This window comes from Nomascus leucogenys, chromosome 16, assembly GCF_006542625.1.
Source record: "Nomascus leucogenys isolate Asia chromosome 16, Asia_NLE_v1, whole genome shotgun sequence".
NCBI lineage: Eukaryota > Metazoa > Chordata > Mammalia > Primates > Hylobatidae > Nomascus > Nomascus leucogenys.
Window position 1 is genome coordinate 43,383,806 of NC_044396.1, and position 288,358 is coordinate 43,672,163.

Sequence of the window (288,358 nt, forward strand, 5' to 3'; positions counted from 1 at the left end):
CAACTGACTCAAATTAGAATGATCAGTATTTTTAGAGCCACACATGGAGATGCTAAAATAACATAAATTTGGCATTGAGGAACAAAAGGTAATTAAATTAATTACATCAAGAATAATGTTGGTGTCAGTTCAGCATGAGTCATAAATTTGTAAAAATTATGAATTGCTACTTCATCAGCTGGAGACTACTTCTAAGTAGAGTATGCTTTTTAAAAAAACATTAAGTGATGTTTTCTTTTAATGAAAATATGGAAGTTATAATGTTACGTAAGTTTCTGTAGTAAGCAATGAGAAATTGTAGTGAATGAAAGGGCACAAAGTTTTGGAGCAAAAATAGAAAGGAGAAAATAATTTACATTAATTTTGTGCCTACTGTGTACCAGGGACTGTGGTACACCTGCAGGCTTTTTGTGTGTAATTTTTCCTCATAAAGGCACTGTGAATGTGGCTTTATTACTCCCCCTGCACTTTTTTTTTAATAGAGGAGTTAGGAGCAAAAGGTAAAGGACTTTCATGACTGGTTTACAGTAGGGTATCATGCCAGGATTTGAACCCAGTTCTTTGTGCTTGAAAATCAATGCTCTTTTTACTACCTTTTTTTTTTTTTTTTTTTAAAGCTGATTCTCAGTATGTTTCCCAGGCTGGTTTTGAACTCCTGGGCTCAAATGATCCTCCATCCTCAGCTTCTCAAGTAGGTGGGACTACAGGTACATGCCACTGCGCTGGGCTTACTACATTTTTATCATTGTTTTCATGTGAGGGAGAAGGGATAAGATTTTTTTTTTTTTTTTTTGAGACAGAGTTTTGCTCTTGTTGCCCAGGCTGGAGTGCAATGGTGGGATCTTGGCTCACCACAACCCCCGCCTCCTAGGTTCAAGTGATTCTCCTGCCTCAGCCTCCCAAGTAGCTGGGATTACAGGCATGCACCATCACACCTGGCTAATTTTTGTATTTTTAGTAGAGATGGGGTTTCTCCATGTTGGTTAGGCTGTTCTTGAACTCCTGACCTCAGGTGATCTGCCCACCTCGGCCTTCCAAAGTGCTGGGATTACAGGTGTGAGCCACCGCGCCCAGCCAGTGATAAGATATTTTTTAAAGAATTACCACTCATTCTCTAGTGCAGGGAGACAAGGAAAGAATTTTCCTTTTTAATTTGGAAGGTGTGAAATATAGATATACCCAAGAAGATTGAGGAAATCACTTATAAAAACCAGGAGGTTTCAAGAAATATGGCATGCAGTATGTAGTTTTTGGCCATACTATTACACCAAACAGTGTCCTTTGTGCATAATAATTGGGAGAAGCTGGAGTGACAACCATGAATTAGTAATGCATGACTGTGTAACATACTTCTGCTTTAAACATACTTCTTTAAAATGAACATGTTCACATGCATTGAATTCTGAGATCTTGGGCCACATCTTATTCACAGAGCTAGCTTCGTACTTGGGACATGGTAAGTACCTAATAAATGTGTGTTAAATGGATAAGAAGTGCTTTTGAAGGCATTTAATTTTTCTTTACCTCTTACTAATTTCAGATCCATACATGTAGAAGGATGTGCAAATATGCTGAAGGATAGAACTCAGTTTTTTGTATTTTTTTTTTAGTTTTTTAATATTTTATGAAAGCAGTATTTTACTTATCCTTAAAATGTCTGTAAAGATGATTTTTTCTTTTAAACATTCAAAGCATGTTTTTATTTTTACAAGATTTATATTTAAAAAATCTTGTCACACTGCGAAATTTAGAAGAGTAAGTGAAACTTTAGAGGAAATATAAGAATATTATAGAGACCTAGCTTTTGCTTTACAGATGAAGTACCTGAAGGGCTGAGTATGGAAGTGTAGCCTCCCTTACTCAGGGGAAGATATGTAGAATTCAGTCTCTGGTCCCAAGGTGGAGTGGTGAAATTATTGTGTTTTGCCCACCAGATGGCATCTGTGCTATGCGCTGCCAAAAGTTCAGGCACTCTGAGAGGCTTGCATGGATAAAGGCAATGCTTTAACCATTGGGGCAGTCTCTGAGCTTCCTGCTTCTGCTTCAAAGAAAGCTGAATGCCCAACTGTGCAGGCATCTCCCAAATATTAAACCCAGAAGAAGTAGCAGTGTTCAGAATTAAAATAAATATACTATTAGTATATTTAGTAGCAAGGAGCAGAAGTTCAAAAGTAGAGGCACTCAAAAATGCCAGCTGTCAAGTATTATCAGAGTTGATTCCAAGGAAAGCGCAATTTGGGGACGATGGGACCCACCAAAATTCCCTAATTCAAGTTGAAACTAGGTTAATGAACCATTGGCTCAGTGGATAGGGGTAATTTTTACATGACACTTTCAAATATTATAATGTAACTTTTCAGTGACACAAAACATACCTCATTTTTCAGAGTGTAAACTGAGGTATTGAAACTACATTCCATATTTGTGGCACTCAAAGTCCTTATGAGGAGCTACCTTATAAAGTGGTTGTTAGAGGATCACTAGAGAAAATACTTGTAAAACTCTTAGCACAGAGGTTGGCACACAGTGTTAAACATGTTTTAGCTATTTTTCTTTAAAAAGCCATTAGTCTTAATACGTTTGATATGCTTTTCAAAGTTGGTGTTCTTCCGACCAAGATGTATTTTAGCTTTATTGTGTGCATATATATATATGAAATGTAATATTTTCAACATTTAGTCATATAGCCCTTTACAAAAGTGAAGGTGACTAACAGTTTGAGCCCCTTCTTGGTGCCAAATATTGGGCTAAGTTCTTTATGTGTGTTATCTTCGTCCTCACAAGAACCCTCTCGATGGGTAATAGTATCTTTAATGTAGCAGGAAGGGGACTAAAACTCACAGAGGCTAGTAAAGAAGCGCTTTTACTTTAATATCTGTATTTGATCTTCATAAAAAGTCCTGAGTTTTGTGGTTTGATACTCCATGTACAGATCTACCCTGAAAACAAAATGACTTTCTATTCCCTGTTTATTGAGGTTAAGAAGGATTCCATAACTACCCAGGGTTCTTTTAATCCAAAGTACTTAGCGTTTTTCCTACTATTCTACTCTCTTGTCCACTAAGGTATTAAAGGATAATTGTTTTTAAAAAGCAAAATCATGAATTCTATATAGATATAACATGACCATGTGCCAAAGATTACAAATTACGTAGGGAATTATTAACATATACAATAGGCTGAAGGAAGAATTTAAAGTATCACTAAAAATAAGCAATAAGAAATGCTGAAATGAATTTGCGTCTGTCCAGGACAAAAATTATATTCCCTGTACACAACCAATTTATATTTCTATGGAAAAGAATAGTTTGCATTATCTATGTTTTTACAATTTGCAGGATTATCAGATAATTTAAAGATAATGAAAAAACAGAGATAACCCCAAGAGGGCTTGACAAGGCACTTTTGTCCATTTCAAGGTATTTCACGGTTTTTTTCCTAAAAGGGTTTATCTTCCAGTGACTTAAGTGCTAATTTATTAAGGGAATATTCCTAAGTCAGCAAAGAACGTATGACCGAAAAGCTTTTGAAAATTAAGCAACAAAACAGCAAACCTTCAATAAGAGACAAGTACTATGTTTGATGGTTTAGAGAAGATATGTTCATCTTGTTTTAGACAAAAATTAGTAAACAATTCCAATCATGGGCTTTAGATGTAATATACAATGGGCTGGGCGCAGTGGCTCACACCTGTAATCCCAGCAGTTTGGGAGGCTGAGGCGGGCGGATCACAAGTTCAGGAGATCGAGACCATCCTGGCAAACACGATGAAACTCCATCTCTACTAAAAATACAAAAAAATTAGCCAGGTGTGGTGGCGGGTGCCTGTAGTCCCAGCTACTCGGGAGGCTGAGGCAGGAGAATGGCATGAACTCAGGAGGCGGAGCTTGCAGTGAGCCGAGATCACACCACTGCACTCCAGCCTGGGCAACAGAGTGAGACTACATCTCAAAAAAAAAAAAAAAAAGATGTAATATACAGTGATTATTTTTTAACAATGGGAATTCTTTCTAAAGGATGTACACATGAGCTTTTTCTCTATGCATAGATATTTCATATATTAATGTTTACTTTTTGATTCATACACAGATTATCATAACAATCAGTAACAGCAAGAACAAAAAACAAAGGGCAATGGAGTAAAAATCATTTAGATGCTTTTCCTCTTGAGAATAGTTCTCTTCTTCTGTAACACTAATGTTGATAAATGGCTGCAGTATACAGACTACTACCTATGTAAGACTGCTTAAAGCTCAGGTGAATCAATACAACCAAGTAAATTAAGATAGGATGGTAGGTTCATGGGAAAACATGACTTGCACGTCACAGGAATTCATTATATTGAGAGTGAAAGTGGTTAGTGAGAAATGGGTGATACGAAGCTAAATACCATATTTATGTTCATATATTATATGAATATTCATTATATATTTATGTTTGTTTAATGTAGTTGCTGCCTCAGCGTCCATTTTCAGCCCTGACATAATATTTGAAATTTAGTCCTACTTTGTCACCTTTGGCTTAGTTAAAACCTTACTTTCCCATGTAGTTGTTTGCCATATGGCCTACTTGTTCCTCATTTCTTTGACCCAAAAGCCAACACACCCCACAGCTATTGAACATGATAAAATGTAATGGTCAACACCAGAGTCACGTAAATAGGTTCGCTGCTTCAGGAGGGAAGAGGGGAACTTATTTCTTTAAATTGGCCCATCTACAACCCCCACAAGAAAGCCTAAGGGATAATGCCCACAGACTTTAATAAAGGCATACACAGTCCCAGAGATTTCCCCCTCCCTCTCTCCCAACCATTCTCTCTCCCAATCTCCCTTCTTCCCTTTCTCCCTCTTCCTCTCCTTCCCACCGACCCCTTGCTGATTGAGCTCCCTGCTGCCTGTTTCTGTTGGCACCGCTAACCTTTCTGGGAACTGTGAATAATAAAAACTTACGTTTCATGCATTTTCGTTTCACTTCATTGTGTCTCATTTGGCATAGATGCTCTTAACATAGCCTTCTTTTTGGTCAGAGCTATCTTAGAGAGTGGCTGTCTTGACAGGAATAATCTGGATACAGGTCAGGCAAGACCCACAAGAGTGTCTGCCTATAAAAACAGTTTCTTGTGAGAGGGACACCTAGTCATGGGTCAGACACTTAGGCAGTAGGCATCCTTCAGGATAAAGAGGCATCCCATGGAAGGTGCACTGTCAACATCCACAACCAAATCCTTTGAATTTCTGGCTAGGGTAAGGCTGGAGCTTATGGCCACTCTCAAGAAAAACCTCAAGACCAAATTAGAAAGAAACCATCATACAAATCACAACACTTGGCTGGGCATGGTGGCTCATGCCTGTAATCCCAGCACTTTGGGAGGCCGAGGCATGTGGATCACCTGAGTTCAGGAGTTCGAGACTAGCCTGGCCAACGTGGTGAAACTCTTTCTTTACTAAAAATATAAAAACTGGCTGGGACTGGTTGTGGGCGCCTGTAATCCTAGCTACTCGGGAGCCTGAGGCAGGAGAGTCTCTTGAACCCGGTAGGTGGAAGTAGCAGTGAGCTGAGATCACGCCACTGTACCGCAGCCTGGGTGGCAAGAGCAAAACTCCCTCTCAAAAAACAAAAACAAAAAACACACTTGCATACATATGTATCCCATTTATTCTCACGGATGTGGTATAGAGAATCCAAAAGAATAATTTCATGTCATTTAAATGACATTGGAGTTTGTTTTAGACATATATTTCAATATAGGCCTGTTAGTGGAAATTCTCAGTCAAAAAGCCATTATATGAAGAATAACTGGGACCAAGAGAAAGTTCTCTAGATTTGTTATTTTATGCCTTTGCTTACTTTCTTCCTGTTCACCTATTAGTTTGCACCAATCTGCACAATGGGCTCTGTCCTGTCACCCTGCCAGGAGGCATGGTGTAGTATAGCATTATGGAGATTGTCTGCTGCTCTTCCTTCAGGAGGTTGATGTCAAGGTTAGCCTTGTATTGCCCTGTTTGGTATCCTGCTAGGAATTTGTAGATCTAATCTGGATCAACAAATAGAGTCTCATGAAATTTCTGGTTGTCATGAAACGTCAAAGTATGTAGAGTGCTATGTAAGTCCTCGATAGGACTAGTCAGTCCTAAATGGACTCCTGGGTGGTCTTGAGTGGGTTAGGAAAGGGGTCCACAGTGAGTGTCTAGCTGGACAGGTCTCTGCATACAGCTGACCACCTAGTGTCTATAAGGCATTAAGAGCCAGAACCACACAGTAGACCTGCACTGGCAGGCTATCCAGCATAGAAGTTTTACTTTTTCAATGGTGAACCTTTCCATTTGCATTTTTATTTCTTATCAAAGTTATACATTTATAACTAGTTTTAATCAGAAGTGCAAGGCTCAAAATAAAAAACAGACCACTTTCTGACCCTGTACATACCTAATTCCCACTCCAGAGTCTTGAAAATGTTTAACTGTTTTTCTGCTGTTTATTTCTGTATTTAGAGACATACTGCTTTTTCTTTCAATTTTAGATTTTGTCTATTGACATTTCACCTTCAGCCTCCCACCTCCTGTCTCTGCCAATATAATTTTTTAAATTAAATTACAGGGTTTTCATTAATAACCATGTAAATATGTAAATATTTTCCTCAGCTGAGCCTTTTAGTATATCCTGACTACATTTTCTTTTTTGAACTATTTTTTGTTTTCCTTGGATTAAAAATGGACTATTATTTATTACTGAACTCTTCCCCAGGGATGACTCTGTCAGCATAAAAGTGCATATCTATTCTATTTTTTTCCCGTGGGGACATTATTTTTCTTGAAGGCATTCCTTGGGGAAGTCCCTTCCCAACTTCTCTACCCACCTCCCTCCTCATCCGACATGAACTGCGTCAATCCAGGTCAGCTGTGCAGTTGTCATCCTGAGCTATCCCTCAGCAACATCCTGGGAATCTCCTTTTCTTCTCTATATTGGATGTCTTGTTTATTGAAATCTTAGTTTAGGCCTCAGTTTAAATGGAGAAAATTCTCTTATAGTTTATAATAAGGGGTGCATGGGAGTTTTTTTTGGATTCTTGAATGTATGAAAATATCTTTTGGCAGGTGGATTGCCTGAGCTTGGGAGTTCGAGACCAGCCTGGGCAACACAGTGAAACCCTGTCTCTACTAAAATACAAAAGATTAGCCAGGCATGGTGGTGTGCACCTGTAATCTCAGCTGCTTGGGAGGCTGAGACAGGAGAGTCACTTGAACCCAGGAGGTGGAGGTTGCAGTGAGCCGAGATCGCGCCACTGCACTCCAGCCTGGGCGACAGTGTGAGACTCCGTCTCAAAAAAAAAGCATACCTTTATTCTCATGTTTAATGGATAAAAATTATATGGCCTTATACATTAGAAGTGACTCGAAAATTTTGAAAGCTTTAAAAATTTGTCTTTTATTTTCTAATCCTAACATGAAATTGCTAAGCCATTCTCATTTCTGCTCCCATACATGTGACCCCTTTCCCCTTCCCAAAAGCTTTTAGGACCATCTGTTTATTCTGGTATTCTGAGATTTCACAATAATACACACTTGTATAGGGTTTGTTTGTTTGTTTTTGCTACACTAGGCATTCAGTACCCATATCCTTTAGTTCTGGGAATTTGTTTTATATTATTTCTCTGATCTTTCCCTTCTGTTTTTTGTTCTTTCATTTTAAAATTTCTATTACGAATATTACCTGAGCTTGATGAACCTCTGGAATAATTCCTTAATTTTTAATTTCCTTCTCTCTCTCTCTCTCTCTCTCTGTCTGTCTCTCTCACCCTTTATTTGGGTATAATTTACATTTGACAAAATCTCCCCAATTTTAAGTGTCATGATTTAATGGGTTTTGAGAAATATATGTATTCACATAATCACCACTGTAGTAAGATAATGGAACATTTCCATCACCCAAAGAAGGACTTTTTATTTCCCTTTATAGCCAATCCCTTCTCCCCTTTGCCCAGCCCTCGGAAACCATGGATTCACTTTCTGTGGCTGTAGTGTTTTTTCTAGAATTTTATGCAAATGGAATCTTATGGTCTGGCATCTTTGATATCTGCTTCTTTTACTTAGCAAAATGATTTTGAGATTCATTATTGTTGCCTGAATCAGTAGTTTGTTTTTCATTGCTGAGTGGTATTTCATTGTATGTACATACCACACTTCGTTTATAAGTTTGCCAGCTAATAGACATTTATTTCCAGTTTTTGGTTATTATGGATATAAGTTATATAAACATGTCCAGTCTTCTTGCAGGGCATACTTTTTTATCTTTCCTAGGTAAATATCTGGAGTGAGATTGCTAACTTGTATGGTAATTGTATGTTAATGAGAAATTGCCAACTCCTTTCAAAAGTAGTTGTATCATTTTGTATCCCTACCAACAATATATGAGGATTCTAGTTGTTCTGTATTCTGGTTTGCACTTGCTATTATTAAATTTTAGCTATACCGGTGTGTTTACTTTCTGCATTTAATTTGCATTTTTCTAATGACTGTTGATGTTGGACATCTTTACTTGTACTGATTTGCTATTCATATATCTTTTGTGGTATAGTGTGTTTTCAAATTTATTTTCTGTTGAGCATTTGAAATCTAGAGCTGCAAGAGTTCTTTACATATTCTGGGTACAATATATTCACTTGATCTTAGCCAAAAGGCTGAGAAGCAATTGTATATATAATACAATATACAATATATTCAGATATATGTCTTGCACACATTTTCTCCCAGTGTAATAGCTTGACTTTTCACTTTCTTAGTGGTGGGATTTTGAATGAAAAAGTTTTAAATTTTGGTAAGCCTGGTTTGTTAATTTCCTTTGTATGGCTCATGCTTTTCAAGTCTTACCTAAGAAATCTCTGCCTGCCTATCTCAATGACAAGATTTTCTCCTGTGTTTTCTTTTAGGAGTTTCATCATTTTAGTTCTTACATTGGGTCTATTTGTCCCATTTTGAGCTTTTTTTTTTAATATACTGTGGGAGGTAAGAGTTGAGATTCATTTTATTTTAAATGGATATCCAGTTATTCCAGCACTCTTTGTTCCAAAGACTATCCTTTCTTCATTGAATACTTTGTATTAGAAAGGATAGTCTTTTGTCAAAAGTTAATCAACCACATGTGTAGGGGTGCATTTCTGCATTCTCTATTCTATTTCACTGATTTGTGCATATATTTGTATGCCAAAATATACCGTCTTGATTACTGTAGCTTTATAGTAAGCCTTGAAACCAGATAGTGTAAATTTTTCCAACTTTGTTCTCTTTCAAAATTGCTTTGGCCAATCTAGGTTCTTTCATTTTTCCTTTTTAAACTGCTAAACCAGCAGCTGGAGACTAAAGCTTTGAATGCCTAGCTTGGAATTTCTCCCTGCTGTGTAAATTTTTATCTATGCCAGAAAAGTAGCCTTGGGCCTTATATTCCTGGGTGAAAAGAGAGACCATAGAAAGATGGAGTCAAGTCGGCTGGTGCTTAGAGGCAGCGTGCAGAAGAGTCCTAGAGAGAACTACACACAATGACCCTGCCCATCTGTAAAGCAGTCCATCATTATCTTGGACACTCAAATTGGTATTTTGCTACTTCAGGTTTTTCTGGCATGAAAAGAGAAACAGTTATCTTCCATTAGTTCTGTATCTTATACTACTTAGAAGTTACTTATTTTATGGCTACTTCTGATTTCACACAATCTTTTTCAAACAACGGTGGCTAAGATTGAACACTCTTATTGCCTTGCTTGGAGTTTGATTTCCAATGGTTTAATCCCAAGTATTTGTGATTTACATTTGCCCACCAATGTAAATCTCCCTTTATTTTTTTTGAGACAGGGTCTTGCTCTGTTGCCCAGGCTGGAGTGTAGTGGTGTGATCTTGGCTCACTGCAAGCTCCTCCTCCTGGGTTCACGCCATTCTCCTGCCTCAGCCTCCTGAGTAGCTGGGACTACAGGCACCCGCCACCACGCCTGGCTAATTTTTTGTATTTTTTAGTAGAGACGGGGTTTCACTGTGTTAGCCTGGATGGTCTCGACTTCCTGACCTTGTGATCCGCCCGCCTCAGCCTCCTGAAGTGCTGGGATTACAGGTGTAAGCCACCGCACCCAGCCATAAATCTCCTTATAGACACCATTGTAATCCAGTGGCTACATACCTATATCATGAGGCTGGTCCTTTCCTGTTTCTTTTTATTGTTATGTATATGAATTGCAATCACTCAGGCATGTAGACAGACACAGGCACTATTTCTCTAATTTTGTATATTAGGAGATTAATTTCCATTTATATAATAAATTTGTCTTCTGAAATTTCCAAGGTTGATAACAGTTTTTACATGTAATACTTAAGTAGCTTAATTAATTAGCTTCTCAACTTTTTTTTCTGTTATTGCCTCCTGCTAATGAGAGAAATTAAATACTAAGGAATAATGTTTTGCCAGATAGCACTGAGTTTAGAGGGCCCCAAACCATTGTATATTTAAGCTTTTTTGCTCTCCAAAAACCAGTTTTTGTCCTTTGGGATTAATATTGCTCTCATGAGAATGCGTGGTCTAATTGATGCAAAAGAGGTAATTTTGTAACAATTATAATGAAAATAACTTTCCTTTCTTGGGTAGCTGTTATATAATAGGCACCGTACTATGTGCTTAACACATGTTGTCTGATTTAGCTCTCCTAAAGGCCGTGTGAGGAATGTATTATTTCTGTTTTCTGAATGAAGAAACTGAGAAAGTTTAACTTATCTAAAATCAAGTTTCAGACTAGATCTCAAAATGATTATGTGTGATGTTGAAGATCTACTACTCTCCTCTCCTCGCAAAGATACTATTCACTTTCATAGAAAAGTCAAGCCATTTCTCACTAGAGATGCACAATTAGTTGTGGTACTAAATGTCAGTGTACTGATTTGCAGAAACGGTTCAGTCTTTTCTGTTTGGCATCACTTATAGATTATTAAAGATTTTTCTAGCCTGTGAATACTCTACTGGGAAGAACAGTTTACATATGATTATTAGGAACTCTAAATATAAAATGATAACTCTAGAGAGGACTTTTACAATCACAAGGTGAAAACATATTTTTTTGTTTTGAGAGAATTTAGGCACAGAGTTCCTATATGCTGATACTCCTAAAGAACTTTTCATTGGTTCACTATATATATTTTTCTCTTTACATACTTAACCAATTTAAAAAAGGTAAAAGTTATATAGCATGTAGTAAAAAAAATTAGATGGTGTAGGCAGGTATTAAATAAACAATGTCTTCCTTCTCCCATCTCCAACTTCTAAACTTTATTTATAAAGGTATCTTAAGGTGTTTTTTTCTAAACTTTAAATGTGCATAGCAGCATGTGTACATATATTTAGGAATATCTTTTTTATTTGTAAAACTGAGATAATAGTATCCAAATTGTACCATATTTTGCTTTATTCTTTTAAAATAGTTGTGTATTGCACTGAGTCAAAATTTAACTCATTCTGTATTTAAAGATACATGATTGTATCTAAATATTTGCTACTTAGATAAGGAGACTTTTGAAGAATGTTCTTAGTACACATAGTTTCGGGGCGTTCTGGGTATACTTGTATAGTAAATTACAGGAGTAAAATAGTTACAATAAAGAATATGTGCATTGTAAAATTTCATAGATATTCTCAAGCTGCCATTCCATAAAGGTATATGAAACTTCACTGATGTCAAACTGTGTTTGAGAAAGCCCATTTCTTCGCACTGCTATAACACTAGGTGTTTTAAAACTAAAGATTTTTGTCACTCTGGTAGATGAAAAACAATGTTTTGTCTGCCTTTCTTTAGTTACAAGGGAGGTTGAGAATATTTTCTATTTCTTGATCACTTGTGTTCTTTCTCTATTTTTAATAAATTGCCTATTCATATTCTTGTCCATTTTTCCATTGTGATATTGATTTTTTTTTAGTTTTGTTTTATTGATTGTATGAATTATTTTCAAATAAAGGAAATTTGTCCTTTTACATTTGTGTGGCAGTTTAAAACAATTTTACCATTTGGGTTATAACTTTTACAAGTTTTGTTTATTAATGTTGAAAAAAATCAACTTATTGAGGTATAATTTACCTAAAGAGATGTATGCATTTTAAATGTACAATGTAATGAGTTTTAACAGTTGTGTTCACCTGTATAATTACCATCTCAATCAAGATACAGAACAATTCTATCCCAAATAGTTTCTTCATGTTCTCTTAAGATAATTCCACCATTCCTGGCCCTAGGAAATAACTCATTTGCTTTTAGTTATACAAATAAGCTTGCCTTTTTCTAGCAGTCCTTCTGTGGAATCATAAAGTATATACTCCTGTGACTAGGGTTTCGATCATCATGAAGCTTAAGATTCATCCAAATTGTTACATCTATTAGTAGTTTGTGCCTTTTAATTGCTGAGTTGTATTCATTATGTAACACATTTTACCTGTAGAGTCACCTCTTGTTTGCTGGGGCTTCTGTAACAGATTACCACAAACCGAGTAACTTAAAACAACAGATTTATTCTCACAGTTCTGAAGGCTAGAAGTCTGAATGCTGTCTCTAAAGACTCTGGGGGAAGATCCTTCCTCACCTCTTCTCTGGCTTTTGGTGGTTGCCTGAAGTCCTTGGCATTCTTTGGCTTGCAGCAGGGTAGCTGGAATGTCTGTCTCCATCTTTGTGTAGCACTCTTCCTCTGTCTCTGTATCTCTTCTCTTCTTATAAGGACACTAGTCACCCATAGCAGCTTGCTTTCTAGCCCCCGATAATTCACATCCTTAAGTGCAAAATGCATTTACCACATCCCAATATTCCCAAAAGTTTTAACCATTCCACCATCAACTTTAAATTCAAAATCTCATCTAAATATTATAATTTCACAAAGTCCCAAATCTCATTTTATATCTTATCAAAATCAAATTTGGGTGAGACTCTGGATATAATGCATCTTGGACCAAAATTCCTCTCCATTCACAGATGTGTGAAACTAGAAAACAAATTATTTGTTTCTAAAATGCAATGATGGGACAGGCATAGGATAAGCATTCCCATTCCAAAAGGAAGAAACTGAAAGGAAAAAAGGGGTCATGTGTTCCAAGCAAGTTAGAAACCTAGCAAATTTCATTAGATTTCGAGGCCTGAGAGTAATCCTCAGTGGCTTACTGCTTTGTTCTCTGGGCCCTACTTGGGTGGTAGCCTACTCACTCAGCCCCCCAGGACAGTGGCTTTACCCTCTCTGGCCCTCAGAGTCATTTGTCCCATCTCTGTTTCTTTCATCTGATGAAATAATATTCTCCAAAAACCTTGTTGGTCTTCTGTGGATGCCAAAGGGGTCCATACCATTAGACACAAGGACACAAGGGTTCTCCACAGATCTTTCCTGGGTAACTCTATCTCTATTTATGGCTTCTGCTGAGATGGCTGATTGGATCAGTGAATCACATGTTTAATGCTGTTAGCAAGAGGTTGTTCAGGCACACCCTTGGCCTATTTCCAGAGCCTATCTAAAAAGCTTTAGGTATTTGTTACAGCAGCACCCCACTTCCTATTACCAAATCTTTTTCAGTTTCCTGGGACTGCTTTAAGAAAAGTACCACAAATTGGTGCCTTCAAACAACAGAATTTATTCATTCATAGTTCTGTTGGCTAGATATCTGAAATCAGAGTCAGCAGAATTGGTTCCTTTGAGTGCTCTGAGGGACATCCTGTTCTGTGTGTCCCTCCTAGCTTCTGGTGATTTCCAGCAGTCCTTGGTGTTCCATGATTTGTAGATGTATCATGCTAATCTCTGCCTCTATCTTCACATGACATTTTCCCTGGGTGTCTCTTTTCTAAGTTGTATTGGGTTAACAGCCTACACTATTCCAGCATGACTGAATATTAATTTATATCATAATTACATCTGCAATGACCCTGTGTTTAATTAGGGTCACATTTATAGGTACCAGAGGTTAGGATTTCAACATATCTTTTTTGAAGACAGAATTTAACCCATGACGAACCTGTTGATGGACATTTGGGTTACTCCAGTTTCTGGCTATTGTGAGTAAAACTACAATGAAAATTCATGTACAAGTTTTTGTATGTTTTTATTTCTTTGGGTAGATTACTAGAATGGAATTTCAGGGATATATGGTAAGTTTGTTGAATTTTACAAGAAACTGCCAAACTGTTTCCAAAGTATGCCATTTCACATTTCCTCTGGTTATGCATGAGAGTTCTAGTTGTTCTATATCCTTACCTTGGTATTTTCACTGTTTTTAATTTTAGTTATTATATATAGTGCTCTATCTCATTGTGGTTTTAGCTTATTTACATTTCTCTAATGAGGAATGATCCTGAGTATCATTTCATTTTCTCCTGTGTTCTGTTAATATGGTGAATTGCATTGATTGGCTGCTTAATGTTAAACAACTTGCATTTCTCGAATAAACTTGAAGATTATAGTTGATGTGGTTTTCTAATATTTTGTTGAGAATATTTTCATTGATGTTTTTCGGGGGTTATTGCTCTGTAGTTTTCTTATAATGTCTTTTCTGATTTGGGTACCAGAGTAATATTCTTCCCATACAATGAGTTGGGAACTATTCCAAATGGTTTATATAGGATTGATACTATTTTTTAGAATGGTTTGATAGAAAATTCACCATTGAAGCCATCTGGGCCTGAAGTTCTTTGTGAAAAATATTTACAGTATAAATTTATTATTTTTTTAGAGGATATAGGACTATTCAAATTTTCTATTTGTTTTGTGTCTGCTCTGGTAAATTGAGTCTTTCCCCAACCTGTTTGCTCATTAAATGACTAAACTGTTTCTAAAAAGAAAAAAGGAGCTGTTTGTCCACCACCTGCATTCTTTTTTTCTCCAGTTCATTTACTCACCCCTTCAACTCACTCTTTTTCAAATTGAGGCCTAGTGGTATATGTATATTACAAAGACTTAGAATTTTGTCTATTCACATTTTTTCTCCCATAGCATTTCTGAGAAAACTGGGTTAGATGCTGTACAAACTCCTGAAATCTTCTGTCTTACTTGCTTTTTGACTTCTACTTTAAAAGATTATGGCATAAAGTTTTGTACTTTCTTTTTGCTGATGTTTCTTTTTCTTTTTTTGGCTTCTCGTTGTTCTCTTCCTCCTCCCTACTCTCTCCTTCTCCTCCCCCTCCCCTTCTTTTCTGTCTCCTTCTAATTTTTCTTATTCATTATGTTAGTTTTTCTGTGATCTGACCTCACCTCACTAAAATATTACATTAAGAATATTCTGATGTTTTTCTCTTTTGGTGTGTTGGCCTATTATCTCATATAGATTACAAGCTAATGGAAGACAATGACATCATCTTATGTTTTTCATCTACTCCTCCCTAGACAGTGGTCAACTAGTAATGACCCAATGACTTGTTGGCTTTCTGTTGATTGAAATGTAAGTTATAAACTGAAAGATGAATCTTTGTTCATGATCTTTAGATTCTACTCCAGTTTTTATGGCACTCCATTGCAGGGTTAAGGTTTGAATCATTTAGTGATTTAGGGAGGTGCAAAAACCCATAGTAAACGGACATCATATTTCATTATTTTCATTCTCTCACTTTTCAGCCTTTCCATCCTAGTTGTTTGAAAATGCAATTTCTTTCTTGATTGATTTGTTCTGTGCACTTTTAGCAAGTATTGATTCTCCCCTGAACTCTTTTGCTGCATTTCTAAGACAGAAGTGTGGTATTTCAATTTATTCAAACAAGAACTAACATACCAGTTATCCTACAGAACATAGCTAGAATTTTTCTAGCTCTGTAGTTTGTAATTGCAATTTAACATTTTCTGTCACTGTTAAAGACGGACCATCCTTGACTAGTTTTTTAAAATTATGTTTTTATTTACTGATTGTCTTCCAAGATGATTTGGTAGCCTAACGTGGCTTTCCACTATGTGTAGGGCAAACAAAATATAGTTTTATATTTTAAAGTAGATTTTTTACAAACAGGCCAGGTGCAGTGGCTCATGCCTGTAACCCTAGCACTTTGGGGGGCCAAGGTGGGTGGATCATTTGAGGTCAGGAGTTCGAGACCAGCCTGACCAACATGGTGAAACCTCATCTCTACTAAAATACAAAAATTAGCTGGGTGAGGTGGTGGGCGCCTGTAATCTCAGCTATTCGAGAGGCTGAGGCAGGAGAATCACTTGAACCTAGGAGACAGAGTTTGCCATGAGCCAAGATCGTACCACTGCACTCCAGCTTGGGTGACACCAGTGAGACTCCCTCTCAAAAAAATAAATAAAAATAAAAAATACAAATACAAACATACATTAATTTAATGTGTATTTATTGTACCATATAAATTTAAATCTAGCCTTTGGTTATTTATTTTAATGAAAAACATGGAAAATACATTTTAGTTCAAAGTTGGAAGAGAGGAAAACAGTCTAATGAGTAGAATGCCATTTAAGTCAGTAGTTCTTAATTTTATTGCCTTGTATTCTTACTTATTTTATGTAATCTTGAGTGTGTTCCCTAATTTCTCATTACTTCACTTTCGTTTTATTCCTTTTTTTTTTTTTTTTTTGAGATAGGTTCTTGCTCTGTTGGCCAGGCTAGAGTGTACTGTGGCAAGATCATAGCTTGCTGTGACCTCAAATTCTTGGGCTCAAGCGATTCTTCCACCTCAGCCTTCCAAGTAGGTAGGACTACAGGCATGCGCCATCACATCTGGCTTTCATTTTTCTTAAATATCAACTTTCTGATTGACATGGTTTGGCTCTGTGTCCTTACCCAAATCTCATCTTGAATTGTAATTCCCAGGTATTGAGGGAGGATCAGGTGGGAGGTAGTTGGATCATGGGGATGGTTTCCCCCATGCTGTTCTCATGATAGTGAGTTCTCATGAGAGCTGATGGTTTTAAAAGTGTTTGGCAGTTCCCCCTTTGCGCGCGCTCTCTCTCTCTCCTGCCTTGTGAAGAAGGTACTTGCTTCTCCTTTGCCTTCTGCCATGATTGTAAGTTTCCTGAGGCCTTCTCAGCCATGTGGAACTATGAGTCAATTAAACATCTTTTATTTATGAATTACCTAGTCGCATTTATGAATTACGTAGTCGCATTTTTTATTTATGAATTACCTAGTCGCATTTATGAATTACCTAGTCGTAGTAGCTTTATAGCAATGTGAAAATGCAATAATACACTGATGTTTACCCCAAAGAAACCTGACAAAATTAAATCGAAATCCTAGGACATTATATCATACCACTATTAATGTACTATAATGTTTAGTCAGTATCAGTTATGTTCACAATGAGCCATATGTTTTCTAGCATTGTTTTCATTTGTTTCTAGGTGATACAAAATACACTTCTGTTTGTAGGATTTAGTTACTTTATTAATTGGGGATACTTAAAATAATAAATGAATAAATTATAGCAGATAACTTCTCAAATTCTACTCAGCCAATTCCTGTTTAAATTCTTAATTATTATATAAATTTTTATTTTGGAAAATAAATGTCTAAACTCAAAAAATATCCTAAAAGGCATTAATTCTCAATGCACATGTTACATGCCATGGCTGAGAATATTGGAGATTTTTTGTCAAAATACTGGGAGCTTCAAAGAAGTTGTTTAGTGACTCTCTTGGAGTCCAGGTATGACCAACAATAATATGGTAATGATACCACCCTAGCCACCTCACTAAAAATCTTTTTGGAAATATTCTCACTGTCACATTGTAGAAAATAGTAATTTTATTGAGTATTTTAAATTTCAAATATAAATCTTCTGTTATGGCACTTTTTCAGAGGCGATGAAGGATAAGTTTTGTCTATCCTGAACTCTCCTAGTTTTATTATGACCTCCTGTTCTGAGTCTTCCATTTCTCTCAGTTGCCATAATGCTGTATGTTATTTTTTCTTTTATAGGTAGTAACTGGAAAGTTTTTATAATCACCAGTGACTTGCCAGATGCAGGGACCAGCTCACAGATTTATATTATTCTGTATGGACAACATAGAAGTTCAGCCCCCATATATCTTTATGGAACACATGGGGCTCGATTTCAGGTTGGCCACGAAGACATATTTACTGTAAGTAATAAAACTGAGTATAAACTGTTAATGTAAGTGATACAGCTAGTAGGTACTTTGGGACGAACGTAGTCTATCCCTTTAATAACATCATGTGCCCTGTAGAAGATCATTCAAAAGTAATTTATGGAAGTTTTTGCTCAAGCAGATTTAACACAAGTAAATCTGCAATATGGGAAGAGACAGTAGCTAGAGAGAAATACTAGATGGTAAACATTTATTTTTATGTGGACAGACATCAGGAGCAAGGGCTTATGACTTTCTGGCTCTCCAGATAAGGCTCAAAGTCAAGCTCAAAAAGGGAAAAATGAAATTGTCAAACAAGGAAGGCAAAAAAGTTGTCATCAAGTCGTTAATTATTGGTTTTTATTAGTTATTAGTTATCAAGTTATTCGACCATGGCTAGACACATGGAGATCAGGATCTAGAGGGAAACAGAGGTAACAAAGATGAAGCAGGTAGACCAGTGCCATGCTGTTAAACTGAAGTCAGATACATTAACAAACAAAGGCAAGACTTGAAGTGGGTCAAGCACCCGGCACTTGTAGATGCTTAGTAAAGTCTGTTGAATAAATTAATGGATGCACAGAAGGATTGATTTGAACCAGGTGGAGACAGAGTAAAATCACCATGAAAAAAGAGTGTCCTTAAGTATTGTAAGTCTTCATAGGACAGCCACCTCCATGTGATCCTGGGCGTTTGGTGTACTACAACCACAGGAGAGGCTGAACCATTTGGAAACATTGTTACCATTAGATTAGTTTGATCTAACTTTTCCATCCTATATGAGTCAATGTTTAAAGACACTCTTGTGTTTATAGTCAATAAAAGTAGAAGATTTTGTCATTATTTTCCGTGAGTAAGAAATAAAAATAATCTGAGCTGTTGTTGTTTTACTATTTTAATGTTTCATGTTTTCTTTTAAATTGAATTATATATTCACATAGTTTGTAGGGCTAAATAATTTTCAATTCTGTAATAAGAAAGGAACACCCTTAACCCCTCATTTTCATAGTTTGATGCTTCTTTTTTCTTAATGCTGCTACTAAATTTCAGCTCTTTCTGTTGTCACTCTTGCTTAAGTTCTGGGATGGCTACATTAGTCTCTTGTTGTAGAGGCGATGGCTTCATTAAATGCAGTAATTTCATGCCAATTTTGATCACAGTTTCGTTTGTTCTAATGAATTGTTTTCTTGTAAGCGTTCTTAGGCAGACTGTTTTACGTCTTCCTTTCCTTTTTCCCTGTACTTTCTTTGTATAGACCTTTTCTTTTCTTTTTTATTATGGTAAAATACACAAAAGTTACCATTAAAAATTTTTAAATTGTACAATTTAGTGGCATATAGTACATTCACAGTGTTATTCAACAATCACTATCTACTTTCATAACATTTTATTCACTCCAAAAGAAAACCTTGTTATGCAGTCACTCCCTGTTGCCTTTCTACCAACCCCTAGCAACCCGTCTTGTCTTCCCTTCCCTTCCCTTTCCCTTCCCTTTCCCTTCCCTTCCCCGATCTACCTCCCTCCTCCCTTTTCCCCTCCCCTCCCCTCCCCTTCCTTTCCTTTCCCTCCCCTTCCCTTTCCTTTCCTATTTGGATGTTTTAAATTTTTTCTTATTGCTGAATCGCTCTAGCTAGAACTTTCAGTACAGTGTTGATAGAAGTAGCAAAAATTATTATCCTTGTCTTGTTCCGGATTTGGGGGAAAAGCTCTCCATCTTTTGCCATTGAGTATGACGTTATCTGTGGGTTTTTCTCACGATAAGTGCCCTTTATCATGTTCAGGAAGTTCTTTTCAATTTCTAGTTTGTTGATTTTTTTTTTTAATCATGAAAGGGCATTTGATTTTATCAAATGTATATGTGTGTGTGTCAGGGGGGCAGTTTGGCATCAGTTGAGATGATTGTGTTTTTCCCCTCTGTTTTATTTACATGGTATATTAGATTGATATTTGTATGTAGAACCAATTTCCCTTCCTGGGATAAATCCTAGTTTGTTATAACATATAAACTTTTTAATATGCTTCTGGATTCATTAGCTAGTTTTGTTGAAGATGTTTGCATCTTTATTAGGCACAGTGGTTTATAGTTTTCTTGTTATGTCTTTGAGTTTGTTATCAGCATAATGCCGACCTTGTAGAATGAGTTAAAAAGTATTTCCACCTCTTTTTTGGAAGTGTTTGGAATTAATTCTTCTTTAAATATTTGATAGAATTCACCAATGAAGCCTTCTGTCCTAGGTTTCTTTTTCTTGGGAGGTTTTTGATTACTGATTCAATCTCTTTACCCTTTATAGGTCTATTCATATTTTTTATTTCTTTGAGTCAGTTTTGGTGGTCTGTGTGTTTCTATAGATTTGTCCATTTCATGTAGGCTATCTAATTTGTTGGCATACTGTTGCTCATAGCCTTCTTTTATAATCCTTCTTATTTCTGTAAAGTCAATAGTAATGTCCCTACTTTTATTTTTGATTTTAGCAATTCTCTTTGCTAAAATCTAGATAGGCTAAAGTCTATCAGTTTTATTGATGTTTTTAATAACCAAATATTAATTTAATTTATTTTGTTGTTTTTATATTCTCCCTTTTGTTTATCAATCTATCTCTTTCTTCTACTAGCTTAGGATTTAGTTTGCCTTTCTTTTTCTAGTTCCTTAAGATGTAAAGTTAGGTTATTTATTTGAGATTTTTCTTCTTTTTTAATGTAGGTGTATATAGCTATAAATTTCCCTCAAAGCTCTGCTTTTTCCATATTTTTGTGTTATATTTTTGTTTTCACTTATCTCAAAGTATTTTTTAATTTTCCTGCAGTTTGTTCTTTGACCTATTTGTTGCTTATGAGTATGTTCTTTAATTTACACTTTTTTTTTTTTTCTGAGATGGAGTCTAGCTCTCTCGCCCAGGCTGGAGTGCAGTGGCATGATCTCAGCTCAGTGCAACCTATGCCTCCCGAGTTCAAGCAATTCTCCTGCCTTAGCTTCCCAAGTAGCTGGGATTACAGGCGCCTGCCACCACGCTCAGCTAATTTTTGTATTTTTGGTAGAGACAGGGTTTCACTGTTTTGGCCAGGCTGGTCTCGAACTCCTGACCTCATGATCCACCTGCCTTGGAATTTACACATATTTTGAACTTTTCAGTTTGCCTTATAATACTGATTTCTGGATTCATTCCATTGCGTTTGGACAAGATACTCTGTATGATTTGTCTTTTTAAATTTTCAAGATTTGTTTTGTTGCATAACATATGTTCTATCCTGGAGAACGTTCCATGTGTACTTGGAAAGACTGTTTTCTGTTGTTGGGTGGAGTGTTCTATAGATGTTAGGTCTAGGTGGTGTGTAATGTCCAAGTCCTCTATTTTCTTCTTCTTTTCTCTACTTGTTCTACCTATCATTCAAGTCAGGTATTGAAGTCTCCAACTATTATCATAGAGTGTCTGTTTCTCCATTCAGTTATGTTAAATTTTGCTTATTATATTTTAGTACTCTCTTGTTAGGTGTGCACATGTTTATAATTCTTACCTCTTCTTAATGAATTGACCCCTTTATCGACATATCATGTCCTAATCTGAGCTGTTTTTAAGTGGATTTTGTGAAATTACATTGAAAATTGTTCCCTTGGCTCTTCATAGATAACAGTTGGAGACATTGGAGCACTCTTTAAGATTCGTATTGGTCATACCAACTCTGGACCCTCCCCTTCCTGGCACTGCAAGGAGGTAAGGATATATCAACACTTTCCCATTCTTTGCAAAATCCTCTGCATATTCCTCTCAGGAGTCAACTCATCATGCTATAATTAGTTGATAGAGTCCTGTACCTTTTTAGCCAGTGCTTTCTTCAAGGCAGAAGTATCATATGCCCTTAATAATTAATTAATTCTTAATTGATTGAGGGAGGCACCTTAACCAAGCAATTCTTTCACCTCTTTGCAAAGAAAAAAACGCCTGGGATTCTGGATAAACTCATATAGCTTCTTGATATAGTTGCACTACTGATAAAAAGATGACTAGCTGTATGTTATTTGCTTCAGAAATGTTGTAAAGATAGACCACTGTGTTGATGAAATAATAGTCTACTAGAATTGAATGCCAGCTTTGAAATTTAGTCTATTCATGCTAAGCAAGAAAATGCCCCTTGAGTATTTTTAAGATTAAAAAAGGCTTAAATTTTCTACATTGTTCAGCCTGAAACATCCTACTTATTAGCATGATTGTCAGTTAATGCAGATCTCCAACACTGGAAATCATAGAGCTTGTCATCCACTTTTGTATATGGTGTATTTACATCTTCTGTCATTTCAAAATAAATGCTCTTTAACTAAACAAGTTCTCGAAATGTGAAGAAAATCTAGTCATATTCCTGATATTTTCGGCAAACTTACTCTTCTTGAGTTTTAACATGTGGAAGAATTGATGAAAAATTCATAGAAGATGAGTAATTCCTTAAAAACATTAAAAATTCCATTAGCAGAAATATATAGTTGTTAATACCATCTTCTTTATGTTAAAGTTACAGAAGATTCTGAAAGCAGAATGAAAAAATAAAACTTACCTTATGAAAATACAGAATGTTGAGGTTATATTTTAAAATTCAAAATTACTAAGTGGCTTCTATGTGAAATACGCTCTTTCATGCTATATAGAGCTTTTGAAGTATGATATTCAAATTGATTCTTCAGTGATCATATATGACAATATCTTTTTTCTTCCCTCTCTGTACGGTAAACTAACATATGAAAATTATCATTAATCCTCCTGCTATTTCATCTGATAGCCAATAAGCAAGATTACATTCATTATGAACTTGGGATGCTGAGACAAAAAATTTTGTATTACAGAGGAATGATATAAAAATCAGGCTGAAAATTTCTATTGTCTTTCTCTCTTTGGCAAGTATTCTCTCACTGCAAGGGAACTTTGCCTAAGGTTTACTTTGGCTTTTGTTGAGTACCTGTGAAGAAGAGACACATTCTTGATTCAAAGTTTCCTTCTGAATGTACAAAAGCCCTTATCCAGTTTATCCATTTTGCCAAATTAGATAATGGGTTGAAAATTTTCTGTTAAATTCTTATAATACAGTTTAGAAGTTTGAAATTTGAAATTTTAAGTCAGCCAACTTGTATGGGGATTTGAACAGAATCACTGATTCCGTGATAGCAAAAATAATACATTTCCATAAAATAACCACATTGCTTTAGAAACTTAATCTTGATTTTTTTCAAGTTTAGTTAGGGAAGATTACAAAATAAAAAGTTCAAAATGTTAGGTTATTTTCTGCTTCCCAAATGATCAGCTTTGGGCCTTAATTAAAATAATCAAATCAGACAGTCTTGGCAGTAATAACCTTGCAAACAATAGTTTTTCTCATGGGTTCTCAGGAAGCCTTTCTAAAAGTGACATTACATTGTATCAGAATCACACTTAATGTGCATTTATAAATGTAAATTCCTGAACCTGTCTAAGACTCACAGACCTTAGTAGGATAAGGTACTGAAAATCTGCCTTGTTTTCCTTTTTGAGACAGGGTCTCTCTCTATTGCCCAGGCTGGAGACCAGTGGCACGATCATGGCTCGCTGCAGCCTTGACTTCCCAGGCTCAAGTGATCCTCCCACCTCAGCCTCCCAAGTAGCTTGGACTATAGGCATGCACCACCACATCTGGCTAATTTTTTATTTTTTGTAGAGATGGGGTCTTGCCATGTTGCCCTGGTTGGTCTCAAACTCCTGGGCTCAAGCAATCTGCCCACCTTGGGCCCGCAAAGTGCTGGGATTACAGGTGTGAACCACTGTGCCTGGGTGAAAATCTGCCTTTTTAACAAGGTGATTTTAAAATCATTAAAGTTGAAAGTGTCTGATTTAAGGCATTCTCAAAAGAGTAAGATTAATTTAATAGTTAAAATAACACCTCACCGAAGCTTTATTTCTAAAAATATTTTAATGAAAAAGTTATCTTTCTGTAAACATTTCATTATACTACAAATGAAACATCTGAATCCATTACAGAACATTTCTGAATTCTTAAACATCAGAAAACATACTGAAGTTTTAAAGTAATTTTGAATATTTAGGTAGGCTAACAATCCTTACATTACCCTTGCACACTGGCATGCTTATTCACTATTTTGTGACATCAATTACTGGAACTCCAAGAGATACTGTAAAAGAATAATAGTACTCTATTCAGAAAAGGCTAGATTTTAGTATCAGAAAATATAATTTTTACTTTTTGATGATCTTCATATCTTTCAGTTCCTACCAGAAATTATTAACATTCTTGTTTAACTCCAGGATAAATGGATTAGGTATAATAGGTGATCATATAAATAATTAGTGCTTGAATTTTGTTCGTTGCTAAGGATCCAAGGGGGGAACCATATCAGTTTGAATCTGTAGTGTATGAAATCTGACCTTATGCTAGTATTTATAAAATCACTTTAAACCAAAAGTTAATTTCTAAGAAGTTGAAACAGGGAAATAATGTATTTCTAAAAATGTAAACATCTCTTTCTTAACAGGAAAATATTAATGACATAAGATTTGGGAAGAAATTGCCATGTTTGACATAAACATTTCAAAATAGAAACACTAGAAATAGAAAATTTGTCTGGGTGCAGTGGCGCGTGTCTGTAGTCCCAGCTACTCAGGAGGCTGAGGTGGGAGGATCACTTCAGCCTAGGAGTTGGCAACCAGCCTGGGCAACATAGCAAGACTTTGTCTCAAAAAAATAAATAAATAAATAGAAATAGGAAGATTTTTAGATAGAGGAAAGAAATGCCATTGTACTTGAGATGGCAGTAAAAGAAGAAATTAGCACTGTCAAATTATCAACGTTTCTCATATTAAAAATAATTCTCTGAGCTAAGTGGCAGTCTTGAACAAAAACTTATTTGATACTTTGATAAAGCATTCCTACATTTTTGAAAGTAATATTATTGTTATTATAGATACAATTGCATAATACGAATTCTGGAAAACAGTTTTATGTACCTGTTCAACGATGGTTGGCGCGAGATCAAGAGGATGGGGAAATCTGTCGAGAATTTCCTCTTTTAAGTAAAGGACAACCCGTCCTTCCAGGTAGGAAAGATTCAACTCCAGGTAGCACAGATAAAACTTGTTTGCCTAAATACTGAAGGGCAGGGAACCAATAAACACAGGTTGAGTAAATGAATGATTAAGGACTGCCAGTTTCTTATTACTTACCTCTCCGATGGAAAATGCTTTTTAGTTGTTTCACATGCCAGCATTCAGAAATATGTTCTTGTCAACAGCCCTATAGGAAGGTCGGCTGAAATGCTTCTTAATCAAAACAAGGAAATTAATTCTTAGGCGGTCATGAGAAAATTGAAGGTCAAATGAAGTTCCTCCAGGGCTAAGAAATGCAAGTCAATGTGTACTTTTCCCACTGGGCTCTACCTCATTTTTGAAAATTTATCTATTTCATTAGGAAATAAAACACAACTGCTCAATGACTTTCTTTTTTTAATTATTATTATACTTTAAGTTTTAGGGTACATGTGCACAATGTGCAGGTTTGTTACATATGTATACATGTGCCATGTTGGTGTACTGCACCCATTAACTCATCATTTAGCATTAGGTATATCTCCTAATGCTGTCCCTCCCCCATCCCCCGACCCCACAACAGTCACCGGAGAGTGATGTTCCCCTTCCTGTGTCTGTGTGTTCTCATTGTTCAATTCCCACCTATGAGTGAGAACATGCGGTATTTGGTTTTTTGTCCTTGTGATAGTTTACTGAGAATGATGGTTTCCAGTTTCATCCATGTCCCTACAAAGGACATGAACTCATCATTTTTTATGGCTGCATAGTATTCCATGGTGTATATGTGCCACATTTTCTTAATCCTGTCTATCATTGTTGGACATTTGGGTTGGTTCCAAGTCTTTGCTATTGTGAATAGTGCCACAATAAACATACGTGTGCATGTGTCTTTATAGCAGCATGATTTATAGTCCTTTGGGTATATACCCAGTAATGGGATGGCTGGGTCAAATGGTATTTCTAGTTCTAGATCCCTGAGGAATCGCCACACTGACTTGCACAATGGTTGAACTAGTTTACAGTCCCACCAACAGTGTAAAAGTGTTCCTATTTCTCCACATCCTCTCCAGCACCTGTTGTTTCCTGACTTTTTAATGATGGCCATTCTAACTGGTGTGAGATGGTATCTCATTGTGGTTTTGATTTGCATTTCTCTGATGGCCAGTGATGATGAGCATTTTTTCATGTGTTTTTTGGCTGCATAAATGTCTTCTTTTGAGAAGTGTCTGTTCATGTCCTTTGCCCACTTTTTGATGGGGTTGTTTGTTTTTTTCTTGTAAATTTGTTGGAGTTCATTCAATGACTTTCTAAATGTCTGGCCAAAAGCAGAGATGTGTTCAAGCCTTGTGTAAATTTATGGCTGATAATAGGCTCTTGTTCTACTCAGGGTTAGGTAGTCACTGCTCCCAAGCACAAGAATTCAGGGTGACTATCCATAAGAACCATTTGCTCTTGGGTCTGCTGGCCTTTGCCTTGGGGGAGAACAGGATAAGGGCATATGAGATTATCAAATAGACAATTGGCAAAAAATAGATTTTTCTCCAATCCAGACTATGTTCTATTAAAAATGTGATGTTTCAGTGCGATACCATCTCACACCAGTTAGAATGGCCATCATTAAAAAAGCAGGAAACAACAGGTGCTGGAGAGGATGTGGAGAAATAGGAACACTTTTACACTGTTGGTGGGACTGTAAACTAGTTCAACCATTGTGGAAGTCAGTGTGGCGATTCCTCAGGGATCTAGAACTAGAAATACCATTTGACCCAGCCATCCCATTACTGGGTATATACCCAAAGGACTATAAATCATGCTGCTATAAAGACACATGCACACGTATGTTTATTGCGACACTATTCACAATAGCAAAGAGTTGGAACCAACCCAAATGTCCAACAACGATAGACTGGATTAAGAAAATGTGGTGCATATACACCATGGAATACTATGCAGCCATAAAAAATGATGAGTTCGTGTCCTTTGTAGGGACATGGATGAAGCTGGAAACCATCATTCTCAGTAAACTATCGCAAGGACAAAAACCCAAACACCGCATGTTCTCACTCATAGGTGGGAATTGAACAATGAGAACTCATGGACACAGGAAGGGGAATATCACATTCCGGGGACTGTTGTGGGGTGGGGGGAGGGGGGAGGAACAGCATTAGGAGATATACCTAATGCTAAATGACGAGTTAATGGGTGCAGGAAATCAACATGGCACATGGATACATATGTAACAAACCTGCACATTGTGCACATGTACCCTAAAACCTAAAGTATAATTAAAAAAAAAAAGTGATGTTTTAATTTTCTAAATAAATAAATAAATGAGTAATAGTAAGTCTTATCTGACATTAGGCTTAGGTCCATACCAACCTGTGTAGTTTTTTGAGGGAACATAGACTGGTAAACATTTGCACAGATTGATGACTCCTTTGTGGTTTTAAATAAGGTGTGATCACTTTTCTTAAGTTTCTGAAGTTAAAAATATTTTTGAAAAGACATGAATAGCTCTACTTACTGAAAAGTGAAGCAGGAGCATCGTTCTTACCATTCATAAGTATTTTTTTTCCACCATTTGGAAGCATTGTTATCACTATTCTTCCTCATCAGCCCACACGTTTCACCTGAGAAGATGTTCTCCAGGTGCCCTATTCCTACCCATTGTTAGTAATGATGCAGAGGTGACTTTCTGCTGCTACTTCCCTCCATTTTAACTGTTAAAGTTCTGCTCAAAGAAGGCACACTCTACAAATATGTTCTGATTTTACTTGTCTTTTGTGTAGGGCTTGACCCTTATGGCTTATTAATAAATAGTTTTCTTTTCAGTTTCAGGACATGGCTTGGTATTCTAACCATACCTTATCATATGTTATCTATAAATTTGATAAGCCTTTAGTTATCTAGGTCAGTGGTAGATATAGCAAATGATGATTTACCCTTGCCATATTTTTATCTAATATTCTAGCTAAGATTGATGCTGTGTCTGAAATGATACCATTACAAATAAGTAACACTCTTCACTAGAGGTAGACACATAAGTTCTAGGTGGTACAAATAACGAAAGCTGGATTAATGTCTTTTTTGCTATATTTTATTCCTTTAAGTTTATAAAAAGTAATGGTAGTTATTCGTCATTGAAGACAACAGTAACTCTAAAAGTATTTGCCCAGTTTACCAGTATACCATCATGTGTACCTGAAAAAAAATTTGTTGTAATTATGGAATTATTTTCCTGCAAAGGATAAAGGTTCCTAAGAAAACACCAAAAGTGGGCTCACGGGCTGTGTGAGCTACTTTTAAACAAATTTTATTTTTAATTGTGATAATTAACACAAACATTAAATTTACTACCTTAAACATTTTTAAGTGTACAGTTCACTTGTGTTAAGTGTATTCACATTGTTATGCAACAGATCTTTAGATCTTCTGCATCTTACAAAGCTGAAACTCTATATCCATTAAATACTAATTCCCCCCAATCCCCACCCCGCCGCACTTCTGTCAGCCCTTGGGAACCACATTTCTACTTTCTGTTTCTATGATTTTAACTACTTTAGATACATCATATGAGTGTAAGCATACAGTATTTGTCCTTTTGTGATTGGTTTATTTTACCTAATGTAATGTCTGTGGTATAGCATGTTAACAGAATTTTTATTCTTTTTAAGACTGCATATTACTGTATCATACGTATATACCACAATTTCTTTATCCATTCATCTGATAGCGGACATTAGGCTTGCTTCCACCTTCTACCTATTGTGAATAATGTTGTAATGACCATGGCTGTGCAAATTTAAATATCTCTTTGAGATTCTACTTTGAACTCTTTTCAGTGTGTATCTAGAAATGGGGTTGCTGAATTATATGGTAATTCCATTTTAAATTTTTTGAGGAACCTCCTTACCTTTTTCCATAGTAGTTGGACAATTTTACATCCCACAAGGGTTCCAATTTCTCTGCATTCTCCCCAACACTTGTTTTTTTTTTCTATTGATACTGGCCATTATAATGGGTGTGAGGTAGTTTTTCATTGTGGTTTTCATTTGCATTTCTGTAATAATTAGTGATGTTGAATTTTTGTAGGCTTGTAGGACATTTGTATATATTCTTTGATGAATTGTCTGTTCAAGCTCTTTGCCTATTTTTAAATTGGATTGTCTCTTTTTCATGTGTTATTGTTTAGTTGAAGGAGTTCCTTATTTTTTCTGGATATTAGCCTCTTATCAGAGATATGATTGGGAAATATTTTTTGCAACTCCATAAGTTGCCTGTTTACACTAATGATTGTTGCCTTTGCTGTGCAGAAGTTTTTAAGTTTGATGTAGCCCCATTTGTTTATGTTTGTTTTTGTTGCATGTGATTTTGGTGTCATATTCAAGAAATAACTGCCAAATTTGATATCCTGAAGGTTTTCTCTTAAGGTTTCATCTAGGAGTTTTATGGATTTAGATTTTTATGGTTAGGTCTTTAATCCATTTTTGGTTAATATACATATTGATGTAAGATAAAGGTTCAACTTTATTTATTTATTTTTTTGCATGTGGATATCCAATTTAGTCAACACCATTTATTGAAGAGACTGTCTTCCTCCTTGTGTGGTCTCGGCATCCTTGTCAAAATCATTTGACTGTGTAATCAAGGGCTTTTTTCTGAGTTCTCTATTCTATTCTATTAGTCTGTCTATCTTTATCCCAGTACCACACTGCCTTTATTACTGTTGCTTTGTCATATGTATTAAAATCAAGAAGTGTGAGACTTATAACTTTGATCATTTCAAGATTGTTTTGACTATTCAGGGATCTCTTGGCAATCTACTTGAATTTTTGGATTTTTTCCTATTTCTGTAAAAATTGCTGTTGAGATTTTGATAGGGACTGCATTTAATCTTTAGATTGCTTTGGGTAATGTAGACATTTTAACAATATTAAGTCTTCTAACCTACAAACGTGGGGTGTCTTCCCATTTATTTGTTTCTTTAATTTATTTTAACAATGTTTTGTAGTTTTCACTGTACATGTCTTTTGCTGCCTTGGTTTAGTATTAAGTATAGTATTTTATTGTTTTTGTTGCTATTGTAAATGCAATTGTTTTCTTAATTTCTTTTTGTATTATTCTTTGTTAGTATATAGTAATGCAGTTGCTTTTTGAGTGTTGATTTTGTTGTTTTAACAATTTTTTTGTGTGTGGAGCCGTTTAGAGTTTTCTACATATATAACCTGCAAACAGCGATAATCTTGCTTCTTCTCTTCCAAGTTGGATATCTTTTATTTGTTTTTCTTGTTTTAATTGCAATACCTAGAACTTTCAGTCATATGTTGAATAGAAATGATGAGTGGGCATCCTTGTCTTTTTCATGATCTTACAGGAAAAGCTTTTTTTCTTTCATCAATAAGTATTGTGTTAGCTGTGAGCTTTTTATATATTGCCATTATTATGTTGAGATAGCTTCCTTCTATTCCTAGTTTGTTGAGAGCTTTTATCAAGGAAGGATGTTGGATTATAAGAATGCTTTTTCTGCATTGATGATGTTTTTTGTTTTTTGTCTTTCATTCTATTAATGTGGCATGTTACATTGATTGATTTTCATATGTGGAACCATCCTTGTATATCTAGGTATAAATGCAACTTGGTCATGCTCTATGTGCTGGGGGTAGGAGGGGGAGCTTCAGCATGTAAAATGCCATGAATTTTCCTACTGACTTGATGAGGTTCTTTTTGTCTTTGGGCTTGCCTGGGTGCAGGAACCTCTTAGGCGGTTTCTGGGGTTCTCACAAAGGCAAATGTTCCAAGTATTGTTGTTATGATGGTGTCTCTGTGGGCAAATGCATCTTGCTGATGCCCTATGGGTACTTTTTAATGAAACAACTATTTTGTATTTCAGTTTACCCAGTAGAACCCTGGGGAAATATGTCAATTAAGAAAATTTCAGTTCATTTTTGTTATATATTTGTCTTTTAAGTTCTTACATGGAAAATAAAAGAAGAACACCTCTGATTAGAATAGCACAAACGTGATAAACCACTGTTACTCTGATCCCCCTCCTCTTGTTTTCTCTCTCCAACTTTAGCATAGTTATTTGGTTTTTAAAAAAGGAAAAATGAAATTTTGGTTAGAAAAATAATAAGGAAGGCTGAGTGTGGTGGTTTACACTTGTGATCCCAGCACTTTGGGAGGATAAGTCAGGTGGATCTCTTGAGTTCAAGACCAGCCTGAGCAACGTGGAAAAACCCCATCTCTATTAAAAAATATAAAATTATATATTATGAATATGTAATATAATATAATGTTATAATATATAATCATATTATTATATACATGATATATAAATGATATATATAAATGATATATATAAATTATATATATGTGTGTGTATATATATATATATATATATATATATATATGAAAATTAGCTGGGCATGGTAGCACATGCCTGTAGTCCCAGCTAGTCCGGAGCCTGAGGAGGGAGGATCGCTTGAGCCTGGGAGGTTGAGGATGCAGTGAGCCATGATTGTTCCACTGCATTCCAGCCTGAGTGACAGAACCAGACCCTGTATTAAAAAAAAAAAAAAGAAAAGGATTGTCAAGTTTACAATCCCAGAAAGTAAATAAAACTTCCCTCAATAATTCCTACTTCTAAACCTTCTGCATGAGCTGAGGAGGGAATGGAATATGAAAGAATATCAACTGATGTGAAAATCCAGAGGATGGAGCTGGTATGGGAGGGCAGTGCAGAACTGTGTTTGAATTCACAGAACTCTTGAATCAGAATCTTTTTCTCTTCTTCTGGTACTTCATGCCCATGAACATTAGGTATTTTATTATTATCCTACAGGTCCCTGAGGTTCATTTTTTTAAAAAAGCATTTTTCTGTGTTGTTAGATTGGATGATTTCTATTTATCTGTCTTCAAGCTCATTTGTGCTTTCCTCTGTTCTCTCCGGTCTGCTCTTAAGCCTATTCAGTGAGTTTTAAAATTTGTTTATGATGCTTTTTTTCAGTTCTAAAATTTCTGTTTGATTCTTCTTTAAGTTTTCTATTTCTTTGCGGGGATTTTCTATTTCTCCATTGGTTTTATGAGTTCATGCTTGTTTGTAGTAACATTTGTATCCCAACTGCTTTAAAATCTTTGCCAGATAATCAGTACCCGTGTCATCTCAATGGTGATGTCTCCGTTCTCTTTTCCCATGTGAGTTGATATTTTTCTTGTTCTTAATATTCTGAGTATTCATATTATATTCTGGGCATTTTACATATTATTATATGAGACACTAGTTCTTATTTAAATCCTAAGGAGAATGTTGATATTTTTGTTTTAGTATATAGTTGACTACTGGTTAATTTCAGGTTATAAATCCTAACCTGTCTTCTGTGGGCTGTGGTTCCAATGTCAGTTCAGTTCTTAAAGCCTCTACAGTTCTTGGATCTTTCTTTTGGTCCTTTGCTTAGAAAACTGAGGCTTTAGTTATCCTGTTGTGCTGTGCACTTCTGCAGTCTTCCTGTTTGGAAGGAAGACCCTGTTGAAGCCCAGTTTCATCAAACAGAAGAGAAAGTTCTCTCCTTCAGAATGTTGGCTCCAATGTGCTCTTCTTCCCAGGCACAGGGATGTAAGAAAATAGAGAAATGCAAGTAAAAAAATGGTAGCATGTCTGCATCTTCTCATTTTTATATTTGAGGAGTTCCCTTTCCTGCCTCCTGAACCAGAACTAGAGGGCTTCTACCGAGCCCCCATATCTGAGGTCCCAGTACCTATTTCCAGGTCTCTGGTGCATTGAATCCAGGCTGGGGGACTGTGGAGGAGGAAAAATGGTAAACTCAGAGATGTTTGGTGTTACTTTAAATTTTGGTCTTCTTCCCCATTCCTCCTGCTGCTGTTCATGTTTTGATCTTCATATAGCTGTTGTATGCATTCTGTCAAAGTTTTATAGCTGTATTCAGTAGGAGAGACTGGATGGTGTGGGTTACTCCATATTACCTGGAACTAGAACTCTTGATTGGATTTCTGTACAGTAGTCCCCGCTTATCCATTTTTCTCTCCTTGGTCTCAGTTCTTCAAAGTCACTTGCTGTCCAAAAATATTAAATGTAAAATTCCAGAAACAGACAATTCACAAATTTTAAGTTGTGTCCCGTTCTGAGTGTGATGAAATCTCCTGCTGTCCTGCTCCATCCTGCCCTGATGTGAATCACCCCTTTCTCTAGTGAATCCACGCTGTGTATGCTCTCTGCCTGTGCATCACTTAGTAGCCATCTTGGTTATTATATTGACTGTCACAGTATCATAGTGCTTGTGTTCAAGTAACCCTTATTTTACTGAATAACGGCCTCAAAGTGCAAGAACAGTGATGCTGGCATTTTGGATATTTCAAAGAGAAGCTGTAAAGTACTTCCTTTAAGTGAAAAGGTGAAAGTTGTTGAATTGATATGGAAAGAAAAAAAAAGTATGTCAAATTTGGTAAGATTTGTGGTAAGAACAAGTTTTCTGTCTGTGAAATTGTGACCAGCATATTGTTATAATTAATCAATTTTATTGTTACTGTTAATCTCTTATGGTGCCTAATTCGTAAACTAAACTTTATTATAGGTATGTATAAATAGGGAAAAACATAGTATATATAGAATTTGTTACTATCTGTGGTTTCTGGCATCCACTAGGGATCTTGGAACTTTTCCACCATGGATAAGGGGAGATTTCTGTACGTAATTTTCTGTTATATGAGTACTTCTTGGCACTGAAAGTTTTTTTTCTTATGTTGTCAGTGACAATATATGAAGTGACTGTGGCAACGGGTGAGCTATGGAATGCTGGAACAGTAGCAAATGTCTACATTTCTATCCATGGGGAAAAGGGAGATACAGGATCCAGACAACTATTTAGATCGAAGAGCTCCTTCAATTTTTTAAGAGGACAAGTAAGCAAAATGCTCTTTGATTTTAAAAAGATTAATCATGGTAAAAACACATAAAATAAGATTTACTGTTGTAACTATTTTAAGAGCACTTTAATTTCACAGTTTAGTAATATTAAGTATATTCACATTGCTGTGCAACAGATCATCAGAACTTTTTCATCTTCCAAAACTGGTAATCTAATAATTAACAACTCCCCATTTCTCCTTCCCTTCAGTCCCTAGTAACCACCATTCTCCTTTCTATTTCTGTGTATTTACTTCAGATACCTCATGTAAGGGAAATAATATAGTAATTGTCTTTTGTGACTGGCTTATTTCACTTAGCATAATGTCCTCAAGATTCATCCATGTTATAGCATGTGACAGTATTTCCTTTCTTTTTAAGGCTGAATAATACTCCATTGTGTGTAAACAAACAAACTACATTTTGTTTATCATTTCATCGATTAATGGACATTTGGGTTGCCTCCACCTCTTGGCTGTTGTGAATAATGCTACTGTGTACATAGGGGTGAAGATATCTCTTTGAGCTCATCTTTTCAAATTGTTTTTGACACATATTTAGAAGTGGGATTGAGGGATCATATGGTAGTTTGTTTTTAATTTTTTGAAACTGCTGTGCTGTTTTGCATAGCAGTTGTACCATTTTACAATCCCACCAGCAGTGCACAAGGGTTCCAGTTTCTCCATCTCCTTGCCAAGACTTGTTAATTTTTTTTTTTATGTAACCATCCTAATGGCTATGAAGGGATATCTCATTGCTTTTGATTTACATTTCTTTATTTATTAGTGATGTTGAACATCTTTCATATGCTTATTGGCCACTTGTATATAATCTTTGGAGAAATGTTTGTTCAAGTCCTTTGCCCATTTTAGGGTTGGGTTATTTGTAGGAATAGAAAACCAAATGCTGTATGTTCTCACTTATAAGTGGAGCTAATTATAGGGTACTCATGGACACAATGAGAGCAACAATAGACACTAGGGTGTGGAGAGGGATGTGAGAGAAGGAGGCAAGGATTGAAAAACTGTTGGGTACTATGCTTAGTACCTGGGTGATGGGATCGTTCATATCCCAAACCTCAGCATCACACAATATACCCAGTTAACACACCTGCACATGTACTGCCTGAATCTAAAATAAAAGTTGAAAAAGAAAAAATTGGGTTATTTCTTCTTTTTTGTTGTTGAATTGTAGAAGTTCTTTATTTATTCTGGAACTTAAACCTCTGTTTTTCCTCTTTGTTGAAATTCTCACTTGGTTCATTCATCGGTCTCTTGACGTCAGTATCTTTGTGACTGTTATTTTGAATTCTCTGTTGAGTAAATCACTTAGCTCCATTTCTGGAAATTAATCTCGTTCTTTTGTTTGGGACATATTCCCCTTTTTTCTTCATTTTCTTTGACTCTTTCTATTAGTTTCTGCGCATTAGATAAGACAGCCACCTCTCCCAATCTTGTGAGACTGGCTTCATGTAGGAAATAGATCTCACTGATCAACTTGGCAGAGATTAAGTGCCACTCAAACTTTTGTATTTGTCCCAACTACTGTCTTTGTTTTTAGTGGCCCCCAGGAGTTTAGGGTGTGCCAAGTCCTGTCAGTGCCCCAGAGATAGGTAAGATAGAAGTCAGTCCCTTGAGAAGCAGCTGGAAAAGATGGGTTGCTAGATGTGTGATCAAGTTCCTTTTTTCCTCAGGCAGAACCTCAGAGCTGGAGTTTATCTCTCACTCACTCTGCATTAAGCTGGGGAGATGATCTGTGGCAAATGCCTGCACTCCTATTCAGACCACACAGTTGCATTGCTCTTTGTTGCCCCCAAGAGCCTAGAAAATGCCCAGTTTCATCAGTTCTTAGAGACAGGTGAGTCAGCTGGAGACTTGTTCTATCTCTGGAATGAACCAGGGGAAAGAGCTGTATGAAGTGTGCAGACACTCAGTAGACTACTGATTGCTTGTTCTGTCAGTGCCTGGATGCAAGTTAATTAAAAATGTAACCCATGGAAATCGCTGGGAAACTTGACATTAGGTGTACAGTCAAACCCCTTTCAAAGAAAAACTGGGTGCTGGGGGTTTTTGCCTACTCTCTCTGCATGAAGCCAGGAGAAAGCTGCTGGAAGTGCTCCTTATGTGTTTAAAGCATCTCTTCATTGTCTGCAGTCCCTGGGGTACTTGAGAATGCCTATCCCCATCAGCTCCTACAACTAGGTGATTTAGAGGCCAGTCCCTCAGGTAGAAGCTGTAAAATATGGGACATTCGATGTATGGACAAACTCCTTCCAGGGAGAAGATGAAGATTGGCTTTATCGCTGGAGCCAGCTGGGGAAGAAGGCATGTCTGTTCAGGTTCACAAAGGACTTCTAATTACTTGACTTACCACCAACCAGATGCTGGCTAAATAGAAGCTCAACTCTGGGGCAAAGTCTGAGAAAGTGCAAATCCAACCTTTTGTAGTGAGAAAATGGGATTTTGGTATTTTTGCCTGCTTGCTCTGTGCTAAGCCTTATGTGGGATAGCTGCTGGAAGTGTTCTTGTACCCAGTTAAAATTGCCTCTTTGTTCTCTGTGGTACCAGGGAATTCTCAAATGCTGAGCCCCCACATTTCCAGAGGTAGGTGATTTAGGAGCCAGTTGTTTAGGTGGGAGCTATGAAAGTTGGGATGCCCAATGTGTGGAGAAACTCTTTTCAGGGAGAAGCTGGAGACTTGGTTTTATTGCTGGAGTGAGGTAGGGTGAGAAGACATGTGAAGTACCCACATGCCTATTGAGGCTCTGGGAACTTTACTAATTTCCTGCCCTCTAGGCTTCCAGATGTACTCTAGTTAAAGCCCTGACCCCCGGACAGCAGCTGGGATTGTGTGCAGTCAGACCTCTTCCAGGGAGAAACTGGAAGTTAGATAATTTTCCTTGCTTACTCTGCACTAAGTCTAGGGGTATAGCTGCCTGTTTAAAACCATCTCCTAGTTCTCTGTGGTCCCACGGGATTTCAAATGCCAAGCCCCATCTGTTCTCAGAGGCAGTTGATATAGGAGCCAATCCCTTGGATAGCAACCATAAAAGTTAGGTTTTCTCCTCCACAATCCCTCGATCTGGATTCAATGCACCAGAAACCTGGAAATAGGCACTGGACCTCAGATATGGGGGCTCAGTAGAAGCCCTCTAGTTCTGGTTCAGGAGGCAGGAACGGGAACTCCTCACATGTAGAGAAGGTGCAGACATGCCACCTTTTTTTTTTACTTTCATTTTTCCATTTTTGTACATCCCCATGCCTGGGAAGAGGAGCACACGGGAGCCAACATTTCGAAGGAGAGGAACTTGCCCTTTTGTTTGGTAGAGCTGGGCTTCAATGGGGTCTTCCTTACAAATAGGAGGACTGCAGAATTGCACAGTACAACAGGATAACAAAGGACAGAAATGGAAGAGTGGATCCTATGTCCAGAATTCTGTCTTGTTCGAAGGCTGCCTGAGAAACTGGTTTATGTCTCCCCTAACTTGGAGTCATGACAGAAATGGCAGATAGTTTGGAAGCCTGGAAAAACAGAGGCCAGCCCTGCAGCCTGTTTTTGCAGCAGAGATTCTTCAGTACAGCAGAGAGACAGTAAGACAACCAAGAGATTGTGGGCTCCAGATAAAAAACAAACACTTCCTTTTTGAAGCTGGAGAAGCTCCTGACCGTGCAGTGCTATTTCTGGGGTGTGGTTTGCGGCAGGAGCTTATGTCAGTTTTTTCTACCTGTTTCAATGTGGATATTTTCTCAGTTTCCCAGTGTGTGTGTGTTGCAATAAGTGTCTGAATTTCTCTCAAAATGAATTGGTGTATTTGTATTTGTTTATTTGGTACGTCCATGGAAGAATTGAAAGTCAGAATCCTCCTAGTCTGCCATATTGCTGACATCACCCAACCCAATGATAGTTTAAAGAGTGAGTTGTTAATAACAGGCTCTGAAATTGAGGCAATAATTAATAGCCTACCAACCAAAAAAAGTCCAGGACCAGACGGATCCAAAGTCAAATTCTACTAGAGGTGCAAAGAGGAGCTGGTACCATTCCTTCTGAAACTATTCCAATCAATAGAAAAAGAGGGAATCCTCTGTAACTCATTTTATGAGGCCAGCATCATCCTGATACCAAAGCCTGGCAGAGACACAACAAAAAAAGAGAATTTTAGACCAATATCCCTGATGAACATCAATGCAAATATCCTCAATAAAATACTGGCAAACCGAATCCAGCAGCACATCAAAAAGCTTATCCATCACGATCAAGTGGGCTTCATCCCTGGGATTCAAGACTGGTTCAACATATGCAAATCAGTAAATGTAATCACAAGCATTCCTATACACCAATAATAGAGAGCCAAATCATGAGTGAACTTCCATTCACAATTGCTATAAAGAGAATAAAACACCTAGGAATACAACTTACAAGGGATGTGAAGGTCCTCTTCAAGAAGAACTACAAACCACTGTTCAACAAAATAAAAGATGACACAAATGGAAGAACATTCCATGCTGATGGATAGGAAGAATCGATATTGTGAAAATGGCTGCCCAAGGTAATTTATAGATTCAATGCCATCCCCATCCAGCTACCAATGACTTTCTTCACAGAATTGGAAAAAACTACCTTCAAGTTCGTATGGAACCAAAAAAGAGCCCACATTGCCAAGACAATCGTAAGCCAAAAGAACAAAGCTGGAGGCATCACCCTACCTGACTTCAAACTATACTACAAGGCTACAGTAACCAAAACAGCATGGTGCTGGTACCAAAACAGATATATAGACCAATGGAACAGAGCAGAGGCCTCAGAAATAACACCACACATCTACAACCATCTGATCTTTGACAAACCTGACAAAAACAAGAAACGGGGAAAGGATTCCCTATTTAATAAATGGTTCTGGGAAAACTGGCTAGCTGAAACTGTAGAAAGCTGAAACTGGATCCCTTCTTTACACCTTATACAAAAATTAATTCAAGATGGATTAAAGACTTAAATGTTAGACCTAAAACCATAAAAACCCTAGAAGAAAACCTAAGCAATACTATTCAGGACATAGGCATGGGCAAGGACTTCATGACATAAACAGAAAAGCAATGATAACAAAAGCCAAAATAGACAAATGGGATGTAATTAATCTAAAGAGCTTCTGCACAGCAAAAGGAACTATCATCAGAGTGAACAGGCAACCTACAGAATGGGAGAAAAGTTTTGCAATCTACCCATCTGACAAAAGGCTAATATCCAGAATCTACAAAGAACTTAAATAAATTTACAAGAAAAAAAAACACAACCCCATCAAAAAGTGGGCAAAGGATATGAAGAGATGCTTATCAAAAGAAGACATTTATGTGGCCAACAGACACATGAAAAAATGCTCATCATCACTGGTCATCAGAGAAATGCAAATCAAAACCACAATGAGATACCATCTCACACCAGTTAGAATGGCGATCATTAAAAAGTCAGGAAACAATAGATGCTGGAGAGGATGTGGAGAAATAGGAATGCTTTTACACTGTTGGGAGTGTAAACTAGTTCAACCATTGTGGAATACAGTGTGGCGATTCCTCAAGGATCTAGAACTAGAAATACCACTTGACCTCGCGATCCCATTACTGGGTATATACCCAAAGGATTATAAATCATGCTACCATAAAGACACATGCACACGTATGTTTATTGTGGCACTATTCACAATAGCAAAGACTTGGAACCAACCCAGATGTCCATCAGTGATAGACTGGATTAAGAAAATGTGGCACATATACACCATGGAATACTCTGCAGCCATAAAAAAGGATGAGTTCATGTCCTTCACAGGGACATAGATGAAGCTGGAAACCATCATTCTGAGCAAACTATCACAAGGACAGAAAACCAAACACCGCATGTTCTCACTCATAGGTGGGAAGTGAATAATGAGAACACTTGGACACAGGGTGGGGAACATCACACACAGGGGCCTGTCGTGGGGTGGGAGGGAAGGGGGAGGGATAGCATTAGGAGAAATACCTAATGTAAATGATGAGTTACGGCATGTTCTCACTCATAGGTGGGAATTGAACAATGAGAACACATGGACACAGGAAGGGGAGCATCACACACCGGGGACTGTTGTGGGGTGGGGGAAGGGGGGGATAGCATTAGGAGATATACCTAACGTTAAATGAAGAGTTAATGGGTGCAGCAAACCAACATGGCACATGTATACCTATGTAATAAACTGGCACGTTGTGCACATGTACCCTAGAACTTAAAGTATAATAATAAAAAAATAAATAAAAACAGAAAAAAAGAATGAGTTTTAAAATTTCCACATATATGTGAATATTTCAGTCACCTAGTATTATTTTCTAGTTTTGTTCCACTATGATTGGAAACGATACTTTATATTATTTTAACTTTCTTAAATTTGTTAAGACTTGTTTGTGAACTAACTTGTGATCTCTCATGGACAATGTTCCATGTTTTTTGGTGGTTCTGTATATGTCTGTTAGGACCAATTGGTTTATGGTGTTGGTCATGTCCACTTGCTTTATTGATTTTTTTGTTTCATTTTTCTATCCATTATTGAAAGTGGGATATTGAAATCTCCTATTATTGTGTTGCTGTCTATTTCTCCCTTCAATTTTGTAAAAGGTGCTTTATATGTATGTGTGTGTGTATATATATATGGATATATACATATACACGTATACATACTTATATATGTTTACATATATAAGTTTACATATATAAGTATGTTACATATATAAGTATGTTTATACTTATACATATATAAGTATGTTACATATATAAGTATATAAGTATGTTTACATATATAAGTATGTATACATATATACATATATATGTATGTATATGTATATATGTATACTCTGATGTTAGGTGTATATATATTTATGAATAATATATATGTTTATATATATATATAAAAAACATTAAGTCCTGGTGAATTAACCATATTATCATTACATAGTACCTTTTTTTGTCTCTTGTGACAGTTTTGGAATTAAACTCTATTTTGTCTGATATAAATATGGCCACTGTCTCCCTCTTTAGGTTCCCATTTGCATAGAATTTCTATCTTTTCACTTTCAACCTATGTATATAGTGAGATGTATGTACTGATCTTGGCTTACTGCAAGCCTCTGGATCCTGGGCTCAAACTTCAAATTTTCATATGACTTCATGTTGCTATCTAGTGTCCTTTTATTTCAACTTGAAGGACTTCCTTAGTATTTCTTGTATTGTAGGTCTAGTGGTAATGAGCTTACTCAGTTTGTTTATCTGGGAAAATCTTAATTTCTTCTCCACTTTTGACAGTTTTGCCCGATGTAGAATTTTTGGTTGAGAGGTTTTTTCTTTTAATATTTCGAATGTATCATCCTGTTGCCCTTTAGCCTGCATGGTTTCTACTTAAATTTACTCATAATTTTATAGAATCTCCTTCATATATGATGAGTTGCCTTTCTCTTGCTGCTTCCACGATTGTCTCTTTGAAAGTCACCAGTTTGATTATAATGTGTCTACGTATAGATTTCTTTTGGTTTATTTTAGTTTTAGCTCATTGAGCTTCTTGAATTTGCATGTGCATTTCACTCCTCAGATTTTAGAAGTTTTTGGCCATTATTTTTTCAAAAAAGCTCTGTGCCCCTTTGTCTCGCTCTTTTACTTTTTAAATTCCCATAATGCATATGTTGGCCTGCTTGATGGTGTCTCATCAGTTTCTTATGCTCTCTTCACTTTTCTTCATGCTTTTATTTTGTTGCTCCTGTCTTGATGATTTCAAGTGAACTGCTTTCAAGAAAGCTGACCCTTCTGCCTTATTAAATCTGAGGTTAAACCCCATTAGTGAATTTTTCAATTCACTAATTATATTAACAGCTTTAGAATTTCTGTTTGGTTCTTTCGTATAGTTTCTATCTTTTTCATGGTATTCATGCCTGAATTTACTGATTTCATTTAGTTGGTCTCTCTGTATTCTTTTTAGCTCATTTAGTATTTTAAGATAGTTGTTTTAAATTTCTATCAGGAAGTATAGAGATTTGTATATCTTTAGGGTTATTTCATGGAGCCATTCATTTCTTTGATTGGGCCATGTTTTCCTCTTCTTGTAGGCTTTGTGATCTTTTATTGAGATTTGAACATTTAGAAATACAACCATACCTCACAGTCATTATGAGTCACAGGCTTTACTAGGGGAAAACTTGTACTGATCAGCCCAGGTGGAGGTTTGGGACCTCTCAAACCTTTTCTGACAATGTATCTTCCCTGGGCTTATGTATTTGATTTTAAGTATCTTAATTTCCTTAATTGCTTGCCCTTGTTTCTTATCCAGAGCTCACAATTTCCTGCTTGCCTTGTCTCTCTGCTGTGCTGAAGAAGCTCTGTTGAAAAGACAGGCTGCAGGGCTGGCCTTTGTCTTTTAGCCTTGCAAACTGTCTGCCATTTCTGCCATGGCTGCAAGTCAGGGGAGACAAAAACCAGTTTCTCAGGCAGCCTTCAGACAAGACAGAATTTTGGATGTATGGTCCACTCTTTCGTTTCTGTCCTGAGGGAGGTTCTGGACTGTGGGTGGTTTCCTTCCTGTTGCACTGCACTATGCCAGGGAGGGGTAGGGCATGGGCATGTAAAATGGCTTGAACTTTTCTGCCCTTTTTGGATGAAGTCCTTTCTTGGTTATGCATTGGCCTGTGTGCTGCATCTCTTAAGTGGTTTCTAAAGTTTTCAAAAAAGAGTATTCTAGTTCTTACATTATTGTTAACTTAGTGTCTCCATGTGTAAACTGGAGCCTGGAGCTTCCTAATCTGCCATCTTCTTGACATCTCTCCCTTCTTTGTCGATGTTTAAATCTGTATGTATATTGTTAAATGTGGATAGTTATATACAGCCAATTTTATTGTTGAATGTAGAAGTCAAATACATTATTTTATTATTTCTAATATTAATATGCATGTAATATTTAACTTTTTCTTTTACTGAGTAAATTATAGACATTTTATCATATTATATTTATCTCAGCTTTACTTGATGACCCAACTAGTTCTTAATGAGTATGTCAGCGTATTTTCATTATATGTTTCTTCTCTTTTCCTTGGAGTTCTCTACATCAATTATTATAAATATCATAACTCACAATTTTCTTTTATTGCATAGAAAGTCCTGCTTTTCTAACTGTTCTGTTTGGTGGATAAAGGGATAACAATGTTATTCATTAATTTGTACCAGGCGTGAACAGTATTTTTTTGTTAATGAATGCTAATAGTTTTGTTTCTCATTATTTATATTCTTAACAGTGCACTTACGTAGAGACAAAGAGATTCAAAAGAAAATAGTCTTATTATGTGTCAGAGGAGCTGAGCTCTAATCTTGGATCTGTGCATCAACTTTCTTGTCTGTAGAAAGGATTTTTTTCCATTTAGCGATTTTTGAGGATAAAATATGCATATGAAAATATTTTGAAAAATAATAATACACTATACAGAGGTTATTTTTTGTTTTCTTATCATTTTTTAATGGATATGCTACATCATGTATTTTTCTTGGATTGAAACCTATAGCGTTATCTTTGATTTTATCGAAAGTATTCTGTGATTTTCACTTTTTGTTTATATTCTGAATATATAAACCATTGGAGCACAACTATGTCTCCTTTTAATTATAAATTAATTTTTACAATCAATTTTTACTGGCTGGGTGCAGTGGCCCACGCCTGTAATCCCAGCACTTTGGAAGGTCGAGGCAGGCAGATTGCTTGAGCCCAGGAGTTCGAGACCAGCCTGGGCAACATAGCCAAACCTCATCTCTACAAAAAATACAAAAATTATCCTGGCATGGTGGCACATGCCTGTAATATCAGATACTCAGGAGGCTGAAGTAGGAGGATCATTTGAGCCCGGGAGGCAGAGGTTGCAGTGAGACAAGATTGTGTCATTGTACTCCAGCCTGGGTGACAGAGGGAGATCCTGTCTCAAAAAACAACAACAACAAAAACTGCATCTTAATTTATACTCTTGGTATAAATCAGAGTTATAGTCTAGATCTAATTATACTTTTTGATTCGTTATAGACTGACACCTTTTTCCTGGAGGCTGTGCACCTTGGAGATTTGTGTAAGATTGTGATAGGCCATGATGGACTTGGCCCAGGTAAGGCTCTTCCACAGAGAGTTCATGAAGGCCTGATTCCATTCTATTTATGTGAAACTCTATTCAAATCTAGAAAATACTGTGGAATTGGTAGAAAATGGATCTCTATGTATTGACTATGTGAAATCAAAATATTGTCTCCAAATACCCTTTAAAATTTAACTAGATGTATTTTTCTTCAAAATGACATAGGCTTGGCCAAAGGGATAATCTACGATGGGCCTAAATGCTAGAAAGAGTAATTTTAAAAAATAGAAGAGATGGGGATTTATATGTTGTGACATGTGGCGGCATTCCAGCATGGTAGTGGTGGAGGCAGCAGTCGTATCTCCTGGTGGTGATATTCCTTGAAGGCTACTGATTGTCCAACAGCGGCACATTAAGGAGACTGTCCTGGCAGTGAGGTCTCAGCTGTTTTCTCCTGCCATTTTATTCATGCTTTTCCTCAGTCTTCTCATCAACTCTGTGAGATGACTCACATCTTCTCAATAAATTTATTTTCTGCTACTGTATAAAACAATTATAAGATAAACAAAATCCATTTAACAAAAGACAGACTACTAAAGGGCACATACCAAAAAATGCATCAAACAAGGTGATAAACCTTCTTACTAAAAGATGTCAAAGTATAATTTTCAAACTAAGAACAAGATTGTTATACAAATACAGAGTGGACAATGTGTTTAGATAATTAATGAGGGAATTAGGAGGTTGACAAAGCTGGTTGAAAGGAGGTTACAAGAAACTAAAAAATATATACTTATAATCCATGAAAAAAATAATTATGAATAAGATTAATAAAAATATGACCAATGTTCTGTAGACAATACAAATATACTTTTGAGGTTGTCTTCTCTCTCGGACAAAATGTATCTATATTTTGAACAGATGTGAATTATTTGCATATTATTTTTTGTCAGTTGATAGCTAATTTTACAGAGTCTAGGCCTGAATCCATAGTAAATATTAAGTCAAATAATGTTACACTCCCACAGTGAGTCAAATGATTCTCAGGCAAGCTTGTCAGTGTTCCACTACAATATTGAAAGGACATGTGTCATCTTTTAGCCTTATTTCTGAGTTTCTGTTAATTTTTCTAAACAGAAATAAAGGCAACAATTTTCAACCTAAAAAATCCCTGTGTCCAATTATATGCTCTATGCAAGAGACGCTTGAAATAAATGACCCAGTAATATTAAAAATGAAAGTTTAGGCAATGATGTATCAGAAATATGTAAATAAAAGAAATAATCTTAGTTATAACCTTATTATAAGATAAAGTAAAATTCAAGACAACAAGCATTAAAAGTTACAAGAAGGGTAATTTTTTGATAAAGTTTATAATTCACAGTGAGATTGTAAGAGTCATGAGCCTTTATTCCACAGATAATATTGCATATAAATAGATAAAGTAAAATACTCGGAGATAGTCAGGAAGAAATGAAAAGAAGATAGGATAGGATTTTATCATATGTCTCAGATTTTGGTAGGTTAGTTGGATACTTCAGTTACTCTCCTCAGGTGTTTGTACTTTGTAGATAGGGAAGCACTTTCATTTCAAAACTTCATGAAACATTTTTATAATTTGACTCAGATATTAGGCCAAAAAGAAAATCTCAGCAAATTTCCCCAAACAAGCCACATTCTCTGACTACAATTTAGTAAAACAAAAATTTAATTAAAAGGGTGAAAGTAAAAAAAATTTAGTCAATTAAGGTATTTCAGTCCTCTTCATGACTTCGGGCCAAAGCAAAAATCAGAACCATAAGTACAGTCTAATAGAATGTTATGATGGTGTTTTTTTCTGTCTCATTTTCTGCCGAGGTCTCAAAAGACCAGAATAAAATAATAGAAGCAAGACCTTACCATCTGTCTTACTTAGTTTGAGGCTGCTATAACAAAATACCTTAGACTGGGCAATGTATAAAGAAGAAACATTTATTCTTACACTTCTGGAGGCTGAGAAGTCTAAGATCAAAGTGCTGGCATTTGTTGTCTTGGGAGGGGCTTCTTGCTGTGTCCTCCCATGGTGGAAGGGCAAAAAGGCCTCGCTAGTTCCCTGAAGTCCTTTTATGAGGGCACTAATCCCACTCATAAGGGCTGAGCCCTCATGACTTAATCACATCCTAAAGGCTCCATCTCTTAATGTTATCACATTGGGTCTTAGGTTCCAATAGATGAATTTTAGGGGGGCAAGTATATTCAGACCCATCCCAGCACCATCCTAAATGTAGGCACAAAGCTACACATTCAGGACTTATGAAGGAAGGGACAGACAAGTTATGGGTTCACCACTGAGTATAAAAGCTACAAGTTTTCATTGCAGTAGGTTGGCTGTTGATTTGATACCTATTCACCAACAGCCAGTAATAGGAGAGGGTAGTAGGGGTTTTTCTGTTGTAAAGAAACCACTTGAAGAACCTGTGCCATCTAGAATTTGTTACATGACCCCCACTTGAATAAAAATCTGCAGGCTTCCTAAGTGGCCACAAAGAAAGGAAACTCTGGAGAACAGTCAGAGTCTAATTGTAGGCAGATAATCCGAGAAGATAGTAAGATAAATGATTCTTACTTTAAATACCTACTCACCAACATACATATGTAAACAATGCTGGTTAATAAGACTTTTCTAGATTCTTACCCCTCCCCAATCCCTGCAGGAACAGCCTAGCTTTCTTTAGGAACCCATCTTTTCTAGTTTTCTAAATCCAGTTCTGGTTCTTTCCTATGGGAAAAACATGATAAAAATGTAGACAATATATTTTTACATTAATAATTTAAAAACTAACTTATTAACTTACAAAGTATTGTTAAAATCAATGTATCATTACCTCTAAGAGTTTTCTTTACAGCCTCGTCAGTTCTTAAAACTCATTTTAGAATTCTGGTAACATTTTATTTTTCCTTAAAGGAGACAAGTAATTCTTTTTTGGGAGATAGCATTTAAAAATGAAATTAAATAATATTTCGGAGATTTTGCTCCAGGTGGAGGGAATAGCATAAAATTATGTATGTGAAACATCTGTGGCAGTGGTTTTCAAAGTGTGGTTCGTGGGCCATCAGTGTTGCTTGAGAAAATTGTTAAAGATTCAATGCTTGGGGTCTTATCTAGGATGACTAGCCATCCTGGTTTGCCTGTGGCTATTCTGGTTTACCTATGGCTGTCCCGGTTTTAGCACTGAAAATCCTGCATCCTGGGAAAACCCTCTGTCCTGGGCAAACTGGGACATTTGATCACTGTAGGCTGCCTGTGCTGGGTCTACTGAATTAGAAACTGCGGAACTCAGTAGTCTGTGTTTTTGTAATCCCTCCTGGTGATGCAGACGCATGCTAAGTTTGGGAACCACTGATCTAGGGAACTGTGAAGAGTTTGGCACCCCTCAATAACAGGAGTATGTGATGAGGGATGAAGCTGAAGAGTAAGTGAAGGGTCTTGTATGCTGTGTTAAACAGTTTTATCTGGCTGAGAACAGTGGCTTATGCCTATAATTCCAGCATGTTGCGAGACTGAGGTGTGAGGATTGCTTGAGGCCAGGAGTTCAAGACCAGCCTGGGCAACATACAAGACCCTATCTCTACAAAAATATTTAAAAATTAGCTGAGCATGGTGGTACACACCTGGAGTCCCAGCTACTTGAGAGGCTGAGGCTGGAAGATTGCTTGAGTTCAGGAGTTCAAGGCTACAGTGAACTGTGATTGCACTACTGTACTCTAGCCTGGGTGACAGAGTGAGCCTCTATCTCTAAACATATACAAATAAAAAATAAAAGAAAAAATAAATTTTTTCCTATGGCTGATGAGTATTAACTCACCAACTCAATAATTTTAATTAGAGTAGAATGTATTTTGAGCTGGATCTTTGCATAGACAGAACCACTATGACTAATTAAAATATTTTATGTGTAAGTAAAATTGATTTTAACTAACTCTAGTTTGCAAATTAATATGAAATTAAACACTGAAAAAGAAATTTCTACCCTCATGTATACCGGCTGAGTCTATGTGCTTGGACAGGATTTCTGAATGGTTTTTTATTTTTAGTCTATCAAAACATACATATTTTATGCAGACTTTGTTTAAATTTGAACTTTAAAAAACTTCCTGGAAATAGAAAGTGCTGGTAACTCATCAGGTGTATATTCTTTGGAAGATGTTAGGTTCAGGATTATGAATGCAGTTTATGAAATTAAAAGCAGCTACAGAATTGTTCTATTTTCAATTATTTGGAAAAGCCCACTGAAATAGATACAATAAGGCATGAAGCCTTAAAATAATGCTTTGCTTTTGTTATATGTATAAGAAATACATTCCTTACAGTTTACTTCTGTTATATTTTGCTTAATTTGAAGTACTAAAGCTTTATATTGTACAAGGCCTTTACGTATATTTGGAAGTTAGAACTTGTTTCTCAAAACTTGAAGTATTATTGGACCATATCTATTCATATCACATTTTCATTCTTTAATTTGTGTTTAGGAAATGGCTGGTTTCTTGATGATGTTGTTATCAAGGATCCCACAACAAATTACGAATATGCCTTCTTCTGTCATAGGTTTGTAGGTGTACTTTTACATTGAAAAAATCCATTTCATGTTAGTTCCAAGTTTATGCATTGAGAACTGGGTAACTTATTTAGTTGTTCCTGGTCACTGAGGGTTTGTTGGGTAACTTTTGTGAACATTAATTTTAGTGGCTCTTTATGCTATTGAGAAAGACATTTATTATGTTTATCATCATTCCTAATGATAGAAATTTAATATTTAATGGTAAATTAAGATAGATTCTCAAAAATATGACTTCTCTGTACATATCAGAAAGAAAAATGAAAGTCTCTGACAAGAAAACATATTCCCTTTGGACTAGGTCCCAAATTAGGTTAAAAAATAATAAATATACAGTGTTTCATGTAGCTTTTTATACAGAGATGATAGTGCTTACTTACTGTCAACAGACCTTGATTTTTGAGTTATTTTCCCAGCAGTGGTGATAGATTTGCTTTCGTGATAGACTTGCTTTTTTTTTTTTGACACTCTCCTGCCTCTTTTCCTATGGAACCCATAATAACCATTTATGAAATAACTGATTAGAGTTTGAACTATAGTTAGTGGCCAAAGGACAGGATAAACTGATCCAGTGAATATAATACCTATGACTTTGACAGTTAGCAGACTGATTGAGTAACTCACCTGTGTATTAGGCAAAAACATATTTTAGCCTTACCAGATAGTAACTGCTGCCTCTACCTCCCTTGCACTCTTAGAGTCATTTTAGGATTTTCTTTTCCATTCTGTACTGCTCTGCCTTTGAGAGCCAGATAGCCACGTCTTTTCCAATTCCTGCTATCTTGTATTTCTGACTTGGGAAGATAATTGCCAATGGTTAATGTAAATATAAAGAATGAAAATAATCGATACACTTTTCTTTTCACAGATGGCTAGATCAGGGGGAAGATGATTGTAAAATTGTCAGAGAACTGTATGCCAGGGATAACAGTATCTTCTCTGCGAGTAGGTATCACGTATACACATTTCCTGGAAAACTATGTTTTATGATGACTGGAGAAAGCATGACACTTCTGAAATTAATGGCCCTCTCTTTATCTTCTCAGGGCAGAAGCTGGAACTTAAGAGAAAAGAAACAGTAAGATTTTGTTTTGAGATTTAGATTATCTCATATAAACAATGTTCAAATGACTATTTGATGTTTTAAAACAAAACAGCCTATAGTGTTTAGTAAGTGCTGTTTCTTAGCAATTTCTTCTCTTGGTTTCTTCTCATAGTGGTGTTTTTGTTTGTTTTGTTTTGTTTTTCTTTTTAGTGGACTGCAGAAAGCTGGAAGTTTACAAAAGGAAATACTCTTCAGTTCTATAACAAGCTGACTGGAGGGTTTGTCCGTTTGCATCCAGATGGCACAGTTGACGCCATTGGAGAGAAGACAGACAAATATGGTAAAACCATCGTACAAAGCTCGTGGTGCTGGACAGGTCTAGGAGTTAAAGGAAGGTAGATTTCTAGACACAGTTTAATTTATAGTTTTGTTCTTTTTACAGATGGCTTTACACAAGTGTTAGGCCATTTAAATAATTTACTATCTGTATTAATAAAAATGATAAATAGATGACAGGCTTTAAATCTGGGCACTGTGAAAAATATATATATTTGGTATGAATTAATTGAAGAATAAAATGTATGCAGTTATCAAAACACCATATTAAATAATTTGAGGGCCAGAGAAAATAACTAAAATATTATTCTGAATTTCAGACATTCATAATCTAATGAAGAAGACAAATACAACAATTCTAATAATTATTATTTGTAGCTAGTGTCATAATAAATGTACAAAGGAAAAACAAGGCAAGGAAAAACTAGATTTGATGTGTAATATCTGCATGTCGTGAAGCTGTAACCATGAGAATTAACAAAAGAGTAAACTGATGATGGTAGATGTTTGACTATAAACCCGAACCTCCAACTCTTTTTGAATTTGGACCTTCATTATTTAGACAATATTTGCCTGCAACACCTATGAATTTAACTGTACTTTACTATGCTGGAAACCACGCCGTTCAGTCTTGAGGATGTGCTGGAGCTACTAACCTACAGCATGTCTCAAAATGTAACACCTTCTGCCTCGTATTTGAGATCCTAGGGAAAAACCAGTTTTCTCCTGTATGAAAATAAGTGTCTGGGCCGGGTGTGGTGGCTCACGCCTGTAATCTCAGAACTTTGGGAGGCTGAGGCATGCAGATCATGAGGTCAGGAGATCGAGACCATCCTGGCTAACACGGTGAAACCCTGTCTCTACTAAAAATACAAAAAATTAGCCGGGCGTGGTGGCGGGTGCCTGTAGTCCCAGCTACTCAGAAGGCTGAGGCAGGAGAATGGTGTGAACCTGGGAGGTGGAGCTTGCAGTGAGCCGAGATTGCGCCACTACACTCCAGCCTGGGCGACAGAGCGAGACTCTGCCTTGAAAAAAAAAAAAAGAAGTGTCTGTCTAAAAATACTTCCTAGGAGCTTCTCTTTCCAAAATTATTCTTTAGACATTTTCCTTACCTGGGCAAAAATTGGTTCCCACTTGAGATTACTTATCCACTTAAATCAGTCAAAGTGGCCCTTCATCCTATTCCCTGGGTTCTCTGCTGCCACTGTTGTTATTCTTTTTCTTTATTAGTATCCTGTATTTGCAGATATGGCCACAAAAATATCTCCCATTGTTAAATCAGAAACTGTGAAGGATCTAAATTATACCCTACTTGTAGGAAACACGAGACCACTGGGTCAGAAACCAAGACCATTTATTTCTCACATCAAGTACACCAGCCAGAGCAGTTTCTTGTGTTGGGTTCCCTGAACTCCAGTCCTGCAGTATCATGATGTGAGGTCCCAGTGGTGCCAGCACACGCAGTCAGGTACATTAAAAGAGAGAAATTTGCAAATTAGGAAACTACGATCTTATATTTTCTATTTTTATTTTTTGATTTTTGTGTATATATATATATATATAGAATTTAATCAACCTTTAAGTTCCGGGGTACATGTGCAGATTTGTTACACAAGTAAACATGTGCCATGGTGGTTTGCTGTACAGATCAACCCTTCACTTATGCATTAAGCCCAGCATCCATTAGCTATTCTTCCTGATGCTTTCCCTCCCCTGGACCCCCAATAGGTCCCAGTGTGTGTTGTTTCCCCCCACCCCCTGACGTGTCCATGTGTTCTCATCATTCAGTTCCCACTTATAAGTGAGAACATGCAGTGTTTGGTTTTCTGTTCCTGGATTAGTTTGCTGAGCATAACAGCTTCCAGCTCCATCCATGTCCCTGCAAAAGACATGATCTCGTTTCTTTTTATGGCTGCGTAGTATCCCATGGTGGTTAGGTACCACATTTTCTTTATCCAGTCTGTCATTGATGGGCATTTGGGTTGATTCCATGTCTTTGCTATTGTGAATAGTGCTGCAGTGAACGTACACAGGCACGTATCTTTATAATAGTATGATTTATATTACTTTGGGTATATACCCAGTAATGGGATTGCTGGGCCAAATGGTGTTTCTGCTTCTAGATCTTTGAGGAATTACCACACTGCCTTCCACAATGGTTGAACTAACTTACATTCCCAAGAACAGTGTAAAAGCATGCCTTTTTCTCTGCAACCTCACCAGCATCTGTTGTTTCTTGGCTTTTTTTCCCCTTTTTTTTTAAATTAAAATTTTTTTTTTTTTTTTTTTTTTTACTTTAAGTTCTGGGATACATGTGCAGAATGTGCAGGTTTGTTACATAGGTATACGTGTGCCTTGGTGGTTTGCTGCACCTATCAACCCATCACCTAGATTATTAGTGGGAATGTAAATTAGTTCAACCATTGTGGAAATCAGTGTGGCGATTCCTCAAGGATCTAGAATCAGAAATACCATTTTACCCAGCAATCCCACTACCGAGTATATACCCACAGGAATATAAATCATTCTATTATAAAGATACATGCACACATATGTTTATTGCAGCACTATTCACAGTAGCAAAGACATTGACTTTTTAATAATCTCCATTCTGACTGGTGTGAGATGGTATCTCACTGTGGTTTTGATTTACATTTCTCTAATTTACATTTCTCTAATGGGTTTTTTTTTTTCTTATAAATTTGTTGAAGTTCCCTGTAGATTCTGGATATTAGACCTTTGTCAGATGGATAGATTGCAAAATTTTTCTCCCATTCTCTGGGCCTTCTTCTCACTCTGATGATAGTTTCTTTTACTGTGCAGAAGCTCTTTAGTTTAATTAGATCCCATTTGTCAATTTTTTGTTTTGTTGCAATTGCTTTTGCCTCTGCCTGTGTCCTGAATGGTATTGCCTAGATTTTCTTCTAGGGTTTTTATTGTTTTGGGTTTTACATTTAAGGCTTTAATCCATCTTGAGTTAATTTGTGTATAAGGTGTAAGGAAGGGGTCCAGTTTCCATTTTCTGCATATGGCTAGCCAGCTTTCCCAACATCATTTGTTAAATAGGGACTCCTTTTCCCATTGCTTGTTTTTGTCAGGTTTGTCAAAGATCAGATGGCTGGAGATACGTGGCATTATTTCTGAGGCTTCTGTTCTGTTCCATTGGTCTATATATATCTGTTTTGGTACCAGTACCATGCTATTTTGGTTACTATAGCCTTATAGTATAGTTTGAAGTCAGGTAGCATGATGACTCCAGCTTTGTTCTTTTTGTTTAGAATTGTCTTTGCTATATGGGCTCGTCTTTGGTTCCATATGAATTTTAACATAGCTTTTTTTCTAATTCTGTGAAGAATGTCAATGGTGATTTAATGGCAATGGCATTGGCTCTATAAATTACTTTGGGCAGTATGGCCATTTTCACGATATTGATTCTTCCTCTCTGTGAGCATGGACTGTTTCTCTATTTGTTTGTGTCCTCTCTGATTTCCTTGAGCAGTGGTTTGCAGTTCTCCTTGAAGAGATCCTTCACTTCCCTTGTTAGCTGTATTCCTAGGTAGTTTATTCTCTTTGTAGCAATCGTGAATGGGAATTCATTCATGATTTGGCTCTCTGCATGCTTGTTGTTGGTGTATATGAATGCTTATGATTTTTGCACATTGATTTTGTATCCTGAGACTTTAAAGTTGCTTACTAGTTTAGGAAGCTTTTGGGCTGAGACAATGGGATTTTCTAGATATAGGATTATGTCATCTGCAAACAAAGATAATTTGACTTCATCTCTTCCTATTTGAATACACTTTATTTCTTCCTCTTGCCTGTTAGCCCTGGCCAGGACTTCCAATAATATGTTGAATAGGAGTAGTTAGAGAGGACATCCTTATCTCGTGCCTGCTTTCAAAGGGAATGCTTCCAGCTTTTGCCCATTCAGTATGATAGCGGCTGTGGGTTTGTCATATATGGCTCTTATTATTTTGAGGTATGTTCCTTCAATACCTAGTTGATTGAGAGGTTTTTTTTTTTTTTTTTTTAACATGAAGGGATGTTGAATTTTACCAAAGGTCTTTTCTGTGTCTATTGAGATAATCATGTGGTTTTTGTCTTTAGTTCTGTTTATGTGATGAATTACATTTATTGATTTGTGTATGTTGCATCGACCTTGCATCCCAGGGACGAAGCCAACTTGATCATGATGGATAAGCTTTTTGATGTGCTGTTGTATCTATTTGCCAGGATTTTATTGAGGATTTTTGCATCTATGTTCATCAGGGATATTGGCCTGAAGTTTTCTTTTTTTGTTGTATCTCTCCCAGGTTCTGGTATCAGAATGATGCTGGCCTCATAAAATGAGTTAAGGAGGAGTCCTTGCTTTTCAGTTGTTTGGAATAGTTTCAGTACACGTGGTACCAGATCCTCTTTGTACTTCTGGTAGAATTCAGCTGTAAATCTGTTTGCTCATAGGCTTTTTTTGGTTAGTAGGCTATTTATTACTGTCTCAATTTCAGAACTCATTATTGATCTATTTTGGGATTCAGTTTCTTCTTGGTTCAGTCTCGGGAGGGTGTATGCATCCAGGAATTTATCCATTTCTTCTAGATTTTCTAGTTTATGTACATAGAGGTGTTTATAGTATTCTCTGATGGCTGCTTGTATTTCTGTGGGGTCAGTGGTGATATTTGCTTTATCATTTCTGATTGTGTCCATTTTACTCTTTTTTCTTCTTTATTAGTCTAACTAGTGGCCTATTTTACTTTTTTATTTTTTATTTTTTAAGTTTTGAGGTACATGTGCAGGGTGTGCAGGTACATATACACCATGGAATGCTATGCAGCCATAAAAAGGAACGAATCATGCCCTTTGCAGGGACATGGATGAAGCTGGAAGCCAATATTCTCAGCAAACTAACACAGGAACAGAAAACCAAACACCCCATGTTCTCACTTGTAAGTGGGAGCTGAACATGAAAACACATGGACACAGGGAGGGGAACAACACTTATTGTGGCTTTTTGTGGGAGGGCAGAGGTGGGAGAGCATTAGGGAAAAGAGCTATGCATGCTGGGCTTAATACCTAGGTGATGGGTTGATAGGTCCAGCAGTCTGTCTATTTTATTAATTTTTTTCAAAAAAACAGCTCCTGGGTTTGTTGATTTTTTTGAAGGGTTTTTTATGTCTCTGTCTCCTTCAGTTCAGCTCTGATATTTGTTATTTCTTGTCTTCTACTAGCTTTGGAGTTTATTTGCCCTTGGTTCTCTAGTTCCTTTAGTTGTGATGTTAGGTTGTTGATTTGAGGTCTAACTTTTTGATGAGGGCGTTTAGTGCTATAAATTTCCCTCTTAATACTGCTTTAGCTGTGTCCCAGAGTTCTGGTATGTTGTCTCTTTGTTCTCATTAGTTTCAAAGAACTTCTTGATTTCTGCCTTAATTTCATTATTTACCCAGGATTCATTCAGGAGCAGGTTGTTCAATTTCCATGTAGTTGTGTGGTTTTGAATGAATTTCTTAATTTTGAGCTCCAATTTGATTGCAGTGTGTTCTGAGAGGCTGTTATGATTTCAGTTCTTTTGCATTTGCTGAGGAGTGGAAACTGGTCTTATATAGGGCTGTCCATCCTTCCTTCTAGAGAATGAGCCAGAGAATGAATTTGAATGCAGCACAAATTCATAAACTTTCTTAAAACATGATGAGATTTTTTTTTCTTTTAGCTCATCAGCTATCCTTAGTGTTAGTGTATTTCATGTGTGGCCCAAGACAATTCTTCCAATGTGGCCTGGGGAAGCCAAAAGATTGGACACCCCTGTTCTCGGTTTTATGACTAATTGAATGCAGCTGATGCAACACTTGAACTTCTAAGGTCTGCATCTTCTGTCCTTACTTCTCGAATTAATCCTTCTTGGAACCCAGCCCTCAGGTGGAAAGGAAACCAGGCAGCCATGCAGAGAGGTCCTTCAGGAAAGAACTGGCCCTGACAGCCCCAGCTGACTCTCCAACCAGCAGCCATCACCAACTGCTAGCATGTGAGCCTCTCTGTAGATCAAACTAACTGGTAGATGATGCAAATAGAAAAACTTTTTACCCTTCAGTGTTTCTAGCATCATAATATGCTAGTCTTGCCATATACAAAGCAGAATGAGAAGTTCTAAAAAAGGCAGGTGGAGGATAATATGAGTAATTTTCCTCAATGTAACTGACATTTTTGCAACAGGAGGTCTTTTATGTGTGATAATTACTTGCAGGATTATTTCCTGATGTTATGCTCAGTGTCCCATAAATTCACACTAACGAATCAGTTTTCACATGCCTGGAAAGTGTTTTGATGAACAATGCTCACCTGTAGACATCTTTTCAAGAAAATATTTCAAGACTATCTCCCTGAGATATTTTGACTTACAATTTTCACTCCAGAAAACAATTTTTTTTTTGCCACCATGAACCAATATTTCTATTTAGTTATTCAGCTGCTTGTGAATTTAGTTTTTTCCGTACTTAGAGAGTTAGAGTGCCCATTTCTCTGAGTTCTGCTGAACCACTTCTTGGCAATACTATGCCTAAAAGCAGACACACAACACGAGAAGTTCTTTGAAATGCCACAGGGAACTTCATTTTATGATAATAAACTCTTTAGCTACTAGAAACAATACTGTAACAACATTGACCATGGCAGTCACAAACAAGTATTGTCTCTATTGTGGGACCTTATCACTAAAAGGAAGGACCAGACAACCAAAGCTATTCAGTTTTTAACACTGAACCCTTGATGGCTACTTTTATGTCAGGGCCAGTTTCACAAACTTTACATCCCTTGACATTTCAAAATATTTATTATAAAATAGAGATTCGTATAGTTGTTTTCATTTTATAATAGTAGACTTTCAAGAGAAAAAATTTATAATCTGGATTTGGATATAATTGATTCATGCTACTAAAAGGTTTTTAAATATTTACAATATATTACAAAACTGGAAGTTTTCCTCTGTCCTAGATTATCTCCCTATTGATTTATGTAAATAATTTTATCAGGTTTTGAGTGTGGATTTTTTTCTTTTTGTTTTTGGAGTGTTTATTCATGCTATGTCAGACTATTGCATATGGAAAAGATAATTTCATTTTTCTTTTTTTATTATTAAAAAGAATCTTTTGTATTACTCAATTCCTAGAAAGAATCGGGAAAGTAAAAGTCTAAAAAGCAGTGGTTTGAAGAAAAACAGGAAGCCTGCAACAGAGCATTTTGTATAGGTGAATGAAGATTATTAGTTAAGCTGTGGATGCCTGCTTTTTCTGCCCTAGTAGTCACAGACAGAGTGGACATGCCTCTGCATAATCCTATTTTTTAAAAAATATTTTTTATTATACTTTAACTTCTGGGATACATGTGCAGAACGTGCAGGTTTGTTACGTAAGTATACACATTCCATAGTGGTTTGCTGCACCCAACAACCCATCATCTACATTAGGTATTTCTCCTAATGTTATCCCTCCCCTAGTCCCCTAACCCCTGACAGGCCCCGGTTTGTGATGTTCCCCTCCCTATGTCCATGTGTTCTCATTGTTCAACTCCCACTTATGAGTGAAAACATGCGTGTTTGGTTTTCTCTTCTTGTGTTACTTTGCTGATAATGATGGTTTCCAGTTTCATCCACGTCCCTGCAAAGGACATGAACTCATCCTTTTTTATGGCTGCATAATATTCCATGGTGTATATACAACACATTTTCTTTATCAAGTCTATCATTGATGGGCATTTGTGTCGGTTCCAAGTCTTTGCTATTGTGAACAGTGCTGCAATAAACATACATGTGCATGTGTCTTTATAGCAGAATGACTTATAATCCTTTGGGTATATACCCAGGAATGGGATTGCTGGGTCAAATGGTATTCCTAGTTCTAGATCCTTGAGGAATCGCCACACGTCTTCCACAATGGTTGAACTAATTTACACTCCCACCAACAGTGTAAAAGCATTCCTATTTCTCCACATCCTCTCCAGCATCTGTTGTTTCCTGACATTTTAACGATCGCCATTCTAACTGGCATGAGATGGTATCTTATTGTGGTTTTGATTTGCATTTCTCTAATGACCAGTGATGATTAGCTTTTTTTCATATGTTTGTTGGCTGCATAAAAGTCTTCTTTTGGGAAGTGTCTAGTCATATCCTTAGCCCATTTTTTGATAGGGTTGTTTGTTTTTTTCTTATAAATTTGTTTAAGTTCTTTGTAGATTCTGGATATTAGACCTTTGTCAGATGGATAGATTGCAAAAATTTTCTCCCATTCTGTAGGTTGCCTGTTTACTCTGATGATAGTTTCTTTTGCTGTGAAGAAGCTCTTTAGCTGAATTAGATCCCATTTGTCAGTTTTTTCTTTTGTTGTCCTTGCTTTTGGTGTTTTAGTCATGAAGTCTTCATCCATGTTTCTGTCCTGAATGGTATTGCCTAGGTTTTCTTCTAGGTTTTTATGGTTTTAGGTCTTATGTTTAAGTCTTTAAACCATCTTGAGTTAATTTTTGTATAAGGTGTAAGGAAGGGTTCCAGTTTCAGTTTTCTGCATATGGCTAGCCAGTTTTCCCAACACCATTTATTAAATAGGGAATCCTTTCCTCATTGCTTGTTTTTGTCAGATTCGTCAAAGATCAGATGGCTGTGGATGTGTGGTGTTATTTCTGAGGCCTCTGTTCTGTTCCATTGGTCTATATATCTGTTTTGGTACCAGTACCATGCTGTTTTGGTTACTTTAGCCTGGTAGTATAGTTTTAAGTCAGGTAGCATGATGCCTCCAGCTTTGTTCTTTTTGTTTAGGATTGTCTTGGGTGTATGGGCTCTTTTTTGGTTCCGTATGAACTTTAAAGTAGTTTTTTCTAATTCTGTGAAGAAAATCAATGGTAACTTGATGGGGATACCATTGAATCTATAAATTGCTTTGGTCAGTATGGTCATTTTCACAATATTGATTCTTCCTATCCATGAGCATGGAATATTTTTCCATTTGTTTGTGTCTTCTTTTATTTCCTTGAGCAGTGGTTTGTAGTTCTCTTTGAAGAGGTCCTTCACATCCCTTGTAAGTTGGATTCCTAGGTATTTTATTCTCTTTGTAGCAATTGTGAATGGAATTTCACTCATGATTTGGCTGTCTGTCTATTATTAGTGTATATGAATGCTTATGATTTTTGCACATTAATTTTGTATCCTGTGATTCTGCTGAAGTTGCTTATCAGCTTAAGGAGGTTTTGGGTTGAGACAATGAGGTTTTCTAAATATACAATCATGTCATCTGCAAACAGAGACAATGTGACTTCCTCTCTTCCTAATTGAATACCCTTTATTTTTTTCTCTTGCCTGATTGCCCTGGCCAGAACTTCCAATACTATGTTGAATACGAATGGTGAGAGAGGGCATCCTTGTCTTGTGCCTGTTTTCAAAGGGAATGCTTCCAGCTTTTGCCTATTCAGTATGATATTGGCTGTGAGTTTGTCATAAATAGCTATTATTTTGAGATACTTTCCATCAATACCTAGTTTATTGAGAGTTTTTAGCATGAAGGGGTGTTGACTTTTGTTGAAGGCCTTTTCTGCATCTTGAGATAATCATGTGTTTTTTGTAATTGGTTCTGTTTATGGGATGGATTACGTTTATTTATTTGTGTCTGTTGAACCAGCCTTGCATCCTAGGGATGAAGCCGACTTGATTTTGGTCGGTAAGCTTTTTGATTTGCTTCAGGATTTGGTTTACCAGTATTTTATTGAGGATTTTCGCATCAATGTTTATCAGGGATATTGGCCTACAATTTTTTTGTGTGTGTGTCTCTGCCAAGTTTTGGTATCAGGATGACGCTGGCCTCATAAAATGAGTTAGGGAGGAGTCCCTCTTTTTCTTTTGTTTGGAATAGTTTCAGAAGGAATGGCACCAGCTCCTCTTTGTAACTGTGATAGAATTTGGCTGTGAATCTGTCTTCTCCTGGGCTTTTTTTTTTGGCTGGTAGGCTATTAATTACTGCCTCAATTTCAGAACTTGTTATTGGTCTATTCAGGGATTCGACTTCTTCCTGGTTTAGTTTTGGGAGGGTGTATGTGTCCAGGAATTTATCCATTTCTTGGAGATTTTCTAGTTTATCTGTGTAGAGGTGTTTATAGTATTCTCTGATGGTAGTTCATATTTACATGGGATCAGTGGTGATCTCCCCTTTATCACTTTTTATTGTGTCTATTTGATTCTTCTCTCTTTTCTTTATTAGTCTGGCTAGTGGTCTGTTTTGTTGATCTTTTCAGAAAAACAGCTCTTGGATTCATTGGTTTTTTGAAACGTCTTTCATGTCTCTATCTCCTTCAGTTCTGCTCTGATCTTAGTTATTTCTTGTCTCTACTAGCTTTTGAATTTGTTTGCTCTTGCTTCTCTAGTTTTTTTAATTGTGACGTACACTGTCGAGTTTAGATCTTTCCTGCTTTCTTCTGTGGGCATTTAATGCTATAAATTTCCCTCTAAATACTGTTTTAGCTGTGTCCCAGAGATTCTGTTATGTTGTGTCTTTGTTCTCATTGGTTTCAAAGAACTTATTTATTTCTGCCTTGATTTCATTTTTTACCCAATAGTCATTCAGGAGCAGGTTGTTCAGTTTCCATGTATTGTGTGGTTTTGAGTGAGTTTCTTAATCTTGAGTGCTAATTTGATTGCTCTGTGGTCTGAGAGACTGATTGTTATGATTTCTGTTCTTTTGCATTTGCTGGGAATGTTTTACTTCCAATTATGTGGTCAATTTTAAAATAAGTGCAATGTGGTGCTGAGAAGAATGTATATTCTATTGATTTGGGGTGGAGAGTTATGTTGATGTCTATTAGGTTGCTTGGTCTAGAGCTGAGTTCAAGTCCTGAATATCCTTGTTAATTTTATGTGTCATTGATCTGTCTAATATTGACAGTGGCATGTTAAAGTCTCCCACTATTATTGTGTGGGAGTCTAAGTCTCTTTGTAGGTCTCTAAGAACTTGCTTTATGAATCTGGGTGCTCCAGTATTTAACGCATATATATTTAGGCTAGTTATCTCTTCTTGTTGCATTGATCCCTTTACCATTATGTAATGCCTTTCTTTGTCTTTTTTGATCTTTGTTGGTTTAAAGTCTGTTTTATCAGGGACCAAGATTGCAACCCCTGTTTTTTTTTTTTTTTTTTTTTTTGCTTTCCATTTGCTTGGTAAATATTTCTCCATGCCATTATTTTGAGTCTGTTTGTGTCTTTGCACATGAGATGGATCTCCTGAATACAGCACACCGATGGATCTTGACTCTTTATCCAGTTTGCCAGTCTGAGTCTTTTAATTGGGGCACTTAGCCTGTTTACATTTAAGGTTAATATTGTTACGTGTGAATTTGATTCTGTCATTATGATGCTAGCTGGTTATTTTGCCCATTAGTTGATGCGGTTTTTTCATAGTGTTGATGGTCTTTAGAATTTAGTATGTTTTTGCAGTGGCTTGTACCAGTTTTTCCTTTCCATTTTCAGTGCTTCCTTCAGGTGCTCTGGTAAAGCAGGCCTGGTGGTGACAAAATCTCTCTGCATTTGCTTGTCTGTAAAGGATTTTATTTTTCCTTCACTTTTGAAGCTTAGTTTGGCTGGATATGAAATTCTGGGTTGAAATTCTTTTCTTTGAAAATGTTGTATATTGGCCCCCATTCTCTTCTCGCTTGTAGGATTTCTGCAGAGAGATCTGCCATTAGTCTGATAGGCTTCCCTTTGTGGATTACCCAACCTTTCTCTCTGGCTGCCCTTAACATTTTTTTCCTTCATTTCAACCTTGGTGAATCTGAAAATTATGTGTCTTGGGGTTGCTCTTCTCGAGGAGTATCTTTGTGGTGTTTTCTGTATTTCCTGACTTTGAATGTTGGCCTGTCTTGCTAGGTTGGGGAAGTTCTCCTGCATAATATCCTGAAGAGTGTTTTCCAACTTGGTTCCATTCTCCCCATCACTTTCACGTACACCAGTCAAACGTAGGTTTGGTCTTTTCACACTGTCCCATGTTTCTTGGAGGCTTTGTTCATTCCTTTTCATTCTTTTTTCTCTAATCTTGTCTTCACAGTTTATTTTATTAAGTTGATCTTCAATCTCTGATATCTTTTCTTCTGCTTGATCGATTTGGCTGTTGATACTTGTGTATGCCTCATGAAGTTCTTGTGCTGTGTTTTTCAGCTACATCAGGTCATTTATATTCTTCTCTAAACTAGTTATTCTAGTTAGCAATTCCTCTAACCTTTTTTTTCAAGGCTTTTAGCTTCCTTGCATTGGGTTAGAACATGCTCCTTTAGCTTGGAGGAATTTGTTATTACCCACATTCTGAAGCCTACTTCTGTCAATTCATCAGACTCATTCTCTGTCCAGTTTTGTTCCCTTGCTGGTGAGGAGTTGTGATCCTTTGGAGGAGGAGAGGCATTCTGGTTTTTGGAATTTTCAGTCTTTTTGCAATGGTTTATCCTCATCTTTGTGGAGTTTTCTAGCTTTGGTCTTTGATGTTGGTGACCTTCAGATGGGATTTCTGTGTGGATGTCCTTTTTGTTGATGTTGATGCTATTCCTTTCTGTTCATTAGTTTTCCTTCTAATAGTTAGGCCCCTCAGCTGCAGGTCTGCTGGAGTTTGCTGGAAGTCAACTCCACACCCCGTTTGCCTTGGTATCACCAGCAGAGGCTGCAGATCAACAAAGATTGCTGCCTGTTCCTTCCTCTGGAAGCTTTGTCCCAGAGGGGTGCCTGCCAGATGCCAGCCAGAGCTCTTCTGTATGAGGTGTCTGTCAACCCCTGCTGGGAGGTGTCTCTCAGTCAGGAGGCACAGGGGTCAGGGACCCACTTGAGGAGGCAGTCTGTCCCTAAGCAGAGCTTGAGCGCTGTGCTGGGAGATCTGCTGCTCTCTTCAGAGCCAGCAGGCATGAACGTTTAAGTCTGCTGAAGCTGTACCCACAGCTGCCCCTTCCTCCAGGTGCTCTGTCCTAGGGAGATGTGAGTTTTATCTATAAGCCTCTCATGGGGGTTGCTGCCCTTCTTTCAGAGATGCTCTGCCCAGAGAGGAGTAATCTAGAGAGGCAGTCTGGCCACAGCAGCTTTGCTGAGCTGCGGTGGGCTCCGCCGAGTTCAAACTTGCTGGCAACTTTGTTTACACTGTCAGGGGAAAACTGCCTACTCAAGCCTCAGCAATGACATGATGGACGCCCCTTCCCCCACCAAGCTGAAACATCTCAGGTCGACTTCAGACTGCTGTGCTGGCCACAAGAATTTCAAGCCAGTGGATCATAGCTTGCTGGGCTCTGTGGAGCTGGGATCTGTTGAGCTAGACCACTTGGCTCCCTGGTTTCAGCCCCCTTTCCAGGGGAGTGAACAGTTCTGCCTCACTGGCTTTCCAGGTGCCACTGGGGTATGAAAAGTAACTCCTGAAGCTAGTTCGGTGTCTGCCCAAACGGCCAACCAGTTTTGTGCTTGAAACCCAGGGCCCTCATGGCATAGGCACCAGAGGGAATCTCCTGGTTTGCGGGTTGTGAAGACCATGGGAAACGTGTAGTATCTGGGCCAGAGTGCATCTTTCCTCATGGCACGGTCCCTCACGGCTTCCCTTGGCTAGGGGAGGGAGTTCCCTGACCCCTTACACTTCCCGGGTTAGGCAACACCCCACCCTGCTTTTGCTCCCCTCCATGGGCTGTACCCACTGTCTAACCAGTCTCAATGAGATAAGCTGGGTACCTCAGTTGGAGATGCTGAAATCACCCACCTTCTGCGTTGATCTTGCTGGCAGTTGCAGACCGAAGCTGTTCCTATTCGACCATCTTGCCAGCCACCTGATAATTGCATTTTTCAATGTTGAGGTTTTAAAATATTGAGAGGTGACAGTGTGCTGGCAACCCTCACAGCCCTCGGTCACTCTCGGTGCCTCCTCTGCCTGGGCTCCCACTCTGGCCAAGCATGAGGAGCCCTTCAGCCTGCCACTGCACTATGGGAGCCCCTTTCTGGGCTGGCCAAGGCTGGAGCTTGCAGGGAGGTGTGGATGGAGAGGCACGGGTGGGAACCAGGGCTGCACATGGTGCTTGTGGGCCAGCATGAGTTCCAGGTGGTTGTGGGCTCAGTGGGCCCTGCACTCGGAGCAGCTGGCCAGCCCTGCCGGCCCTGGGTAGTGAGGGGCTTAGCACCTGGGCCAGCAGCTGTTGTGCTCGACTTCTCGCCAGGCCTTAGCTCCCTCCCCACGGGGCAGGGCTCAGGACCTGCAGCCTGCCATACCTGAGCCTCCCCCAACTCCGTGGGCTCCTGTGTGGCCCGAACCTCCCTGATAAGTGCCGCCCCCTGCTCCACGGCACCCAGTCCCATCGACCACCCAAGGGCTGGGGAGTGCAGGTGCACGGCGCGGGACTGGCAGGCAGCTCCACCTGTGGCCCCGGTGCAGGATCCACTGGGTGAAGCCAGCTGGGCTCCTGAGTCTGGTGGGGACTTGGAGAACCTTTATGTCTAGTTAAGGGATTGCAAATACACCAATCAGCACCCTGTGTCTAGCTCAGGGTTTGTGAATGCACCAATCGACACTCTGTATCTAGCTACTCTGGTGGGGACTTGGAGAACCTTTGCTGGACACTCTGTATCTAGCTAATCTAGTGGGTATGTGGAGAACTTTTGTGTCTAGCTCAGGGATTGTAAACGCACCAATCAGCACCCTGTCAAAATGGGCCAATCAGCTCTCTGTAAGATGGACGAATTGGCTCTCTGTAAAATGGACCAATCAGCAGGATATGGGTGGGGCCAGATAAGAGAATAAAAGGCAAGCTGCCCCAGCCAGCAGTAGCAACCTGCTTACGTCCCCTTCCACATTGTGGAAGCTTTGTTCTTTTGCTCTTTGCAATAAATCTTGCTGCTGCTCACTCTTTGGGTTCACACTGCCTTTATGAGCTGTAACACTCACCGTGAAGGTCTGCAGCTTCACTTCTGAAGCCAGCGAGACCACGACCCCACCGGGAGGAATGAACAACTCCAGACGCAGTGCCTTAAGAGCTGTAACACTCACCGCGAAGGTCTGCAGCTTCACTTCTGAAGCCAGCGAGACCACGAACCCACCGGGAGGAATGAACAACTCCAGACGCAGTGCCTTAAGAGCTGTAACACTCACCGCGAAGGTCTGCAGCTTCACTCCTGAGCCAGTGAGACCACAAACCCACCAGAAGGAAGAAACTGTGAACACATCCGAACATCAGAAGGAAAAAACTCCGGACATGCCACCTTTTAAGAACTGTAACACTTACCACAAGCCTCCGCTGCTTCATTCTTGAAGTCAGTGAGACTGAGAACCCACCAATTCTGGACACAATATGTCACAAATTACTTGATACTGCTCCCTTCAAAGGGTGGAACCTGATTCCTTCCGCCATGAGCGTGAGCTGAATTTAGTGACTGTCTTCTAAAAAACAGAATATGGTGGAAATGACTGTGTGTGACTTTCAAGAGTAGGTCATAAAAGGTATTACAGATTCCTGCTGGCTCTATCTCTCGGATCACTCATTTTGGGGAAGCCAGCTGCCATGTCATAAGGACATTCAAGCAGCCCAGTGGAGAGTCTGACATTGCAAGGAATAGAAGCCATTTGCCAACAGCCCTTTGAGTGAGTCATCTTGCAGGAGGGTCCTCCAGCTCCAGACAAGCCTTTAGATATCTACAGCCCCAACCAGTTGATTGAACCTTATGAAGAGCCACTCAGATAAGTTGCTCCTAGATTCTTGACCTGCAGGAATTGTAAGAAATAAATGTTTGTTTTAATGCTGGGAAGTTTGGGAGTAATATTTTACACAACATTAGGTCGCTAACTATAGCAGTTCATGAACTGTCTGTAAGGTAATTGCTTATAATATTTTACTACTCTGGACACTAGGAGGGGCTCCACCTTCCTTTCACACTAAGTTATGGCCAGGAATGGGAAGAGCAGTATCACTCTAATCTCTAATTGTAATCCTCATTTTTTTTTTCTTATGTTGCTGTTTCACTTCTACCTTCTGCAGGGGGAAGTCCTGAATATTCAGTGTTAATATTGATGCCTATTTAATGATGGATGCATTTTAAAAAATATTCATTGTAGAAGGCATTGCAAGGATTAGGAAAAAATATTTCTAGTATAAAAGTAATTAAACCCTTTCATAATAAAAACATTCAACGAACTAGGAATGGAAGGGAGTTTCTTCTACATGGTAAAGAGGATTTATGAAAAACCCACAGCTAACATTATAATCGGTGGTTAAAGACTGAAAGCTTTCTGTGTTGGGACTCAGAAAACAATATCCTGAAATATGGTGCTTTGACATGCTGAACTAAAGAAGCAGCCTGAAGGTCTCTCTGACCCCCACCCCTCTAATCCTCTGTCTCTCCCAAAGCACAGAATGAAGCTATTCTCTGAAGTTTCCTTTTCTACCTAAAAACTGGACCCCAAAGAGGAACACAATTGCCTTCAATTCCTTCCCTGAAATTTCATCAGTCAGAGAAGATTAAAACTCATATAACAGAGGAAGACACCGAAAATTTAACACCATTACAGCCCAGATGAAATTTGAACTTTATCCCAACTATTAATAGTGTTTGTTCTCTGGTCCGATCTCATTCAGTTTCCAAAAAGAATTATTCATCAGATAATATCTGCCTCCAGGTCCATTCGTTTCCTCCCCAGAATCATTTACTGCTACAGCCCCACCTAACCTTCCCCTATGGAGCATTTTTACCCCACTGGTTATTGGGTAGCATGCATATTAGAATAAATTTGTTTTTTTCTCCTATTAATCTGCATTTCATCAGTTCATTTTCAGTGAACCTTCACAGGGTGAAGGGGGAAGCTTTCCTTCTTTGCCCCTTTACCCCTAGATAAAAAACAAGATGAGAATGTCTGTTTTTGCCACTTCTATTCAACATTTTGCTGGAAGTTCTAGGTAGAACAGTTAGGCAAAAAACAGAAATAAAAGGCATTCAAATAAAAAAAGAAGTAAAACTAGGTTTATAGATGACATGATATAATATATAGAAGATCCTAAAGGATCCACACAAAAATACTAGACCTAATACATAAAGTCATAAAGATTGTAGGATACAAGATCAACACACAAAAATATTTGTATTTTTATGCAGCAGCAATGAACAATCCAAAAGTGAATTTAGGAGAACTATTTATAATAGCATCAAAATCTTAGGAATAAATTCAAGAAATGCAAGTCTTTGTGAACTCAAAGCTATTAAACATTTTTGAAAGGAAGAAGACCTAAATAGATGGAGAGATAGCCCATTATTGTAAACTTGAAATCTTAAATTCCCCAAAGTAATCTACAGATTCATCGCAATCACTATCATTTTTCCCCCTCGAGACAGAGTCTCACTCTGTTGCCCAGGCTGGAGTGCAGTGGCACAATCTTCACTCACTACAACTTCTTCCCGGGTTCAAGCAATTCTCTTGCCCCAGCCTTCCAAGTAGCTGGGACTACAGGCATGCACCACCACACCTGGCCAATTTTTTTTTTTTTTTTGTATTTTTAGTAGAGGCAGGGTTTCAACAGGCTGGTCTCGAACTCCTGACCTCAGGTGATCCACCCACCTAGGCCTCCAGAAGTGTTGGGATTACAGGTGTGAGCCACCAGCCCTGGCCTGAAATTGCTATCAAAATCGTAACACCCTTTTCTGCAGAAATGGAAAAGCTAATCATAAATTTCACGTAGAATTTCAAGGTTCCTTGAATAGCCAAAACAATATTGAAGAAGAACAAAGTTGATAGATTCATATTTCCTCGTTTTAACAAGGAAACAAGATGGCCCATCCACATGTAGGCAGTCTTGGCAACCTTAGGCTCCCCTTTGGTGACTGCCCCTTACCAGTGACAGGGAACATAACAGGAGGGCTCTCTGGGAGGGTGCCATCCCTTTAGGGATGCCAACCTAAAGGGAGGAAGAGGAGAAAAAATATAGAGCGTTTGTTTGGGCCAAGGTTGAGGATGGCAGCTCAGGACACATTTCACACTTCAAGTTTGCCTTTGGAGACTGCTCCAGAAAACAAAAGAGGTCTGATTACAAAAGTTGTTCCTCAGGAATTCTCATAGGCTTACAGAAATAACATTGGTTAGTAATTGGTTGTACATTGTTGAACTATAGGGTGTATGACGTTTTATGGCTACTTGGTGTCAGTCTAGAGCCTGCATAGCAAGTGGGCTCAAGAGGTAATTACTTACCTCAAGGGGGAGTGAGATGTGACTGCTGTTATTTTATTTTATTTATTTATTATACTTTAAGTTCTAGGGTACATGTGCACAACGTGCAGGTTTTTTACATAGGTATACATGTGCTATGTTGGTTTGCTGCACCATTAACTCGTCATTTACATTAGGTATTTCTCCTAATGCTATCCCTCCCCTTGCCCCCTGACCCCACTGTGTCCGGAATTGGTCCTTCTGGGGGGTCATTGGTCTCAGTGACTTCAAGCATGAAGCCACAGACCCTCGCAGTTAGTGTTACAGCTCTTAAAGATGGTGTGTCCAGAGTTTGTTCCTTCCGATGTTCAGATGTGTCTGGAGTTTCTTTCTTCTGGTGGGTTTGTGGTCTTGCTGACTTCAGGAGTGAAGCTTCAGACCTTCGCAGTGAGTGTTACAGCTCTTAAAGATGGTGTGTCTGGAGTTGTTTCTTCCTTCTGGCTGGTTCGTGGTCTCGCGGGCTTCAGGAATGAAGCCACAGACCCTCGTGGTGAGTGTTACAGCTCATAAAGGTAGCGTGGACCCAAAGAGTGAGCTACAGCAAGATTTATTGTGAAGAGCGAAAGAACAAAGCTTCCACGGCATGGAAGGGGACCCGAGTGGGTTGCCGTTGCTGGCTGGAGTGGCCAGCTTTTACTCCCTTATTTGGCCCCATCCACGTCCTGCTGATTGGTCCATTTTACAGAGTGCTGATTGGTCCATTTTGCTGATTGGTCCCTTTTACAGAGTGCTGATTGGTGCATTTACAATCCTTTAGCTAGACACAGAGTGCTGATTGGTGCATTTACAATCCTTTAGCTAGACAAAAAAGTTCTCCAAGTCCCCACCCAACCCAGAAGCCCAGCTGGCTTCACCTCTCACCATGACAGGCCCCGGTGTATGATGTTCCCTGCCCTGTGTCCAAGTGTTCTCATTGTTCAATTTCCTCCTATGAGTGAGAACATGTGGTGTTTGGTTTCTGGTTTCCAGCTTCATCCATGTCCCTGCAAAGGACATGAATGCGTCCGTTTTCATGGCTGCCTAGTATTCCATGGTGTATATGTGCCACATTTTCTTAATCCAGTCTATCATTGATGGACATTTGGGTTGGTTCCAAGACTTTGCTATTGTGAACAGTGCCGCAATAAGCATACATGTGCATGTGTCTTTATAGTAGCATGATTTATAATCCTTTGGGTATATACCCAGTAATGGGATGGCTGGGTCAGATGATATTTCTAGTTCTAGATCCTTGAGGAATCACCATGCTGTCTTCTGCAATGGTTGGATTAATTTACATTCCCATCAACAATGTAAAAGTGTTCCTATTTCTCCACATCCTCTCCAGCATCTGTTGTTTCCTGACTTTTTAACGATCACCATTCTAACTGGTGTGAGATGGTATCTCAGTGTGGTTTTAATTTGCATTTCTCTGATGACCAGTGATGAGCATTTTTTCATGTGTCTGTTGACTGCATAAATGTCTTCTTTTGAGAAGTGTCTGTTCATATCCTTTGCCCACTTTTTGATGGGGTTGTTTTTTTCTTGTAAATTTGTTTAAGTTCTTTGTAGATTCTAGATATTAGCCCTTTGTCAGATGGGTAGATTGCAAAACTTTTCTCCCATTCTGTAGGTTGCCTGTTCACTCTGATGGTAGTTTCTTTTGTTGCACAGAAGTTCGTTAGTTTAATTACATCCCATTTGTCTATTTTGGCTTTTGTTTCCATTGCTTTTGGTGTTTTAGTCATGAAGTCCTTGCCCATGCCTATGTCCTGAATAGTATTGCCTAGGTTTTCTTCTAGAGTTTTTATTGTTTTAGGTCTAACATTTAAGTCTTTAATCCATCTTGAATTAATTTTTGTGTAAGGTTTAAGGAAGGGATCCAGTTTCAGCTTTCTACATATGCCTAGCCAGTTTTCCCAGCACCATTTATTAAATAGGGAATCCTTTCCCCATTTCTTGTTTTTGTCAGGTTTGTCAAAGATCACATGGTTGTAGATGTGTGGTGTTATTTCTGAGGCCTCTGCTGTGTTCCGTTGATCTATATATCTGTTTTGGTACTGGTACCAGTACCATGCTGTTTTGGCTACTGTAGCTTTGCAATATAGTGTGAAGTCAGGTAGCGTGATGCCTCCAGCTTTGTTCTTTTGGCTTAGGATTGTCTTGGCAATGTGGGCTCTCTTTTGGTTCCATATGAACTTGAAAGTAGTTTTTTCCAATTCTGTGAAGAAAGACATTGGTAACTTGATGGGGATGGCATTGAATCTATAAATTACCTTGGGCAGTATGGCCATTTTCACGATATTGATTCTTCCTAACCATGAGCATGGAATGTTCTTCCATTTGTTTGTGTCCTCTTTTATTTCGTTGAGCAGTTGTTTATAGTTCTTCTTGAAGAGGTCCTTGACATCCCTTGTAAGTTGGATTCCTGGGTATTTTATTCTCTTTGTAGCAATTGTGAATGGGAGCTCAATCATGATTTGGCTGTCTCTTTGTCTGTTATTGGTGTATAGGAATGCTTGTGATTTTTTGCACATTGATTTTGTATCCTGAGACTTTGCTGAAGTTGCTTATCAGCTTAAAGAGATTTTGGGCTGAGACGATGGGGTTTTCTAAATATACAATCATGTCATCTGCAGACAGGGACAAATTAACTTCCTCTTTTCTTAATTGAATGCCCTTTATTTCTTTCTCTTGCCTGATTGCCCTGGCCAGAACTTCCAACACTATGTTGAATAGGAGTGGTGAGAGAGGGCATCCCTGTCTTGTTACATTTTAAATGCCTCTCGGGGCCTGACAATTTAAAGGGACTAGCATTCCTCAGATGAAAAGTTATTTCCTTTCTCAGGGCCTAAGTTGGCCTACCCAGCTCCTTCTTTCAAAGTCAATTACTAGGTTACAAAGAATGTTAAGTCTCTTTCTAAATATTGCCACATCTCTTTCCAGAAGTTATACCAGTTTTCACTGTCATCAGTGTTGCATGAGTCTCAGACTCACTACACTCTTGCCATTAAAGTAGAAATAATAACAAATACATAAGCTTGTATATGTACTTGAAACAAATAAAGGCACACTTATTTAAATTTGTAAAGTAAGGCTAAGGTTTTTTTGCATAAAGCATAACTATTTAATGGGGCTGTACACTCTACCCACTTTTGTTTGTGACATAGTTTTCTATTTACTTGGCATCCCCTTTCACTCTCAATGGTGCCCTAATGACAGTCAGTTATACAGTCACCATATCTCTAATACATACTTTTTAAATTTCCAGTTCCAGTTTCAACTAAAGTGAAGTGACAATTTAAAGAGAATTATTTCATAGGGGATATAATTTCTTAAATCTTCTTTGCGGTTTCAAGACAAACTTCTAAATTTTAAAAATTACTGCTTCAGTAAATAATTTGTATGGTGTGTTGAAGAAGGTAATACCTTTTTTTTCCCTTTGCTTCAACTTAAAAAAATGTTATTGTGATGGTTGTTCTCTAATTCCCTTTGAATAGATAAAAATATAGCCAATTTCAATACCTGCCACCTGTGTAAATTTTCTTTTGTTTCCTTACCTATCTCCTTGGTACTAATAGAATTCCAGTTCCTCTCTGAGGTCATTGCTAATAGTTAATCTACATAGTTTTAGGCCCTATTTCTAGTGAATATCTGGTGATGATTAGCTGCAGGTCTTGTCTCTGTCTGGTTCTCCATACTTGATTCTAATTAAGAATCTGAAAAAAGGCTTATTAGTGTATAACACTAACTATACACTGGCCACTTTTTCTAATGCCCAGTTCTTACCACATCTTAACTATACCTCTCTGAAATCAAACCCCTCTATTTTCTGAGCAGAGTTTGAAAGACCTCCTTTGTTTTAGATTGGAAATGGATGTGCTCTAAATTGGGTATTGTCTGGTTCAGCCCCCTTTACTGAGAACTTCAATCCCTAAATACAGAAAGACACCTTGAGGAGAGGAGACATCAGGGGAGAAGAGAATTCTGGATGTCTTCGAAATACATGTACATATTAATAGTAGGGGAATGGCTGCTGATTTTTTTCTGGGATGTATACTGTAACTCTCTGACTTAAGTATATAGTACGGAGTGTAACACCTTTACTGAACTGCAGCAAATCAGGGCTATTTGTATCGAATTGCTGAATTTCACAATTCAGAATCTCGCAAGAGATCGAACATTAGTTTCAAGTGTTGTACTGCATGTGGTTGCAACAGGGAGTGTTTAATTTTATATTTTACTCTAGAAGCCCTAAAACAAGTTTTAAACATTTTCCCCCACCACTACAACCATAATCATCTCATGTTAAAAGCAGTCTGATAGCAACCCAAAGCTGTCAAATGCATTTGGTAATTTAAACCTTTACTCTTCCGTGGCTACTCTTTGCCTACTACAAAAGGCTCTGGGAGAGAAGTTGCATGTCCAAAATCAGCTTCCTTTATTCCCTCCTGGGTTGAGAGATAGCCACGAATGGTTTTGAAGTAGAGTAGAAACACTTTGGCAGCTAAGTGGAGGCCAGATTTGAGGCATATGGAGGAAGATTAGAAAAGGAAAGACCAGTCAGTAGGTTTTTGTAATATGTCAAGCAAAAGGTGATGAGGACTTGGAGTACTTCAGTGGGAGTACTGATGGAGAAGAAAGAAAAATTTGAAGAATTTCTAGCAAGCAAAGTTGGCAGGGCTTGGTAATATATTGGAAAAGGAATGTTAAGGGAAAAGGATTACTCTAAGGTTTCTGCTTTGGGTAATTGAGTTATTCATTGAGTCACTAACTAAAGTAAGAAATGTAGAAGGATTTAGAAGGATTAGATTTGGAAGCTAGGAATGTGTGGAAAATTATGAGTTCTAGTTTGTGCATACTAAGTTTGAAGTGTTCATGAAACATCCAGTTGTTTACATGCAACAGTATATGAACCTGATGCTGAGCGAGAGATGAGTGGTGGAGATACAGGTTTAGAATTTCTCAATTTATAGTTTATTAAAGCAGACTTCCCAGAGGGCAAGAAGAAGACATATGAGAACAGTAGTCATTTAAAGATAGAACCCTAGGAACACCTTTGAGTGAAGAGCATGTAGGGGCCAAGGGAAAACTTCCCCTTTCCCCCGTGAAGATTCACTAAAAATCACTGATAAAATGCAGATTAATAGGGGGAAAAGCATACAAATATTTTGTATTAAAAAGCATGCAAGTGGCTGGGCACGGTGGCCCATGCCTGTAATCCCAGCACTTTGGGAGGCCGAGGCAGGTGGATCATGAAGTCAGGAGATCGAGACCATCCTGGCTAACACAGTGAAACCCCATCTCTACTAAAAATACAAAAAATTAGCTGGGCGTCGTGGCGGGTGCCTGTAGTCCCAGCTACTCGGGAGGCTGAGGTAGGAGAATGGCGTGAACCCAGGAGGCGGAGCTTGCAGTGAGCCGAGATCACACCACTGCACTCCAGCCTGGGCAACAGAGTGAGACTCCATCTCAAAAAAAAAAAAAAAAAAAAAAGCATGCAAGTATTAATAGGGTAAAAAGCATACAAGTTTTACATAACACAAGAGCCTTCAGAATGAAGACCCACAGATACAGGGGAAGCTCTCCATTTTTTTTTATTATATTTAACAAAGTATGGGCAGCCATGTAGAAATAAGATTGGATGAAAAAGGTATAAACTAGTGCTAACAGACTGAGTGGGGAAACCCAGCAAGGCCTGTCTGTCTAGATTCTTCTTGGCCTCTCTGTGCCACATTCCTTCCTTCTGGGTGTGGGACAGGACCCTCTCTGGTTCGGGGTCTTATGACCTACAATCAAGGCAGGTCAGATCATTTCTTCATGGACAGTTTTTCCTTCGAAAGGGAGGGATAATGTTAGATAAATATTTTTAGGTTTCATGACTGGCTTTGGGGAGATGGAGCTCTGGTTTCTATGACCTGCCTTGGAGAAGAGAGATTATAGTTTCTGTGGCTAGCCTCCAAGGAGAATGAGGGGCCAGGTGAAGGTCAGAAAAAACTTGTGTTTCTGAGACGGCTTCTGAGGCCTTCATTTTGGGATGTCGTTTTTTGGGACCCTACAATAGAACAAAGAATGAGGTGGGAGACCAAGAAGGAAGGTAGTGAGGTGGGAGATTGTGGAGTTTCAAACAGCATCCACAGGTTCAAACCTAGTAAAGAGGCAAAGTACAATAAGGATTGAAATGCTTCTGTTGGATTTGGCCAATTCAAGTTTATTTTGGTGAATGTGACTAGATCCAATGGATGTTAGTATTAGCTGGGAACTTTAAGATAATGTAGCCTTAACCCTTATTTTTAAAAATAAGAACACTTTAGAGATAAGAACTTTGATAATTTTTATCTAGGTCATAACTAAAAATATTCCTTGCACATAGGTGTTCAATAAATGATGGCTGAATGAGTGATTGAACTCTTTATTGGCAGAGCCAGAACTAGAAATTATACATCCAGATTAATGTTGTAGAGAAAGCTTTTTCTCTACTGTTTTAGGTTTGAATGGTTGGGAGCCTGAGAAATAACTGACAATAGACATGTATCAGGAGAAAATACAAGGTATATTTACATGTGCACACCATAGGTAAGGTGGAAGTACTTAGTAATGAGTAACTTACTGAATAGTTAGAGGTAAAGGTTTATATACCAACTTCACAACAAAAAAGGGAGCGTGTTTAGGGCTTCCATGGGAAAGTATGGAATGTTCTATTGGACTTCCCATAACGTGGGGGTCAGTGGCACCTGTATTTTCAGGAAGGAGGTGAATACAGCTGTAGTTCCTGGAGTACCTGCCTAAGTGTAGATAATGTTTCTTTCTGTTGCTGCTGATTGCTCAGATGTTTTCAGCTTAATTTTAATACCTTCCTTCACATGGTACTGCTCTTTCCCTTATTATTTTCCTCCAAACTATGCTCCATGGAGTACCAGAAGTCCACCAGGGTATTTTAGAGTTCTTTAAAAATGGTGTATTTTTCCCCTATTGAAAAGTTATAAATCCTGAAGATCTCATTTATCACACCGACTTGATTATAATTTTACTGGAAAATATTGTTTCTATATATTTTTTCATTAAAACTCACTAAATGAAGCTTCCACATTCAAAGACATTCCGTGTTATGTTGCGATTCTTAAAATAGGGACCCTTAATTTTTTTCTCAGCAGAAAGAACTCATTTATTCAACAAATATTTATGAAATACTTAACTGTTGATGACATAGTCTTAGGCATGGGACTAAGAGCAATGACAGTAAGATAAATAGCCATCTCTTTATAGAACTTGTAGTTGATATTCTTGATAAACTTTAAAATAAAGAAATTTTTATAACAAAATATATAAATTTTTATTATTTTAATTACTGAGTTCTTACTGAAAAAGATAAAATAATACCTTTATAGTTTTATGAATTTAGATTCTGGTATTTATGAAATCATTAGAACAATAAGAAGATTAAATTAAACCATGAAAATTATTCTTAGAACATTTTCAGGAACACTGTTAGTTTTCAGATTCTTTCATTATTAACTCATTAGTTTGCACAATAAATGAATCATCTGAACAAGTCATTTGAGAATTCTTGCCTTGATTTTATTGATGAGGAAATTGACAGAGAGAAGCACAGTGCTTTGTCCAAGGTTATCTAATGAGTCGTGTCAGACTCAAAGTCAGAATTCCTAGTTCTTGTTTCTTTCCTTATTTCAATAACATCCTGACCCCCCGGATTATCTATATCAGAATTCCTAGTTCTTGTTTCTTTCCTTATTTCAATAACACCCTAACCCCCAGGATTATCTGTAAGTGCTTGTCAACATGGTTTAATTTTATGAGCTCCTAATTCTTAACCATTAAGATGCATTTTATTATGTAGACAAAAATAAACTAGAAATTAATTAGACAGGAAGATTTCCATTTGGAGTGGTCTATTGAACTAATCTGTGTCTTTTATTTTTAGAAATATGACTTAAAATGAATATAAAATCATATAAATATATAGTAAAATCCTTTTAAAAATCAAAATTCTGTAGTTAACCTCTGCATCAGACCTTATTCTTAACTAAAAGTGTTTGCCTGTGTGGTTAACTGGAATAGAATTATAAAGGTAGAATTAATTTATTGCATTTACCAATGCTAGATGAATATACACATATAATAAAGCAGGTAATTAAATAATTCCATGCTAAAAATTGGGATTTGGGGCTGTAAATTACCCAATAACTATCATAATCCTCCTTCATTTGGTATATATTGACTAAGCTCAAAATCTTTAGTTAATACAAAATGGGCTGTGCTGACAATAGTAAGAAATGAAGGATTGGTTCATTTTAGAAAATCTAACTTTGTGCAACACTAGAAAGATGGCGGAGCAAGAGCAAAGAAAAAATCCCTTTGTTCCAGAAAGTCTCCTGAAAAAGAGGAAAGCTTATCAAGCCCTCAAAGCCACCCAGGCAAAGCAGGCACTTTTGGCAAAGAAGGAGCAGAGGAAAGGAAAAGGGCTCAGGTTTAAGTGACTGGAATCATTCCTATATGATTCCTGGCAGCAGAAGCGTGACAAAGTACGTCTCAGATGACCAGAAGTGAAACCTCATGCCTTAGAATTGCCAGATAAACATTCCTTGGCCTTTGTTGTACACATCAAAAGGATTGATGTCGTGATTTTACAGGTGCAGAGAACCACTTCAAGACTTCGCCTAAAGAAAATGTTTACTGGTGTCTTTGTAAAAGTCACCCCCCAGAACCTAAAAATGCTGCGTATAGTGGAACCTTATTTGAACTGGGGATTTCCAAATCTGAAGTCTCTCTGGGAACTCATTTTGAAACGTGGATAAGCCAAGGTCAAGAATAAGATCATTCTTCTGACAGACAGCACAGTGATTGAGGAGCACCTGGGGAAGTTTGGCATCATTTACTTGGAAGACCTCATCCATGAAATTGCCTTCCCAGGGAAGCATTTCCAGGAGATCTCATGGTTCTTGCACCCTTTCCACCTCTCAGTGGCCCATCGTGCTACCAAAAATAGAGTGGGCTTCCTCAAGAAGAGGGGCACACCTGGCTATCAGGGTGGACGCATCAATCAGCTCATCTGCCAGCTGAACTAGACCTAGGTGCCAAACTGCAGTACATTTTTATTAATGAAGTGGAAGCATGTGTTTTTGTTTTTTTGGGGGGAATTTTTATCAAGTATCTTCAGAGAAGATTATTTCCTGCGTTATCTTCAAAAACTGGAAAGGAAGGGTCAAAAAAAAGACAGTACCTGGCCGGACAGGATGGCTCACGCCTGTAATCCCAGAACTTTGGTAGGCTGAGGCTGGTGGATCACTTGAGGTCGGGAGTTCGAGACCAGCCTGACCAACATGGAGAAACCCCATCTACGAAAAATACAAAAATTAGCTGGGCATGGTGGCGCATGCCTGTGATCCCAACTACTCGGGAGGCTGAAGCAGGAGAATCACTTGAACCTGGTTGAACCTGGGAGGCAGAGGTTGCAGTGAGCCAAGATTGTGCCATTGTGCTCCAGCCTGGGCAACAAGAGTGAAACTCCATCTCAAAAAAAGAAAAGAAAAGACAGTAGCTTATATTCATGGCAGGCACCTCTCATCACAGTCCAGTTCCAAGGAAAAAATTCCAGCGTTTTCTCAAGGCTACAGAAACCAAAACAGCATGGTACTGGTACCAAGACAGATATGTAGACCAATGGAACAGAACAGAGCCCTCAGAAATAACACCACACATATACAACCAACTGATCTTTGACAAATCTGACAGAAACAAGCAGTGGGGATAGGATTCCCTATTTAATAAATGGTGCTGGGAAAAGTGGCTAGCCATATATAGAAAGCTGAAACTAGATCCCTTCATTACACCTTATACAAAAATTAACTCAAGATGGATTAAAGGCTTAAACGTAAGACCTAAAACCATAAAAACCCTAGAAGAAAACCTAGGCAATACCATCAGGACATAAGCATGGAAAAAGACTTCACGACCAAAACACCAAAAGCAAGGGCAACAAAAGAAAAAACTGACAAATGGATCTAATTCAGCTAAAGAGCTTCTGCACAGCAAAAGAAACTATCATCAGAGTGAATGGGCCACCTACAGAATGGGAGAAAAGTTTTGCAATCTACCCATCTGACAAAGGGCTAATATCCAGAATCTACAAAGAACTTAAACAAATTTACAAGAAAAGAACAACCCCATCAAAAAATGGGCAAAGGATATGAACAGACACTTCTCAAAAGAAGACATTTATGCAGCCAACAAACATATGAAAAAAAGCTAATCATCACTGGTCATTAGAGAAATGCAAATCAAAACCACAATGAGATACCATCTCATGCCAGTTAGAATGGCAGTCATTAAAATGTCAGGAAACAACAGATGCCGGAGAGGATGTGGAGAAATAGGAATGCTTTTACACTGTTGGTGGGAGTGTAAATTAGTTCAACCATTGTGGAAGACAGTGTGGTGATTCCTCAAGGATCTAGAAGTAGAAATGCCATTTGACCCAGCAATCCCATTCCTGGGTATATACCCAAAGGATTATAAATCATTCTGCTATAAAGACACATGCACATGTATGTTTATTGCAGCACTGTTCACAATAGCAAAGTCTTGGAATCAACCCAAATGTCCATCAATGATAGATTTGATAAAGAAAATGTGGCACATATACACCATGGAATACTCTGCAGCCATAAAAAAGGATGAATTCATGTCGTTTGCAGGGACATGGATGAAACTGGAAACCATCATTCTCAGCAAAGTAACACAAGAAGAGAAAACCAAACACCTCATGTTTTCACTCATAAGTGGGAGTTGAACAATGAGAACACATGGACATAGGGAGGGGAACATCACACATCAAGGCCTGTCGGGGTTGGGGTCCTGGGGGAGGGATAGCATTAGGAGAAATACCTAATGTAAATGATGAGTTGATGGGTGCAGCAAACCAACATGGCACATGTATACCTATGTTAGAAACCTGCACGTTATGCACATGTCCCCCAGAACTTAAAGTATAATAAAAGAAAGTTTAACTTTGTTATCATGAAATCATTTTGTAAATATTATATAATATACATTACATGTTATATATTTAATTTATTTAATATATTAGTATATTGTATATGTATATAGATATAGCTGTGTATATACATACATACTCAAATACATACAACACACAGACTAGGAAATGAAATAGGTCATGGATCAAGGAATCACCAGTTTTTAAAATCATTTTATTCACATACATATAGATGAGAAAAGTGTGTACATTATACTATGAATTTTCACAAACTGAACATACTATGGAGAGGCATTTTACCTTTGACTGAAAACATTTAATTGAGAAGTTTAAAATATTAAGAGATTTCAGTATATATTGAATAAAAAAAGTTTTAAAAGCAAAAATTGCTTTCTAATACTTTAAAAATGTTTTCCAGGTGTCTTTGATGTTATTTTCAACAAAAGAAATATATGTATTTTCCAAAGTCATGAGATGAGGCATCTTTCTCTTGCTCTTGACAATGGCGTTGTCACTGGAATGGTGTGTAGTAAATTTTCTTTTTGCCATATATCAATAGTATTATGTCTGTATGTATTTTCTGTATAAGATACATTTATAAGATTACCATTTCCTTTTGGCTTGTACTAGCGCTTTTTTCATTCTGTTTTGTTTCACTAATCGTTGAGATTGTGATGCATAAATGGTTCTAAATTTCAGCAATTGAAATTTAGACAAGAAAAAGTAGACCAATTCTCTAATAACATTCAAAAGTTTAATGAGCTTTCAAAAGGAGACTGACTTCTCAATGGCCCTTTTAGGGACCATATTGTTGGGGGAAAAACAATAATTTTTTTATAACTATACCTTGTGCTGCTTAGTTTAGATTTGAAAAGTAGCATTTAATATAATGCATGCATGTTATTTATTTTTAAAAATAATACAATATAGGATAACTTTAATGCACTGTTTTAAGTGCTTAATGTGTATTACAATATTTCATTCTTAAGTCTACTAGATGAGAGAATCCATTATTATTTGTATTTAACAGAAGAGGAACATGAAAAATAGAAGGATTGAGTTGCACAGAGTCACAAGCTAGTAAGTGTGGAAGCAGGAATTTAATATAGGCAGTCTGACACTAACACTCATGCTACAGCTTCCTCATATAATGCTATACAATAATTGTTTTTTTTTAATTTTTTTTTTTGAGCCAAGGTCTTGCTCTGTTACCCAGGCTACAGGGCAGTTGGCATGATCAGAACTCACTGCAGCCTCGAATTCCTGGGCTCAAGCATTCTTCCTGCCTCAGCCTCCCAAAATACTGGCATTACAGGCTGATTTCAACTCATGTGATGTTATTTAATTTAAGGGAAAATAATTCTTATTGAAAAAAAACCCACCTTATGTAATTTGTATGCCTGAAATTCTGACTAAGTGATCAATCAGTCAGACTTTTCCATGAAGCCTTTTCTTCTCTACTCTGGACTTGGTAAGGTACCCTACACTGTAGTTCATAGCACATTCTGATCAGCATGGAGCCTGGTCATAGTAAATGCTTAAGAAATATGAATACGGATATGGAATCTACTCCATTGAATTAAGAGTTGAAGAAATATCTCATTACTATATTTTTGTAAAATCAAATTAAGGCTACCTTAAAGCCCTTATTCCACTAGGTTGCACTAGGTTGGTGGGAGATTTCATTTTAGTTACTATGGGACTCATCTTGTTTCACAGAAGATTTCACCTGGTATGGTGGGCCTCAGAATATCTGGTGACAGCTGTCATAGCTTTGAACCACACTGGTTACTGAGATGTACTCATCCAGTGTCAGATGGTTTCTTGCAGATCAATAGCTCTGCCACCTACCTGCCATACTTGGGCAATGGAACTTTGCTGAGGTTGATAGACTTAGTGTTTTGGATCTAGCCATTCAAGAGGCACCAGTGACTTTTCCTCTTCACACCCTACTGCCTCCCTGGGGAACTAGAGGCAGATGGGGTGGGACCTAAAACGCTGTCCTGAGCAAATGTAGCATAACCTCAATTTGTTTCGTTTTTGAAAGCAAAATTTAGGAATGAGATAAAATTTCTATCGATTTCAGTTTTTAGTCCCAAATACTCTTAAATTAGGAGGACACAAATGAGAAAATGAAAAAAAATGATAAGATACGTATTAGCATCTTATTAAATTATCCTGCCAATGAAGTTATTTTTCCAACATTCTTCCATAGATTCTGAGAAATCAAGAGAAGGAAGTCATTGGAGCAAGTCATTGGAATTAAGTCTGGGGAATAAAACCTATCGAATTTCAAAATCATGAGATTTTATAAATAGTACAAAGTTCCCATAAAATGAAGTAGCCACCTGTATATGTATATAATGTGATTACATTAAAATTTTTTTTCTCTTGCTAATTTAGAGGGTTTTTTTGTTTTTCCTTTTAGGTTAGTGGTGAAGCCACCACTGAGCTGCGGGTGCTTTATCAGCCTAACCGCTGTGCACTTCTTGAGTCGGCACTGGTTCCTGGTCACACAGTTGTTTTTGATCGTCATGGCAAAATAGCTGATGCATCATCAGCAGGCTATGCAAATCTTTCAAAAGAATTTGTGATTTTTGTCAAGGTAAAATGGGGAAAGTTATTAAAGTTTATATTGCTAAATCCCAACTTTCTTTTGCCCTATTGAGGAAAAGTCTTAAATTGAGTCATAATGCAGTAATCGAATCACTTCCCACTAGGTGGCATTGCTGCCTATTTCCATTCTGTTTGCCAGCCTTTGAAAGGCAATAGAGATGACAGCTTTAGTAGCAATGACACTCTGAGGGGATTAATATCCTATATGTAATTGAAGTTGGAGATTAAACTATGGATGTGGGAATTCTTAATAAAAAGTTAGAGAACCTTGCATTTGGGAGTCAAATGTGTATATTGAACTTTTCTAACAATTAGAATTTATACTCTGAGTGTTGTATAAATTTGATCCTTTCATAATGCTTATTCTTTTTTATGTGTTTGTGAATCTATCTTAAAATTATACTATATAAATATAATAGCAATTATTTATGAGGTTTCCCATTTTGTTCCAGACATTTATTGAGAATTTCACCACACGGCGAGACTAAATTTAATCATCACAAAAACACCGACAAATACTGTCTGTATTTTAAAGGCGAAGGAAAAGATTTTCAGTGAAAATAATTATCTTAACTAGTATAGCATAGTTATTAAATCAGTATTCAGGTAAAGTCTACTTATATTTAAAGCCTCAAAGATATTGTAGGTTCATTTCTAGACCATTGCAATAAAGCGGATTTCTCAATAAAGCTAGTCACACAAATTCCTGAGTTCTCCAGTGCCTGTAAAAGTTACGTTTACTACACTGTAGTCTATTAAGTGTACAACAGCATTATGTCTAAAAAATGTACATACCTTAATTTAAAAATATTTTACTGCTAAAAAATGTTAACGATCATCTGAGCCTTCAGCAAGTTGTAATCTTTTTGTTGCAGCGGGTGTCTTGCGTCGATGTTGACAGCTGCTGATGAATCAGGGTGGTGGTTGCTGCAGGTTGGGGTGGCTCTGGCAGTTTCTTAAAATAAGACAACAATGAAGTTTGCCACAGTGATTGACTCATTCTTTCACGAAAGATTTCTGTATAGCATGCAATGTTGTTTGATAGCATTTTATCCATAGTAGAACTTTTCAAAATTAGTATAAATCCTCTCAAACTGCTGCTGCTTTATCAACTGAGTTTATTTAATAGTCTGAATTATTTGTTCTCATTTTAACAATGTTCACAGTGTCTTCATCAGGAGTTTATTGCGTCTCAACAAATTACATTCTTTGATCATCTATAAGAAGTAATCTTTCATCTGTTCAAGTTTTATCATGAGATTGCAGCAATTCAGTCACAACTTCAGGCTCTACATCTCATCTAGTTCCCTTGCTATTTCTACCACATCTGCAGTTATTTCCTCCTCTGAAGTCTTGAATCACTCAAAATCGTTCACGAGGTTTCAGATCAAATTCTTTCAAACTCCTGTTAATGTTGATATTTTGACCTCCTATCCCCATGAATCATAATGGTTCTTAATGACATCTAGAATGGTGAATCTTTTCCAAAAGGTATTCAGTGTACTTTGCCCAGAGCCATCAGTGAAATCACTGTCTATGGCAGCTATAGTATTAGGAAATGTATTTCTTAAATAATAAGGCTTGAAAGTTGAAATTACTTCTTGGTCCATGGGCTACAGAATGGATATTGTGTTAGCAGGCATGAAAATAACATTAATCTCTTTGTACATGTCCATCAGAGCTCTTGAGTGACCAGGTAGATTGTCAATGAATAGTTATATTTTGAATTTTTTTTTTCTTAGCAGTAGGTCTCAACAGTGGGCTGAAAATACTCAGTAAATGATGCTATAAATAGATATGCTGTCCTTCAGGCTTTATTTTTCCTTTTCTAGAGCACAGGTAGAGTAGATTTAGTATAATTCCAAAGGGCCCTAGGGTTTTTGGAATGGTAAATGAGCACTGGCTTCAACTGAAAGTCACCAACTGCATTAGCCCTTAACAAGAGAGTCAGCTTATCCTTTGAAGCTTTGAAGCCAGGCAATGAATTCTCCTCTCTAGCTATGAAAGTCATACATGGCATCTTCTTCTAATAGAAGGCTGTTTTATTTACACTGAAAATCTGTTGATAAATCCATCAATTATCTTAACTAGATCTTCTGGGTAACTTGCTACAGCTTCTCCATCAGTACTTGCCGCTTTACCTTGCACTGTTATGTTATGAAGATGGCTTCTTTCCTTAAACTTCATCAACCAACCTCTGCTAGCTTCAACCTTTTCTCCTGCAGCTTCCTCACCTCTCTCAGTCTTTATAGAATTGTAGAGAGTTAGGGCCTTGCTCTTGGGGTTAGGCTTTGGCTAAGGGAATATTGTGGTTGGTTTTGGTCTTATATCCAGGCCACAAAAACTTTCCCCATATCAGCAATAAGGCTGTTTAGGTTTCTTATTATTCATGTGTTCACTGGAGTAGCATTTCTGATCTGCTTCAAGAACTTTTCCTTTGCATTCACAACGTGGCTACCTTACACAAGGGGCCTAGCTTTAGATCTGTCTCAGCTTTTGACAGATCTTCCTCACTAAGCTCAATCGTTTCTAGCTTTTGATTTAAAGCAGGAGATATGTGACACTTCCTTTCACTTGAATACTTAGAGGCCATTATAGGGTTATTGATTAGCCTAATTTCAATATTGTTGTGTCTGAGGGAATAGGGAGGCAAGAGAGAGAGACAGGGGAATGGCTGGTTAGTGGAGCCATTCAGAACACACACAGCATTTGTTGATTAAGTTCACTGTCTTATATGAGCATAGTTTATGCCCCCCTAAAATAATTACTATAGTTAACATCAAAGATCACTGATCACAGATGACCATAACAGATATAATAATAATGAAAACCTTGAAATACTGTGATAATTACCAAAATGTGGCACAGAGACATGAAGTGAACACATGCTGTTGGAATAATAGCACTGATAGACTTGCTTGATGTAGGGTTCTCAGAAACCTTCAATTTAAAAAAAAATTATCTGTGAAGCAAATAAAGTGAAGCACAATTAAGTGAAGTGCAAATAAACAAGGTATGTCTGTACTTACTGTATAATAAACACTTTCTCACATTACTATTTCTCCCAAAACAACATAATTTTAACTCATACATCTCATGTTATTTAGCTTAAGGTTAAACTTAAGGTTAATGGTTTCATAATACTCAAATGTAAGTATTACATGGATACACACACACACACGTATATGTCTTTTTTGTTGTTGAACATTTAATCTTTCTCTTTTCCCACTTCTGTGTATGATACTGTAATATATACTTTGACGTATGCCTTTGACCACATCGTTTATTATTTTCTCAGCTTAGAAAATTAAAAATTGAACTTAAGGGTTAAAACATGAAAGTTTTAAGCTCTGGGAATATACCGCCAAATTTATTTCTTCAGATGTCCCAATTTTTACTCCTGTGAAAGTTAAGCCAACTATAAAGTTAGGGGGAACAGTCTATAATACTATCCTCACTTCTGACATCAACCACAGAGTTTGGGGGACCTGAGACCACTATCAAAGCTTGATAATTCACCAGAAGAACTCACAGAACCCATTGAAAATTGTTATACTCAAAGTTACAGTTTATTATAGAGAAAGGATACAGATTAAAATTGGCTAAGCAAAGAGACACATAAGGCAGAGTCCAGGAAAAGCACCAGACATGGAATGTGCACTGGTTCTCTCCCCATGGAGTCAAGGCAAAGGTACTTTCTCAGCACTGGTGTGTGACAGTATGCATGGAGTATTGCCAGCCAAAGAAGCTTCCCCAGCCTTGGTATTCAGAGTCTTTATTGGGCTTCCATCCTGTAGGGAGTCCATGTGGCTGGTCTCAGTCTCCACCCTCTCAGGAGGTCACTTAACACTTTCTGACTTAAAGTCCCCTACCCTACGTCACATTATTACTATCTGGCTGGCCCAAGGTCTGCAGGCAAACAACGACACTCCTATCAGGCATGACACTCCAAGGGTAAAGAGATTACCACTCAGAAGCTGAGGCTAAGGCGGGACTTCTTTGGGTAAAGTTAAATTCTTAGTAACCAACTAGTTTCAGCAGTGTAGGAAAACACCCATCTCACTGACCTCAGTGTTGTTGAGTATGGTCCTTAAGGAGAAGAGCTTTGACAATTTTCTAGAGGAATAGATATCCAATTTTTTTTTTTTTGTATTACTAGCATGGATTACTTTTCCTTATGTTTATTCACCATTTGTATTTTATCTTTTGTGATTTGTGTATTTATCTATTATCAGTTTTACTGTGTTAGTGTATTTCTAATTAACTCTCAAGAGTCTTTTATATCTTCCTCTTAAATTAATGATTACATAGGATTTTCTTAAATATATCTTATTTGTATTTGATATCTTTTTACATTCATTCCTATATGCATACATTTAAATATCCATAGAGGGTATTCCATAATTCAGTTACTCTTACAGCATACTTTTTATTATGCTTTATATTAATATTAACATTTGTTTAAGGTGATAGTAAATTCCTTAAGAGAAATATTTGTGTTTTGTATCTTTTAAAAATCTCTGTAGCATCTCATGCTGGCCTTTATACTGTCAACAAATGATAACTGAAGTAAACCAATCTCCTTTTGTTTACTTTTGCATAGCAGTTACATTGTTTCCTTTTTTTGCTGGTTTTCAGCCACCAAGCTTCCTGGTCACTATGGCTTCAGTAAGAGAATTGCCTTTATAGTTGTCTGCCTCTAGCAAAACACGAGCCTGTTATTGACTGCCTTTCTGTTCTGTTTGTTGCTCTGAAGGGGGTGTTCCTCAACAGTGCTGTGGTTCTGCTTGCTACAAGCCTGTGTCAGGCCCTGTGTCTCCAGCCTGATGGAAGCTGCACTGGAGTGGGAAGCCAGTCTGAAAAATCCTACTGGAAAGTGCATAAAATCAGCTCTGGGATTTGCATGTTTGAAAGTGTGAAAAATGCACAAATGTATCTAAGAATCAAGGATGGCCGATGCGATGGAACAGTAAGCATCTGCTCTTGTTTCTCTCAGCAAATGTTTAAGACATTTGCCAGTTGTAGACATGAGAATAGCACTTTCTGAGTGGGTTTTGGAAATTGAATGTTACATGTGGTGGTCTCCCTTGACTGGTATTTTTAAAAAGTGAGGAGAGCAGCCACATGCCTAGTATGATAAGAGAGGAATCCTGACCCTCTAGATAGGGCCTCTGAAATGTAATGTATGTACAAATCATCTGGGAATTGTGTTAGGAAGTAGATTCTGATTCAGGAAGGCTGGTGTGGGACCTGAGTGTTTACGTTTCTAACAAGCTCTTAGCTGTGGCTGCTGATGCTGGTCCATGAATGATGCTTTGAGAACCAAGGTTCTAGAAAGGCCAGCTCAACAGTGTTTCCTTACTGCTCCTTTTGGTGCCTGAATTTCCACCACTGGAAACCCTGTACTTGACTAAGGAAGCTATTTTAAATTCTAAATATTAGGGGTTTTTCTTTTTGTATTTTTATTTTTAGAGACAGTCTCACTCTGTCACCCAGGCTGGAGTGCAGTCATACAATCTCGGCTCACAGCAGCTGAGGTGATCCTCCTGCCTCAGTCTCCTGAGTAGCTGTGACTACAGGCGCATGCCACCATGCCCTGCTGACTTTTGTACTTTTTGTAGAGAGAGGGTCTCGCCATGTTGCCCAGGCTGGTCTCCAATGCCTAGGCTCAAGAGATCCACTGCCTTGGCCTCCCAAAGTGCTGGAATTATAGGCCTAAGACACTGTGCCCAGACAGGGGTTTTTCTTTAACACCTTGAGCCTTAGGAGGGGATGTGAAAGACAACTAACATAACAGTTTACATATATTCATAATTCTTCGGTGGGATGAGGAACAAGTAAGATTGCACATTTAACCTTCCTGTTAATGCTCTCCATCTATTATTGTTTAAAATAGTTTAGTTTATATTAGATCTTCTGGATAAATTCTGAGGTCCCCCCTCTCCCTTCTTACCAGTCATGATGTCTAGCTATAAGGGAGAACTTGCATGAGCTTGTTGGGGTATGAGGAGGGAGGACTTCAACCGTTCATGGTTCCCAGGGTCCCTGTTGGTGCTGCAGACTGGTGAGTTTGTGTCAGGTGAGCTGCACTGATGCTCACAATGCAAAGGCGAAGCACATGCACATACACATGTGTAGTTAATATCCCTGATCTACCCACAAGTGCATAATGAAGTAGGTTTTATCACCATTTCAGAGAAGAGGAAGCCAAGCTTAAGAGACAAACTGTCATGCTTATAGTCTTTACACTGGTAAGTGGACTAATTGGGATAAAAATGGGTAACATTATTACTATGACTAGACTTGTTAGAAGTACAATTTCATCTAACGTTCGGTCACCCCCTAGGATAGGGTGTCCTAGGAGGAACATCAGTAAGTAGCCTTCCTATCCTCAACATTCACAAGTTATACAAGCTTTTCCCTTCTGGGGCTCGTAGGAGTGTTCAGAACCATGAGATAATGTGTTACTATATAATACAAGCTTTTGTGTTTGTGTTTGGAAGTTGCTGGGCAGAATTTCTAGAGGCACAGGTAAGTGTCACTCCAAAGTGGGAAATGGGTCAACATTGGAAATGTTTATCTTCCCTGGGTAGTAACCAAAGGGATAGTTCAGTGGTTGCTCACTTTCTATTTAGCTGCCTCATACTCTAGCTCAATGGTGATTTCTTTTTTTTTTTTTTGAGACAGAGTCTCACTATGTTGCCCAGGCTAGAGTGCAGTGGCCCAATCTCGGCTCACTGCAAGCTCCGCCTCCTAGGTTCATGCCATTCTCCTGCCTCATCCCCCTGAGTAGGGACTACAGGTGCCCGCCACCATGCCCAGATAATTTTTTTTGGTTTGTATTTTTAGTAGAGATGGGGTTTCACCATGTTAGCCAGGATGGTCTCGATCTTCTGATCTCGTGATCCACCTGCCTCGGCCTCCCAAAGTGCTGGGATTACAGGCGTGAGCCACTGCGCCCAGCCGAATGGTGATTTCTTGGTTTTTCACTTCCAGCCTGTGTGCCTCTCCCTGACTCTTCCAATTTTTTTTTTTCTCAGTGTGCTGGTTATCTTATTCTTCCCAGTGAGTAAACTTCCTCTGTAAGTTTTTAGCAGAATCTTTTTGTCCTACACTTAATATTCACGCTTTTTCTTCCTATTTGTGCTGTGGGTGACTCAGCTCTATCTGATGGGGCTGAGGGACTGGAAGAAGTCCTTGGCATTCAATTGAAAGAATCTGGTGATCACAGGAAGTTGGATGGAGATGTACAGATTAAAACACAGGAGTATTATCCTGCCACAAAGAAACTATTGGCATGCTCATTCTTCAGATGCTGAAGCTGAGTGTGAGCCTGGTTAAGTAGCTCACCCAGAGTCCCCAGGTAGCCTTAGAGCTGAGGCTTCATCCGGATTTGCCCACTTCCTAAGGCCCCATTGTGGAGGACTGAGAATAACAGGATGGAGAAACTGGCTTTCTCCCATGAGGAGACCAGAGTCAGGATACTTGAGGCAGAGGTGATTCTAAATACAAAACCAAAGTTTTCTTTAGAAATTTCCCAAGAACCAGCCTTATTGACAGTATGTCAGGTGGATGAGTGGCTCTGCAATAGGTGGGAGAACACTCTGTGCTATGCCAGCCTACGTTGTGCTACTTTGCATCAATGTTGGAAGCCCCTTCTGTTTTCCCTTCCTGAAGGGCTTCTCAGGATGAAATGCCAGGTTCAGGACTTCTGTGTATGTTGGAAGGCAATCATGCTGAGCTGAGCTGAGCTGAGGCAGGCAATCATGCACTGGAGTTTCAAACCCAAGTATCACTTCTTCTTAGAGATATTTCACAATTTGAAAAAAGCCAGAGGCATTTGTTCTGTTTGCTTTGGGGAAGAGATAGCCAAAATGTAGAACCCAGTGAAATTGATTGACAAAGGTCAAAGAGCATAAATGAGTTGGTTACACAGAATTTGATATACAGAACATTAAAATAAGAAATATTGGACATAAGGCAGAGATTCTCTAGGCCTTTTGGAGATAAGCACACAATAGCTAGGTTACATGAGGCTTGTCCAGAGGGTTAAGGTCACTCCTCTGAGGCCTCTGAAGGCAACACATGTGTGTAAAGTAGTAGCTAAATGTAAAAAACACTGGTAAGGGGAGCTGTGTAAAGGGGCAAACCAGAAATAACAGGTCCATATATGCTGGGGTGATACTCAAAATACTGTTTTTAACAAGCAGTTTGGTACACTGAAACTCCTAGAGTGCAACCTTCAGGACAAGCAAGGAGCAAGGATCCTTGAGGGTCCAAGATGTGGATGAGGCATTGGATGGCCATGCCATCAGGGCCCCATGTTTTTGTGCTGGGATCCAGGCCCTGATGCCTAACCCTGGCAGTGGGCTGTGAACTCTAGGGGTTCTCTCATTCTAGGGCAACCAGAACATGAGGGAGACACAAGGGGGCTCAGACGATGGCTATTCATCATCCAATATGAAAATATTGATGCAGGATATTTTCTTGACCCCTTTGCAGGTCTTGCAACAGGGGTGCCCATTTTACTTAGCCTGCCCCACTCAACCCCTCATGGGAGGGAGCACGCAAGCAAACAAGTGCAGGCACTGGAGCAAGTGAGTGCAAAAACTGGCCGGCTGCTTTAGCACCAGCAGGAGCAAACTCTGTGCAGGCCGCATGGCAGCATCCAGATGGGAGTGCCTGTAATCCCAAGGTCCCAGAAGGGGTGTGTTACAATGCTCTGTTAGTCCCACCATCTGCGGACAGTAGCGTGTTATCAGTTCTGTGGGCCCTTTGCCTTGTTGCGTAGGGCAGCTGCCCTCCACCAGTGAGGGCAAAGGGCCAGTGTGACAGCATTTTTGGCTACCCGCACTTGGTGCATCCTGAATTTTTGTCCACTGCCCAAGAAGAATGAGGTCACATGGACAAATTGAAGGATGGTGAATGTGGAGAATTTTACTGAGCAATGAAAGTGGCTGTCAGTGAAGAGGGGAGCTGGAAAAAGGATGGGAAGGGCAAGTCCCTCTACCCTGAAGTTAAGCCAACTCTGCCTCATCCAGCCGCTGTCTCTGAAGTCAAGTTGCCTCTCCCTGATGTCCAGCTGCTTATCCTCTCTACCGACTGAGTCTGGGTCTTTATAGGCACAGGATGGGGAGGTGGGGCAGGCCATAGGTAGTTTTCCAAAAGGCAACATTTGACTAGTAAAAAGACATTATTCAGAAAGAACCAATCAGGAGAGAGCCGACACACAAGGATGGAAGTTTTCACTTTGGGCTGTGGGTTTCAGGCTTTTCACCTCAAAGGTGGAGTTTTGCCAGGGGCCACTCCTGTCTGCCTAGCGTTTCTCTGACTCCTGTTGCTCTCAATATTTCAGTATTTAAAAAATGGATCTGGCTCTACCAATGTGTATCAGTTCAGTGTCAATCCCCAGGATAAGGTGAAGTGAGTGTAATCCTTGAGGATTACAGGGAAAATACTGTTGCTATGTTTTTCTAATAGACATTCGTAAAAATCTTTAGCTTAACGTTAAGGTTTTGAAAGTCTTCCTGGCCTATATCATACTATACATTGGTAACTTTTGCCCTTCTGCCTCCTAAACTCAGAGGCTCAGAGGCTCAAACATTCTCTAGAGGTTTCTAGCTTCCTATTATTTCTGTTAAAAATTCCAATCCTGTTCTTGGAAAAGTTATTGCATTGGAAAGTTATTGCTAAAAGATTTGAAATTTTACACAGCCTGTCCATAAAGCCAGAAGCTCTTGAATACTCTGTAAATTATAGGAAAGTGTGGCACTGCTTTGGCCAGTGGTGAATTCCCTGATACTATAACCAGATCAGCAAGACAAAGGGAGGAGGCTGACTGTATTTTTAGTGTCTACTGCATTCCAAGGCTGAGCGAGCACTCTTAGGTTTGTAGTAACGCCTCTTAACCCTAAGCTCACACAGCAACCAATTAGGAAAGCAAACACCCACAGCAGGTCTTCACCTAAAACTGACCCATGTAAATGATCTTATGACTCCTTTTGTGTAGTTATTAAAAGATTTGCCAGGGATGAAGAGTTTCTGTTCTAAATTTAATGATTGTAAATGTAGGAGACAAAACGTGATTTTTTTTTTTTTTTCACCCATTGCAAGCTTCCCGGCTGAGACCCCATAACAAAAAAACAGATTAACAAGAGAAAAGCGTACAAATTCACTTCGATAAGCTCTATGTAGCTCAGGAGGCTTCAGAAATGATGATCCAAAGACCTAGGGAAAACTTTGTATTTTTATGGATACTTATGCAGAAGTGTGATTGGAGAACCAAAGGGTATGATCTAATGGTAATGAACTGTGGGGAACTTAGTAAGGCCTGTCTGTTCAGGTTTTTCTTGAAGTCACTGTGTGATATTTCTTTCCTCCAGGTATAAAGTAAGACACCTGTCACATGAAGATCTTTAGGGGAAACAAGGAGAGGGAAGGTCAGAGAGGTGACCTTTCCAGGTTTTGTGGGCTGGTTCCTGGGAGAAGAAGCAAGAGGAATTCTAGTTTCTGTGGCTTACATTGGGAGAGAGAGGGGAGAGGGAATTTCAGTTTCTATGGCCCACTTCAGGAGAGAGTGGGCTGGAGAGGGTCGGGGAGACCTTCCTGCTTCCACAGTTCTCTCATTTCCTTCAGCTTAAAATACTCACTGTGCCAAGGTGCCATATTTTAGGGTAGTGTTTCCTGCATTCCATCATAAGTATCAGGCCTGTTCCAGAGCTGTGGTGTCCTAGCTCTTCATTGGGATTGGCCCCTTGAGTGTGGCTTCTCACACATGCTGTCAGTGAACATCAGGGTTCTCCTGTGGGTCACCAGTTGTTTTGTGCATTAACAATATGTCATTAGCAGAGGCCTAAAGGAGCACTCTGAGGCTACCTCCTGATGGTGTCTGCCACTCAGACAATACTGATTTTTAACCTTTACTCTGGTACTTTTATAGAGAAGAGCCTCCACAGAAAACTCCTCATTTATGTTTTACTTTTGCTACTTCCACTGTAGTGTTTTCTTTGACTTGTTTAATCACTCATTGATTTCGTTGTCTTACTTTAAAATTCTCCACCTGAAATTTTGGTAGTGAGTCATTTTACTCAAAATGCCTGTGCTTCCTTGTTCTTAAGAAATATTATTGATACATAACAACGATGCATATTATTTTTCACTTTCATTATATCTGACTAGGAACCACTAGACTGGAATGACATTACCCTTGAAAACAGAATGAAAACAGTCCTCTTAATTACCCTAGTTTGCGTATGTTTAGAGGCTATGGTAAGGTATGCTTATAATCTCCAAAGGGATTTAAGATGCATTCAAAGGTAAATGGTAATTCATGGTTGTATTACTATACCTTAAAAACCCAACAGTGCCTCAGTCCTGGTAGCTACTCAAGAAATGCTTTTTTTTTGTACTAAATTGAATTGAATAAAAACATTAATGGTTCCAACATGTCTGCTGTTGTAAATTTGGAAACATTTTTAAAGGCAAATACATTTAAATCAAGTGACACTCATCCTATAGCAAATATTTCTATTTCTGTTACCATGAAATTTTTATCCTGTATAAGTAAATCACCTTAATAGATTTGACGTAATCGAAATTCAGGTTAGCAACAAACAGCATGCAGTTCACAGGGACATTTGTAAGGGTGTTAATTTAAAGAAGAAAAATAAACTTCAAAATAACACGGGTGGAACTCACTAAGCATGAGTACAAAGGAAAAAAAATGTAGGAATTGTAGGAAAAATAAGCTCAAGTGTGATCACTGTATCCAAGATATGCACACAGACATACCCCACACTGGCAGGATACTTGTCTATGGGCAAGAGTTTAATTTGTAGAAACTAGGAAAGATTCTCTCATTGTGGATTTGTCTAATTTTGCCTCTTCATTCAAAGTATATTCTAGGCATGCAAATTAAAAAATTAAAGGTAATTCATATTTATAAGAAGTTGAAATATAAAAACACATGAAAGCATATAGATGAAGTTAGGTTTACATGGTGCTAGACCAGTGGGTTGAAAAGTATAAAATTCAGTGAAAGTCTTAGTTTTATGTAAAAATTATAAATCATGTTTTACCTAATCAAAAAATTTAAAAAACCTGATCTGAATGAAATTGTGTTTACATACATAGCTACATGCAAGATAAATTATTTTGTTTGAATTTTCTAAAAAATGGTCTTACATTTCACTATTACTGAAATTGCCTTTGCAAAAATTATGTTAGTGGGAAAAATCTGACATAGGAAAATTATGGCAGTGAAAGAAGTTTGACCTAACAGACTCCATCTTGCTTCTAACCTGCAAGCTGTCTTCCTCCATGTCCTGGGTTCAGGTGATTCTCCTGCCTCAGCTTCCCAAGTAGCTGGGGTTACAGATGCCCACCACCAAGCCCAGCTATATTGTATTTTTAGTAGAGATGGGGTTTCACCATGTTGGCCAGGATGGTCTCAAACTGCTGATCTCAGGTGATCCACCCGCCTCAGCCTCCCAAAGTGCTGGGATTACAGGCGTGAGCCACTGTGCCCAGCCTGTAGTTTAACTTAGAAACAAAGATAATAACAGTCCCTCTTGTAACAAACCCCTTCCTTGTTGAGGCACCAGACAGACTTGGTGAAACTAACAAATTAGCCACAAGATTAAAAATTATGGCTCAGGAGTCATGCAGCCAGACTCTAGACCTTTCCAATTGCTCCTATGGATAACATCACTATTGTAAAATCTAAGATTGGAGTTTGGGGTATTTTTTAGGCCCTGCATTCTGATGGACCAGTTGGTGCCACCCAGACTAGTAAACTGCCTCAACTAGTTATGTGTCACCCACCCAGGAACTGAAGACAGCAAGAAGACATCTTCAGCTCCCTATGATTTCATCCTTGACCCAACCAATCAGCATTCCCCACTCTCTAGCCTCGTGCCTCCCAAACTGTCCTTAAAAACCCTGGCCTCCAAATTTTGGGGGAGGTTAATCTGAGTAATAATAAAACTCCAGTCTCCCATTTAGCCTGATCTGCATGCATTAAACTCGCTCTCTGTTGCAATTCCTCCATCTTCATAAACTAGCTGTATCTGGGCAGCTGGCAAGATGAACTTGTCAGTGGTTACTTTGTTGTAGATTACAGTCTATGTATTTAATCTTTACAGCATGAAAGAGATTTGAAGAATATACAGTGGGCCTTAAGAACAGCAACAAAGATTTCCCCTATCAGGGGCAAATAGGCTTTAAGAAAGGAATAAATTGCTGAGTGATTCATCTTGGAAAAGAGGAGGCATAATAATACTCCAGTGTGTAGAATGTATACTACTAGGATGGGGGCACCACAGTGGGGAGAGTTTTGTTTGCTTTGTTTATTGAAATATCCCAAACTGTACGGCAAGAACTGACGTTTGATAAGTGCTTAACAAATATTAAGTATGAGAAGTTAAAATATCACTTGGGTGATGGTAACTAGGAGTTGTTCTACTGCAACGGAGCCAAATAGAGGGAAATGGGCATTAGATGTTATGGTAGCTTGCAGTGGTGTGAGCATGCATCAGATATTCTAACCTGGCTTTGTCTAGTTGCTGTTTGCTGCAGATGTGTAGGAAGGCGCACCTTTTGCATTCAGAACTCACGTTTTATTTCCCATCTTCATCTCTTTAATCAGTTTATATTTGGGTTAGGGATGAAGCAGAGATTTTTAAATGAAAGCAGGAAAAAGGAAATAAAAGAAACTAAAGGTTTATTGTTTTGAAATGTAGTTATATTCAATTTTTATTATTTTCACTAATTATACTTAGTGGAGGTTAAAAATACCATTCCTTCAGGCACCGTTAGAGGGGACAAATATGCATACAACATTGATCTGGAGAACAATAGTTAATTGGTAATCCCTTTCAAATTGTAGTTCAAGTGTTTCTGAGAAGGCTCAGGAGAGGCAGGTTGATTTGAGCAGAGTGGGTGAATAGGAGAAGTTTCCTAGAATGGTGAATTTTAGAGGGAGAGAATAATTCCACTTTTCTTTATCAAAGAGGAGAGGACATTACATGAACAAATTATGAGATTAGAAATCAGTAAAAAGAAAGAGTTAACAGATACTGAGTTTCTACTGAAAGGCAGAAACTGCTTCTCACTAGTGCTACCGTAGATATACTAAGACATGCTCCCTGCTCTCAGGAAATTTGTGATTTAAAAGGGGAAAAGAAGAACGTAAATAGACAAATACGCCATAGTGTGCAAAGTTCAATACCAGAAGTAAGTACCAAGTTCAGTGTTGGTTTGGAAAAAGATGTGTCTGAGAAAGAATTTTCTGTTGTGTGAGTCATGAGCAATTCCTTGAGATCTTTAATGTAAAATGGCATTGATTTTTAATATGTTATCTGTTCTAAGTTTGGAGAGATAGTGGTTTGGGAATAATATTCAAGTTCATAAATCTAGCCTCACTGTGGAAGATGTGCTAGTTTATTGCAAACCGGAAGTTTGGAAGAGTAACTAGAGATTACTATAATGAAACACAGTTTGGCTGAAAATCCCATAATTTATCTAAAGTGCACTAGTAATTCTAGTATGTTCCAGTGTGCTTAGTTCAACTGATGGATTTTTTTTTTCTGTCAGAATATGCTTGTATATCTTGGTTTCTATTTAGTTGAAAGATTAGTCCTTTACAGGTCAATAATAATGTTTTTTTAAAATTATTTATTCTTTTTTTCTCCTTTCCTTCATCCTTGTTTGATATCTTGGCACAAAGACTTAAAAAAAATCATGGAAAAAGGTCATGGGACACAGACCGTTCTTCAGGTCCACACTGGTCTTTACTGAAGTGTGGCTGATTTGGTTTGTCCCTGAATGTGGATATACCAATTGTGTTTAATTTCAAATATGACTGATATTATAATCAGAGCATTTTGGGCAACATAGGGCTTGAGAGTCTTGCATAACCTCTGGTCTTAACGGTCCTAACTCAATGGGCAGCTTGTAGCAAATCCAGCCCTCTCCCAGATCGCCAGTCCTCTCAATAATTGAGTCTGCCATTAAGGCATGGGATAACTTCTAGATCCCCTGATGTCTCCATGTGAGCTGTGGAGAAGCTAGGAAGCTATATCGGTGTTACTTTCTCAGACTCCTTCCTTGAACATTTCTAATCCATCTTCTGGATGTCCCCATGTTGCTCTAGTACTATGCTAAACACCGGGATACTCTAAGGGGAGTGTGTAAGTTTCCTGGGATAGACCCTCAGCTGTTGAGATTCTCTCCCAAAATATATGGATGATTCTAATGCCCCTTATTTCTTTGCTACACCAAGAATCAACTCCAAGTGGCATTGTCTCTCTTCTAGCCATTTGTCCCAGGCCCCTCCTCTCAGAACCAGATGCACTTCTCTTCTTGTGGGGTGGCAGTTTTCTCTATGTAATATATGGTATCTACCTTTTCAGTGGCTTCATCATTTAAACTCTCAGGTGTCCCATCCTCCAGGTTCTAGGAATATTAAGTTCAATTTTGGAATTTCTTTTGTCAACCATTTTCTCTCTCAATAAAGCTTGCTTTTACAAATAAAAAGCACCTTTTAAAATCTTAATTTACTACAGATTTGTTAAAACCTTTCCATTTGGAAGCTCAAAGCTGAGCAAAGATTTTTTTGCCTTAGGCTGGATTCTACTTACGCCAACACAATGAGTATTGTTGATTTAGTAGGTAAGAGAGCCTTGGAAGAATTAGCAATGAGAACATATTAGTTAAAGAATTCACAAATATTATCCTTACTTGAGTTAGATCTAGGAATGAGGTGATGGGGCCTAAAATCTGGGAAGTAATGACAAAACTGGAGAGTTTGAGTCAAATTTGATAGATCATGTGGATTACTGAATATTAATGGCTGATTGAATATTGGTGGTGAAATAAAAAGACTAACTCTCAGTAAACTATGAATAGATGGGAACTTTCTCAACTTGATTAAGAATACCTACAAAAAAACTTGCAGCTAATATTATACTTAATAGTGAGAAACTGTATGCTTTTTCTTTAAGATCAAGAACAAAGCAAGGACATCTCTCACCACTCCAATATTATATAGGAAGTCTTAGCTCATCAATAAGACAGAAAAAGGAAACAAAATGTATACAGATTGGGAAGGAAGAAATAAAACTCTCTTGGCTCACAGATGATATTAGTCTTTATGTAGGTAATCCCAAAGAATCAACAAAAAAATTTCAGAATCAGTAAGTGTTTATAGTGAGGTTGCAATGTACGAGGCTAATATACAAATTTTAATTGCATTCCTATATACTAGCAATGAACAATTGGAATTTAAAATTAAAAACATAATTCCAGTTATATTAGTACAAAAATGTATAAATCTAACAAAATATATTTTGGATATCTATGTGGAAAACTAGAAAATGCTGATGAAAAAAATCAAAGAAAATTTAAATAAATGGACAGATATTCCTTGTTTATATATTGGAAGATTCAAGGTTTTTTTCAGTTCTTACCAATTTTACCATAGATTCAATACAATTACAGTCAAAATTCCAGCAAGCTATTTGGTGGCTATCTATAAGCTGGTCCTGAGTTTATATGAAAAGGCAACAGACCCAGAATAGCCAACATAATATTGAAGAAGAACAAAGTTAGAATACTGAAACTACCTACATTTAAGATTTACTATAAAGCTACATAAATCAAGACAGTGTGTTATTGATGAAAGAAAAGGCACAGAGATCAATGGAGCAGAATAGAGGGCCTAGAAGTAGACCCACACAAATACAGTGAAGTGATCTTTGACAAAGGAACAAAGGGAACTCAATGGAGAAAGGGTAGACTTTTCAACAAATAGTGCCGGAACAATTGGACCTCCATATGCCTACAAATGAATCTAGATCCAGAGCTTAAACATGTCCATGAATGTTTATAGCAGCTTTTTTCATAATCACCCCAAACTGGAAACAACCAAGATGTCCTTCAGTAGGTGAATGTATAAATTTTGATACATTGGTACAATGGAATATTATTCATCAGTAAAAAGAAATGAGCTATGAAAAGACATTGAGGAAACTTAAATGCATATTGCTAAGTGTAAGAAGCCAGTATGATAAGGTTACATATTATACCATTCCAATTATAGGACATTCTGGAAAACACAAAGCTATAGACATAGTAAAATGATCAGTGGTTGCTAGGGGTTTGAGGGAAGTATGGAAAGGATAAATAGATGAAGCATAGGGGATCTTTAGGGCAGTACAGTTATTCTGTATGCTATTGTAATAACAGATACAAGACAGTATAGATTTGTTAAAACCCACAGAATTGTATAGCACAAAGAGTAAACCTTAATGTATGCAAATACATCATTTAGGAGGTTTGGGAATCTCAGGAAAGAACACAGATGGTCTGTGGTAAGGCCCAAACTTCCTATGCTGCAACAAACTGAAGCTGCTTTTCTGTACTTACCTTCTATATTGTTCAGCATCATTAAGGTGCTTGTTCATCCATACACCATGCTGCCTATGGCCCCTCTGCCTTAGTTTATGGTGCCCCTCTACCTGAAATTTCCTATCCCTACCCCCAGCTCACCTTCCCCTACTTATCATCTGTATATGTGGTTGTCTTCTCTACTCAGCCATGAACAATGCAAGGCCAGAATCTTATTGAATTTAGAACAAGAACAGAAGATAGAAATTGCTTACTTTATATTTATAAAAAGCGAGAAAGAAAGAGAGAGAGACTGCCTTGGTTCTTACTGACAAGAAGCTCACATTTGAGGGGAGACCAGAATATAATTTGCATCACAAATAAAATGCTAGTTGCTATTGGAAATTTTAATCCATCCTTACAAAAGTCATTAGTTAGGACTGAAATACTATAAGGAAACTTTTAAAACCGTGAAAGGCAAAATATTTTCTAATATTAGATTATAAATGGCTTAAAGAATGGAGAAGTGTTATAATAATCTGAGGGTGTGTAGATTACTGCTAGGCATTCGATTCTTGAATATTTTCCTCTACAGTCTTTGCATCATTTGTGTGCATGCTGTTTATGAAAATTCAATCTGGAAAATGCAGAATAGCACAGAAAATTGGTTTACATTTAAATGTAAATTGACTTATGGTAAGAATAGCACTTTTCCCACCATTTTAGAGTATTTTCTAAAAGAAAAGTTCCACATTTTAATGTTCTACGTTCACCCATAGAGGTGAGCAACTCTAAAATGAAATACAGCATATACAACACTCTCCTTAGTTGAAGCTCTTATGCTATTCAGAGCTTTTTGTCCAAAGGCATGTGTCCTTGCCTCAACCCATCATGTGGTCTCTGTTTCTGGATCTTGTGAAATAGGATGAAGCACACAGGGCAATTTATGTAAAAAGGCTCTAGATTTATCATAGTGATTTGAAACGAGACAAAATTATGTTCTTGTGAAATGACTGGTTTTACATTCTGTCTCTTAGGACTTGCTCACATTTATTGAATCATTTTGTATTGATTGTAGGGTACAGGAGATGTTGACTGTCATTTTAAAATTAAGAAGAACTTGAAGAATGCATCCATAAACCTGGAATCTATGAAGAGCCCAGGATTGTTTGTTGGACTTCAGTCAGATGGGCAGGCAAAACCAATGATTTATACCAAGGATGAGAATGTTTGCTTCTATCCACAAGTCATCCAATGTATGTTTACTCTGAAATACTTTGATTTTTGGTTTGCTTTATGATGGTTTGTGTACAGTGTCTGAAAATTTCATCACATTTTTACTAAGCAAATCTCTGCTGTTAGGCTTCTTTGTTTGTTGTCATTCCAGAAGCAATGGAAGGAAAACATAATGAAGATCAGTTGCCTCAAGTTTTCAGATAATTAATATTAGGTATAGAGTTTTTGCTACATTGAACTTCTTTGTAATTTTGAAAGTTGTGTGTGTGCATTTGTGTGTCTGTGTACATATGCATGTTTGAATCTTTGTTTTTTAAGGATAGCTTCATATACCCTGAGAGGGATGAGGCTGTTAGAAATATTCTCAGATTCATTGCTATTAATTTTTGATGGTTGCAGTATAAAAAGAGATGGAATAAACATTAACACAATTGGGATTTGGATTAAAAATAGGATTTGGAAAAAATTTCAAGATAGGACAGAAATGTGAATATTTTGAAACTGGTTTCTCTCATATCTAAGTTCATGTTCTCTAGCAAATTGAAATGAAGATATGAGGACATTATTTAAACATGTATTTGTGTTCAAACCTTAAAATGTGTTTGAACATAAAGGCTAATAAAGTAACTCTATTGTATTTTTCAATTACTTGAAGTTTAGTTTGCTATCTAATTTTTACTTGATGTGGTTCCCTGAATTTTTGCTTACGCAATATCTGTGCCATTTTCTTGGTCTGACTTTTGTTTAGCTTCCGTTGGCTTATGAGAGTCCATGTTTACTGTATGTGTACATATAATATCCCACAGAAGATAGCTTAGAATAGGAATAAAATGAGCCTGATGTAACATGATGGTATATTTGGCCCTGTTCTTCACTCTGTCTGCATCAACTTCTTTTCAGCCTTTATTTGCTTTTTAAAAAATTTTGTAAACTGTTGGGCTAGTATACCTGAGTTTACTGCCATCCATACCACCACTCCCTCCACCCTTCATTTTCCTACAGGCTGTCACAGAGTGGCATTCCGCCTTGACACAATGAGTGTGCCATCTGCCTCTGGAGCTCTGAAGGGAAACAGGTGACTTCAAAGCCAGCAGAAGAATACAGGAGTAGAAAAAGAGCAGTGGGAAATAGCTAGCAGAGGTCAGCTGCCATGCTGGAAGAGCACAGGGAGAAAACAGAAATGACCAGGAAGCAGGTAGAGACGAAAAGATGAAAAAGAAGAGATTGAAATAATAGAAAAAGAAATGAGAAGAAGAAAAGTAATTTGTGGCAAGACATAAGAGAGAAATAATAAAAGGCCACATTTGTCAACCTTAGGGTATTAGTACTAAAAGAACCAATAGAAACAAAGCCATTCTTCTTTACAGCCCCTACAATTTAGTTCTGTTACTATAGCATGGGTGGTTTATGTTTCCTTCTGTATTTACTAGAGGCAGCCTCCTGCTTTAACAAGGGCAAGAATGCAGGAGACATTGCTTTAGAAATTTTATTGAAGATTCATGAATCCTAGGAATTCTGAGGAAGGGTTTGAAAGCATCAACATTTCTTCAAAATACAAAATAATACTTTCCAATTTCACAAGAAGGGCATTCCACTGGGATTTCTGAGTGTTAAAAACTCTATCGTAGGGGATTTTGTGAAGAGTGACAGAATGTTTATGTAAACGTTTGTAGGGCCGGGCACGGTGGCTCACGCTTATAATCCCATCACTTTGGGAGGCCAAGATGGGTGGATCACTTGAGGCCAGGAGTTTGAGACCAGCCTGGCCAACATGGTGAAACCCTGTCTCTACTAAAAATACAAAAATTAGCTGGTCGTGGTGATGCACGCCTGTAATCCCAGCTACTGAGAGGAGAATCACTTGAACCTGGGAGGCAGAGGGTGCAGTGAGCTGAGAACGCTCCACTGCACTCTAGCTGCAAAAAAAAAAAAAAAAAAAAAAAAAAAAAAAAAAAAATAGTAATTCTCCAAGTCATTTTATTATTTTAGAATTTTTTTTCTTTTTTTTTTTTGTGACGGAGTCTCACTCTGTCGCCCAGGCTGGAGTGCAGTGGCGCTATCTCGGCTCACTGCAAGCTCCACCTCCCGGGTTCACGCCATTCTCCTGCCTCAGCCTCCGGAGTAGCTGGGATTATAGGCGCCCGCCACCGCGCCCAGCTAATTTTTTGTATTTTTCGTAGAGACGGGGTTTCACCGTGTTAGCCAGGATGGTCTCGATCTCCTGACCTCGTGATCCATCCGCCTCGGCCTCCCAATAGAATGTTTTCTAACTAGACTATCTACATATGACAGATTGAACCTACACTATGCCAAAAAAGTTCACTCCCCAAAACATTTGGGAGTTTTGAATTGTTTATATTCTAATACAGAGATAAAGCAGCCCCCCAAAAAGTTAAGCTGAAACTTTTTTTTTCAGCTGAAACTTTTCCTCATAGTTGTCTAGAAAGCAGAGTTAAAGTTGTGAGGCACCCTGAGTGATAAGGGGACTTGGATAGAGTAAGAGATTGTGGTAGGAAGATAATCGTACAGTTACGTCTCAAGAGACTCCACCTGTTGCCCCCAGGCATGTAACCTGAATGAGTGGCCCTGGCTTCCTTGGAAGCCGCTGCACCTGAAGTAAATGTCTACACGCTGCCTGGTCTGACATGGCACACCATCACGTGGAGGGCACAGCTCTGCTCAGCCTACAACGAGGGCAGTCTGATTGACAGTTTCCACCTACCAAACAGCAAGAGGCTCAGAAGTATAGCAGGGTAGAGGGACAAGGGTGGGATTTCAGCACACAGGCTCTGAGAGCCAGACTGCCAGTGTTCAGGTCCTGGGTGGCGGGAGCTCTTGCCAGTGGTATGCTCTCACAGCTCTTGGACCACCTGCCTCTGTTCTGTCAAATGAGGACCAAGAGTGCCTTCAGTCAGTTGTGGTGTGAGAATTACGTGAATTAACATATGTAAGATGCTTAGAATAGTGTCTGGTACTCAGCAAGTGCTGTGCAAGTATTTGCTGTTATGATTATTAAAGAGAGGAAGAGCACTTCATGGCATATTTTTTTATCACTTAAATGGAGTTGATAGATTCCTGAAAGACAAGAGATTCCGTCTCATCACCTCTTTTAATCACTTTGCATATTTCATTTCTCTGTGATTGATTTTTTTCATCTACAGTTTGGCAAGGATTTGGTTTAATTTACCGTATATTGGGAATTTATAATACAAGTCATTTATCCCACTACCATTTAGCTGTTCTTGCTGTGCAGTAAAACCTCTTCATTCTCTATTTTCATGAATTTATATTCGCAGTGTATACAGGAGAAAGTGTGAAAAGATCTGACCCCTTGGGCTTATGTGATTAGTTATTATACTGAGCCCATGGAGAAGATTCTCCATTGACTATCCGGATGTGTGGATGATTTGAAAGTTTTCTTCATTCTATTCCTCCAGATAATAAGCCTGCATTATAATTCCATACAGTAAGACCACACTGCTAGGTATTGTTTTAAAAAACTGTAGATCAATATAACATGCAACTTTTTGCTAACTTCAGTGTACTATTACTTTTATAGCATACTTAGGAAAGAGTGAACCTATCTAGGTTTTTAGAAGTATTTTAACAGAGACTTGACTTTTGCATAGAAATTTGCCTCCTCTTGCTCTAATTCCAGCCCAGTTTTATGGTATGAGCCATCCTCTGTATATAGATCATGAGACTCTGGCTATTAGTAACCCCTCAAAAGTGCAGGACTGAAGATATGGTTCAGATGTTACATTTTTATTACAATAAGAATTTCTTTCAGGTTCAAGTTTTATGGAAGTTTGCATTAAAATATGTTTGGAAATTTTATTTTTGCTTCATTCTAGTCTGCTAAGATCATTCAAGCATAAAAATCTAAATGAAATACTGTCATATATCCAATTCATAAAATTCTGACTATGTATATTACAGTCTTAGAAAAATATGACAAAATATGTTTCAGATGATAAAATAGACTATATGTGTTTAAAATATATATCCACTAATGTGACACTATAATAATTGCTATTATGTAAGTTTTCACTTGCTTTACTTTTAAAATAGAAGGTATTCAATAAAACAAAAGACTTTTCCTAGTTGATTTTGTAGATTTACTGCCTTTATAGTCTGGTAGATCTTGATATAGCTTAAATTTTGGATATAATGAGGTACTACCTGAAGTGAGTCATTAATCATCCAAATCCAGCTATATATGTAACATATACCTTTTGATAACATCTCTACCTAGACAGCTCTGATTCTTTCACCTTCACCACAGGTTTTGTTTTACATTGCCAGTGATACAGTTTTCACTATTTTTTTTTAAATTGTAAAAGTCAGACAAAGGGCTACTAAGGGTTGTTACAATTCAGAGTATTGTATTATTGGAGGGTCACTTTGGTACTTGGCTTTTGAACATCTTTCTGTAACCCACCTGGCCTAAAGACAAAATGGGAAGCCTTCTCTACAGAGGGATAGAAACTTGCTGGATGACATTTCCAGAAAATGTCTTCCACTTTCTGAATTCCATACTACTGTGTTGTATAAAGAGATATTGGTGTACTTTTTGAGAAGCGGAGGTAGAATTAGTGAGAAGCCAGTGTGGGGAGGATAGAGAGGTAAAATGCTCATTCTCGTTTCACAGTTCTACATAGACTGGCCCTGTTGTGCAACCCTTTTTGGGCTTGTTTCTAACGGACTGGCACATTAATTGTTTTCTCTTCTGTGCTCCCTGTGCACGTTGTGCTTGTGTCAGTTAAAGCACTCATCAGTATCTATCAGAGGTCGTGTTTATGTGTTATCTCTCTGGGCTGTAACCCTATCAATGTCAGAAGCCATTTCTTATACATTGATTTGTTCCTCGTGCTATACAATGACTGGAAGATAGTTTATCTTTTTGTAGATCCTGGATTTCTACATTACATTGGTAAATGAACTCTTAGTTATATATAAGAATCTGAAATTTTTTTCCTCTACAGTTATTTATTTATTCTCCATGAACATATTTCTAGTTATTTCTGTCTTCTTTCTAATGTTTTAAAATTCCTTTATTATCGATTTTTAGTGTCTCAGCATTGCATTGTGTATAAACCATATGGAAAAACTATGTTTTAAGAGGATTAGTATTTAAAAGCTTATTATTGTCTGAGATGATATCTTGTAACACCTGAAGGATATAAATAGCAATGTAATCATGGGCAGTTCTTCAGCCACCAGTATTGTATAGTCTGCACCATCACTCTGTGTGATAAGTGTTGCTAATTTGGCTAATTTGTACTAAGCATACCTTTGAGGTTGTTATGCTTTCTTACTGTATGAGTCATCTTACATCGTTGACTGCAATTGTGATATTAAGAAGTAGTTGTTATTACTCTTTATCTTATAGAATCAGAAATTCACATAATTTTTTGTTGCTGATGAGAACTCTAAAGCCATTCATAATGTGGATTACCACCGTTTAAAAACTGAATATGCTTATGCCTGATCCTAGAAAATGAACACAAACAACTTGAATTTGAAATCCTAAATATAAATAGCACTTAGGAGCATATACTATAAAGTCGAAGTCATTATTTAACTTAGAGATACCTATTTCTAAACAAGACTCCAAAACAACTTGCTTCTAAGTAAAAGGTAGAAAAGTAGCTAATGTTTTCCATTACTTATAGATATGTGTGTATTTTGTTGATTCACGTATTTCAGTAAGGTCACATGAAATCCTGTTTGAATGACGTTTTAGTTTCCGCTTTTGAGGAAGGCAAAGAACAAGATTGTTAAAGAAGTTCCCATTTAGAATCTGTAAGAAAAACATTTTGAATAAGTTGTTTGATTCATATTGTGATGTTAACTATCGTTCGGATTTGCAAAGCAATGGGTAGGTTTTATAGGGATGCCATCCATGCACAGCCTGCTGGTAAGAATAAGAAGTCATTTTCTGTTAACTACGTAATTCTGAGTAAAGAGATTTGACTAGGCATTGAAATGGAAACAATAGCAAAACTTAAACTTGCATAGCTGAACATATGGTGAGTATTCTGAGAAGAAACAAGTGATTTTGAAAGGATGGCATCTTTTAAAATCTGAATTTCAGTTGGCAGAGAAAACCCAATGGGAATGTCTGCAACACCCAGCCAAGAAGAAGAAAAGATCCATGAATCAAAAAAACAGGAAAAAATACCCCCAGAATCTGAGGCTAGGAGTCCCTTACCTTCTTCAACTGCAAGTAAGCCACAGCTTTTGCTTTCATACTTTTGGTTTGTTTGCCTGTATTATTTCTTCCTGTGGCCATCGCAGGAAGACTATTAAATTATTTTTATAGCATATATTATGTTATACCACATGGACTGCTTGTAAGCTGTTATCTTGCTTTTTTATGCCTTAAGTTTTATATTATAAAGAATACGTATATTTTTAAATGTATTTCTTTGTCTTAAATTTAATGTTCACCCAGAACAATGAGTTGAAGATAGTATTAAATTATAACATCAATTGGACTATCACCTACAAAATATTTTATGAATATATTTTATGAAAAACAGTAAATTCTCACCAAAGTCTAAGTAATGAAAAAAAAATCTCTATTTCTCTGGTATAGAAACTGAAGCTTGAAAAAAAGTGCTCTCGGTCCCAGAGGCATAAATTCCTAGTTTCTATATTAGTCCATTTGATAATTTTTGTTGCTCTTAAATTTATTAACTTTTATCTGACGGGAAAGTATAATATATGATATCTGACAAATTCTGTGTATCAGAATCTAGTCATCTTTGGGCAAAATGAAATAGGGGACCATCTCTGGGGGACCATTTTTTAAAAACCCATCTTGGGAGACAGATAAATTATAACATTACCTTTAAAAAAGTGATTTTAAAAAATTAGTTATTGGGTATGCTAGCTTTTCTTTTAGATAGTAATATAATAGATGTCTCTTATTGACCATCCTAAGCTATTAGCACATGAACATAGGGAAGAGAAATTAGCCTTTTGATTTTTGTTGCAAAGGACTAGTCTCAGTTTTTTATTTCCATGTCATGTCTTGAATCCATGGAGCAGTGTGAAGAATCACACTGAATGAGAAATATGTGCTTAGTTAAAATTTCTCACAGCAGAATTCAGTCTTGTGTCAGGAAGTAATGGTATCTAAATCAGGGATGGCCACCTCAAGTAAAATTTGAATTGGTTGAAAATAGCATGCTAGCCGAAATCCCTGGGGGATAGATACTTTTTTAATGAGTGGCAAAATGCTTGTGAGAAAACCTTCTATATGTCTTACGAAAATTTGTTCTGGCAAAAATATTTTTTAAATGTTACCACTGTGAAATTTTTAAGGATTTTTTTTTTTATTGAGGCAGGCCAAGTAATTTGTAAAAATGACGAAATTAGGCTTCATGGTAAACATAGACCTCTTCAAATAATTATTTCATTTATTTCAACATTAAATATGAATTGTGTGCCCATTAAATGTCAGATGTTATAGGTAAAACAGACTTGGTCTCTACCCTCTTGAATTTGATAGGTGAGCTGCTCAGATAAACATTAAACAATCACACAAAAATGGAAGGCTAAAATCTGATAATTGAGATGAAGGAAATATCCAGGTCACACGAGACACAAAATAAAATTTAAGTCATTGATTAATTGTAAAAAGACATATAAGTTCTTCATGGTGGTTAATGGCAATACAGCAGAAATGTAGAGTGGGCCAAAGACTGAGAAAATGGAGACTGAGCTCAGTTTCTTCATGAACTTTTTAAAACATTGACCTGTCACAGATTTTGGCCTTGGATATGAAATCTGGGAAGTCCAGATGATGAAGCTCCTCTAAGGCAAATGCCACCTATAAAATGCCCATGATATGGTTAAATTTTGGCTTCTCTGATTGCAGTGGGAGTGGTTTTATAAACCCATGATTTTAAGTGAGGAAAAAATGTCTTCATGTATGAATGTTTCCCTAGAAGGCTGTCTCTCACCTGTTACTGAGTAATTAGATCATGATTCCCTTTAGTTGTCTTTTTTCTACCTCTATCAAAGGACTGCAATAGTTAAAAGTTGCTTCTTGCAAGAAATACCTTCCTCTTGGTTTTGCAGCTTAGCTGTCAAGATAGATTTGGGTTACATTAGCCATTCATATTAAAATATGTTAGTTGAAAAACACTTTAGAAAACTTATTTTCTACTTTTAAAGATATCTAAAACCAAATATCAGTTCCTTAAGAATGAGACTATGTTTGTCCATCCACTTTTGGGATAGGGCAAGATGTATAGTTTTGTGAATGAGAAATTATAGACAAAATAACACTGTTCTGTCTTCATTCAAAATGCTTATTTATTAAGAAGAAAGACGGAACTTTTCTCATCTACATCAAAGGGGCAAGAGGATTTAGAACTTAAAATAGCACATATATGATAAATAGTTATTTTGTAGTAGTTAAGTAGAGATATAGTGTCATTAAATTTGCAAGGCTTTTGTTTAGGTCTAAACTGCATTATGGTATTAATTTTGTTAGGGTGGGGGGGTTGAGGAAGGAATCTTTTTTTTTAGAATAATCTTTTTATTATGGAAAATTTTAAACACATACAAGGGTAGAGAGAATGGACAAATGAACCCCCAGGTACCCATCACTCAGCTTCAACAATGATCAACATAGACATAGTCCTGTTTTAGTTATGGTCCTTCCTGCTATGCCCTACAATGTCCTCATTTAATTATTTTAAAGCAAATCTAAGACACCATATTATTCATAAATACTTCAGAAATTCCATATTTTAAAAATTATTTAAGTGAGAATATACATTACTTCTGCATAATTTTAAGTTTGGAAACAGTGCATTTAAACACATTCAAACCAAATATAAAAAGAGAAGACTTATGATTTGATGCTCTGAACTGAAATTGCCCTTAGATATCTTTCCGGCAACTACCTTTTTCTATGAATGAGAAAATCAAGACCCAGGAAGATGAATGTTATGCAGGTCTCAGCTCCAGTCGCTTGTCTCTGTGCATGGGCACTTGAACAGTGCAGTGCAGCCATCCTGCCAGTCCATCATCTGTTTGTGGTGGCATGTCCCACAGTGTTGCCAGGCAAATCCTAATCTGTGCCAAAGTCGCAGCCATGGCATTTTCTTTCCTAAATGTGTTTAGGTGCCAATACTTTAAAAACAAATAAACTTGGGCAGAAAAAATCTATTATTAAGTTGAAGTCTTCCTTAAAAACAGCAATCAGTAAATTCTGAAAAATCTTGGGTAGTCATCTTTGACTAAAAATAATTTCATTCTGAAAAAAAGTAGAACACAGAAAGCATACAGGAAACTCTTAAAATTGTTTCAACTTACTACTCCCCCAAAGAGCACTTTAAAATCTATTTATACTTGTGTATATATATATATGTATGCACACATGTAGATTATATTAAATATATAATTTTGTAACCTTCTCAGTTAATAAAAGGTACTAATCATTAAAGGATTTTTCATAATAAATATTTTAAATAAAATTTAATAACTACAAATAATCCATTGTGTTGATGTAGCATATTTACCTATTTTCTTATTATAATTTGTAATGGATGCTCATCTATATATTATTTCATTAGAATAATTCCCATAAATGGAATTACAAGATAATGGATTATATTGATGGTTATTCTTCTTGTAATTTTTGTGTCCTTTTTAATATAAAAAATAGTACTTGGCATCCAGAGTGAAGTATAGTTTTATTTTTTTTAATGCTTGTGCTGTTGTAAATTATATTGTAAAGGTGGTGTAAGTTTTCGTTCATCATAGATTGAGGATTTGAAGGGACCTCTGACACATCATAAGCAACACAGAGGTTCATAGGAAGAGTGCAGAAATAAGCCATTCCATTTCAGATAATCCTAATCACCTGAAAGTACCTCCCTATGTTGAGCAGAAAAACTACCCATAAATTCTTTTGGCCTATAAAAAAGTCAATATCTTCTTCTATAAAATGACGATTGTTGTTTTTTCTTAGTATATTCTCATTTCCTCTTAGTATATTCTTCTTATATGCATATAAATATACCAAAAGTGTATTCTTAGTATTTCTTTTTAGTATATTCTCATCTGTGTCAAATATATTGCTTTAATAATTTCTTCTTATATATGGTTTTAGACTCTTCACCTTTATGAATATTTCTCTTAAAAGTGTGAATCTCCAAGTAGGAACCTGTCTTCTCATATAATCTGAACAGTTTAGAATAATGGTATTCCTTTTATGGGACCTTATACATCAGTTAATACAGTCTCAGCTTGGAATACATGTTTTGGGCATTTTTATTGCATTTCTGGTTTATATTAAGATCATCAGGATATTTTATTCATAATATCCTTTGAGTGTAAAACATATAACTGATCTTTCAACAAAGACACAGACCTTTACCTTGATACTGGTTAGTTTTTATCTTCTTGGTATTAATCCAATGGGCAAGCAGGTTAGGATGCCTTTGATTATTTGATCCTGTTTTCTGTGTTACTTATCTCTACCAGCTTTGTGCATCCTGTGCTTTGTATCCCTTAATTGAGAAACTGAAAATTTATGAATAAAACAAGACTATGTTAATTTTGTAGAAATAGATTTCATCCATTGCAAGATAACTATAGGGGAATGCTTTCACTGTCTTATTTTTTTCAGATTATATGTTTTGAAATTAGGGTTTAAATGTCTGATATTACACTATCAGATATTAGGACACATTTGTTTTTAGTTGTTTTCAATGACATGTTAGAATAAATCAGCTTTCTCAAACACTATCTTGGAATAGCATATAGAGGCTATACAAGCTGTCCTTTTATGGCCACACTCTGATGGTAATCCATGCTTTATGCTGACTTCAACTTTAATCAACCCATGAACTATTAGAATCAGCTAATTTATTATTTATTTCTACGAGTAATTTATTTTTTCCACTAGAGCTTCAGTGGACTAGCAGCAGCACAAAGTAGATTAACATTTTTTGTTTTTTTTTTGGTCTGAGTCAACCTGATTGAAGTTTAATTAAATTGTTCGGTCACCTTCACAGGGGATGTTTTTGAGTCATCTGAATACATCTTAGGTACCACAGATTTTATTCAGGGTGAGCATGAAGGAGTCTACTGACTAATCCAGGGTCCCCATTAATATTCTCCTAGCTCAGAGTATTTTAAACTTCTGGTCAACAAAAGCAACTGCTTTTATGGTTCTCAGTTCTCAGCAGAAATTTATAGTCTGAGACTAATGGACATTGGTTCATTTCCAAAAGATCATGTCATTACATGGTGTTCATATTTAATTGATAACAGTACAAACTGTAATACATCATTCTGTAGTATAGATTATATCATATTTAGCCATCAATTTTTATAATATGAAGTGTACCCTGACAATGTGTTATTTTTGTGCAAATGATGCAAGAACATGTTAATGCAGGAATAGGGGCCTTGGAGACCATCAACTCATTTGCAGATTAAATCAAACAAAAAAGTTGCACACATACACACATAGATTTGTGTTCATTCATGCATGGACATGGAAAAAAATTCAGACTAAGTAACTGTGGTCTCTTGATTTCATTTCAGAGTTTGTTTCTTTGTATGTTTGTTCACTGTCCAGTGTCTATTGTTTGTTCACTGGCCTTCCTACCTCAGTCTGTCCCTGCTACAGTTCACCCTGTTTCAGACCGATCTTTCTAATACTTAGCTCAGACCACCACCATACTTTAAAATTGTGACTGACTGTCTGTTGCTTGCAAAAGGATGTGCCAACTCCCTTCCAGCTTGGCCAGTGCCTTCCATGATCCTCACGTTTCTGTCTCTCCCCTTCACACATAATATCTTATGTTCAACTGAACATTGGCACCTGCAGTTCTTCCAGCATGCCTGCTGCTTCAAGCCATGCACATGCTGGGAATGCTGCCCCTCTGTTCCTGTCTTTGTGCGAAATTCTGAGCCATCTTCCTACATCCAGCACTAAGGTTTCCTCTGTGAAGCCTTTTCTGCCCATTCCTCAATTACTCACCTCCTGCCCTCCGCTACACCTGAACTTTTCAGTAGTTTTTTTTTTGTTTTGTTTTCCATGAAGGTATTTGAATGTTTGAAATCCAGATATTTATATGTCTGTTTTCACCACTGGATAGCATGTATCTCCAGGGTGAGACTCTCATTATTTATCTTTCAAACTTTTTATCAGTTCTGTTATTATGAGGGCAATGAGCCTAATACAATGCCCAGAAAATAGTAGGAACTAAAGTTTTCTTGAATTGAGTAAAAGTGATTCTTTTAGACGAATAAGATATCCATAAGATAGTAAGCAAGTGAATGATTGACATCCTAAAATGTTCGCCATTGACCTAGGATCACCAGTTTCTCTCTGGAACTCATGGATGTGCTGTGGGGTCTTTGTCAGTAGAGATCTGGTAATGCAGTTGCCTGGGCCTGAGGAAATTCCAAGTGTGTTTGGCTAGAAATGTCAGGCACAGTGGCCAAATGTTCACATGTAACATTGAGTTTTGAAAATTAGATCATGTCATAAAATTTTGTTGGACCAATTTTTGTGATCATTCCCAGTCAGCTACTTCTGATGTAAATGGCATGGGATTCACACTTGCTCTGTCTGGGTTTGAAGTTTAGTTCCTTGTTACTTCCTGTGTAACTCTGAGCAAGTCACTTCACTTCTGAGTCCCAGTTTGTCCATCTGCTTGATAGGGGACAGCACCTCATAGGAGTAGTATGAGGGTTGAGTGAGAGTGACATGATGATGAATGTTAAGTGCTTAGGATAGTGTGCAGTGCAGAAGAAAACCTCAGATGCTAGCAGCACTGCTGCATCCTGGTGAATTATGTTTAGGTGAACACAGAATGCCCATCAAGCTTGTTTAAATGCAGATGCTTTGCAGTTAAACATCCCATAGTTTACTTATTATGTGACTTGGCCATATTATTTAACGTCCCTGCTTCTTTTCCTCTTCTTAAAATGGGCATCATAATTTGACTCACCTTATGAGTTTGGAATGAGGATTGAATGAGAAATGTATACGAAACATGCAACACAGAACCCTGCATATAATAGGAGCTTAAAAACAATTAAATTCTTCAGTCACTCCCACAGACAGAGATTACCCATAGCTGTTATACTGACAGAGATTACTCAGCACATTCTAGAGAAAAAAACTTTTAAAAATGAATGTCAGTTCTTTCATAGCATTTGTTTTTATTTATATATTTTTGCATGGTTTTTATCTTAAAATTAGTTCATTATAGCTTAGCAGGAATAATTTCTTATTTTCTGGACTTGTCATCATTGTTGGTAAGATCCTAAGTGCTGCCGAGGGCTGCCTATAGTTTCAAGCTACAGAATTAAAGGCAGGAGATCAGCTCTGGCTACCTTTTAACCATTTGACATGAAGAACTTTTACCTCATCATCTTGGGTATATAAGATTTCAAAGTGGAAATATCAGTTAAGAATTCAAGTGAAGTTGTTGGGGTACTTTCAGACAACCAGTGCAGAGTAGCATGGGAGATGCCCTCAGCATTGCCTGGCCCAGTATCTCCTCAGATGAGACCACAGGCACAAGGGAGTGTGAAGAAGACAGCCATTCTAGCTTGGGACATCATGGCATTCTTTTATTTTATTTTATTTTATTTTTAATTATTATTATTATACTTTAAGTTTTAGAGTACATGTGCACAATGTGCAGGTTTGTTACATATGTATCCATGTGCCATGTGGGTGTGCTGCACCCATTAACTCATCATTTAGCATTAGGTATATCTCCTAATGCTATCCCTCCCCCCTCCCCCAACCCCACAACAGTCCCCGGGGTGTGATGTTCCCCTTCCTGTGTCCATGTGTTCTCATTGTTCAATTCCCACCTATGAGTGAGAACATGCGGTGTTTGGTTTTTTGTCCTTGTGACAGTTTACTGAGAATGATGGTTTCCAGTTTCATCCATGTCCCTACAAAGGACATGAACTCATCATTTTTTATGGCTGCATAGTATTCCATGGTGTATATGTGCCACATTTTCTTAATCCAGTCCATCGTTGTTGGACATTTGGGTTGGTTCCAAGTCTTTGCTATTGTGAATAGTGCCACAATAAACATACGTGTGCATGTGTCTTTATAGCAGCATGATTTATGGTCCTTTGGGTGTATACCCAGTAATGGGATGGCTGGGTCAAATGGTATTTCTAGTTCTAGATCCCTGAGGAATCGCCACACTGACTTGCACAATGGTTGAACTAGTTTACAGTCATGGCATTCTTTACAAACAGGAGTGACTATGTTTGGGCACTGCCGGTTGCTAGAGGATGCGTTGTGAAACACAAGTGCTTTGCATCCCTGCTCTCATGGACAACTGCTCTGAGCACCTCAGGAACCATTTGTATGTGTGAAAATTTTCTCTTTAGTTTCAAATCCTTTCCGTTGCCCACGCCAGTAAGGTATTTTTTATTTTTTTTCAGAAATATTTCAGAAAATTTTTCTTTGCCCTCAATTTGCCACTTACCTATCTTATGTGAAAACGTGTTTTAATTCCCCTTTTTTGTTACTTTATATGGTGGTAGCTGTATATAAAATATGTAGGTCAAGCAGGCAGCTTTATGAAAAATCTGTGGACATAGGACAGAAACTCCAGTTTGCCCTCCTGTGCTATAGCATTGAGGATACGTGAAAGATTGCCAGGTAGGTCAGATGTTTATTGTTTGAATCCAGTTTACTTCGGTGGTTGAGTTTCAGTTGACCAGAACCTTGCTGTGAGGAGACAAGCACAAATCAGCTCCCTGGAGTCCTCACAGTGCAGTGCCTTCTGCTTGCCTCACCCTACCCTGCCCAGTTTTCATGTCCTTTGGCTCCAATGTGACAAAGGATTCTGTCAGTCTGATGTTGTATCTGATCTGCCACTAATGCTTTTTTTCCCCCATAGAAGAAATCAGACATTTCCAAAGTAGTGAGACTCTTCTGTCAGAAGATGAATGGAAGGTGTTAGTGCTGACGGGAAATATAGGAACTCAAGCCAATGTCACTCTCTGGGTGTATGGAGATAAAGGAGTCACTGGGCCAATAAGTCTTCGCAAGGACAGCTCAGAGCAGCTCTTCCTTCCAGGACACGAGGATGAGTTTCAGGTAAACAACACTGGCAGTAATATTTTCCTGTGAACATTTCAAAGACATTTCTGTAATGTAGAAGTGTGTGTGTGTGTGTGTCTCCTATATAAAATGAACTTCTGGTCTTTTAGAATGCCTGTAAGTTAATAATGCTTATTGTAACAATCAAAGGAAATATTTTTGCTCACATACCTTATTCAAGTAAGGAAAGTTGTAGAAAAATTTGCTTTCTTTAAAGATAGTTTATTTTAGGCCATGGGTTTGAAACTGGCCCTATAAACTATCAACTTCAACTCAATTTATAACCAGCTTATAAGCTGTATAGAGATTCTTCTGGTAATGAAAACTCTTCTTTTATATACTTGCATATACTTATGGATGTTGCTCAGCTGGGCTATACAGGTGTGAAATTATTTTATTTTTATAAAATTATTTTTCATCTTTTTAATTAAAAAAGTCTTGAGAATGAAATCATTTCCTTGGCATTTTCACAGGCCATGTTTTGAAGCTCTGCCCATGCCCATTTCTAATTTCTCTCTCCTTTACTTCTTAGAGTCAGAGAACACTGGGCTGCTTAAGTTTGCATGTGGCTGGTTGCCTCTCCTTGTTCCTCAGAGCTTTAGCCAAGTTTCAATTAGGACAATTACATTCCACTTCACTAATCCACCCTTCCACCCCCACTGCCTGTGAAAGCTGTGTGGCTCTTTGGTGTCCTGTTAAACAGCAGTCATTTTCTCTGGAGGGTATTCCTTTTGCATCCTAAGGCTGGCTAGAGAATGAGGATGATTGAGGACAACTCGTGTCGCCAGGAACCCAAGGCTATTTGGGGCTACAGTACCTGGCAATCACTGATACTCAAATGGTTTCTAGATTTTCAGACCTGAGCCTGTCATTCTACTTTTGTAATCATTAAAGTTAATTTTCATAGAAGAAAAGCAGTTGTCTGCAGTTGTGGAGGAGCACTTTGGCTCCTTGCACAGGCAGCCATAGTTGAAATACATATTTCAAAAGATTATTTGAAGATAATTGTTCAGAATTCAGAATGTGTATGTGTGGTTAGATCCCTAAGTCGCCCCACAAAAGTCTAATTTTCTCATATATACCTTGTGGTATATGTATTTATGTGCTGATAAATCCTATCAATGTTTTTCTGAAAAATTTACTTAGGGTCAAATCTTGGAATGGATGGTATAGATTCTCAGTCTTGATTGCACATTGGAATTACCCAGGGAGCTTTAAAAACTACTGATGCCTGATTCCACCTCCAGAAATTCTAGTTTAATTTGTCTGAGGTACAGTCTGGGTATTGAGGTTTTTAGATGTTCCCCAAGTAATTCTAAAGTGCAACCAAGGTTGAGAATCCTGGATATAGCACTAGACTGCAAATCAGGTGAGCTGGATTGGAGTCCTTGCTTCCCACATGTTAGTTATGTGACCTTGAATTGCCACCTAATTTCTCCAGGCCAGCACTATCTTTATGTATAGAATACAGGCAATAATATCTTTTCTTTCTAAATTTTAAGGTAGTGTTATGACAAAAAGAGAAAATGTGTATAAATTAAAAAAGGAATCCTATTGACATGTAGTAAAACTCATAAACTGGTTAAGAACAGAAGCCTTGAAGTCAGAGACCAGGTTTGAATCACCCTCTCACTAGTTCTGTGACCTTAAATAGACTGATTATCCTTACTAATCCTCAGTTTCCTACTTAGTACAAGGTGGGTAATAATACTCACTTAAAAGCCTTGCTGTGAAGTTTAAAGAATGCCTGGGAAGGTGTGTGCCGTGCGCTGCACTTGGTAGATGAGAAGTGCTCTACAGATGACAGATTACAGGCACCAAGGACTCCCTCTGGTGGTAAACGGCTCAGGATATGTTTTCTGCTAGCCTCTGTCATTTACTGTGAAGTGTGAATAGCTCTAGATTATTACCTCAGTGGTGGAGATTGGGTCTACACATGGAAGCCCCCAGGAGTGTAGAGTCTTGCGGACTCCAGGCCAGCAGGATGGGCATTGTCTGGGAGCTCGTTAAACACACAGAATTTGGGTTCCCATCCCAGACCTACTGCACCAGAATCTGCATTTTAACCAGATCCCCAGGTAATTTGTGTGTGCACTAGTTTGAGAAGCACTGGCCTAGGGGTTAATGCGCACTGGGACTGGAGCCTTATGATAGTTTGAGAATCCTAAATTAGAATGAATTCACACATTTCTACACTCTCTCCTCTGTGGGTATTGATTCCTTTGTTCCTTTTCATTGGCATTATTTGCCACTTCTAAGTTTGTCTTTCATTCTCTTTTCCTTCTTTCCAGTCCTGAAGTGAGCATATAGCCATTTTTGAGGACAATGTGGGATATTTTATTAAACTTGGGTTCACATTTTACTTTTGGAACTTTCTGTGTATCCAGCTGTGTATCCTTAGACAAATGACTTAACCTCTTTGAGTTTCTTCATCCTTTAAAGTAGATGCTTAAAAGAGCCTTATCCTTCACAGGGTGACTGTGTAGATTGGAAGGGACAAGCATGTCAAGTCTTTCCACCCTGGCTGGCACAGAGCTGAGTGGCAGTTAGTTCTGCCCTTCTGCAGTAACAGACAGATAGGTATCAAGTCACATATGCTTGGTAACCAGACTGTTCAGATATCCCTTTATTGTTTTCACTTAAGTTGTGGAGAAAGGAAGTTTACACTTAAGTGCTAGTAGATTCTTGGGACAATGAAAGGATATTTAAAGTGTGGTTTACCTTTTAGAGACAAACTAGCCTCAAACTGGAGGATAACTTCCTGCTTCCTCTGGGAGGAAGAGCTAGCCTCTGAGTTCTGCCACTGAAACTAGCTCTGGGAATAAGGAAGTGGGGGGAAATTGGCTGTTGGGGATTAACATCCCTATTTTCCTTCTTCCCAGTTGACACCAGCATAATTTCTCTTTACCTGGTATTGAAACAGGCCCAGGTCTGTTCTAGCTGCTGCAGTCTGTAGGGGAAAGTGGTGGTGGGCACTGAAAAAAAAAGAATTCTAAGCATGGGAACTGGGTATGAAAGAGGAGTTCTGATAGTTTCTCGGTGATTTGACTGTCCCAGCTCTTTCAGGGTCTAGTCCATAGGTAGGCAATGTCTAGTCGGACATAATATGCAAGTGCCTGCCTCTTTATATCTCTAGTCTGCAGAGGTAGATTGGTACCTGTAGTAGAAATAATGACAATGGCTATTATTGAAGCCATTAAATAATAAGGTGGTATATTACATTTTTAAAAAATCCTCACAGTTTAGTGTCCTGGACATATTTTATTATACTAAAAATATCTGCTTATAAGTCTGTCTTCCTTGCTCGGCTGTATATTTCTCCAAGTTAGAGATTGTGCCGTCATTTTCATCTTCGTATACCTGTGGACTTGTGCGTTGTTTATTGTTTTAATATACATTTATTTAGTTGAACTGAAAATTTTGTGCAAAAAGCATTATGTGACCATTCAACAGATAAAGAAATTGAAGGTAAGAGAAGTAAAAAACACCATATTTTACTCAGTTTACAACAGCCAGGCTTCCAGCTGAGCTCAAAGTGATTCCCAAAGCCAGTTCTCCACAGTGCTACCTGGATTAACAAAAACTCTTGGGCCACATCAAAAACTAAATCAGCACCCATATTCTGTGGGCAGGTTTGCTTCTCTTCCTTGAACGTAGAACATCTATATCTTAACCTAGGTATCATCAAAGACAACAGGATTTTCAGAGTACAAGGAAGTTCTAGACTCACACTTTTCTTAAGCTTGTAGAAATCACCATATTTAGCTTTACTTTGGTGAAATTTTTTTTTTTAATTTCTTAAAATACAAGCCCATCTTTCTGTCATTGGAACTCAGAAAGTGTTGGCTTCCAGTGAGAAATGTGTGGTAGTCGGAGAACTGAGCATATGTGTGTTCTTCATCCTGTTCTCTCATTTGACTACTTCCGCATATTTTTAGTCAAGTCTCATGATATTTCTGTCTCATACTCTGTGTCTGTGAGGTTCACTGATTGTTTCTTGAGGGCATTTCATTTCTAGACTCTGAAAGAGTTCCTGAAAGCTTTTTAAATATTAGGAACAAAAAATGCATTTAGTGTAAAGAGAAAGAATTTTTTAATGTGCTTAATTTTAAAAATTCTGATAATTTTTTCTCCTTTGCATTTCATTAAGGTTGAAATAAGAAGCATTGGAAACATATATAAGATAAGGATAGGACATGATGGAACCAGTGAGCAACCCGAGTGGAATTTGCAGAGGGTAATCATGTCACTTATTTTTTTCTTAATAGTTATTCTCTGATGAAAAGAAGCAAGCAGGCTATGCAAAGCAGGGAAAATGGTATTTTCTTAATTACAGATGCCCCTTGACTTACAGTGGGGTTATGTCTCTGTAAACTCATGGTAAATAAAAAATATCCTAAGTAAAAAATGAATTTAATGCCAGTGACATAGCAGATAGTTCTCTACTTACTATGGTTTGACTTAAGATTTTTTGACTTTATGATGGCGTGAAAGCAGCATCTATTCAATAGAAGCTGTAACCCATCATAGGTCATACAGAGCTCTCTGACTTATGATGGGTTACTTCCCAATAAACCCATCATAACCTCAAGAAATTGTAAGTTGAACTGTGGTAAATTGAGGACCATCCATACTGTAAATAATGTGAACAAAATTTTTGTGGACATAACACTCTAAACAAATATGGTTCATTCTTGTGAAAGTTTCTTTTTTAATAGCATATTTATGGTTATATTTGCAAAGGTAATCTGTGTTCATAGAAATCTGAAGAACACAGTGAAGTGTAAGAATAAAAATGAGTTGTTATTCATTGATGATTAGATGACCACTCTGGTGGTGCATTTTTTTTTTCAAATTTTTTCTATTAATCTCTTTCATGGTTCCTTGCAGGCTCATGTGCTTTCTCTCTCTCGGTATAGACATAGATACATACACACACACATATCACGTATATAAGTGTAAATATCAACATAAAATATAGCCATGTGCCACATAGTGATGTTTTGATTAGCAATGGACTGCACATACAATGGTGGTCCCGTAAGATTATAATGGAGCTGAAAAATTCTTACTGCCTAGTGATGTCATAGCTGTTGTAATGTCCTATTGTAATGAATTACTCATGTATTTGTGGTGATGCAGGTGTAAACAAACCTACTGTGCTGCCAGTTGTATAAAAGTATAGCATATTCAATTATGTACAGTACATAATACTTGCTAATAGAAGCAACTGTTACTTGGATGTGTGTTTTTTATATATATATATAATTTTATATATATACCTATAATGCCATATACTTTTAATCACTTAGAGTGTACTCATTCTACTTATTAACAAAAAGTTAACTGTAAAACAGCCTCAGGCAGGCTTTCAGGAAGTGTTCCAGAAGAAGGCATTGTTATCATAGGAGATGACAGCTTCATGCATGTTGTTCCCCTGAATATCTTCCAATGGGAGAAGATGTGGAGGCGTAGGGCAGTGATATGCGTGAACTTGACATTGTGCAGGCCTAGGCGAATGTGTATGTATATGTCTTTATTTTTAACAAGAAAGCTTAAAAAGTAAAAAAAAAAAAAAAAATTTAAGTAGAGAGCCAGGTGCAGTGGCTCACACCTATAATCCTAGCACTTTGGGAGGCCAAGGCAGGTGGATCACGAGGTCAGGAGTTCGAGACCAGCCTGACCAACATGGTGAAATCCCACCTCTACTAAAAATACAAAAATTAACTGGGCATGGTGGTAAGCACCTGTAATCCCAGCTACTCAGGAGGCTGAGGGAGGAGAATTGCTTGAACCTGGGAGGCAGAGGTTGCAGTGAGCCAAGATCACACCACTGCATTCCAGCCTGGGCGAAAAAGCGAGACTCTGTCTTAAAAAAAAATAATGGGGGCTGGAGCCAAGATGGCCGAATAGGAACAGCTCTGGTCTACAGCTCCCAGCGTGAGCGACACAGAAGACGAGTGATTTCTGCATTTCCATCTGAAATACCGGGTTCATCTCACTAGGGAGTGCCAACCAGTGGGTGCAGGACAGTCGGTGGAGCGCACCGTGTGTGAGCCGAAGCAAGGCGAGGCATTGCCTCACTTGGGAAGCCCAAGGGGTCAGGGACTTCCCTTTCCTAGTCAAAGAAAGGGGTGACAGACGGTACCTGGAAAATTGGGTCACTCCCACCCTAATACTGCGCTTTTCCAATGGGCTTGGAAAATGGCACACCAGGAGATTGTGTCCCGCACCTGGCTCAGAGGGTCCTAGCCCACGGAGTCTCGCTGATTGCTAGCATAGCAGTCTGAGATCAAACTGCAAGGTGGCAGCAAGGCTGGGGGAGGGGCGCCTGCCATTGCCCAGGCTTGTTTAGGTAAACAAAGCAACCAGGAAGTTCGAACTGGGTGGACCTCACCACAGCTCAAGGAGGCCTGCCTGACTCTGTAGGCTCCACCTCTGGGGGCAGGGCACAGACAAAAAGTCAGCAGTAACCTCTGCAGACTTAAATGTCCCTGTCTGACTGACAGCTTTGAAGAGAGTAGTGGTTCTCCCAGCACGCAGCTGGAGGTCTGAGAATGGGCGGACTGCCTCCTAAAGTGGGTCTCTGAACCCCAAGCAGCCTAACTGGGAAGGCACCCCCCAGTAGGGACAGACTGACACCTCACTTGGCTGGGTATTCCTCTGAGACAAAACTTCCAGAGGAACGGTCAGACAGCTGAATTTGCAGTTCACGAAAATCAACTGTTCTGCAGCCACCGCTGCTGACACCCAGGCAAGCAGGGTCTGGAGTGGACCTCTAGCAAACTCCAACAGACCTGCAGCTGAGGGTCCTGTCTGTTAGAAGGAAAACTAACAATTAGAAAGGACACCCACACCAAAAACCCATCTGTACATCACCATCATCAAAGACCAAAAGTAGAAAAATCTACAAAGATGGGGAGAAAACAGAGCAGAAAAACTGGAAACTCTAAAAAGCAGAGCGCCTCTCCTCCTCCAAAGGAATGCAGTTCCTCACCAGCAACAGAACAAAGCTGGACTTAGAATGACTTTGACGAGTTGAGAGAAGAAGGCTTCAGACGATCAAACTACTCTGAGCTACAGGAGGAAATTCAAACCAATGGCAAAGAAGTTAAAAACTTCGAAAAAAAATTAGACAAATGTATAACTAAAATAACGAATGCAGAGAAGTGCTTGAAGGAGCTGATGGAGCTGAAAGCCAAGTTTCGAGAACTACGTGAAGAATGCAGAAGCCTCAGTAGCCGATGCAATCAACTGGAAGAAAGGGTATCGGTGATGGAAGATGAAATGAATGAAATGAAGCAAGAAGGGAAGTTTAGAGAAAAAAGAATAAAAAGAAATGAACAAAGCCTCAAAGAAATATGGGACTATGTGAAAAGACCAAACCTACGTCTGATTGGTGTACCTGAAAGTGACGGGGAGAATGGAACCAAGTTGGAAAACACTCTGCAAGATATTATCCAGGAGAACTTCCCCAATCTAGCAAGGAAGGCCAACATTCAGATTCAGGAAATACAGAGAATGCCACAAAGATACTCCTCGAGAAGAGCAACCCCAAGACACATAATTGTCAGATTCACCAAAGTTGAAATGCAGGAAAAAATGTGAAGGGCAGCCAGAGAGAAAGGTCGGGTTACCCATGAAGGGAAGCCCATCAGACTAACAGCTGATCTCTCGGCAGAAACTCTACAAGCCAGAAGAGAGTGGGGGCCAATATTCAACATTCTTAAAGAAAAGAATTTTCAACCCAGAATTTCATATCCAGCCAAATTAAGCTTCATAAGTGAAGGAGAAATAAAATACTTTACAGACAAGCAAATGCTGAGAGATTTTGTCACCATGAGGCCTGCCCTAAAAGAGCTCCTGAAGGAAGCACTAAACATGGAAAGGAAAAACCGGTACCAGCCACTGCAAAAACATGCCAAATTGTAAAGACCGTCGAGGCTAGGAAGATACTGCATCAACTAACGAGCAAAATAACCAGCTAACATCACAATGACAGGATCAAATTCACACATAACAATATTAACTTTAAATGTAAATGGGCTAAATGCTCCAATTAAAAGACACAGACTGGCAAATTGGATAAGGAGTCAAGACCCATCAGTGTGCTGTATTCAGGAAACCCATCTCATGTGCAGAGACACACAGAGGCTCAAAATAAAGGGATGGAGGAAGATCTACGAAGCAAATGGAAAACAAAAAAAGGCAGGGGTTGCAATCCTAGTCTCTGATAAAATAGACTTTATTTATTTATTTATTTATTTATTTATTTATTTATTTTTTGAGACGGAGTCTCGCTCTGTCGCCCAGGCTGAAGTGCTGTGGCACAATCTCGGCTCACTGCAAGCTCCACCTCCCAGGTTCACGCCATTCTCCTGCCTCAGCCTCTCGGAGTAGCTGGGACTACAGGCGCCCGCCACCATGCCCGGCTTATTTTTTAGTAGAGACGGGGTTTCACTGTGGTCTCGATCTCCTGACCTCGTGATCCGCCCGCCTCGGCCTCCCAAAGTGCTGGGATTACAAGCGTGAGCCACCGCGCCCAGCCGATAAAATAGACTTTAAACCAACAAATATCAAAAGAGACAAAGGAGGCCATTACATAATGGTAAAGGGATCAATTCAGCAAGAAGAGCTAACTGTCCTAAATATATATGCACCTAATACAGGAGCACCCAGATTCATAAAGCAAGTCCTTAGAGAGCTACAAAGAGACTTAGACTCCCACACAATAATAATGGGAGATTTTAACACCCCACTGTCGACATTAGACAGATCAACAAGACAGAAAATTAACAAGGATATTCAGGACTTGAACTCAGCTCTGCACCAGGCAGACCTAATAGACATCTACAGAACTCTCCACCCCAAACCAACAGAACATAGATTCTTTTCAGCACCACACCACACCCATTCCAAAATTGACCACATAGTTGGAAGTAAAGCACTCCTCAGGAAATGTAAAAGAACAGAAATTATAACAAACTGTCTCTCAGACCACAGTGCAATCAAACTAGAACTCAGGATTAAGAAACTCACTCAAAACTGCTCAACTACATGGAAACTGAACAACCTGCTCCTGAATGACTACTGGGTACCTAACGAAATGAAGGCAGAAATAAAGATGTTCTTTGAAACCAACGAGAACAAAGACACAACATACCAGAATCTCTGGGACACAATCAAAGCAGTGTGTAGAGGGAAATTTATAGCACTAAATGCCCACAAGAGAAAGCAGAAAAGATCCAAAATTGACACCCTAACATCACAATTAAAAGAACTAGAGAAGCAAGAGCAAACACATTCAAAAGCTAGCAGAAGGCAAGAAATGACTAAAATCAGAGCAGAACTGAAGGAAATAGAGACACAAAAAACCCTTCAAAAAATTAATGAATCCAGGAGCTGGTTTTTTGAAAAGATCAACAAAATTGATAGACCGCTAGCAAGACTAATAAAGAAGAAAAGAGAGAAGAATCAAATAGACGCAATAAAAAATGATAAAGGGGATATCACCACCAATCCCACAGAAATACAATCTACCATCAGAGAATACTACAAACACCTCTACGCAAATAAACTAGAAAATCTAGAAGAAATGGATAAATTCCTCGACAAATACACCCTCCCAAGACTAAATCAGGAAGAAGCTGAATCTCTGAACAGACCAATAACAGGCTCTGAAATTGTGGCAATAATCAGTCGCTTACCAACAAAAAAGAGTCCAGGACCAGATGGATTCACAGCCAAATTCTACCAGAGGTACAAGGAGGAACTGACACCATTCCTTCTGAAACTATTCGAATCAATAGAAAAAGAGGGAATCCTCCCTAACACATTTTATGAGGCCAGCATCATCCTGATACCAAAGCCTGGCAGAGACACTACCAAGAAAGAGAATTTCAGACCAATATCCTTGATTAACATTGATGCAAAAATCCTCAATAAAATACTGGCAAACCAAATCCAGCAGCACATAAAAAAGCTTATCCACCATGATCAAGTGGGCTTCATCCCTGGGATGCAAGGCTGGTTCAACATACGCAAATCAAAAAATGTAATCCAGCATATAAACAGAACCAAAGACAAAAACTACATGATTATCTTAATAGATGCAGAAAAGGCCTTTGACAAAATTCAACAACCCTTCATGCTAAAAACTCTCAATAAATTTGGTATTGATGGGACATATCTCAAAATAATAAGAGCTATCTATGACAAACCCACTACCAATATCATACAGAATGGACAAAAACTGGAAGCATTGCCTTTGAAAACTGGCACAAGACAGGGATGCCCTCTCTCACCACTCCTATTCAACATAGTGCTGGAAGTTCTGGCCAGGGCAATCAGGCAGGAGAAGGAAATAAAGGGTATTCAAGTAGGAAAGGAGGAAGTCAAATTGTCCCTGTTTGCAGATGACATGATTGTATATCTAGAAAACCCCATTGTCTCAGCCCAAAATTTCCATAAGGTGATAAGCAACTTCAGCAAAGTCTCAGGATACAAAATCAATGTACAAAAATCACAAGCCTTCTTGTACACCAATCACAGACAAACAGAGAGTCAAATCATGAGTGAACTCCCATTCACAATTGCTTCAAAGAGAATAAAATATTTAGGAATCCAACTTACAAGGGATGTGAAGGACCTCTTCAAGGAGAACTACAAACCACTGCTCAATGAAATAAAAGAGGATACAAACAAATGGAAGAACATTCCATGCTCATGGGTTGGAAGAATCAATATCATGAAAATGGCCATATTGCCCAAGGTAATTTATAGATTTAATGCCATCCCCATCAAGCTACCAATGACTTTCTTCACAGAATTGGAAAAAACTACTTTAAAGTTCATATGGCACCAAAAAAGAGCCTGCATCACCAAGTCAATCCTAAGCCAAAAAAACAAAGCTGGAGGCATCATGCTACCTGACTTCAAACTATACTACAAGGCTACGGTAACCAAAACAGCATGGTACTGGTACCAAAACAGAGACATAGATAAATGGAACAGAACAGAGCCCTCAGAAATAATGTTGCATATCTACAACTATCTGATCTTTGACTAACCTGACAAAAACAAGCAATGGGAAAGGATTCCCTATTTAATAAATGGTGCTGGGAAAACTGGCTAGCCATATGTAGAAAGCTGAAACTGGATCCCTTCCTTATACCTTATACAAAAATTAATTCAAGATGGATTAAAGACTTATATGTTAGACCTAAAACCATTAAAATCCTACAAGAAAACCTAGGCAATACCATTCAGGACATAGGCATGGGAAAGGACTTCATGTCTAAAACACCAAAAGCAATGGCAACAAAAGCCAAAATTGACAAATGGGATCTAATTAAGCTAAAGAGCTTCTGCACAGCAAAAGAAACTACCATCAGAGTGAACAAGCAACCTACAGAATGGGAGAAAATTTTTGCAACCTACTCATCTGACAAAGGGCTAATATCCAGAATCTACAATGAACTCAAACAAATTTACAAGAAAAAAACAAACTACCCCATCAACAAGTGGGCGAAGGATGTGAACAGACACTTCTCAAAAGAAGACATTTATGCAGCCAAAAAACACATGAAAAAATGCTCATCATCACTGGCTATCAGAGAAACGCAAATCAAAACCACAATGAGATACCATCTCACACCAGTTAGAATGGCCATCATTAAAAAATCAGGAAACAACAGGTGCTGGAGAGGATGTGGAGAAATAGGAACACTTTTACACTGTTGGTGGGACTGTAAACTAGTTCAACCATTGTGGAAGTCAGTGTGGCAATTCCTCAGGGATCTAGAACTAGAAATACCATCTGACCCAGCCATCCCATTACTGGGTGTATACCCAAAGGACTATAAATCATGCTGCTATAAAGACACATGCACACGTATGTTTATTGCGGCACTATTCACAATAGCAAAGACTTGGAACCCACCCAAATGTCCAACAACGATGGACTGGATTAAGAAAATGTGGCACATATACACCATGGAATACTATGCAGCCATAAAAATGATGAGTTTATGTCCTTTGTAGGGACATGGATGAAACTGGAACCATCATTCTCAGTAAACTATCGCAAGAACAGAAAACCAAACACTGCATGTTCTCACTCATAGGTGGGAATTGAACAATGAGAACAGATGGACACAGGAAGGGGAACATCATACTCCGGGGACTGTTGGGGGGTGGGAGGAGGGGGGAGGGACAGCATTAGGAGATATACCTAATGCTAAATGATGAGTTAATGGGTGCAGCACACCAACACGGCACATGGATACATATGTAACAAACCTGCACATTGTGCACATGTACCCTAAAACTTAAACTATAATAATAATAAAAAAAACAAAAATAAAAGCACATTGAAATGTTAAAAATAATAAAATAAGTAGAAAAAATGCTTATTGGCCGAGTGCAGTGGCTCATGCCTGTCATCTCAGCACTTTGGGAGGCCGAGGTGGAACGGATCACCTGAGGTCAGGAGTTCAAGACCAGCCTGGTCAATATTGTGAAACCCCATCTCTACTAAAATTACAAAAATTAACCAGGCCTGGTGGCAGGCACCTGTAGTCCCAGCTAGTCGGGAGGCTGAGGCAGGAGAATCTCTTGAACCCCGGAGGCGGAGGTTGCAGTGAGCTGAGATTGTACCATTGCACTCCAGCCTTCGGGACAAGAGTGAGACTTTGCCTCAAAAAAAACACAAAAAACAAAAAACAACAACAACAAAAAGCTTATGGAATCAGGATATAAAGAAAGAAAGTATTTTTGTATGATCATACAGTGTTTGTGTTTTAAGCTAAGTGTTATTACAAAAGAGTCAAAAAGTTTTTTAAAAATTAAATGTTTATTATGGAAGAAAGAAAAATATTTTTTATGAATTTAGTGTAGCCTAAGTATACAATGTTAATGAAGTCTACAGTGGTGCACAGTAATATCCTAGGCCTTCACATTCACTCACCACTTACTCACTGACTCACCCAGAGCAACTTCCATCCTGCAAACTCCATTCATGGCAAATGCCCTATACAAGTGTACCATTTTTAATCTTTTTTGCTCTATTTTTACTTTACCTTTTCTATGTTTAATATGTTTAGATTCGTAAATACTTACCATTGTGTTACAATTTCCTGTAGTACAGTGACATGCTATACAGGTGTGTAGCCTGTGAGCAATAAGCTATACCATATAGCCTAGGTATGTAGTAGGCTGTTCCATCTAGGTTTGTGTAAGGGCACTCTGTGATGTTTACACAATAATGAAATTGCCTAACAATGCATTTCTTAGAAAGTATCCCCATTGTTAAACAACACATGAATATATATAAAAACATATGTATAAATAAATACCTTAAATATGTACAAATAAATACATATATATGTATATATATATATATGTTTATATGTGCTTTGCCCTTTTAGTGAAATTGAATCATGCTATGTATGCACTTTGAGATCCTCGTTTTTTGTATTTTTGTTTAATCATGGCAGTAATAACAATAATAATAATAATTATGAGTATTTGTTGAGTGCTTAACATATGCCACCTACCTTACAAATACCACTGTATTTCTGCCTAATAGCAGTTCTTTGATTTAGGTACCATTAATATCCTATTTTACATATGAGAAAACTGAGGCTCATAAAGTTAAGTAATTTGCCTGAGGTTCCTAAGTAAATGGTCTTATTGTATGTTGGACTCCAGAGACTGAGATCTTAAGCACTATCATTGGGCCTTAAGTTTATTTTCAAAAATAGATGGTAATTAAACTCTTAAAAGCCTTGAGATTTCTGTATGGAAGCACTAGATTATAGTGAAGTCAGATGAAATGGTTTGAATCATAGAACATCTTTGCTTTCTGGCTTTAAATACTATATCTGTCACTGGTTCCTTTATGGTACATGATATGTTATTCCAAAATGCTTGAGGTTTAAAACTTGGAATACCACTGATAGAGTCTAGCAAAATATTTCTTTCTTTTTAAGCGTTTCTTAATTTTATCTGTGATTTTTATTATTGTATCTTTGGTTGTATAATAAAAGTAATTGAGAAAAATCTTAATTTTGTTGAAATGTTTATTGTAGTATTTCTTAGGACATGCCTATATAATGAAATGTTTTCTAATCGTACAGGAACAGGTAAATATGTTCCAGTCAGTAAGTCAAGAAATATCTACTTAGTACCTAATATATGCCCTGCATTATGCTAGATGATATGGAGGATTTGAGGAAACCATTTGGTGACTTTAAAGTTTTCTATTTAGAAGCATTGAAAGAATTTGAAGAAGAGAAAAGCAATGACCTTTTAAGAATATGCAAAAACCATGGAACCCGAAAAATGTAGTAAAATCACAAGCTCTGTGCCTGTGAATTACTGGGAAAGGCGAGTCAGAACGAAAATTTTAGAAGAAACTTACACATGAGTTAAGTGGGCCTGAAGTCAATAGCATGGCTTGTGCTTTCTCTGGGGCCTGTGAGTGAGAAAAGTGGTTGAGAGGTATAGCAACATCACTACATAGTGATTCTTCAACTGGAGGAAAAAAACATCCCCAGCAGAAGCCATCTGAGGAAGGAACACTCAGTCCTTGGAACCAAGGGAGGCGTCATCCATTCCTCTGGTCAGTGGTAAAGGCTTCTGTGAAGAGTAAAGTGGGTAGAACAGTAATTAATTGATTGAATTGAGCAGCTAGAACTGTCATTACCAAAGCAATGTAAGAGAAGGGACTTTTCCTACAGCTTACTTTACTTTTTATTGTGAAGTGATTTCAAATTTATTTTAAAAATTAGAAGAATGGAAGAAAGAATTCAAATTTCACTTAGATTCCCAGCTGTTAAGGTTGCACCCCATCTACTTTACCATTCCCTGTTAAAATATATATATGCGTGTGTGTTTATATGTGTGTTTTAATCATTTGACAAATATTTACTGACATGACGTCCATTGATTCTTTGGCTATGTAAATATTGTATTCACCATAAAATTTTTACCCAGTAATTTTAGGATCCATTGATGATTTTTACCTTAGTCAGTGATGGTTGCCAAATAGTGATTTTTATATTCTATTGTTATTTCTCTATTTTTTAATTGGCATTCTACTACAAGGTAGAACTTCTTCCTTCTCTCCATTTCAACATTTCATTTATTTATTCATACCAGCATGTACTTGCAGATTCTTACTTTATTTGATGGGTTAATCTTTATTAACATAATTTACTTTGATGCTGAAATCATCCTTCATTTTTTCCTGTGAGCCCCTATGTTTTTCTCACATGTCACTGTCTGTTCTACGAGGACTTCTTTACTTTCTGAATTGAAAAGATGTTTCAGGCTTATCTAGCACTTTCTTTTCCCTAGCCCTGGAATTACCTATTTCTCAAGGAGCCCTAGTTTAATTTAGTGGAGAATGGTTTTTAGACACCAGTATTTATGTGAGCCATTCAAAGAAGTTACTTTCCCCACTAATGCCCATTCACCGCAGCCCTGAGGCCACTTCCAGTGACGTAAAAAGCCAGCCATGCTTCTGCTTTCCCAAGATGCTCCCCAATAAATGTTTCCAGTGTGGAAAACACTGAGTTTCCCACATGAGTTTTGGAAACACTGAGGTTTTCATTCCTTTCTTGGAGAGTCACAATGCAAATAAATATAGTAAAGGCTCTGGGATGCCCTGTGGTAGGGAAACCTGTTTAACAGCATTTCCAAAGCTAAATTCACCATGGGGTCATATTTTTCAGGTAAAATCTATTAACATTCTATGAAAGGAGTACTGTGCATTACTGTAGGGGTTTGAGGCATTTGGGGTTTGATTTAGGAAAAAGATATGACCATGGTCAGAGGCAGTAGCCACATATTTTATTAGGTGATGTGACAAGGTTGCATGTGGAGGAAGTTCCCTCCAGCAGTAATCTGTCCAGAAGCCACAGTGCAGGCCTATATTCAAAAGGGGAAGAGGGCAAGGGAGCTCCCTAGAGAGCCTAGGTGATGCCTCTGAGTGCACAGTGGGGACATAGGTCAGAGAGCCCCGAAGGGAAGATTATGAAATATTGCATCCTAAATATGTAAAATAATTTGTTCCCCAATGAAAGGCAAAGTGTCTATTTGCAAAGCTGAAATAGTTTACTTGTGTTTGAAGGATGATTACATAGGCTGGAATTTGTCAGACACAAGCCATTTGACCTTGTTCAGGTAGAGTCACTTGATAAATACATAGACCTACAAATGTTTTATTACCATCTCTTGAAGCCCTATTCAAGCATATAGAAAAAATTCTGTAGAGATGACTACCATCTTCTGTCTGATAATTAAACTCCAGTCATTATTTCTTCTCTCAGTATTTCACAAATACACTGGAAGTTTATTGCTATATAGTACAAAATTTTATTCCTCCGCATGCATTTGCTCTGTGGCAAAATTCAGTAATCTTTATGTCTTTTATATAGTCTTCTTAATCAGCATTTCCCTTTTCTTATATTGCACGGATCATGCTAGTCGAATTAACTTTATGTTTTAGGACAGGTTAGGACCAAGGCAATTTTTAGATACTTAGATTTCAGTGTGTCAGGGTGGGAGAGAGCACATCAAGTCTCTCCTTGGACTTTGATGCTAAAATAAACAATAGCACAGATGTATAAAAGTATACATTTGTACTCATATTCAGAAAACAATTGTACTCGTATTCAAAGTATTTTATCAAGTATTACTAGAAGAGTTGGTAAGAGTTGGAAGAGTTCTATTGGTCGTTTGAGCATGCCAACATGACCAAGATGCAGTTCTTGTCTTCAAAGAACACAATCCACCATTAACCTGACTATAAACCAGATTGTGCTAAGTTATCCATAAAGTTGTCATTGTAATTGTCCCAGTGAAAATGGCACATGCTGTCTCTACATCTGTCTTCCAAAAGATTTATGGAGAGAATTAAATTGATTTCTCCCTTTTCTCAGGTTCTGAGCAGAGAGGTTGGGTAACCTGACCTAGATGTTACATTCTCATTACTGAATTCTAACATGTTAATTCAGACATTGTAAGTACCACCATATGTCTGTTCCAGTCAACTATTTTTAGGATATGTATTTAACGACTTGGTTGAAATTTTTAAAAGTAATCCAGGAATTTTAAGTTTCTAAGAAACAAGAATGAGTTTTTATGGTAATATTCTCTTGTGAAACAACTAATATTTGCTGTTGTAAATCAGCAGGGGGAGCTCCGCAAATGAATTTTAGTTTCTATTGAAGGCATTCCTAAAATTGTTCCTATTCATTTAGGAAATTAAAACAAGATGCTGAATATTTTATGTGATAAAGACACTGCTGTTTCCTTTTCCTTTTTTTTCCCTAAGCACTTTGTTTATTTGTTTGTTTTCAAGGAAAATGAATGCATGTTTCAGTGAAAAAATGGTTTTGGAAATTCACCCTTTTTCTATTTCTCATCTACCCCAACATAAAGTTTGGCTTTGAAGCTTAATATCAGTGTACTTTTTCTCAGCCATATCGACTTTTTCATAGTACTCACATTTGGCAGTTCTGTATCAGAGCTAAAGCAAAAGTCAAGGCTTTGGGTCTTTTTAGTATTGATAGAATAATACTAGACGATGCTTCAGTCTGAAAGCCAAAAGAAAATACTATTTCCAAAAAAGAAAATGATTGGTTTTACAATGACCAAAGGCTGCCTTTTGTGGACTTGGAAAATCTGAAAGTCTGTCATTATTAGGACATATGCCATGAGGGTTCCCCCCATTAATGATCAACCATTTATAGCCAATAGCTATTGTTCATCTTGTGATGAACAATGCAAACACTTATGGAATGCTATTGTTTGGGGGAAGCTGTTGTTTCTAAACAAGTGTTTGTTGAAATCATTCCCAGTGTCCCAAATTAAAATGGGTGAAAACCTAGTTTTTGACATAGCATTTTGAGCAGGGAACACCTGCCCATTTCATGATACTCTGGTTCTTTGGGGCTTTTGATCTAGTGGTGGGTCATGTGATGTCATTCAGAGTCTTAAACTTTTATGCCTTGATCATACTTTAGAGGCCTTTATGAAGGTCTGACTTGCTATTTCAGCCATATTAATACACATTAACCAACTGTGCTGTCTAGCGTTCAAAACACTGTTGGAGAATATTAATCCAGGTCATCATACTGATTTCAGGTAATGAGTAGCTTCTACCCAAAACAAGGTGGCTATAACTGAACATAGACAGATAGTAATTAACTTTGAATATTGAAAAAAGAAAGATAAGCATACATGTTAGAAAATGCTGTTAAATAAAACTAACAATTGTTTTCAAATCTTAGGTTTTCTTTTTTTTATTCTCTGGAATTGACTTTGACTCTTTCAAATTGAGGTAATAAACTTTAGAGTTGAAGTCAAAAGACTTGAAAGATGTTTAATTTCTAAAAAGTAAAAAAATCACTTTTTCTCTAGGTTTTTCTTATTGTAAAATAGGGCTCAACAGTACTTGGTATCTCACAAGTTGTGAATATCAAGAGAAAAAAATAAATGAAACATAATCAGACCTTTTTGATTCCCTCATCCAACCTGCTTCTCCTTTAATCTTGTTCTTCTGAGAAGATGGTGTCACTGTCTACCTAGTTATATAAGCCAGAACCCTACGAATTTTCCTAGATTGTTTTATTTCCCTTCCCTGCAAAATCCAATCCCTCAGGAATCTCCTGCTGACTCTGTTGCTGAAACATACCTTAATTTTGTCTATTTTTCCTCCATTTTATTACCATCACTTCACTCCAAGTTGCAATTTTTTCTCTTCTCTCTGCTGTAAAGGTCTCCTATGATAGCCTTCCAGCTTCTTTTTTCCCCCCTCAGCATCCAGATTTCAAAGAGCAGCCAGAGTGATCTCTTATAAACATCAGTCAGATCATGTCCCCTCATGTAATCTGTCCCCTGCCCACCTCTTTCTCGTCCCCTTCTCATGCTGTGGAAGCCACACTGGTCTTCTCCTGCTTTAGAGGTCCTTTGCTATACAATCTAAAGGGAGCCCGCATTTGCTCTTGATCACATCAGCATGGTTTATTTTCTTTATAACACATCCCTTATCTGATATTTTATATTTGTTTATAGTCTGACTTCCACTAGAAAGTGAGTGACTTGAGAACAGGAACTTTGTATTATTCAGTGTTATAATCCCAACTCTTAGAGTATTGCCTATCATGTAGTAGATGTTAAACATTGTGGAATGAATGAATAAATAAAACACATTTTGTTTATTTAACAAATATTTATAATATGTGAAGTACGGCTGGGTGCATTGGCTCATGCCTGTAATCCCAGCACTTTGGGAGCCCAAGGCCAGAGGATCTCTTGAGCCCAGGAGTTCAAGACCAGCCTGGGCAACATGGGGAGACCCCTGTCTCTACAGAAATGCAAAAATTAGCTGGGTGTGCTGCAGTGAGCTGAGATTGTACCACTGCTCTCCAGCCTGGGTGACAGAGTGAGACCCTGTTTCAAATATATAGCTTGGAGAGTCTTGGAGGTTTGACCCATTCACACAGAATTAGCAGCGAGATAAGGCCAATGCCCCTTCTCTTGGCCCATGGCCTAATACTCTCTCCAATGTCTGGGCTGCCTCTGCAGCACATGTTTGCTAAACATTCTGGATAAATAGACTCAAATAGAATAGGAATTCTCTCGAAGCTTTTTGATTCTTCTAAGTCTTTGAATTGAAGTGGGTCATAGGTTTTGGTGAATTTGTTATTATTTTAACCTACTGCTGGTTAATATGATATGGTAACCTACTTGCTATGAGCTCCAGGCAATCCTGAGATTAGCAAAATTAGGTAAGAAATGCCTTATTTTTTTGAAGTTTTAAAGTATCTCATAAATATTTCCAGTTCCTTTTCATTTCCAGTTACCTTTTCACTTCAGGGTTCTAGAAAGAACCACATAAATGAAATAGCAAGTTCTGAAATGCAGTAAGAAAAATAGTTTGTTTTTGAGGATTTTCTAGTTCAGTGAACAGCAGGAAGCACCAGCTTCTTTTCACAAAATCTCCAGGCAAATGTTTAATCTCAAAAGACTCCAGTAGTTTATGGAAACATTCTTAAAGTTGTGCCAGCTTATTTGAACCAAAGATAAATTCATGTATTTGATAGTCCCTCAGTCAGTTGTAAATACCATAGTTGGTCCCCCTTGTACAGTCCTTGTAACAAATAGGGTATTATCACCAGGCACAGGATGAGAAATAAGGACATTTAGAGTCAAGCTTTGACTTTGTGTCTGATTTGCAAGAACACTTAAAATGTTCTCTATGAGCACATTTAAACCTTATTATATTTTCATATTTCTGGCTATATAAAGAAAATACTAATGACTGACATGAGTGTCCCATCCACCATCCCCAGTATCAGATCTTATAGAGTACTGTAAATACTTTGTGTCCAACAAACGTGTTGGTGACTATTTGCCTTTATTTTTTCAGAAAAAGCTTTGTGTATATGGAATCTGTAATGACAGTAGAAGTATTTTTTTTGTTTTATAGAACAAAGGCTTATGATATTTCAGAGTAGGATTTCTAAAAAGATTTTTTTCTAAACCTTTCTCATCCTAATGTATTCTTTGTGTTCTATCCAGTGTTTATTTTACATCCTGTGTTCAGTAGACAAATGGCCACATGGGTAGCTCTCAGAAAGTATTTGTAGACTCTGGTTCTATATCATTTCTCCTCCAAGAAAAGATAAGATTATTTTATTTATTTTGTTTAAGATTAAATAAAATGTGTGAAGAATATTTTATAAAAAAGGATCAAGACCATCCTGGCTAATATAGTGAAACTCTGTCTCTACTAAAAAATACAAAAAATTAGCCAGGCGTGGTGGTGGGCACCTGTAGTCCCAGCTACTTGGGAGGCTGAGGCAGGAGAATGGTGTGAATCTGGGAGGCGGAGCTTGCAGTGAGTCGAGATCACGCCACTGCACTCCAGCCTGGGCGACAGAGCAAGACTCCGTCTCAAAAAAAAAAAAAAAAATCAAGTAGAATACAAATATAGATGGTGGCAATTTTTGTTGGTTATTAATTACATTTAATCAGGATGTGGAGTGAGGCTATGGCAGAGGGCAGTTGGCTCACTCTGCCCTCACAACACCAAGTCTTCTGGCCATAGTGATGACCCTCCTTCTGACCCACTGGACCTGATCCTTGCTCCATTGATATCTAGGTTGACATTAAATGCAGGCACTAAGAACAGTGAGAGAAGGCGCTCAGGGAGGACATGAAAGAAAAGGTAAAGCCTTCAAGAGGAGTTGGGACAGTGCCGGTCCCTATAATTTAGAGAGGAATGGCCTCCTTTTTCTTAAAATTTCCTGCTTGAGGTACAAAGGACCAGAATAGGAACCATTTTAGGGAAAGCAGGCAAGGATTGCACAGTGATCTAGGGGCCCAGGAGACTAGAAGTGCTGGAGAGCTTTTTGGGAGGATGGGATGAGTGGGAGACCTGGCTCAGAGGACAGCTTTGGGATTCCAAAGCTTTGGAAGTTTCTTTTTTTTTTCCTGAAGTTAGAGGTTTTGCCTTTTGTTTATGAACTCCTTGACTGATGGGCTAGAGAATTCATGGAGGTGCCCAGGAGAGAGGAAGCAGGAGAAGCTATTTCAGATTAGCTAAGGGTAGGAGAGCCAAAGGAGACCGTTAGTTGTCTTCCCAGATGGTTGTGGTCAGCTCTCCCAAGTACAGTAGGAGTCAGGGAATTGGAATAGAATTTCTCATTCTGGTACTAGAGAACTGAACGTTTGGCTGAAGTTTTCCTTGTGCATTCTCTAGGAGGATGTTAAAGAGTGAGGAACCACAATCCCAAATAATTTTTAAGAATTCTGATCTCCAATCTCTGAGATTAATTTTGATACTATTATTATTAAAAACAATAAACATGTGTTGAGCACTCAGGGTATACCTGATCACTTTTAATGTTTATACCACAGCAAGGTAGATATTATCATTATCCCAACTGAGAACATTGAGGTTTTGAGAACTAGGCAGTTCCCATATTACATAGCTAGCATGTGGATCTGGAAAGAATTGGTCTTACTTCTAGGCACAAAAACCACCCTCTTACTGTTAACTTGGAAAATTTAGATGTTCTGAAATCAAGCTCTTTTACAATATTCCTAAGTATCACTGAGAGGTGAAGCCAGCTGGACTTCCTGGGTCAAGTGGGGACTTGGAGAACTTTTCTTACAAGAGGATTGTAAAATGCCCTAATCAGCACTCTGTAGCTAGGATTGTAAAACGCACCAATCAGTGCTCTGTAGCTAGCAAGGGGATTGTAAAATGCACCAATTAGTGCTCTATAAAAATGCACCAATCAGTGCTCTGTAGCTAACAGGATTGTAAAATGCACCAATTAGTGCCCTGTACAACTCACCAATCAGTAAAACACACCGGTCAGTGCTCTGTAAAATGCACCAATCAGCAAGAGTCTAAAAGTAGCCAATTGCAGGGAGGATTGAAAAAGGGCATTCTGATAGGACAGAAATGGAACATGGGAGGGGAAAAATAAGGGAATAAAAGCTGGCCACCCCAGCCAGCAGTGGCAACCTGCTTGGGTACCCTTCCACGCTGTGGACGCATTGTTCTTTCGCTCTTCACAATAAATCTTGCTGTTGCTCACTCTTTGGGTCCGTGCCATCTTCAAGAGTTGTAACACTCACCATGAAGGTCCGCGGCTCCATTCTTGAAGTCAGTGAGACCACTAACCCACCGGAAGGAACCAACTCCGGACGCATCGCCACCCACTCTTGAGAAAGTTCTGCTTTGGGAAATAACTTCCTATGTCTAATCATTTATAGTTTACAAACTGTTTTCCAAAAGGTGTTTTGATCTCATTTTATTACATAAGGCATTTATCAGCTTGGTGAGATATGATGGTAGTTTTGCAAATGAGGGCCTGAAGATGACAGGTCCTCTTGTGGAACTTTTTTTTTTTTTTTTTTTTGAGACAGAATCTCGCTGTCGCCCAGGCTGGAGCGCAGTGGCGCGATCTCAGCTCACTGCAGGCTCCGCCCCCTGGGGTCACGCCATTCTCCTGCCTCCCGCCCGCCACCTCGCCTGGCTAATTTTTTGTATTTTTAGTAGAGACGGGGTTTCACTGTGTTAGCCAGGATGGGAAACTTTTATAAAAGTGCTTGGTGAGCTGCCATGTTTGTGATGGTTTGTTTTTGAACTGGGTGGTGGGAGAAAGTGCTTCTGACAATTTGTACTTTGCAAACATTTAATCTTTGATTTAAAATGAGGTAAAATAAACTTTCTTACTTGTTTTCATTAATCTATCTTAATGTATGCATAGCGCACATTTATTTCAGTGGTTAATGGTTAAGGCCATACATCTGGTAAGTAGCAGTGCAAACACATAAACCAAGGTCTTTTAATTCAAATCCAGGTTTGTTTCACTTGCCACATGCCTTTTACTGAGTCCTGCCATTAGCTATCATGTAACTTGGCTTAAACATTGTGGTTGTCCTGGAATTTTGCCCTTCTTACTAATTTAACAGTTGAAAAAATATTTTTTGAAAATAAAAATAAACATTACTGGATATTACCTAGATTCTTTGTTTTTCTGTTTCGAGCCATCATGACTTCGAAGGTAAACGGAATTCACTTAGAGCCCTGACCATGGAGGCTTTTCAGTGGTGTTAGTAGGATTGCACTTAAGTCAAATCAGTGAGGCTCTCTTATTAGTGGGCTCTTCTAAGGTTGAAGGGATGGCGGGGCCTCAGAAACCAGAGGCTTCTTGCCAATTTGCATGGAGAGGTTAATGTAGAGGAAGAACCTGTTGAAGTTTTAGGTAGTATGACCTTGAAATCGCTTAACATTGTTGTAGGTTCTTGGAAACAGTGACTTCAAGCAAAACTTGGTATAACGAAACTAATTTACCATTGGCTAACCGAAATAAACAAGAGTTAAATTTCTAGAGCATATTTCTGGTCCCAAAAAACATCTCCAATCTTCCAAAGTCCAAAACACTTCAAATATTAACCATTGAAATAAATGTGAGCTATACATAAATGTAATAAAAACAAGTAAGAAAGTTTTACCCTATGTTTGGTCAATCAGTGAGTGATAGCAGTCGTAGTTATGGTGAGTTAAACCAAGGAATAAATGTTTGCAAAGGGAAATTTTCAGGACCACCTTCTTCCACCATGCAGTTCAAAAACCATCACAAACATGGCAACTCGCTGAGTGCTTTCATCCCCTAATTGTTTATTTTTGTACATTTGTATGATTATTATAGATGTTACAAATTTTTATTTGACAATCATTTGTATTCATTCCTTCATTTTTCAACCTGCTTATTCCAGTTCAGAGTTGTGGGTGGGCAGAGCCTGTCCTGGCAGCTCAGGGTGCAAGGCGGGAACTGACCTGGCCAGGACGCCATGCCATCATCCCATTGCAGGGCACACTCATACCCACACACTTGCACACCCCCCACACTCTCACACTGGGACCATGTAGACACACCAGTTCCTCTAACATGCAGAGCTTCTGGATGTTGGAGGAAACTGGAGGACCTGGAGGAAACCCATACAGACTTAGGGAGAACATGCAAATTCCACACAGACACTGGCTGCTGTCTAAATAATGATATAATCCAAAGAGAACATTTCCAATTTCAGTAGAATATATCATATTAACCTTTTTAATATTAATGTATGTATACACATATACATTTCACTAATGTTAATATGAAGTATTTATATAGTTTATATAAAGTTTTACACATTACATATAATCTCATTTAATATCCACAGTAACCATATGAGATAGTCATTATTTCTATTTTAAAGACCAGAAAACTGGTATTCAAAGTGGTTACATGATTTCTCATGGTCAGTTGGAAATGCCAGAGCTAGACTTTGGTCACAGTTTTTCTAGCTGTCCAGTGTTCTTTTCAAGACCTCTTGCCTGGAGCAAGTAAAGGTACAGTCGTCACTCATTAATGATCAGGCGTGCTGAGTTAGTCTGTAACCTGTGTTGACAAATACCCATTTCACGTAGTTATTCATGTAATCATTCATTCAACAAACGACCCAAGGACAGCCTTGTGAAAGCTTGTGGTAGTATCGAGATGAATAGGACATGGTTCCTTCCCTCAAGTCAGTCAAATATTAGCTGTTAAATCATCAATGGGGCGGCTGCCACGGATCACAAAGTAGGGTTGCTGAACCAAACTGAGGGCTCACAAAAAACTCCTTAGAAGAGGTTATGTGCAAGCTATGAAGGATGGGCAGACTCATCATGGCAATGAGTTGGGATGAAACTGTTCTAAGCAGAGCTACAAGTGTATGTGAAAACTGGTATGAGAGGGAATGTAGCCAGGTTGAGGAACCATGAACAGATCAGTACAACTAGAACATAGCACGTGAGGGAGAAGTATCTAGCAAGATTATGACCCAACCATGAACTGCTCATTGTATTGAGGATTTGGGATTTTATACTGTAGGAAAGACTGTTAAAAAAAAAGTTGTGTGCAGTGTGCAAAATGATCAGATTTCTGTTTTAAAATAGTCTCTCTTGAAACAGGCTAAAGGCAGGATTGGAAGAGAGCAAGAACAGCAGACAGTGGGTTATGACAGCAAGCTCGAAGAATAAGCCATCTGAGAAATAGTGGCACCTGCTCCTAAGGCCAGGAAGCAGAGGAAATTGATGAGGGACAGGGACATATTTAGAAGATTAGCTGGAATCTTAAAAGGATGAGGACATTTTTCTCTATTGTGATAGGAGGCAAGGCAAACAATTGTGGGCTTATTCCCGGAAGTCCTCTGCTAGTCTGTTGGCATGTGAAGGGGAAGATAAAGGGAAGGGGCTTTTGTGTGGAACAGCCACCAAAGGGGCTGACGAGGGGTCTGTGGAGGATTCACTGGGCTGGGGGGAAAGGCAGCTGCCTGCATGCTGGAAGGTGTAGGCATTTGGTCTGTGGCAACTGGGGGTTTATTTAGAGCCTACAGATGTTATAAATACACTTAAAAGACATTCACTTTTTTTTTTTTTTTCAAGTTCTGATGTATTCTTGCTTTGGTGACTAATATGAACACAAGATCTTTCGAGTTCTCTTAGATTGTTTTTTTTTTTTTTAAATCACTACCACAGGTGAAATTGAGAACTTCGAATCTGCTAGAGCCCATTTCAAATCTTCATGCCTCCATTTTCTTATCCATAAGATTGAAAGAATTTTACAAGTCTGATTGATTAAGGTTAAAATATAGTTAAAATAAAGCACTTAGCATAGTACGTGGCAAATAAAAATTGCCTAATAAACAACTGATGGTACTTCTATTACTGCTACTACTGCTACTGCTACTAGTAAGTTGGTGCAAAAGTAATTGTGGTTTTGTCATTAAAAGTAATAGCAAAATGGCAATTACTTGTGCACCAACCTACTACTACTACTACTACTACCAACCATCACCACTGTCACCATCATCAGAGTATGCAGTACACTTTTGAAATCCTGGGATGCATTTTGAATTCCAAGTTCTTTGAGAAATTGGAGATGACACAATTTGGTCATTTTTTCTTCTAATTCCAGGTGACCATGCAACATACGAAAAGCAAGAAGATCCTAGATTTTGCAGCAAACGTGTGGCTCTCTCGGATTCAGACAGATGGGGATGTTGTCTGTGAGCTTCCTGTAGTAAAAGGAGGACAAGCTATTTTTCCATGTGTGTTATTAATCTTCAGTAGCATCTATTCTATAGACAAATTGTTTGGTAGTTGCTTAAATTTGCTTCTAAGCTATTTAGTTACAGAATATTTTTCCTACTTCTAGGAGAGTTGTTTTACTCATGAGAAGTGACATTTTTAATGTCACGGCATGAGTTGCTGGTGGATCTTCGATTAAATGTAATCTCAAAATTGTTCTTGTGGCCCAGCTACAGTCACAAAGGCTGAGGCTGTGAGAGACAAGAAATGCCATGGCTGCAACTCACCTTAGCTTTGCCTGGGGCCAGCTTACCTCCTCACTTGATTTCTTTCCTCATCAAACCTTACGTCATTTTAAACTTTAAACATAATGTGCAATAACAGTCACCTTTACCACTAAAATACTAAGCATAAAATGTCCTCTTATGTCATACATAGAAGAACAACCTTTTAAAAAATCTTTTATTTCTCTTTCTGAAAATGCAATAAACCTTCTGGCCTTTTGCTCATGGTGTAAAAATGCCCATGTATGATTAAAAATAATTGAAGCTCAAAAGTCTCTCAATAGACACAGAAAATCCAGATTAGAGGAATTCTCATATATGTTTTTCTTTTTTTACTATAGCCTGAAAACCTATGGATCTGGGTTCTGTTTGTATGGATTTCAAGGTAATGTATTTCCTCTTGTTTTCTCTCCCTTTTGCTTTGCCAGTAGTGAGATACCAGGTTGATGTCTACACTGGGCAGCTGAAGCATGCAGAGACAGAGTCTGAGGTTTTCATCTGTCTCTTTGGGGAGAGGGGAGACTCTGGCCTCAGACAGCTGTACAAATCTAACATGCAAGTAAAATTTCAAAGAGGACAGGTGAGTCTATACAAATAATTTCCCAGATTCTTAACAATCTCTCTCAAGATGGCCATATATGATGTAAAATTTAAGAGGTGTTTGGCACTCTTCAAATTTTAGTTTTAAGACATCTTTAACACATTTTCCTGACCTGACTTCCTAATGTGCTTTGTTTTGGAAGTTGTTCTTGCAAGAAAAATGGGACATACTAAACCAACAGTAAATAATAGAACAAAGAAATTAAATTTAAAATTTAAATTTTTAAAGATATTAAAAATTAGTGATCATGTGAGAAAAAGAAAAAAATGAACTCAAGAGACAAGGAAAATATTTATGAATGTGCTCTCTCAGGCTTGAAAGATACAAGGCATTATTTTAAAAGATAAGGTCATAGCAATGCCATTATACTATATTTCATATAATAACACAATGACCTTTAATCTATAAAACATCTTGACTGGGGCCAACTGTGTTATTTTCACACCTAAGCCCCTCCTTATTTCCTTTTGTCCTTATAGACAAACATAAGTCTTTCTATATAGTAGATCTTTGAGAAGTTGCAGTAGGATGTTGTTAATGTTATTTTGTTGTATATGGAAAGAAGGTACTATTTGAGGGTCTGAAATTAAGTTTGGGGATTATGTAATCTAAAGGCATATTTTTAAGAAAGAAGACTCCTTAAACCAGTTAGAGAGCGCTGCTTCTCAGACTGTTTGTTGTAGTTTGTGAAATATTTTGAAACATTGGATATCTTAAAGCTCACCTATACGTTTGTCACTGTTGATTACACAAAAGCTTTCATCAGAATGAATAGGAAAGCTAGTTCTGCTTTGAGTGAGTCAAAAGCAAAATTAGGCCTAACTTTTGCTATCAGGAATGAATTATCAATTTTAAGCAGAAACAAAATTTTAGATACCATGGTATTATTATTAATATTATGCTAAGTGATCAGTGAAGTGATCTCCTACAGAACCCTGCGGGCTTTGCATCAGCCCCAGAATCTTTCACCCGACCACTTGAGGATAAATGGCAGAGGCTCCATGTCTCCTGGCTACCTGCTAGTTGGCTGCCAGCATGTATCATTTTGCAGCAGTGCTGTACCATGGGACGTTACCTGCTGAGATTTTGCAAGTCATCTTCATGATTGATCTTCCTCAGTTCATCATTGTGTTTAGCATTTTCCAGACAGTAGGGAGGGTGTATTATGGACTGAAATTAAAATTGGGTAGGAGATATAGTTGCAATCAGTATATAAAGAAGAGTACAGTGAGGGCTTAGTGGTATCTGCTTTTAAATTTAGAATCAGAGATATAAAAGTGTTTTTCTTCCCTGGTTCATTTTAGATTTTACATTTTCTGTTATTTTCCTCAGTGCTTGGGATGTAATGGAAATGCCAAATAATTTCAAGAGTTTTGTAGTCAAGAAACTGTGGTAAGAGTCTGAGAGTTTTATTATCAGAATTTGGGCATACCTGCCACATCTCACATCATAAACCACTCATTGGGCTAGTTGTCATTTTCTCTACAAGGTGTCCTAGCACGATAATAAAATGTAGCAATATATGCAACAGACCCAATTTAATTCTGCCTTCAAACCTAAAGTTACTTTAAGATGCAAGAAGACACCGGAAAGCTGACTCAGACTATCTTTCCAGACCTCAAGGTATTGTAGTTTGGGTTTGTCCCAAAGCCAACTGAGAGTGCAAAGACTTCAGTGAGGGTAATTTATCTGGGAGATAATCCCAGTAAGCACTGGAGAAGTGAAGGAGTGGGAACAGTGAGGCAGGAAAGGAGAAAAGCCAATATAGGAATATTAGTGAGCTGGTAACTGCTGTGGCTCCCTCTTCTTGCTAGAGAACTTCAGAGAAACTCTGTGAAACATCTCTCAGATTTGTCCCACCAGGGGAAGCCCTCAGACACAGAAGCAGGAGACAGGGGATTGAGATACAAAGCTATGAGTACACCTAAACTGTTTATCAAAGCAGCAGATGCACCTAGAAAGTCCTAGAAATGGATCCAGAGGACATGGGATGGGGCATCACTTGCATTTGCTACAACAGGTGACGTGCCTCATGAAACGTCCCTTGTAAAGCTATGCTGAGAATGCAGGACAGTGACAATGAGATGATCTCTGCACACATGAGAAGATGCACAAATACTCACCATCTGGTTTACAGAACCATCATTACTGGACTAGTAATGGTTTTGGTCTGGACTCCACAGGAGGTTTCCATCGACAGCATGGAGCCAATAGTTGAGACCCAGGTAGTGTATCTTCAAATATCAAATTGAAATTTAAGCTGGTAACAATGCAGGGAGCAGTTAAGACAGCTCCCCACATAGGCAATACAAATGATACTAGAGTCACATTTTTTACCATAGAGTAGCAGTAGCTAACAGTCAACTATCATTTCTGGTAACTTTTCAGACTTACTTAAATTCATGATCCTTTCCTCAGATAACTTTAAGATGTTTATTCTTGACAATAATCTATGAGGAAGTAATGTGTAAGGGAGTTCTTTTTATTTTAATCAATATAGCACTGACTTCAGGTCCTGAATCTCTCTGGAAATGTCAGTGCATTTTTGATATAACAAACCAATTCTATTTAGGAGTGAGGAGTCCAGGCTGCTCTTTTATAACAAACCCAAGAATGTGCTCTATTTTCATCTACAGATGAAGGTGCAGGGGAAGGATGTATTGAAGGAGGGAGGGAGGGAGGGAAGTAGGGAAGGAGGGAGGAAGGAAGGAAGGAAGGAAGGAAAGAAAATTTGTCCCACATGTCTCAAAGCATATCAGTACTCATAGAAAGGAAATGTGCTGTACATTAGCTGCGTGGTTGTCAACCTGATGCCCTAATGAACTGCTTCTCAGAGTAGGGGTCTAACGAGAGAAAAGTCTTTGTGTTGGGATTTCTTTGTTTATTACTCTGGATGCTACTACAAATGGAGAAAATAAAACTGCAGAAGCGAAAAAACAGCCAGAAATATATTTTTAATAGATAAAAAGTAACTTGCTTATTTTTCTCACCATATTGCTCCTTTTGATGCTAACTATAGTAACATTGTCTCTTTTAGAGTATTGTGCTGCTTCTGGCAGTCGTTGAGCTATTATTATTGCCTGCATTTGTCATGCCTCGGACTCTAGTTATTTCTGTGTTTCTTTTCCTCTGTCTCTTGCACCAGATTGATAAATTTCAAGTAGCAGCAGTGTCGCTTGGAAAACTGCAGAAGGTGCTGTTGCGCTGTGAGGCCAGTGACAAATCACAGTACTGGTACTGTGAACAAGTCACAGTCAGAGAGCCAGGCACCATGTCCGAGTCCATCTTCACCTGTCAAAGGTAATGCTGGTCTCCAAGGTACTTCAAAAGGGTGTGCCGCACTGTGGATGATGCTGTGTGTGTGTATGTGTGTGTGTGTGTGTGTGTGTGTATCTTTTAGGTCATGGATTTGTTTCATTAACTCAGATTCCACATCATGCATAACTCTTTGATTGCTTAAATAATCTTTTGCTAAGCATTGTAAGGAAGACTTATCTTATAATTTCTTATTGCCACAATGTTCTGTGCATCACAAAAGGACCAAAAGTTGAATACTGGAAATTATTACATAAATAGTGAGAACATTTGTTTAACTGTTGGTTTCTCAACATTACTAAAATTGTAGTGTTACAACAGTTTCATTAGGAAATTAATTGTGGAGAATTTTACAGAGAAGAACTTTCAGAACAGAATGTAAGAAAGACAAACATTAAATTCTAGGTAAGTTGGACTTTCCTTGAGCCCCATGAGGGTCAGTCCTGAAAGCAGCTCTCTAAATTCCTGACCTGGCCCTGTACTGCCTCGGCTTGAGACACAGGTCCCACATATACTTCCTTCTTCTAATCTCCTCATAGAAATCCCACACCTTCTTGCTTAAGAAAGTGTCACCTGTTTTTCCAAGAAGAAGCCTGGTTCTCTAGATCTTTACTGAGCCCTGCTGTTTCTCAAGAAAATGCTTAGCTTCAGGCAGATGGGCAATCATGTTTATTGTTGCTTGGTCTCTCAGTCACAGGAAATAGGCTTAGCCCTGACTTAGAATTGAGTTAAAACCCAATCTGTTGTGGGCATGGGAACAAGAAACTTGGGGCTCCATTCTGAAAATTTGAATCTTCAATATCGAGGGCTGCCCCGTAGCCTCTTTTTCCAAATAGGTAATCAACAGGAAATGAGACAACAAAGTACAGGCAAAATAGGAGCAAGGGGAAATTCAAGGGTCTGGATTTAGCCAAGAAAATTGCAACTTTAAGTACTAAGCAAAAAGTAAAAATAATGAGGCAATTCAACTAAAAATCCTAAAGGCATGCCACTAAAACCTGCAAACACCCAAGATGATTGGAGCTGACTGCAGATGAACAGAAGCGGTGAGATCCACAGTAGCCTTCGTCTTTTTTGCCTTTTAGTCATTAAATTCAGTCAATTCCTTGTTCATAGTGTCTGCTTAATTCATCCTTTCTTTTATCTTACTACTACCTCTGCCCTGATTGATGCCCTTGTTTATCAAGACTAGCTCATTGCAGTCGTCTTCCAATAGTCTTCTGTGTCTTTCTTTCGCAGCCTATCTGCCCACAACTTCCAAGCTAGCCCTTCTATGGTACTAACTAGCATCATTCTGACTTTATCTTTTCTTCTCTCATGTCTCCTTTGTTTTATTTTGAATTTTATTCTTTAGTATTTTATTGTAGCTTTGCCTGAAAATGTTCCAAGAAAAAATGTGGGGGAAAATAATGTTCTAAAAGCTATATTTTAATCACATCACTCCCTTGTTTAAAAACCTTCAGTAATCCTCATTGCCTACCACAAAAGCAAAACAAAACAGAACTTCCATTCAAGGCTTTATAACATCTGGCTCTATATTTCCCCCTCCAATTTGTTTTTATAGCTGTCCTCTTGCAAGATCTAAGTGAAATTAGACCCCTATAATTACCTAAACAAGTTCTGTTCCACTCTGCTTCTGTCCCTCGGAGTGCTAGTCTTCACTCAGGAGGACATTTCCTTGCTCTGTTCTCCCCATTATAATCCTGTCCATCCTCAAGTTCCAATTCCAATTTGGCCTGTAGTATGACTTAATTGGCCAAACTACAAAGATTTTTTCTCTTCTCTCAATGTGTACTCAGAGCTTAGCATAGCACAGGCACCCCCATCTGATGAGTAACACGTAGCGCTGAAGAGGACTTGGGTGTCATTTCCCAGCCTGCTCCCACCCACAGCACACAGGCATCTCTGGGGCACTGGTGGAAGCTCTGTTTTATTCCCTGCATCAGAAGAGGTAGAGTGTGCTTCATCCAGAACTTTCATCTTATGTTCTGATATACTTTGTCACATTAATTTAGCTGATTTCTTTTAAATATGAAATCTTCTGGTGGATAATTTAGATGCATTCACTGCCACTGTCCATGTCTACACATATATTTCACATCGTCACCCATCATTTCTTGCGCTACCTTACTTTTTTTTCTTTTTTTGAGACGGAGTCTTGCTCTGTCACACAGGCTGGAGTGCAGTGACTCAATCTCAGCTCACTGCAACCTTCACCTCCTGGGTTGAAGCAATTCTCCGGCCTCAGCCTCCCAAGTAGCTGGGATTACAGGCATGTACCAACATGCCTGGCTAATTTTTGTATTTTCGGTCGAGACAGGGTTTCACCATGTTGGCCAGGCTGGTCTCTAACCCCTGACCTCAGGCAATCCGCTCGCCTTAACCTCCCAAACTGCTGGATTACAGGCATGAGCCATCGCATCTGGCCCCTGCACTACCTTACTTCTTGTTTGTGCTGTGCCACCATGACCTCCTTTGGAAGGAAGAAACATAAGTGATAGCTTAATTATTATAATTTCAGTGGGTTGTATCTGAAAGAATTTTAGTTACAAAATATATTGAACAATCCCAAATAATGTAACAGATATAAAATATTAAATGCTAATATTTAATACCCTGCACATAGTAGGTCCTAAATAAATGGTAGCTAGTGCTCATTCATATAATACTCTGATGAAGAAAGTAAGTTGCAGAAATAATTCCTTTCTATTATGTAGCTATACAGAGATGGGACAGGTCCTACTTCCTTAATTCTTAAAGGAGCAGAAGAGTTTGGCACCAGGAATAGAACTTGGGGCATAGCAGGTTCCTTTCTACTGCAGCAAAAGGCCATTCTGAAGCCACTTATAGTTACTTCTGTCTCCCAGAGCCTTTTCTGTGCATGTGAGGTCAAGGTCAGTGTCCATGGAGCCTGGAAGGCTGTTCTGAGGGGAAAGGAGAGCCGTGGGTGCACGCAGGAGCTGGACTGGACAGTCCTGGCGGGGGAGCTGGGTAGAGTATGATGCTGGGCATGTTCATTGTGGCTAGTTAGTTCTGGGGTGCAGGCATCCAGAATGCTCAGATGCACATCAGAGAAGGGAAAAGGAAAGAAAATCTCGGTGGTGCTCCTTGGAGCTTCCTCAGAGAACAAGAATTTACAGCACAGCTGAATTAGGGCAGTGAAAAAGACCACCGAGTGCTTGTCCCTTTTTGTGGGCTTGGGGGAAATGCTTAGGTGAGACACAAAGCAGAGCCGCGGGAGGAGACTGCTTCTGTGCATCACAGAGGCTGCCTGCGAGTGTGCGCATCCTCCTTTCCTTTTTCCCTCTTCAATTGAACACCCACGTCCTTATGGCTTTATTTTATTTCTATGCCTGAAGGTATTATTTTTCTGTCTTTTGTACATTTAATATAGATAGGGGTATACATCACTGAATTTCTACCATTTACACTGCAGGTTTGGCTATTTGAGGTTTGCAGCAAACAAAATTTGTATTTGAATAAGGCAGACATTCAACTGACTTTATGAATTAATGCAAATATTTTTATTTAGTATTTATATTAGCTTCCTGTGGCTGCCGTAACAAATTGCCACAGACTTGATTGCATTGAACGACTGAAATATATCCTTTTGTAGTTCCTGGAGGCCAGTGATCCACAATTCAGGTGTCATTGGGGCCTGTCTCGGAAGGCCTGGGAAACAGTCCTTCCTCGCCCTCCCCACTTCTGCTGGGTGCTGACCGTCCTTGGGTTTCCTTGGCTTGCAGCTGTATCACTCCAGCCTCTGCTCCATTGTCACATAGCTATCTTCCTTTTGTGTGTCTGTGTCTCTGTGTTTCTTATCTTTTCGTAAGGACACTGTCGTCATTGGACTAGACCCATCCTACTCCAGTATGGCCTCATCTTTACTAATTACGTACCCTATTTCCAAACAAGGTCATGTTCTGAGGTTCTAGGTGGCCATGAATTTTGGAGGAACACTATTTAACCCAGTATACTTTTTGAATGGATTCTGTACTGTACTGTTTAGCATTAAATTAGGGAATCTCCAGATTTTTGTGTTACCAAACTTGAACTATTGTGTATGCATGTGTATATGTGAGTCTTGACTTTAATGTGAAATTATTAAAAATAAGTTAGCATCTATCTTTTAATAGAAACAATGTCATTCACAATATATATTTGATAACCTACTTGACCTAGGAGGGCCTGGAGACAAGGAGTGCCAAAAGTTTCTCAATGTTGCCTTCCATAACTCCTGATTGGTTTGGGAAATGACATTGATAGGAGCTTGCAGAAGCAAGTTATTTGAAATAAAAGCCCTACCTAGGGAAATTCTAAATAGAAGGAGAATTTTTAAATGCAGAAATCAATCAGTTAAATGCAGATAACTACAAATAATGACCAACATGGAGAAACCGTGTCTCTACTAAAAATATAAAATTAGCCGGGCGTGATGGTGCATGCCTGTAATCCCAGCTATTCGGGAGGCTGAGGCAGGAGAGTTGCTTGAACCCAGGAGGCGGAGATAGTGGTGAGCCGATAGCATGCCATTGAACTCCAGCCTGGGCAACAAGAGCAAAAACTCCATCTCAAAAACAAACAAAACGAATCTAACTTGACTTGTCAAGGCAAGGCAGCATGACCAGCTTTGTCCTCTCAAAACCAAATTGTAGTCAGATAGATGGAGTGACCCTGAGGCACATTCACCTGAGGAATAAGGACATGATGCTTCACAGCGTTCCTTAGAGTTGACATTGCAGTTAACACCTTTAAAGTGTTCCCATCTCATTTCTATTCAGGATTCTTGACTTTTTAAAATTTTTTTTGAGGTTGAGATTATCTCCTTTGTGCAAAGTATAAGAAAAGAAGACTTTAAAAGCTTTCCACTATGGATAGAATCGACTATCAGCAAATCCTGAATACCTCTGGTAGGTGGAATGCCACCTCCACTCCAGACTCATGCCGTTTTCACAGTCCTCAGCACCTTCTTACTAATTGTTGAAAAAAAGAGTCTGTTATTCCACCGAAACAACTGTGGGCCCCCTGCAGGCAGGTGAGGCAGGCCTTCGGGCAAGGCAAACTAAAGGCCTTCTTTTCATCCTTGAGATCACACTCTGGGGGAACCTTTGCAGCCAAAAGCTGGCCTTGGCCACACAGCAGGCCTACAGCTCAGCCAGGGCTTGGCAGACACGTTCTTCTCTGCTCCTCACTGGCCTTCACTGTGTTCTCAGCTGGTGCTGTTGGATCTGAGTTTACCTAACTCATGGCCATTCCCTGGTGCCTGGAGTCCTGTAGGCTTTCATGTGTATATTTACTGGTAAGTTGACAAAAGATGTGTCACCTCTGCCAGGAGATATTTCCTGAAGCTACAGGTTGGGAAACTCATTTTCCTGTATACCTTTCACAGGGCGTGTGACATTAACTCAGCACTTACTACATTAAGTTACATGTGTGTGTTTATGTGTCGATCCTACTCCTCTAGCTCAGTACACTTTTCCCCAAGGTTGGGCTGATGTCTTATATTTTTACTTTCAGCTCCTATCATTGTTTCTGAAATAGAAGGAAACTAGGTTAAATTTACATGTGTAATAAATTCAGCCAAAATGCATGCATTAATCAAGACACTATAAGCCCCAAGGGAAATCATATTAAAAGACAGATTTGGAATTAGAACACAATTTAAAAGGTTTAATTGTATCTTAACCTCACTATGACACGTATAAACAAAATTGTGACTTAATACTCATTTTTAAGTGTTAATGACAACAAAAAGCCAAAGAGTGATTCTTAGAATTAGCATGAGTTAAAAAGAAAAAAAAAAAGACGTGTGCCACTGATATAGATTTTTAAGCAAAATGCAGTTTACTTGTCTCAGGATCTCACTCTTGAAAAACTGAAGTGGCTAGTTGACCAACCACACCGCTAGGGGGCTCCGCCTTGACGGCCTGGCAGAGAGCAGCGTTTCTGCTGCTCTGTCACTGCAGCCTCACACACCAGCAGGGCCGCATCTCCATGCATGAGATTCTTACGTGGAAGCAAGGCTGATAATCACCCCTGTACCATTCCATCATTATTATTCACAAAGCATTCTCCTTGCTTAATTGCCTTGTGGCAACTCTGGCGGTTATTCCATGAAAATCAAACATGCGGCACATGCTCTTAGGAGGTTGTAATCAAGACCTTCGGTGTCCACAGGACAAATACATAGAACATAGTAGGTACTCAGAAAGTGTGTGCTAAATTAGTGAATTAGTTAGTAAATCATGAGCTGAGCCTTATACAGAACAGGGCTGAGTATATCATTTGTGGAGAGGGTCAGGAAAAGAAGCAGGGGCAGCCCTGTTTGAACAGCATCCTTCTTCTGTGTAAGTGTAGGTGGCAAGAGAACTTTTACACCTAGGCCAGCTCTGCCTGAAGGTGTTAGTGTGTGGTGAATTAAAAACAAATTATCCTCCTACGTTAGCCATTTACCTTTCTAGGCTTTTCTTCCAATTCTCCTGAGTAGAGTACGTTTTGCTTCTGTCCCTAGAAATTCTCTAGAGATATTGTTACTCTTTTCCCTCATTTGTTTTAGCTCATTTTATTCTTTCTTCTGCTTATTGAAATTCTTATCCCTCAAGGCCCAGGATAAAATGTTATCCATGCCATGCAGCTTTCTCTGCTTGCCCAGCCAGAAGTGTGTTCATCCTTACCCTCTTTAAATTCCTCCAGCGCTTGACTTAGACCTTTGTGCAATGCTTGCCAGACAATGCACTGCCATTGTTTGTGAACGTATTTGTCTCAGGTACCAGATGATATGCTTCTTAAGGGTAGAGCCTCATAAATTTCTCTTTATTTTCCAGTATGGTTTCTTGTACCAAGTATGGATTTAGCAAATATTTATAGATAGGAATGGGGAAAGGAAGGAAGGAAGGAGGGAGGGGGGTAAGGACGATGGATGGAAAACATAATGGAATCCCAAGTTGGAAGAAACCTTAGAGGTCACCTAATCTTTGCATGAGTTCCCTCTGTAACATACTCAGATGTCTCATTACAAATAATTTATGCATTTATTTATTTTCAAAATAAGTCAGCCTGTCTACAGATGGTTTTATTTTCCATTTCTGGGAAAAGGGGGGGGAGATGATGAATGATATAGATAAAAAAAGATGTTGAAATTTTGATAAAGTACAGAAATGTAAAATACAATTTTTATAGAGAGAAGGGAATAATAAAAATTATCAAGAGACAGTGAGCAATCATTTAACTTTACTGATTTTTTTTTTCCTGAAAGAGGCCACTATTAATCATTTCTTGCTATTCTGAGCATGTATTTGTGCTGCTGCAGATTTCTGTGCTCTTCTTTGTCAGTTTACGCCATTCCTTGGTGCGGAAGTGACAAGTAGTGACGGTGGGAAACTGACAGAATGAGGTTCAGGGATGAGTCTTGTTCATTTTTTGGGGATGGGGGTGGAGACATAGAATCTTCAAATATTTCTTCTGCCATTTTCAATGTGAAAGTATGCCAAATATAAAATAGATCTCAGACTAAATAAAATCTGTACTACTCCTTACCTCGTTATACATCTTTCCCCAGCAAAACACCCTATATGTTTTAAGGCAGGAGCACCCCAACATATTCCACAATTGTCTATTTTAATCTTAAAAGACTAAGAGAATTTTTACCCCTGTCTTTGTGTTTCCTAGCTAGGCCAGTGAAAGGGAGCACCCTGGTGACCTAGGGGTTTAGGCATTCTTTAGCTGATGGCTGCAGAAAATGGATTGTGTTCTTGGTCAAGCAACCTTCTCCTGCTTGCTTTTTATTCCACTCCTTTAATATCATCACTGCACCTCTCAAGCCACACTGCTCCAATTCTCCCATCTGTTCACTGGCTTTGGGGGAATTTTCTTGTCCTAATGCAAAAACTTGCTTCACTATCCAAGGCCTACTGTTTTATGGCACATCTGAGAAAAGTAGGATGGTTGTTGGTTGACTGGCAGTCACCCCAAATATATTTTCTGTAACACAACTGTGTACAAGGCACTGTGTTTGGCAGTCAGAAAATGCAGTAGTAACTATTTTACCATAATACATTTATGTATGTTTAATTCTGTATCCTTTGTGTAGGTACAATTATTATCCATAATTTACAAATGAGGAAACCGAGGGTTACAAAGATTAAGAACATGGGGCAAGGTTGCACAAGTAGTAGGTGTTGAAGCCAGGTTTTGAAACAAGGCAATCTAACTCTACTTGAAATGTAAAGTCTGTATTCTTTTTGTTTTTTTTTTTTTGAGATGGAATCTCACTCTGTCACCCAGGCTGGAGTGCAGTGGAACGATCTCAGCCCACTGCAACCTCTGCCTCCTGGGTTCAAGTGATTCTCCTGCCTCAGCCTTCTGAATAGCTGAGATTACAAGTGTGTGCCAATATGCCCGGCCAATTTTTGGATTTTTAGTAGAGATGGGGTTTCACCATGTTGGCCAGGCTGGTATTGAACTCTTGACCTCAGGCGATCCACCCGCCTTGGCCTCCCAAAGTGCTGGGATTACAGGTGTGAGCCACCTCGCTGGGCCTAAAGTCTGTATTTTTAAACATGAAGCTGACTGTCTTTATTCTGGCATATAAAGTAAACTCTTTACATACATAACAATGTAGCTGGAAAGATGGGATACATAAACCAAAACATAACTAATAAAGTAAGATTGCATAATTAGGGGCTAACTAAATGTGCAAAATATATTGTATGTGTGTTATTAGGTTCCAGAGGAGGAAAGAACACTGTGAGCTAAAGTGGTCAGAAGGAAATGGGATTTATCATAGCTTTGGAAAAGTGGAGAGATGAGCAATCCTGACACCTGGGTAGGACTGCGAGCTCACAGTTCGCCTTTATACCCCACACCTTCCCTTTATCTGCTGATTGCAAAGCTAGTGTGGTGGCGTCAGTCTTACAGCTCAGACTCTTAAGTTCCTTGACGTTGTCAGATCCTTGAGTAACCCACACACAACCCCTGCCCCTACCCCATCTTGTCCAGCAGCCTCCTGTGCGTCAGCCGCATGGAATCTCATTGGACTCTGTACCTTTGCCAGTGCTGTTGTCTCTCTCTATGGTGCCCTTCCTGACCTGCTTATTGTCCAACCTTCAGCTCAAGTATCACCTCTTTGTTTAATTTTTTTGTTCTTAATTCCTTTGCACTTCCCCATTCCTGCAATTGAGTTGGTCAGTCTCTTTTTCTGCTCCTATAACATCTGTATTTAAGTGACTCACCACACTTTGTTACATCTATATCTTTACATATGTTTCCTTCTGTTTTACACTGGAAGCTCCTCAGGTCACGTTTCTTCTCTCTTTTCTTTTTCTTGTAGTCCCAGCACTTAGGAAAATGCCTGCACACACAGGGCACTTACTAAGTATGTGTTGAATGTATAGATGGAAGGATGGAAGGAATGAGAGTATGTGTAAGTGTGTGGGATAGCAATAACCGTGGTTTTTGTGATATAATAATAAAATTGATATACCATGTAATATTACAAAAAACTGCTTGTACATGACTTTTCATTTCAGCTTCACAACACCGTTATGAGGCAGGTAATTTAGTCAAAGAAAGTCAGCTTCAAGAGGGTGAGACCACAAAGCCAGTAAATGGCAAAGCTGGTTTTCTGAGTCCAATCTTGACCTTTTCTTCAAAAGGGAGCTTCTAACACTAAAGTTTACCTGGTTTAGGCAGAAGCTCCAGGAGGATCAGCTATTAGCTCACCCTAAGCACGTTTTCCATGATAATATTTTCACCAACTTTTATGGTTATATTCTTTTTTTTTTTTTTTGAGACGGAGTCTCACTCTGTCGCCCATGCTGGAGTGCTGTGGCACCATCTCAGCTTACTGCAAGCTCCGCCTCCCAGGTTCATGCCTTCTCCTGCCTCAGCCACCTGAGTAGCTGGGACTACAGGCGCCCACCACCATGCCCGGCTAATTTTTTGTATTTTTAGTAGAGATGGGGTTTCACCGTGTTAGCCAGGATGGTCTCAATCTCCTGACCTCATGATCCACCCGCCTTGGCCTCCCAAAGTGCTGGGATTACAGGTGTGAACCACCATGCCTGGCCAATGGTAATATTCTTTTTGCAAACACTGAGGAAGAGATTTTAGAGGAAGCCAGGTGAAAGCAAGACGGAAACTCTCATAGAGGAAATATTAAAATAGGGAGTCTATTTTTCTGTGCCAAGTTTCCCTGCAATCAATGTGCAGCCCATACTTTCTAGGGTGGCCCAGGTACCATGCTCAAAATCTGAAACCCGCCCTTGCCTTTTTCTCCAGCTTGGTACTGGGAGTGCTCTGCTGGAGCCCCAGTTGCTTTTACAGGTGATGGTGATAGAGGACTGACAAACCTGGAGAGGTGGGTGGTTAGCAGGGTTAGCAACATACATATTTCGTTCTTCAAGCCGCAAGGTATGATTCTTACCATTCTTAGTGCCATGATGAATATGTAATAGGATGGATTGTGTTTGACTATATAAAAAGCAATTTTATAGTTAACATTTAGTGGGCAAAATTAATGTAGAATCAACCTTATTTTAAAATTGAGAAAATTAGAAATTAATTTTCCATTTTCTCCTCTCTCTTTCTTTCTCTCTCTCTCTTTTTCCTCAGTTGGCTTCCTTTCATGTCTCAGGGCATAATTCATTCAGAAATTGAGCTCTATCTTCAAGGTGAGGATTACTGAAACCATCAGTAGAAGAAAGTACAAGATGATTTTGTTACATCTGGACATCATGGAACACTATTCCCCAGTTTTCCTCAGAACATCTCCTTTGATAAGTTGGATTTATAGTATTCCTCACAGTGAAGTAAAAACATATGTAAAGCTGTGTCTTAGAAATGTTATATGCCCTACTTGAAGTTAAAAATCAAAGTAAGGATTTGCCCCTGTTAGAGTTAAACTCACGTTTCTTGTTTTCCCACTTACAATGTCATCAGACAGATCTATTATTAACTGCACTTCACTTTTATTTTTGCAGAAATGCAAATAAATCAGCAACCTAAAATACAAGAGGAAGCAAATGGTAAAGGTTGTTGCCACTTTTCATCTTTTAATCATCTGAAATAATCCATTTCTGTTTCAAGATTACCAGCTTTACACATTTTTTATAGTACATTCTTATTGAGTTTAACTATTGATTGAAAAATACTTAAAATGAACACAGGAATAAGCATTATAGTTGATTTATAAAGAAACTAACAGCAGCTTTAGCCCCAAATGCTTTTTTCCTTAATGCTTCTCTTCAATAATTTAAATATATATGGAAAATAATTAGTTTCCAAATGATTAAATTATATTAACTTCTTTTAATTGTACTTTTTAAAAAACTTATTTGCATATTGGTTTCTTAGTTTTCTTTTAAAGTCTTTTGTAGTTATCTTTTTCTATTAGGTTCTCTTCAAATCAATCTGCAATTATCGTATTAATATGTTACATTTTTAAAGTTGATCTGAATGAAATGGATGAATACTGTTTACTAATATGCATACCAGGTTACCACATCTCTATGTTTTCAAGAATGGATGTACTTTCTACAGTGGTTTGAAACTAGGCAAAGGTTAGTGCTAACATTATTTTATTCATGAAGTCCTGTAATGATGAAGATGGCTACTGAGACATAAACAGTTCAAGCTTAAACTAGCATTCTTATCTATTTATATTAGGAACTGTGTTTCAGCTTAGTTTTTGTTATTTATTTTTTAAGGAAAAGTCTGTTCATGTGTCAGACTCTTAGTATGGTCATAATTTTACTAATGTTCCAGAATTTCTTAATAATTTTAAGGGACCTCAAGAGGTCTGTGTCTTACAATAAACCGTCAAGTAATAAGGCTTGAAATGACATTCTAAGTAGAAAAATTATCCATTAATACCAGAACTTGGTGGGGCATATGTGGGTAATAAAGGCTAATAGTTTTAAAATGAAGGTTATAATGAAGGCTGAAAATATCAGAAGTCCTTTGTCAATAATGTAAGCCATGTAATCAACATCAGTGACGTCAAACATGAAGTTGCAATGTACAGGGAAGGTGTTGACCTAGGACTTTGTTAGTTATACTTCATCAAATTTGATTAAAATAAGCTATTTTAAAATGCTTGCTTGTAATTAATTATTTCTGTTGTCTTATTTTATGGCCTCATTAAAATGTATATTTTTTATAGTTCAAAAGTAGATTAAAGACTAATGAGTTTAGTTAGTTCATGATACACTGTCCTTGTGAATGGTTCTGTCTTATTTCATTTTTAAATTCTAAATAATGCAACCTTTAATACTTCTCGGGATATGATTCTGGAAATACATCAGTGATCTCATAGTTATGTGAATGAGCTAATTTATGGTGTGGAAAGAACCTTGAAAGGTTAAGCAGTCTAATCTATTGAGGCAGTGTTACATTGTGGTTAAGAATGTTGAAAAGCAAACATGAGTCTTAGATTTTGAAAGTATATGAGGCACATGTATGTCATTTATGCCTTTCTATGTAGCTTCAGGGGGAAGAAAGTGGACCAAAATGCTGTTTAAATTTAAAGGAGAAAAGGAAAAAGGACTCAACTAAGTTATTTTTACTTTCATTTTGAGGTGATTAACACTAAGTACAATTATGCACCATTACTAACTCGTAGCCATGTTTAATTAATTCCCACAATCATCTGGGACATGTTTTCTAAACGTTGACACCTTATAATCTTAAATATTTATAATTCATATAGGTAAAGTCATTCTTCATAGCAAAACTAACTGCATTACTCAGTTAGACTGAACTTGATTGTGAGAGAATATTTTCAGTATCCATTGCTGGATTGAGTTTCTTCATTGCTGTCAGTGCCTTTGGCATATTGCTCTTATATCCAGCCACATACTTAACCCCCTCACTAACTCCAATAGATTTATATTAATTATATAATAAAAAATTTAAATTCTAGTTCTAGAAGTTCTTTCAAGATACAGTTTGAATGATCTATGAAAACCATATCATATGTGAATAACAACACCTTTTATTATCCTAATATGCTGTCTAGGTCCCTGGTACAATGTGGAATAGAAGCAGTGATGGTAACATTAATAGTGAATGCGTATATTATTTGCTGTGTAGTCTGAGGGTTCCAGAAAAATTTATATATTTCATCCTCCAGTAACCCTATGGGATAGGTTGTATCATTATTCCACTTCACAGGTGATGAAACTAAAGGACAGAGAGGTTTTTATAACTTGCCTAAAGTCACACAAACCGATTTAGAATTTGAATGCAAGTGGTTCAACTTCAGGGACTGTACTGTTCTTGCTTTAGAGGGACTGATTGTCACTGTCCACTGCCCCCAGTTACTAAAAATGTGTGCGTGAAAGGATATTTATCTTCTGTATCTTTGGATTTATCTTGTTGTATTATTTTTTTAACCTATTAAGCTAGATTTAGCTTTTATCCTTGTTTCAGATCCAAGTGAAATGATGTTTTTAATTGTCAGGGGAGATTATTATTGTTATTATATTTCATATTACTCTTTTCTCAACCAGAACCTTTGTGGGGACAGGTTGGGTTTTTGATAAGCTCCTTTTACTACCCCTTATTTGGAGCCCAACCTTTCACTAAGGGTGTATCCCCCTTTGGCTTACTTCAAAAGTCTCAGGTCCAGCTCCCACTCTTGTGTGGCCATCTCCACTCATTCTCCTGGCTTGGAGTGTTGGCATCCATCACACCTGCAGTCCTTGCCTTCTTGTTTGCTGAGTGCTCACCACTCACTTTCAGCTAGTGGCCCCTTTTATTATTATTATTAATATGCACTGGATAATTTTTCTTACTTCCTTGAGATTAGAATAATGTACTAAAAACAATTTTTTTTTGTAATTTATCCAGAATCTCATTGTATTATAGTGAGATGGCTTTAAAAATACCATCTCAGGTCCAGGTACAGTGGCTCATGCCTGTAATCCCAGCACTTTGGGAGGCCGAGGTGGCCTGATCACTTGAGGTCAGGAGTTTGAGACCAGCCTGGCCAACATGGTGAAACTCGGTCTCTACTAAAAATACAATAATTAGCTGAGCATGGCAGTGCGTGCCTATAATCCCAACTACTAGTGAAGCTGAGGCAGGAGAATTGCTTGAACCCAGGTGGCAGAGGTTGCAGTGAACCTAGATGGCACCACTGCACTCCAGCCTGGGCAACAGATCAAGACCCTGTCTCAAAAAACTAACTAAATAAACAAATAAAATACCATCTCAGGAAACTGTGGCTCAGAAGTGTAAGAACCTTGTCCTCAGTCAAGCAGTTAGTAAATGAAAGAACTGATATTGGAACTTAGCTCTTAACCATTGTACAAAACTGTTTCATTTTAATGACTCAGCTTCCTACATGCACTCAAGGATTTCTGACTTGAGGGATTTAAAAATTCTTGGAGCAGTTACTCATTTATTTATAGGCAATGCTAACTCTTAGTAGTATGATCATTAACAATTTGGTAGATTATGTGTGGTAAAGATTATTAAAATATTTTTTCTCTCCTCTCAATTCTGTTACCTATACATGCTTGGCTGGCCTCACTGCCCAAATAGTGTTTGCTCAAAGAAAGAAAATTAAATTTAATGATTAGTCTCAGCTAAACATGATTAAGAACATAAAATATTCTATCACATCATCATGTATTCTGAGTCAACTATAGATGGTTTTGTATTGCCTTTTACTCTGATCATTCAGGGTACAATTTCCTGTGGTGGTGTGGATAATGACAAGGTAACAGCCTACCCCTTGTGTTGGAGCCTTCTGCCTGTTGTGTCAGCCTGATTTCCTCCGCAGGAAGACACGCTGTGGCACCGGGGAGCCTGGGCAGGTCGCAGGAATCAGTGTCTCAAATAAGTGTGCATAATTTGTGAAGCTGAGATGCCAGAGGAACCGTTTTCAGGATTGCCTCGTCAGTCCCAACATACGGAGCCTGAAACTAGGTTAATGAATTCCAGCAGGGCTAAGTGGGAAAAGAGAAGTCAACTTGTGAACAAGTTTAGAATCAAAAGGAGAGAAGGTGAGCCAAGAGAAATTCTCCTAGCAGAGGCCAGATGTTGCTGCGACTTACTGTTTAGTGCCGAAAACCTTTGGTGTAGGCATGCCAGGAGGTGTTAAGTGGGCAACCAGGAAGACAATGCAGTGCTTCTCATGCCCTGGCTGGGTTTAGCTTCATTTGCTCCCAAATTAAATAGCTAGTGTTTAGTTTTTGTTTGATTCTAGAACATTGGCTCACACCTTTTTTTTTGGTTTGAGACAAAATACCCATAACTCAGCATAGCAGTGGAATGGAATGTATTTGACACTGAAACAGTAATACAATACACTCAGCATCTTCAAATATGCAACAGCCTTGCAGAAACTTCACCATCAAAAGCCTACTCCTCAACCACTTTGTGTTTATAAAGAATTCACAGAAAGCATAGAGTGGTTTGGGGTGAAATAGACTTACTCAATCAGAGTATGTCTTGTTAATCTGAAGCAAGTTTTCTAAACCGTGGGACTACCGACATTTCAGCTTGGATAACTTTTTGTTGTGGGGGACTGTCATAAATATCAGGGTGTTTGGCAGCTTTCCTGGATTCTACTCACCCACTGGATGTCAATAGCATGCACCTAGTTGTGATGACAAAAAAAAAAAAAAATGTCTCCAGACATCAACAAATGTCTCCAAGGGGCAAACTCACCCACAGTTGAGAACTGCTGACCTAGAAAACAGTGGTTCTGCTGCAAAAGTGGTCAGAGAGGTATGGAGATGGGGAAGTCTGGGAAGGAGGATGTGGGAGACTGTTTGCAAAAAATGTCTGTAACTGCAGCATTTTCTGTGCTCTTCTGAACTCAACAAAAGGTGGAATCAGCCTGGGCAGACATTTGAAACTGCCTTGACTAACTGTGTAAGGCAGAAATGATACTATGTGACATTTTTGCTGCACATTATTAGGTCATAAAAGATGATACCACTCCTGCCTGGCTCACTTTCTGGGAATGTTAGTCTTTAGAATCCAGCCACTGCCCTGTGAGAAAGCCTGGACCTTATAGAGAAGTCTGCACGGAAAGGAATGAAACGACCATTGCTCTGACCCCTGGCTGTGCTTGCAGCCAGCATCACCTTGCCAGTCACGTTGAGAGAGCCATCTTGGAAGCAAATCCTCCCAGCCACAGCTGAACTGCCCCAGTTGACAGTATGTGGAGCAGAGATAATCCTTCCCTGCTAAGCCTGGTCCAAATTGTACTTTCAAGGGCATAAGAAATGATTGTCATTGTTTTGCGCCATTAAGTTTTAGGATAGTTTGTTATGCGGGAATAGATCATGGTAGCAGTAGAATTGGTAGTGGATAGGCTCATATAGACCTGCATACATAGGTCAAGACTTGGATTCTAAATATATTGAAGATCATGAATTGCTCTTCTAATGACCAGCACACAGTAATGTGGGTCTGAAAGTAGATTTGAACCTAGTAGATTGCTTAGGATGTTGGGACACAAAGAACTCAGGAATTGTTAGCAAATGCAGTTGGCCTTCTGTGCCTGCAGGTCCTACATCCCCAGATTCCGTCAACCACAGATCGAAAAGTTCCAGAAAAAAACCCAAACAATAAAAAATGACTATATAACAACAGAAAGTAATACACATTTAAAAAATACGATTTATACAGCATTTATACTGTATTAGTTATAAGTAATCTAGAGAAGATTTAATGTATATGGGAAGATGTGCATAGGTTATATGCAAATATTATGCCATTTTGTTGTTGTTTTTGTTTGGTTCGTTTATTTTTTAGAGACGGGGTCTTGCTCTGTCACCCAGGGTAGAGTGCTGTGGCATGATCATAGCTCACTGCAGCCTTGACCTCTTGGCCTCAAGGGATCCTCCTACATCGGCCTCCGGAGCACCTGGGATTATGGGCATAGGCCACCATGCCCAGCTAATTAAAAAAAAAAATTGTAGAGACAAGATCTCACTGTATTGCCCAGGATGGGCTTGATCTTCCCACCTTGGCCTGCCAAAGCACTGGGATTACAGATGTGAGCTACTATTCTTGGCCAACTAGGCCATTTTCTATAAGGGACTTGAGCATCTTTAGATTTTGATATGAGGGGGCGTCCTGGAACTAATCTCCCTGGAACACCAAAAGATGACTACAGTCAAAGGAAGGCAAGTCAAGTTTTCCATGTAAGCCAAGATAAGGTGGGTGATTAAAGAGGCAATGGGACATGGGAGAGATTTGGCAGCAAGTATCAAGGATACACGGGAAGGGAATTTGGGATGAGGACAAGGTGGAAATGGTAAGGCTGAGCTGCTAGAATCCATGTTGAAAATGATCACAGGGAACCTAGGGCACCTGGAAAGAATTTGATATTTAACTGTCACACTGTCCTCCCTGTTAAGGGTCAAGATTTGAGGTGGAGTTGAATGTACTAAATAGGCAGGGGATGCATGGTAAACTGCAGTAAAGTATAGTTGTCCTACCTGAATAGTGATACGACAAGCTCTCACATGTGGGAGGCTGCTGAGTGTTCCGGTTAGCAGTGCAGATTATGCATCTTGACTGCACCACTGACTCACTGCATGGCTTGGGAAATCACTGTATTTCTTTGTGCCTCGGTTTCTTTCCTATAAAATGTAGGTAATAGTAGAAACTCTTAGGATTGTTGTGAGGATTAAATAATATCCATAAAGCACCTTGAACAGAGCCTAATACATCTTATGTATCCAATAAACATTAGCTTTTAAACTGTATGTTTCACTTGTAATGGAACCTATCCCTGTCTTGAGTGCTGTGGCTGTAGTCCCACTGTGCACATGTTTGGACTACAGCAAGCACGTCCCACCCGGTTGGCTGACTCTGTCACTCTTTACTACATCATACAATAATCAGTGGTAAATAATCACAGGAATAACAAGAGATTCATCTTAGACCAATATCAAGATAAAATAGGTAACAGATTCATTTCTGATAATGTTTTATGGTTGTTTTCTGGACTTAAAGTGGAGAAAATTGAGCACTGGTCGAAACCATTTTAATCTAGGAAGCATAACTGTTTCTAATTCGGTGTCAAATTTATCCCAACTCCTGTGGTAGTCAGCACAGAATTTCTCTATTGCTTTACATGTATAATAGGATTAATGATATTTGTCTCTTGAAAGAATAAAAATATTTGTAAAGTACTTAAAAATTAAAAAAAATCTCATGATCCTCTTACGAGGTTGTATTTTGAAGGACTTGTGAATTTATATACATAGAATTATTTGGAGATAAAATTAATAAAAATTAGAATAATCTGTTTTGTTTACAGTATCTTTGCTAAATCTCATTTAAATATATTTACATGACCTTGAAAATGTGGATCATACAAGGTCAATATTGTTTCCATTATCTTCGTGCTAATAATAAGATCAATTATGAGGCAAATAACAATATCCTTGTCCTTTGTATGAAAAATGACACTAATGACACATCATCAGAAGGACTTGTTTTTGTTAATTGATAAATAGTTATGTATTGTGCTGAAACAATCTTAATAGTGTCTTGAATATCCTTCCTCATACAGGCAGCCTTGCTTTTCAAAATACATTTTAACGGATCCCAAATCGTTTCATAAATCACCCATTCATTTTTTGAAAGGCTATTATGTGCCAAGTGTTGTATTAGACACTGAGAATACAGAGACATTTAAGGCCAAAATTTGCCCTTCAGGGGCTTACAATCTGGGTGGAGAGGGTCCTGATCTGTCAAGGCACTTATTTGCATGTCCAAATGTTGAAGTGTGCCAGGGTCCAGTATAGGCATGAGAGGGAGAGTGGTTCATTCTGGTTACAGGGAGGAATGTTTGTTAATGCTTCTTTTTTTTTTTTTTTGTGAGATGGAGTCTCACTCTGTTGCCCAGGCTGGAGTGCAGTGACATGATCTTGGCTCCCTGCAACCTCCACCTCCCAGGTTCAAGCAATTCTTCTGCCTCAGCCTCCTGAGTAGCTGGGACTACAGGCGTGCACCACCATGCCCGGCTAATTTTTGTATTTTTAGTAGAGATGGAGTTTCACCATATTGGCCAGGCTGGTCTCGAACTCCTGACCTTGTGATCTGCCCACCTTGGCCTCCCAAAGTGCTGGGATTACAGGCGTGAGCCACCATGCCCGGCCATGTTAATGCTTCTTAAGAGAAGGTGAGCTTTGAGCTAGCATGTTCACCAGTCAGAGGAGAGAGGTGAAAGAGAGGACATTTTGGCTGAAAGATTTTAGTCCAAGTCCTGGAGGAAGAAAGGAGCCTTTTAGGATAGCTGAAGGCTGGCACAAGGGAAGGTCGCTGTGTGAGAGGGAGGCTGTAGAGGGGGTCAGTGGCTACTTAGAGGTGGGTGTTATGGGCAGTGGGCATCAATATTATAAAAAGAGCTAGATAAGACATTTGACAGACATGCCAATCTATGTGTAATATTATGTCAGCATGGATGTAATGATAGAGAAAGTTTTGTTTACTCTGACCTCTTCTCACCACCTAAAATCTGGGGGACTCTCACAGGGATTTTTTGGAGGTGGATCTGTTCAACTTTTGAGCTTTATCCCCTCAAGTCACCTGTAGTTCTCCTCCGTCTTTCCCTGCCACACCCCTCAACTTCTCCTCTAAGTAAGAGCCAAACAAACATTTCACACACAGGGCTCTTGGTCTTTTTAGGCTGTCTCAATCTACCCCTGATTATTATAGTCAGGGAAGTGAGAGGCTGCAGTCTGCAGAGACGTGCTGGGTTTTTTTCGCTTTCACTGCATCTTCCTGTGTCCTACCCTGTCAAGGTAAGAGTCATGGGAACATGTTTGCTGTCCAGTGAGGCAAAGCAGACTGTCCCATTGTTTTTATTATTGAATTGCAGTGACTTAGGGCAAGCAGATGTGAAGTGTTTTCCCTCAGTATGCCCAACTAACAATTGCATGTAAGAGCTTAATTTACATGCATCCTCTCTGCATTTCTTTTGAGTATTCAGTGGGCAGTTGCCAAGTATCTGAAAACGTGTCTAGACACAGATGTTTCTATATTCAAAAACAGGGTTAATTTTCTGAACTACAAAGTCAAATGCATGTAACCCCTGTAAAAGAATACACAGCATAAGGTAAAGAAAAAATGTTATGATCTAAGGAAGGGCTATTGAACTTCACTAGCTGTAGCAACTTTGCTCACCAAAATAACTCAACCGTGCTTTCCTGAGAATACACTTCCAATTGATAAGAAAACATTAGGAAGGAAACAGTTAATGACAGGTCTGCAATCTAATTTTTTCCTCTACCAGGGATACATGAAAGAGGTGACTCAGTCAAATCCCCTTGCATACATGCTAATAACTAGACATCCTGATAAAAATGCTAATGGTATTTATAAGTAAAAAAGATAATGGAGAGCCTTTATCTGTGAAATGCTTTCAGCAGCTATTCTAGTTATCTATTGCTGTGTGAAAAACCACCCCCAAATTCAGTGGCTGAAAACAATAATTTGTTATTATCTTTAGCTTTCAGTGGGTTAACATGGCTCAGCTAGGTGATTTTTTGTGTGGTGCTTCTCACACAACTTTAGTTAGTGCTGCAATTGCAGACATCTGAAGAGATAGCTCCCCCATTCTGCCAGCTGATGAGGCTGGGTTAGGCTTTTCAGGCCATATGGTCTTTGTTGCAACTACTCAACTCTGCTGTTGTAGTGTGAAAGCACCCGTGTACAATACATAAACAAATGAGCATGGCGTCATTCCAGTGAAACTTAATTACAAAAACAGGTGACAGGCCGGATTTGGCCCATGGGCCATAGTTTGCCACCCCCTGGATTATGATGTCTGTAAGGGAAGAATGCTTGTCCTGTGTCCTGCTAGTGAATCATTAGTAAACTCGGTATTAGGTAAGATGTATAAACTGTGTGGAGTTTGATCATCGAACTCACTTCTTCCCTTAGAGTCTCTCGAATGTTAAACACAATGTTTGTGCATAATGTGGACACAATATCTGTAAGTCAACTTGTCAACAGATATTAATTTAATTCCAATTGTTGGCCTACATTACACTTGATGTTCCACATTCATGGATTCAACCAACAGCAGATAAAAATATTTTTAAAAAGGAAGGTAGTGTCTGTACTGAACACATACAGACTTTTTTCTTGTCATTGTTACCTAAACAATACATTCTAACAACTATTTACATTGCATTTTTATAGTATTAGGTATTAGAGGTAATCTAGACATGATTTAAAGTATGCAAAAGGATGTGTGTGTGCTATACAGAAATACTACACCATTGTATATCAGGGACTTGGGTATCTATTAGCATTGATATCTATGGGGGTTTCTGGAACCAATCCTCCACAGATACTGAGGAACAACTATAGGCTGAAGTTCGGAATTCTCTAGGTCAGTTTTACGTATACTGATTGCATGGTTACATGAGAATGGAAATGGCAGAGCACTTACTTCTCATTGTAAATATGGAAGATCCTGTTAGACTTTACTTCATTGTTGAGAAGAAATCTAAATTTATTATGGAATATTTGGAGATCATAGAGTATATCCAAACTACTTTAAAAGTATTTTTAACACAAAAGAAAAGTAAGCCTCCTAAGGCTGTGGTTTCCAAGAAAATTTCCTTTTATCTACAGTAGGGTTTATTTAAATGAAAGACATTGCTATAGTATCTCCCCCAATTTAAGCTTGGAAAAGAGAATGAAAGGGCACAGCCTGAGGTAGATTGTCAGTAATGGCTTATTGCATAGTCAACGAACTGTTTTTAAACCTTTCAAAACATTGTAAATGTAAGATAAATATTTAGACTTCAATTACGTGGAATTTTCTTTCTTCCTTTGAAAACTCTAATAGAAATAATTTCCCAAAGGGATTAACAGATGACAACATTTTTTGATATGAGTCCTTGGGGTTGAATAGACAGCAGCTATAAGGCAAAGGAAAAAAAAAGAAACGTATAGATAAAATATCTGAAGTCATATTCTTTTGTTTTTTTGGTGAAAAAAGTTTTGCAATAGAAAATTACAGACAAATACTTGTAATTTTGGCACATATACAAGCAATACAAAAACTGTAAACATATTTTTAGCCCTGTTATAAATAAATTATTTCATAGGGCAGTGGAACTTTTGATTTAAATACAAACTCAGCATGTTCCTCTATGTTATTTTCTACAACTGTTCTCAACTCTTTTGTATTTTAGGTAGTGAAACATTCTTAGAGAAGTTAAGTGATTCGATTTTTAAAGGATGAAATATAAAATTTATTTTTTTTCCAGTTGCAAAAAAGAAAAATATGCTTAGGAAAACTTGAAAGTGAATAAAAATAACTGCAGATGATGTTCATTAGTTATTCCACCCTTAAGTCCTATGTCATCGTGACATTCTAATTCCAAAAAGGAGGAACACAGACATATTATATGAATCAGTGGTTCCTTGCTATTTGCCTCTATTTCAGTAAACAAGACATCCAAGCTTCTATGCAAACTTATTCACGTCCCTCCCCCCATGATAGCATGACAGCAGACCCAGATGGCCGGGGAAGGAGATAAGGATGAGATAGGAAAGAAGACCTACAAAAAAGGAAAGAGATCCTTCAACTTCTTGAATTATGCATCAAAGCACAGGTGTGAGGTTTTCTGTAAGAATTAAATTATGATAGGATTCTCAATGGGACTTAGTTTTAGATTTGCGTGTTTCTTATTTTCCCACATGAACTGTAGTTCCTGAAAACTGGCTGGCTGCAGGGTAGAAGTAGCAGTGCACCCTTTTGAGTTCTGCTGCCCCTTTGGCTTTTGGTACTGAGGTACCGGGTCCATCTTTCTTAACAAAGATGACATTATGCAAAATTTACTTGATGCAAGTTTTATCAAACCGTTTAGAGATCTTCAAATGATGTTTATGTATATACAGACAGTGGCGGGTGGGGAGTAGCATTGTTGTTTTAAAAAGAAAATCGCATCTTAATGAAAGAATTACTGAGAACTTGGTGGGCAGAATAGTGGTGGTTTTAATTGTATTTTGGAAATATAAAAAATACTCACAAGGAAGTAGGTTTATGGAGCCTTAGAAAACAACAGTAACAACCTCTTCAGATTACCCCTGCACTCTAGGGACAGGCTGTGATGAGTAGAGGTGCACGCCCTGCACAGAGTTCTAACTGGCAGGACTTTGTCCTTTGCTGTGCTTGGCTGCGTGGTGTGGACTCAGGGTGAGAGGGGTTCATTGCTGTGGGTTGATGATGTAGTTTCCCAAAGAAGTGCACAAAATAATAAAATGAAGACTTATTTTGTCTTTCTAACTAAACCAATCATAAAACAACTCATAGATCTTTTTAAGTTGTTTCCTGTCACGCTGTGCTTGTCTCAGCCTGTCTGTGTGCTCAGTATCACTGCAGCAGGAAGCTCAATGATCTCTTCTGCTTGCATGATGCATTGTCTTTCTCTATTTCAAACGTGTCTTTTTTTCATCGCCCTTCCCCAAGCCCAACTCCTTTTGTCAAGACCTATTTATCCAGTACAGCATTTTCTTCCTTACTTGTTGGTTTGTTCCAACTCTCAGGGAACTCCAGCAATTCTTCATGAGAAAGAAAGTTAGTTCTTTTTTGCCTAGTTTTTATATCTTCTACATCCTTAGCACTATCTGCTAGGATCACCACACTGTGTTACTAGTGTAGCTTGATAGGACTTTTCTCTAGTACAGATGATGCCTTATATCAGGATGCCTGTCATCCATTCCCATCCCCAAATTTGACAGTTATTTGCCTAAATAAACTCCTAAGTATTTCAGCTAAACACTTAGCGCTAAATGCCTCCAACGCCATTGTTTTGCCAAAAATATGTATTGTTCTCAAAAGCCCACTGCTATTTGTTTTGTAATTAAGCTACAATATTTCCAAAACCTTTTTATATGCTAGCATTCAAGGAGGAAATCCATGATAAGCAATTATTTTAGTACTTGATTTCACAAACTATTCATTTCATAACCAAGTAGATTAAGTAGAAATCCTTATTTTCCTAATATTAATGTGTTTTTCCTCTATACTTTTATATTGATCTCCTTTTTCCTTTGCAGATAGAGAGTGGAAGGTGACCATTGTCACTGGGGATCTTGAAAATGCCTGCACCACAGCAACAGTGTTCCTTTATGTCTATGGAGAAACAAAATGTTCAGGTCCTATTATTTTGGGATCTGGGAAACACCAGCTGTTTAACCCTAACACTGCAGATATATTCAGGGTAAAAATGATACAGCTATAACTTGTTTGCTAAGATATATTGTGATATACATCCCTGAAGATGAAATGCAGTGTAATTTTTTGTTGTTCTTTTGGTATTGCATTTGCATTAAATTTGCTTGGTATATGTCGCATGTTTTATCCCATGGGAGCTGGGAAACAGTAATAACAACAGGGATGTAAGATTTTTGTTTCTTCTTCATTTTTTTATTTGTATAAAGGCAAAAAAGTATATGCATTTTAGAACATTTAAAAATTAGAGTGGAATAATTTACTACTAATCCTGTTGTCAAGTTGAGTGTTTTCATTTTTGAATATCTGTCTCAGTCTTTGTTCATACCCATACATGTTTTCCACAAGCACACTAACACATATGATGGAGCATGATGGTATGATGGAAAGCTGGTGCTGCCTAATGACTAAGACGTGAGAGAAACGGTCAAATGGTCAAGATTCAAATGCCGACTTTGCCATTTACAAGCATGGTGACCTGGACATATTTAACCTTTCTGTGCCTCACTTTCCTCAATAATCTTTACTTCATAGGCTTAGAATGAGGATTAAATTAATTAATCCTCAGTGTAGTATCTGAAATGCTCAATAAATGTTTGCTATTAATATTGCACTACATAGGCAATTTTGTAGCACCCTGTATTACATGCAACATGGCCATTTATGAAAGGAGCTACATAGTCTTCTCACTTAAAATTTTTATTGATTAGATACTAAGTAATGCACTATGAATAAATAGAACACTTTGGTCGTGTTGGACATTTAAATGGCTTTCAAGTTTTTACTGTTATAAATAATGCTGTTTTTATCCTTAGCTTTCCTCTTATTTTTTTTAACCAAAGCTACCTATTTTCCTATGACAAACTCTGAGAAATGGTATTACTCTTGATCCATTTTGAAAAACTACAGTGTAAAAGTATCTGATTTGCATAGCACATTGCTTCCGAAAACATAGTAAACGCTGGTAAATTTTAATGGTTATTAAATCCCTACAACATCCCAAATCATGTTATCTATTTCTGCCATACAACATATTTAATAATTTTAATTAAAATTTATCAGTTTCTTTGTGCAGGTTAGAGTATATGACTGTGGATCTATGGAAGTTGTCTTCATTTCTTTTTGTTAAAAGTGGTTTTTCGCAATATAGTTCACTCTAACATTCATATCATACCATTCATCCATTTTTTATTATTTTTTAATTTTTTTGTTTTAAAGTTTTGTTTTTAATTGACATATAATTGTATATATTTATAGGGCACAGTGTGATGCTCCAATACATACATATATTGTATAATGATCAAATCAGAGTAAAAAACATTTTTCCATTTAAAGTGCATAAAGTGTACAACCCTGTGAATGTACTAAGCAATCACCACAATCTAATTTTAGAACATTTTCATCACTCCAAAAAGAAGTCCAGTACCCATTAGCAGAAACTCTCCATTTTCCTATCTCCCAGCTTTAGGAAACTAGTAATCTACTTTCTGTCTCCACGCATTTGCCTGTTCTGGACATTTCATATAAATGGAATCATGCAACATGGAGTATTTTTGTTTGACTTATTTTACGTAGCATAAAGAATGCTTTAAAGCTTAATCAGTGTTGTAGCATGTATCAGTACTTTATTCTTTTTTATGGTTAAATAATATCCTATTATATGAATGAACCACATTTTATTTATCCATTTATCAGTTGATACAGATTTGAGTTGTTTTCATTTTCAGCTGTTGTGAACAATGCAGCTATGAACATCTATGTACAAGTTTTTGTGTGAACATGTTATTGTTTCACTATATATGTATCATTTCACACATAAACTTGGGTATATACCTAGGAGTAAAATTTCTGAATCATATGTTTAACACTTTGAGGAACTGCCAAACTGTTTTCCAAAGTAGCTGCACCATTTTTACACTTCTACCAGCAATGTACAAGGTTTCATCTTTCTCCCCATCCTTATCAACGTTCGATATTATCTGTTTTTTGATACTAACCATCCTAGTGGATGGGAAATAGTATCTTAATGTGATTTTGATATGTATTTCCTTAATGACTAATGATGTTGAGCACCTTTTCATATGCTTATTGGCCATTCGTGTGTTTTCACTGGAAAAATATCTATTCAAATGACTTGCCCATTTTTATACTTGATCTTAGCCAAAAGGCTGAGAAGCAATGATTTGCCCATTTTTAATTGGATCATTTGTCTTTTTATTAGTGAGTTTAAGAGTTCTTTATATATTCCCAATATGAATCTGTTATCATATAGATAACAAATATGTTTATTCAACAATGAACATCCCCAAGATAAATAAAAAAATATGTTTTACAATTTTTTCTCCCGTTTTTTGAGTTACCTTTTAACTTCCTTGCTGGTATGGATTTAAGTTACCCTCTAGTGTCCTTTCAAATCAGACTGAAGCGTTCCCTTTGGTATTTCTTGTAGGGCAGGTCTGCTAGTGATGAATTCTCTATTTTTATTTATCTGGGAAAGTCTTAATTTGCATATGCAAGTCTTGGTTGACAGTTTTTTTCTTTCAGTACTTTGAATATGTCATCCCACTTCTTTATGGCCTTTATGATTTCTGATGAGAAGTCAGAAGTTAACCTTATTAAAGATCCTGTACATATGATAAGTAGTTTATCTTCTGCTGCTTTCAAGATTCTCTGCTTGTTTTTGGCGTTCAAAAATTTTACGGTGTTGTGTTTAGGTGTAGATCACCTTACTGTTGGTTTTAATAGTTACTGTGGTTGCAAGGTTAGCAGTTTTCAAGACTATTGTGGAGTTGGGGAGGGTGGTAGAGAGTAGATCAAGGTACTTATAAGGTACTCATGTTTCTACCAATGTTCATCGTTTTCATTGAATACATGCTTCTCAATTTGTTATAATCCTTTGATTAATTTTCAGAGTTCTAGATAATTTCATTTCAATAATTTTTTTACTGCTTTTGTGGAGCACTGGATTTATGGAGGGTCTCAGTCTGCCATTTCAGAAGTCCTGCTCTGCTCTTATTATCTTGATCATATTTTGTTATTTTTAATTCAAGTTTCTATTTCTCCATGAAATCTTCCATGATTTCTACAACTTACTGAAGATAAATAAGAACTGGCCCAATATAAATTTGGATTTGAGGCTATGTCATGTGACCAAATCCTTGGAATAGAAGAGCCACCATCCAAGTGGCTCTTGAGACATTGACTATCTTATTGTCAGAACAGTGAAAACTTCCTTTTATATAACTGGTTCATACGGTAGGTGACAACGCAGGGTAACCGTAATATTCTCCTGACCCAATCACAGGCCTTGAAGAGGAACTTGATTGTAGGACTTCATAAAAGAAGAGGATTCTAGTTTCAAAAAGGGTTTGCAAAATGGTGTCAACGGCTTTGTAGCAATTTTGAAATATACCCTCTATAGACTATAGAGTTCAGCTCTATGGTTGCACCTAGAATATCACTAAGAGCCAAAATGAAGGAAATTAAGCATCCTCAGGAAAACAATCAAGGCAAAATTAAGAGCAAAATGTCCATTACGGCAGAAAGCTGGACAGAGTAGGCAGAGAGGAGTTTCTAGAGAACAGGGACTAGACCTAGTTCACTTGCTAACCCTTGAATCTGTTTATTGCCTGACATAGACTAGACACTCATAAATATCTGTGGAAATCATGAAAATTTAATAAAAATGACTTTGCTGAAATTTGTTTAATATTGATTGCTTTATCTTGGGGGCATTCATTGTTGAATTTTTCTTGTGATCCTTCTCACTCTGAGGGAATCATAAAGGCATCCATGTATCTTATATTAATATTATTTACTTATAAACCTGCCCAGAAATTTAGTTGGGCTTTTTATTGCATTTTTGCAATTTGAAACACTAAATAGTATTCTCCATTGCTTGGAAAAAGTTAGTGCTTATGCCATTCACTCCTAGAAAGTCACTTTCTGCTTCTGATTTACTATTGTAAGAAGTCAATTAATTTTGTAGATGAAAAGGTTTAATATTTATTGTGAACTCCCAGGGCACTTGCCTAATCATTGAATATCCCTTATGCTCCTTAGGATAGAAATGGATAATACAGTTTTGCCTTTGTAAAAACAATTTATATCACCAGCAATGAGAAGACCTATATTTGACCTCCAACTCTGCCCTTTACTATATAAGAAAATATGGATAAAGCACTTAACATTTGTAAGCTTTAATTTCCTCCTTTGTAAAATGAGTGCAACAATACCTTATAATATAACTATGCAGATTGAAAGAGTGAAACATCGGCCGGGCGCGGTGGCTCACGCTTGTAATCCCAGCACTTTGGGAGGCCGAGGCGGGCGGATCACGAGGTCAGGAGATCAAGACCATGGTGAAACCCCGTCTCTACTAAAAATACAAAAAAATTAGCCGGGCGTGGTGGCGGGCGCCTGTAGTCCCAGCTACTCGGAGAGGCTGAGGCAGGAGAATGGCGTGAACCCGGGAGGCGGAGCTTGCAGTGAGCAGAGATTGCGCCACTGCACTCCAGCCTGGGCGACAGAGCGAGACTCTGTCTCAAAAAAAAAAAAAAAAAAAAAAAGAAAGAGTGAAACATCAATGCACTTTATATAAAGTATAAAATGCTCTTATCATTATGCTCTTTAGGCTGACTCTTATGATCCTGCCCACAAATTGCAGTAGACTTCCTGATAGGTTGGGGTTTAAGATAATTTTTCAGATGAATGAAGGCAGGAAAGCAGCTTGGCAGATGGCTGGTGGGTGGCTATTTCTGGCATGGGGGTATGTGTAGAAATGTCTGGAGGCTGGAGTAGGAGGAATGAACATAGAAAAACAAGACTAGGTTGGCTGAGCTAGAGCAAGTCAGTTGAGTATGTAATATCAAGAATGTTTATCTGGGTCTTTTCAATGTTTAAAAGTTAGATGTCCATGTGGGCCTACAAACTATTAGCCATTAGCTAGATGGGTGTTAGCATGTTATTTTGATTTTGGCATAACTCTGTATGACTTTCTTTTCTCTCCTCCTTCTTGCCCTCTTCCTTCTTCATCTTCTTTTCCATTCTTTCCTTTTTTTTTGTTTTTTAGGAATCCTAAAACTTGGAAATTGGTAACATTTTACATTGACTTCATTCAGAAGTTTAGGAGTGGCAGCACTAAGCAGTTCTCTGTTGACATGTTTAACTTTCCTGTGGATGACAGATCCTAGGGACAATTTAACTTAAACTTTTTCCTTAGTTACAAAAGTTGAAATATTTTTAAAATGACATCTTCTACAAATTTTCAATTAGAGATACTTATTAAGAAAAGTTAATAACGTTGTTTCCCTTAAATAGAAAATAAATTGAAGAAATAAAACCCCAGTTCAGATGATGTCAGCAAGATAATAGAATTTGCTTAGCTTTAGTACTCCTCACAGGAAGACAAACTAACAATCATCTACAGAGAAGAGTGCCTTTGTGAAAATCCCAGAAACTGGGGGTGAGGCTGATGCACCCCACAGAAATGAGAAAAAGTCTCATTAAAAGGGTAAGAGAAGCTGTTACACTTTGACTGCTTCACCTCTCCCTCAGGCTGGCATGGCATCATACCAAGCTAGTCCTAGATGGACATCCAGCTTTTCCAACATTTTGGGGTGTTTCATGGGAAACTCACTTCTGCTTTCTCCTACAGGGTATACTGGGGGACTTGGCAGGGCTAGATTCTGTGGGGTCAGCCAGGAACAAAGAAGCATGGCAGGGCTCACAGCAACCAGTGCACAGAACTTGGCGATAGCACTCCATCCCTGCTGTTAGCATGATCACTGACTAACCAGAAAACTTAGTCAGTGTCTCTGCCTAACCATGGAGCAAAACTAGTGGTACTGTCTGGCCAGAGAATACAGTCTGCAGTTTTGCCTGTTTTGGGTTCCAAGCCAGTGGTCAGGCCAAGCCATGGAGCCTAACCTAGAGCCCTGCCTGAGCAATGAGCCAAGCCAATGACCTGGCCTGACTCTGGAGCATATCTTGCAGCCCTGCCTGATGAAGAAGCCTAGACAAAGACTTTGCCATGACATAGAACCCAGCCTGTGATTCCACCAGGGAAGGTAGCCCAGCCAGTGACCTTGACCAACTATGGGGCAAGCCTGTGTCCCTGCCTGACCAGGGAGCTATGCTAGCAATCCAGCCTACTGTGAAGCCCAGTCTATGGCCCCTCTCAGCTGTGAAGTTTAGCCTACAGCCCCACCTGACAATAAAACCCAGCCTACGGTCTTGCTAAATTGTGGAGCATAGCCTGATGGAGCAGGGAGTCCAGACAGCAAACCCACCTAATTGTGGAATGCAGCCTATAACCCCATCAAACTGCAGGGCACAATCTACAGATTCTCCCAAACTGAGAGCCCAGTAGAGGTCCTCACTGATTGTGGAGCACAGCCAACAGCTCTGAATTATCAGGCAACCCACCCAATAACCCTGCTCAACTGTGAGACACAACCTGTGACCCTACCTAATTGCAGAGCCCAGGCTGCAGCTAACCCCAACTGCAGAGCTCAGCCTGCATGAATGTGGAGACCAGCCATGAGCACTGTCTGGCCAGAGAGATTGGTTAGGTCTCTGACTAGGAGTGATTGTGGAACTCAGCCTATAGCCCTGCCTAATCGTAAGTCCAAGCAGCAGCACTGCTTGGCCAGGGAAAGCAGCCTATAACTCTGCCCAGCCAGAGGCAATTGTGGAGCCCAACCAGTGGCCCCATCTTACCAGGATCCCAAGCAGAAATTCTGCCTGACAACAGCCAGGTCAGCAGACTTACTGGTTGCAGAGACCACCTTGCAGCTCCACCCAACATCAGAGCATGGGCAGATGTCTTGCCCAATTGGAGACCTTGACAGAAAGCATAACCTACCTGCGAATGCTACCAGCTTGTCTGTCTAAAACCGCAGGCTGGGCTGATGGGTGAAGATCTTTCCCTGCCAAAGTGAACCTGTAAAGGCTGGAAGACCTGATTGCTTCCTTAAATGCACAGTCACCAATGCAAGAATATAAGGATCACAAAGAGTCATGGTAACATGAAACTACCAAAGAAGACTAGTAAAGCTCCAATAGTTGATCCTAGAGAAATGGAGATCTAGGAACTGTTTGACAAGGAATTGAGAATAATCCCTTTAAACAAGTTCAGTGAACTTCAAGAAAAAAACAGGTAGACTACTAAATGAAGTTAGATAAGCAACACATGATCAAAACTATTATAGAAGTTCAACAAGGACATAGAAACCATTAAATAAAATTAAAATTCTAAAGCTGAAGAATACAATGAATGAAATGAAAAATTCAGTAGAGAGCTTCAATATTTGACTCAATAAAGAAGAAGAAAGAATCGGTGAATTTGAAGACAGGTCATTTGAAAATTTTCAGTTGGTGGAGCAAAAAGGAAACAAAATAATTTTAAAAAGCAAAGAAATGTTATGAGTTAATGGGATACCATCAAGTGAAACAATATATGCATTATGAAAATTCCAGAAGGAGAAGAAGGAAAGATAGGGACCAAAAGCCTGTTTAAAGAAATGATTACTGAAAACCTTGAAAATTTGGGGAGAGAAATAGACATTCTGATTTGGGAACCCCAAGTGTCACTAGCCAGGTTGAATCTGAAATGTTATGCACAAAGCAAATTATAAATAAATTGTCAAAAGTCAAAGACAAAGAGAACTTTGAAAGCAATGAAAGAAAAATGATTCATCATATACAGTGGAGCCTCCACAAGACTATCAGTGGATTTCTAGCAGAACCCTTGCAGGCCAGGAAAGAGTGGGATCATATATTCAAAATACTAAAAAAAACTTCCAACCAAGAATACTGTACCCACTAAACTTGTCCTTCAGAAATGGAGAGATAAAGATTTCCCATCCCAAAGTGATGAAGGAGTTGATCACTTTTACCTTCCTTAAAAGAAATGCTTAAGGAAGTTCATCAAGTTGAAATGAAAGGACACTAATTTAATAACCTAAAATATATGAATATATGAAACTTGTTCTAAAAATAAATATATATAGTCAAAGGCAGAATTCTCTAAATTTTTATTATGGTGATGCATAACTCATTTCAATTCTAGTGGAGAAGTTAAAAATGTATTAAAGATAACTATAACAACAATAACTTGCTATTAGATATGGAATACATAAAATATAAATTGTAATATCAATAACATAAAATATTAGGTGTGAGTTGAAAGTGTCATTTTATAGACAACTAAATTTAAATTATCTGCTTAAAATAAGATGTGAAAATGATATTTTATGCAAGTCTTATGGTAACCACAAAGAATAAACCTGCAGTAGATACACAAAAGATTAAGAGACAGAGATCAAAGAATACCAACACAAAATTCATCAATTACAAAAGAAGACAATAAGCAAGGAAGAAATGAGTAAAGGAAATATAAAGAATCAGAAGATTAACCAAATGGCAAAGATACTTTTTAAATTATCAATAATTACTTTAAAGATAAATGGACTAAATTATCTGATGAAAAGATGTGCAGCATTTGAATGGATTAAAAAACAAGATCCAATAATAAGCTGCCTAGAGGGTACTCACTTTTGCTTTAAAGACACACGTAGGCTATAGTTAGGGATGGAAAAGACTTTTCATGAAACGATAATCAAATGTGGGCATGAGTGACTATAATTATATCATACAAATTGACTTTAAGCCAAAAACTGTCACAAGAGACTAAGAAGACTATTACTTAATGATAAAGGGATCAATTTATCAAGAAGATAGAACAATTATAAATATTTATGTACCCAACACTGAGCAGCTAAATATATAAAGTGAGTATATTTACAACAATAGAAGTGAAAGGAGAAATAAACAGCAATATTATAATAGTAAAGATCTTTGATATTAAACCCTCAATGATGGATAGATCATCCAGATAGAAAATAGATGAGGAAACCATGGGTTTGAACAATACTCTAAACCCAGTGAACTTAACAGACATATACAGAACATTTCATCCAACAGCAGCAGAATACATACTATTCTCAAGGGCACATAAAATATCCAGGAGAGATCATATGTTAGGACACAAAACAAGTCTTAATAAATTCAAGAAGATTGAAATTACATCAGGTATCTTTTCTCACTACAATAGTATGAAACAAAGTAAACAACAGAAAGAAAATCGGAAGATTTACAAATTTATGGAGATTAAACACACTCCTCAATAATTAAGGAGTCATAGAATAAATCAAAAAATAACTTGAGATTAACACAAATGAAAATACAACATACCAAAACTTATGTGATACAAAAGCAGTGCTGAGAGGAACGTTTATAGCTGTAAATGACTACATTATGAAACAATAAAGATCTCAAATAAACAAGCTAACTATACACTTTGAGGAATTAGAAAAATAGAACAAAATAAATACAAAGTTAGCAGAAAGAAGGAAACAATAAAGATTAGAATGGGAAAAAATGAAATAGAGAATAGAAGAACAATACAAAAGATCAATAAAACCAAAAATTAGTTTTTGGAAAAGATAAAATTAACAAGCCTCTAGCTAGACTAATCAAGAAAAAAAGTGGGAGAACTCAAATAAATAAAATTATCAATGAAAAAGAAGACATTACAACTCATATCACAGAAATACATAGGATCATAAGAGACTGCAATGAACTATTATGTATCAACAAATTGAATAACCTAGAGAAAATGTATAAATTTATAGAAACATACAATCTAAAAAGATTGAAACATGAAGAAATAGAAAGTCTGAATACACCAGTAATGAGCAAGGAGATTGAATCAGTAACCTCCCAACAAGGAAAAATCCAAGACCTTTAGTCTTCATTCTGAGTTCTACCAAACATTTAAGGAAGAATTAATGCCAAGCCATCTCAAACTCTTCTAAAAAATCTAAAGTGGTGGGAATACTTCCAAACTCATTTTATGAGGACAGCATTACCCTGATACCAAAGCCAGACAGGATATTAGAAGAAGAAAAAATTACAGGACAATATTCCTGATGAATGTAGAGGCAAAAATCTTCAACAAAATACTGGCAAGCACAATTCAATAGCACATTAAAGTATCCTTTAGCATAATCAAGTGGGATTTATCCCTGGAGTACAAGGATGGTTCAATATGTACAAATCAATAATTGTGATACACCATATTAACAGAAGGAAGGATAAAAATAATGTGATCATCTTAACAGATACAGAAAAAGCATTTGACAAATTTTAACATGGTTTCATGATAAAAACTCTCAGCATATTTAATATGGAAAGAATGTATCTCAACCTAATAGAGACCAAATATGATAAACCCACAGCAAACATTATACTCAATGGTGAAGAGCTGAAGGCTTTCTCTCAAACATCAGTAGCAAGATAAGGGTGCCTACTCTTGCTACTTCTATTCAACATATTACTGGAAGTGCTAGTTAGAATAATTAGGCAAGAAAAAATAGGGCATCCAAATCAGAGAGAAGGAAATAAAATCATCTGTTTGCAGATGACATAATCTTACATATAGAAAATTCTAAAAATTCCACCAAAAAATAGTTAGAATAAACAAACTCAGTAAAGTTGTAAGCTACAAAATCAACATGTAAAAAATCTGTTGCATTTTCATACATTAACAATGAACTATCTGAAAAAACATTCAATCCCATTTATAATACCACTGAAACAATAAAATAATTAGGAATAAATTTAACCAAGAAAGTGAAACATCTCTACACTTAAAACAATAAGTCATTGTTGAAAGAAATTAAAGTATGTACAATTAAATGGAAAGATAGTCCATGTTCCTGGATCAGAAAAATTAACATTATTAAAATATACATATTACCCTAAGCAATTTACAGATTCAGTGAAATTCCTATCAAAATTCCAATAGCATTTTGACAGAAGTATGAAAAAATTCCAGAATTTTATGTGAAACCACAAAAAACTCTAAATAGTCAAAGCATTCTTGAAAAAAAAGAACAAAGCTTGATGCATTGCATTACCTGATTTCACACTATATTCTAAAGCCATAAAAACTAAAATAGCATTTTTATTTTATTGGCATAAAAATAGACACAAAGACAAATGGAACAGAATCAAGAGCCCAGAAATAAACCCATGCATATACAACCAACTATTTGTCAATATTTGACAAGGGCACCAAGAATACACAATGGGGAAATGTTACCTTTTTCAATAAGTGGGGTTGGGAAAACTGGATATCCACGAGCAAAAGAATGAAATTGGACCCATGTCTTATACCTTTCACAAAAATTAATTAGAAATGGATTAAATACTTAAAAATTCTAGAAGAGAAAGAAACCGTAGGCAAAAACCACTTTTCCCTATGTTTTGGCAATAATGTTTTTGGCTATGACACCAGAAGCACAGGCAACTCAAGCAAAAATACACAAACGGGCTGTATTAACTAAAACGTTTCTGCACAGAAATGAAAACAATCAGCTAAATAAAAAGACAATGAGTTGAAATGAAATGGGACTGGGAGAAAATATTTGCAAACCAAATACCTGATAAGGGATTAATATCCCAAATATGTCAGGAACTCATTCAGCTTAATAGTAGAAAAAACCAAATAATATAATTTAAAAATGGGAAAAGACCTGAATAGACATTTTCCCAAAGAAGACATAGAAATGGCCAACATGTACACAAAAAGGTGCTCAACATAACCAATCATCAGGGAAATGCAAATTGAAACCACAATGAGATACCACATCTAACCTGTTAGTATGGCTATCATCAAAAAAACAAGAGATAGTAAGTTTTGGTGAGGATGTGGAGAAAAGGGAACCCTTGTATACTGTTTGTGGGAATGTATCGGTACAGACATTACGGAAAACAGTAAGGAGAGGCCTATAAAATTAAAAATAGAGCTACCATATGATCTGCTTCTGTGTATATATCTGAAGGAAACAAAATCAGTATCTTGAAGAGATATCTGCACCCATGTGGTCATTGCAGCGTCATTCATAATAGCCAAGACATGGAAACAACTTATCTCTCCATCAATGAATGAATAGATAAACATAAATAAAGCCAAAAAAGACCTAAAAACCCTAATACAGGTGCAGAATATACTGTGGAAAACATATCATTGATTTTCAGAAGGGTTAAATTTCCTCAGATGGGCTAAATTTTAGAACAAAAATATTACTGGCTTCAGATGTCAATCATTTTTTATTTATTGGAGGACAACTGAAAGAATCTGGCATGGCCTACTCCTTAAGAAGCCAAAAACCTTTGTGGAGAGGGAAGATTAAGGTTGTTTGCTGATGTCTGCTCTGAGCTGGATGATAAAACTGAAACATGAAAGAAAAAAATATCATTCTCTAATCCCTCTCTGTTGACATCTTCTTTTGAAAGACTAACATCTTTATTTGTGAACTTGATCATATCCTCCTCTGTCTCTCAAAATTGTGTCCCGTTAGCCATCCTTATTTTTTCTTGCGTTTTCAGGATTATTCTATTTAACCCTTGCCTTCAACGTGCCAACAGGCTTATGTTTTTCCTGTTCTAAATATGACCCTTACTCTAAAGTTACAGTTTTCCTTCTCTTTGCAAATCTTCAAAGTACTAACACGTACTCATTCCTTTACCTCTTTCTCTTTCCATTCTCTCTTAATCTTGCAATTTGGAATATTATCTCATCACTCTATTTAAACCACATTTTCTAGGATCAGCAGTGAGGTTCTGATTCTTCCTCAGCTATTTTTCTCAATTGCTGGCCAAGGAATTTTTGGGTGGACAGATAGTGCAATGATAGGTGTGAGTATTGGAACCAGGTATCCTGGGTTCAGATTTTAGCTTCTTGATCACCTGTGTGTTTGTGGGCAGTTATTTACCATTTTGTCCTCTGTAAAATTATTAAAAATAATAGTACCTAAGAGGATTGTTGTGAGGATTATGTGGGTATATAAAATCAACGTAAAATTTTCAGCATATAAAAGGGCATGTAGTCAACACTCAAAATTCTTATAAGTATTTGTATTGTGTTTGGGAAGCAAAGAGACAAAAATGTTTCAGGAAAATGTAGGTGACAGTTATAGGTTGAATTGTGTTCCACTAAAAGGTATGTTGAAATCCTTGATACCTGTGAATATGACTTTATTTGGAAATAGGCTCTTTGCAGTTTTAATTATGATATAAGTTAACATGAGGTCATACCAGGGCCTTGATGCAATATGACTGGCGTTGTTATAAGAGAGAAGAGAAGCATTGAGAGAGAACACTATTTAGTGACAGAGGCAGAGATTAGATTGGTGAGCTGTAAGCCAAAGGATGCCAAGGATTGACAGCCACCACCAGGAGCTAGAAAGAGGCAAGGAAGGATTCCACCCAGAGTCTCAGAGGGAGTATGGCCTCGTTGACCTCTTGGTTTCAGACTTCCAGCCTCCAGAATGGTGTGAGAATAAGTATCTGTTGTTTTAAGCCATCCAGTTTGTTATGAAAACCCTAGGAAATGATCATAGAATCCAACAGTCAGATGCTTCACAGAAATGAGGAACGAAAATGGAAAGAAAATGGATAAATTTGCCAACAAAGAGGATATTAGTGCCTTTCAAAAGAGCCATTTTACTGATCTTGCTGAGAGATATTATAGGGAATGATAGAATCTATCATGGGGAGAAGAGAAATGCTGGTTCTGGATATAGAGCCACTTGCTTATTACGTTTGTGAGAGGGAAACAGGTATTAGAGAGAGCACAACAGTGTAAAGAGTAGACCCCTTTTTAGGAATAGAGAAATTATCCATTTTTGCATGAGAAGAAGGTGGCAGTGGAGAGACATTTTGTATGTAAGACTGCTGAAGACAGTTGGAGTAAATGTTAGAGTCCTTCAAAAGTCAAGAGATCTACTTTCTTAACAGCTACCAAAAATGCAGCTGGAAGAATAGGTTTTATAGAGGAGGACAGCACCTCTTCATCATCTTTGAGACTAGAAATTAAGCTAGGAAATAGTTGTAATAATAGACGTTAAGGTAGAAATAAAGTACAATCAGTTTGGCTGTAATCGTTGTTTTGGAAATGTGAATTTGTTCCAACATAATTTGTATCTTAAAGAACAGTGAGCATAAGTGGAATTTCACATTTGCTTATGCACATTTTATCCATGAGAACCACTAGATGAGTGCAGAAAACTCCACCTAGCTGAACTGGGTCACATAGGACTAAACACACACACACACACACACACACACACACACACACACACACACACACCTCAAACACCTACAAGCTACCTCAGTTCACTGCATGTGTTAGGAACCATACTTATTCACATCTGATGTTAAAATTATCCTTCCAATTTCAGATAACTCTTCTTCCACAACTTGACAATAACTTACAAGCTACAATTGTTTTCACACCCCTTCCAGGAGAAAACTTCGTGTCTTTTCAAAATAAAATATCATATTTATTATAGTATTTCTGTATTTCTTAACCATTAACATGTATATAACTGTGTTACCATTTTTATTAGGTTCCTATATTTTTTCTGATGTCATTGATGAAGTTTCCAAGTGTTGTTTCCCAACTTTTTTTTTTTTTTTTTTTTTTTTACCGTAAGCCTACGGTTTTTATTGTAAAATTTTGCTGTGTGGTGATTTTAGGGACACATGTCACATTATAGAACTGGCTATACATATAGCAGGAGCTCCTCCTGGATGGTCTGATTTCCCTTTTATTTATTTTTATTTGAGACAGAGTCTCACTCTGTAGCCCAAGCTGGAGTGCAGTGGTGTGATCTTGGCTCACTGCAACCTCCGCCTCCTGGGCTCAAGTGATTCTCATGCCTCAGCCTCCTGAGCAGCTGGGACTACAGGAATGCGCCACCACGCCCAGCTAAGTTTTTTTTTGTTTTAGTAAAGATGGGGTTTCACCATGTTGCCCAGGGTGGTCTCAAACTCCTGAGCTCAGGCGATCTGCCTGCTTCGGCCTCTCAAAGTGCTGGGATTACAGGCGTGAACCACCACGCCCAGCTGGTGGTCTAATTTCTAAAGTATAGGAGAAACCAGCAATATTTCTATGAGTGGAATTTCATTTGCCCAAGGTAATGAACAAAGAGAGTGATGGATTAGAAAGTCTGTGAAGACTCTGGGAATACATTAAGGAAACAAGGGAAACTGAAGTCCTCACATTGTCTTAATTTTGTTGGTTCTATTATCTACTTGTTCCCTGAAACTTAATTGTTAAAAAACTCACAAATTGTATCATGTAGGTTAGGTTAATTAATAAATAGAGCTTATAGTTCAAGTAACTTTCAGGCATAAGACAACAGAGGCAAAAGATCATTATCTTCAGATGATTTATTTTGAGGGCATTAGTGTTCTTATTGCATGCTGAGCCACATAAATTTGAAGTGATTTTTCCTCAGAATATTTCAATTATTGTAATGTATACAGGAAACATTCTTCATCATTTTTAGTTGCCACTTAAGGAAGAAAAAGTAAGTTATAAAGTTATAAAGTTGTTCTTATCCTGGCTTGACAATATCACATATACTTGTACATCTATATTAGTCTCTATTTTTATCTTCATCTTCATACATACACATACATAATATACATATTGTATATGTAATGTTAACATATACAGTATTTGTTATATTTATTTTCCTATAGAACTATGATAGCAAAAAAGTTAATATTTTATATACAATTATTATATTCAGCTTTTTTGGATTTGCTTTTTCCTACAGCATAATATATAAATAATACAATTGTGGAAATAAATGCCTATGCATTTTGAGACTACGTTAATTAATTAGAAAAGCTTTTTATTTTAAAGATGAAACCCTGAAATATCTTGGTGATGTTATTTGCTATTATAATATAAAAGTAAAATAATAGAAAGCTATATGTGATTGAACTTAACACTCTATAAATTTGGTAATAATTCTCCATTTTAATTCAAAAAGAAATCCCCCACTAATCCAAATACATTCATTGAAAAAACATTTATTGCGATCTATTGTTTACCAAATACCATGACAACAGCTTTTTCTTTCTTTAAAATTTATGAATATTTTTGACTTCTCTGTATCTTTATAGTTAGTGGGTTTCTTGTAGATAGTATGGAGTTGGGTCTTGCTTATTACCCTACCTGGCAATCTGTCATTTCACTATGTTTAGACCACTCTCATTTAAAGTGATTATTATATAATTAGAGTAAGATCTACCATCTTGCTAGTTGTTTTCTATTTGTTCTTACTTTCCTTTTTCTCCCCTTTTTCTGCCTTCTCAGGATTTAACTGAACTTTTTTTAATGCATCAATGTTATCTCCTTTTTTGAAATTATTTATACTATTTTTTCTTTTATCAAAAACTTTCTACTGGTTTCCCCATGGTTTAGAGTGTCTATTTTAAAATAATCTGAGTCTCCCTTCAAATAATATGCTACCCCATGTGCAGTATAAGGGTCTTAGAATAATCCAAATTTCTACTTCCCATTTCTTATAGCATTGTTGTCATACATTTCACCTTTATATATGTGTATACATGCAATATATAATAACTGATTTTATTTTAAATAGTTATATTTTAGAGAATTAAAAATGGGAAAAATAATATTTATTTTACTTCTGTTCCATTTAGGATATTCTTTATTTCTTTGTGTAGACCAAGGTTTCTGGCCTATACCACAATCCTTCAGTAAGAAGAATTGCCTTCAATATTTTTTGTTGAATGGGTCAGTTAGAAATACATTTCTTCAGTTTGTGTTTGTATGAGAAAGTCTTTATTTATCCTTCATTTTTAAATGATGTTTTTTACTAGATATGGAACTCTGGATTGCCAGTTTTTTCCTTTAGTACTTTGAAGCAGTCAATTTATTGTCTTCTCTTTGCATTTATTCCAGAAAGAATGCTGATGTAATTCTTATCCTTCCCTCTATTCATAATGTATCTTTTTCTCTAGCCACCTTCAAGATTTTCTCTTTGTCTTTGGTTTCCAGCAATTTGTATATGATTTGCCTGTGTGTGTGTTGGGGGGGGGTGGGTTTGTGTGTGTATTAGTATTTATCCTGGTTGGTGAGCTCCTTAGATCTGTGATTTGGTTTCTGTATCTAATTTTGAAAATTTTTGACCATTATCTTTGGAAAATATTTCTCATACCCTGTTCTCTTTCTTCTTTTTTCAAGATTCCAATTGTATGTATATAAGACCATGTGTTCGATATTGTCCCATGTTCTCGGATGCTCTGTTCTATTATTTTTCCATTAACAAATTCTTTGTGTTTCAATTAACCAATGTAAATATTCACTGATTCTTCCCTTGGCCATGTTGAATCTGTCAATGAGGCTGTCAAAGGAACTCTCCATCCTTGTAACTGTCTTTTTGATTTCTAGAATTTTCTTTGGATCTTTCTTACAGCTTCCAATTGTTTTACTGAAAGTACCCATCTGCTTTTTTATGTTGTCCACATCTTCCATTAGAGGTTTAAACACATTTAATCATAGTTATATTAAATTTCTTGTATGATAGTTTTAACATTTGTGTCATATCTGAGTCTGATTTTGATTATTGTTTTGACTCTTCAGATTGTGGTTTCCTTGCCTTCTCCCAAGCCTTGTAGGTTTTGTTGTTGTTGTTAGAAGCTGGATGTGTTGTATAGAACAGTAGATAGTGAAATAAATACTGTTGATAATTGAAGATAAGCCCACTTTCCTTCTGCTCTACATTTAGTGGAGGAATTTATACTAATGTAACCATTACTTGGGCTGAGTTTAAAGTCTGTTGTTGCTATGGTTACCTTCAGTGTAACTTCACGTTCCTTTAGTAACACCTTATGTTTAGGATATAGTCCAATTTGCCAGAGAGTGTTTCTCAATATTTGCTTCCCAATTGGCTTGGGTCTATCTACCTGGCTTTGGCTCTTCTGGTTTGTCTGTTGCAGCTCACAGCTGTATTCCACTGTTATTTTTCCTCAACATGTGTTAATGTAGTGTTGAGAGGGTGGGGCAGGTGTACATTCTCAGATGTTCTGATTAGGCTTCAGTCTTAGCCAGCCGTTGCAAACCTTCACAAGTATTTCCGCTTCTCCTCCAGGCGTAGTGGGCCTAAGATGTATTTTTGCCACTCCCCTCAGAATCACAGACTTTTTTTCATGTTGCCCTTTCCTAGTTGCAATGTATTTTTATCAGTGCCCTCAGGTAACAGTTTTTGTTTCTCTTCCCTCTGCAAATTACGTCTTTTGTTCCATAGCGGAGATAGAGGAGACAGATTCAGGACTTCAGCCTTGGCTGCCATTACTATCCCCAGCCAGCATGAGAAGGACTTTCTCGGTGTTCACCCCAATCTTCCCTGCAAGTGCCTGGTGGGGTTCTTGGAGGAAAAGTCTGCAAGAGAGTGCAAACTCTTATGCTTCCCATATCCAGCCTTTAGCAATTTGTTGAAAATTTCTAGGTGCATTCTTTACTGGTGTACAGGACATCTGTAGGCATCCATTCCAGGTGAGCCCATGCTTAGGTCCTGTTTCTCTCTGAAGAAACCTGTCTCTCTCCAGTTTGGTTAGACTTTTTGCCCTGTAATCTAGTTCTCCAGTAAAGTCATTAATTTGCAGTTTTTCCAGGTTTTTCTTTGTTGTAAAAGTGACTCTGTCTTCCAACTCTCTACATCTCTGAGCTCACACTATGAATATTTAGATGGGTAGTCAGATTTATTTATTTTCTTTTTATTAGATTTTTATAGAATTGTAGTCACTAAAGAGCTGCAGATAATGTATAACATTTAAAAATGTATAAAGGCTCAATAACCCAGCCAGGCAAATAAGATGTTATTTAGAAACAGAAGTCCACTGTTCTCCATTTCCTCTGAGAAGAAAATAAATAATATAGACTGTAAAAAGGCAACTTAGAGACATATCTAAGATAGACCTTCTAAATAGTAAAGGTAAAAATAGCCTTGTAATATATTTATTATAGATTCTTTTCCTATGACAGTATTAAACAACAACAGAGGCATTTTCAGTATGTCCTGATTCAGATGAATCCAACCTGTAAGTAAGAGAATGGATCCATAAAAGACTGTTTAATCATGGCGTTCAATAGAAAATGTTAAACATTTGAGAATATAGGCTTTTTAGTGAGGATAAAGCAAAACGAAATGAGAAATACCTTCAAATTCCCATTTGGAGTGAAGAGACCACAAAATCTCTATCAAAGTTCTTAGGAAAGATATGATAAAATCTAAATAAAATGTTTTATCCACTTTCTCAAAAAGCATTTTAGGAAAACCAAATTGTTATTTCTTTCTGAAAGGTAAGGTCTTCAAAGGCTGCTATTCATTTCAATGTCGTTCAGCAAGTATTTCTACGGTACACACAATAGGTTTAACACCGTGCTCAGCTCTCTGAAGGGTACAGAGCTATGAAATGAGAAACAATTCCGCTGAGAGAAAGGACATAAACACATGACACAGGCAAGGTGCCAGAAGTGTTATGAGTTAGCGCCCCGTTAAGCAGGATAGATGCAAAAAGCTTCATGGGCTCAGAGAAAGGATCTACAGTTCTCTCTTGTGACTGGATGAAACAAAATCTTCTATAGCTGTTGACTAGTGGACCTTTCAAGTAGGATCAGGGTGTGCTGGATGTGTGTTCTATAGAAGCAAGGTAGCTTACTAAGCTCAAGAGAGAAAAAAGCTTAGTCTTTCTTGGGATTCGTAGCTTTTTTTTTTTTCTATGCGTCTTTGGGCTTTGCACGTAAAATTTTCAAACTCAGTCACAGCAACATTTACCCCTTTTGTGAGTATTTTCTACATCTTCTCAACTTGCCCAGAAACCAAGACTACAAAATATTACTTTTAAAATCTCATTAAAAACTTTGTCTTATTTTTTAGTCTAATCAGTTTGTTTTTCAAATGAATTTTTGTAGCTACTTTTATTATTATTATTATTATACTTTAAGTTTTAGGGTATATGTGCACAATGTGCAGGTTTGTTACATATGTATCCATGTGCCATGTTGGTGTGCTGCACCCATTAACTCGTCATTTAGCATTAGGTATATCTCCTAATGCTGTCCCTCCCCCCTCCCCCCACCCCACAACAGTCCCTGGAGTATGATGTTCCCCTTCCTGTGTCCATGTGTTCTCATTGTTCAATTCCCACCTATGAGTGAGAACATGCGGTGTTTGGTTTTTTGTCCTTGCAATAGTTTACTGAGAATGATGGTTTCCGGTTTCATCCATGTCCCCACAAAGCACATGAACTCATCATTTTTTATGGCTGAATACTATTCCACGGTGTATATGTACCACATTTTCTTAATCCAATCTGTGGTTGTTGGACATTTGGGTTGGTTCCAAGTCTTTGCTATTGTGAATAGTGCCGCAATAAACATACGTGTGCATGTGTCTTTATAGCAGCATGATTTATAGTCCTTTGGGTATATACCCAGTAATGGGATGGCTGGGTCAAATGTTATTTCTAGTTCTAGATCCCTGAGCAATCGCAACACTGACTTCCACAATGGCTGAACTAGTTTACAGTCCCACCAACAGTGTAAAAGTGTTCCTTTTTCTCCACATCCTCTCCAGCACCTGTTGTTTCCTGATTTTTTAATGATGGCCATTCTAACTGGTGTGAGATGGTATCTCATTGTGGTTTTGATTTGCATTTCTCTGATGGCCAGTGATGATGAGCATTTTTTCATGTGTTTTTTGGCTGCATAAATGTCTTCTTTTGAGAAGTGTCTGTTCAGTCCTTCGCCCACTTGTTGATGAGGTTGTTTTTTTCTTGTAAATTTGTTTGAGTTCACTGTAGATTCTGGATATTAGCCCTTTGTCAGATGAGTAGATTGCAAAAATTTTCTCCCATTCTGTAGGCTGCCTGTTCACTCTGATGGTAGTTTCTTTTGCTGTGCAGAAGCTCTTTAGGTTAATTAGATCCCATTTGTCAATTTTGGCTTTTGTTGCCATTCCTTTTGGTGTTTTAGACATGAAGTCCTTGCCCATGCCTATGTCCTGAATAGTATTCCCTAGGTTTTCTTCTAGGGTTTTTATGGTTTAAGGTCTAACATGTAAGTCTTTAATCCATCCTGAATTAATTTTTGTATAAGGTGTAAGGAAGGGATCCATTTTCAGCTTTCTACATATGGCTAGCCAGTTTTCCCAGCACCATTTATTAAATAGGGAATCCTTTTCCCATTTCTTGTTTCTGTCAGGTTTGTCAAAGATCAGATAGTTGTAGATACGCGACATTATTTCTGAGGGCTCTGTTCTGTTCCATTGATCTATGTCTCTGTTTTGGTACCAGTACCATGCTGTTTTGGTTACTGTAGCCTTGTAGTACAGTTTGAAGTCAGGTAGCGTGATGCCTCCAGCTTTATTCTTTTGGCTTAGGATTGACTTGGTGATGCGGGCTCTTTTTTGGTTCCATATGAATTTTAAAGTAGTTTTTTCCAATTCTGTGAAGAAAGTCATTGGTAGCTTGATGGGGATGGCATTGAATCTATAAATTACCTTGGGCAGTATGGACATTTTCACGATATTGATTCTTCCAACCCATGAGCATGGAATGTTCTTCCATTTGTTTGTATCCTCTTTTATTTCATTGAGCAGTGGTTTGTAGTTCTCCTTGAAGAGGTCCTTCATGTCCCTTGTAAATTGGATTCCTAGATATTTTATTCTCTTTGAAGCAATTGTGAATGGGAGTTCACTCATGATTTGGCTCTCTGTTTGTCTGTTATTGGTGTACAAGAATGCTTGTGATTTTTGTACATTGACTTTGTATCCTGAGACTTTGCTGAAGTTGCTTATCAGCTTAAGGAGATTTTGGGCTGAGACAATGGGGTTTTCTAGATATACAATCATGTCATCTGCAAACAGGGACAATTTGACTTCCTCTTTTCCTAATTGAATACACTTTATTTCCTTCTCCTGCCTGATTGCCCTGGCCAGAACTTCCAACACTATGTTGAATAGGAGTGGTGAGAGAGGGCATCCCTGTCTTGGGCCAGTTTTCAAAGGGAATGCTTCCAGTTTTTGCCCATTCAGTATGACATTGGCTGTGGGTTTGTCATAGATAGTTCTTATTATTTTGAGATACATCCCATCAATACCTAATTTATTGAAAGTTTTTAGCATGAAGGGTTGTTGAATTTTGTCAAAGGCCTTTTCTGCATCTATTGAGATAATCATGTGGTTTTTGTCTTTGGTTCTGTTTATATGCTGGATTACATTTATTGATTTGCGTATGTTGAAGCAGGCTTGCATGCCAGGGATGAAGCCCACCTGATCATGGTGGATAAGCTTTTTGATGTGCTGCTGGATTCAGTTTGCCAATATTTTATTGAGGATTTTTGCATCAGTGTTCATCAAGGATATTGGTCTGAAAGTCTCTGTTTTGCTTGTGTCTCTGCCAGTCTTTGGTATCAGGATGATGCTGGCCTCATAAAATGTGTTAGGGAGGATTCCCTCTTTTTCTATTGATTGGAATAGTTTCAGAAGGAATGGTACCAGTTCCTCCTTGTACCTCTGGTAGAATTTGGCTGTGAATCCATCTGGTCCTGGACTCTTTTTGGTTGGTAAGCTATTGATTATTGCCACAATTTCAGAGCCTGTTATTGTTCTATTCAGAGATTCAACTTCTTCCTGGTTTAGTCTTGGGAGGGTGTATTTGTTGAGAAATTTATCCATTTCTTCTAGATTTTCTAGTTTATTTGCGTAGAGTTGTTTGTAGTATTCTCTGATGGTAGTTTGTATTTCTGTGGGATCGGTGGTGATATCCCCTTTTTCATTTTTTATTGCGTCTATTTGATTCTTCTCTCTTTTCTTCTTTATTAGTCTTGCTAGTGGTCTATCAATTTTGTTGATCTTTTCAAAAAACCAGCTCCTGGATTCATTAATTTTTTGAAGGTTTTTTGTGTCTCTATTTCCTTCAGTTCTGCTCTGATTTTAGTTATTTCTAGCCTTCTGCTAGCTTTTGAATGTGCTTGCTCTTGCTTTTCTAGTTCTTTTAATTGTGATGTTAGGGTGTCAATTTTGGATCTTTCCTGCTTTCTGTTGTGGGCATTTAGTGCTATCAATTTCCCTCTACGCGCTGCTTTGAATGTGTCCCAGAGATTCTGGTATGTTGTGTCTTTGTTTTCATTGGTTTCAAAGAACATCTTTATTTCTGCCTTCATTTCGTTATGTACCCAGTAGTCATTCAGGAGCAGGTTGTTCTGTTTCCATGTAGTTGAATGGTTTTGAGTGAGTTTCTTAATCCTGAATTCTAAGTTTGATTGCACTGTGATCTGAGAGACAGTTTGTTATAATTTCTGTTCTTTTACATTTGCTGAGGAGAGCTTTCCTTCCAACTATGTGGTCAATTTTGGAATAGGTGTGGTGTGGTCCTGAAAAAAATGTATATTCTGTTGATTTTTGGGTGGAGAGTTCTGTAGATGTCTATTAGGTCTGCTTGGTGCAGAGCTGAGTTCAATTCCTTGGTATCCTTGTTAACTTTCTGTCTTGTTGATCTGTCTAATGTTGACAGTGGGGTGTTAAAGTCTCCCATTATTATTGTGTGGGAGTCTAAGTCTCTTTGTAGGTCACTCAGGACTTGCTTTATCAATCTGGGTGCTCCTGTATTGGGTGCATATATATTTAGGATAGTTAGCTCTTCTTGTTGAATTGATCCCTTAACATTATGTAATGGCCTTCTTTGTCTCTTTTGATCTTTGTTGGTTTAAAGTCTGTTTTATCAGAGACTAGGATTGCAACCCCTGCCATTCTTTGTTTTCCATTTGCTTGGTAGATCTTCCTCTATCCCTTTATTTTGGGCCTATGTGTGTCTCTGCACGTGAACTGGGTTTCCTGAATACAGCACACTGATGGGTCTTGACTCTTTATCCAATTTGCCAGTCTGTGTCTTTTAATTGGAGCATTTAGTCCATTTACATTTAAATTTAATATTGTTATGTGTGAATTTGATCCTGTCATTATGATGTTAGTTGGTTATTTTGCTCGTTAGTTGGTGCAGTTTCTTCCTAGCCTTGATGATCTTTACAATTTGGCATGATTTTGCAGTGGCTGGTACCGGTTGTTCCTTTCCATGTTTAGTGCTTCCTTCAGGAGCTCTTTTAGGGCAGGCCTGGTGGTGACAAAATCTCTCAGCATTTGCTTGTCTGTAAAGTATTTTATTTCTCCTTCACTTATGAAACTTAGTTTGGCTGGATATGAAATTCTGGGTTGAAAATTCTTTTCTTTAAGAATGTTGAATATCGGCCCCCACTCTCTTCTGGCTTGTAGAGTTTCTGCCGAGAGATCAGCTGTTAGTCTGATGGGCTTCCCTTTGTGGGTAACCCGACCTTTCTCTCTGGCTGCTCTTAACATTTTTTCCTTCATTTCAACTTTGATGAATCTGACAATTATGTGTCTTGGAGTTGCTCTTCTCAAGGAGTATCTTTGTGGTGTTCTCTGTATTTTCTGAATCTGAATGTTGGCCTGCCTTGCTAGATTGGGGAAGTTCTCCTGGATAATATCTTGCAGAGTGTTTTCCAACTTGGTTCCATTCTCCCTGTCACTTTCAGGTACACCAATCAGACATAGGTTTGGTCTTTTCACATAGTCCCATATTTCTTGGAGGCTTCGTTCATTTCTTTTTATTCTTTTTTCTCTAAACTTCCCTTCTCGCTTCATTTCATTCATTTCATCTTCCATCACTGATACCCTTTCTTCCAGTTGATCTCATCAGCTACTGAGGCTTCTGTATTCTTCACGTAGTTCTTGAAGTTTGGCTTTCAGCTCCATCAGCTCCTTTAAGCACTTCTCTGCATTGGTTATCTTAGTTATATATTCGTCTAATTTTTTTTTCAAAGTTTTTAACTTCTTTGCCATTGGTTTGAATTTCCTCCTATAGCTTGGAGTAGTTTGATCTTCTGAAGGCTTCTTCTCTCAACTCGTCAAAGTCATTCTCCATCCAGCTTTGTTCTGTTGCTGGTGAGGAACTGCATTCCTTTGGAGGAGGGGAGGCACTCTGCTTTTTAGAGTTTCCAGTTTTTATGTTGTTTTCTCCCCATCTTTGTAGTTTTTTCTACTTTTGGTCTTTGATGATGATGATATACAGATGGGTTTTTGGTGTGGGTGTCCTTTCTGTTTGTTAGTTTTCCTTCTAACAGACAGGACCCTCAGCTGCAGGTCTGTTGGAGTTTGCTAGAGGTCCACTCCAGACCCTGTTTGCCTGGGTGTCAGCAGCAGTGGCTGCAGAACAGCAGATTTTCATGAACCACAAATTCTGCTGTCTGATCATTCCTCTGGAAGTTTTGTCTCAGAGGAGTACCCGGCCGAGTGAGGTGTCAGTCTGTCCCTACTGGGGGGTGCCTCCCAGTTAGGCTGCTTGGGGGTCAGGGACCCACTTTAGGAGGCAGTTTCCCCATTCTCAGATCTCCAGCTGCGTGCTGGGGGAACCACTACTCTATTCAATGCTGTCAGACAGGGACATTTAAGTCTGCAGAGGTTACTGCTGACTTTTTGTTTGTCTGTACCCTGCCCCCAGAGGTGGAGCCTACAGAGGCAGGCAGGCCTCCTTGAGCTGTGGTGGGCTCCACCCACTTCGAGCCTCCTGGCTGCTTTGTTTACCTAAACAAGCCTGGGCATTGGCGGGCGCCCCTCTGCCAGCCTTGCTGCCACCTTGCAGTTTGATCTCAGACTGCTATGCTAGCAGTCAGCGAGACTCCATGGGCATAGGACCCTCCGAGCCAGGTGCGGGACACAATCTCCTGGTGTGCCGTTTTCCACGCCCATTGGAAAAGTGCAGTATTAGGGTGGGAGTGACCCAATTTTCCGGGTGCCGTCTGTCACCCCTTTCTTTGACTAGGAAAGGGAACTCCCTGACCCCTTGCGCTTCCCGAGTGAGACAATGCCTTGCCCTGCTTTGGCTGGGCTCACGCATGGCACGCTAAACCGACTGTCTTGCACCCACTGTTTAGCACTCCCTAGTGAGATGAACCCAGTACCTCAGATGGAAATGCAGAAATCACCCGTCTTGTGCGTTGCTCATGCTGGGAGCTGTAGATGGGAGCTGTTCCTATTTGGCCATCTTGACTCCATCTCCTCGTAGCTACTTTTGGAGTCTATGTGATAAATGGACTGGGACTCTATATGAACATGTTCCTCACTGTCTCGTGGATGGGACTAGAGAGAGACATGTAGACAGAATTTTGGAACTGTTGATAACATAATTAAATGTCACAGATGAACACGGGGAAAAATGATGAACACTACCTTGTAACACCAGGGATTGTGACGTATCTCCAGAGGAACATGAAAATTATTTTGACTCTTGTAACAGTTAATGGATTTGAGATAACTGTGTAGACTCCCCTAAGAAAACTGAGGGTCCAGGAAAATGTATAACAAATAATGATATTACACTATCATCCTACAGTTGCTATTCAGGGAACAGTGTCGTTGAATGATTTCCTTAAAAGAGTTGCTTATTGTATAAATGAGTGAGGTATATCTTTATTTACTATTACAAAAGATTTCCAGGGTATATTATGTAGTGAAAAAAGGTAAAAACATGTATGCTACAATTTATTTAAGAAAAGAAGTGTTATGGGAATATATGCATATTCATATTTATATATACATAAATATTACACATATACATGTTTTTAATTTAAAAATAAACAATGGGCTGGGTGCAATGGCTCATGTCTATAATCCCAGCACTTTGGGAGGCTGAGGCGGGTGGATCACGAGGTCAGGAGTTTAAGACTAGCCTGACCAACATGGTAAAACCCCGTCTCTACTAAAAATACAAAAATTAGCTGGGCGTGGTGGCACATGCCTGTAATCCCAGCTACTCAGGAGGCTGAGGCAGGAGAATCGTTTGAACTCAGGAGGCAGAGGTTACAGTGAGCTGAGATCACTCCACTGCACTCCAGCCTGGGCTGGAGACTCCATCTCAAAAAAAATAAAAGAATTAAAAAAAAAATAAACAATGGAAGGTAAACTATAAGATAATAAGTGATTAGATATGTGGGGGGGGCTAGGTTAGAGGGGTTAGTAGGAAAAACTAAGCTTCTTTGAATAAACTTTGTTTTGCAACTCCGATTTAAAACATATAAACATTTTATATAATTAAAAAATTAATTTGAAAAAGGCAACTTCTAAAAGTAAAAGGAAAATGAAACAAATGAACCTGTATAGTCAGATGATGTAAGCACACACAGCCAGGAACTATTCCAAATGACGTTAAGGCCCACCATTAAGGCTTGACTGCATAATCCTTGTAGGGTAGACCTTCATCATTTAGCCGGTGCTAGTTTTGATATGGATGACCTGAGACTGTTGTTTGTGTAATGTGGGATAAAGCACATGAAAAATCACACAACTGTAGTTGAGAACCACTTAATTTTTTTTCAGTGATTTCAAAAAGGCTAGCAAAAAACGATATTGACAAAAATTTACCTGGCAAAAAGAAGCAGTAAGAAAAGCAAGGGTTACAATTCTGACAACAAAAAGCATTAAAACCAAAAAGTATAAGATGAGATAAAGGATACTTTGTAATGTTAAAAGCTACATTTGATGTAACACCAATACATTAAATAACACACCACTCATGTGAAACAAAAACTACACAGATGCAAGGATTTGGGTAGAAACCTAGTCATGTAAGAGATTTTAATACATGACTCTTAATTCAAGACAGGTCAAGTGTTCCAAAAGTAAGCAATTATATTTTAAAAAGTCTAAGCAATGTAATAAATAAGGTAGCTCTTTTGTTTGTATACGTTATACCCTAATAATGGAGAATAATTCAAATTTGGGTGACAATATAAATATTGGTGTAGCTTTCAAATACAGATGCTTGGGTTTCACCTGGGATCATACGATTCCAAGGTCTGAAAAGCTGCTCATATTATTCTGACTTTTATCAGCATCTGAAGTCACTGACAAAGGAGACAGAATCAACAACATTGGCAGCGCCTGAATTTTGAGAGAAATCTGAACAAAACGTTTGATACTGAGATTGCTTCAGATCATCCTGGACAGAGAGTTTTTATAAACATCCCGGATTTTTCTCTATCAAGACCATTTAACTGTTTTCTGAATATGGTTTCAATAAATATGCTTATTTACTAGTTATATAGTATATATTAGTTATGCCTGGCTAGGTATTTATTTCTATCTCTAAGCTATCTTTCAGGTGAAATATGTGTGTTATGGCAGAATTATTAACATTCCTCACCAAGTTGGAATATTGGTCTCTAGCATCACAGTAAATAAAATTTGTGCTCTCATCTTGTCCACAGAAATAGAGATACCACAATAAAATAAAATAATACAAAATAAACAGTGGCATATTTCACACCCATGACTTGAATCCTATTATTCTAAATGGATTACCTGTTGTATATATACCCTGTGAAACTGTGCCAAGTTAATTGGACCTTGTTTCAAAAAGTGACTGAGTTTATACAACTGAAAAATGCAAGCAACCTGGTTGGACCCTGGGTGTTTTGTTGGTATATTAGTTATAACATCCTGGCGATGACACCAAGTGCGTGCTCATGGAGTGGAAATGTTTTCCATTTCTCTAGTTTTTTTTTTTTTCATTTTCTGCAGGTGCCATGGAAGGCAAATGAATGCTGTTGGTGATTTCCAGGCTATTAGAGAATCCAGCCATTATATATGGCATCTGAAACTTTGTGAATGATGGCTCCTTATGGCTAGTGATCAAGTGTGTTTCCCAGCAGCCTTCAGGATATGTTAGGTGCTAAAAGATAAACTTCGATTCCTCTGAGCGAGTCCACCTTCTCTTTTGCAGAATGTTTGTATCTAATACAAGAGAGGAAGGTAATAAATTTATTGTCAGTGGTTTTATTATTTTTATTTTATTTTATTTTATTTTTTGAGACAGAGTCACACTCTGTCACCCAGGCTGGAGTGCAGTGGTACAATCTCGGCTCACTGCAACCTTCGCCTCCCGGGTTCAAGGGATTCTCCTGCCTCAGCCTCCTGAGTAGCTGAGATTACAGGTGCCTGCCACCATGCCCAGCTAATTTTTGTATTTTTAGTAGAAACAGGGTTTCACTGTGTTGGCTAGACTGGTCTCAAACTCCTGACCTCGTGATCCACCCGTCTTGGCCTCCCAAAGTGCTGGGATTACAAGTGTGAGCCATTGTGCCCGGCCGGGTTTTTTTTTAAGCTCAGCATAGAGTCAACTGGAGAGCTTAACGATGGACATCCTTTCAGTGTGAAATCATGGGTATTTATCTTAGTTGGAGCTGATTTAAAACACCAGAAACCCATCTCTCTTTACAAGGTTTCCCTGGCTACATCTTAGCAAAATGACATAACTGCTTTTTGGCAGGCAGCGTGGCACTAGCTTTACATTTGAAATTTCACAGCATTGTCATTTTTTTCAACACCCACCTTTGTTTCATGAATGCAATTCATAAAGTTATATACCTTGCTACATGTGAACATAAGTGTTTTAAGAGCTCACAACTTAGATAATCAGGCGTACAACATATTTGGTGATAGTTTTGAAGATAGAATTGGAATATTGGTCATCATAAAAACTTAAGGAATGGCTCATATATTTGCCTCCATTTCTTTCTTTGTATTTTTACAAAAAATATTCTTTGTTTTTAACAAATTGTAATGGGTGAAGAGGAACATTTAGTACCTCGAGGGGAGATGGATAATTATCTTCACCCTGAGATAATACCATTGTTAAGGTTACCAAATGGTAACTATGTTGTCCCCAAAATAAGCTGAGAGTGCATCAATTTAAGTCACATTTCTCTTTAAAGTCTTATTTGCCACAAAATTAGATTTCTAAAAGAAAAATTGAACAAAACAGGCACGTTCTAGGTGACAGAAATGTTTCATTCTTGTTTGTATGAGAATGTCAGAATTAATATCTATTGACCACCTGCAAAGGGCAAGGTTTGTCTGAGGTATTCTACTTGTGTCATATAATTAAATCTCCTCCACCTGTTATGAGGTAGGATGCAAAAGGACAGATAACTTGTAAGGAGCAATGGGCACACAGCTTTATGAGGCCAGGTCTGTCAAGCTCCATCAGCCTTTCATTATATCATGTTTGAACTAGAGACTGAAGTAGTCTCAAACATCGCAAAACACAGAAAGAAGGGTATCGCTAGTCCTTCAAAGAACAAATTCTTCTGAACTGGAAATTATATTTTCCTTTTTTTAGTTAGAAGAAATCATGGTAGTTACATGGTTGGAGTCTTACCTTGCTAAAATATTCCAGAGCCTAGGCTGACATCTCACTAGATCCTTTCACGCCTTTGACCACATATGTGTAAATGCATGCTGTATTCAGTGTGTGTTTCTGATGCTTGTCTGTATATTTGTTTGTATTTGAGCTTTTCTGTTAACTTAGAGAGGTACCTGGATGTACGGACTGTATTAGTCATGGTTCTCTAACCATACAGAACCACTAGAATGTGTGTGCATCCTATGTATCTATGTATCTATCTATCTATCATCTATCTATCTATCTATCATCTATCTATCTATCATCTATCATCTATCTATCATCTATCTGTCTGTCTATCTCTATCTATCTATCATGAGAGATTTATTTTAAGGAATTGGCTCACAATTCCTTAAAATTGTGATTGTGGAGAAGTAAATTCAAATACTGCAGTGTGGGCTGGCAGGCTTGAACCCAAAGAAAAGCTGCCGTCCATGTCCAAGTCCAAAGGCCATCTGCTGGTAGAATTACTTCTTGCTCGGGGAGGTCAGTCTGTTCTATTGAGGCCTTTAACAGATTTGATGAGACCCGCCCACATTATGGAAGGCAATCTGCTCTCCTGAGAGTCCACAGATTCAAATCTGATCTTATCCAAAAAAAAAAAAAACACCTTCTCAGGAACACTTAGAATACTGTTTGAGCAAATATTTGGGCCCCATGGCCCTATCAAGTAGACACATGCAATAACCATCATAGCATGGAACCATCATATCATGAAACTTCTTTCAACAACCAAATGAACAGGGGTTTATAGAATATGGGGTTCACTGAGGTACAAGAAAGTCTCTCTCCTCCCAGAATCAGGAGCAGGAAAATGGTAGTTAGTCCCTGATCCTTCAAGAAGCCCTTTACCCTCAGTAAACTGGAGTCCACTGCATGGAGGCCCACTGCCCTCTAACTACCTGACTTCCCCACGGCTCTGTATGAAGGTGTCTTAAGATGCCTGGGGCAAATGGAAGAAGATGGTCTTCCCTTAGCCCACTGTCCGGGATCCCTCTGGTGCCCAGAGTGTGGAAGTGGACATCTTTGCATTCCCTGACATTCTCCACAGATTTGCCATCAGCCTGAGCTTTGAATAGTTGTGATTTAATACTGAGGTTGCTAGCATGTGGGGTACAGGGAATGGGAGTTAGAATCCGGATCTTCTTAAGAACTCTTAGCCTATTTTATGGGATTGGAATACCCACCTAGTTGTTACAGAGCACGACTCTAGAAGATGTGAGCAAAGCTCCCCTTCCTTTCATTTTTCACTTGACCATTATTTTACCATTTCATTGTTAAAAAATGTTTCTTCTGCTTCCAATTGTTAAGTCAGAAATAAAAAGAAAAATGTTACTCCTGCACGGGTATAATCCCATAAAATTTGGAGGGGACTGATGAACAGACATTGGTGTATAGTTGCTTATCTCTTTGTTCATCTTTTCTCCCTGGAAACTCTGCCTACTGTGTTACCAGAGTAGCACTTGATGGCCACACCCCGTTCTACCTAGATCAGCTTCACAGAGCCCACTGAGGTTTGTTAAATTCCTTATATTTAACAACATTATCTGTCCTATAGCATAAACAATTAATACATATAATTTTATAAAGCTAATGAAGAAGATAAGCTACCAATGAAGCTAAAAGCTCTAGTTCTACCAAATATTTGAATAGTTGTAGTATTTATGCAAATGATTTCACTTGGCACTTCAACCTACGTTCCTTAACAATTTAGCTATATTTTCCTATATTTAGCTATATACTCTGGGCAATAACTTTTGCTTCCTTCACTGCCTTTACCTAGAAAGAAATGTAGCTCTATACAAGATTGAATTTGTTTTTATTAACTTGGAGCTCTTTCTAAAGTTTAGTTGTACATACAGCTTGCTAACATGGTATGCCATCATAAATAAACAACTCATATTCTTACTCATACATTCTCTTTCTTCATTCTGTGATGCAAAACTTGGGTTGGTATCTGTGGGAGTTATGTATATGCTTCCAAAAGAGGCCAAATTCTCACAGGATATCAAAATAGCCTAGTGAGATAGTATCAGGAATGGGGGTTCGGTGGCAGAGATGGAGTCGACTGCTGGCATCTGAATTATGTATTAATAAAAGTTAGATTCATGCAGTATGCTAGTAGTAGCAGACTGTGTTGTTCATAAAAGCCTTAAATTCAAACAAATTCTCTGTATTTATTTCAATCTTATGCCAGAAAGACATGCTGTACATAAAAATGACTGTTTCTTTCACAGCCATTGTACTGTAAAGAAAATAAGATTCTATTTTGTTTGGTGGCTTTGCTAGGAAAAAATAGCACTCTCTCCTAGACAACTTTTTGCAACCTACTTTGAGCCCAAGGACTACATGCATGCCATTTGCCATGGTTAGGTCGATGCTGAAAAGTAAGTGGTGACTTCAGCTGTATTACTTAAGGTGGAAATAAGATGACTTCTGCATCACAAAAGTCATTTGTGATGCAGTGTGATAGCGAAAGCATTTTTTCTCTGAATTGCAGTGTGAACGAGAGTTGAAAAACATTTGTCAGTATTCCAGTTGGCAAGTGGTACCATTTTAATAAGTCAGTATTGCCGAGAGTCCAGGTAAAAGCTCATCTGAAAGTGAAATACACTGGTGAAAGCTCAGGCCAATGAACGCTTTCACCACTGGAAACAGTATGCCTGTGTGTCTAGAGCACATATATGAGAAGCCTTTCAGAATGATGCACACGCCTGACCATATGCTCTAGTGAATGCCATTAAAATCCCTGCTGGCTTTTCAGAAAAAATAAACATAATTACATTTGGCATCAGCATGAACTTATTTTAGAATAAAAAAGATACTAAACAATGTTTCAAAATGGCTGGGGTTCTAGAGTGCCCTGCTTCTCATAAGGCAATCAGCCAGAGAAGATGAGAACTCAGGTGGCTGTTTTGATCCCAGCATAAAGACTTTAGAAAGGGTATTTCTGAACATTCATAGTACTTAATCCTATTATTTGGGCAATTGTTTCCTTACACATGGCAGGTGATCACTTTGTAAATAGATGTTTTGGGTCCCACCACTCTAGCTTTTGCTTCTTGCCATTGTTATGATTGAATTTGATTGTCAAAGTGCTGTTCCCGGAGACCATTCAGATCCCCTTCATAGGCGTGATGGCTCTTGAAACTCACCATATACTGAATTATTTTTTTTCCTTCTATTGGGAAACAGCTGGAAATAAATTGACTGTTAACTATTGTTTCCAGGCAAGTTCCACCAAGGTCCATGTGTTCCTTTTTCAGAAAGATAAATTTCACATTATGGCAAGAAATGAAACATGTAATGTTTGCACTGTTTCTGTGGAAAATCCCTGTTCCAACACTGTGCCTGCTTGCTGTTTAATGTTGTTCCTGGAGAAGAGGGAAGGCTCGGTCCAACATGCCACAGAAGATTCACAACTGCAGATCACCACTGTTGATGACAGAAAAGGGCGTAAAAGGTGGCACCATTCCATTCTGCTGGCTTTGAAGCAGAACCTGTTAGCAGGCCAAGTCTTTGTTTTTGCCACCCCAAGTAGTAAGAGGTTCAAATCTGTGCAAATGCATGGAAAAATAGGAAACACACATACAGAGGGCCAAACCCAGGGTGGTGATCTTTAAATGCTGTGAAGTATAGTTTCAGATAGAGAATTAAGAGATAGCGGAATAAACCCTTGTCGGTTGTTCCTAGGTCTTTTGCTACCCTGAAGCATCCTCATCTTTACTTACTTTACAACAACCAAAATAAAGCCAGTTTAGAGAAGGGAGAAACCCCTGATCTGAAACAAGCACATAGTATGAGGTTCTATCCATTTCGTTTTGCTGTGTTCTTTGCAGCTTTCCTTGGAATTGTTACTGCTGCCAACTCAAGCCAGGCCTGTCTTCCCATGTCTGCACTTCACCAGCATCCTTATTATAGGGCCCTCCTACCAGGCTGTTTCCTGTAGTGATTATCCCCAAACCCACCTTTAGTAAATTATCATCAACACTATTTGTAATTTTAATAATAAAATGTAACATTTCCTGCCATCCTAGACTATTTTATTATTGCTCAAATCAGTCTCCAACATAAATTATTTTAAGTCAACATTTTCTATACCTGCACAGCCCCCTCTTGCAATACTAATCACCTTAGTAATTAACATTTTAAGATCTGCAACCATTTCTGAGCTGTATGCTCCGTGAAGGAAGAAGTTGTGTCATATGTATGCTACTTCCTCAGTACATGGCACCGGACAGACATAGGAGTTCAAATATCTGTGAAATGGGTAAAGTTAAGTGTGAGTTCAAATTACATATTTCAAAGTTTAGATATCCCCAGCCATTTTCAAAATTGGTAGAATCAGGGATTCAAAAGGTTGAGTGTGGGAAACATTCACTAACATTTCCAGGTTTTAACTGATTCAAGTTCATATCTTGATCTTGACATTTTGATGCTTTTCACTGAACTTAGGATTTGACAGATAATTTCAAGCTGAAATCTCACTGACCGCGTATTGCCTTCCTTCACGCTATTCAGCAAGACTTGGTTTCTGGGTGTTCCTCACCAAAGCTCTGACTTGAAGTCTTGTGGAGGTGGCTCAGTTATAATTAAATAAAAACATTGTATAATTGAACAATATTTGTCAACTCAGTTTCAAGAACAGTTTGTATCTTCTTCTCTAAAACTAGTCTATAAATTATAGAGTGAGCACAACCATACTATATCAAGACCAAGAGAAAAACTTATAGATGTCATCAATACAATAAGAAAGATGTACATTTGTCAGATTTTTGTTTGCTTTTATTTATGTAGACACAGAATCTCACTCTGTCGCCCAGGCTGGAGTGCAGTGGTGCGATCTCGGCCCACTGCAACTTCTGCCTCCCAGACTCAAGCGATTCTTGTGCCTCAGCCTTCCGAGTAGCTCGGATTACAGGCATATGCCATCACGCCTGGCTGATTTTTGTATTTTTAATAGAGACAGCGTTTTGCCATGTTGACCAGGCTGGTCTCGAACTCCTGGCTTCAAATTATCTGTCCACCTCAGCCTCCTAAAGTGCTGGGATTACAGGTGTGAGCCACTGTGCTTGGCCTTTGTTTGCTTTTAAAATGCATATATTAATAGTTTCTGTCAGTATTTTGGTTCCTATGATATGGTAATATATAGACTCAGTTCAGATATGTCATCCTCATGCATGGCTTCTCAATAACCAACCTTAGAAAGATCCGTAAAGTTATTTAATTTTATTTTAAGCGTTCACTTCCAATTCTGTTTTCTTTTGCCTCATAAGCACATGTTAATTTTATCTTCCTAAAATTCTACTGGTTCTCAAGCATAACAGCAGATTCTCATTCACATGATTCCAGATACCTCTCTCTCTCTTCTATGTATCTATGTATCTATGTATCTATCTATCTATCTATCTATCTATCTATCTATCTATCTATCCATCTTCTATCATTTATCTATTGAATTAAAAAGTAAAGGAAGCAGGAATGATATTCTTGAGACTTCTCTGAAGATTCCAGCAGCTCGCTGCTATAGTTATTTCAGTTTCTTAAATGCCTGTGGTAACTCATTCTTACTAATCCATCTGGCCAACAGATTTTATTGGTATTAACACTTCTGTGCCACAAGTCAAAATTTAGTTTCTGCTCTCATTTTCTGTAAGAATCTTATTGTGGATAATGGTGAGGAGGTGTTAACGGGAACCCAGTCCAACTTTTATACTTTGCAGAAAGTGAAGCCTTAGGCATTGAACTCTAATTACACCTAAATTGTCTTGAGCAATTTCTGAAGTCTAGTAACAGTAGCCAATCAAATCAGCATCTACATGATTCCCATGGAATACTTTTCACTCTCCTTTATCTGGATTCAGAAACTGAATTAACTGACAGCAAGTTAGCATGCTAAGAAAAGAATCCTGGCTTTCAGGTTTGTCACACTATCTTGGGGGACAGAGTTCTTTGAACAGCCTGCCTAGACACCCAGGGATGCACCTCCTCAGTGCTTTGCCTCATCTTTACTCCGTGATTAACCTTTGCCCTGAATGCAAATAGAAATCCATGCCATGGTAAAACCAGGCCATTGCCCAGAAATAGGAGAGTAGTTGAATGGATACTGCTGGCCTACTGAAACTTACAGCAGAATGAGAAAAACTTTTCCACTCCATGGATATAAAGGACATTTAAAATTAATTAGTTTTAACATTGCTTCATCATTTGCCTTTGCAAACAAGATATTATCTAATTCCCTGGAAATATTCTATAAATATTTGAGAGCCAGCCCTCATATGTATAGTCACATGGACATCCTCGTGCACACAGCGTTTACACACAGGCACTGGATAAGCACAGGCTGTGTCTACACAGGGGGCGATTATGTAGAAATGCAGGGGCTGGAAAGATAACGAACTATTTGAAATTATGTTTGCTGTTTCTATTTTTTGTTTTCCTATGTGGATCAGGTTTATCTCTCAGAATAGAATTCTCCAAATGTTTTAGCATGTGGTGTGGTAGTAAGGACAGGCAATATGAAATCCAGTCATCTGGAATTAAAATTTCCTGTTCTGAATCTTAGAGGCTGTGGGGAGTTGAGCAAATGATATAACCTCTCTGAATCTTAGTGTCCTCTTTTGTAAATAGGGAGAATTATGTGTATCTCATATGGCTGCAGTAAGGATTTAAAATAACTTATGTAAAATGTCTGGCAGAGAATCTCCTCACCTCAACAAACAGGCCTGTTGTTCTTGTCCATGCTTTTAGTATTAAACCAGATAAATTTTGACTCTTGACTTTTGACTTGGTTTTGGATGCAAGATTCGGTTAGTTTTAAGTAAAAAGTCAAAATTCTTAGATATGTTAGGCGCATATTTAAGACATTTACCAGTTGTAACTCTGAAAATGAATGGGCCCATGAAAATCTCCGCAAAGTTCACAAGGTATGAGCCTTAAAGTGATATCCGCAGAGAATGAATGAGCACTGAAAAGTAAAAAATGAACAAAAATAAAAATAACGCAAAATGACTGTACTGTCCCTTGAAAGTATTTCAGACTATAGTATTATCATAACATGGAGTGGTTGCTGGTTTTTCTGTAGAGAACAAGAAGCCATAATGGATAATCATTGGAACATATAAAATCTGGTGTTTTTTTAGAGTTCACTGATTAGACTCTGTAGAGAATTGGTCCTGGTATGGAACTCAGCATCTCTGCAAGGAACACTGGACATAGAATTTAGTCTTCCAATTTGCCCTATTATGTTTTCAAAGCTCTCTCTCAGGTGTGCTGGTTACTTAACGTTCTTTCATAATCGTTTACTCTGTTAAGCTGACATTTGATGCCACTCAAATAGCTTCAGCTATTTTGTCCCTCTTTGGAGAGGTTTGCTGCTGATCACAGAATGACAGTGCCCATGGGCTCATTAAAAAGATTGCAAATTTTGCCTAAAAAAATAAAAAAAGCTCCAGTATGTCTTTGGAAACACCAATATGCACACACTCTCTCCCCACCCAATGCCACTACCTGGCCACTGCCGTAGAATTTTGTCCTTTGTGAGAATGGCTTGAACCCAGGAGGCAGAAGTTGCAGTGAGCCGAGATTGCGCCACTGCACTCCAGCCTGGGTGACAAAGCAAGACTCCGTCTCAAAAAACTAATAAAAAAAATTTTGTCCTTTGTGATTGAGCTGTTCTTTTATAAGTCAAGTGATTTAATAACTATTTTCAAAATAGTTTTATAATATGCTTATTTAATAACTCTTAGTCATAGAAAAATTGGTTTCATTTTTAAGTTAAAATCAACCCTTAACTCTCTTCTTCAAAGAAGGATGCATAAACTTTTGGAGTTAATGGATGTGTTTTTTACATGGATTGTGGTTGTGGCTTCATGCCATGTCCAAACCCCTCAAATTGTATACATCAAATATGCACAATTTTTGCAAATCAATTACACCTCAATAAAGCTATTAAAATAAATAAATTAAAAACTCTCTTCTTATATTTTTCTTAAATGAAATACAAAAATAATCAATTAACCAATACTTAATATTTGCATCAACTCAAGGAAAGAGTACCCTTTAAATATTCTAGACTATGAATAGGGCTAATATTGATTTGCTGTACTCCAGACAATGTTGCTTGGTAATAATATTCCTTACATAAAATGTGAATATTAAGATAGATTACAAACGAAGTCTGGAATTTTCTTCGAAATCTAAGATGGCACATTTTAAAACCTCTTAATGGCAGACAGATGGGTTGGATAGCATCAGAAGCTTCTTTCCAACCCTTTAATTCTTAGAGTATTTTTACAAAAACAAAAGTGTGTGTGTGTGTGTGTGTGTTTGGTGTTTGTGTGTGTGCAGAGAGAATGCTGAATACCAGGCCAATATTTTAGATTTTAAAAATAGATGTCTGACTTAGAGTTCTGTTTGTTAATGTTAATAATTTTCAGAAAGATAGTTCATATTTGGCTCAGCTGTAGTAATTATTATAATGGGGATTAACTTATGTCTAGACATGAACATTTTGCCTTTGCTCTGAGTGGTATTATTACTTCAGAAATTTTAATACACCATGAATATGAACCTGTAGCATACTGATGTATCCCAATTTGACTATAACACTTTCTGAGCCTTACAGATCTCTTACTTACTAGGTTTGTGATGATTGCTGAGTCCTAACTGTTCTTTCACGGGTGTAAATGTGAAGCCTTAGGGGATTCAGCTTACAAGGAAGGTAGATTCTTAAAAATAAAACCCTCACTCTCCAATTATAAACAATCCCAATGACAGAAAAGGGAAAAGTATTTAATAAAGTCACTGACTACATAGAGATTTCTTTGATGAACTAGAATTTTGAGAGCTGCATTCTAAAATGCATAAAGGGGCAAAATTAAGAACACATAAAAATGAATAGCAGGAACTTTCCAAAAAGGTCTCTGTAAAGCTAAAAGCTCCATACTACTGCAGACATGGAAAATGCTAATGGCCATTAAAAGCAAAGACAAAGGAAGGAGTCCCCTGCTTTGATCAAATAGATATAAGAGCAAGGAAAAAACAGAACTGCCAAACTTTGACTGGACTTTTAATGAAAAGTCTCTAACTTGGAAGTATAAAGGCAAATAAAGTGGAATTTCAATCTAAGAAACTGAGGATTTTGTTAGATAAAATATGTGGCATAAGATATACCCCAAATATTTAGGATTATTCTCCTTGCCTTCATTTCCAACATCGCCATCAGGGTCACCACATTCTCTTGCCCAGACTCATGTACTAGTCTCTTACATAGTCTCTCCTGGCTTTTACTTTTACTTCCTTGCCATCCTTCTTTTGCAGAACAGTCAAGGAAATCTTTTTAAAACATAAACTGGAACATGTTATCTCCTGCTTTAAATCCCCACATGGCTTCACATCCCTGCCTGAGGGAACCAGCTACCTTTTCATCCTTCATCCATTCTGTGCTTCCCCCAGGTCCCAACAGCCCAGGGAGCTTCTCTCTGCTCCAAGCTTGACCACTCCAAACTCTTTTCCACTGTAGCACCTTGAAATGGTTATGGTAGTGAGCCCCTCTGCTTGCAATGCTTTCTCCCCTGATATCCACCAGCTTAGGAGAGTATCTTTTTATCATTCAGATCTCAGCCTGCATATTACTTTCTTGGAGAGCCTTTCCCTGGCCACCCTATCTAGAATGACCACCCATTCAGTCTCTTCAGAGGACTGAGCATGTCATTGCTTTATTTCTCATTTGTGTTCATTGTCTGTCTTGTCTCATTAGACATCTCCATAAGTAGGCTCCATATGGATAGGTGCCCTGTCTATTTTATTCATTGCTGTCTCTTCTCAGTCCCTAGAACAATGGTTAGTTAGATAATAAGCACTCAATAAATGTTTTTAGATGACTGAGAGACAGACTGAATAAATGACTAAGAACTGGGAAAATTGAGACAAAGAAGATCAGGGTAGGGTTGGTGTCTTGGGGATGCTTTGGAGGAGATGGGATCAAGCTGGACTTTGCCCAAGGCTTGGAAAGGTGGAGGGGAGACTTGGGCACACATTGTGAGCCAGGGGAATGTTAGGAGAGAAGATACTGATGGAGAAAGCCTATAGCTGTTAGCAATGGTGACAAATGAGCCTGTCTAGAAGGCAGAGAGTGGTAGGGAATGAAACTGAATGGGTGGAGTCAGAGTAATGGTGGCGAGTGTTTGAAAACTAGACAGAAAATGTTGATACCTCTGTGGAAAGTAGAGTATATTTTTGTGAGCAAAATAAAACTACATTCGATACAGAGGAAATTATGTTACAACATAGGTGAGGAATAAACAATTTCCTCACTTATGTAGGAAGACTTTCTTTTTGTTAAATGACTCTAGAACACCTCATTATTCCATCTGTTAATTTTACTGATGTTCACACGTGTATGATGTACATAAAATAAAACATTTTTCTCTAAAAATAATATGTACTCTTCATTTTAATTTATTAGACTTGGGTGGTAGTATTGCAAAGTTCCACTAGCAGAGAAAGTCATAATTAATATGCAGCCTATTTCATTTTATTTTCACAAAGGAACTATGAAAGCATAATTGGGAAATGTGACTGTCTCTTACAGAGCTTGTATTTCCTGTCATAAAACTTGACCAAATGAAATGCCCACAACCAGAGTTTTTCTATAAAATTAGATAAAAACAGCAAAAAGCCCCAAAATCTTCAACGCTTTTTAACTTTGCAAAGATGCAGTATGTTAATAACAACTGCTTAAGTGATTTTTCATGCCAAGGTCATCTTACACTGCCTTGGCTAGGTATGAATTTGACTGACAGTTTTAAACCAAATGTTCACTGAAGTCCTGCATCCTTCATTTGCATGCATCCTATGCAACCTCAAACTACCTACTTTAGCTCAATTTCCTCAACTGTGAAATGGATTCAATAAATAGTGTCTTTGCAAAAATGCAAACTGTAGCTGAAATAAGCCTTATGCTAATGATGGCCTGTTCTGACAGGAGACTTCCTGTCCTTTCATTTCCATCAACCCTAAGAGATGCTATTTTATAAAAACCTATCTGATTTATTTAGCTTGAGACTCTTTGTTCAAAGTGGCAGCTATATCACAACAAACACACAGATTCAGTAATAATGAAAAATTTCGACATAGAAAACTAAGGCTAATGACAGACCTATTGATGCAGAAGGACTTCTAAGTGGAGCTCAGTCAAGATGTCGGGCTCAGCTTTACTTAATGAAACAGCCTGCCTAAGGAAAGGCAGGAAGGGGTGTCAGAGTGTCCTTGCCTTAATTCTCGGAACTTGAGTCTTAGGGTCTATGCCCACTAGAGAAAGGCAGCTACCTGTCTTTGTCCTGTGGATCTACTTTGAGAGGTGAATTACTGTTTGTCCTGCATTTTTTTTAAGTGAGAAAGCCTTACTGACAGGATCTCAGAACAAGGCAAATACTGCAAATCCCAGAAACCACAGAGCAAAACAAGGAAATAAGCAATGACGGAGTGCATTCTGTGAGGAGAGTCTTCAGGTCTGAAGGCTTAAGTGGGGGCAGAGAAGAGAACTCAGAGTGCATTGCTCACCGTGGCAGGATGTTACAGAGGAGTGGTGGGGACTGGGGATGGGAAGAGGAGGGGGAGGCGAAATGCACTGGAGGGCCCAGAACACATTCATTATAAACTTTCTACCCACATCTCTCTCTCTCTCTCTCTCTATACCTCCTTTTTAAGACCAATAACTCTTAGATTTGTGCTTTTGAAGCTATTTTCTGGATCCTGTAGGCATGCTTCATTCTTTTTATTCTTTTTTTCTCCTCTGTGTATTTTCATATAGCCTGTCTTCGCACTCACTAATTCTTTCTTCTGCTTGATCAGTTCAGCTGTTGAGAGACTCTGATGCATTTTCGGTATGCCACTTGCATTTTTCAGCTCCAGAATTTTTGCTTGATCTTTTTTATTATTTCAATATCTTTGTTAAATGTCTCTTGTAGGATATTGAATTCCTTCTCTCAGTTATCTTGAAGTTTGTTGAGCTTCCTTGAAACAGCTGTTTTGAATTCTCTGTCTGAAAGGTCACATATCTCTGTCTCTCCAGGATTAGTTCCTGGTACCTTATTAGTTTTCTTGGTGAGGTCACATTCTCCTGGGTGTTCTTGATGTTTATAGATGTTTGTTGATGTCTGGGCATTGAATAATTAGGTATTCATTCTAATCTTCATAGTCTGAGCTTCTCTGTACCTGTTTTTTAAGAGAAGGCTCTCCAGGTATTCAAAGGGAATTGAGTGTTGTGATCTGAGTCTTTGGGCACTGTGGTAGTATCTGCATTAGGGGGCACCATAAGCCCAGCAATGCTGCAACTCTTGCAAACTCATGGAGGTACCACCATGGTAGGCTTGGGTAAGATCCAGAAAATTTATCTGGAATACCAGGCACAGTCTCTCATTCTATTCTCTCACTTTCCCCCAAATGGAAGAAGCCTCTCTCTCCATGAAGGGCTGCCTGGAGTTGAGAGAGGCGTGACACAAGAACTTCTTAGCTGGGAATGTGCAAGAAGTACTTGATATAGTACTGGGTCTCACGCAAGATCCGTGGTGACTACTGCCTGAGTACCACTGATTTTTGTCAGGGCCCAATGGCTCTTAGTCAGCAGGTGGTAAATCCTGCCAGGACTGGTCTATCCCTTCAGGGCGACTTCCCTTCTGGCCAAGGATGGATCTAAAAATGCCATCCAGGAGCTTGGATGTGGAATCAGGGTCTTTAGGAATCCGCTTGGTGCTTTATTTTATTGTGGCTGAGCTGGTACCCAAGCTGCAAGACAAAAATCCTCTGTCCTCTTCCCTCTCCTTTCCCCAAGCAGTGGAGTTTCTTCCTGAGCTGTGCTGCCTGGGGTTGGCGGAGGGGTGAGGCAAGCACTTCCTTGGCCGCTCCAGCTTGTGTTGCACTGGGTTGTATACATTGCAAGTTCACTGGTCCCCGAGTCCAGTGAAGTACCAGGACTTGCCGCAGAATTGCAGTCCTTGTGGCCTGACTGCCTTTCAAATTTATACAGGACCCTAGACTGCTTTAGTCTGCTGGTGGTAGAGTTAGCTGGAAATCGAGTTTCTATTGCTGGGGTAGAGGATTCCACTCTGTCTGGGACTGCTCTAAATGCTCTCTTCATGGGCACAGGAAGAATTCTGTCCTGTGTTGTGTTCTGCTGTGACAGGGCAGCACGGAGTTCCATGGCAGAGTCTCACAGTCACTTCACTGTCCCTTCCCCAAGCACAAGGATTCTCTGCATGCTGTGGGGCATGTGGAGGGCTGGTGTGGGCAGTGCAAGGTTGTCTTTTCGGCCATCTTCAGTGTCTCTTTCCCTGATATGATCTTAAAACCAGGTACTGCGATCACTCACCTGATTTTTGATTCTTATGATGGTGTTTTCTTGTGTGGCTGGTTGTTCAGTTTGGTGTTCCTGAGAGGGGAGGATCGCTGCAGGCCATCTTTCTCCACCTCCTCCCCAGAATACACTCAGGAAATTGGTGTCCTCAGAAGAGTAAAAGAAGACATGGCCTCCAGGAATCCGCAGGAGGATCCAGGAGGAGAGAATATCCTTAGGCGAAGCAGCAAGATGAGGGATGAAGCTGGAGATGGCTTAGAAACAAAAACACAAAGCAGAATAAAAAGCCATATTTAAAGCAGACAAGTATAGAATAGCACTGCCAAAGGTGGACTCACTGATGAGGGACATGCCAGAAATTACCTCCCAGAATGATAAAAAGAGATAGAAAAATAGAGAAGAGAAGGTAGGTGTAGAAGACAGAGAACAAATGGTAAATAAGGTGTTTTAGAAGAAAAAACAAGGGGAAATATAGGAATAACCATCAAAGATATGATGGAAACAACCTTCTATAGTTCTAGAAAGACTATCATATATAAATGAAAGGGCTTGAAATGAGTAGAAACAGATGCACACATCCAGATACACCCTGATAGCTTTTTGGAAAGCTAAGGATAATCCCACAGGTGGACATCCAAAAAAAAAAAAACAGACGCTTGACAAACCATACAAATGACTTACATGAATATATTTACACTGATTTCAATAGGCTTATATTATCTAAAATAAATTCTAGTAATTATGGGGGTTTGATTCCACATTCTGCCTTACTCTACATAACAGAGGCCAATTTAGTACTTTCTAAACCTGGGTACTCTGATATGTGGAAAGCAGGTACAGACATTTACCTCTTACGTTGGTTGTGAAGATGAAACTACCAGTTAGTCATCCTCAGTGGTTGCTGAAGTCTCACACTCTAAGAGCAACTTAATGGGTGAAACTGGAAAAAAAATTAGTATGAACTCCTGACCATAAAAAGATACCTATTTTCTAATTTGTCACTGCTAATTACCCCAAGGGCAGCTGTTCGTTCATCTACCACCAGCTCTCCTGCGTCCTGTACTGCCCATATTTTGCCCCTGATAATGCATACCACTAAAAAGAATCAGGGTGCCTGGGAGGAAAATTGATCCCAGTGTTCAAGCAGGAAAAAAACCGGATTGGTCTGGAATATCCTTTTGTTGTCTGAAATCAACTATTGCTTCAAAAATGTCAGAAGCAGTGCTAAAGGACAGAAGAGCAAACTTAACAAGGCTTCCAATGGCTAAGCTGCAAAGACCATCATCATAATAGTGATAATAATCATAGTAGTTAATTGAAACAAGTTGAGACTGTGAAAAGCCATGCATTAGTAATTATATTTGAAAGAGAAAAGTGAATATAAAGTGTACAAAATGTAGTTGTAATACAGACAAGGGTATATATAATAGTTAAATTATTTATTAGTTTTAATAAATAAAAGAGTGTTAATAAATGAGATTCCTGTAAAGTACTGTGCCATTTGAAATTTTAATAAATTCACTTCTATAAAAGATGTAAACATTCTGCAAAATACTGCTGAGAAAATTTATCCAGAGAGGAGCATATTTGATTGTAGGAATTTTATCTTTCAGTGTGTCTACTATGATTTTGGATAATAATACCGATGTAATTCAGTATAGCATAGTTTTTTATTACCTGGAATATGAAAGAAAGAAATTAGAAAAAACAAATTATTAACAATTTATTTTATTTTATTTTTATTTTTTTATTTTATTTTATTTTTTTTGAGACGGAGTCTCGCTCTTTCACCCAGGCTGGAGTGCAGTGGCGCGATCTCGGCTCACTGCAGGCTCCGCCTCCCAGGGTTCACGCCATTCTCCTGCCTCAGCCTCCCGCGTAGCTGGGACTACAGGTGCCCGCCACCTCGCCCAGCTAATTTTTTGTATTTTTAGTGGAGACGGGGTTTCACCGTGTTAGCCAGGATGGTCTCGATCTCCTGACCTCGTGATGTGCCCGCCTCAGCCTCCCAAAGTGCTGGGATTATAGGCGTGAGCCACTGAGCCCGGCCAACAATTTAGTTTAAATGATGGGTAAATTCCATCTCTTCTACATTTTGTAAATTGTTTGTATCTTCTATAAATACAAATGTACTAAAATTCAAACTACACATTTATTTTATGGATATTTTGAATATATGAGTATTTTGCTTCTCATTTTAATTATGTATCTGTTTATGAGTACAAAAAACAAACTTGTTTCTTTGTCTGTGGAAACGAAGGGAAAAATATAGAGAATTATGCAGAGTAATCCAAGTAGTCCATGAGAAAGCAGGTATTACACCAAGTTGAGGAAGGACTGCCTCAGCCCTGCAGGCATCAACATTAGCCAACTAAAGAAGAGTTCACCGTGTGTCCCAAAATGGTGAACTAGCCAAATACCTAGAGGAGAGCTAACCACACACATGCAATCTCTCATCTCCTAGGATGAGACCTCTAGGTGGCTCTGCTAATTGTAACAAAATGGTAATAAGTAAATTTCATAACTTTTGTTTTTAAATAATTACGTATTCCTTGGAAGTTGCAAAGATAATAGAGAGGTCTTGTGTACCCTTAACCCATTTTCCCACAGTGCTTTCATCTCACATAGTAATAGTTCAGTATCTAAGCCTTAGTACAATGTGTGTGCATAGTTCTATGTTGTTTTATCAGGTGTATAGCACTCCTGTGACTCCCTGCCCCCCTCCCCCCAACTGCAATAAAGATCTGGAACTATTCCATCCTGAGAAAGCCCTCCCCGGTGGGTGCTGTCCCTTTACAGTCATAGCTCCCCCACCTCCACCCTGCCTACCATCATCTCTGGCAAACATGCTTCTTTTTTATATCTCAATAATGTTTAGAATGTTATATAATAGGAATCATGTAGCATGTGACCTTTTGAGACTGGCACTCTTATTTTTTTCTTTTTTTATTTTTTGAGACGGAGTCTCCCTCTTTCACCCAGACTGGAGTGTAATGGCACCATCTTGGGTCACTGCAACCTCCACCTCCCAGGTTTAAGCAATTCTCGTGCCTCAGCCTCCTGAGCAGCTGGGATTACAGGCATGTGGCACCACACCAGCTAATTTTTGTGTTTTTTAGTAGAGACGGGGTTTCACCATGTTGACCAGGCTGGTCTTGAACTCCTGAGCTCAAGTGGTCCCCCCACCTTGGCCTCCAAAAATACTGGAATTACAGGCATGAGCTACCATGCCCAGCCAGTTTGCTTCTTTTTATTGCTGAGTAATATTTTATGGTATGGATGTATGACAGTTTGTCTAACCATTCACCTATTGAAGGACATTTTGCTCATTTCCAGTTTGGGGACGTTATAAATAAAGATGCTAAAATAAATATGTATGAGACTTTGTGAGGACATGGTTTTCCATTTCTCTGGGATAAATTCCAAGGAATGCAATTGCTAGGTTGTATGGTAGTGTATTATGGAAACTGTCAAAGTATTTTCCAGACTGTACTATTTTATCTCCATCAACAACATATGAGCGATCTGGATTTTTTTTTCCATCTCTGCAAGCATTTGTTAGTCACCAAACTTTTATTTTAGCTATCCTAATGGTTGTGCAGTGATATCTCATTGTGGTCTTAATTTGTATTTCTCTAATGCAAAACATCTTTTCATATGCTTATTTGCCATCCATACATCCTCTTTGGTAAAATATCTCTATATCATTTGCCCATTTTCTAATTGGATTGTTTGTGTGTTTTTTTAATATTGAGCTTTTAGCTTCTGGTAAACCTAACAAATTAAAAAAGAGAAGATAAATTACTAATATTAGAAATGAAACAGAGGTTATCACTGTAGATAATGCAGACGTTGAAAAGAAAATAAGGGAATACCACAAACAATTCTACCCATAGTTTGCCGGCTTAGATAAAATGGATCACTTCCTCAAAAAAACAAACGAGTACAACTCACCCAATATGAAATAGATTGAAGTAGATAATTTGAATAACCCTAGAATCAGCAAGGAAATTGAATTTTTAATTTAGAAACTCCCAGAGAAGAATCTCTAGGCCCATAGATGGTTTCACTAGAGAATCCTACCAAATATTTAAAGAATTATTAGTTTTGCACAATCCTTACTGGAAATCAGAAGAAATGGGAATACTGTCTAACTCATTCTATGAAGCCATTATTACCTTGATCACTAAAACGAGACATCCCCAAAAATGGGAAACCACAGACTAATTTTCCTCGTGAGTATAGATACAAAAGTCCTTAACAAAATATTGTCAAATAGAATTTAGTAATCTACAAAAAAAGAATTACATACCATGACCAAGTAGGATTTATCCAGGCATACAAGTCTGCTTAAACATTTGAAAATGAGTCAGTTGTAACCTATTATATTAATAGGCTAAGAAAGAAAAATTGTATGATCATGTTAATTGATGCAGAAGTAGCAGTTGACAAAATTCAACAACCATTCATAATTTTTAAAACTCTCAGAAAAAATGCGAATATCAACTTGACAAAGAGCATCTACAAATACTCAGAGCTAACACTATTTTTTTTTTTTTTTTTTAAATGAGATGGAGGCTAGCTCTGTCACCCAGGCTGGAGTGCAGTGGCACGATCTCTGCTCACTGCAAGCTCTGCCTCCCGGGTTCACACCATTCTCCTGCCTCAGCCTCCCGAGTAGCTGGGACTACAGGCGCCTGCCACCGTGGCCAGCTAATTTGAGTAGAGACGAGGTTTCACTGTGTTAGCCAGGGTGGTCTCGATCTCCTGACCTCGTGATCCGCCCGCCTCGGCCTCCCAAAGTGCTGGGATTACGGGCGTGAGTCACCGCGCCAGGCTGCTAACACTATTCTTAATGGCAAAAAGCTGAATGCTTTTTTCCTAATGGAAAAGTTTTGCAAGGCAAAACTGCCTGCCTTCAACGTTCTTATTCAATACAGTGGTAAAAGTTCAGGAAATAAAAAGCATAGAGATTAGAGTTCTTGGGCATGTATTATTGTGTTTTTAGACACAAAAAGCATGATCCATCAAAGAAAAAAGTGATAAATTGGGCTTCATCAGAATTAAAAACTTTTATATGTGAAAAACCTCGTTAAAAGGATGAAAAGACACACTTCAGATAGGACAAAATATTTGCAAACTACATATATGACAGACAACTCTTACCTGTTGAGTGGAGTGTTCTATACATGTCTATTAGACCCTGCTGGTTGTTGGTATTAGTTCTATATCCTTCATGATTTTCTGTCTAGTTGTTTTATTAATTTTTGAGAGATGGATGTTGCGGTTTCCAACAATACTTGTGGATATGTTTATTTTTCTTTAGTTGTATCAAGTTTTCCTTTATATATTTTGCTTGAGCTATATAAGAGATATAATAGGATGGCTCATGCCTGTAATTCCACTTTGGGGGACAGAGCAGAGGGTGAGTGCTTGAAGCCAGGAGCTTGAGACCAGCCTGGGCAACATGGCAAGACCCTGTCTCCACAAAAAAAAAATCAGCCTGGTGCAATGGCTTGCACCTGTAGTCCTAGTTACTTGGGAGGCTGAGGCAGTAGGATCATTTGAACCCAGGAATTGGAAGCTGCAGTGAAGCATGATTGTAACCACTGCACTCCAGCCTTGGTGACAGAGTGAGCCTGACTCAAAATTAAAAACAAAACCAAAAAACAAAAAAAGATGTAATAAGAGATGTTTGACTAGAGAAAAAGGCAGCTTAGCCTGACAGTTGACTCAGGTTTAAAACACATGGGATAAGCAACCACATTTGAGAAGCTGGCATTTGAGCAGAATCTTAAAGAGTGAGAAACATTTTTGTAGGCAAAAATGTAAAGGAAGGGCATCTTGAACAGAAGGACAAGTCCTTGATGCAGTACTTGGAGAATAATGTAGATGGCTGTGCCCCCCACGTTGTCTGCATTATCATTGCCACCTCCTGGAGGAATGCTTTTGAGGGACAGCACTGATTTATCTTCTGTCTAACCACAAAAGTCTATGCATAATTGAAATTGTTAGCTTTGCCTACTGTGGAGTTCTTTGTTCCATGATATTTCTTTGAAGATACAAGTTGTTTCAGGTTTTAGAGAATAACCATTATAAAGCATTTGTGTCATCAATATAAACATGAGTTGCTTAAGTATTACAGCAAAGTTTAAACTCCTATGAAAATTGCAGAAATATTTTTTACATCAAATAATCCAATTATAAATTCAGTCTCCAATTTAATGTATATTTTACAAACTTAAAGAGAATTGCCAAGTCCTCATGATATATGTCACTCAATCCAAACCCTACAGAATATTTATAAAAAAGATCATTAAAAGGATCTGCATTAAACTTTTCCTGCTTCATGTTCAAAGTTTAATACAGCCATGCCTTACTTAATGATGGGGATACCTCTGACAAATGTGTCAGCAGGTAATTTTGTCATTGTGTAAACATCATAGAGTGAAACCTAGATGGTCTAGCCTGCTACTCGCCTATGCTATGTGAGATTGCCTATTGATTCTAGGCCTTGAACCTGTACTACTAAGTACTGTAGGCACTTGTAACACAATGATAACGACTTATGTATCTAAACGTAGAAAAGGTACAGTAAAAATATGATATGAACGAAAAAAATGGTATACCTGTACAGGACACTTACCATGAATGGAGCCTGCGGGACTGGAAGTAGCTCCGGATGAGGAAGTGAGTGAGTGGTGAGTGAATGTGAAGACCTAGGACATTACTGTACACCAATTTATGTAAATATTGGACACCAAGCCTACACTAGATTTATAAAAAATATTTTTCTTTCATCAATAACAAAGTAACCTTAGCTTACTGTTTGATTTTTCTGTAATAACGCAGCTTGAAACACAAACACATTGTACAGCAGTACAAAAATATTTTCTTTATAGTCTATGTTTTTTTTTTTTTGAGACAAGATTTCACACTGTTGCCCAGGCTGGAGTGCAGTGGTACAATCGTGACTTACTGCAGCCTCCACCTCCCAGGCTCAGGTGATCCTTCCACCTCAGCCTCCTCCCAAGTAGCTGGACTCCAGGTGCATGCCACCATGCCAGGCTAATTTTTAAATGTTTTTCTAGAGATGGGGTTTCACCATGTTGCCTAGGCTGGTCTTGACCTCCTGGGCTCAAGTAATCCTCCTGTCTCAGCCTCGCAAAGTGCTGGGATTACATGCATGAGCATTTTTTATTTTTAAAAGTAATTAAGAGAGGCTGAGATGGCAGATCACCTGAGGTCAGGAGTTCCAGACCAGCCTGGCCAACATGGTGAAACCTGTCTCTACTAAAAATACAAAAATTAGCCAGGCATGATGGCAGGCACTTGTAATCTCAGCTACTTGGGAGGCTGAGGCAGAAGAATCGCTTGAACCCGGAAGGCGGAGGTAGCAGTGAGCTGAGATCACACCATTGCACTCCAGCTTGGGCGAAAAGAGCAAAACTACGTCTCAAAAAAAAAAAAAAACTAGTTAGCAATTATTTGTTTCTACTTTTTAAGCATTTTTGTTAAAAATAAGACATAGACAGATACATTAGCCTAGGCCTACACAGGGTCAGGATCATGAATATCACCATCTTTCACCTCTGTATCTTGTCCCACTGGAAGGTCTTCAGCAACAAAAACATGCATGGAGCTGTCATCTCCTATGATGACGATGCCTTCTTCTGGATACCTCCTGAAGGACCTGCCTGAGGCTGTTTTACAGTTAGTCTTAAAAAATAAGTAGAAATATACTCTAAAATAATAATTAAAAGTATAGCATAGTAAATATATAAACCAGTAGCATAGTCATTTATTATCTGCTATGGCTTGGACATGATTTGTTTGGCCCCACCAAGCCTCCTGTTGAAATCTGACCCCCAGGGTTGGAGATGGGGCCTGTGAGAGGTCTTTGGGTCATCGAGGTGGATCTCTCATGAATTGCTTTGTGCCATTCTCTCAAGTGTGGGTGAGTTCCTGCTCTTAATTCTCAAGAGAACTAGTTGGTAAAAAGACCTTGGCACCTTCCCCCTCTCTCTTTTGCTTCTTTTCTTACCATGTGATCTCGGCAGGGCTCCTCTTTGCCTTCTGCCAGGAGTAGAAGCTTCCTGAAACCCTCACCAGAAGCGGATGCTAGTGCTGTGCTTCTTGTGTAGTCTGCAGAACAGGAGCCAAATAAACCTGTTTTCTTTTTGAATTCCCCAGCCTCAGGTATTCCTTTATAAAAACAACAACAGACTACGACATTATCATTATCAAGTATGTACTGTACATAATTGTATGTGCTATACTTTTATATGACTTGCAGTGCAGTAGGTTTGTTTACACCAACATCACCACAAACACGTGAGTAATGTGTTCCCTACGACATTATGATGGCTACGATGTCACTAGGCAATAAAAAATTTTCAGGTCCATTATAATCTTCTTCTTCTTTTTTTTTTTTTTTTTTTTGAGATGGAGTCTCGCTCTGTCACCCAGGCTGGAGTGCAGTGGTGTGATCTCGGCTCACTGCAACCTCCGCCCCACCGGGCTCAAGCGATTCTCCCGCCTCAGTCTGCTGAGTAGCTGGGATTACAGGTGCCCACCACTATGCCTGGCTAATTTTTGTATTTTTAGTAAAGACGGGGTTTTGCCATGTTGGCCAGGCTGATCTCAAACTCCTGTCAGGTCCGTTATAATCTTACAAGACCACTGCATATATGCAATCCATCACTGGCCCAAATGTTGTTATGCAGTGCATGACTATATATAATTTCTAGATAGGAGGTGGATTTGGTTTTGCTGGGTTTGAAATGTAAACCTTCATGGTAAACTTGCCTCTGCTTCCTGCCAATGGCTAATGCCATATGCTCTTGCTCCACCAAAAAGTTTTCCAAAACATTATGGGAACTTTGGGAAATAGAGCATATGTTTTTAAAAATATGGTTTGTTGAGAAATTAAAGAATTAGATGAAACCAGAAAATAAAAGCATCCATTATAAATACAATCAATAAAAATTTATATTAATGATATTAATAAAGTGTACAAAGCAGAAGAATCACAAATATGTTTTTGGAGGAGACAGAACATTGAGAGAACATCTGACTTCTGAAATATTTATGATGGAATTACATAATCAGGGTTCTAGATGAATATAAGGAGGCTCTCTGGATGTTCAGGATAGGTATTTGACACCATTTTACCTCTGGTATATCTATGATCATTCCAAAAATAATACAGAAAGATCAGCAAATGTATATGTTCTTAAGAACTGACTGAGCCAAGTAAACATTAAAAAATCATTTGGATAAATAAGCAGAGAGACTTTAATTCACTAGATTTTTCCCTTATCTGGTGAGAAAAATCACTGGATTTCTCAATTATTTGATTTAAAATTTACTAAGAATTATATGAATAGATCTTGTGGAATGATTCTGGGGAGGGGGAAAGGACAGCACTTTCTCCCATAAACCAGTATAAATTTCTCTGAATTAAAATTTTATATCCATTTAATTTGGAAAAGCTACACATCTCGATGTTCTTAGAATTAAAAAAAAGAGTATGCATTCTGAAGCTTTTGGATATAATGTACTCAACGTCAGTTAGGGCAAGTTGGTTGATAGTATTGATAGTCTTCTATATTCCTACTTTTTTTTGTAAATATCTATCAATTATTGAGAGAAGGTGTTAAAATCGCCAAATATGATTGTGTATTAGTCTATCCCTTTTATTTCTATTAAGTTTTTTCTTCCTGTTTTTAAGCTTTATTAGTAGGTACCTTCACATTTAGGATTATTATATCTACTTGCTGAATTGACTCTTTTGTCATAAAATGACTTGTATTTCTTTTTTTTAATATACTTTAAGTTCTGGGGTACATGTGCACAATGGGCAGGTTGGTTACATATGTATACATGTGCCATGTTTGTGTGCCACACCCATTAACTGGTCATTTACATTAGGTATATCTCTTAATGCTATCCCTCCCCCCTCCCCCCACCGACCTTCTGTATTTCTAGTAAGACTTCTATTCTTAAAGTCACCATTATCTAATGTTAGTATACACATGCCGATTTCTTATGCTTTGTGTTTTCTTGGTATCTCATTTTTCCATTCTTTCCTTTTTTAGCTGTCTGTGTCTTTATACAGTACAGTTTTTATATATAGCATATTGTTTGATGTTCCTTTTTTAATCCAGTCTGATAATCTCTGCCATTTAAATAAAAAGTTGGATCCATTTACTTTTATAAAAAATTGAGTTGAAATTCACATAGCATACAATTAACCATTTTGAAACATACCATTCAGTGGCAGTTAGTACATTTAGTGATTCATGTTATGCAGCCACTACCCTGTCTAGTTCCAAAACATTTTCATCGTGCCAAAAGAAAAACTCTGTACACATTCAGCAATTACTCTCCATTCTCTCCTCCCTTTCAGAGCTGGCAACCAGTAATCTGTTTTCTGCCTCTTCAGCTATTTCTAGATATTTTATATCAATGGGCTCATTGAGTACATGGTCTTTTTTATTTGACTTGTCTCCCTTAGCATCATGTTTTTTGAGTTTTATCCATGTCGAAGCATATATCAGTACTTCACTTCTTTTTATGGCTGAATAATATTCCTTTGTTTGTATATATCACAATTTGTTGATAAATTCATCAATTGTTGGACATTTGGTTTGTATCCACATTTTGGCTGCATAAACTGTGTTGCTCTGAATATTTATGCACAAGTACTTGTCTGAATACCTGTTTTCAATTCTTTTGGGTATATACCCAGCAGTGGAATATTGGGTCATATGGTAATACTGTATTTAACATGATGAGAACTACCAAATGTTTTCCCATAGTGGCTGCACCTTATGGTTGTTTTAGAATTCTTTATATATTCTGGATATCTCAATCTTGTATTATTTTGTTTCTCCTTTCTTTCTCTTTTTTGGGATAACCTATTGTTTCTTTTTTTTTTTTAACCATTCAATAGTATCTTCTCCTGTGGCTTATTACCTATGCCTCTTTTTTGTTTTTGGTGGTTTTTGTACACATTACAATATGCATTCTTATCACATATAATAGAATAAACTTTAAAAAGTGCTATCCCATTCATATCCCTTCAACCCCTTGTGCTGTTACTGTTACGTATTTTATTTCTACATATACTACAAACCCCATGAAACATAAAACATCCTATTCCTCATTATATTTGCTTTAAACAGTCCATTGATTTGCATAAAATTTAATAAAAGAAGAAAAATTGTGGTTTATGTATACCCTTTTATGTATAGTATATTTACTATATCCATGCTTCTCCTTTTTTGCTATACATTTACATATCCATCTTGTATAATTTCTCTTAAACCTGAAGAACTTCTCTTGCATTTTTTATAGTACAAGTTGGCTAGTTACTAATTTTCTTAGCTTTTTTTAATGAAAAGATATTCATTTTACCTTCATTTTTAAAGAATATTTTTTGCTAGATATAAAACTTCAGTTTGACAATGTTCATTTGTTCTTAGAACTTAAAAGATGCTTCATTGTACTCTGGCTTGCATTATTTCTAAAGCAAAAATGGCCACTATTCTTATTACTATTCTCCTATATAAAAATAGTATTTTTCTTTGGCTGCTTTTAAGAATTTTTCTTTCCTTTTCATCAGTTACTATGATCTTACTAGGTGTGATTTTCTTTATATATATTTTGCTTGAGATTCACTATGATTGCTTTTTCTGTGGGTTGCTGTTTTTTGCCAGAATTGAAAAATTTTAATAAATATTTAAGTATTTTTTCTGCTCTATTCAATCTCTTCTTTCCTTCCAGGAGTCTAACTATATATATGTTAGTTCAATTGATACTGTCTCATAGGTTGCTGAGATGCTGTTAAATTGTTTTACTAATTTTTTATTGTATATTTCAATACGGATAATTTCTATTAACTGTCTTCAAGTTTACTGACTTTTTTGTGTCTAATTGGTTCTTTTATTCCATTAATTATTATTTCACTTATTGTATTTTCTAGATCTAGGATTTTCACTTTTTTAATACAATTTCTAGATAGTGCTTGACAATGCTTATCTCTTTACTCATTGTATTCCTCTTTTCCTGTAGATTATATGGCATATTTACTATATTTTAATATCCTTGTCTGCTAATTCCAACATCCATGTTATTTGCAGGTCTATTTTTATTAACTCCTTTTTTAATTGACATTATGCAATTTGTTCATACCTCTAGGTCTAGTAATTTTGATTATGTACTAGACCTTGTGGATAATAGTGCAGTAACTCTGTATTCTGTTATATTCTTCTGAAGAATGTTGAGTGCTATTAACTTGTGGATCACCTCGAATGTAGGGGTTTGTTTTTATGCATTGTTAGGACAGGGCTATTTCAGCTTTATCCTTAGTCTTGAGAGAATCTTTTTAGTAAAGAGATGTAGTTGTCATTTCTAATGCATGGTACTTCTGGGGATTTGATGGAAAGCCTTGGGAATTTATCATGCTTTTATAACTTGGTGTAACTCAAACTTTAAAGTCTTTTGCTAAAGTCACTTGTGGTAAGTAACAGCTAGAATTGCCACTCAGTTATTTTAGCCTTCTGACTTGTTTTCTCTCTGAGCTCCTTGCAGTCATACCTGCATGTGAATAGTGTAGTCATTGGTCTAGGATTTGACTGGCATTTACATGCAGATTTGTATCACCCACTTTTGTTCCCTCCTTTCTGGGATCTCCCCTCTTAATTTCCAGCTCTCTGGTAGTTCCAAATTAGTTCCAAGTTCATTCTGCCCATTCTTCAGCAGATTAGACTGTGTGTTTCTGCTTCAGTTTTAGCCTCGTTGTGTCTTGCAGAATTGGAAATGCCGTCAGGCAAAAAGCTATACAAATATAGATATTGGCTATTTTCAAGGGTAAGGTCTTTTCTCCCTCATTTAAGGTCAAATCCCTGGCTTTGCTGCCTGCTTTGTTTGTTTTACAGTGCCCTCAAGCAGAATTTATTATTGCTGTTGCTAGAAAGTTAGGTCAAAATAAGTTACCCTTCTAGAATAAAAGTGGAAACTACATAAAGAATTGATTACAATCCACTTATATTTTGCCAAGATGTATCGAGATTTACTTCAAAATCCAGGAGAAATATGTCTGCTATGTTAGAAAAAGTTAAAGATCCATATTAGGGGACCTTGGCTTCAACCTTAATCATACAACTCCTTCATAAAGGTATCAGGACTTTGTTTTCCAATAGAAATCATTCACTGTTGAAAATATAGACTACGTAACAAAATATAAGCCATATTTTTCATTCATTTAAATAGCAACTAATTGGATTACAAACTTATTGTTAAATTAAAAAAACACACACACAAGCATCAAAGTGTTAATAAGAACATTTTCCCAGTTACTGGGGCTCAGATACTTATAAGGAGACTGTTATAACACACCATCAAAACTTTGCAAATTATTATCAGATTTTTATGCCTACCAAAATTTTGATAGAAGCCAAAGAGAATGAAGGAAACACATGAAATGAAAAAAATAACAGCTATATGATTTATTTAACATATGTTTAAAGCAGTCTATTCTCTGACAAATTCTGTGTAAATACTAAGGGTAGAGAAAAGAAAGACAGAACTCAGATCCTCAAGGAGTTAAGGGTCTAGTGGAGAATGCTAAAAATGAACAAAGGACTTAAAACTAAAGACGTAAGACTGAAACTTAAGACTTAAGTTTAAGTTTTCTCAAGAAAGTAAGACAAGGGTATTTAAGGTACCCAGAATTATTTAGAGCTAGTAGCTCCTAAATCTTCAGAGGCCTCATAACTCTAGATAATCAAATGCGTGAGAAATCTGCTCCCTCTGAAAGTCAATGTCAGAGTCAGGGGTTCGGGACTAGGAGAATATGTTATTCTGTGCAGACAAAAACCCACTAGAATCTGAGATCGCTCAGATTCTTGAAGCCTTTTAAGATTTTTGAGGAAAGGGCTTTTGAATTCAGCTTTGTGAATGACACCAAGACTAAAAAGAATAAAGCATTTTTTAAACAAAGGACCCCTGTTTAGTTTCAGAAGGAAACCTGAATACTCTAGGCCATAAAGCCCTTGTACCCTTTTAAAAAAATCTAAGGATCATTTACTCATTAAACCAGGAAAGTTTTATTTTCCAGTTCTTTCATAAGAAATTTTTACCCAGGATATGTAGAGGAGAAGAGTATCATGTTTTTCGTGTTGTATAATATAACAAATTGTCTCTGCCTTGGGAGTTTTTGTGTGTGTGTGTGTGGCGTCGCTTCCTCTTAAAATTTACCCTAATAATTTTTAGTGTTTCTAATTTGTTAGAACTCAAGTTTCTAGTTTATACTTCTACATTCCTGCCTTGAGTTGAAAGCTATAGTATTTCCTTGAAGGGCAATCAATATGTAAAATGAACTGTCGTAGATGACTTGAGATGCTGAGTTAAGATAAAATGCCCCAGATTGAATTCAGTGATCACAAAGCTAATTGGTGTTCCAATGTATTTCTCCAACATATGAAAGTGTCTTAAACAGAGGATACAGACTTTGCACAACATGAAATTTGCTCCTAGAACTTAAGTTTTAAAAATAACTTATTTACCATTTATTGAAAAAATACTACAGTTTCATGTGGGTTTAGGGTATCCTGGTTAGAAAAATCCTACATTTTGGAGTCACTGTCCTTTTTTGTGTATTTTCAAATGTAGGAAGTTAAATGTAGAAAACTAAAAACAGTTACATGCAAGAAAAATTTCTAGGCATATTACATTTTTATTTGATTAAAACTGAAGTGACTCAGGTTGATTTATTAAACCAGAACTAACAGTTCCAAACTAATTTGACTAATATATTAGAAGCAATTTGGAAGCAGTCTATAGCACTAGCCATGCTACGGTACAGTCATGTTGGTTCTGGTTCTAGCTGGCTAAGCCAGGCATGCACAATCTGTGGGTAATTTAGTTTCTATGCCATGACACTATTCAGTTATTATTTACAAGTATATTTGTGAATTACCAACAGAATTAGACACAGGGTTTATCAATTTTAATTTCACTTATGATGGCCAAACTTAGTTTTAATTTCCTTCTGTGAGTGCTTGGACCCATTTTCTGTCCTGTCTTTAAATTATATATATTTAGACCACTTCTTTTTGTTATTAATACAAAATTCTGACTCATAAAAAAATAGCTGCTATATTTACTGACTTCTATCATACTATGTAAGATTGGTACTATTGTAGTATTCAGATGGGGGCACTGAAGTTTAGAGAGGTTGAAAAACTTGCTGCAGTTCACACAGCCAGCCAGCGTACAAGCAACTAACTTTCAGACTCAGGTCTGTCTGATATCAAAACCTGAGGTTCCATATTTCTATGAAAAGACCATGTTATTTTGCCTTAGGGTGCATTTTGGAGCTTGGCTACTGATTTCTATCATATTTCCTTCTATCAGGAACTTTGAGGGGGATTTTAGGAGTCCTGTACTTATCTGAACTAAGCACCGATGTTAACATTTTTTCTACGTGATAGAATTCCTACAATCACATTGTTCTAGAAATAATAGGAGGGGGACCAACTATTTAGCTTGACTGTGATGAATTCTGTCTCTGTGCACCCAGACTAGAGAGCATTTTGGCTACAGGACAGAATTTGTTCAGAACAATTATCGCCAATATGACAACCCAAGCTTATATTATCAAGAAAAATATTTTAGTAGAAAAAGGTAGCAGGTCTGGATAATGGGTGTAATTTCTGTGATGATGTGACCATTTATGGTAATACCAAAGGGAGAAAAGATGTTGCAGGTCATTGTGGGGATTAGGGCGATGAAATACCAGAAGACAGATTAAATGGTTTCTAATTATAGTATACGGCAGTCAGAATTTTGGCCTCATGATTTTTGGCCCTGGTGTTAATTTTATGACTATGTTATGTTCCATGGCAAATAGATTTTGCAGAATGTAATTAAGGTTACTAATTAGCTGACCTTAAAATAGGAAGATTAATCTGGTTTATACAGGTGGGCCTTACTCCAAGTTATACATGCCTCTAAAAGCAAACATTTTTCTCCCAATGGTAGCAGAAATTCCAAACATAAGAAGAGTTTCCTGTGCCCTTGGTAACTTGGAGATTCAGAGGGCCACATGTCAAGGAAACAGGGAACTCAATCCTACAGCCACAAGGAACAGGATCCTGCCAACAGTGTGAATAAGCTTGGAAGCAGAAGCTTCCCCAGAGCCTCCAAAGAGGAGCCCAGCCCACCCAGCGCCTTGATCTCAGACTGTGTGGTCTTAAGTAGAGGCTCAGCTGAGCCACGTGGTGCCTGGACTTCTGACTCATGGAATTAGAAGACAATAAATGGGTCTTATTTTAAGTAATTAAGTCTGTGGTAATTTGTTACAACAGAAATAGAAAGCTAATGTAGTACATAATTGATCAATTTTTTTTCATATGACCCCTGTAGGAATTTTCAGAAGAAAAATATTGCTTATTCTGGGTAATGAATACTACCTTAGAATATTTGTCATACTGAATAATTATGTGTTCTGGGGGGTGCAAAGGAATACAATCATATTACCAACACTTTTGTAGAATCACAGCGTGAACCCTAGTTTAAATCTAGGTGTACATATGGTCTCTTCCTCAGGATCTCACTGTAATGGGAAAATTCAATCTTAATAACACCAGAGCATTGGATTATCTTATTCTTCAGGTCTAACCACTGAATGAATAGTGTGTAATAATAATTACAATAAAATATGTATATTGCAAGATAGTAATGGTGAGTTGCAAAAAGAAAGGATGTAATGAAAACTAGCTGGATTTAATTTATTGGTTTTTCCAAGGTCGGTGGATACATGCTTCACCATATAGAACAGCATTTCATGGTGTTAAAAGCAACTGGTTCTAAGGGAAATTAGTGAGGAGTATTTATGATAAAAAAGTCAGTGAGTTCAAAATGGAATATGAATTTGGAAATCGGAGATGTAGGGAGTTTTAGTTCCCTTTTATCCTTTGTGTTGCAGATTAATCTCAAAGATATTGGTGAAATCTATAAAATACATACTGGACATGACAACACTGGAAAGAATCCCAGGTGGTATCTGGAAGAAGTTAGACTTGAAAATATAGCCACATATGAGCTGTTTTGTTTACCTGTTGATTCCTGGATAGCTGAGAATGAAAATGATGGAGATCGATGGAAGGAAATACCCATCATGGGAACTAAGAAAGCACCTTTGCCAGGTATATAATTTCATTTCCTTCGTGATGTGTATTGAAAATTAAAATAATCGAGATGATTTAGAATAGGGGCTGGCACCTTTTTCTGTAAAGGACCAGACAGTAAATATCTCACACTTCGTGGCTATAAAGTCTCTGCCAAAACGGCTCAACTCTGCCAGTGTAGTGAGGTGGCAGATATAGATAATATGGAAACAAATGATGTGGCTGTGTGCCAATAAAACTTTAAGTGTAGACTCTGAAATTGGAGTCTTATATAATGTTTATTTGTTAAGAAATAGTATTCTGGTTTTGATTTTTTTAATCATTAAGAAAAATCAAAAGCATTCTAGCTCTTGGACTGTACAAAAACAAGTGTCTGGCAGATTTGGCCCATGGGCCGCAAGTTGTTTGCCCACCCCTGATTTAGAACATTAGGATTAACACCAGTATGTCTGTTCAAAGGTGACAATGTATATCCAATAATAGATGTGTGTGTTCAGCTCATCTTTCTGTAATCTGCTTTGCTACCCGTTTAGATGTGACTTTCTTCTTAGCTAATTATGTTAACAAATGTCAGCAATCATGAACTTTGTAGCACCTGAATTCCCTTATTGAGTATTTTTTCTTTTTTGCTTGAAAGCAAACTCACCCAATGTCTTAATTTTCTCTCTGTCCATTCCTGGTATCTCTAATAACTACCTTATTTTTGCCTCCACCACTGGAGAGAAAACGTTATTTCTCAATGGATACTGATAGTCTCTTTGTTCAGAATGAAATGACTGTGTATATGTGTGTGTATATGTGTGCATGTATGTGTTTGTGTGCATGCATGTGAGTGTTTGAGTGTATGTGCATGAATGCTTATATAATGTATGTGCGTGACAGAATGTATGCACGTGTGTATATGTGTATGAGTGTGTGTATGCATGTGACACTATGTGTATGTGTATACGTGTGTGTGCATATTCCTGTATGCATATGTGAAAAAGTCTGTGTGTATGAGTGTGTGTGCGTGTGTGTATTCTTAGTGTCCTGGACCTCTCTGTTGTATTTGATACTAATACTCATGATCTCTCATTTGAAGAGGCAGAGGTTCTTAGGGGCTCTGGAACCAAGTCTTGGCTTGGTGATGTGATTAGCCGTGTCACGCAAGCTACTTAGCCTCCCTTAGCCAACAATGCCTTGTCTGTAAAATGGTGATAAATAGTGCTTATGTCACAAGATTGTTTTCAGTACATGAGATAATGCATCTATAATATTTAGGATGATGTACTTACAGCATATAGCAGTGTTCCTAGCATACAATAATTCCACAAGAAATACTAGCCATTACCATCATCATCATTATTAAATACCTCTCCAACCTTGACCTTCATCACATGGTACCAGCCTAGTTCTTTGACTGTTTCATCCAAGTTTTTCTCTTTATATTACTGGCCCTACTTTGTCATTTTGCCTTGAACAGGTGGGTTTAAATGCTTGATTCTTTACTCCCCATTGAGCCTCTGTCTAACCTCTATTGATAATTCTACACAAAAGAATGACACATTTTCATCTTCAGTCCTGTCTTCTTTCCTGCCTAGAGCCCCAGCACTCCATTAGGTGTTTACCATCCCATCATCTTTAATACCCACTCATTCAACCATTCCACACAGATAAGGGTAAACACATGCCTACAAACAGGTCTCAGGTGGCTGGTGTGAGCCAGGAGTAATGAGCACCAGAGGAAATCCAGATGATTCAGATAGGGGTCCTGTTCTTTAGAAGTCGTTCTGTCTTCATGGCCATAGTTATCATCTTCAGTCTAATGACTCTGCCTCTTCTGGCCTCTCATCAGTTTCTTCTTTCCAGTATCCCCTGGAAGTCTTTGCTCAGCATTTCAGTGATTCTTTGAATCCTCCCTGTCCCTGCCCTTCACCTCCTGCTGATTTCCTCTACAATTACCAGAGGGGCTGGGCTTCTCTCCACCAGCATCTTGTTGATTAGCCTTATATCCCAGCTGGTACTCCACCCCACATACTCTCAATCTCTGTTAGAATGGCACAGAACACATGGGTACGTGCTCCCAGATACTTGTTGATTAATTCAGACACAGCAAGAAAGATTTGGGGTAAGTCCTGCTTAATGAAAGGAGAAATGTAGAATAATACTAATGCTTTATATTTGTGTATATTTTGACAGTTTGCAAAAACATTCTCTCATATAAGATTTCATTTAACACAGCATAAAGCTCCTGATTCTAATGGTTCTTTGTAGCTGTTCTGCAGTCACGTGAAGGTGGCAGTGGTATCCAGGGATGCCCAGAAGATGCTGAAGTGTGAGAAACGAAGGGGTCCTAAAAAATTTAGAATTCTGGTTTCTACCCTGCATGTCTCAGGACCTATCTATTCTATTCACCTCATTGCTAACATGTCAATAATTCATTCTAGTTTTGAAAAATGATGTTTAAAAAATGTTGAAATCCATGGTACTGATAAGAAACAGAAGAACTCTGATGGTGTGCTATATTAGATATTTCTTAATTTGTTATATTTTTTAATGGCTGCATTATTATTATTATTATTGAGATGGAGTCTCTCTGTTGCCCAGGCTGGAGTGCAGTGGTGCAATCTCGGCTCACTGCAACGTCTGCCTCCCAGGTTCAAGCGATTCTCCTGCCCCAGCCTCCTGAGTAGCTGGGATTACAGGTGTGAGCCACCTCACCTGGCTAATTTTTGCATTTTTAGTGGAGATAGGGTTTCACCATGTAGACCAGGCTGGTCTCGAACTCCTGACCTCAGGTGATCTGCCCAAGGCTGTATTATTTTAAAGTGAACTTTAAAGTCTGTTAGACAACTCTTGTATTTCTTTCAGTTGCCTCTATTGGAGCACATTTGTTACATGCAAAAAAAAAAAATGTGGAAGGCAGTTGTATGAGGTTTTTTTGTTGTTGTTGTTGTTTTTTTAATTTGAGGTCCAAGAGAAACTGCATTGTATCTTAAATGAGCTATTGATTTTGGGTCCATTTAACTTGAGCAGCAATAAAGGCTCAGCAGGTCTTCCCTGAATCTTTCTGTTCATCCTTTCTCCAAACTAGCTAATGAAACTTTATCCATTAGCATATCCCATTTAAAGGGGGTAATTTCTTAGCTGAAGCACACTAACCATTTCTTAAGGTATTTTCTCCAGCAGAAGAATATAATGTAATAATGATACTTACAGCTAATCTGACCGAGTTTTCTCATTTTTCTCAGGCTCTGACATATCAATCCAGTTGCCCCTTTCCAAGATTAAATATTTGCACATTTAGGGGGAAACCATTAAAATAAGAAAATGAAAAAAATAACACCCCAATATTCAGGAATTAAACAGAGACCAAAACTCATCGGTGGGTAAGGAGTGGTCTGGGCATGCTGAGTACCATCTTTTGGAAAATCATCTTGGTGCCATCCAGAGGCTCATTTATTATTCCCATGACATCAAGGAAAGCCCACAGTGGATTCAGACCAATGAACTGATACTTCCTTGATTTGGCTTTGAGAAGAGAAGGAAGGAAATGTTGACCTTCAATATTTTGGGATAGTCTGTCCCTTTGTCAGAGCATTCTCTAGCTGGCCATGGGAAAAACACAAGGAGTGATGAGGAGAAACTTTTAAATTATGAAGCTATTAATACTTATCTTGAAGTTGCTAGGCCGGTAAAGTCCTAGGGATGCACTTGAGGGTTGGGTACTTTTTAATTTAGTAGCACAAAAAGAGTGGTTTTCCAGGCAGTTGGCACTTACACTGTGAGCCGATTAATTTTGTGACATTGTCTCTTATTTTCAAAGGATTGCTGGAATGTTTTCAAAAGAAAAGGGTTTTGAGACTACTAGTCTATAAGTCATCATTCTTTGGGGGCCGAGCTAGATTGCTGGTGGGATTATAGTGATCTCCTCCCTGAGGCCAGCACTGCCAAGTGCAGCTTGTTTCATGCCTTTCTCTGATTTATTCACCATCCGCAGTGTTGGTGGGGAGCAGCCCGGAGGAGATGCCCATTGCCCTTGGCTTGTTGTCCTTAAGAGTCTTTAGTTAACGGCCTGGCAGGGATGCTTAGGGCTGATAAGAATGCTGACTCAGCTCGAGGCGGCCTTGCCACATGTTCTGGCTCCAGGCTCTCTCCAGGAGAGATGGATGATAAAAGAAGGTGAGGTTTGAGGCCACATCTATGGGTGAAGAAATGTTTGATGGCAGACTTTGGCAAGTGGTCAGAAGGGCTTTACTTCAAATCAAGAAATAACCATTTGAGAATGTATTAAAGTACCATCACATTTGAAATACGCCTACTTCAAAATATTTGCATTTATGAAACTTGAAGTCATGAGAAAATAAGCTGAAATGCCTGCTGACAACCTATAGCAAGTTTTAGATAACAACTGAGCTAAATTAAAAAAAGGACAAGCTTTCTTTAATGCTTTAGCCTTTATCACAGTACTCGTCAATATGTGAGGGGAAAACATGGGCTTCAGAATGATTCAGACCTTTTCATCCATGGGAGGACTATAACTCAGATACACAGCATCTGGCCTCAAACCCAGGTCTCCATCACTGGCTATGTGAATTGGGGCAAGTGGCCAGGTTTTCTGAGTTTCTGTTACTTTCTTTGTGAAATGGGAAATATAACATCTATTGCCAGAATGATTACCATTTAATTCACCATCTAAACCCGGACTTTTTTTGAGAGCAAAGAAGGGCTCTGAATCATTATTTCAGGACAGCAGTGTCAGTGGAGACCTTTCTAGGCAAACCCAGGCCATGAGCCTCCTGTGGGGTTTCCACCAGGAGCAGTGTGATGGGTGCCAATCACAGAGGAGGCACTCACTACACTAAATTCATTCCTTCCCCTCCTTCCTTCGCAGGATTTAGCTGCTATCATGGGAACACTGGTATCACAAAGAGCACTTTGGGATTAGTATAGGCTGTTCTCAACCCCATTGACAGAGTGACCCTCTTAAAATGTCAATCAGATTATGTCATTCCTTTGCTTACAACCCTCCAAAGATTTTCTAACTTACTAACAGCCAAAGTCATCACAATGTCCTACAAGGACCTACTTGTGTCCCACCACCACCCGCTGCCCCCGACTCCAGCCTCTATCTCCCTCATGGCTCTGGCTTGCATCCTCAGAGCCCTCAGGCCCCTGCCCTTTCTGTCCCGTCTTCTACCACACGCCTTGCCCAGGCCTCTGCATGGCCAGCTCTTCATCTGTGCTCAGGTCTCTGATCCAAGGGACGTTTCCAGTGCTGCTTTCCTGGCAACCTTCTGTAAAACTGCAAGAAACTCCACTCCCTCCCAAATGTGGCATCCCTTTTCTCTCTATGGCTCAGATATACTTCTTTTTTGTGTGTGTGAGACAGAGTCTCGCCCAGGCTGGAGTGCTGTGGTGCAATTTCAGCCCACTACAACCTCCACTTTCTGGGTTCAAGGGATTCTCCTGCCTCAACCTCCTGAGTAGCTGGGACTACAGGCGTGCACCACCACGCCCAGCTAGTTTTTGTTTGTTTGTTTGTTTGTTTGTTTATTTATTTATTTATTTATTTATGTATTTTTAGTACAGACGGGGTTTTGCCATGTTGGCCAGGCTGGTCTCAAACTCCTGACCTCAGGTGATCCACCCGCTTCAGCCTCCCAAAGTGCTGGGATTACAGGTGTGAGCCATGGTTCCTGGCCCATAGTTATTTCTTTTTCAGCAATCAGATATGTACTTTCAACCAAGAGGCATAGGATGATGCAGCCCCAAACCACCGCTGTATATGGTCTTGGATCCCAAACCTTCAGTGCAGACTGGAACTGAACTGTCTGCACATGTTTAACGCTGAATCTCATTTGCCATCTGTTCCTGAGATCTGATTTTATTTTGGCTGTATCAATGCGATCTCACCACAGTGAGTGCTCTGAAAGCTTAATTCTTGGTGACCTGAGAGAAAGCACTAAAATGGTTCATTAATTAAATCAAAGGGAAGCTTCAGCCCAGGGGTTTATCTTCGGGAAGTTTGGTTGCTCTGCCTGCAGAGCTCCAGGGCCCTTGTGCCCCCCCTTGCTCCAGTCCTGCGGGGGCTGGTGGCCCTCCCTGCACAGCATCGCAGGGCTCAGGTGCAGAGGGAAGCAGGCCCGCAGTTGGGAGAGGGGCACGTGAGGAGTCCCTGGGGCAGTCATTAGTGTTACCTAGGCGCATTAGAGCCTCATGGCTAAGACTAAGGGACTAGGGAACTCCCCAAAACACAATTGCACTCTTTTTTCTGATTAGGAAAGGTTCCACAAAAAATACCCTTGTTAACTAACAATATTGTGTGCTCTGGTGATAAGGCTGAGGGCGTCAATGAGAAGTTCATGGCCTTTTAGCCTTCTCCTTGAACTTTCTGGTTATTTGGTTATGTCCACCAAGGTAAGTAGAACCTGAAACTTGTTCAGAACTTTTTCCTGAGATGAAAGAAAGTGTCCTGAGAGAGCATGGCCCCAGGATGATTTACCAGCTGGACAGAGTTGGAAGCCCAGGTGGCCCAAAGATCCCTTCATACCACCTTCTCTAAATTGAGGACCTAAATAAATATTTAGCTCAATTTATTTATTTATGTAGCTTCAATTTATTTATTTAACTCCTCAATTTATTTACTTTTAATGGCAAAAACGCAGTTACTTTTGCACCAACCTATAGAAGGACCTGAGTGGAGAATCTTCTGGTTAGGGTCCTAATTAAGATGTAAGGTCTCATGGCTTTCACTGGAGTGTAATGCTGTTTGCCCCTAATAAAGGTTATGGAGTCCTCTGTGTGTGCGTGTGTAGACATGCTTGACTCTGTGTGTGCGTATGTGTCTGCATGTGTAGATATGCTTGCATACGTATTTGCACAAGGGCACATCACTCTGGATAAAGTCCCATAGATCATTTCCCAATAAAATATGAATTATACATCTTGTTAGGAGAACAGAAATCTGCAACATTAGGGATACAGCTGGAAAAATGATATTCTTATGTGATCCTATTGTTGATTTCTTAAATGGAGAATATTTCCCGAGCAGATTGAGCAGATTGAGAAATCTTGGATAGTTTGGATGGAAGGAGAATGAATGGCGCCGCTGGGTCACTCTGTGTAAAGGAGATGAGGAGGCATTCTAAATGAACTCTCTTAGGGGGAGCTCCTCTAGCCCAGTGTCTGGCATGAAGGGCTCACCATGCTAGGTCCCCACCACACCCCTCTTCAGTCACTCCACAGGCTGGTGGATGGCACTCCTTAGGGACAGTCAGAGTCTGGGAAGTGAAATTCTATTGTCCACTCCACTAACACATATGGACCTGGGTCTAGGAGATGTGGCCAAAAGGGCCAGAAGCTGGGTGGCCCCTGGGGTGAACTGGGGAACAGGAACAAAGTTAGGAAGGAGGAGACAAGTTCCAATGACTATCAGGGAGGAGTACTTTGGGGCTGGGGTTGCAGAGTGCCTGGGAAGGTGGCCTGGGAAGGGTGCAGCTCTGGGTGAGGAGCAGCCGCTGCCTTCTTTAGATGATTCATGCCTGATCAGTGGTTCTTTGGCGACTAGCAGAGTAGGGTGCACAGGACTCATCGACGGATGGATGAAAGAGCACTTCTTTATTCAGCAGATATTTATGTGTGCTAGGAGCTGGGGGTTCTAACCTGAAAAAACATGAGCTTTGCCCCTAGGAACATGGAAGTTAGGAGCAGGGAAGCCAAGACGCCCCCCTGCATGGATGAGTGGACTTCTGCGGCAGTGTCCTCAGAAGTGGCAGCTCAGGCTACAGAGAGTCCTGCAGACACAGCCATTGCCTGATAGAGCACTGGTAACTTTAAGTGACCTTAATAACACAATTACCAAATATTCTTTTATGCTTTATTCAAAGTCATCCTAAATTGAGGAGATTGCTTACTCTTAGGGCATTTCTCTGGCAATAGCTGCTTAAATCTAGGAGGAAAATTGCCTGGCTCAACTAATTTATTATCACTTCCTATTACTGACAGATGGCCAACTGTGGGTGAGGCAGCCGGTTGCTCTTTTGCATGGGTACTTCTGGGGCCAAAATTCTGTGGTCCTCACTACTTCTTTGCTCATGTTCAATTGCAACATCTTACACTGGGTTAGAAGTGGCCCTTCCTCCTGAAACATCTACTGGTCCTAATGTTCTATGCATTTATAGACACACATAGAAGTCTGATAGGGGAAGACTCAATTCCATTCCACAGATAAACTTCTGGTCTCTAAATAGTGAAGCTACTCCATTCCAGCCAGCTTTGTGAAGGGCTGCCCTCATTGCCACATGTCTGCAGTTTTCACTTTACCTCGTGTAATCAGAAATGGGCCACCAAGGGAAAGAAAAACTTCTTGGCCCAAGAAGAATATGAAATGACCATTACAATGGAATCCAGATTAAAGACAGAACTATGCTAAATATAGTATATATTATAAACAATTAATTGACTTCAATTCCTTTATACATTCATTTGAGAAACAGACATGTGTCACGTATAAGTCCATCTTTCTAGACATGGTCCAGGTTACTGCTATATCTGCATTGTTTTCATCATCATGTGGTGGATTTGAATCTTCATAATGATAACTTTGAGGGGTGCAAAATATAACCTTTTTCCTTTTCCACAACTGATTAAAGTCTACAGCCCTTCCTAAGGAAAGTATTAGGTGTGATGGAAATATTCTCTATCTTGATTGTGGTGGTAGTTCTAAGACTGTATGCATTTGGTAACACTCATCAAACTATATCTTAAAAGTGAATTTTACTGCATGTAAATTATATTTCAACATACTTGACTTAACAAATAACCCACACCCTTGTTGCTACTGATGGTGGAAATCTTAATCATTTTGACTCTGAATAAACTCAGACACTTCCAGTATAGAGTTGAATTTAGTCTCTTTTGGTCTAAAACTGACCAATTCAGGATTCTTTCTTCTCATTCTGCCGCTCTTCCTACTCCACATGGATACCTTAGTTCCTGGATATCATCCTCATGTCTGAAGGTGCGAGGGCCACCTTCAGTTCTCTTTGGCCTTCCCTGAGGTGTCTCATTCTGTCTGTCTTTGGGAGTCACCTCCTCCCTCGTTGGTAATGTCTGCTGAAGGAAGCACACATCACACCACGGCTCTGGTTTCTGTGCCACCCTGGCTAGAAAAATGTGTTCCTTTGGGACTGTCACACTGATCTCAGCCATTCCATGCTTCTTTTAGCAGCAGGGGTGAGAACTGATGAGGGCACTCTATTGCCTTTCCCACACTCCTCCTGGCTGCTTGGTCAACAGGACGCTTCCTCAGGGCTGCCCCCGAGATCCAACCCTCAGCCTCTGCTGGTGCATCTCTCAGGTCAAATCAGAGATGCCAGGGAGAGAGGGAAGGAGACAGAGGGGAGGGAAGGAGATAGAAAAGGGACTTTTTTCTCCAGCACTCTTGTAAAAAAAGAGATTTTTTCAAAAACTCTTACAATGAATAGTCACATCTTTCACAAGTGATGTCTCTCCTAAGATTCTTTCAGTCTGTTTCAGAAATCAGTGGACTTTTTGTTCTAGACCTTACTTAGAACTGTCTTCCCCCAAGAAATAAATGTCACTCCCAGAGGCCCCAGGGCCCTTGGGGCAAAAAAGAAAAATGTAGGGAAGAAAAGTCTCAGCTACAATCTCATAATAGTATCCTGATATGTTTGCCAGAATGATGGTGATAATAATGATCTTTTGACAGACGGAATTCCAGTTCTGAATGGTAGAAAGCAGGGCTTTGTTCTGGCTGTGTTCATTTTAGATTGTGCAATCCTTCCACTGGCTCTCTGAGAGGAGGCCATCCAGGCCACAGGCAGCAGGCACTGTAGCTGCTGACTCGTGAGCTGTACTCAGTTACCTTTAGGCTCTGGGAGCCCCTCCACTCTCTTGGTTGATTGCTGATAGATACCACAGGCCCTTGGCCTTTTCCAACCTGCTGCTATTCATTAAGCTGTCATGGTTCTTCACACTTTCCTGCTACCACTGTCCCTGTTTCCCAGCTCAGGCTCTGGGGCAGTGTGTGTGGGGTCCACTTTTTGGGGACAGCTAAGTTGCCCGCACTGTTCAGGGCTAGTCCCCGGAGCAGTGTGGGGCTCTGAGTAGAGAATTGCAGAATGAATCAAACAGCTGCTGCTTCTCTTCCCTGCAGGTCTCCTCTCACTTCTATTACTTCTGTGTCTTTAACCTCTAGTCCTGTAAAATATATATATAGCTTTTGTTTTGATTTAATCTGCTCTTAATTTTAGAAAAATTTCCCACAACATGAAAGTACATGTGATTGCTCTCTCTCCCTCCTCTCCTATCCCTTCTCCCTCCTGTTGCAGTTTTGCTCTCATTTCTCCATGCCCCACCTATGTGTGGGCTCAGATACCTGGCGCAGGCATCCTTGGCAGTCATCTCGGGCAGCACAAGTGCCTGAGTGAGGAGCTGAGGCAGCAGGTGTTGCTTAGGAGTCTCTGGCAATTTCCACCTGCTTCTGCACTCTCCTCTGAGCCCCAAGGCTTGTGGGCTCCTTGGCTTCTAAGGAGTGCCTCCTCCTATCCTGTTCTTCCTGGGGCCTGAGGACAAGGTCCTGGTGGAGTGCTTGTAGGAGCAGTAAGGAGAGATAAACTGCAGGTGTCTGGTTGTTGATATGTCCTGATCATCCTCTGTCCCTGCCTGGTGTGGATTGGGCCCAGTGATATAGCTGCAGAAGACACAGATGCTATCTGATTTAAGCCTCTTCTCTCATACACACTGCTGGACAGAGACTCCTGTATCATCACAGAAATATGAACTCACCGCCAAAATAATGTAATGTCTGTATAGCACAACTGTGTCAGAAGAAAATAAAGAGACTGGATCACGATGCGGTGGTATTATAGCAAAGAAACTAAAAATTTGAAGACTTATAATGAACATATTTAAAGAGATAAAAAAAGTTTAGTGATGAAGAACAGTTCTTTCCCAAGATGATATTTTTCTTTTTTTTTTTTTTTTCTTTTTTTGAGATGGAGTCTCACTCTGTTGCCCAGGCTAGAGTGCGGTGGCACGATCTCGGCTCACTGCAACCTCCACCTCCTGGGTTCAAACTATTCTCCCTGGGTTCAAGCTATTCTCAAGCTGGGATTACAGGCACCTGCCACCACGCCCTGCGAATTTTTGTATTTTTAGTAGAGATGGGGTTTCACCATATTGGCCAGGCTGGTCTTGAATGCCTGACCTCAAGTGATCCATCCACCTCGGCCTCCCAAAGTGCTGGGATTACAGGTGTGAGCCACTGCACCTGGCTTAGGATGATATTTTAGAGAAGCTTCATAATGACTGATAAGCTCTCAGACCAGTGACACTAAGCCAGGTCAACCATTCTTGGGTGTGGCAAGGCTGTCCATTAAGCAGGCAGAAGTTAGGGAATGCCAACACCTGGAACTCTGAAGGAGGCTACAGTTCACCTGTGCATTCTTATATAAATTAAAAAAAAAACCACCAGAAGTACATTGTATTTTCTGTTTTTTGTTTTTTACTGGTTCAACAACCAACCAGGAGACTAAGCAGCTGAATTCATTCATTGCAGTAAAATTGGACTGGAAAAAAAAATTAAGTTGTTGTGCTTGGACAAATTTTTTGCACAGCCCTCTCCTAAACTTCTAGTGAAAAATCCTATCATCCCCCTTCCCCAGCCATGTGACATTTTAAATATATCCTTATGACTAAGCAATTATGTGTCCCCATGAAAAGCGAGCATATTAAAAAAATATTCTGTGCTTGCTGCAGTAAGCAGAGACTGAAGAATCCAGGGATTAAGTATACTATTTATGGAGCTGTTAATGCTTGGAGTTGAGGCTGATAAATTATCATTAACAAACACTTAGGAAAAATGTGGGCCTACAAAGATGTTTGAAAATAAACCTGCAGGTGAAGATTTTGAAAGATTTGTGTGCCACTAATAAGATCATATAAATCTTATTTATGTAGTCTGCACATTTATAAGACCAAAGAAAGAGTAAGTTAAATCAGACATTAAACATGCAGAGCTTTGATAATACATGGGTTATGCATTCCTTGACAGATGGGGGAATTGTTAAAATGTTAATAAATAATAAAAAAATATAAAGATGAGAGTGTTGAAGATAATGACATTGCAAACAAAAGTGAAAAAATAGTGAAAATACATAGTGTAGCTATCAATTGAATTGGGTGACAATTGTGACAAATAGGAAGAAAAGCATTTTATGCTTTGCTTCTGGCTTTGTCATATAAGGTTTTCATAAGCACCTCAAGTTAGTTGCTAATTGTCAGAAAGGAAAATTTAACATCAACCATGATTAAAAAGAAATTTTACAAATTTGGCAGAAATGTCCAACATAGATGGATAACCAACAACAAATCTACTTTTTCAAATACTTTTAGCTAAATGACAGTGATAGATGCAGTAATAATAGCCACTTCTAAAAAATGGCGCTTTAAGAAGATTATCTGTAGCCTGAATGACAGGTATTAGTAATACCTGTCTTTGAATATATTCAGGTAAAACTATCTCCATTCTGGAAAACATTGACATCTTGAAATCTATCCTTGTATTTTTTCAAGTATTTGAGCTAATTTTAAGTTCGCTTCTTACATATTTTAGACTTATCATTGAGCTCCCCCAAGAGTTCATCTCCTTGTATATATCCTTCCCTTGAGGTCAGATAATTTGTCAGCCTTGTAATTTTTTTTACGATAGAATGAATATTTGTTAGCTAGGGCATATGGCCCTGCTTTTAAATCAACAACTTTGAGCTTTGACTTTTCCTGCCCAAGCAGAAGGACTGAAGAAAGGAGCTGATGCAATCTTTGCTTACTCAGACTTGTTTACAACACCTGATATTTTAGGGTGTGTCTAAGTGACATGTTAACTAAGCATTATTTAAGTTCTCCCTTTGGGTTAAGTTAGATAAAGAAGAGTTTCACATTGCCTTAAAGATCAAGAAAAAAAGTCTGAAGTTAGAATTCATTGTTATGAATTTAGCATTAAAAAAGAATTTACATGCTTTTGTTGTACTACTATAGTAAATGCTTAGTGAATCATATTATGTAGTATAATGAACATAAAGTCAATGTTACAGATTCCAGCAAAAATGTCTGTTTCTCCAGGTGGGGTGGGTGGAATTGTGTATCATTCATCTCCCAATTTAAACTACGTAACTCTTTTTGACTTGGTTTGAGAATAAAACTTAGTGCTCAACTGTGATAACCACTTTGTTCTGAATTTCTTGTACATTTTCTTTCTTTGAATTATTTAAATGGCAAGTACGCGTGTGTGTGTGCACGCATGCGTGGATGTGCGTGCATACTTTCTGAGGTACATACATATTTAACCTAATCAATTGGAGCAGCTTCTGGGGGCACTGTGTTGAGAAGTATCTGAGGCCATGTGCAGGTTGGCAGGAAGCTGCATGATTTCATTAGGGCTGTGTGATGGTTGAGGAAGGGCTGAGTGTTGCTTTTTGTGCTGTCAATATGTGGTTTGTGTTCTAAATGCTTTTTTATGTATACTTTCAAACACCTTTAACTATTAATTTAATTGTCTTACTTTATATCTGTTTTAATATTTTAAGGTCTCCCTTTAAAAAAATCATAAGTAAGTTCACTCTTCATCTCAAATTTAAAAGATTTCTCAGTGAACAGAAGCCTGGTTTCTCTATGTGAAGATGTCAAATCATGCTGGTCTTCACAAGCATCATACTTGTTTTCATGAAGAATTTTAGGAGAAGTTTTCACTTAATTCATCCAGGCAATTCCACATGTTGTAAGACCAGCTCTTCTTTATAGGTTGTTTGAAAGATTTCTTTGGTTGTCCTAAATTCATGAGAAGTGTTCTAATTTTCTGCTTACACTCAGCTGGGTTCCACTCTGGGGTATTTTTGAATATGTAAGCCTGCATAAAGAAACTGATGTATCTTCTCTGCTTATACCATTTCCCAATATACCACATTTGTCTTTATAAAGGTCAGGCATGATGGAAACAGCCAATGTTTCTCACTTACCTTGTTTCCTTACTTGCTGGATTTTCATGTCTGAGTTCTTTGGAAAATGTTAATGTGAATTTCTATAAATGAAACTGCTCAGTTGCACAAAGTATGATTTATAAAGAGTTCTAAGATCTTGGAATAAAAAGTACTCATTGTATCCCAGATATTATTCTTACTAGTAATATCAGCAAGAACAATCGCTTTTCTAATTATTTACTTCTATCAATGTCTCAGAAATTGCCTTAATTCTAAGGTCAAATATAGTGGATTATAATTTGCTGGTACCTTACTGGATTTTTAAAATATATATATATATATATTTAAATTTGCATCTCTCTAGGATCTTTGTTTTTTTTCTCCGTCAAGAGGGCTATTAAAAATCTCCATTATTAGAATAATCTCCAAGAAGTAGCAGCATGAGTGACCAGCTGTGATTAGAACAGCCAAACTTTAGGGGGAAAAATGCCCACTTTCATCTAATTAAGAGAGAGGAGAGTTTCTGTTTTTTTAAAAAATACAACTTCTCATAATAACTGTGAAAGTGCAGTGGTTATTGAAAATACATAATTGCTAACAATAATTATTTTGAAACTAGTTCTGGGAATAGCTGAGAGCCTGTATGAATGAGGTAAACATTAAGTAGCTGAAAGTATGTTTGAAAGGGGGTACATAGAAAAAAAAGAGTTGGGGCCAAGTATCATCAACTAGATGAAAGAACATTCTGATTTCCTTGCAGAATATCTAAATACATTCAAAGAGCTAAATAAAAATGGGAAAGATAATATCAGATTTCTTACATTTCAGTGGTGCTTTATGAGATTCGCATATATACAGGCACAATGACAGGTGCAGAAACAGAGTCTAATGTATTTATCAACCTCATTGGTACCAGAGGTGATTCAGGAAAATGAAGACTTCATCAGTCCAAAAACAATGAAATCAAGTTTCAGCATGGACAGGTAATAGCAACAGGTCTTCATCAGTTTTTATCGACTATCCTTCCTTTAATTTATTTAACAAAAACACACACAAACAGAAAATTTCTGAGATGCTCAGTTGATTCCTGTGAGGAATTCAGGGAGGTGTGGTCATTTCTTAGTGTGCATGTTATTGTTCTGGAGTTGAGTAGAGGATGGGACTTAACACAACAAACGCAATATTCTACTTCCAGATAGGGCAGACTCAGCTATAACAAAATGAACATCCTGCTGAGAACAACTAGAAAAATTTGATAAAACATCTTTTAAACTGGTTTTAAAGGTATGAGAGAGCTACCCAGGCATTTAGGGCTTGAGGGCCCAAGATCTTGGAGAGAAAGAAAGTGCAGAGGAGAACATGGTATCAGCATGGCTTTCCACCATTTGTAAGGGGAAGCTTGGAATCAAGAAGCCAGTCAGAAAGTAGCAGTGGAGCAGTGGAGAGTCTGAGATGCTGTTCAGAGATTTAGGAGGCCTCATGGGGCTGGGATTTCTCACTTGAAAAGTGGTGATAGTGTGAGTCCTCTTGAAGCAGTGCAGGGACAGTTCCTGCAACTCGTCATTGAGAGCAGTGATCCCAGGAAGCAGCAGTGAAAGAAAGCAGAGAGTGAGAGACAAAAAGAGGAAGAGTCGGTGGAAGTGTGCATTCTAGAAGTCACTGCTGTTGGCAGCAGGGACTGGATCACTCTAGGACCAGAGCCACCAGACTGGGCACCAGGAGCAGCAGTGACGGGAGCAGTCTTGGGGGACAGAACTCATGTCTTATGGCCATGCACAGATAAATTCCATCTCTGCCATTGTGGTTACTCCAACCATGGCCCATGGCCCACTGCACCACAGGCACTGAGGTGGCTAAGGCAAGACCTCTAAATAAAAAATTATAAAATATTATTGGAAAAAAATGTAAAACATAGCTACATGGGAAGCTGAGGTAGGAGAATTGCTTGAGCCTAGCCCAACTTAGCAAGACCTCATCTCTAGAAAAAGAGAGAAAAAAAGAAAGAAAGAAAGAGAGAAAGAAAGAGAAAGGAAGGAAGGAAGGAAGAGAAAGAAAAGAAAAAGAAAGAAAGAAGAAAGAAAGGAAGAAAGAAAGAAGAAAGAAAGGAAGAAAGAAAGGGAGAGAGAAAGAGAAAGAAAGGAAGGAAGGAAAAGAAAGAGAGAAAGAGAAAGAGAAAGAAAGAAAGAAAGAAAGAGAAAGAAATGAAGGAAGGAAAAGAAAGAGAGAAAGAGAAAGAGAAAGAAAGGAGGAAAGAAAGAAAAGAAGAAAAGAAAAAAGAAAAAGAAATATACTATATTCAGGAACTCAGCATTATAAAGTTCTTACTGCTGTCTAATTGATCTGCAGTTTTAATGTAATATCAATCAAAATCTCAGAAACTTTTTTTAAACAGAAATTGGCAATCTAATTATAAAATTTATGTGGAAATGCAGTCAAATACACCTAAAATAATGTTGAAGAAGAAAAACCAAGTGGAGGAATTACAGTACCAGGTATCAAGACTTATAAAGTTAAGGTAATTAAGACAGCATCAATTTGTACAAAGAAAGTCAAATATAGCAAAGAAACAGAAGAGAGTCCAGAAACAGATCCACACATCCTAATGTGCAGCATCAGAGAAAGCACTGAAAAATTTCAACAAATTTTTAAATTGGATATTGTTATAGAAAAAAAATCACAACTTCTATTTTACATCAAATCCCCAAATCGGTTTTATGTAACTTTATGTCTAAATGTGAAAGGTAAAACAATTAAATATCTGGAAGATGATGCAAGAAAATCCTCATAATCTAGGGCTTTGACTAGGACTTTAAAAGTGTTTAATTGTGGGCCAGGCACAGTAGCTCATGCCTGTAATCCCAGCACTTTGGGAGGCCGAGGTGGGTGGATCATTTGAGGTCAGGAGTTTGAGACCAGCCTGGCCAACATGGTGAAATCCTGCCTTTACTAAAAATACAAAAATTAGCCGGGCATGGTGGCGGGCGCCTGTAGTCCCAGCTACTCAGGAGGCTGAAGCACGAGAATCACCTGAACCCAGAAATTGGAGGTTGCATTGAGCCAAGATAAAGCCATTGCACTCCAGCCTGGGTGACAGAGAAAGACTCTGTCTCAAAAAATAAAGGAATAAATAAAATTAATTGTGGTAAAATACACATAACATAAAATTTATTTTTTAACCATTTTTAAGTATAATTTTCTTAAAGTTTAAGTATAATGATTTAAGTACATTCACATTATTGTGTAAGCATGACTACCATCCATCTCCAGAACTCTTTTCATTTTGCAAAACTGAAACTCAGTATTCATTAAACAACTCTCCATTCTTCCGTCCTCCAGCCCTTGGCAACCACCATTCCACTTTATGTGTCTATGAGTTGACTACTCTAGGTACCTCATGTAAGTGGACTCATACAGTATTTTTTTTGTGACTAACTTCACTTAGCATAATATCCTCAAATTTCATGCATGTTGTAGCATGTGACAGGATTTATTTCCTTTGCAAGGCTGAGTAGTATTCCATTGTATTGTTCATGCATGTTGTAGCATGTGAGAGGACATCTTTCCTTTGAAAGGCTGAATAATATTTCAAAACATTTCGTGTTTTGTTTATCCATTCACCCCATGATGGACACTTGTGTTGCTTCCGCCTTTTAGCTATTGTGAATGATGTCGCTATGAACATGAGTAGACAGTTATAAACTGAAACTTTAAAGACAAATCGGAAAGCATAAAGGGGAAAAAGATAAATTATACTATTTTAGTATTAAAGATTTCTGTTCCTCAAGATACCATTAAGAGAGTAAAAAGGGAAGGCACACAGTGGCAGAAGATATTGTAAAAACATACTGGCAAAAGACTTGTTTGCAGACTGTGTATAGAAAACCACAGAGCAACAAGAAAAAGACAGAAAACCCTATTTAAAACATGGGCATGACACTTGAATGTGTGCTCTACAAAAGAGGGTATCCAAATCACCAATAAACATAAAAAGCCTACCCAGCCTTATTAATACTCAGAAAGGTCAATGAAAATCACAGTGAAGTGTTACTGTGCATGATCAGATGGTTAAACTTAAAAAGAATAACAATAAATATTGATTCACCCGTGGAGCACTTTGAACTCTCATATGCTTCACATACGGAGTGCCTATTAGTATAAGCATTTTTAGAAAGTGAGACTTACTATATACACACACACACACACACACACCCTATAACCCGGCTGTTTCCCAACAGAAATATATGCAGACATCATGAAAAGACACATATAAGAATGTTCTGAGCAGCATTATTCTAGGAATAATGTTTGTCTGTAAATAGTAGAGTGGATAAATAATTTGGAGTAATATTCAGTAATGAAAATGAACAGGATGCTGCTGAGCAAAATGGCACAGATGAATCTCACATTGAGTGACACAAAGCCAGGTGGAGCAAGAATGCACCATAGGATTCTGTTGATATATGGTCCCAGACAAGGCAAAACGAAATAAAAGTGCTAAAAGTCAGGATAGTGGATATCGTTTGGGGAGACGGTGACTGAGAGGGGCATGTCGGGGTCTTGGGTGCTGATAAGGCTCTGTTACTTACATGGATGTGTTTGTTGAGTGTGCATTTGTAATTTGTACACCTGTATCCATTTCATAGTTTATTTTAAAATGTCATATGTGTGTGTATGTATATACATGTACATATACATATTTCAATACATAGTTTATTTAAAAGTAAAATATATTAAGAGACAGAACAATGTGGAAAGCACCAATTCTGGTGATAGCTTCCTGGGTCTCAGACTTGGCTCCTCACGCATTAGGTGTTGACCTGGGACAAGTAGCTTAACTCTAGGTGCCTCAGACTCTTCGACTGTGAAATGAGAAAGTGAGTAGTACTGACCTCATGGGCTGTTGTGAGGATTCAATGAGTTAATATATGAAAAACACTTGGGAGAGTTTGGCACTTACTCATATAGTACGGGTTATGAGCTGTTATTATTAGTAATAGTATATTTAAAATAAATCTCCTAATTACATTCTAAAAATCTTTTTCACTAGACTCTGTGATTTAGGAGAGCAAGAATTATATTCTACATGTTTTTGTGTCTCTCACAAGGCATAGTGTAGAACTTTGCACTTAAAATAGTAATTTTTATAGTAGTAGTAAGAATATTATATACTACAGTAACAATATCGTATCAATAGTGATACCATTTTTTTTCTAGAGAAAGGAAAGATCCTAATGGTCACTGAATTTATTTCTTTATTGTACAGGTTGATATTTTTTCCATTAAGGCTGTATCTCTCAGAAAATTGAAGAAAATTCTCATTAGTCATGATGGAACAGGTCCAGGTAAGATTTAGTTTCTTGGTAAGAAGTTTATTTTCCAAATTTATGAAAAATTATATAAGAAGCAGGCAAAAGAACAGGAAAATGTACAGGTCATATAAAATTCAGATAAGAAAATAATTTTATTTTATATTATATTTAATGTAAATATATGAAGTTATATTTATGTATAATTTACATTAAATATAATTGTATTTATATATTATAATTATAATATATTTATATAATATATAGTTATACATAATAAATTTACATCATATATTTAATGTAAATATATGATGTAAATTTATGATATATTTACATTAGGTATATTTACATTAAATATAATGTAAGGTTATAAATGGCCACTAAATTATATAGTGACCATTGACTGAACGTATTAAATTATGAGCATTTACATTAAATATATTTAATGTAAATTTATGAAGTTTTGTCAGGTTGACTTTATTACATGACTTATAGAAGCACATGATTATATTACGCAGGAAATTTCCTAGAAAGACAAAAGCTTTAGTGTGTGCATGCATGCGTGCATGTGTGTGTGTGATCTCCAGACACCCTGGGCATTCTTCACAGTTTCATGTCTGTCATGTCTATCCCTGTGGTTCCCTGAGTCCCTTATCCCACACTCCTCAGCAAACCTGCCACTTGAACACCATCCCTGATCCGACCTTTCCCTCTGTGTCTTCTCCCCAGGCACAGCTATCAACCAAGCCCTGTCAATTCCACTTCATTCATATCTTTCCTACTGGCTCCCTTAGAGCTATTAAATTCAAACTTCAGTTCTACTGCTAAAATGTAACTCTATATTATAACTTATATCACAGTACTGAAACCATTTATCACATTGATTTCCATATTCCTCTTTTCTTTGTGTAAGATTTTGAGTTTTTTAAAGGCTAGAATTATGTAGTATTTATCTTTATTTTCCTAGTGTCTAGTATTGTGCCTGACAGTATAGTTTAATTAGTGACCATTTATTGAATGAACATATTTAAATCAGTGAAATGATTTTCAGTAAATCTCTTTAAAATGAATGGGAAGAGCTTAAAGTGGCCATCGTGACAGAAACCAAATAGAGCAGAAGCAGAAAAGGTGAGGTAGCAGTGAATAGAAAGAAAATAGACATAGTTCAATGAGTTCAGGATCGTATAGAAGAAATTATTAGAAAAGGGCAGAAGTAAGAAATTGAATAGAGGAAGGAATGACATAATATGCTTCCTTCTATACATGGTGTCACTGCAGAGTGGTGTTACTGTAGAGTGGTGTTTCTGTAAGGTGGTGTCACTGTGGAGCAGTGCCACTGTAGAGTGATGTTACTGCAGAGTGATGTCACTGTGGAACATTGTCACTGCAGAGCACTGTCCCTGTAGAGTGATGTTGCTGTAGAGCTGTGTCACTATAGAGCAATGTCTGTAGGCTGGTATCACTGCAGAGTGCTGTCACTGTAGAGTGGTGTCACTGTAGAGTTGCATTTCTGTAAGGTGGTGTCACTGTGGAGCGGTGTCACTGTACAGCAGTGCCACTGTACAACAATGTTACTATAGAGTGATGTCACGGTGGAATGTTCTCACTGAAGAGCAGTGTCACTGTAGATTGATGTCACTGTAGAGCAGTGCTGCTATAGAGCAGTGTCACTGTAGATTGATGTCACTGTAGAGCAGTGCTGCTATGGAGCAGTGTCGCTGTAGATTGATGTTGCCGTAGAGTGATGTTACTGTAGAATAGTGTCACCATAGAGTGGCTTCACTGCAGAGTGGCATCAGTGCACAGCCATGGCACTGTAAAGGAGTGTCACTGTAGAGCAGTGTCACTGAAGACTGTGTCACTGTAGACTGTGTCACTGTAGACTGGTGTGATTGTAGAGTGGTGTCATTATAGAGCAGTGTCACCATAGAGCAGTTCACTGCAGAGGGGTGTCATTTTAGAGTTGTTTCACTGCAGAGTGGTGTTACTGTAGGGCGGTGTCACTGTAGAGCAGTGTCACTGTGGAGTGTTGTCACTGTGGAGTGGTATCACTGTAGATGGTGTCACTGTAGTGCAGTGTCACTGTGGAGCAGCATTGTCACTGTAGAGGAGTGTCACTGTAGGGTGGTGTCACTACAGAGTGATATCACTATAGGTGGTGCTGCTGTGGAGTGTTGCCACTTTGGCTCAGTGTCACTATAGGTGGCGTCACTGTAGGGTGGTGTCCCTGTGGAGTGTGTCACTGTGGAGCATTGTCACTACGGAGTGGTATCACTGTAGGTGGCGTCAGTGCAGGGTGGTGTCACTGTACAGGGTTTCACTGTAGGGTGGTGTCACTGTAGCAGTGTCACTGTGGAGTGTTGTCACTATGGAGTGGTATCAGTATAGGAGGAGTCACTGTAGGGCATTGTCACTGTAGAGCAGTGTCACTGCAGGTGGTGTCACTGTAGGGTAGTGTCACTGTAGGGTGGTGTCACTGTAGAGGGTGTTACTGTAGGGGGTGTCACCGTAGATGAGTGTCACTGTAGATGGGGGTAAGTATGGAGTTGCTTAACTGTGGAGCAGTGTTACTGTAGTGCTGCGTTGCTGCAGAGTGGTGTCACCGTAGAGTGCGGTGCCTTTTAGATTACTTTTATGAAGGATGGAAACTTTTATTGTGATTTCCTGCTTTTATCCCAAGCCTCCCTTGCCAGCAGCATGTGGATATTCAGGATAGCTAGTTACGGTCAGAGCTGTAGACTTTGGCATGGATTGGAACAGAACAGTTAGAAGAACTCCCAGACTCTTGTTTTAAAAAATTATTCTCAGACTCTTCTTTGTGACATGGGATGGAAACAATGTTAGAACATCCAACCCACATCCTTAAAAGCCAGAATTGAGGTGCTGTAGAGAAAACTGCCACCACAACATCAGGGCAATCACTATTGCAGGCAAAGGAAGGAGAATTAGGCATTTATTTGAAGAGGTAGGCTGCACATTTGAAGGGGAAGATATTATAACCAAGGTTGTTTAATACAAAGAATAAAAATGACAGAAGGAAGAATGAAAGGGACATTATGATTTTAAACATGTTTACATGGCTAATTTACTCATATAGAAATGGCTTTGGTGGAGGGAACAATAAACTTCCAAAATACTGATTTTCTTTTTTTAAGGAACACTCATTAACAAAAAACCTGCAGGTATGGGAAGGACAATAGTGAGATTCTCAAGTTATTTTTCTCTTTCCATTTTTAAGAAGAAGCCACATACAGTATTACTCTATTAACCCAAATACAGTTATGTCTAGGGTTATCTAACAACAAATGGAATAAATAGAAAGCTTCAGTAAAGACTCAAATTTGTAGCAAATGTGTAGAACTTCAAAACATTTAGGAATTATCTGAGTATCTTCAATAAAATAGATCCCTGGGCCCACCCCAGAGATTCTGCCTGTGTGGGTACCAAGTATTCAGAGGTATATGTGCTTTTCTGTTTCTCTCTTGCAACACAAGCACCTCCAGGGGTCCCGATTCCAGAGGTCCTCAGACTGCGTCCCCAGGGTTCTTTCTTGAGGGACTGCAGGATGCCAGTCCCTGGCTGGATGCAAATGTCAGTGAGATGCATGGGGTGTCTGTGCTCACAGGCAGGGCCTATGGTGACAGATACATATGAAATACTTACATTAAGTTAGAATGAAGTATGATAAATATTTGAAAGTAACCTTCACAGTGCTATTGTCCATTTGACAAAGGGACCTGGAAGAATGTAAAAGCCTTCACAGGAAAAGAAGAAAATGTGGTAGGTAGGCTGGGGGTGAGGGCCAAGTTTTGGCTGGATATTTGGAAATTTCAATGGGCTTCTCTGACTGGTGGGATTAGGCTATTTGAAACTCAGTTAAGGAACCCAGTTAAGGCAAGTTAAAAGTAATTACTGTAACATGATTTTAAAGTTCTTTAATGAAACTATTCTTCCTACATTCTGAATACTCTTTCCACTAAAAGAAAAGTATACCATAAAAGACCATCCAGGTTATGTTCTTTTCCCATATTTTCTTTTCAAACTGTGTATTAGTTGGAGTCTGATAACCCACTACCTAATGTAAGCCTGAACATTACCAGTACTGGTGGTTCTACCTGTGTTCACCTCTCCCACAAAGTATCCATCCCGATTTTTAAATTTTTTCATGATTTCGAAAACCTTTGCTTTAAAGAAAGGCTTTACTAATCACGTGGGGATACTTGAAAACACTGATAGTTTCTGTGCCTTGTGAAAGTTGTGATGTGCCATATGCCCTCTCTTGTGACATGATTTTTTTAACTCAACATTGTTTCCAAGATCTATCCCTTTCATGTGTAGTGCAACAGTTGATTTTCACCACTGTGTAATATTCTATTGCATAGTAATACATAATTAATCTTCCATCTCTTGTTAATGCATAGTTGTGTTGTTTCCAGTTTGACTGTTATAAACAAGCTGAAATAAACATTCTTTTTTTTTCTTTTCTTTTTTTTTTGAGATGGAATCTCACTCTGTTGCCCAGGCTGGAGTACAGTGGTGTGATCTTGGCTTACTGCAACCTCCATCTCCTGGGTTCAAGCAATTCTTCTGCCTCAGCCTCCCAAGTGGCTTGGACTACAGGCTCATCATGCCACCACGCCCAGCTAATTTTTTGTATTTTTAGTAGAGACGGGGTTTCGCCATGTTGGCCAGGCTGGTCTCAAACCCTGACCTCAGGTAATCTACCCGCCTTGGCCTCCGAAAGTGCTGGGATTACAGGCATGAGCCACCGGGCACAGCCTGAAAGAAACTTTGTAATGCACAGAAGCAAGAGTTCTTCTAGGAGGGTGGTTCCCACTGGAGGCAAATTTGCCCCCTAGGGACATTTGACAATGTCTGGAGACTGTTTTGGTTGTCATAGCTGGTAGGTGTTACTACCATCACCTAGTGGGTAGAAGCCTGAGATACTGCTAAGCATTTTACCACACACAAGACAGTCCCACAACAAAGAATTATCAGGCCCCAAATGTCAGCAGAGCTGAGGCTAAGAAACCTCAGGTTCTAAGGTAAATCCATAGAAGTCAGTTGCTAGGTAGGTCAAAGGATATGATCATATCTGGCTCTCTAAGATAAACTACTAGTTTCATTTTAGATTCTGGATATTAGCCCTTTGTCAGATGAGTAGGTTGCAAAAATTTTCTCCCATTCTGTAGGCTGCCTGTTCACTCTGATGGTAGTTTCTTTTGCTGTGCAGAAGCTCTTTAGTTTAATTAGATCCCATTTGTCAATTTTGGCTTTTGTTGCCATTGCTTTTGGTGTTTTAGACATGAAGTCCTTGCCCACGCCTATGTCCTGAATGGTATTGCCTAGGTTTTCTTGTAGGATTTTAATGGTTTTAGGTCTAACATGTAAGTCTTTAATCCATCTTGAATTAATTTTTGTATAAGGTGTAAGGAAGGGATCCAGTTTCAGCTTTCTACATATGGCTAGCCAGTTTTCCCAGCACCATTTATTAAATAGGGAATCCTTTCCCCATTTCTTGTTTTTGTCAGGTTTGTCAAAGATCAGATAGTTGTAGATATGCGGCATCATTTCTGAGGGCTCTGTTCTGTTCCATTGATCTATGTCTCTGTTGTGGTACCAGTACCATGCTGTTTTGGTTACCGTAGCCTTGTAGTATAGTTTGAAGTCAGGTAGCATGATGCCTCCAGCTTTGTTCTTTTGGCTTAGGATTGACTTGGCAATGCGGGCTCTATTTTGGTTCCATATGAACTTTAAAATAGTTTTTTCCAATTCTGTGAAGAAAGTCATTGGTATCTTGATGGGGATGGCATTGAATCTATAAATTACCTTGGGCAGTATGGCCATTTTCATGATATTAATTCTTCCAACCCATGAGCATGGAATGTTCTTCCATTTGTTTGTGTCCTCTTTTATTTCATTGAGCAGTGGTTTGTAGTTCTCCTTGAAGAGGTCCTTCACGTCCCTTGTAAGTTGGATTCCTAGGTATTTTATTCTCTTGGAAGCAATTATGAATGGGAGTTCACTCATGATTTGGCTCTCTGTTTGTCTGTGATTGGTGTACAAGAAGCTTGTGATTTTTGTACATTGATTTTGTATCCTGAGACTTTGCTGAAGTTGCTAATCAACTTAAGGAGATTTTGGGCTGAGATGATGGGGTTTTCTAGATATACAATCATGTCATCTGCAAACAGGGACAATTTGACTTCCTCTTTTCCTAATTGAATACCCTTTATTTCCTTCTCCTGCCTGATTGCCCTGGCCAGAACTTCCAGCACTATGTTGAATAGGAGTGGTGAGAGAGGGTATCCCTGTCTTGTGCCAGTTTTCAAAGGGAATGCTTCCAGTTTTTGCCCATTCAGTATGATATTGGCTGTGGGTTTGTCATAGATAGCTCTTATTATTTTGAGATACGTCCCATCAATACCAAATTTATTGAGAGTTTTTAGCATGAAGGGTTGTTGAATTTTGTCAAAGGCCTTTTCTGCATCTATTGAGATAATCATGTGGTTTTTGTCTTTGGTTCTATTTATATGCTGGATTACATTTATTGATTTGCGTATGTTGAACCAGCCTTGCATCCCAGGGATGAAGCCCACTTGATCATGGTGTAGAAGCTTTTTGATGTGCTGCTGGATTCGGTTTGCCAGTATTTTACTGAGGATCTTTGCATCAATGTTCATCAAGGATATTGGTCTGAAATACTCTTTTTTGGTAATGTCTCTGCCAGGCTTTGGTATCAGGATGATGCTGGCTTCATAAAATGTGTTAGGGAGGATTTCCTCTTTTTCTATCTATTGGAATAGTTTCAGTAGGAATGGTACCAGTTCCTCCTTGTACCTCTGGTAGAATTCGGCTGTGAATCCATCAGGTCCTGGACTCTTTTTGGTTGGTAAGCTATTGATTACTGCCAGAATTTCAGAGCCTGTTATTGGTCTATTCAGAGATTCAACTTCTTCCTGGTTTAGTCTTGGGAGGGTGTATTTGTCGAGGAATTTATCCATTTCTTCTAGATTTTCTAGTTTATTTGCATAGAGGTGTTTGTAGTATTCTCTGATGGTAGATTGTATTTCTGTGGGATCGGTGGTGATATCCCCTCTTTCATTTTTTATTGCATCTATTTGTTTCTTCTCTCTTTTCTTCTTTATTAGTCTTGCTAGCGGTCTATCAATTTTGTTGATCTTTTCAAAAAGCCAGCTCCTGGATTCATTAATTTTTTGAAGGGTTTTTTGTGTCTCTATTTCCTTCAGTTCTGCTCTGATTTTAGTTATTTCTAGCCTTCTGCTAGCTTTTGAATGTGTTTGCTCTTGCTTTTCTAGTTCTTTTAATTGTGATGTTAGGGTGTCAATTTTAGATCTTTCCTGCCTTCTGTTGTGGGCATTTAGTGCTATAAATTTCCCTCTACACACTGCTTTGAATGTGTCCCAGAGATTCTGGTATGTTGTGTCTTTGTTCTCGTTGGTTTCAAAGAACATCTTTATTTCTGCCTTCATTTCATTATATACCCAATAGTCATTCAGGGAGCAGGTTGATTTACAAGAAAAAAACAAACAACCCCATCAAAAAGTGGGCAAAGGACATGAACAGACACTTCTCAAAAGAAGACATTTATGCAGCCAAAAAACACATGAAAAAATGCTCATCATCACTGGCCATCAGAGAAATGCAAATCAAAACCACAGTGAGATACCATCTCACACTAGTTAGAATGGCCATCATTAAAAAGGCAGGAAACAACAGGTGCTGGAGAGGATGTGGAGAAATAGGAACACTTTTACACTGTTGGTGGGACTGTAAACTAGTTCAACCATTGTGGAAGTCAGTGTGGCGATTCCTCAGGGATCTAGAACTAGAAATACCATTTGACTCAGTCATCCCATTACTGGGTATGTACCCAAAGGACTATAAATCATGCTGCTATAAAGACACATGCACATGTATGTTTATTGCGGCACTATTCACAATAGCAAAGAGTTGGAACCAACCCAAATGTCCAACAACGATAGACTGGATTAAGAAAATGTGGCACATATACACCATGGAATACTATGCAGCCATAAAAAATGATGAGTTCATGTCCTTTGTTGGGACATGGATGAAACTGGAAAACATCATTCTCAGTAAACTATCGCAAGGACAAAAAACCAAACACCGCATGTTCTCACTCATAGGTGGGAATTGAACAATGAGAACTCAGGGACACAGGAAGGGGAACATCACACTCCAGGGACTGTTGTGGGGTGGGGGGAGGGGGAGGGACAGCATTAGGAGATATACCTAATGCCAAATGACGAGTTAATGGGTGCAGCAAAACAACATGGCACATGGATACATATGTAACAAACCTGCACATTGTGCACAGGTACCCTAAAACCTAAAGTATAATAATAATAAAAAAAAGATAAACTACTAGTTTCAAAAGTGATTCTGCTAGATTTTTCTCTTATCTACAGTATATAAGAACTTCTATTACATCATATGCTCGCCAACACCTGGTACACTTAATTTTTGCCTTTATTTTAGGTAAGCTGGTATAAAATAATATTCTCTTTGGCCCTAATTTGCATTACCCTGATTTCTAGGAACAGGGGCATTCTTTCTTCTTCTTTTTTTTTTATCCTTAACTGAATTTCTTTGTCTGTGGAAATACATGTTCTTGTCCATAATGTTTAGGGTAAAGGCAAAGGTCCTCTAATAAAAAGTGATTTACAAAAAAGATTTTTTAAAGATAGCAGTGTATTCCATACACAGGTGACAGCCCCAAAGAGATAGCCATTCCCAGCCAGCCGTCAGGGACCAGGTCCTTCCACCTTGCTATTCTTCCGTCACCTAAATCTCCTCTCCTCTACGTGGTCAGAGCTGGTTACAGCACATGAAAGAGGGAAAGTCCCCTGCAACAGTGTCTTTTGAGCATGGGAGATGGCGGCTGCGCATATGACTTCTGGCCACATTCCTGAGAAACTAGTCACGTAGTTCATCTGTGGCTGCAGAGACATCTGGGAGATGTGGGCCTCTCGCATTGCAGAAATGCCAAGAAAGGGAGAGCAACTAGCAGTGACTGGCACTGTATCTTCTCTAGTTAGTGTTATATTTTAATGGCTGAAATTCTTTTTTTTTTTTTTTTTTGTTGAGATGGAGTCTTGCTCTGTCGCCCAGGCTGGAGTGCAGTGGCGCAATCTCCGCTCACTGCAAGCTCCGCCTCCCGGGTTCATGCCATTCTCCTGCCTCAGCCTCTCCGAGTAGCTGGGACTACAGGTGGGACTACAGGCGCTCGCCACCACGCCCGGCTAATTTTTTTTTGTATTTTTAGTAAAGACGGGGTTTCACCGTGATCTCGATTTCCTGACCTTCTGATCCGCCTGCCTCGGCCTCCCAAAGTGCTGGGATTACAAGCGTGAGCCACAGCGCCTGGCCTGAAATTCTTAATTTTAAAGTAGTTTAAGAGTATAGTATAATTTTTAAATTATCAGCATATTTTGTGTCTTATTTAAGAAAGTCTTCTCTACCCCTAGAGTATTCCAAATGGATATATATGTGTGTGTGTGTATATATATATATATATACACACATATATGCACAATCATGTGCTGCATAACCATGTTTCAGTTAACGTGGACCACATATATGATGGTAGTCCCATAAGATAATAATGGAGTTGAAAAATTCCTATCACCTAGTAACATCACTGCCATTGCAATATTGCAGTGAAACACATTACCTTTTCTATGTTTAGATACACATATACTTACCATTGTGTGACAATTGCCTACAGTATTTAGTACAGTAACATGCTGAACAGGTTATAGCCTAGGAGTATAGGCTGTGCCATATCACCTAGGTGTGTAGTAGACGATACCATCTAGGTTTGTGTAAGTGCTCACAATGTTTGCATGATAATGAAATCACCTAATGATGCCTTTCTCAGAATGTGTCCCTGATGATAATGACTACAAGTTTATACATCCACATACATATATTTTAAGTCTTGTTTTTAAGATTTAAAATTTTACTCCATCTGTAAGTGATTTCTATGTATGATATGAGGATGGAATCAACTTTCATTCTTTTCCATATGGATCATCAACTGTACTACCACTCTGTATTGACTACTTCATCTTCACCTGAGAGCTCTACAAAGTCATCTTTATTTTATACAAGGAGTCATTGCTTTGCATGGAATCTATATGCACAAATTTCAGTTGCAATGATTTACTTAGCACAAATCCCCAAACAGCATAGTTCAAATTTCAGCTACCGTGCTCTAGTAACTGCAATTGCATAAGTACAAACTTTGCTCCCAGCTTTTTAGTCTACAGATCACTATGTGGATAACAGATGCACATTCTCATCAGCAACCAGTCACATCACTTCTTCCAATGTCTGTCTGTTGGTGCTGGGTTATGGTGCATTTGTTATCAGTATGTGCCTATATAGCAAAGTGTATAGTTGTGTTGCTTCCTTGTTTACCAATAATGAATCCATGTGACAGGTTATAACAATATATAATTGAAAGATGAAAGTGTATCAAAGAAATGAAAAGTAGCAATGCTGGAAGTGAAGTTCAAATCTAAAATAAATGGGGTTATAGACATAATTTACCACCATGAAAGTGTTGACACTGCCACCATTTGAGAGACTAGATTCACAGCAAGAGGAAATTAATGAGGGGAATTTATGCCCATGGATGAGGAAGGTGGTGATGACAAAAAGGATGAAGGTGTCGATAAAAACTTCACTTAAAGGAATTCTGAGATATTTTATGACATTGAAAACACAAAGAAAAAAATATTGTAAGCTGATCCAAATTTAGGAGTTTAATAATTTGCTAAGGTGCAAAAGATGCTTCCTCTGTATTATAAATTATATGATGAGAAAAAGAAGGCAAACACCAAACAATTCCTAAGTTTTTTTATTAGAAAAAAATAAAACATTTTAATTGTCAATGTTACTAATGTTTTAAATTATAGTGCATTAAATATTAGTGTTGCTACTTTTCATTTTTTGTAGCCATTTTAAATTCACAGTAAAGATTTTTGGATGTTTTGAAAAAATGTTTAAAGATCATCAAGCAGTAATAATTTTTCCCTGTTGATTATTAAGATGGCTTGCATAGTTTCAGCTTGCAGTTCTTGTTATGGTTCCACACTAATGTGCAGAGCAGAGCTGCCTGTATCAAGTTTGTGTGAATGGGAAAGGTTAATTCTGAACTCATTTTTTGTCCCATAGTCAATTTATCTATGCCAGCCCCAATTCCACATTGCCTCGATTGGTATAGATTTACAATAAATGTTGATAACCGGTAGGGTAATTCCCCTCCCTTACTCAAGATCAGAAGTGCTTGTGATATTCTTGGGCCTTTATCATCCACATGAATTTTATTACCAGCTTCTGGATTTTCATGTAAAACACTACGGTGAATTTGATTTAATTATATTGAGGTTTTGAATTAGTTTATGAGGAACTGACATCTTTATGATATCTTCCTACTTACCAATATAAGATAGTTCTCCATTATTTATGGCTTTTTTTGCTGTCATTTCCTACATTTAGATGATTTTTCTATAAATTATACTACATCTGATTTTAAATTTACTCCCAAATTCTTAAATTTTTATAGCAATTCAACATTGTAACTTTCATTAAATTATGCTTTTTAACCTTTTCTCTCTGGTTAATAGAAATACACTGGATTTTTATGTATTAATTATATTTCTAACAATTTTTCTCATCACTCAATTCTATATTCTGTGATTTCTTTGGGTTTTTAAGTTAAGTCATATCTTCTGTGAATAATGACAGTTCTGTTTCTTTTTTCTATACTTATCAGTTTTCCTTTTCCTTTCTTCTTTCCCTCCTCTCCTTCCTCCCTTCTTCCCTCCTTCTCTCTCCCTTCTTTCCTTACTTTCATTTTTTCTTTCTTTAATTGTATTGACAAGTATAGTAATCAATAACTTCTAAATTTTCACTATTAAGAATGATGATTGATTGTGACTTTCCATTACTATTTAAACTTATAAATCTTCTATGACTTAACATAACTGAAATGCATTTATGTGAATTTACTTCTCTCTTTATTCTTGGCTCATGTGCTTTTAAATATATATTTTTTTAATTTTATAGAGAGTTTGGGTCCCTATCTTCTCTTTTCCTCTGCTTCTAGTACTCTGAGTAATTAGGTTGCTCACTCACATTTTCATTTCTCTACTGGCATAATTTGCATGTGCATATTTTTGTACCTTGACATGTGTACTTAAAAATGAACATTTGGAGGACTTATGAATAAAATCGCAATGCTGGTATTTTTATGCTAAAGAGTCAAATAAATCTCCTTTGTCAACTGACACAGGTAATGGATGGTTTCTTGGGAGTATTGTTGTTAAGTCTGAAGAGGAAGACAGCAGTGAAGAGGTGCTGTTTCCATGCAACAGGTATGCTCTTAATGCATTATTATGCAAAATTATGCTCTCTTTGTCCAATTTATTCCACCTGTGTCCTCCAGCATGCCTCATCCCAGCTGTTGGACAACATCATTCCCTCCCTGAAAACCAGAGCTGAAGGCCTTCTCTCCTCAAGAAGCTGTCCTTTATCAGCACTAGTAATTCTCTCTTCTTTTGTAATCTCTAACATTTTTCTTTTCTGAAAAAAGTATGGTGAAATGGAAAGAAATTGGATTAGGACTTAGCAAACAGGTTTTTCTTTCTGTTTCTAAAACAGGTGCTAAGCTCCCTGCTAGTACTGTGAACTTGGGTACCACTTTTAGCTTCTCTGAGGTTCAATGTCCTCATATGGAAGATGGCAATAATACCTGATTCCCCTAGTTAATTTGAATCATTTAAACTCAAATAATGTTATATATGTGAACTGTGAACTCTAGTGCATTGTACTAATGTGGCATAGCTGTAATATGACAGGAGACTTAAGTGGCAAGGGTAATTGTAATTCCTTGGCCGGGTGGTCATAGGTGAATCACTTAAACTTCTGATTCTCAGTTTTCAAAGTTTTATGAGAATGATTAAATCCTCTCTACCTACTTTATAGAGTTATAATAAGTAGAATACCAAATGCACCTTAAAACAAAATGCACGAAACATAGAAATTATGTAGTTAAGTTCCCTCCATTATTAACCAATCTACAGAATATGTTGATCCATTTGATCAGTCATTATGCAAGTAGTAATTGACCACCCACCATATCAAGAAGTGGGATAGATAATGGAGATCCAGCAATAAGGCAATCCAGTTTCTGTCGGCAAGGACCTATGGTCCCCACATGGGAACATGGGAAATGTTAACGACATAAGGGCAATGAGAGAGGCTTATATATGCAGTGAAGACCTGGGTGTCAAGGTGCTATGTCTATGTGATTGCATGTTCCTTGAATCTAGAGAACTCATGCATTGTATATATTAATTTATCCATCCATTTAATATATTAATTTATCCATCCATTTATTTATGCAAAAATATTGCATGCCTGCTAGATGTCAGGTACAATACCAAATCCTAGAGATTTAGAGATAAAAAAGTGGAGTCCTTGTCTTCAAAGAACTTCCACTTGATGCTCAATAAGGGAGGAGGGATGTAATTCTACACGAAGCTGGAGAGCTGAGTGTGCTCTGAGTTTAGTAGGTGGCTCAGCATCACCATTCCCTAAAGTGAGGGACACTCTTCAGACCGCAGAGAAGCACATTGGTTGACTGACTGGATTTTACCTTACCATAGTTTCGATTCCAGGAAATAGTCATTCCTTTGAAACTTAATAAGGAGTTGCATTTTGTATGAACAAAATGTGTAGCACTTCTCTGATCATCTGCTTGTTTCTTTTCTCAATGCACGTTCATTTAAAGCGCATGTAGTAGTAGCTATTGCCATTTTATGAAATTCAAGCTCTAGGAAAGGACCTTGTATTTTTATTTTTGCAAGAAATCTTAGTGAATAGGGAATAGAAGGGGCAAAGATTGAAGTTTTTTAGCACCACATTTGGATTACAACTGCATTACTTACCAGCTCTGGGAGCCTCAGTTTATTCTTATGTAAAATGGCAGTAATGACACCTATTTTGCAGGATTGTTTGAGGATTTCAGACAATGTATACAAAGTACCTACAAAAGTGTCCTGCAGTTATTAGAGGCTCCATGATGGTAAATGTTATTGTCATAGAAGCAATTTTAAAGAAATTTTTAGACATGATACTACACATGCAAATGAAGGGAGAAAACACACCTTTGTTTCTAGATCATGTGTCTAGTATTTAGAACTCTCAAATAATTGACTAAGTTTTACTTTTTAAATATTGTATCTGCACAGTCCAATATGGTAGCCACTAGTCACATATGGCTAATTAAATTTAAATTAATTAAAATCAAATCAAAAATTCAGTTGCTTGGTTGTACTAGCTACATTTCAAGTGCTGAATAGACACAGATGGTTAGTGACTACCATATTGGCCAGAATATATACAACATTTGGTTTTATATCACATCTAGATATTTCGTATCATATGAAGCTGTGTTTAATATTTTACAGTGTAGTTTATTGCTCTAAATGTGATGAAATAATGTAAGTAGTAAATATAAGATTATTATTTTTCTAAATGTACCACATTTAGCAAAGTCAAAAGGCATCCAGGGCAGGTGATAATGGTCACATTCTCTTCCAAGCCAAAATTAATTTTACTGGCAATGCAAAGGAGCAGAAATCAAGATGGTGACTTATTTCTACATTTTAGAATAATTGCAAACCCTAGAAATTGGACTTATAGAAACAAAATGATGCAGATGAAAATATTTAAGATGTTTTATTGTATTATACTATCATATGGAATGATATGCACACAGGTGTATCATTGCACTGTTATCATTAACTTAACTATAGCAATATAAACTGTTTTCCTTGCCTTTTCTCTCTGAGGACCCAGGGTTAAATAAGTAATAAAAAGGTTATATTGCTATTCCATCAGAAGTGGAAGAAACCATAGATAACATTTAGTTTCATGGTTTGTTTGACAGATGAGCAAACTGTGACCTAATGAGATTAATGGCGTGCACACCTCAGACCCATCAGTCAGAGAGTAGGGGCTCTTGGTTCCTTGGCCCTCTGGAAAGTTTTAATTTAGTGTCTATCAATCTGTTGTTTCTATGATATAACTATGATTTTTGTGAATTATCTTCTACTGAAGAATTCCCTGCACAAGATATCAAGTTTGCTATAAAATTGTTTTGTCAGAAAGTTCTACTTTCTGGAGCGTTTGGAGCATTTAGATGACATAAGCTTTACTGTCTTCCCCAGTATAGATTATCAACTACTTAAATGCAAGTCCCCTTCTAATTATGGGAAAAGAAAAGGTCTCTGAGAAGGAAGTTATTTATAACTTTATTTGTGGAGTTTCAAAATAACCAAGATATAGAGGGGTTATATTTTGTGTCGTGCGAGCCTCTAAGATTTCCGCACCCATCTGTTGTATTGCTGTAGAGAAAAATCAGAAGAATACCCATCACCAGCATTTACTGAATGCTTTCCAAGGAATAGGCTTCATGGTAAAGCCAGAACTGCACGCAGATACTCATTTGATCCCCACAGCAAGCCTACAGGTAGACTCTGTGATATTTATATTTCAAAGACAATTGCCTTGTCTTTGAAATTGTCTTTGAAATATAAAGATAGTAAATTTTTTGCCTGAATATATTAATAATTGGTGGAGTCAGGATTCAGATCAAAATATATTTGACTCTAGAACTGTACTGTCTCACATGGGAGCCACAAGCCACATATGTCTACTGAACTGTGGCTCTTCCAATGTAGGTATAAGATACATTCCAGGTTTGAAGAATGGAGAATAAAAAAGATTGTGATATAATTTTTATACTGACTACATGTTGAAATAATCATCTTTTGAATTTATGAAAATTCAAAATATTAATTTTACCTTCTTTTTACTTCTTTCCATATGTGGTTTGTATTCTAGTTCTCTTGAAGAGTGCTGTCCTAGAGTCTGAGGGTTTAGCCACTGTGTATACCTGCCAGTCACATGACAGGAGAGAAATAACAGCTACCACTAAGGAAACTCCAAGTGAGAAATTTTGACTATGTTAGAATATTTGTAATGTTACCAGAGGACTTTTCTAAAAGCCAAAATTTTAGAGTGAACCAATATGACCTTGCAACTTGAGTGTAGGAAAAAAGCTTGCTGAAGCTGGACTGCTAAATAATCTGGTGTGGCTTAAAGTATTAAATCCTTTTTTAAGATTCCGATCTCTCTAAAGGCCTCTTTAAATTCTTTCCATATGTTTTTTTTTTCCTTTCTAACTAATGACCCTTCTTTCAATGCTCTCTCATATTAATTATCTTCTTTTTTCCATGGCAGATGGCTAGATGAGTACCAAGATGATGGCAAGACCCAGTGGGAATTGCTCGCAGAAAGTAGTCCCAGTGCAGGAGGAGAGACTGGGTCTACCATCTCCTGAAAGGGCCCACTTGGGCCTGTCGCTCCAATATGCTTCAAAAGGCTATTGATCTGATTGTGATAGTGCATTTGTCTTTTGCTTGGGCTGGAGCAAACACCTGGGGAGGGTCAGTTTGTGTTGGACCCACTCATTGTTTCTGAGAATTTCCAAAATTGGGAGGATGCACTGAGAGCCTCGGCCAACAGCTGACCAAGATCAGCCTCTGGTATCTGGGGTACCCATACTGCTGCTGCTCACCTCCTCCCCCTCCTCTTCCTTCTCCTTTTCTCTCCCTTCCTCCCCCCTCTTCCCCTCCCTCCTCTCTCCTTTCTTTTCCTTTTTCTTTCAGAAAATCTGATTTACTGCTAAGGTTACTGAAATGTTTAAATAAGTAGTCTTCATAGAAAATAACCGAAGAGGTACCTAATAACATTTGATGCATGAAAAACACTTTTATGCAACCTATGTTAATTTTAAAGTGGAAGTGTTATTGTTAGACAATGGTATGTCTCTCTCAGAATTAGTGGTAATATCAATAAGAAAATGTAGAAAGAACCCAACCAATTGGATTACCGTGTGTTCCCAGTGCACGTCCTGTGGGTCCACTTGCAGTTTGAGCTTTGAGCTGGTGACAGAGGCCTGCAGGCAGACAGCAGCAGAGCGCAGGGCAGATATCTCACATCCATTGGTAAATTTTTTCTCATGAAGCCTCAAATACTTGTCAACTTGGTGCCACAGGTGCCTTCTTCTAATCCATTAATTTGGCACATAAGCTAAAACTCATTTGATAGCCCAGGAGAGGTCAGGATGTAGCTTTTGATATCAAAGACAACTGTCTTTGAATCTCTATTTTGCCCCTGTGAGGTAGATGCTATCATTACCCACATTTTGCAGGTGAGGAAACTGACACATGGAAAAGCCAAGTGACCTGCCCAAGCTTAGAGAGTGGAACGAGCAGGAGAGCCAGGATGTGACCCTAGAAGTCTGACTTCAGAGCCCATGCACGTCCACACTGTGACCTTGGCCCTCCTGCCTTCCCTGCTTGTTTTTAGTATCCCGTGAAATCAGGCAGAGGGGCCAAGGAGGCAAATCTTGCATACCACATTCATGATTTTTGCCATCTGCAATAGTACCTGTACTAGTATATGCTTGATATTTTCTTCCTTGAACTGTGTATAAATCAGTGTATTTAGAGGTGAAGAGAGCTTGGCCTCATCCTAAATCATATTCCAAATATCCATGAAATCACTGATTTAATATGTCATTACATTTTTTCCTAAAACACATTAAAATAAATCTATGTCTAACAAAAATTTTAGGTTAGTCTATATACTACCTAAAATTATTTCATCAATTTCCAGTAGTTGGCACATTTCACAATTACAGTGTGTGTGTCTATGTGTGTATATATGTGTGTGCATGTGTGTGCAGTACTTAACTCTGGCCTGGCAGATCATTATTAGTAAATAATGTTCAGTAAGCAGATGCTGTTGTTACAATGGTTTCCCTTTTACAAACCCATAACCAAGAACTAATCCATTCCTTAGAAGTGGTATATTTTTATATCTGAGGATGAAAATACATCAAGAATACAGCTTCAGTGATTTGAAGTTAACAACAGCCTTTTTCTTCTAAAGCATCCAGTAGACCATATTAGAGGTAAGAAAAATAAGTACAATGGTTCCCCCTTATTGGTGGTTTTGCTTTCTGAGGTTTCATTTACCAGAAGTCAACCACAGTCTGAAAATATTAAATGGAAAATGTCAGAAATAAACAATTCATTCATTTTCAGTTGCATGCCATTCTAATCAGTGTGATGTAATCTCATACCATCCTGCTCTGTCCCATCCAGGATGTGAATATTCTTTTTGTCCCAAGTATCCATGAATCACTTAGTCCTAGTATTGCAGCGCTTGAGTTTGTCACCCTTATTTTACCTAATAATGACCCCAAAGTGCAAGAGTAGTGACTCTAGCAATTCGGATATGCCAAAGAGAAGCTGAAAAGTGCTTCCTTTAAATTAAAAGGTGAAAGTTCTTGTCTTAATAAGGAAAGAAAATAAGTTGAACGCTAAGGTTGCTAAGACCTATAGTAAGAACAAATATCCGTTAAATTGTAAAGAGAGAAAAAGAAATTTGTGCATAATATAAATAGGGTACAATACTATCCATGGTTTCAGACATCCACCAGGGGTTTTGGAATGTATCCTCCAAGAATAAGTGGGACCACTCCAGGCTGCACAGAAGCTTGGAGAATCACCTCTTGCCCTTGATGACATTTATTTCATGGTGCCCTGCACAAAGCGGGTACTGAACAAACACACTTATTTACTAAGCAGAAGCTTGTGAAGCATCTCCCAGACACTGGGAATAAACCGGCAAACAGCATAGTCATTTTCCCTGCCCTCTGAGGGGCCAGTGTTCTAGCAGGGACCTGAGTGAATAATGTGCATGCTGCAAACAGAGCGGAGGCGCCCTCCAAACTCGCAGGCCTTATGGAGGGAGAGAGATTTGGGCTCAGCTTTGTATATTGAGTTCTTGGTGTACCAGCTGCTCTCTGCTAACTCGCAGGCCCTATGGAGGGTGAGAGATCTTGTGCTCAGCTTTGTATATTCAGTTCTTGGCATACCAGGTGCTCTCTGCTAACTCGCAGGCCCTGTGGAGGGAGAGAGATCTTGTGCTCAGCTTCGTATATTCAGTCCTTGGCATACTGCCTGCTTATAGTCAGTGCTCTGTGTCTATTAAATACATGAATCATTCTTGCTTTACCACACAATACACCTTATTAGAGATTGAAATATTAAATGATTCCCAATTCAGTTTATATTTGTGCAGAATAAGTATTCACAGATAATTACACTCAGTGCCTCTATTTTTACAAACTTTGCTGCAACAATACAGTTTCATTCCAATCGTAATCCTGCCCCTTTCTCCCCACCCTGCCACAGTTCAGATTGGAGTTGTCTATTTCCCAATTCTATCCAATAGAACATTTACAATTCTTCTCTTGAGGGGGGAGGTGATGTAAATACCAATCGGATCCACTTCATGTGGATTCTTGTTTATTTTATCCTTATAGTGCTCATTTCTTAGACATTGTCCAGATTCTGGGACTGTCTCAGTCCAAACCCCTTATATAATAGCTATTCCTTGAAAACTGGAAAACTAACAGTGAAGCTATATTTATTTCTATATTTTCAGAGACAGCAAAAAATTATTGACAGAGTGCATAGCACAAAGGCAGCAAATAGATTCTTAAAGATTGGGTGAAAAGAGGCATTTTGGTCATGTTGTTTTTTTTTTCCTCATCCATAAACCTGACATGCATATCCTTTAAAAATGCTGGTGAATGGTAGACAAGTGCAAAAACAAAGACCAGAGAACAAAATGTGGCCCATTTCATGGAGCACTACAATTGCCTAGCAGAACCCCTGTGTCTTCACGGGTTTGCCTGTATCTGGGTTAAAGGCAAGATGGAGTGAAGAACACTTTTATCTGATGGATGCATCCTCTATTTTAACCAGCAAGTTATCGTAATGGTGCAATGATGATATGGATGGCCTTCAGGTGCTAATGTGTTTTCATATAAACATCGCAAGCAGATTTAAGTTATGTGTTTGTTATAGCAAAGGATGATGTAGCTTCTTTGTGGCTATGGGTAAAATAATGTCTTGGACAGCTAAGAAATAATTGTTCTTTAATAAGGAGAGAGGCTCTCCAGAAAGCCCACCAGAGTTAGGTTTATCCTGCAGTCATCAGGGCTGATAATACTTTTGAACAGTTATATTTTAAGTTACTTTTAGAAGCGAAGAGGCACTGCAAAATAGGCCCTCCTCCAGGTAAGCTAATGTTTTTTAAATGGAGGTTCCTTTTCATTCTTTCAGGCAGTGGGATAGAGTATACTAGGAAAAGATCCCTGGGTTCTGAAATTAATCTTGATTCTCTACCACAAAGAGTGTGAAGTCCTCAGAATGTAGCATCAACTTCCTTGGGCCTCTGTTTCCAGGCCTCTATAAGGATGACTTAAGAGTACCAATTAAACTGATTACTAAGCTTATAAATATATCAATTACTTGATTATAGGGTCAACATTAATATTTGCAAGCTTATCCACATCAGCTGATTGAAACTTTGCAAACACACCATTCCCTAGGCCTTTGCCCATGTTGGTTTCTTTGCTTGGAAGGGCCTTCCCTTCTTGCCTGGAAAATTCCTATTCATTTTCTAAGACCATGCTTGATGTTCTTTGAATGAGTCAAAACTAAGGCTCCCCCACCGTCTGTGTTTCCATATTACCCTGTCCTTCTCCTCTTACTGTAATTAACATTTTACATAGTGGTCATGTATCTCAGTTCACAAACTCAGAAGTGTGACAAATATTACTTCTTTTGTTTTCTGTACCTCAGCTTAATGTTCAGCTCCTAATCTCTGTCACACAGATTGGTAGAAAATTCCTGTTCTTTTCTTTCCTTTTTTTTTTTCTTCGAGACCGAGTTTCGGTTTTGCTCTTGTTGCCCAGGCTGGAGCGCAGTGGCACGATCTCGGCTCAGTTGCAACCTCCGCCTCCCAGATCCAAGCGATTCTCCTGCTTCAGCCTCTCAAGTAGCTTGGATTACAAGCGTGCACCTCATTTTCAAACATAATTGAGGCACATTCTCCTTTCTAAGTGGCAACAGAATCCTAGAAGCTTATAGTCTGTTTAGAGAGAAAAATGCTTTTCTTCCAAGTCTATCATTATCCCTGTCACAGTCTGTTTTCTCTCTGGACCACTCACATAGTACTAGACTTTTTGGCATGGCTGAGAACCCAAGTGCCTCAGGACACTCCTTTCTAGGCTGCTCTGCAGCCCTCCCCCCTCCCCTAAGAGGAAGGGTGCATCTCTTCCAGGTCTGTCCTTACTCGAAGACAACAGATCTCACGGGGATCCCGCTGCTTTGGGGCTCACAGACCTCTTTTTTTCTGGTCGATAAAAATCTCTTTTCTTTTCCCTGTTGCTTCTCAAAAGCCCTCTCCGTTTTTCCTCCTATATCAGTACAACTAATACAAGTTATTGGTTTTTTTAAAGTGTTTTGATTTTTATAGAAGACTGGATGTTGTTTCTGGTATGAACATGATGATGGCAGACAAAAGAACTTTCCCCTTCTGTTCTTATTCAAATTAACAAAGAGAATGGAAAATCTTTTGAGAGGTGAAAACGCGCTAGCAGCCCTCGCTCGCTCTGGGCGTCTCCTAGGCCTCGGGGTCCGCTCTGGCCGCCCTAGAGGAGCTCCTCAGCCCGCCGCTGTGCTGTGGGGACCCCCTCTCTGGGGCTGGCCGAGGCCAGAGCCGGCTCCCTCTGCTCGCTGGGAGGTGTGGCAGGAGAGGCACGGGCCGGGAGCTGGGGCTGTGCGCCGGGCACTCTAGGGTGGGGGCGGGGGCAGGTTCTGGGTGGGCGCGGGCTGGGCGGCCCACACTGGTGCGGCCTGCAGGGGTCTGCTGGGCTGGATCAGGGGATGAGCTCCCTCTGGGCTGCAGGAGTGCCCTGGCTAGGTGCCAGAAAGTCCCACCCACTGGCTGGGCTTCTAGGTCGGGTGGGGACCTGGAGAACTTTTCTGTCTAGTTAAAGGTTTGTAAAGGCACCAATCAGCACTCTGTGTCTAGCTAAAGTTTTGTAAATGCACCAATCAGCAGTCTGTCAAAACGGACCAATCAGCTCTCTGTAAAATGGATCAATCAGCAGGATGTGGGTGGGGCCAGATAAGGGAATAAAAGCAGGCCACGGGAGCCAGCAGCGGCAACCCGCTGGGGTCCCCTTCTATGCTGTGGGAGCTTTGTTCTTTCGCTCTTTGCAATCAATCTTGCTGCTGCTCACTGTTAGTGTCTGCACTGCCTTTATGAGCTGTAACACTCACCGCGAAGGTCTGCACCTTCACTCCTGAAGTCAGCGAGACCACGAACCCACCAGAAGGAAGAAACTCTGGACACATCTGAACATCTGAAGGAACAAGCTCTGGACACACCATCTTTAAGAACTGTAACACTCACCACGAGGGTGTGCAGCTTCATTCTTGAAGTCAGCGAGACCAAGAACCCACCAATTCCAGACATACTGTGGTCTCCAATTTCAGTGAAAGCAGGACTTAGTGAACACCTGCAAACTCCCGGGTACACAGTGTGTGGCCTGCAAAAGCCACTGACACAGACAAAAGCTAAAGGGCCAAGCAGTGGCAAATCTCAGAAAGTGCCAGCAGAAGTCCACTTCCCAAGGTTGTGTGGCCCGTCGGGAGGTACAAAAGCTATATTTTAGTTGATAACAGCTGGAAAAGATGTGTGTCTGGAGCCTGATGGAGAGGAGGGTTGAGATTAGCCGGAAGCTGTGTAGAGGAAGGTCACGAGGAAGGTCTAGTTGGGAATGTGCCTTTGAGGTTGTTAATTGTTATAGTTCCCACAAATAATTTGCCAAGGAAAAGGAACAGTACACAGTAAAAACAAAGCTAAGCCTTAAATAAAAACAAAAAACAGTAATAAGTATCTGCAGAAATAACACATATCTGACACAGCCTTTCGATATTGGAAATGTCAATATAGATTATAAAAACACCTATAGCACTACTTCAACAGGTTAAAAAATATCTTCTGCTGTAAAAAACTATGAAATTAATCTAGCATATTGAAAAGAAAAACAACCAAACAGGACTTATGGAAATTAAAAAATAGAATACTTAAAATTTAAATCTAGGTTTATGCGTTTAACACAAATTAGGCTCAGTTGAAAAGAAAATTTGTTCACTAGAATATAAACTAGAAGGAATTTTCTAGAATGTAGCAGGGAAAGATAAATGATACATATGATGGAGAAGTTTACAAAAGTGTTGAAATATATCATTTCACAGATTCTTCAATTTCCAGGAGATCAATACATTTCAAACTGGATTCAATTAAAAATATCCACATCCAGAGCCAATGTAGTAAAATTGTTGAGTATCAAAAACATACAGAATATTTAACAAACAGCCTGAGAGAAAAGCTAGTTACCTTTAAAGAAGCAGAATGTACAAGATCAACAAAGAAAACCAGGGAATGGAGTAATACCTTCAGGATACTGAAAAATTATAAAAATAACCTAAAATTCTCTAGCCAAGGAAAATATATTTCCAGAATGAGATCAAAATGAAGATATTTTCTTTTTCTTTCTTTTTTTTTTTTGAGATGGAGTTTTGCTCTTGTTGCCCAGGCTGGAGTGCAATGGTGCGATCTCGGCTCGCCGCGATCTCTGCCTCCCGGGTTCAAGCAATTCTCCTGCCTCAGCCTTCCTGAGTAGCTGGGATTACAGGCATGCGCCACCAAGCCCGGCTAATTTTGTATGTTTAGTAGAGACAGGATTTCTCCATGTTGGTCAGGCTGGTCTCGAACCCCTGACCTCAGGTGATCCACCCACCTCGGCCTTCCAAAGTGCTGGGATTACAGGCATGAGCCACCGTACCTGGCCTAAATGAAGATACTTTCAAACATAGACACAAAAATTCTTAGAGAGTTTGCTATTAGTCCCTCACTAAAGGACATTTTAAAGCGTGTACTTCGGGCAGGAAGAAAGTGACTCTGGATGGAAAGGCTGAGATGCAAGAAGGAATGATGATCATGGGAAGTGGAAAATATGTAGACACATCTAAAATAACATTGGCTGCATTGAAATATTGTTAAAAATAACATGAGATAAAGTTGAAACTGGAAACAACAAATAACACATAAGTCTGTGAGTTGGGTGGGGGTAAGTGAAGCACTGTATTCTAAAGCCCCTGGATGATCTAAAAGGAGGACGGAGGTAATTCGATTTAGTATGCTTGTTTGAATTTCTAGGGTAACCACCAAAAGAATAAAAACAGAATAAAATTTCCACACAAGTATAAGTGTGGTGAAAAGGTTTAATCCATCGGGAAGATATTACATAATTTTAAATTAATGTTACTAGTAATATAGGCTCAAATGATGTAATGCAAAAATAAGCATATGTACAAGTAAAAATAGATACAGCCTGTTTTACATACATAATAGTATAAGAAGATTTTAAATATGTACTTCTTTTGGTAACTGGGAAAATAAGGAAGAAAAAAAGTGTTAAAGATATAGAAAATTTAAATGACATGATTAACAAAGGCCATAATAGAGATGTGTAAAACTCTGCATGACAAAAAAATAAAAAAAAACATGATAAAAAGGCCATAATAGAGATGTGTAAAACTCTGCATCTGACAAATGCCAATATACATTCTTTTCAGATATATATGTAACATCATAAAAATTGGGTATGTGTTGGGCCATAAAACAGTCATAAAATTGAATGAAATACAGATACATCAATAACCTGGATAGATTTCACAATAAATCATAATTGTATAATGTTGAATAAAATAAGCCAGTAACACAAATATATGAGTGTATTTACATTTATATAAAAGTCAAAAGCAGGCAAAAATTTCACAGATAATGTTTTCTTACATATATATTATATATTAAACTATTTTTAAAGGCCCAACAGTTATTACCAAAAGGGTCAGGAAGATGGTGGTGCCTGCGAGAGAAGGCTGTGGCCCACGGCGGGCCTTCCAGGCAATTGACAGTGTTCCTTATTTGACCTTTTTTTTGATGGCTACATGAGTGTTGATTTTATAATTATTCTTTATGCTTTCATAGGTGTTTTTGTGGTGAAATATATATAGCATAGAAGTTAGCATTGTAGCCATTTTTAGGTGTACTATTTAGTGGGCATTAAGTCCATTCACAGTGTTGTGTAACCATCACCACCATCCATCTCCAGAACCTTATCAACATCCCAAACAAATGCTTTGTGGCTATTAAACAATGTCTACCCACTCCCCTGTTTCCTGTAGCCCCTGGTAACCTCTGATCTAATTTCTGTTTCATTAATTTGCCTAATTCTGGACAATTTCATATAAACGGAATCATGTGGTTTTGTTCTTTCGTGTGTGACTTTTTTCATTAAGCATAATGTCTTCAAGGTTCACCCATGTTGTAGCATGGTTGAGAATTTCCTTCCTTTCTAAGGCTGAATAACATTCCATTGTATAGATAGACCACATTTGGTTTATCATCATATATGTTTTATGTAAATTTCTGTCTTAATATTATATCTCACAAACAGAAAAACAATATAGAAAGACATACAAGAAAAAATTTTAAAATAGGTTATCTGTGGTAGAGGAGGGACGGGAATAGGGAGAATGAAAGACAAGAATAGAAATAAATCTTTTTGTGCCATTTGATGGTTTTGAATCACTCAGTTTATCACCTATATAAAAAATTAAGAATGAATAGTTGATGGGTTAAAAAAATAGAATAAATAAGACCTAGTATTTGGTAGCACAACGGGGTGACTATAGTCAATAATAATTTAATTGTACATTTAAAAATAAAGATTATATGAATTGTTTGTAACACAAAGGATAAATGCTTGAGGGGGTGGATACTCCATTTTCTGTGATGTGATTATAACACACTGCATGCCTGTATCAAAGCATCTCAAGTATCCCATAGACATGTATGCCTACTATGTATCCACAAACATTAAAAATTAAAAAAAGAATGGTTCAATGAGTAAAAGATTGAAAATGAATGGGGAGTATCTTAACTAACAACGCACATAAGGGACAGATGTTCAGGGAGCCTCAACCTTCCTCTTTACCAAAAGTATCAGGACAGAGAGTGACCTAGCCTGATCTCCTGCCTGAAAGGAGGAGACAGAGGAGGAGCAAATGAAAGAAGTCAGGAATTAACAGCTCAAAACTATTCCTGTTGTATTAGTCTGTTTCTCTCTTGAGAGCAGGACTTCTTATCTTTTTCATCTTTGTTTTCTGGAGCACAATGCCTGGGTCAGTACGGACACAAAAAAGTTGTGTTTTGTTACTGGAAATTAAAATTCAGGAGTAATGAAGATTAATAGGAAAGCTGAGAAAATTGAAATATTTTGGGAAATTCATCTTGCTTGCTTTTTCCCCCCCAGCAGTTTTTGTGATTCTGTGTTAGCCCAGTAAGATACTCTTAGAAAAAAGATCTGTGAAGTCTCTTGTTTAGCCCTGTGTCACTGTCAGTTAATAGAAAGGGACAGGCTTCTCAGAAAGACTTAGGAAGTTAGAAATGTATGGTGAAGTGACAGTCCCAGCAGTGGTGGCTGGAGCACACCGAAAGTGCTCACCACTGTCCTCTGAGGGCTCTGACCCTGGGCATTTGGCTGGCAAAGCTCAATGCGGCGTTTCATCAGGGGCAACTAGCTCACATAGACCCCATGAAAATGCATTCTGACTCCAGAAATTAAGCACCTATTAGGAATATTAAACTAATTACCCTATAGAGAAAGGAAGACTCAGGGTGGGCTTATAAAGTGTCCATTTTTGTAAGCTTTCTGGCTAAGTTATGTTGCTACCAACCTCCCCATTGTCATTACTTGTGTAACTAACTTATTTTACTGCTAATCTCCTGTTAGAATTAATGATTACTGGCTCCTTTAATTTTAACAATAAAATTGGCTATTGTTGGAGGGAGGTCAAATTTAAGCATCACACAATGATTTCAATAGATTCCCTAACACTTAAAAATCCACTCCCCAACTCTGCTTTTTTATTTCAGTGATATAGCTGGAGGATGATGTGTCAAATCGAATTCCACGGGCCCTTTATTAGCATTTACTGCATTTTGCCTGCCCAGCACCTATTCCCCACTCTTAAGAACATCCCACTTTCCTTTTTAAAAACCAGCTTTTCCTAATGCAACGGACTGTATTCTTCTTGTCCTGTCCTTTTGGCTGAGGGCAAGCCTTGTGACCCAAGCAAAGCTAATATTCGGACTTTAAATCTTCAGTGGCCAAGAGACCAAAAAATGGTATTCTTGCCTTACACAACAAAGGGTCCCCTCTTCCCCACAACCAGAGTGTTTGTCGTTGAGGTGTCTGCCCTTGGGCCAAGTGAGCCATCTGGGCCCCTCCCACCCTGGCTGGGAGCCGTCTGGGCCCCTCCCACACTGGCTCCCCACCCACTAGCTAGTCCTGTCAAATGCCTTCCTACAGTTACTCAAGATTTTCAGGTTGGGTGTGGTGGCTCACACCTGTAATCCCAGCACTTTGGGAGGCCGAGGTGGGTGGATCATTTGAGGTTGGAAGTTCGAGACTAGCCTGGCCAACATGGTGAAACCCTTTTTCTACAAAAAATATAAAAAATTGGCAGGATGTGGTGACGTGAGCCTGTAATCCCAGCTACTCAGGAGGCTGAGGTGGGAGAATTGCTTGAACCTGGGAGGTGGAGGCTGCAGTGAGCCAAGATCTCACCACTGTAATCCAGCCTGGGTGACAGAGCAAGATTCTGTCTTAAAAAAAAAAAAAAAAGTAAAAGAAAAAGAAAGAAAAAGAAATGCAGCATTAGTTACTCTTTCCCGCAATTAATTAAAGGATTCCAACTAATTCAAACACTTTGCTCAGCCTGCTTGGGTCCTACTTCCTTTTTCCTCCACCCTGCAGTGTTTTCTGCATGCCATCCCTCTCTTACAGACCTCAATCACTGACCCCCTCCCATCTCCTCCCATCTGCTTCCTTTAACTCCAGCCTTGAGTGTGTATGCTGGCATGGGCATTGTTTTAGGATGGAAGTCCTTAAACAACAGGGTAATAGGCTTTTGCTTGTTATGTTTTATTACTTTGAAGATTATGTGGAAATAAACAAAACCTATCCAAATGCTATCTTTTCTGACCTTGCTGTAGCAAGGGAGTCAGCTACCATTGCTTGTGTTTTGGCAGAGACTCACAGGCAGGCAGACGGGTGGAAAGGTGGAGAAGAGGGAAGGCTCCAGGTGTGCCCTGATGAGGCTGTTGGCCTGGGGAAGCTGGAGGCGGCTAACTAGCTGGCGCATCCTATGTAACTGGTTAGAAGTACATATTTGGCTTTTTCTGGTTGATCTTTAGGTGCAAATGGGACAAAAAACAGAATCTGATCACATTGATCTCATCTTGACTGCAGGGGGCCATTGCTACCGAAGTTGTGTTTTGGCTTCCTGGGTTGGTTGCTGCAGAGTTTGGGGGTCAGAACTCCATTGTCATGTACAGTCTGCTTATTGTCTCTTTGTTTAATTCAGTCTCTCAATTAGCACTTGAGTTTTGTGGTTTAGGTTACTTATATTTAAGACTCTTTCTCTTTACTTTTATTCCGCAACCTCTTATTTTCATTTCCAGTGCAAAGGAAAGGAAATGATAAGAAATAAAATTCTTTGCCCAAAGACACCCATTAAAACTGAGAGTTCTAGTTTCTAATTGCCTGGCATTTTTGTTTTGTTTTACTAAATGGAGATTAACTTTTAGTTGCTCTATGTAGTCTGTAAATGCAGGTGATCAGGACCTGCATATGAAAAGGTTTTAAAATTCCTTCTGAAACACATCATCAACTTTGAATACATTTACAAATGAGTCTGCAAAAATGACTAAGTTTTCTTTCCTATATGACTGATCAAGATATTATTTCCAAATGTGCTTATACATAAGAATGACCCGGAAAAGTTATTTAAGATGCAGACCTCCACTCTTCTTGTAGACTTAATGCACAAGACTCTCTGGAGGTGGAGTCTGAAGCTTTTTGTTGGTTTGTTTGTTGATGTACAAGAAGCACCCTGGGTGACTCTCATGCAATCTGGCAGGTACTGGTCCTCAGGCTGACATCTGGCAACCTTTGAATTAGGAATTTCACTGCAACATGTTGGTGAGACTGACACTGCCACATCATTTACCCCTTTTGCAAATGTTGCTGTTGACAGCATGTGCACACTTACATTGTGTTTCCTGAGGTTTGGAAATTGTGCAGCTTGGGGGATTTCCAATTTACCGCTGTGTGTGTGTGGGTGTGTGTGTGTATTTACTACACTTGGAAGGGGAAACAGGTGAAGGCAAAGCATGTAAGTCAGGCTGTGTTACTTTTGTCCTTGCCAAAGTTGTTTCCTGAACCTGTAACAAGTATGAAAAGCAAAGCTTCACAATGTTAGAAAGTTCAAGGAAGAGCAGAGCTGCAGAGCACCCAAGCACAAAAGGCATGTAACGTTTCCCAGTTAATTTGATGGAAGGAGTTGCTGTATCAATTTAACCATAGTGCTTAAAATAGCTTTTGCTCTAAATTCTTTTGAACACTGGCAGTGCAAAAAGAGACAGGAAACTTTCCATACTGTGTCAGACAATAAGTCACTCACTTCTTCCAGAGTTGTTCGTGACTAAATGTTAGAGTTCCCCTCAAGATTCTCCTGCCACAGTCCACATACTCGGAGCAGGACAAAACCCAGGAGATGGGGGCTCTGTTTCTGGTGCAGGGTTTCTCCCTCTGGAGGGGCCCGACATTAACCACTCACATGTTGTCTGGATCTTTAAAAGGATTGTCATCAGTGAAGAAATGCACTGTCACTACCAGTGGGTGTGAGTTCTGCAGAGATAACCCTGGCTCTTACAGGCTATGATGTCTGGAAACGCCGTGTCAGTGCGATACCCATGAGCACTTCATGACACCCTGACAGCTCAGACACAAAGGTCCCATGGGGAAGTGTCAGCAAAGGATGTTTCTTAGCCATCAACTAGTCCACACTCCTTAGGTATGGCCTCATGTATCCATGCAATCATTCCTTCAAATAAGCATCACAAAAAATGTGGTGTCACCTCCTATGAGAGCTCCTGCTTCTTCGCACCAGGGTGTGTGCCCCAGTCACTTGCTATGCTCTGAGCTCCCTGAGCCCTGAACGGAGGCGACACCAAGCTGCTTGCAGAGATTCTGACTTACAGAGTCTGTACCTGTGATCACGAAGTGCACTTGGGATTGAGGAGCCCTTTCTAGAATGGTCTAAGATTCTCAATTACAGTGTAACACATACTCCATCAACCTTGGTGCTGATGGGAGCTGCAAGGACCTTGTTACTAATCATAGATTCACAAACAGAGTTTGAAAATGGTTTCATGTTCTTTATAAATTGAAGCAGAGTCTGTCACTTATTGCCATTTAGATTATTATGCTCTGTTCTAAAACATTTGCCTGAATTATCTCATTTAACACACAATCCAAGAGACACAGACTTAGGTCTGAAGTAAAGATGGAACACTGAGGCACACAGAGACTAAGTTATCTGTTCGGTTTATCCCACCCTGGGCTGTCGGACCTGGAATTCAAGCTCCATGGTTTCCCATGGGGCACAGAACCTGTTGCATAACCATTTATTTGAGGCACTCCGTCTTCCTCTTCAGGGATCTTGAGCCATTTTCCAATCATTTTATCCTGAAGCCAACATGAACTTGGCTCTTACTGATTGTGGCACATCCTCTCTTCTGTGTGCTAGGGAGTGCTCCTGCAATCTGCACGTGCTTCCTTTTCCATCTATCTTCAGATCATACCTGTCTTCCAAAATCCAGCTTTCTTTCTTACTATTCCGTCAAAGTGTACCATCCAACAGGTCTAGTGTCTCTGAATACGTCTTTAGTATCTAAAGTATTGGCCTTGGAGAAATACCATTTGACCCAACAATCCCATTACTGGGTATATACCCAAAGGAAAGAATATAAGTCATTCTGTTGTAAAGATACATGCACACATATATTTATGCAGCACTATTCACAATAGCAAAGACATGCCCATTAACGATAGACTGGATAAAGAAAATATGGTATGTATACACCATGGAATACTATGCAGTCATAAAACGAAATGAAATCATGTCTTTTGTAGGGACATGAATGGATCTGGAGGCCATTATTCTCAGCAAACTAACATGGGAACAGAAAACCAAACACTGCATGTTCTTGCTTATAACTGGGAGCTGAATAATGAGAAGACATGGACACATTGAGGGAACAACACACACTGGGGTCTGTTGGGGGGTTGGGGAGGAGGGAGAGCATTCAGGAAGAATAGCTAATTGATGCTGGGCTTAATACCTAGGTGATGTGTTGATCTGTACAGCAAACGACTATGGTACATGTTTATCTATGTAACAAACCTGAACATCCTGCACATGTACCCTGAAACTTAAAATAAAAGTTGAAGAAAAAAGTTGAAGTAAATAAATAAATAAAAGATTGGCTTTGGGTTTGCCTTGTAAATATTTGTATCAATAGTATTATATAGAGTAGGGTGATTAAAGAAACATGGCCATGTTCTTTGTAAAACTGATACAAATAAAGAACTGTCATGCAGAGTTAAAAATCTCAATTAAACTTTTAAGTTAAGCCATTTCAACTTGTATTGTACTAGGATATTGCTGCAGGAATCTTCCTTAGTTCCACTAAAGACGGGGTCCTTGTCAGTCCCAAGGCTATGAAAATTTAGGCTCGCAGATGGTTTGAAGGGTGAGTAAGACAGGGTTTTATTGGGTGAAAAGGGAAGAAAAGGGAAAGAAGGGAACCTCCGCAAGGACAGAGTCCCTGCTAGAGTCATATTACTATCTGTAAAATACAGACTATTTGGCCTAATTTTGTCAAAAGTATTCCTCTGGCTTTATCTGACAGTTGATATATAGATTGGTAATATTTGTTTGCTTGTTTGTTTTTATAAATTCACCTTTCCACTTGAGAACACTTGCTATCTCTACTGTCTTCATGATGAACAAATTCTATGGTCTCATATGATGCGGACAAGGTATTATTTTCAGTCAACTTGAAAAATTCCGATTTATGTTAAAAGATGATTTTGTTGCCTGTGTTATTTTCCTCAGAGTTCTATGGTTTCAGATGTTAGATTTAAGCCTAAAACACTTCAAGTTAAATTTTGTATATGGTATAAGACAAGGGTCCACTTTCATTCTTTTGCATGTAGATATCCTGTTTTCTCAACACCACCTATTGAAGAGATGATCCTTTCTTCATTTTGTGTTCTTGGTGCTGTTGATAAAAATTAGCATGCCGTATGTGCATAGGTTCGTTTCTGGGCTCTCTATTTTGTTCCATTGGTTCACATGTCTGTTTTTGTGCCATGACCATATTTTTCAATTACTATAGCTTTGTAATGTAGTTTAAAATCAAGGAATGTGATGTCTCCACCTTTATTCTTCTTTCTCAAGTTTGCTTTGGCTATTCAGAAATTTTTATGGTTCCATATGAATTTTAGGATTGCTTTTTTCTATTTCTGTGAAAAATGTTATTGGAAGTTTGATAGGGACTGAATTGGATATGTAGATTCCTTTTGGTACTATGGACATTTTAACAACAATTTTGGATATGACACCAAAAAAATAGGCAACAAAAGTGAAAGTGAGTGAGATTACATAAAACTAAAAATCTGCACAGCAAAGGAAACAGTCAACAAAATGAAAAGACAGCTTATGAAATATAGGAGAAAATACATGCAAACCATATATCTGATAAGGAGTTAATGTCAAAAATATATAAGAAACTCATATAATCCAAAAGCAAAACAAAACAAGCAACAACAATAAAACCCAAATAGCCTGATTAAAAAGGTGGCAAAAAACCTGAATAGACATTTCCTTAAAGAAGGCATACATGCCAGCAGGTATATGAAAAGGTGTTCAGCGTCACTAGTCATCAGAGAAATGCAGGTCAAAACCACAAGGAGACATCACCTCACGTGATAGAATGAGTACTCAAACAGATAAGAAATATTAGGGATGTGGAGGAAACGGAACCCTTGTACACTGTTGGTGGGAATGTAAATTGGTACAGCCATTATGGCAAACGGTTGTGAAGGTTTCTTTAAAAATTAAAAATAGAACTAACATAGAATCCAGCAATTCCACTTCAGGGTTTATATCTAAACATAATAAAATTAATACCCTAAGGAGATATATTCTCTTGCATGTGTACTGCAGCATTACTCACAATAGCTAAAGTTTGGAAACAACTTAAGTGCCCATTGATGGATGAATGGATAAAGAAGATGTGGTGTGTGTATGTGTGTGTGTGTGTGTGTGTATTGTACATATATAAATGTCAATAATAAATACATTGGTGTTCATTGTATTGTGGTACATATATATATGTAGTATATATATAAAATATGAAGAAAATATATGTATTATTCAGGCATAAAAAAGAAAGAAATCTTGCCATTTGAAACAACATGGAAAAACCCAGAAGACATTATACTAAGTGAAATAAGCCAGACACAAAAAGACAAATACTATATGATCTTACTTTTTAGATGTGGAATCTAAAAAAGGTGAACTCATACAAACAGAGTAGAATGAAGATTGCTAGCAATGAAGAGTGGGGAAAATGGGGAGACACTGATGGAAGAGTACAAACTTTCAGCTATAAGAGAAACAAGTTCTGGGGATGTAATGTATAGCATTGGTGAAAATGGATATATTAATTTATTTGATTGTGATGATCATTACATGATGTATATGTATATTAAAGCAGTCTGTTGTATGCCTTGAATATATACAATCTTTATTTGTCAATTTTTTTAAAAAAAGATGGCTTGGTTGATTTGAACAATGTTGTCTCAGATACTTGGGAATCATTTTTTAAAAAATCAGACTTATTAAGTTATAATTTTTTTTCTTTTGCAACTTTTATTTTAGATTTAGGGGTATATATACAAATGTGTTACCTGGGTATATTACACGATGCTGAGGTTTGGGGCACAAATGATCCGATCACCCAGGTACTGAGCATAGTACCCAACAATTAGTTTTTCAACCCTTGCCCCACTCCTTCTCTCCCCCCCAATATCTACTGTTCCCATCTTCATGTCCATGAGTATGTTACGGGTAGCTTCCACTTATAAGTGAGAACATGTGATACTTGGGTTTCTGCTCCTGCATTAATTCACAAGGTATAATTTACATATATTAAAATTGTACGCTTTATTGGTGGACAATTTGATGAGTTTTGACAACTGTGTCTAGTCACATAAACACCACCACAATCAAGATATAGAATATTCCTATTACACCAAAAAGTTCCCTTGTGTCTCTTTTGTTTTTTGTCAATCTTCTTTCCCTACTCCCAGCTCCTGGAAACCACTGACGTATTTCTGTCCTTGTAGTTTTGTCTGTTTGTGACTGGCTGATAAAGGAATCATACAGTGTGACACTTTTTATGTCTGGCTTTTTTCACTTAACATAATGCTTCTGAGGTTCATTTATATGGTTGTATATATTATTAGTTATTTCTTTTATTAATGAATAAGTGTTCCATTGTATAGATATACCACAATATGTTTATCTATTTATCAGTTTGCCTTTAGGGTTGCTTTTGTTTGAGGCTATTATTATAATAATAAAGCTGTTATAAATATTTGTGCAAAGGTCTTTGTGTAGACATCACTTCTCATTTCTTTTAGGTATGTGTTTAGGGGTGGAATTGCTTGGTCATATGGTAAGTGTATGGTTAACTTTACAAGAGACTGCCAAATTTTTTAAAATGTGGCTGTACCATTTTGCATTCTCACCAACTATATATGAGAGTTGTACTCCATCTTCTTGCTAACACTTGGTACTATCAGTTTTCAAATTTTAGCCATTCTAGTATGCATTGTAGTATCTCATTGAAGTTTTCATTTGTATTTTTCTAGTGACTAATAATACTAAGCATCTTTTCAAGTGCTTGTTTTTCATCTGTATCTCTTCTTTGGGGTGTGTCTCTGCAAATATTTTTCTCATTTTTTCATTAGGTTAAGATTCATTTAAAAATATCTTTCCTTCTTTTCCAAATGTTGATCGAGAAGAGGATGTACTTATCTCTTTACCCAGATTTCTTGTGTGCTTAAAATGAGAAATTCTTTTCCCTCCCAGTGCCCCACTGTCTACCTTTTAAAACCAGGATAAGAGAAAAAGGAACCCTTGGGAATGTAGTCGGAAATATGAGGAATTATATCCCATGTCCCCCAGCGTCCATGAGGACACTTTTGCATTCTCCATTCTTTGCTTAGTCCTTCCCATGTGAGTAAAGTTGGCACAAGCAATTGGTGAGTAATATGGGGAGAAAATGACCTTTCCTGCTCCCTATCAGGCAGGTCTGGCTTTCCAGTGGACAGTCATTCTCCCTTTTGGACACACTTCTGTCAGTCCCTGCTCTCATGACTCAGCAACGAGAGACAGACAGTGAGGAATTATCCACACAGCCGGCCCATAAGGGTCTGCACGGGGGACCCAGTGTCCCCAGGGTAAGTCACAGATTGATATCTCATCGGTGCATCAGTGCTAAGGCATGTTCTCCATTCAGAATACCAAGTACAAAGCTCATAGTTTGAACCTCATCTGCTGCCTGTGTCTTCTTCTCAACTTATTTGGAACCCATGGTGTAAGGAGTGTAACTAGCTCCTGGTCATTTCAACGCAGTCTTGAATGCATGCACTATTTATGGGGTGTTGTCCTTGCTCCCTCCCTTCCATTCATTCTGTAAACATTTACCAAGTACTTACCATGCTATAGGTACTGAGGCATTAGGGCTTTGGAAGTGTAAGTGCTTGACCTTGGAAGATTAAAATATATTTTTATGGGAAAAGGAAAGGAAACATGTATATTATACATTTTCTCAGAGCATCTTTTTTAATCTTTGTCACATCTACTTTCTTTACTCTGCCATTGGGTAAAAATAGAAAATTTTTATTCAGTCTTTCATTTCTTTAATGCTTAGTCTATGCCACTTCTCAAAATGTATCCTTCACACAAAGCAACTAACAATATTGAATGTAGGGATAATTTTATCCAGAATATTTTACAGGTTCATGTTTGCAAACATTATCACCATTAGATTTTAATGTCTTATAGAAGTCACTCTGGTCTGTTTAGCATGCAGCACTTAGCTCATCACAGCCACTGCAGTTATGCATGGTTTTTTTCTTTCTTCTGAGACATAGTCTTGCTCTGTCACTCAGGCTGGCATCACATGATTCATCAGGGCATGATTACTGCTCACTGCAGCCTTGACCTCCTGGGCTCAAACAATCCTCCCACCTCAGCCTCCTGAGTAGCTGGGACTACAGGTGTGCGCCACCATGCCCAGCTAATTTTTTTTTTTTTTGTAGAGACAAAATCTTGCTCTGTTGCCCAGGTTGGTCTCCAAATCTTGGCCTCAAGCAATCCTCCTGCCTTAGCCTCCCAAAGTGCTGGGATTACTGGAGTGAGCCACTGCGGCCAGCAATGCATGCTTTTTAAACAAACAAGCTTTAAATGATTTTCCACAGTTAGACATTTGAAATTTTTTTCTTACAAATATTCTAATTGCACTTATGACTTAGAAAATTAACCTGGAGTCCATTTAAATTTTTGGTATGATATTTCTCATCTTCAATTTTTTTTCAACTTTGTAAGTGCTCTTTAAGAATGAAGAAGAATAATAGATCATTATGCTTGAAAGCCCTTGATGCTGACAAACATCCAACATTTACACCTGTCAAGCAGAGAATGGATTGTGCAAGTGTAGACACCTGAAGACTCTGCCAAAACTAAAATATCTGATAGAAACAGGTTATTTACAGTCCAAAGGAAACCATCATAATCCTCATTTGTTAACTGAGGACAAGGTGTTCTTCCTGGAGCTACCAGCGAATTCCCCGTAAGCCGTTTAGAGATGTTCTTTGTATATTATATTGTAGAAAATCGACAGAAAGAACAAGACCATTTACAGGAAGGGACTTGGTGCTCATTTGATTTGGATACTTTGTGTGTCTCCTGTGGCTTTTGAAATGAGAAATTTCCAGGATCGATTGTGTGTGTGTTTTAACTTCGTAGCACATTCACTGGGCTGTTTTGTAGAGCAGATGGTCCGCGCTGTAACACTTATCCGTCCCTGCCTCAGGGACTTTGCATTATCCACTTGGACCTGTTTCATGGGTTTCCTGTGGCTCTGTCTCACCCGGATGTCAGCCCTAGAGTCGCCTACACGGAAGGCTTTGCTGGCCACTTCAGTCGCCCCCTTCCTATTTCTCCTGCCCATGGTCACTTCTTATCCCATGACCCTGTCATGTTCTCTGTGGAACCTAACATCCTCCAAGACAGTACATATTTACTGGAGTATTTGTTTATTTCTTCTTCTGACACTACAACATGAACTTCATAAGGGTAGTGATTCTGTCCTGTTCAGCACAGAATCCCAGGGATAGACTAATGCCTGACGCA

At 38.1% G+C, this 288,358-nt stretch overlaps 1 protein-coding gene and 1 pseudogene across 1 annotated transcript; both read left to right on the top strand.

Annotated features, from left to right (window-relative positions):
* Positions 1-17,076: 17,076 nt before the first annotated feature.
* LOC101179227 (lipoxygenase homology domain-containing protein 1) lies at positions 17,077-175,980 on the top strand. Its single transcript, XM_030795086.1, is given in 23 exon segments — positions 17,077-17,140; positions 17,908-18,071; positions 21,701-21,787; positions 25,015-25,147; positions 33,900-34,051; positions 44,122-44,200; positions 48,677-48,752; positions 49,631-49,742; positions 49,745-49,840; positions 50,018-50,147; positions 79,770-79,873; positions 81,780-81,956; positions 86,724-86,936; positions 100,431-100,608; positions 106,686-106,817; positions 115,510-115,709; positions 142,250-142,340; positions 143,075-143,226; positions 146,393-146,547; positions 157,174-157,232; positions 170,614-170,777; positions 174,210-174,343; positions 175,860-175,980. Coding segments are annotated over 23 exon segments (2,973 nt in total).
* On the top strand, positions 76,665-77,423 carry LOC100592363 (annotated as a pseudogene).
* Positions 175,981-288,358: the final 112,378 nt, after the last annotated feature.